The 288,358-nt window shown below is 43.3% G+C and overlaps 1 protein-coding gene across 5 annotated transcripts; it reads left to right on the top strand.

Annotated features, from left to right (window-relative positions):
* The first annotated feature begins 65,118 nt into the window (after positions 1-65,118).
* Positions 65,119-240,597, top strand: CGNL1 (cingulin like 1). 5 transcript variants are annotated; one of them, XM_040413895.1, is made up of 19 exons: positions 65,119-65,142; positions 121,484-123,041; positions 138,737-138,831; positions 149,394-149,484; positions 154,769-154,870; positions 159,351-159,499; positions 161,039-161,180; positions 162,118-162,330; positions 194,593-194,799; positions 196,345-196,449; positions 199,682-199,834; positions 212,080-212,250; positions 213,749-213,910; positions 215,566-215,655; positions 225,719-225,802; positions 226,617-226,741; positions 227,885-227,993; positions 238,561-238,724; positions 239,898-240,033. In XM_040413895.1, the coding sequence occupies exons 2-19, from the start codon at positions 121,503-121,505 to the stop codon at positions 240,025-240,027; spliced, it is 3,831 nt and encodes a 1,276-aa protein (XP_040269829.1). In that variant the 5' UTR covers positions 65,119-65,142; positions 121,484-121,502; the 3' UTR covers positions 240,028-240,033. The 5 variants fall into 5 exon arrangements, with proteins under 5 accessions (XP_040269829.1, XP_040269831.1, XP_040269830.1 ...); XM_040413897.1 differs by lacking the exon at positions 65,119-65,142 and adding an exon at positions 82,056-82,145 and having other exon boundaries at positions 239,898-240,597; XM_040413896.1 differs by lacking the exon at positions 65,119-65,142 and adding an exon at positions 82,160-82,279 and having other exon boundaries at positions 121,479-123,041.
* Positions 240,598-288,358: the final 47,761 nt, after the last annotated feature.

Below are 288,358 nucleotides of genomic sequence, written 5' to 3'. Positions count from 1 at the left end.
CCTGATGCTGGCGCCACCTCAAGATTCTGTCAATGGGCCACTCTGTGGTCTTCTCATGCTGCTGCCACCTCCACACAATGTCACCTTGCCACTCTGTGGCATCCTCATGCTGCTGCCACCTCCACACTCTGTGGCCACCTGATGCTATTGCCACCTCCAAACTCTGTCATTGGGCCACTCCGTGGCCTCCTCATGATGATGCTGCTGCAGCCAACTCCACACTCTGTCATTTTGTCACTCTGTGGTCTATTAGTGCTGCTGCCACCTTCTGTCATGGCTGTGTTATGGTCTGGTATTGTGGACCATTACACTTTTGCCGTGCATGCTTGTTGCTGATGGCAACATGTTGTTTTTGCATGTTTTTACACTTCCCCTTCAAGTTGTGTGTCCCTTCCCATCCTGGTGTGCACGGGGTTAAGGTGTGTTTGCAAGGTGTGGTGGGTGTGACCTCAGGCCTCCTTATATGTTGGGGTGTTGGAACCTGAGGTCAGTTTGATTTTGCTTCTCAGTCTGTGTAGGAGCTCTGCTCCCTGGCTGTATGTAAAAGTCTGTGTGAGCCACCCTTATTTGTTATATTGTTTCCCTTGCTCTGTCTATGTGTCCCCTCCGGCATGTTTCTGTTTTCTTTCTCCCACCTGGTGTATGTTGTTATGGTGTGGGCCTTGTTTGGAGGTTATTGTGTTGAGGTGTGTTTCCTCCGAAAGGGGGTTGCTTTCCCGGAGGGGTTTAAGCAAACATCTAGACAGTGCATTTCCGGTCCATCTCGTCGGCGATAGGTAAGTTCTGGTAACCTAGGTTGTTTGTTGCTTTTTGCTACTTACCTGTCGTTCGGCTGTGAACCCTGTCTAGTTGGTGGCCAGCTGCTGGGCTTCTGGACACACCATGGATCCGCTGTGTAGGATGAATGGGTGGTCTCTGCCCTGTCTTCAGGCTTAGGGCATATCAGGGATACCTAGGGTTCTAGGTTGGTGAGCATGAGCTCCCTTACCTTCTGAGCCGGCTCATGCATTAGGAGTTTAGGGAGATCTTCAGGGTCCCGTTAGGAGGTGACCTGCTCCCTGTTCCCTGCTATCCGGCGTAGCAGCGACTGATATTATACAGTGGGGGGTTTCCCCCACTCCCCACCGTGACACCTTCAGACTCTGTATTTCTGCCACTCTGTAGTTTCCTCATGCTGCTGCCACCTCCAGATTCTGTAATTGGGCCATTCTGTTGTCTCCTTATGCTGCTGCCACTTCCAAAGTATGTCATCTTGCTACTGTCTGGCCTCCTCATGCTGCTGCCACCTCCACACTATGTCAACTTGACACTCTGTGGACTCTTCATGTTGCTGCCACCTCCACACTAAGTCATTGCGCCACTCTGTGGCCTCCTGATGCTGCCACCACCTCCACACTCTGTCATAGGGCCACTCTTTGGTATCCTTATACTGCTGCCACCTCCACACTATGTCACCTTGCCACTCTGTGGCCTCCTCATGCTGCTGCAACCTCCACACTATGTCACCCTCGGACTCACAGTATTATTTCACTACCACAGCAGACTCCCTATGCGTGTTACTGCAAGGCACAGTGTTCTACAACACTATAAAGGCTCTCTGCAGCAGGGAAATAGCCATTTTTTTATGCGATTCACCGCAAATATATTCAGATCTAACCAAATTTTTCCAACTAAATTCGGCGAACCGGCAAATCGAATTTTTCAAAAATTCACTCATCTCTACTCCTCACTTATCGGTATAGCTAGAATAAACACAAGGATGTAAGAGGAGGACAGGGCCAGTGAGGAGCCTTATTGAGAACATGACTTATAGCTTTGTGGTCCTCACAAAGTGCTTCTCTGTACACACATGCAGTCTAGTCCCTGGAAGAGCCGCGCAGTACCGCCAGAAGAGCGACAAGTGGTGGCGGAGTCTGTGCAGTGAATAAGCCAATGGGAGCTCCTCCCCCATGTGACTGCTCCCCCTGGAAGTGTTATAATTTTATCTATAATTTTATATATAAACTCGATAGTTTTCTCTGTGTTCTATACTTGTGTCAATAGACACAGGTTTAAGGATAGTTTAATACTGTGGCCCCTTATTTTAATGAACAGGCAGGGCCTCATACTGCAGTTCAATTAGTACTGCCCATCTAGCACCCCCTTCAGTAGTGCAGGTTATTACATCCTGTGCGGCCACACAGGTTGCACACCCCTAAGGTCATGGATTGCAGAACGTGCTGACCGAGTGGAAGAGAATAGCTCCTAATTGTTGAAAAGCCCAAGGAGGCTAAGCACGCCTCTAGCTTCACCATATCCCGCCCACCACCCCTTGTGCTCCCACGCAGTAGTAAGTCTCCCTTAGTGCCCCCTTTACTATAGTTATGCCCCCTACAACTGTAGTATCCCACTAGGTAAATGTGGGCACTACACAAGGGTCAATTGGGCCACGTTGTTCTCCACCTCCTGTGGAACATGGTCATTGTATTTTATATTGCATTTTAATGTATGTTGTCATGTTATTTATGTTATCTCCTGTGTACCAGGCCTGTAGGGGTGTAATTCCTCCTCCTAGAGGGAGCTAGGGAACCCCCTAGTATAAATAGCCAGGTCCAGACCAGAGAGAGCAGTCAGTCAGAGTCTGTGTATTCCAGAAGTCAGTGTGCACCCTAGTCAGAGGGTAGCTGGGATCCAGCTTCTGATATGCAGCTAGATAGCCCAGGCTTCTAGTTGCCACCAGGAGAGGGTTTTACCTCCTGAGAAACCTGAAGTTCCTATAACAGAGGACAGTGCAGAGCCAAGTTGTTCCAGCTAAAACAGAGAGCTGAAGGGCAGAAGGATCTATTTAAAGCAAGGAGTCATATACCTGAGGAAGTTTCCCTAACCAAGGATAAAGCCAGCAATAGGGCATACGGGCCTTGGGATAAAGACAGACAGGATTCTGAGGAAAAGTGCAGCCTGATCTGTAAGTGTTTAACCCTCTGAGTATCTTGCAAGAACATTGTACCTGCCAATTGATGTCAAGCCTGCATATTACTGCCTCTTACTTAAGGAGCTTTTGACCAAAGGCTGTAAATAGTTAACTGTTCCAGTAAAAGGAAGTTTTGGTTCACTGCAACGTGTGTTCCTCCATTATTACTATAATAAATCGGTGTGCCACCATTACCGTCACTGGCGTCATGAACTTAAAGGGATCTTGCCACCGGCACATTAAACCTGCAACAACCAGGGCACCTCACCTACCACCTGGCCTGGTCCCTATACACAGAGAGTGCCCCAGAGGATTCATGTGCCAGCCTCTCCATCACTGCTGTACGCCTGCCCAGGGTTTTCTATGAACTGTGAGTACCAAGAGCAACCCTCGTTCTGCCTATTAACCGTGACCTGCCACTCACTCACCCTTCAGGGCTGCGTCCTGCACAACTAGGGATTTGTATATAGATAAGGTAAAGGACGGCTCACCCCTGACTCAAGCTGGCAAGGTGCTCCAACCCGATGTCGTACCCCGATCACCAGAAATGAAGCAATAATAGTAAAGAAAAGGATGGGCACTCTTATAACTTGCTTACAGAGTAAGCGATATAACACTAATATATTGGTAACAATGCATAAAAGGTCACCAAGCACATATAAAATGAAGTAATATATCCTGAACAGGTTAAAACCCTATTAAAATACAATTGATAAAATGTTTATAAAAAAAAATTAAAAAAAATTATATAGTTTTAGTCCACTGATAAAACTAATATGCGGGGGTTGGGGCCTGATATGCCGGCCAAGGGAACATATATAAATGACCAAGGTTAAACCAAATTGCATGCAGGGTGCAACATTAAGTATATTTGGTTAATTGGAGCAATAGCTGATACCAATTATATCTCCACAAAAACAAATATAAGTGTACAAATTGTGCCAAACCAGTGCGTCAAAAAATAAATATAAAACTACTATTTAAGTGATAAAGCATAGTGACATAAAAAATAATGTTAATATTAATAAATCAGTGCAATGAATAGAAAAATAGCAGTGCTCAAATGGTTACAGTGATGCGTATCCGTGAAGCGTGTCTGTGGAGGTTAATCCTGGAACTCAGTCTTTCCACAATGGTGTAGCAAAGGTTCCGGAAAATCAGCACAATGTTCCAATATTTAATCCGGAAAATATTTTTTGTCAGGTCCAATTCATCCACGCCAGACGCGTTTCGAAGGTTATCCACCTTCTTCCTCAGTGGCTCTATTGGATCTGACAAAAAAAACGCAACAGTTTGCCATTTGATGTTGGATAAAAGAAAGCGCTTTCAAAGATAAAGGAATCATGGATTTCTAGCAGCCGACTTCTAGCAGCCACCTATGGACGTGATTGCACCAAAGACAGGTGGAACACTCATTCCAATCAAGGAACTCTAAGGTGAACCTGCAGTGGGATAGAGCAAGCATTATCAAGCACCTCTACTCACAGCCGGACCTGAAAAACCACAGGTTCATACCTAACAGCTAAACTGCTTTTTTGTCTGCTGCCCAGGGATATACCTTATCCTGAATTTCTACTACGTGGGACGCCACGGTGAGGACGGTATTAAGTCCGTACGTAAGTAATAAAACATTTTATTATATGTGCACACATTGTTGCTTAACCGCTGCACTGCATATTTAATGGACTATTGCCACTGCGACCTAAGGCTGCCCTAATTAGAGATTCGCTGGACTGTTACATTGTGTAACCTAGTATATTTTCCGGATTAAATATTGGAACATTGTGCTGATTTTCCGGAACCTTTGCTACACCATTGTGGAAAGACTGAGTTCCAGGATTAATCTCCACAGACACGCTTCACGGATACGCATCACTGTAACCATTTGAGCACTGCTATTTTTCTATTCATTGCACTGATTTATTAATATTAACATTATTTTTTATGTCACTATGCTTTATCACTTAAATAGTAGTTTTATATTTATTTTTTGACGCACTGGTTTGGCACAATTTGTACACTTATATTTGTTTTTGTGGAGATATAATTGGTATCAGCCATTGCTCCAATTAACCAAATATACTTAATGTTGCAGCCTGCATGCAATTTGGTTTAACCTTGGTCATTTATATATGTTCCCTTGGCCGGCATATCAGGCCCCAACCCCCGCATATTAGTTTTAGCAGTGGACTAAAACTATATATATATATATTTTTTTTTATAAACATTTTATCAATTGTATTTTAATAGGGTTTTAACCTGTTCAGGATATATTACTTCATTTTATATGTGCTTGGTGACCTTTTATGCATTGTTACCAATAAATTAGTGTTATATCGCTTACTCTGTGGTCCAGTTATAAGAGTGCCCATCCTTTTCTTTACTATTACAACTAGGGATTTCCCTAGGAAAAATGGCCCTGGTCGATTTCACAATTAACCTCCAAGACCAACCCTCTTTAGGACCCCCTAGTAAGAAGTTTCCCTGGACAATTGCCAAATTTACCCCCCCCCCCAGACCAAACTTTATGGTGCTGCTGGAACGAAGAGGCCATGGACAGTTGCTCAATTAACCCGCCGTACAAAAATAAATACATAAACAAATAAATAAATAAATACACCATTAACATACTAACAAATATTTATTGAAAGATATATTTTTTTTTTTTCTGACATTTTTGGCTGTGATGTGTGGATCTTCATTTTTGCACCTCTGTAGATGTTTTTTTTTTCTTGTGAATCGTCCCAGGTAATGTATGGTATTTTCCAGCTTCTGTACAGCCAGATCTTATAAAAGACAAAAAGTAAGTACAATTGTTCCAGGATGTAACAATAAATAAGAAACAATGAGAATACCCTGCACCTTATTTAGAGGGTTACTGTTTGGGGGCGCTGATGTCCGTCATTATGCAGTCTCCATCCCTGTCAAATGTGAATTTCTCTTCTACATCAATCATCTCAATATCATCAGGGTACTGCCGTTTCCCCACCTCCATTGGTTCTTCTGTGTCGTCATACGCATCTTTCATCTCAATGTCATCAGCGTATTGCCGGTCCCCAACCTCCATATCCTCAACTTCATCTGTTTCTACTCTTCCTCGCTTGTGGGGAATGGCTTCTTCTACTTTTCTTCTCTTGACCAAAATCGCCTCAACTTGTCCTATCTCAAAAATGCGTCTCTTGCGGGAGCACATGATGAGCCAGACGAAGACTGACACAGGTGCCAGGGTGTGACCCAGTGTTACCCACATTCTACATTGTGACATCACAAGAGGTTGACCTCATTCAGATTCTATTCATTATGACAGCACAATAAGTGCGAGCAGTCCAGGCAATGATTATAACGTCATAAAGAGTATGGTGGCTTCACCAGGTCTAGAGATTCCACAACGCTAGTCTATGATAAATTCCCCCCAGTCCATATCATAATACAGAGTCCATATCATGATACACAGAGTCCATAGTATAATACACAGAGTCCATATTATAATGCACAGAGTCCATAGTATAATACACAGAGCCCGTATTATAATACATTGAGTCCATATTATAATACACAGATTCCATATTATAATACTCAGAGTCCATATCATAATACACAGAGCCCATATTATAATACATAGAGTCCATATTATAATACACAGATTCTATAGTATAATACAGAGTCCTTATCATAATACACAGAGTCCATATATTATAATACACAGAGTATATATTATAATGCACAGAGTCCATATTATAATTCACAGATTCCATATTATAATACAGAGTCCATAGTATAATACACAGATTCCACATTATAATACAGAGTCTATATCATAATACACAGAGCCCATATTATAATACATAGAGTCCATATTATAATTCACAGATTCCATATTATAATACAGAGTCCTTATCATAATACACAGAGTACATATTATAATACACAGAGTATATATTATAATGCACAGAGTCCATATTATAATTCACAGATTCCATATTATAATACAGAGTCCTTATGATAATACACAGAGTCCATATTATAATACACATAGCTCATATTATAAGACACAGAGCCCATATTATAATACACAAGCTGTACCTACGTATCACTCCGGATGCTGTTGAACTTCTAAGGCTGGGTTCACATGAGCGGATGCCGTGCGTGGCATCCGCTCCGTGAAAGAGTGCCAAGACCCGATGCAGACTGCAGAGGCACGGAGCATTAACATGACTGATAATGCTCCGTGCCTCTCTGTGATCTCTTTACTACGAAATCACAGTTGTCACTGTGATTTTGTAGTAAAGAGGTCACAGAGAGGCACGGAGCATTATCAGTCATGTTAATGCTCCGTGCCTCTGCAGTCTGCATCGGGTCTTGGCACTCTTTCACGGAGCGGATGCCACGCACGGCATCCGCTCGTGTGAACCCAGCCTAAGAGTGATTTGCTCTATTACACCTTCGTATCAAATGCTGCCACATTGTTTCAACACAGTATTGGAAACATCACTAGCAATTGTGGCTCCTATGAGGTGAAAGTATCTGCTATCTCTGTTAATAGAGGTTGGACACCTTTTCAAATATTTACTTGCAAAAAAGATCCTCAACATGCGTTTTTGTACAGTTTATCAGTCATTATCTTTTTTTATATTTTTTGCGCGCACTTTAGAGGTCATTTTAACCTATTTTATTACATACAGTCAGGTCCATAAATATTGGGACATCGACACAATTGTAACATTTTTGGCTCTATTCACCACCACAATGGGTTTGAAATGAAACGATCAAGATGTGCTTTAACTGAAGACTGTCAGCTTTAATTTTAGGGTATTTATATCCAAATCAGGTGAACGGTGTAGGAATTACAACAGTTTGCATATGTGCCTCCCACTTTTTAAGGGACCAAAAGTAATGGGACAGAATAATAATCATAACTCAAACTTTCACTTTTTAATACTTGGTTGCAAATTCTTTGCAGTCAATTACAACCTGAAGTCTGGAACGCATAGACATCACTAGACGCTAGGTTTCATCCCTGGTGATGCTCTACCAGGCCTCTACTGCAACTGTCTTCAGTTCCTGCTTGTTCCTGGGGCATTTTCCCTTCAGTTTTGTCTTCAGCAAGTGAAATGCATGCTCAATCGGATTCAGGTCAGGTGATTGACTTGGTCATTGCATACCATTCCACTTCTTTCCCTTAAAAACTTTTTGGTTGCTTTTGCAGTATGCTTTGGGTCATTGTCCATCTGCACTGTGAAGCGCCGTCCAATGAGTTATGAAGCATTTGGCTGAATATGAGCAGAAAATATTGCCCGAAACACTTCAGAATTCATCCTGCTGCTTTTGTCAGCAGTCACATCATCAAAAAATACAAGAGAACCAGTTCCATTGGCAGCCATACATGTCCACGCCATGACACTACCACCACCATGCTTCACTGATGAGGTGGCATGCTTAGGATCATTGTCAGTTCCTTTCCTTCTCCATACTATTCTCTTCCCATCACTCTGGTACAAGTTGATCTTGGTCTCATCTGTCCATAGGATGTTGTTCCAGAACTGTGAAGGCTTTTTTAGATGTCGTTTGGCAAACTCTAATCTAGCCTTTCTGTTTTTGAGGCTCACCAATGGTTTACATCTTGTGGTGAACCCTCTGTATTCACTCTGGTGAAGTCTTCTCTTGATTGTTGAATTTGACACACATACACCTACCTCCTGGAGAGTGTTCTTGATCTGGCCAACTGTTGTGAAGGGTGTTTTCTTCACCAGGGAAATAATTATTCGGTCATCCACCACAGTTGTTTTCAGTGGTCTTCTGGGTCTTTTGGTGTTGCTGAACTCACCGGTGCATTCCTTCATTTTAAGAATGTTCCAAACAGTTGTTTTGGCCACGCCTAATGTTTTTGCTATCTCTCTGATGGGTTTGTTTTGGTTTTTCAGCCTAATGATGGCTTGCTTCACTGATAGTGACAGCTCTTTGGATCTCATCTTGAGAGTTGACAGCAACAGATTCCAAATGCAAATAGCACACTTGAAATGAACTCTGGACCTTTTATATGCTCATTGTAATTGGGATAATGAGGGAATAACACACATCTGGCCATGGAACAGCTGAGAAGCCAATTGTCCCATTACTTTTGGTCCCTTAACAAGTGGGAGGCACATATGCAGACTGTTGTAATTCCTACACCATTCACCTGATTTGGATGTAAATACCCTCAAATTAACGCTGACAGTCTGCAGTTAAAACACATCTTGTTCGTTTCATTTCAAATCCATTGTGGTGGTGTATAGAGCAAAAAATGTTAGAATTGTGTCGATGTCCCAATATTTATGGACCTGACTGTATATTAAAGGTTCTTTTTTTACGTTATTACTTATTACCTCTCCGAGTGTTACCAGTAGCAGAGTGCCTGTCTATACAATAGATATATACATTTTTTTCTGACAGGGTGAGTCAGTTAGACATTGAGCACCTCATACATGACAGCAGACAGGTGAGCCACCTTGAATCTGCAATATACATAGTCCATATTATAATACACAGAGTCCATATTATGATACACAGAATCCATATTATAAAACACAGAGTCCATATTATAATACACAAAGTTCATACTATAATATGTAGACACTAGAGATGAGCGAATCGAAGTTGACGAAGTGGAATTCAATCCGAATTTCAGGAATTATTCGATTCGCACCGAATCCGAATTTCCTCATGCTTCGTGGTAATGATTCGCATTTTTTCCTAAAATGGCTGCTGCACGTGTGAGGACATGGAGCAAGGAACTCTGGGAACGAAGGATCACCCACAATGCCATGCATGCAGCCAATCAGCAGCCAGCCCCGTTATGTCACAACCCTATAAATAGCCTCAGCCATCTTGGATTCAGCCATTTTCCAATGTACTTAGTGCAGGGAGAGACGTCAGCAGGCGCTAGGGACAGTGCTAGACTACACTTTGTTGTGCTGAAAAAATGATTTACAGTACAAGTTTAGGGAAAGATTATTCAATGTGTAGGGAAAGGAAAGGGAGGAATCATTCCACAGCATTGAAGCAGAACAGTGTTCAGTAGGGGAGGTTACAGCCTGAGTAATAGGAACAATCCTATTACACCTTGCTGCACTGACTGTAGATCCAAATTGGCATTATACAGCTTTGTAATTCCAGCAAACCGTTCTTGTTATTAGGGTGCAAGTGCTGTTTGATACAGCCATTAACAGGGTTTATTACAAGTAAATATTTCTATGTCTTTTTTGCCCTTGTGCGGTAAAGATATATGTTCTAAAGCAAATTTTGGCTTGTATTAGTGGGAAAAAAAGGGCTTATTAACCTTTGTGTGGTGAAGTGTGAAAATTACAGCACTTCTGGCGTTTACTAGTGGCAAAAAAATATACATTTTTTGCCGTTCAGCAGTGCAGTTATATGTTCTAAAGCCTTTTGTGGTGAAAATCCGCTGGACTACTGGGCAGCCAAACTGGATTTATGGCAACTGGCTGAGTTTGCCCTGGAAAAGATGTCCCACCCGGCCAGTAGTGTGGCATCAGAGTGGGATTTTAGTGCGGCAGGGGCAATAGTTACCTCAAGAAGAACTCGCCTATCCACCCAAAATGTGGAGAGACTGACCTTTGTCAAGATGAATCAGACGTGGATCAGCCATGATTTCCACCTACCAATTCCTGATGCATCAGAATAGATCATCCATGGTGCAACACCAACACTTTGACAAAAGAGACCGGTTTCTTCTGATTACATGCCTCAGCTACTATTCTGATGCTGCCACCCACCTGATGCCACTCATCTGATGTCAAGTGCTCCTTCTTTCACCCACCATCTTAAGCAGGTACTGGTATTGCCACCCACCTCCACACTATGTCACCTTGCCACTCTGTGGCCTCCTGATGCTGCTGCTACCCCCACACTATGTCACCTTGCCACTCTGTGGTATCCTGATGCTGCTGCCACCTTCACACTACATTACCTTGCCACTTTGTGGCCTTCTTATGCTGCTACTACCTCCACACTCTGTAATTTTGCCACTCTGTGGCCTCCTAAGGCTGCTGCCACCTCCACACTCTGTAATTGTGCCATCCTGTTTTTCTGTTTATGCTGCCACCACATCCAGACGCTGTCATTGTTAGTGTTGAGCGTGAATATTCGAAAAACTAATTTTTATCTCGAATATCGCCACTTCGAGAATATTTAGAATATAGTGCTATATATTTGTTTTTTAGAATATTTGTAATTTTTTCCTTCTGAAGTGAACACTGAACAATGTTCACTTCAGATGGAAAAAAATTACTAATATTCTAAAATACGAATATATAGCACTATATTGAATATAGTGCTATATATTAGTTTATTAGAATATTCGTCATTTTTTCCCTCTGAAGTCATGATTCCTCCCTGCCTAAGTTGCTTGTGGGCCAATGACTCATTGGCCCACAAGCAAGAAGCAGGGAGGAATCATGTGTTCAGATGGAAAAAATGATGAATATTCTAAAAATAAATATATAGCACTATATTCTATAGTGCTATATATTTGTTTTTTACCCATGCCTGTATTAATTGCGTAATATTTGCATATTAAGCGATTATTACCTTGCCGATTTTCAAGTAAAAAAATAAATAATGTAGAATATAACTAATATTCGAATTTGCAAATATTCAACGAATATTCTTCAAAATATTCGCGAAATATCACGAATTCGAATATGACCCCTGCCGCTCATTGTGCCAATCTCTGGTCTTATCATGCTGCTGCCACCTCCACACTATGTCACCTTGCCACTCTGTGGCCTCATTATGCTGCTGCCACCTCCACACTATGTCACCTTGCCACTCTGTGGCCTCCTGATGCTGCCGCCACCTCCACACTGTCATTGTACCAGTCTGTGCCCTCCTCCTAAAACTGTAGCTGCCTCCAACTCCACACTCTGTCATTTTACCACTCTGTGGACTCCAAATATGCTGCCACTCTATAGTTTCCTCATGCTGCTGTCACCTCCAGACTCTGTCATTGGGCCATTCTGTGGTCTCCTCATGCTGCTGCCACCTCCACACTATGTAACCTTGCCACTGTGTGGCCTCCTCATGCTGATGCCACCTCCACACTATGTCACCTTGCCTCTCTGTGGCCTCTTCATGTTGCTGCCACCTCCACACTCTGTCATTGTGCCACTCTGTGGCCTCCTGATGCTGCCGCCACCTCCACACTATGTCACCTTGTGACTCTGTGGCCTCCTCATGCTGCTGCCACCTTCACACTATGCCACCTTGCCACTCTGTGGCCTCCTAATGCTGCTGCCACGTCTACACTATGTAACCATGCCACTCTGTGGACTCCTTATGCTGCTGCCACGTCCACACTGTCATTGTGGCACTCTGTAGCCTCCTTCTGCTGTTGCTTCTGCTTCCACCACCACATTATGTCACCTTGCCACTCTGTGGTATCCTGATGCTGCTGCCACCTACACACTATGTCACCTTGCCACTTTGTGGCCTCCTCATACTACCTCCACACTCTGTAATTTTGCCACTCTGTGGCCTCCTAATGCTGCCGCCACCTCCAGACTCTGTCATTGGGCCACCCTGTGGTCTCCTTATGCTGCTGCCACCTCCACACTCTGTAATTGTGCCATTCTGTGGCCTCCTGATGCTGCCGCCACCTCCAGACTCTGTCATTGTTAGTGTTGAGCACGAATATTCAAAAAGCTAATTTTTATCTCGAATATTGCCACTTCGAGAATTCGTGAATATTTAGAATATAGTGCTATATATTCGTTATATCGAATATTCATAATTTTTTCCATCTGAACACATGATTCCTTCCTGCTTAAGTTGCTTTTGGGCCAATGACTCAAAAATGACGAATATTCTAAAAACTAATATATAGCACTATATTCTATAGTGCTATATATTTGTTTTTGACCCATGCCTGTATTGATTGCGTAATATTCGCATATTACTCGATTATTACCTTGTCGATTTTCAAGTAAAGAAAAAAAGAATGTAGAAATAACGAATATTCGAATTCACGAATATTCACAAAATATCACGAATTCGAATATGACCCCTGCCGCTCATCACTATTGATCTATAGAACTGTATGTGACTGCACCAGGCAAAGCAGCCAAATGCTCATCTGTCTTGTGCAGCCACATATAGTCAACTAGAGTGGCAGTCGGATGGTCCATCCATACAACTGTATGTGGCTGCCACACTACAGTTGATTGCAGCGGAAGTGTTGAAAACCAATAAAAAATTTGACTGTTTACTGCCTCAGCTCCAGCATTTTTAAAAACCCCAAGGCGGCCTGATAATGATATTGTCACCTTGAGGATGGCGCCGAACCACTCGGAGACCAAAGTTCCTCGTTGGGAAAAAAAAAGAATAATATTTACTACTCAAATATATAAATTGTAATACATAGACAAATATTTCAGTTTTACATATCCATAATTGACACTGATGCTGAGCCCTTGCTTGAAGGTCCTCCCAAAATGGGATGATGGCAGAACACATCTGCACCCAGAGATGTTTGTCACGACTGTGACTGATCCAGACAGGTCTGGGAGGAGAAGGTCGCAGCGACTTGCTACTCGCGATAGCTTGTGAGTTTGCTCCGTGGTTCAGGGTATGTCATCTGGGTTTTGCCTTGTGAACCTTTTTGTCCTGACTGGGAGTTTGTAGGCATCCTTCTCAGGTGAGTCCTGTCTGCCACTCCCAGCTACTATATTAGTTTCAGTTTCACTTGCATTCATTGCCAGATATAGTCCTTACTTCCAGTGCTACTCTGACCTTTGAAGGAGATCGTTTGATGGTGTTGCTGTGGAGCTCTTGTCCGGCGTGGACTGTCGTGATTGGGATCGCCTTCTCTGCTCGTGACTGGATAAGTCTATCTCTGCTATAGTTTGTTTGTTGCTGTCTTCCCCTGCTGTTCTCCTAGACATGAGTGATGGTGACTAGTGCTCCCATCGGCCTTTCCCCACTTTAGGCTTGTTAGGGTGACTGAGGGTTTAGGCATCCTGCTCGCCGCACGGGTTCACACCCCATCTAGGGTATCATGGCAGACAGGTGCCGGCTTAGGGTTAGTCAGGGGTGGCCATACTATTCCCATCCGTAGATAAGGGTCCCCCTTCCCCTCCGTCTGGTGCGACACGACTGCTGCTGGGATAGCGGTCGTGACAATGTTGGGTCGCAATGAGATTGGTGTTTTGCCAGTGGGTGTAGTCATACAACGGTGATGGGACTCCACTAGTTCGGGGGCTTTTTAAAAGGAAAGCAAAAATAACATATTAGTATTAAAGCATAATGTGCACTTACTGCTTGCCAGTTCCATCCAGTACTCGGCCCAGTGGTCCCCCCTTGCTGATACAAGACCTTTGAGGTGGCACTTTGCTGCTCTTCTTTCTCTGAAGATGAAGATTCCTAGAAAGTTAAAAATACTATTCCAACAGAATAGGGTTTAGTTTCAACTACAAATTATGATTGTGCAACATTGTAAAATTGGTCCGGTATGTACTTACACCGGGCACAGTTCCCTACGAGGTGGGCTAGCCTCATCACTGGATGAAGATGACGTCTGATGACATAAATTGCAATATATATATGACATAAATTACAATATATATATATGTAAATATATATTTGAATTCTATACATATGGCGTCAGGATTCATATCTTGTACATATCTAACTTTTTTTTTCCTGAGGCTCTTTTTCTCTCTCTTTATTGCACATCCAAGATAGCCGTTTGACGGGTCTCTTCACTGTCCATGTGATATATACACTGCCTGTCCAAAAAAAAAGTCGTCACCTGGATTTAACTAAGCAAATAGTTATGAGCCTCCTATTGGATAATTACTGCATGGGCGATTATCTTTCAGCTGGCAATAAGTTATTTAACCCCAACTGGTGCAATGAGTTGCTTCTCATTTCTTAAACAACAATGTCGATAGACACTTCTCCTGGTCGTGGAAAAGATGTTAGTCTGTTTGAGAAGGGTCAAATCATTGGCATGCATCAAGCAGAGAAAACATCTAAGAAGATTGCAGAAACTACTAAAATTTGGTTAAGAACTGTCCAACGCATTATTAAAAACTGTAAGGATAGTGGGCACCCATCGTAATCGAGGAAGAAATGTGGCGGGAAAAAAATCCTTAATGATCGTGATTGGCGATCACTTAAACATTTAGTGAAAACAAATCGAAGAAAAACAACAGTAGAACTCAGGGCTATGTTTAATAGTGAAAGTAAGAGCATTTACACACGCACAATGCTAAGGGAACTTAAGGGATTGGGACTGAACAGCTGTGTAGCCGTAAGAAAACCACTAACTAATCAGTGAGGCAAACCAGAAAAAAAGGCTTCAATTTGCTAGGGAGCATAAAGATTGGACTCTGGAGCAATGGAAAAAGGTCATGTGTTCTGATGAATCAAGATTTACCCTGTTCCAGAGTGATAGGCGCATCAGGGTAAGAAGAGAGGCAGATGAAGTGATGCACCCATCATGCCTAGTGCCTACTGTACAAGCCTGTGGGGGCAGTGCTATGATCTGGGGTTGCTGCAGTTTGTCAGGTCTAGGTTCAACAACAGTATGTGCTCCAAGAATGAGGTCAGCTGACTACCTGAACATACTGAATGACCAGGTTATTCCATCAATGGATTTTTTCTTCCCTGATGGCACGGGCATATTTCAAGATGACAATGCCAGGATTCATCGGGCTCAAATTGTGAAAGAGTGGTTCAGGGAGCATTAGACATCATTTTCACACATGGATTGGCCACCACAGAGTCCAGACCTTAACCCCATTGAGAATCTTTGGGATGTGCTGGAGAAGGCTTTGCGCAACAGTCAGACTCTACCATCATCAATGCAAGATCTTGAAAAATATATGCAACACTGGATGGAAATAAATCTTATTTAAACAATGCCACAGAGAATGCATGCCGTAATCAAAGCTAAAGGCTTTTTTTTGGTGGCAACTTTTTTTTTTGGACAGGCAGTGTACCTGGTCACTAGAGGTTTCAATATAATGGTCCACAAGCATGTGCACATGCGTTAACGGATCATACAGGATACATTTTATTAAAATACGTCATTGATTGACTAATTATAATTCTTTTGGTATCTGGCATGTCCGTTTGGAATCAAGTATTTTGTCTGGTCAAACGCCGGATTTCAAACAGAACGCATACAACCTGAATACCTAAAGCATACTCACTGAATCTTAGCCCAAATGAAAGTCAATTACATTCTATTCTGGTATTCTGATCACCTGCCGAATCACAATACCAGAATTGTGAATGCTAGTGTGAAACTAGCCTTATAGGCTGTTTCATGTCTTAGGTGCTTCTAAAGAGGCGTCTGGATGCTTCAAGTTCATCATGTTGGGCCTCTTGCTAGATCTCCAGTCGATGTTGTGGGAAGCATTCTGATGGCCTCCAATGTCATAGAAGATCAGCAATTTTTAGGGCCCTTATTCCTCTTCTTGCTGCATCCAGTAGCAACTTAAAGAAAGTTCTCAGTTTTCTCAGCTCACATGTCATCCATCACAAGAAACACCTTTTTGTATGTCTTTTTCCTCCAAGATTTCTTCAGTACAGCTGGTGATGTCATGATCTTCAGCACAGGCTGCTTCCACATTTAGAGATGAAATATCCTACAACATGATCTATGGGTAGCAGCTCTTCTTCTGAGGTATCTGAATCTTCCTCCTCAGTGGAATCCTGCATAAAACTTGGAGATGTTGATCTGCTGCCATCTGAAGGTGCTTTAATATGTTTTACAAGTTCACATCCAGTGTTCTGCGAGTATGAAATTGGTGGCAGATCATTACTGGTGGTATTTAAAACTACCTCCCCCTTCTCCTCAACAGAGAACATCATTGAATCTGGAGATATCCATCTACTATGTTCCAATGCTGCTTGAATATATTGCACAAGCTCAGTGCTCTCCTAGTAGGACATATTCTCTACTTCAAAACCATATGTTATTGTATAAGCTAAATCATTTATCTTGAAATCCATGTGCTGTAAACAGAAACCATGTTACGAAAATAATTAAAATGATGATCTTATAAAATATAAACATTTTCTGTATGTATTTGACAAATCTCAAGAAAGTATAGTCCTGATAATATTCATCCATTATCATGTTATAAATAGTATAGCACAATGAAACACTACACGTACAAAAAATTAGGTAATGACTTCACTATAAAGGAAGACAGATTATGGAATCATTGATGCTCTCCTCTCCAGGGAAAGAATTATATAAATGATCTATGAAAAAGGACTGGCTAAAAGTTGGCAAAAAATATAAAATAATGTGCATGAGAGCAACAGTCTACTAATAAAATTCACAGGGAGGCGTTCAATGGAACAATGGGATTAGAAAATTATGACTGATTGCAAAATATGGAGTGAATAGGAATGCAGTCTACTAATAGCAATTCTGAATAAGAAATGACATCTACTGTATGGAAAATTGACGGTAAATAGATCTTCTGCTGATTGTGATGTCATAACTGAGCGGATCCTGCATTAGGACCTCAGCAGCTGTGAATTTACCATTAAAAAATATATACACTGCTCAAAAAAATAAAGGGAACACTTAAACAACACAATGTAACTCCAAGTCAATCACACTTCTGTGAAATCAAAATGTCCACTTAGGAAGCAACGCTGAGTGACAATCAATTTCACATGCTGTTGTGCAAATGGGATAGACAACAGGTGGAAATTATAGGCAATTAGCAAGACACCCCCAATAAAGGAGTGGTTCTGCAGGTGCTGACCACAGACCACTTCTCAGTTCCTATGCTTCCTGGCTGATGTTTTGGTCACTTTGAATGCTGGCGGTGCTTTCACTCTAGTGGTAGCATGAGTCTACAACCCACACAAGTGGCTCAGGTAGTGCAGCTTATCCAGGATGGCACATCAATGCGAGCTGTGGCAAGAAGGTTTGCTGTGTCTGTCAGCATAGTGTCCAGAGCATGGAGGCGCTACCAGGAGACAGGCCAGTACATCAGGAGACGTGGAGGAGGTCGTAGGAGGGCAACAACCCAGCAGCAGGACCGCTACCTCCGCCTTTGTGCAAGGAGGAACAGGAGGAGCACTGCCAAAGCCCTGCAAAATGACTTCCAGCAGGCCACAAAGGTGCATGTGTCTGCTCAAACGGTCAGAAACAGACTCCATGAGGGTGATATGAGGGCCCGACGTCCACAGGTGGGGGTTGTGCTTACAGCCCAACACCGTGCAGGACGTTTGGCATTTGCCAGAGAACACCAAGATTGGCAAATTCGCCACTGGCGCCCTGTGCTCTTCACAGATGAAAGCAGGTTCACACTGAGACATGTGACAGACGTGACAGAGTCTGGAGACGCCGTGGAGAACGTTCTGCTGCCTGCAACATCCTCCAGCATGACCGGTTTGGCATTGGGTCAGTAATGGTGTGGGGTGGCATTTCTTTGGAGGGCCGCACAGCCCTCCATGTGCTCGCCAGAGGTAGCCTGACTGCCATTAGGTACCGAGATGAGATCCTCAGACCCCTTGTGAGACCATATGCTGGTGCGGTTGGCCCTGGGTTCCTCCTAATGCAAGACAATGCTAGACCTCATGTGGCTGGAGTGTGTCAGCAGTTCCTGCAAGACGAAGGCATTGATGCTATGGACTGGCCCGCCCGTTCCCCAGACCTGAATCCAATTGAGCACATCTGGGACATCATGTCTCGCTCTATCCACCAACGTCACGTTGCACCACAAACTGTCTAGGAGTTGGCAGATGCTTTAGTCCAGGTCTGGGAGGAGATCCCTCAGGAGACCGTCCGCCACCTCATCAAGAGCATACACAGGCGTTGTAGGGAGGTTATACAGGCACGTGGAGGCCACACACACTACTGAGCCTCATTTTGACTTGTTTTAAGGACATTACATCAAAGTTGGATCAGCCTGTAGTGTGTTTTTCCACTTTAATTTTGAGTGTGACTCCAAATCCAGACTTCCATGGGTTGAAAAATTTGATTTCCATTTTTTTATTTTTGTGTGATTTTGTTGTCAGCACATTCAACTATGTAAAGAACAAAGTATTTCAGAAGAATATTTAATTAACTCAGATCTAGGATGTGTTATTTTTGTGTTCCCTTTATTTTTTTGAGCAGTGTATTTTGTAAGGGATCGCTCTCTCACAGGGGTTGGCAATGAAAGACTTCTCATCAAACAGGGGGGGTTTTCACACAACACATCAAACTTCCAAGTTTGGCGTCACTTGGCACAACGAAGTTGCAGCTTCACATCACAACGTGTTACATCAACGCAAAACAACAAACGCTTGCCCAGCCAGGCACTCGCTATACAGAGGTCTCCCTAACTCACCTCTAGGTCAGTCTTCACACTGCGGTATTTGGCTTCGGTCCAACAGCCTCTTAGCTGTCACCACTGACCAGTGCAACCCACCAGTCGTCCTGGTAGAAGCAGCGAAATACCTTGGGGGAATATCGTCCAGTAGTCCTCCCGACTCTGACCATGCAACATCTCTCTTCTTCATGTGTCGCTGGGTCCCCCGAAACTTAGGCTTCCTCAGCCTTGTGGCCGCCTAGCCCTCCTGGCTGGGACCACACAGGCCCTCTGCAGGCCTAACTCCTCCTCTCACACACTGGGGATTGCTTTATTCCCAAGTGATTATCGCACCTGGCCTCACCTCAGGCCAGATGATTGTGAGGAAAACACAGCAAGTCATACCAAACATCTCCTCAAATAGGTTTCCTGCACCATTCTAGGAGACACATATCTTCCCTCTTCATATATGAGACTTGTCACTGCCTCACATACCCCCTCTGTTCAAACCTCTGGGGGTGAACACTTGCACCAAAACAGGATGCTCGTGACAGGGCATCCGCATTACCCGCAGTTTTCCCTTTGTTCTGCCACACCCAGGCCAGCAGAGCTCGGTTTGTCACAAAAATCAGTTTTGTACCCCACAACCAGTATTTTATGGGAGTCAGCCTTCTGTTCAGGTGCCTGACTGGCTGTTTACCCAGAGCAGACTTCGGGCCATGAACAGCCTCTTCTGCTTTCTCAGTGGGAATTGGTTGTGACACATTCACAATCTCACTATGTACGGCCACCAATGATTCCAGGTCCTTCCAGTACTCGATCCGATGTCATGAACCCACCCAGGCACTCCTTCATCTGCCTGGTTCACCTCCTCAACACTGCACATGAGCTCATAACCCATAGAACACTGTGGAAACTGCTTATCTCCACCTGGTTTGTGTGGTACACCCTCTAGCACTGACACACTCTCCTGCACATTTACCACAGTGGGTTCCCTCAGCTGTGTGCTACCAACATTATTAATCAGCATTTTCCAAATTACATCTATTTTTACATAGAGGGGGAGCTTCTTCCCCCATTACAACCTGCAAAGGAAATGGGGTGTCATCATCATCACATATTTCACATCACCCCACATTTTCATTATGCATTTCAAATAACTTCACATGTTGACTCTGCACCTCATCTCATTTCACCTAAACCATTGTTTGCATTTCCCTTACACCATTATTTAAAGGGACAGGTACAGGTTCTGCAGGAGTTTCGTCACTTGCTGCAGAAGCGTCTCCTCTTCCCCACAACTCCCAGAACAAGGGGAAATCACGACCCAACATTACGTCATGCATGAGTCTATTTGCAACACCAAGTTCATAAGTGCCAGTTCTCACTGGAGTCTCACACTCAATGAGAGCCACAGGATAGTCCTTGCTATCCACATGAATGTCCATCACACTCACTTGTTTGTCCAACACAGTCCCCAGCTACCAAGCTGGCATGTACCAGGCTCTCCTGGCTCCTTGCATCCAACCACGCTTGGACTGGACTGCCATTTACCACATTGTCACACATTTTCAACGCAGTCTCTAGGTGTCTCAACACCTCCCGGCTGAGCACATAGCGACTGCCACCGGCTCTCAGCGCAGTTCATGGCTTCTGAGGCACCAGGGCACTGGTCAGCTACCTGCCCAACCTCCAGAGCCTTGATTTCTATCACATTTTCTGTCACACACACAATAACAGGAACGCTCTTAACCACAGATGTCACGGGTTCGGCGTTCCCGGGTGCCATAGGAACATCTCCACAGAGGTCATCATCCTTCTCCTGGATGCTGGGAACCTCCAGCACTTGGTTCCTGGTCACTCAATCACATACAGGCAGGCTCGGACTGGCCCACAGGGGTACAGGTGAATTCCCCTGGTGGCCCCATGAGCAAGGTGGGCCCCTAGTCTCCCCCCCCCTGCACAAGTGGCACATGACACAGTAGACTTCCTGCACTACATACATAAATTTAATGTACAGCCCCTCAACCAGCCTATGTTCATTTAAAAACTTATAGATTATTAAAGAAACTCCCCAGTTTATTATTATAGACACGATCAGAGCTGAGATGACTTCTAGCTATAGAGGAAAGCCTCCAGTGTCCTCTTCTCCCCAGGACCTTACTGCAGGGACACCCATATTCAATCATCTGGTAGCATCTTGCTGCTGTGTCAGTAGGTAATATCTGAATGTATCCGTACGGTGGGTCCCCAAAATACATTTTACCGGTGGGCTCTAGGCACCCCAGTCCGACACTGCATACAGGCTCCTCAGTGCAGCTGTTGCCATGGGAAACACCTCGGCCTTGACTCCAGTCTTCTTTCTCCGGCCGACGAGTCACACACTCTGCTAAAGACTTTTTCTCAGATTCTCTATCTGCACAATTTGAAGCACTTTCTCTGTTCCATAATTGCAAAAAAATGGGAAGTCTCTGCCCAGCACAAATTCTACCTCCAGGGTCTCACATTTCAAGAGCTCCCACTGTACAGAGCCATAGTCCGTTACAAAGGTCAGAGACACAGTGGTATCTTTCTCTGGCCCCCCTATCCAGGCAATCAAGTATCTCTGGCTTAACCCAAGACACTTGTTGGTTGTAAAGAGTAACAACATTGTGAAAATAACTAAAATTATGATCTTCTTATAAAATATGAGCATTTTCTGTATGTATTTGACAAATTTCAAGAAAGTATAGTCCTGATAATCTCCATCCATTATCATGTTATAAATAGTATAGCAAAATGAAACGCCACATGTACAAAAAATTAGGTAATGACTTTACTATAAAGGAAGACAGATTATGGAATCATTGATGCTCCCCCCTCCAGGGAAAGAATTATATAAAGGATTTATGAAAAAGGACTGGCTAAAAGTTGGCAAAAAATATAAAATAATGAGCATGAAAGTAACAGTCTACTAATAAAATTCAAAGGGAAGCATTCAATGGAAAGATGGGATTAGAAAATCATCATTGATTACAAAATATGGAGTGACTAGAAATGCTACTTATAGCCATTCTGAATGAGAAATGATGAACTGACGTCTACTGTATGGAAAATTGACGGTATTGTTCACCCCATAAGATGCATCCTCCCCTTAAAAGTGGGGGAGAAATGCCCCTGCGTCTTATGGGGAAAATACTAATGAGCCGCTTCCATTATGGAAGTGCTCATTAGTACATGAGGACCGTACTCACTCAGTAATGAGGCTTTGTACTCACCGCTTCCTGGTCCTCGGCTGTCAGCTGTGCAGGGCTACACACAGCGTGAGCCACTCTGTGAAGCGTCTTCTCTTCCCCACGGCACTCTGTGACGTCACGCTGTGCGCAGCCTTCACAGCATAGCCGACAGCAGGAGGATGCAGATCGCGTTGAAGGAGAGGAGCGGTGGCGTCCAGGAGCAGGTGAGGTAAGTGTTTTTTTTTATTTTATATTTATGAGGCTGATGGACACTTCTGGGGGCTGGTGAGAGGCACTGGGGGCTGATAAAGAGGCAGCTGGCGGCTAATGAGAAGCTCCTGGGGGCTGATGAGAGGCTACTGGGGGCTGCTATAAGGCTACTGGGGGCTGTTATGAGGCTAATGGGGGCTGCTATGAGGCTACTGGGGGCTGCTATGAGGCTACTGGGGGCTGCTATAAGTCTACTGGGGGCTGCTATAAGGCTACTGGGGGCTGCTATAAGGCTACTGGGGGCTGCCATAAGGCTAATGGGGTTTGCTATAAGGCTAATGGGGGCTGCTATGAGGCTACTGGGGGATGCTATAAGGCTACTGGGATGAGAGGCATGTGGCTCTGAGGTCTGATTGGGGGTTATTCATATTGGGGTCTAAGCTGAGATCTGATTGGGGGTCTGATCTGAGGTCTTATTGGGGTCTTATTAACATTGGGGATCTTATTGGGGCTGTTAGCTGAGGTATGATTAATATTGGGGGTATGATTGGTGGTCTGACCTGAGGTATAATGAAAAATATTTTTTTCTTATTGTCCCCCTTTAACCACCTCCGGACCGCCTAACGCAGGATCGCGTTCCGGAGGTGGCAGCGCTGCGCACAGTCCCGCATATATGCGTCATCTCGCGAGACGCGAGACTTCCTGTGAACGTGCGCACACAGGCGCGCGCGCTCACAGGAACGGAAGGTAAGAGAGTTGATCTCCAGCCTGCCAGCGGCGATCGTTCGCTGGCAGGCTGGAGATGTGTTTTTTTTAACCCCTAACAGGTATATTAGACGCTGTTTTGATAACAGCGTCTAATATACCTGCTACCTGGTCCTCTGGTGGTCCCCTTTGTTTGGATCGACCACCAGAGGACACAGGTAGCTCAGTAAAGTAGCACCAAACACCACTACACTACACTACACCCCCCCCCCGTCACTTATTAACCCCTTATTAGCCCCTGATCACCCCTGATCACCCCATATAGACTCCCTGATCACCCCCCTGTCATTGATTACCCCCCTGTCATTGATCAACCCCCTGTAAAGCTCCATTCAGACGTCCGCATGATTTTTACGGATCCACTGATAGATGGATCGGATCCGCAAAACGCATCCGGACGTCTGAATGAAGCCTTACAGGGGCGTGATCAATGACTGTGGTGATCACCCCATATAGACTCCCTGATCACCCCCCTGTCATTGATTACCCCCCTGTCATTGATTACCCCCCTGTAAAGCTCCATTCAGACGTCCGCATGATTTTTACGGATCCACTGATAGATGGATCGGATCCGCAAAACGCATCCGGACGTCTGAATGAAGCCTTACAGGGGCATGATCAATGACTGTTGTTATCACCCCATATAGACTCCCTGATCACCCCCCTGTCATTGATTACCCCCCTGTAAAGCTCCATTCAGATGTCCGCATGATTTTTACGGATGCACTGATAGATGGATCGGATCTGCAAAACGCATACGGACGTCTGAATGAAGCCTTACAGGGGCATGATCAATGACTGTGGTTATCACCCCATATAGACTCCCTGATCACCCCCCTGTCATTGATTACCCCCCTGTAAAGCTCCATTCAGATGTCCGCATGATTTTTACGGATGCACTGATAGATGGATCGGATCCGCAAAACGCATCCGGACGTCTGAATGAAGCCTTACAGGGGCATGATCAATAACTGTGGTTATCACCCCATATAGACTCCCTGATCACCCCCCTGTCATTGATTACCCCCCTGTAAAGCTCTATTCAGATGTCCGCATGATTTTTACGGATGCACTGATAGATGGATCGGATCCGCAAAACGCATACGGACGTCTGAATGAAGCCTTACAGGGGCGTGATCAATGACTGTGGTTATCACCCCATATAGACTCCCTGATCACCCCCCTGTCATTGATTACACCCCTGTCATTGATCAACCCCCTGTAAAGCTCCATTCAGATGTCCGCATGATTTTTACGGATGCACTGATAGATGGATCGGATCCGCAAAACGCATACGGACGTCTGAATGAAGCCTTACAGGGGCGTGATCAATGACTGTGGTTATCACCCCATATAGACTCCCTGATCACCCCCCTGTCATTGATTACACCCCTGTCATTGATCAACCCCCTGTAAAGCTCCATTCAGATGTCCGCATGATTTTTACGGATCCACTGATAGATGGATCGGATCCGCAAAACGCATCCGGACGTCTGAATGAAGCCTTACAGGGGCGTGATCAATGACTGTGGTAATCACCCCATATAGACTCCCTGATCACCCCCCTGTCATTGATTACACCCCTGTCATTGATCAACCCCCTGTAAAGCTCCATTCAGATGTTTGCATGATTTTTACGGATCCACTGATAGATGGATCGGATCCGCAAAACACATACAGGCGTCTCCCTGGAGCCTTCCAGGGGGGGTGATCAATGACTGTGGTGATCACCCCATATAGACTCCCTGATCACCCCCCTGTCATTGATCACCCCCCTGTCATTGATCACTCCCCCTGTCATTGATCACCCCCCTGTCATTGATCACCCTCTGTAAGGCTCCATTCAGACATTTTTTTGGCCCAAGTTAGCGGAATTATTTTTTTTTTTCTTACAAAGTCTCATATTCCACTAACTTGTGTCAAAAAATAAAATCTCACATGAACTCACCATACCCCTCACGGAATCCAAATGCGTAAAATTTTTTAGACATTTATATTCCAGACTTCTTCTCACGCTTTAGGGCCCCTAGAATGCCAGGGCAGTATAAATACCCCACATGTGACCCCATTTCGGAAAAAAGACACCCCCAGGTATTCTGTGAGGGGCATATTGAGTCCATGAAAGATTGAAATTTTTGTCCCAAGTTAGCGGAACGGGAGACTTTGTGAGAAAAAAATTAAAAATATCAATTTCCGCTAACTTGTGCCAAAAAAAAACAATTTCTATGAACTCGCCATGCCCCTCATTGAATACCTTGGGGTGTCTTCTTTCCAAAATGGGGTCACATGTAGGGTATTTATACTGCCCTGGCATTCTAGGGGCCCCAAAGCGTGAGAAGAAGTCTGGTATCCAAATGTCTAAAAATGCCCTCCTAAAAGGAATTTGGGCACCTTTGCGCATCTAGGCTGCAAAAAAGTGTCACACATCTGGTATCGCCGTACTCAGGAGAAGTTGGGGAATGTGTTTTGGGGTGTCATTTTACATATACCCATGCTGGGTGAGAGAAATATCTTGGTCAAATGCCAACTTTGTATAAAAAAATGGGAAAAGTTGTCTTTTGCCAAGATATTTCTCTCACCCAGCATGGGTATATGTAAAATGACACCCCAAAACACATTCCCCAACTTCTCCTGAATACGGCAATACCACATGTGTGACACTTTTTTGCAGCCTAGGTGGGCAAAGGGGCCCATATTCCAAAGAGCACCTTTAGGATTTTACAGGTCATTTACCTACTTACCACACATTAGGGCCCCTGGAAAATGCCAGGGCAGTATAACTACCCCACAAGTGACCCCATTTTGGAAAGAAGACACCCCAAGGTATTCCGTGAGGGGCATGGCGAGTTCCTAGAATTTTTTATTTTTTGTCACAAGTTAGTGGAAAATGCTGATTTTTTATTTTATTTTTTTCATACAAAGTCTCATATTCCACTAACTTGTGACAAAAAATAAAAACTTCCATGAACTCACTATGCCCATTAGCGAATACATTGGGGTCTCTTCTTTCCAAAATGGGGTCACTTGTGGGGTAGTTATACTGCCCTGGCATTCTAGGGGCCCAAATGTGTGGTAAGGAGTTTGAAATCAAATTCTGTAAAAAATGACCTGTGAAATCCGAAAGGTGCTCTTTGGAATGTGGGCCCCTTTGCCCACCTAGGCTGCAAAAAAGTGTCACACATCTGGTATCTCCGTACTCAGGAGAAGTTGGGGAATGTGTTTTGGGGTGTCATTTTACATATACCCATGCTGGGTGAGAGAAATATCTTGGCAAAAGACAACTTTTCCCATTTTTTTATACAAAGTTGGCATTTGACTAAGATATTTATCTCACCCAGCATGGGTATATGTAAAATGACACCCCAAAACACATTCCTCAACTTCTCCTGAATACAGAGATACCAGATGTGTGACACTTTTTTGCAGCCTAGGTGGGCAAAGGGGCCCATATTCCAAAGAGCACCTTTCGGATTTCACAGGTCATTTTTTACAGAATTTGATTTCAAACTCCTTACCACACATTTGGGCCCCTAGAATGCCAGGGCAGTATAACTACCCCACAAGGGACCCCATTTTGGAAAGAAGAGACCCCAAGGTATTTCGTGATGGGCATAGTGAGTTCATAGAAGTTTTTATTTTTTGTCACAGGTTAGTGGAATATGAGACTTTGTAAGAAAAAAAAATAAAAAATCATCATTTTCCGCTAACTTGTGACAAAAAATAAAAAGTTCTATGAACTCACTATGCCCATCAGCGAATACCTTAGGGTGTGTACTTTCCGAAATGGGGTCATTTGTGGGGTGTTTGTACTGTCTGGGCATTGTAGAACCTCAGGAAACATGACAGGTGCTCAGAAAGTCAGAGCTGCTTCAAAAAGCGGAAATTCACATTTTTGTACCATAGTTTGTAAACGCTATAACTTTTACCCAAAGCATTTTTTTTTTACCCAAACATTTTTTTTTTATCAAAGACATGTAGAACAATAAATTTAGAGCAAAATTTATATATGGATCTCGTTTTTTTTGCTAAATTTTACAACTGAAAGTGAAAAATGTCATTTTTTTGCAAAAAAATCGTTAAATTTCGATTAATAACAAAAAAAGTAAAAATGTCAGCAGCAATGAAATACCACCAAATGAAAGCTCTATTAGTGAGAAGAAAAGGAGGTAAAATTCATTTGGGTGGTAAGTTGCATGACCGAGCAATAAACGGTGAAAGTAGTGTAGGTCCGAAGTGTAAAAAGTGGCCTGGTCTTTCAGGGTGTTTAAGCACTGGGGGCTGAGGTGGTTAAAACCTAGGTACGTTTTATGGGCCGGTGTGTCTTATAGGGCAAAAAATACGATAGATGTTCTGCTGATTGTGATGTCATAACTGAGTGGATCCTGGATTATGACCTCAGCAGCTGTGAATTTTCCATTGAAATATCTGTAAAAAAATATTTTGATAAGCGTCACATTCTGATGTCAGAACTGTATGATTATAGAGAGCTAAGCCATGCTTTATAGATACTGCTCTTTTCCTTCAGACCAGTGTCTGTCACAGATCTCCATTGTATGATGTTCCTTCTAGCAAGAATCGCTCCCTCACTGTAAGGGCTCATTCAGACGGCCGTAGGCTGCATTGCATTCCGTTTTTTTTGGTGATCCATAGACTTCAATAGGGCCATGTCCTGATTTTCACTGACAAGTATAGGACATGTTTCATTTTTTGTGAGCCATGCAATGGAAGAAAAGGGCCCCATAAAAATGAATGGGACAGCATCTAATCCGCAAAAAAAACGGATTCCGCATTTTTGCGGACAGCATACGGCCGCCTGAATGAGCCCTAAGAAAAGCTGTAATGTGTATTATATACAGTACTGTGCATCAGCTGCTTCAGAACATCATAATTAGTGTAGAGCGAAGTGAAGCATTCAAATTGGAATTCGGTCCACAGCAATTCACAACAAATCCGAATTTCCTTGTGTTTCTTGGTAACAAATCAGGTTTTCCTAAAATGGCAGCTGCATGTGTTACAAAGCGAAACTAAGTGTAGAACAGACATGCCCGCGAACACAAAATCACCATAATGCCGTGCAGCCAGCCAATCCACTTATAGCCATCCCCTGTGATGTCATAGCACTATAAAACCCTCATCCCGCACAGTCTCTGCCATTGTTCTGTGAGCTGAGCATAGGGAGAGAAGTGGTCAGTGCTTATGCGCTAGGGACCGTGTTGCTGAAGATGATTAATAAAATCTATCCAGCACCTCAGTGCACTTTGATTAGACGTGCCAAGGTATATAGTCACACTCCCTATATGTGTCCACCCCTATTTAGAAGTCGATGCGATATTCTAATAGTAAGTAAGAGGTGATTTAATGGGCACTATTTGTATGGTGTTTATTGACTGAACTGATGAAGATTGGAGTACTGTTGTAGTTATTATGTTTGTTTGTCCTTTATGTTTTTCAGTTGAACTTCACTAAATTAATTCCCCTGATTGAGTCCTACAATGAGGACGAAACGTGGCATGTAGGGATCTAGTGAGGTCAAGCATAGGGTTTAGGCCCCTAACTAGGGACAGGTTCCGTATGGGGTCGCCCCTATCAGGACGGGTGCTCTGTGTCTGCTAGGCAGCCAATGTACTAGCCCCCCTCCTTGGCATCGCTGTGAGAGAATTATAACCAGGGTCACTAGTATATTGTTGCTTATTGTACCTGCAAGCAAAGCACCCGTCCTTAATATCCTTGGCCACTGCATTGTAAGGATACTCCGTAAATACACTCTACATCCATCTGCAATCTACACGTCTGGAGGCGGTAAGACTGTATAATACTAATTTGTGCTCCCTCCTCAGGCGACTAGAGTGGATGACAAGTGAATAGTAGGGTGTGTTGACAGCGGTTCAGTTTAATGATTTTTTTCACTGGTTTTGGTGTTTTTAACTATATTGATTTATTTTATGGCATACCTAGTAAAAGTTATATTTTAGAATATGATTACCTTGTCCACACAGGAATTTTTTTAGATATTTGGGAGTGTGACTATATACCTTGGCATGTCTAATCAAAGTGCACTGAGGTGCTGGATAGATTTTGGTCCAATATTGATAACAGATATGGCTGGTTTTCTCAGCACAGGCTTCAATCCAGAAAATTGGCTCACTGAGGCCAAGGAAGTCTTTTCTGACAAAAACTTTTGTCAAAAGAAATATACACCATCTTTTGGGGTAGCTTTCAAAGAATTGGACAAAATTTATAGAGAACAAATTGTATCATGGTGGGAAGTTCAGCATTTACTAAATTACCTTGAGCATAATATTGTCCTGAGAGGCCTCAGGATTAACCTGACCCCGGCAGCAAGATGTAGGAATGCCTCCCTGATGACTAAGTGGAAGCAGGAGGCGACGAGCAGTTCCCTTCGCTTCATGAAAATTCTGTTAGAGCAAGTACGTTTAACCCTAGAGAATCTTGATGTTATGAGAGATGGGCTTTATATCTCTATATAATGTGGTGTGAACATTCTGTAGTACACATTTTTGTCCACTAGATGTATGAGAAGGTCAATAAGGGAGGGAGAAAATGGGGATTACATTACAGTTTTCAAATATATCTATGAACTCAGTTGAAGATGCTGAAACCACTCCTATCAGGTTAAGGAGCCAATAGTCTCTTCTTAAGGAACACCCCTTTTGTGATGTCATGTCCGCTATTTAAGTCAATGTAATGTGAATAAAGTGCACCTCTTCTACCATGGCTCAGAGAAGATGAGAAGATGCTTTCATGAAACCACCTAGTGTGTCTGGTCTCATTATAAAGCAGTATGGTGTACACATACTTTTACTTGATTTGGCACCACACAAACAAGATGAGAAATGCAGACAAAATGGCGTCCCCTGGGTGGGCAGACAGCTTGCGTAACCTTCGAATCAAACGCCACGAGAGCGATATAAACGGAACCATCAGACGAGATCACATGCCGGCAAGGTAAGAAAGCTTTATTTCTTACGATTCTCCTCTGAAACTTCCGCTTTTGTGGGTTCTCAAGAGTTTAATTGGTGTTATCGTGATAGAAAGGTTAAAATTATAGCTGATCTGTCCGTTAGAACGAAAGAACCTGTTTGAGTATAGAGATGTACCGAACTATTCGCCGGCGAACATCGCTTGTTCGCGTTCGCCGCGGCGGGCGAACATATGCGATGTTCGGTCTGCCACCTATACGTCATCATTGAGCAAACCTTGACCCTGTACCTCACAGTCAGCAAACACATTCCAGCCAATCAGCATACCCTCCCTCCCAGACCCTCCCACCTCCTATCAAAAAGCAAGGACAGCATCCATCTTAGATTCATTCTGAAGCTGCAGTGTTAGTTAGAGCAGGGAGAGTGCTGCTGCTGCTGAATTAATAGGGAAATCGTTAGCTAGACCAGTGTTCTGTGTCCACTCCAGTCCTCAAAGACTCATCTGCTGTAAGGACAGCGTCCTGACAGCACCCCAAAAAGCCCTTTTTAGGGCTGGTACAACAGTCTGCTTTTTAAAATATTGCAGTTGCCTGCCCGTGTGTGAGAGGCCACAGGCCCACAGACTGTACTGTGTGCACACCACTCATATCAGGTGGCATAGTACCTTGCAGATAAAAAAGTCATTTAATTTTTTCTCTGTAATATAATTGCAGTTGCCTGCCAGTGAGTGTCAGGCCCACAGACTGTACTGTGCCCACTGCCCACCACTCATATCGGGTGGCGCAGTACCTTGCAGATAAAAAAGTCATTTAATTTTTACCCTTTAATATAATTGCAGTTGCCTGCCAGTGTGTGTCAGGCCCACTGGCTGTACTGTGCCCACTGCCAGTGCCCACCACTCATATCGGGTGGCACAGTACCTTGCAGATAAAAAAAGTCATTAAATTTTTTCTCTGTATAATAATTGCAGTTGCCTGCCAGTGTGTGTCAGGCCCACTGACTGTACTATGCCCACTGCCAGTGCCCACCACTCATATCGGGTGGCACACAGTACCTTGCAGATAAAAAAGTCATTTAATTTTTTCTCTGTAATATAATTGCAGTTGCCTGCCAGTGAGAGTCAGGCCCACAGACTGTACTGTGCCTACTGCCCACCACTCATATCGGGTAGCACAGTACCTCGCAGATAAAAAAGTCATTTAATTTTTTCTCTTTAACCCCTTAAGGACATAGGACGTACCGGTACGCCCTATTTCCTGAGTCCTTAAGGACCAAGGACGTACCGGTACGTCCTGACTTAAAATCTGTATTCCGGCGCCCCAGCGGTTAATCGGAACGGGATTTCGGCTGAAATCATTCAGCCGGCATCCCGTAACAATGCAGGGGGGGGGGGGGTCATTTGACCCCCCCGTATCGGCGATCGCAGCAAACCGCAGGTCAATTCAGACCTGCGGTTTGCTGCGCTTTTTGCAGTTTCTGATCCCCGCGGGCCCTGACCGCGGGGATCAGAAACTTTAGAGTGGCTAAAATCTATATTTTTCACCCCCCCCCTGCACCCCTGCACGATTTTATGCCGGCGGGTGGTGCTGGGGGGGGGGTATCACAGGCGGTGGGGGCGTTGCGGGAGGCGGGCGGTGCGGCAGGCGGGATCGCGATCCCCCGCCCGCCTCCCCATGAACGATCGTTGGCTTCTAGTGGGTTATACCAGGGTGCCAGCACATTGCTGGCACCCTGGTATAAACGGCTGACATCTGTGCAGATGTCAGCCGTTTAACCCTTTCCATACCGCGGTCCGTACGGACCGCTGTATGGAAAAAGTTAACTGTCATCGGTCAGGGAGATCCCTCCCTATCCATAGGGGGGCTGCTGTGCCTTTGCAGCCCCCCGATGGAGAGAGAGAGAGCCCCCCGACAGCCCCCAGAGAGCCCCCCTCAGCTCGTGCTTACCCTTCCCCGTCTGCGAAGTTCTGAGCAGACGGGGAAGGTTCCCATGGCAACAGGACGCCTGCTCAGGCGTCCTGCTGTCCATGGTGCTGAACAGATCTGTGCTAAAAGCATAGATCTGTTCAGTGTAAGTAAAATACAGTACAGAACAATATATATTGTACTGTACTGTATTATACAGACATCAGACCCACTGGATCTTCAAGAACCAAGTGGGTCTGGGTCACAAAAATGTAAAAAAAAAGGGAAAAAAGTTAAGATAAAAAAAAACATTTATCACTGAATAAAAATTAAAAAAATAAAATACACTACACATATTAGGTATCGCCGCGTCCGTAACGACCTGATCTATAAAACAGTCATGTTACTTTCCCCGCACGGTGAACGCCATAAAAATAAAAAAATAAAAACTATGAGAAAATTGAAATTTTGCCCACCTTACTTCCCAAAAAAGATAATAAAAGTGATCAAAAAAGTTGCATGTACGCCAAAATAGTACCAATCAAACCGTCATCTCATCCCGCAAAAAATGAGACCCTACCCAAGATAATCGCCCAAAAACTGAAAAAACTATGGCTCTTAGACTATGGAAACACTAAAACATGATTTTTTTTGTTTCAAAAATGAAATCATTGTGTAAAACTTACATAAATAAAAAAAAAGTATACATATTAGGTATCGCCGCGTCCGTATCGACCGGCTCTATAAAAATATCACATGACCTAACCCCTCAGGTGACCACCGTAAAAAAATAAAAACAAAAACGGTGTAAAAAAAGCCATTTTTTGCCATCTTACGTCACAAAAAGTGTAATAGCGAGCGATCAAAAAGTCATATGCACCCCAAAATAGTGCCAATCAAACCGTCATCTCATCCCGCAAAAAATGAGACCCTACTCAAGATAATCGCCTAAAAACTGAAAAAACTATGGCTCTTAGACTATGGAGACACTAAAACATTTTTTTGGTTTTAAAAATGAAGTTATTGTATAAAACTTACATAAATAAAAAAAATAGTATACATATTAGGTATCGCCGCGTCCGTGACAACCTGATCTATAAAATTACCACATGATAAAACCTGTCAGATGAATGTTGTAAATAACAAAAAAAAAAAACGTGCCAAAAAAGCTATTTCTTGTTACCTTGCTGCACAAAAAGTGTAATATAGAGCAACCAAAAATCATATGTACCCTAAACTAGTACCAACAAAACTGCCACCCTATCCCGTAGTTTCTAAAATGGAGTCACTTTTTTGGAGTTTCTACTCTAGGGGTGCATCAGGGGGGCTTCAAATGGGACATGGTGTCAAAAAACCAGTCCAGCAAAATCTGCCTTCCAAAAACCGTATGGCATTCCTTTCCTTCTGTGCCCTGCCGTGTGCCCGTACAGCGGTTTACGACCACATATGGGGTGTTTCTGTAAACTACAGAATAAGGGCCATAAATAATGAGTTTTGTTTGGCTGTTAACCCTTGCTTTGTAACTGGAAAAAAAATATTAAAATGGAAAATCTGTTAAAAATGTAAAATTTTGAAATTGTGTCTCTATTTTCCATTAAATCTTGTGCAACACCTAAAGGGTTAACAAAGTTTGTAAAATCAGTTTTGAATAGCTTGAGGGGTGTAGTTTCTTAGATGGGGTCACTTTTATGGAATTTCTAATCTAGGGGTGCATCAGGGGGGCTTCAAATGGGAAAGGGTGTCAAAAAACCAGTCCAGCAAAACCTGCCTTCCAAAAACCAAACGGCGCACCTTTCACTCTACGCCCCGCTGTGTGGCCATACAGTAGTTTACGGCCACATATGGGGTGTTTCTGTAAACAGCAGAGTCAGGGCAATAAAGATACAGTCTTGTTTGGCTGTTAACCCTTGCTCTGTTAGTGGAAAAAATGGGTTAAAATTGAAAATTAGGCAAAAAAATGAAATTCTCAAATTTCATCCCCATTTGCCAATAACTCTTGTGCAACACCTAAAGGGTTAACGACGTATGTAAAATCAGTTTTGAATACCTTGAGGGGTGTAGTTTCTTAGATGGGGTCACTTTTAGGGAGTTTCTCCTCTAGGGGTGCATCAGGGGGCTTCAAATGGGACATGGTGTCAAAAAACCAGTCCATAAAAACCAGCCTTCCAAAAACCATACGGCGCACCTTTCACTCTACGCCCCGCTGTGTAGCCGTACAGTAATTTACGGCCACATATTGGGTGTTTCTGTAAACGGCAGAGTCAGGGCAATAAAGATACAATCTTGTTTGGCTGTTAACCCTTGCTTTGTTAGTGGAAAAAATGGGTTAAAATTAAAAATTAGACAAAAAAATGAAATTCTCAAATTTCCTCCCCATTTGCCAATAACTCTTGTGCAACACCTAAAGGGTTAACAATGTATGCAAAATCAGTTTTGAATACCTTGAGGGGTGTAGTTTCTTAGATGGGGTCATTTTTGGGTGGTTTCTATTATGTAAGCCTCGCAAAGTGACTTCAGACCTGAACTGGTCCCTAAAAATTGAGTTTTTGTAAATTTCTGAAAAATTTCAAGATTTGCTTCTTTTTTTTTTTTTTTTTTGAACAATAATTTTTATTAAGATTTTCATAAACATAGGTTACATTTAAATGTAAATATTCACATGTACAAGATTGTATCACAGCAGATAATAAGGCACTTGTGACATCTTCTAATAGGGGAAGGTAGTTACATTGCACACGACAGATAAACTGGTACCATTAACAGAAAAGGTCACTAAGGTACATAAATACTGGGATGCATACTAATATTCAAGTAATAGAGTAGAGCTAAAAGATCATAATCTAATAGCTGCATTAGGAGGAATGTTGCATTTCTTATCACTTAGCCACACTTCCCAATTCTTTAGGAAGACAGACTTTGAGTTCCTAGCTGATGCCCAAAGACCCTCAAATAAGCAGTTGTTGTCAAGCGTTCTAAAAATTCTCTTGATATTAGGGAGTGCACCAGCTTTCCAGCAGGCAGCAACTTTCAGACGTGTAACAAATATTAAGTGACTGGCAATTACTCTAAAGTGGTATGGCAGGTCTATAAGGCCTACAGAAAGTAAAGCCATCTTAGGAGAGGGGTCAATAGGATAACCTGCTAGAGAAGATAAGAACTCAAAAATTGAGATCCACAGACTTTTTACTGTACGGCACTCCCACCACATGTGAAGATATGTTCCAGAATCATGGCCACATCTCCAGCAAGCTGGGGAGACCTCAGGAAAGATTCTGTTTATATAAACAGGGGTTCTATACCATCTGTATAATAATTTTCTTGCTCCTTCTAAGTGATCAGAGCATTTGGAGAGTTTAGAGACAGAGGTAAAAACTTCGTTCCACTCTGAATCTGTGAGAGCTGAACCCAATTCTACATTCCACTTATCTATAATATGCTGTAAGGGGTTTGTATTTGATTCCTTTAGTAAATGATAACCTTTAGTAATACCTTTATCTAATCTGTGTGTCATTTGAATCCAGTCCGATAAAGAGTGATTGAGAGAAGTATGGTGAAAATTTCTAGGGGATTGAAGTAGATGTCTTATTCTCAGATACTTATAGAAATCTGTATTGGGTATGTTAAACTCTTTATGTAGATAAGCGAAATCAACAAAAACATCATTTTTCTTTAGTTGCCCTATATTAGTGATACCCAAAGTAATCCAATTGTCAATCCTTAGGTCAGGAATGGCTAATTCACAAATTTCTAAGGGCAGGGAAAAAACTGAGGTGGTAACTAGTTTTTCTATTCTAGCAATGGTATACCAGATGTTGTGTATTGCTTTCAGAGTTGCGAGTGAGGAAATATTCTTAATGCCAAAGACCGCTGTAGCAGAGAGGTGTAGATTTATATCATGGGAGCCCATTATATTTTTTTCCAGTAAAACCCATTTTTTTGAAGTATCATTCTTGATCAGGTATCTCATTTGGTCAAGTATAGCGGAGGCATAATAATGTTTAATAGAAGGGACATTAAGACCACCTGTTTTAAGTGATTTGTTAAGTATAGGTCCTTTCACTCTGGGTTTGTATTTTCCCCATATGTGTCTGTTGATTAAAGCTTGTAGCTTTGTTATGTAACCGTTGGGAATAGCAATTGGAATGTTACGGAACATGTAAATGATTTTGGGTAGAATCACCATTTTGATTGCAGCTATTCTTCCTAACCATGAAAGCGAGTCCATTCTTAGGTTGTTTAAGGAGTCGTTGATTTTATTATATAGTGGCCAAAAATTGACTTTAAATAGTTTGTTAGTAGGGAAGGCGAGTTGTATGCCCAGATATGTCAATGATTCATCAGCCCATGGGTATTTATACAAGTTAGAAATTGACCGCCTGGTGGCTCTGGTCAAACCCAGGTCAAGAATTTGGGACTTATTAATATTCACTTTATAAAAGGAAGCCTTACCAAAATTAGCAATAATATTGTTAATAGCATTTAATGCAGTGGTTGGGTTTGACGTTAGAATTAAAACATCATCAGCAAAAAGTCCTATGCGATGATCTGTATTTCCTACTGTTATCCCTTTAATAAGGGGGGAAGATCTGATATGTTCCGCAAAGGGTTCCATTGCCAGGGCAAATATTAGGGGTGACATGGGACAGCCTTGTCTAGTTCCATTTTTGATATTGAATGGAGCAGATAGAAAACTAGAAGAATATATAGAGGCACTAGGATTGGAATATAAGGACATTACTGCGGAAAGGAAGAAATCTCCAAAACCGTATTTTTCCAAAGTAGCCTGAATATATTTCCAGTGTATCCTATCGAACGCCTTCTCCGCATCCAAGGAAAGGAGCAAAGAAGGCGTTTTGGTGGCATATGCCACATCTAGGAGATCTATGAATCTCCTAGTACCATCTGATGATTGTCTGTTGGGAACAAAACCAATTTGATCATTGGCTATTAAGGAAGGAAGAATGGTAGATAATCTCTTTGCTAAAATTTTTGCAAATATCTTTATATCAGAGTTTAATAGCGATATAGGTCTGAAATTGGCCGGTTTATCTGCAGATTTACCAGGTTTTGGGAGTGTAATTATCATTGCATTTAACATATCCTTGGGGATTGATTTTTGCTCTGCTATCAAATTGAAAGATCTAGTCAAGAAGGGATTTAAAATGTTGGAGAAGTTTTTATAATATTCGTTTGTAAGTCCATCTGGGCCAGGAGACTTATTATTTTTAAGGGAATGAATTGCTTCGGATATTTCCAGGTGTGTGATTTTAGAGTTGAGAGATTGATTTTGGGATGGGGTTATAGAAGGTAGGGAAATGCCATTGAGAAAGTCATTAATATATTCAGAAGTTGGTTGAACAATGTCAGTTGATTTCTCTAAATTATATAAATTTTCATAGTATTTAGCGAATTCCTCTGCTATGTGTTTAGGGTTATATAGTTTTTGGTTCTGGTTGTCATATAAGAAGGGGATTCTTGATTTGGCTTCTCTTTTCTTAACTCTATTAGCTAAAATTTTTGATGCTTTGTTACCTTGAGAATAATGATCTGATTTGACTTTACGAAGGTAGAATTCATGTTTTTCATGTAGATGAAGATATAGATGATGTCTGGCTGTTTTTAATTTGCTAAGGGTTTTGGGATCTAGAGAAATCTTAGAGGAGTCCTCCAAGGTTTTGATATTAGCTAATAATTTATCTAGGATTTCCCTTCTTTTTTTCTTTTGAATAGCTGCATGTTTTAGTAGTACACCTCTTATAAATGCTTTGTGCGCACTCCATAGTGTAATATCTGATACCAGATTATTATCATTTGTTTTAAAGTATTCTTTTAGAGAGTTTTCTACATCTGTGCGTATAGAGGCATTTTGGAGTAAAGAATTGTTCAGCCTCCATGGGGAATATATTCTATTGCTATACATGTCGTCTAGTGTAAGAGATATAAACGCATGGTCAGACCATGTTATATTAGAAATTGTTACCTCTAGTACTTTTTGAAGAAGCCATTTATCAGATACGAAGAGGTCAATTCTAGAGTAAGTGTTGTGTGGGTGAGAAAAAAAAGTAAAATCTTTTTCATTGGCGTGATGGACCCTCCAGATATCTAGAAGTCCTTCCTGAAATAGGAAGTCTCTGAGTTGCGAGTTTTTGGGAGAGGGGAGAGGAGACGGGAGTCTATCAATTGAGGAGTCGGGACACATGTTGAAGTCGCCACAAATCAATATAGATCCTTGTTTAGAATCCTGAGCTAGTTTAATGGTGCGTTTGATAAAATTTATCTGATCAGCATTTGGGGCATAAAGATTAACTATTGTGTATCTAGAATTGTTTATGTCACATATAATGATAACATATCTACCCTCTTCATCTATTATTGTTTTATGGCATTGGAAAGCAATAGAATTCTTAAAGCCTATGATCACACCTTTTCTTTTTTTTGAAGCTGGTGAAAAAAAAGTATGTGGAAAGGAGGGGTGAGAAAATCTGTAGGAGTCCTCCTCATTAAGGTGAGACTCTTGAATACAAATGATGTCAGCTCTCTGTTTCCTCACCTCATTCCAACAAGCTGAACGTTTAAAGGGGCTATTAAGACCCCTAACATTTGCAGAGAATATTTTTATACCTTTACTGGACATCTTGATCTACAAGGTAGCATGCTAGTGTTACTAATCTGATTTGGTTGACTAGTAGTGTGTGAATAACATAATAAAGTACCCAAATGTTACCGTATGTCAGTTGTGGGGGTCGTAGATTTGTACCTTTGGTTTCAGTTGTTTGAGGAGGTAGCTGTAAACCTTTTTTGTGTAACCTTATAAAACAACAGATTAAAACATAGAAAATAAAATAAATAGTAAATAACAATAACATAACAATGGTCTAACAGTGACCACAAGATGTGATGTATCTCACTTAGTATGGGAGGCGTTAGGGAAACAGTGGATTAGGGAATGTGAACACTGAGATGGTATAAGTGTTCTGAGAGGTAGAGCAACAGGGTGTGGAACCCCGTAAAAATAGTATAACATGGGAGTATACTTAAGGTAATATAGATATTGTCCAGAGGAGGTATCACGGAGGGTTTCTTCCCACTTTGGTCCATTCTGGTGTTAGGGTTAGGTGACTTCTGTCAGAGGAATTCCTGTTAGGAGGAGAGTTCATAGCTTTATCTTTGTCTTTAGCGCCCTCCGGTGGCAAGGTGATGTTCCAGTTGGCAAAAGCTTTTGACGCTTACTGAGGAGAAACTAGGACAGTTGATGAGTTTTGATATCTCACAATCAGCTTAACAGGGAAACCCCATTTGTAAGGGATATTGTTATCCCTTAATGCTTTGGTGTAATTTTGAAATGCACGTCTTCTGCTCAGCGTTGCTGGTGAAAGGTCGGTGAATAGGAGTACATTAGAGAATCTTTCAGGAATATCCGACCTCTTTTTCTGAGCTTCCCTCATCAGGGAGTCTTTTAGATGAAAAAAGTGGATTCTGGCTAATACATCCCTAGGGATAGAGGCTGGTAGAGCTTTGGGTTTAGGAACCCGGTGAACCCGGTCTATAATTAACTCAGACCCTGGGGTATCTGGTAAATATGACACTATAAGGTCTGCAATAAAATCATGCAGCTGAGAGTCCAGAACGCTTTCAGGAATGCTTCTGAATCTAACGTTATTTCTTCTGGAGCGATCCTCCAGATCAGCAATTTTAAGTTTGATGGTTGCTATGTCATCTTCAACCGCATTATGATTGTCTACTAATGAGTTATGCGCTGTGACAAACTCCTCCATTTTTTCTTCTAAATGTGCGGTTCTTTCTCCTATGGCGACTATGTCTGTATGAATAACAGAGATTGTCTCTTTGAAATCACCATGGATAGATCTTTTTAGATCTGCCAGCATGTCCTGCATTGTGGCAACTGTTAAACCAGGGCCTATATCTGGTGAAGCAGGGTAAGTATCAAGGGGAGGGCTGTATGGCTGCTGTTCACTCACCCTTTTTTGTTTTTTAGGTCCCTGTGGAGGTGGAGAACCAGATCCTGCTGAAGAGGGAGATCCAGGAGGACGCTGGACTGGTGCCGCTGCAGAGGACAGACAGGACTCTCCCCCTGTGTGGCGGGAACCGGCGCCATCTTGTGAAGCCCCAGGAGCTGGGTGAAAGAACGCCGTCATCTTCTGCGGCTGCGGATCCTTCTTCCTTCCTCTGGTCATCATCGGCAAGTCTGCCGGCTCAAGAGCTGTCCTGGGACAGGTAAGTATATTAAAATTGTGCTGTAGTTAAGTCGCTATGTGCCGCTGACGGAGTTCCACAGCCGGAGCTCTGGCACTATGCGACCTCTCCTCCCGGCATCCGGCCACGCCCCCCCAAGATTTGCTTCTAAACTTCTAAGCCTTGTAACATCCCCAAAAAATAAAATATCATTCCCAAAACAATTCAAACATGAAGTAGACATATGGGGAATGTAAAGTCATCACAATTTTTTGGGGTATTACTATGTATTACAGAAGTAGAGGAAACTGAAACTTTGAAATTTGCAAATTTTTCCAAATTTTTGGTAAATTAGGTATTTTTTTGTGCAAAAAAAATTATTTTTTTGACTTCATTTTACCAGTGTCATGAAGTACAATATGTGACGAAAAAACAATCTCAGAACGGCCTGGATAAGTCAAAGCGTTTTAAAGTTATCAGCACTTAAAGTGACACTGGTCAGATTTGCAAAAAATGGCCTGGTCCTTAAGGTGAAAATGAGCCCGGTCCTTAAGGGGTTAATATAATTGCAGTTGCCTGCCAGTGTGTGTCAGGCCCACTGGCTGTACTGTGCTGTGCCCACTGCCCACCACTCATATCGGGTGGCTCAGTACCTTGCAGATATAAAAGTAATTTAATTTTTTCTCTGTAATATAATTGCAGTTGCCTGCCAGTGAGTGTCAGGCCCACAGACTGTACTGTGCCCACTGCCCACTACTCATATCGGGTGGCACAGTACCTTGCAGATAAAGAAGTCATTTAATTTTTTCTCTGTAATATAATTGCAGTTGCCTGCCAGTGAATGTCAGGCCCACAGACTGTACTGTGCCCACTGCCCACCACTCATATAGGGTGGCACAGTACCTTGCCCGCATAGTACCACTAATCTAAAAAAAAAGAACAGGCAGAGGCAGGCCACCCCACAGGGGCCGTCATGCTCGTGGTGCTGTGATTTTCTTTGGCCCTAGAATAATGCCCAGTGTTCAGAGGCCACGTACCCTGAACTCGAAAAATTCTGAGGACATAGTTGACTGGCTTACACAGGACACCCAATCTTCTACAGCTTCCGCTCGGAACCTTGACGCACCATCCTCCTGCAGCTCAGCTTCGGGCACCTCTCAAGTTACCACTCGCCCGCCCGCCGCCACCTCCAACACTAGCACCACAGCCGCTTCACTTAATCTGTCAGAGGAGTTATTTACACATCAGTTGGAAGAAATGAGTGATGCGCAACCATTATTGCCAGAGGATGTAGATAACCGGGATATGTCTCAGTCAGGCAGCATTACACACATGGACGTACGGTGTGATGATGATGATGTTATACCCGCTGCTGCTTCCTTTGCTGAGTTGTCAGATACAAGTGAAGCGGTTGATGATGACGATGTGTCCGTGGATGTCACGTGGGTGCCCACTCGAAGAGAAGAAGAACAGGGGGAAAGTTCAGATGGGGAGACAGAGAGGAGGAGGAGACGAGTTGGAAGCAGGGGGAGGTCGTCGCAAGGAGCTAGTGGCACAGTCAGACAGCATGTATCGGCACCCGGGGTCAGCCAGACAGGGCGCCAATCAATGCATGCTGTTGCCACCACCAGAATGCTGTCATTGCAGAGCTCAGCAGTGTGGCATTTTTTTTGTGTGTCTGCCTCTGATATCAGCGATGCCATTTGCAACCTGTGCCAAAAGAAGCGGAGTCGTGGGAAGTCCAACACCCACCTAGGTACAACTGCTTTGCGAAGGCACATGATCTCACATCACAAACGCCTATAGGATCAACACATGATGAGTACAAGCAGCACACAAACTCAAAGCCACCATCCTCCTCCTGGTCCAGCATCTTCAGCCACGTCAACCACTGCTGTCCTTCTTGCCCCCTCTCAACCACCCGCCACTCCACCTCTCACCTTCAGCAGTTCCTGCTCATCTGCCCACAGTCAGGTGTCTGTCAAGGAAATGTTTGAGCATAAGAAGCCAATGTCACAGAGTCACCCCCTTGCCCGGCGTCTGACAGCTGGCTTGTCGGAACTCTTAGCCCGCCAGCTTTTACCATACAAGCTGGTGGAGTCTGAGGCCTTCAAAAAATTTGCAGCTATTGGGACACCGCAGTGGAAGGTACCCGGCCGAATTCTTTTTTCACAAAAGGCAATCCCCAACCTGTACTCTATTGTAGAAAAGGAAGTCATGGCATGTCTGGCACAGAGTGTTGGGGCAAGGGTCTATCTGACCACTGATACCTGGTCTGCAAAGCACGGTCAGGGCAGGTATATCACGTACACTGCGCATTGGGTAAACCTGCTGACGGCTGCCAAGCATGGAATGCGTGGCTCTGCAGAGGAGTTGGTGACACCGCCACGACTTGCAGGCAGGCCTGCTGCCACCTCCTCTACTCCTCCTACTCCATCCTCTTCGCTAACCTCCTCGGCTGAGTCCTCTTCTGCTGCTGCGTCTTGCTCCACATCAACTGCACCCCCCCAGCTCCCCAGGGGCTATTCCACATCCCGGATACGACAGTGTCACGCCGTCTTGGGGTTGACTTGCCTGAAAGCAGAGAGTCACACCGGACCAGCACTCCTGTCCACCTTGAACGCACAGGTGGATCAGTGGCTGACCCCGCACCAACTGGAGATTGGCAAAGTGGTGTGTGACAACGGCGGCATTGAATTTGGGCAAGTTGACACATGTGCAGTGCATGGCACATGTGTTGAATCTGATCGTACAACGCTTTGTGCATAAGTAACCAGGCTTACAGGACATCCTCAAGCAGGCCAGGAAGGTGTGTGGCCATTTCAGGCGTTCCTACACGGTTATACATGACCTATCTAAGACACCGGTGTTGTGGTGGTGCATCTGTGCTGTTCCGCATTTCAATTGATTTATGCGCTCCAGCACACATGTGATTCTTCTATCACATGGTAGCCGGCAAACCCAAAAACAGGCATAATATATGTTGCTGCCCTCCTCATTTTCATCTTTATATTTTTCTTCTGATATTTCCAGAAATTATATCTGGATAGATATTCAGAATATTAAAATATAGAGAGTAACATATAAAAATAAGGACAAAGAAATAGAGACAATGAGAAACAAATGGCAACAATGATAACAGAAAAACATGTAAAAACTCTTAATAAATTAAATCATAGCTCAAGGCATAATATATCAAAATAATATATCAAAATAACAATACAACTATATTAAGACAAAAATTATAGGCAACAGTAACAGAATATATAGTATCTGTCTGTTTTTCAAAATGTGCGCAAATATATAATACCTACAGATCCTGTTTTAGCCTATACTATATAGTTTCTTTCTGTCAATACTAAGCTATGTAAGATCTGATTATAATAAACCAACATGCTGCCTCTTTTATGGATTGGTCCGTACCTTGAAGTGTACAGCGCAGTTCACATGGAGCGATTTCCTGGCAAGATGGATGTGGACAGGGACGGGTGATGTACTTCAGGTGAAATGGCAGCCTGATCAGTGATCCTTGAATGCACCATAGTCACCACAATGTGTTTGATCATTTTCTGTGTATGAATCTTGGCGCTTGTTCACACTCTGCGTTAATTCGCACAGAGTGACCGGACCAGTTTGGACCTATGTCTAATTTTAAAAGAACATGATGCACTCGGGTTTCACTGACACAGAACTATAGAAAACCATCAGTCTCGACCTATGTGAACTCTGTTTGTATTTTTGTATTTCTGTATCTTTGTATTTTCAGTTTTGCTATGTTTGTCCTTGGTTTGTGTTCTTTTGTTCACTCCTAGTGAGCAATATCAGTGTATTCATATCATGTCAGGTTGTCAAATCATAAATTATAATTTTCCAACTAATATATTTTTTTTTCTGGAAGAGATGAACTACACAATTTTATATTTTGTATTATATATATATTGTATTATACTTTGTAGCACTGTGGGGTATAGAAACTTTTTCATGTCACAGGTGAACTTGTTTGCACAGGTGTCTTGCGTTGACCGGACTGATTTTCGGCTTGCCCTGGATTCTGAGATCCCTCCTTGTGGGTGGATACTTCAGAGGTGAGCCCTATTTCAGCCCGGTACACGCCAGACACCTCAGATCATGACTAAGAACAACATTGTTCGAAACGCGTAGATCGTGGGGATAAGTGGGTTCCAGTGTCACTGTTGCTGTATGCACCTGTATTTTGGTGACAAAAATAAAGACCGGGATTTTTTCACTATGTCCTTCTGGTGCCGGAGCTTCTTTCTATATTGGCAAAGTGGTGTGTGACAACGGAAGCAATTTGTTGGCGGCATTGAATTTGGGCAAGTTGACACATGTGCCGTGCATGGCACATGTGTTGAATCTGATCGTACAACGCTTTGTTCATAAGTACCCAGGCTTACAAGACGTCCTCAAGCAGGCCAGGAAGGTGTGTGGCCATTTCAGGCGTTCCTACATGGCCATGGCGCACATTTCCGATATTCAGCGGCGAAACAACATGCCAGTGAGGCGCTTGATTTGCGACAGCCCGACAAGTTGGAATTCAACACTCCGAATGTTCGACCGCCTGCTCCAACAATAAAAAGCCGTCAACGAGTATTTGTATGACCGGGGTGCTAGGACAGCCTCTGCAGAGCTGGGTATTTTTTTGCCACGTTACTGGACACTCATGTGCAATGCCTGTAGGCTCATGCGTCCTTTTGAGGAGGTGACAAACCTAGTCAGTCGCACCGAAGGCACCATCAGTGACATCATCCCATTTGTTTTCTTCCTGGAGCGTGCCCTGCGAAGAGTGCTGGATCAGGCCGTAGATGAGCGTGAAGAGGAAGAGTTGTGGTCACCATCACCACAAGAAACAGCCTTATCATCGCTTGTTGGACCTGCGGCAATGCTGGAAGAGGAGTCTGAGGAAGAGGACTCAGAGGATGAATGTGGCTTTGAGGAGGACGAAGACCAACCACAGCAGGCATCCCAGGGTGCTCGTTGTCACCTATCTGGTACCCGTGGTGTTGTACGTGGTTGGGGGGAAGAACAGACCTTCAATGAGATCAGTGAGGACGAGGAACGGGACATGAGTAGCTCGGCATCCAACCTTGTGCAAATGGGGTCTTTCATGCTGTCATGCCTGTTGAGGGACCCTCGTATAAAAATGCTGAAGGAGAACGACCTGTACTGGGTGGCCACGCTACTAGACCCCCGGTATAAGCAGAAAGTGGCTGAAATGTTACCGAATTACCGGAAGTCGGAAAGGATGCAGCAGTTCCAAAACAAGTTAAAAAGTATGCTTTACACAGCGTATAAGGGTGATGTCACAGCACAACGGGAATCTAACAGGGGAAGAGGTGAAAGTAAACCTCCTCCTACCACGACCACGCCAGCAAGGACAGAACGCTTTACAGACGTGTTGTTGATGGAGGATATCGCCATAGCCCTTCGGGGTCCACCCTCAGAGAACGACTTGACCGACACGTAGCAGACTACCTCGCCTTAACTGCAGATATCGACACTCTGAGGAGCGATGAACCCCTTGACTACTGGGTGTGCAGGCTTGACCTGTGGCCTGAGCTATCCCAATTTGCGATAGAACTTCTGGCCTGCCCCGCTATAAGTGTCCTGTCAGAAAGGACCTTCAGCGCAGCAAGAGAAGTCGCCTAGGTCAAAAAAGTCTAGATTACCTCACCTTTATTATGATGAATGAGGCATGGATCCCGGAGGGACTGACAGTGGGGGATGCATTTCCTGATGAGATGCCTTGGGATAATAATGGTCCACACGCTGCTGTATTTAATCTCTGCATGCAGGATGACTTGCCTAACTTCTCCGCCACCAACTAGGGTTCAAGCCGCAATGTTTTAGTGCACTTTCTGCCTGGAAAACATCAATCTTTCCGGCCGCTGCTACAATACCTAATTTTTCAGGCATGTGTACATGCCTAATTTTTCTGGCCTCTGGTGCTGCACTGTGGCTGCAAAAACAAAACAAAAAAAAAGGCACATACATACATGTGTCAATTCCCCTTCGTGATCGTTACCTTGTTGTGGTGAAGGGGCTTGCGTATCACAATGAAGCGATCACCTCTATGAGTGTGTTGGCAATGTTGGCACACCCCAGATGATAAGGTCGTTGCTTCATTGTGAACAGACCAAAAGCGATCGGCTGGATAATTTTGCATAGAAAAAACATTCATTTTCTTTGTGATCATCTAAGGTGATCATTAAAGTCTACTAGGCCAACAATGGGCCTACACTGCAGAATCATTGTTTTCTGGGTCACTTAACTGTCACTGAACTACCTCAGCATGAACATAGGCTTTGAAAAACCGCCATCGCCTGCAATCTCCCAAACATGCGCACGAGCACAGTCATCACTACACCAAGATTGACGCATAGAGGAATAAAATTTATGTCATGAGTGTGTCAACTATTGACAACTCTTTGCGGTTGTCTAAAATCTATTTGATACACGTCCCCTGATAGGGGACTCAACAGGGATTAAACTGATAAGAATAGTACTACTTAACACACCACTCATATAGGGTGGCACAGTACATTGCACGGCGCACGCGCCGTGCCCCAAATTGGAGGTAAGAGGACCGACCAACCATCTTTTTCCATCTCCCGGTTCCTAAAATCGATTCCATACACCGGCCCCTGATAGGGGAGGTAACAGGTATTAAACTGATAGGAATAGTACTACTTAACACACCACTCATATAGGGTGGCACAGTACATTGCACAGCGCATGCGCAGTGCCCCAAATTGGAAGTAAGAGGACCGACCAACCATCTTTTTCCATCTCCCGGTTCCTAAAATCTATTCCATACACCGGCCCCTGATAAAGGACAAAACAGAGATTAAACTGGTAAAAACAGATTTTTTTAATTTTAAAAAAAGAGGACAGCCGCTGCAGAGCTGGGTATTTTTTGGCCGCGTTACTGAACGCTCATGCACAATGGCTGTAGGCTCATGCGTCCTATTGCGGAGGTGACAAACCTGGTCAGTCAAACCCAAGGCAACATCATCGACCTCATCCCATATGCGTTTTTTCTGGAGCGTGCCCTGCGAAGAGTGCTGGATCAGGCCGTAGATGAGCATGAAGAGGAAGAGTTGTGGTCACTATTACCACCAGAAGCAGCCTTGTCGTCGTCGATTGCTGGACCTGCGGCAACGCAGAGAGAGGAGTCTGAAGAAGAGGAGTCAGAGGAGGAAGGTGGCTTTGAGGAGGTGGAAGACCAACCACAGCAGGCATCCCAGGGGGCTTGTTGTCAGTGAGGACAAGGAACGGGACATGGCTAGCTTGGTATCAAACCTTGTGCAAATGGGGAGTTTGCGGTTGTGCAAATGGACTGTTTGCGGTTGTTTGCGGTGCGTTAAATGGGGAGTTTGGTCTGTCAGAGTTTGGTCTGTCACTGTGAAGCCGGCGTAACACTTACACTACCTGATCGATACAACATCATACCTGATCGTATACACACACTGGATGTTTTAACCCCTTAAGGACACATGACGTATCGGTACGGCATGTTTCCCGAGTCCTCAAGGACACATGACGTACCGGTACGTCATGTGTTGTTACGATCACTGCCGCCCAGCTGGCTGTGATCGGAACAAGGTGCCTGCTCAAATCATTGAGCAGGCACCTCGGCTAAATGCGCGGGGGGGTCCCGAGACCCCCCATGTCGGCGATCGCAACAAACCGCAGGTCAATTCAGACCTGCGGTTTGTTGCGCTTTCTGCAGTTTCTGTGCAGGGACCGCGGGGATCAGAAACTTTAGTATTCCTAAAATACATATGTTTCACCTCCCCTGCACCCCTGAATGATTTTATCCCGGTGGGAGGTGCAGGGGGTGTGTTGCGGGCGGTGCGGGAGGGGGGATTGCGATCCCCCACCCGCCTCCCCTTGAATAATCATTGGTGTACAGTGGGTATACCAGGGTGTCAGCACATTGCTGACACCCTGGTATAAACGGCTGACATCTGTGATGCATCCTGCTGTCCATGGTGCTGAACAGATCTGTGCTAAAGGCATAGATCTGTTCAGACAAAGTGTAAGTAAAATACAGTACAGTACACTATATATTGTACTGTACTGTATTATACAGACATCAGACCCACTGAATCTTCAAGAACCAAGTGGGTCTGGGTCAAAAAAAAAGTTAAAAAAAAGTGAAAAAAATGTCAAAATCAAAAAACACATTTATCACTGATTAAAAATGAAAAAAATTAAATTCCCTACACATGTTTGGTATCGCCGCGTCCGTAACGACCTGATCTATAAAACGGTCATGTTACTTTACCCGAACGGTGAACGCCATAAAAATAAAAAATTAAAAACTATGATGAAATTGAAATTTTGCCCACCTTTCTTCCTAAAAAAGGTAATAAAAGTGATCAAAAAAGTCGCGTGTACGCCAAAATTGTAACAATCAAACCGTCATCTCATCCCGCAAAAATCATACCCTACCCAAGATAATCGCCCAAAAACTGAAAAAACTATGGCTCTTAGACTATGGAAACTCTAAAACATGATTTTTTTTGTTTCAAAAATGAAATCATTGTGTAAAACTTATATTAATAAAAAAAAGGTATACATATTAGGTATCGCTGCGTCCATATCGACTGGCTATATAAAAATATCACATGACCGAACTCCTCAGGTGACCACCGAAAAAAAAAAAACGGTGTAAAAAAAGCCATTTTTTGTCATCTTACGTCACAAAAAGTGTAATAGCAAGCGATCAAAAAATCATATGCACCCCAAAATAGTGCCAATCAAACCATCATCTCATCCCGCAAAAAATGAGACCCTACTTAACCACTTCCCATCTGGGCCCTTTGCCCCCTTCCTGACCAGGCCAAATTTTGCAAAACGGACATATCTCACTTTATGTGGTAATAACTTTGGAACGCCTTTATTTATCCAAGTCATTCAGAGATTGTTTTCTCGTGACACATTGTACTTCATGATAGTCATAAATTTGAGTCAAAATATTTCACCTTTATTTATGAAAAAATCCCAAATTTACCCAAAAATTTAAAAAAAATGCTTTTAAAACAGAAAGTGATACCTCATAAAATATTTATTATTTAACATTCCCCATATGTCTACTTTATGTTGGCATCATTTTGGAAATGTCATTTTATTTTTTTAGGACGTTAGAAGGCTTAGAAGTTTAGAAGCAATTCTTCAAATTTTTAAGAAAATTGCCAAAACCCACTTTATAAGGACCAGTTCAGGTCTGAAGTCACTTTGTGGGGCCTACATAGTGGATACCCCCATAAATGACCCCATTGTAGAAACTACACCCCTCAAGGTATTCAAAACCGATTTTACAAACTTTGTTAACCCTTTAGGCGTTCCACAAGAATTAAAGGAAAATGGAGATCAAATTTTTAAATTTCACTTTTTTGGCAGATTTTCCATTTTAATCATTTTTTTTCTCTAACACATCGATGGTTAACAGCCAAACAAAACTCAATATTTATTACCCAGATTCTGCGGTTTACAGAAACACCCCACATGTGGTCGTAAACTGCTGTATGGGCACACGGCAGGGCGCAGAAGGAAAGGAACTCCACATGGTTTTTAGATGCCATGTCCCATTTGAAGCCCCCTGATGCACCCTTACAGTAGAAACTCCCAAGAAGTGACCCCATTTTGGAAACTAGGGGATAAGGTGCCAGTTTTATTAGTACTATTTTTGGGTACATATGATTTTTTGATCATTCAATATAACACTTTATGGGGCAAGGTGACCAAAAAATTGGTTGTTTTAGCACAGTTTCTATTTATTTATTTTTACAGCGTTCACCTTAGGGGTTCAGTCAAGTGACATTTTTATAGAGCAGATTGTTACGGACGTGGCGATACCTAATATGTATACTTTTTCTCATTTATTAAAGTTTTACACAATAATAGCATTTTTTAAACCAAAAAATTATGTTTTAATGTGTCCATGTTCTGAGAGCTATAGTTTTTTTATTTTTTGAGAGATTTTCTTATGTAGGGGCTCATTTTTTGCGGGATGAGGTGACGGTTTTATTGGTACCATTTTGTGGGACATACGCATTTTTGATCACTTGGTGTTGCACCTTTTGTGATGCAAGGTGACAAAAATTGCTTGTTTTGACACCGTTTTTTTTTTTTTTTTTTTTTACGGTGTTCACCCGAGGGGTTAGGTCATGTGATATTTTTATAGAGCTGGTTTTTACGGACGCGGCAATACCTAATATGTATACTTTTTTTTATTTGTTTCACTTTAACACAATAATAGCATTTTTGAAACCAAAAAAATTATGTTTTAGTGTCTCCATGTTCTAAGAGCTATAGTTTTTTTATTTTTTGAGAGATTTTCTTATGTAGGGGCTCATTTTTTGCGGGATGAGGTGACGGTTTTATTGGTACCATTTTGTGGGACATACGCGTTTTTGATCACTTGGTGTTGCACCTTTTGTGATGCAAGGTGACAAAAATTGCTTGTTTTGACACAGTTTTTTTTATTTATTTTTTACGGTGTTCATCTGAGGGGTTAGGTCATGTGATATTTTTATAGAGCTGGTTTTTACGGACGCGGCAATACTAAATATGTCTATTTTACTTTATTTTTTCTATTTTAATTTTTTTTTTTTTATTCCTAACTTGGGAACTTTTTTTTTTTTTACATGTGAAACTTTATTTTATTTTATTTTTTCAACCCTTTATTTTTTTTATTTTTTTTTACACTTTTCGTCCCCCATAAGGTCATACAAGACCTCTGGGGGACATTTGCTTCACTTTTTCTTTTTTTTTTCACAGTTGATTTCTCCTGTAACTGGGGCTGAGATAGTAGCCCCAGTTACAGGACAAATGCACCCCTATAGAGGCTGTACAGCAGCAATCCTGCGCTGTACAGCCTCACAGCAGGGCTGATCGAGTCTCTCACACAGCTCCTGCACACTCCGGTCACGGCGGTCACATGACCGCCGGGCCGGAACAGGAAGCGCACAGCGCTTCCTGCTCTGCAGACACAGCGCTCGGTGAGCGCTGTGTCTGCAGCGATTGTGAAGGCAGGGACACCTGGGCACTGTCCCTGCCTTGTCTTAGGGTTGCCCTGCTGTCACTGACAGCGGGCAACCCGATCAGCAGCTGCACGATTAGCGTGCAGCTGCTATTTCTGACAGGACGTTTTAAAACGTGCTGTCAGAAATAGACGTCCACCCATAGGACGTTTATATCCTATGGGCGGACGTGAGGCGGTTAAGATAATCGCCCAAAAACTGAAAAAACTATGGCTTTTAGATTATGGAGACAATAAAACTTTTTTTTTGTTTTAAGAATGAAATCATTGTGTAAAACTTACAGAAATAAAAAAAATTGTATAGATATTAGGTATCGCCGTGTCCGTGACAACCTGCTCTATAAAATTACCACATGATCTAACCTGTCAGATGAATGTTGTAAATAACAAAAAAAATAAAACGGTGCCAAAAAAGCTATTTCTTGCTACCTTGCCGAAAAAAACTTGAGACAGGGTCTCACTGGCTGAGTCTAAGCTACGTAGACTTCGGCAAGAGGACCGGTCTGCTGAACTATATTGTTCCGAATTCCATAGGTGGGCTACTGATACGTTATGGAACGACTCGGCCCTTAGGAGTCAGTTCTGCCAGGAGTTGTCTGAAAAATTAAAAGACGCGCTGGCGGTATACGAGGTCCCTGGGTCTCTTGAGGCTGCTATGTCTCTGTCCATAAGAATCGACAGACGGCTCAGGGAGAGACTATTAAATTTTACGGAGGCCTCTATAGGGCAGGGATCGGTCTGTTATGGTCCAGTCGAACCAATGCAAATAAGGGGCGCCAGTAGACGGGTGAATCCTCCGTAGGTCAGAAGTTTGTTTTCGTTGTGGGGGGAGGGGTTATTTTGTAAAGGTTTGTCCCTCAGAACCCAAGAGACCACAAACAAAGGAGCCGCCGGAAAACTAGAGTCCCCAGATTGTGCGGAGGAGAACAGTCTGGGCGTATTCGTTTCCTCCATACGCATGTCTCAGTTTTTGTTGTCCGCTACCGTTGAGGCGGGCAATAAAACTGAGATCTGTTCCGTCTTTTTGGACAGTGGGGCGGGGGTCAACTTGGTGGATTCACGGTTTGCTCAGGCTCTGGGTTTTACTCCGGAACCGGTATGCAGAACTATTCCTGTTTTTGCCATCGACTCCTCCCCTCTTACTCAGAGAGAGTTAACTCAGATCATCCATAATATCCAACTGCAGGTAGGGGACCTCCATAAAGAGCATATCTCTTGTTATGTCCTGGACGGTCTTCCGGCTCCTATGGTATTGGGGCTTCCCTGGCTGGTGACTCACAATCCAGTGGTGGATTGGCAGGCCGGGGAGATTGTGGAGTGGAGTGAACATTGTAAGGACAACTGCTTGAGTAGTAGGTGCTCTACACTCTCTGTAACATCTTTACCTGCCTTTCTGTCAGATTTTATGGATGTGTTCTCTGAGAAGGGTTGTCAGGGGTTACCACCTCATCGTCCATATGATTGCCCGATTAATCTATTACCTGGGGCAAAACTACCTAAAACCCGGTTATACAATCTTTCCGGCCCGGAGAGGAAGGCTATGAAAGATTATATTTCGGAGAGTTTGGCTAAGGGACACATCAGACCCTCTTCTTCACCTGTGGCTGCAGGGTTCTTTTTAGTTAAAAATAAAGATGGGGGCCTACGTCCTTGCCTGGATTTCCGGGAATTAAACCGGATAACTATCTGAGATCCCTATCCTCTTCCTCTCATTCCCGACCTCTTTAATCAGGTTGCTGGTGCTAAATGGTTCTCCAAAATGGATCTCAGAGGAGCCTATAACCTGGTTCGCATCAAAGAGGGGGATGAGTGGAAGACGGCTTTTAATACTCCGGAAGGGCATTATGAAAATCTGGTCATGCCATTTGGTCTTACTAATGCGCCTGCGGTATTCCAACATTTTGTCAACAATATTTTTAGTCACCTTATCGGGAGATTTGTTGTGATATATCTTGATGACATCCTGGTCTATTACCCGGATCTGGATACACGTAAGATCCATGTGAGACAAGTGCTGCAGATATTAAGGGCCAACAAATTGTTTGCGAAGTTAGAAAAATGTGTGTTCGCCGTAAAAGAACTGCCATTTCTGGGGTATGTGTTGTCAGATTCAGGTTTCCGCATGGATCCAGAGAAAGTCTGGGCGATTATAGACTGGGATCTGCCTGAGAACCTGAAGGCATTGCAACGCTTCCTGGGGTTTGCTAATTTTTATAGAAAGTTTATAAAGAACTATTCCTTGGTGGTCAAACCACTGACGGACATGACCCGAAAGGGATCTGATTTTTCCAAATGGTCACATGCAGCCAAAACTGCCTTTGCATCTCTGAAGGAGAGATTCACCTCGGCCCCTATTCTCGTACAGCCAGATGTCTCGCTTCCTTTTATTGTAGAGGTTGATGCATCAGAGGTGGGGGTGGGAGCGGTACTATCTCAGGGCCCGTCCCCTGGTGAATGGCGTCCGTGTGCTTTCTTTTCGAAGAAATTGTCTACTGCAGAAAGGAACTATGATATTGGCAACAGGGAACTTTTGGCTATTAAGTTGGCTTTTGAGGAGTGGCGTCATTTTTTGGAGGGGGCGGTTCATCCCGTCACGGTGATTACTGATCACAAAAACTTATTATATCTGGAGTCTGCTAAACGTCTCACCCCTAGACAGGCTCAGTGGTCGTTATTTTTTACTAGGTTTAATTTTGTAATAACCTATCGCCCGGGGGCAAAAAATACTAAGGCGGATGCATTGTCTCGAAGTTTTCCTGGAGGGGGTGATGTTGAGGTACCAGAGCCCATTTTGCAAAAGGGGGTGGTGGTCTCTGCATTACCCTCAGAGGGGAGGGTGTTGGAAGCTCAGGGGGACGCCCCGGCCTCCTGCCCCTCGGGTAAACTGTTTGTGCCAGAAAATTTACGACTGGAGATACTAAAAGAACACCATAACTCCTCACTGGCAGGACACCCAGGTAGTAGGGCAACCTCTGAGTTAGTGTCTCGTCGGTTCTGGTGGCCTAAATGGCGCCAGGAGGTGTTTAATTTTGTGTCTGCATGTGCTACCTGTGCTCGTTCTAAGGTAGATCATACTCGTCCGGCAGGGCGTCTTTTACCTCTGGCCATCCCCAACAGGCCTTGGACGCACCTGTCAATGGATTTCATTACGGATCTACAAGTATCAGCGGGGAAGACTGTTATTCTTGTAGTTGTTGACAGATTCAGTAAAATGGTGCACTTTATTGCTCTTGCCGCATTGCCTAATGCTAACACACTGGCTCAGGTTTTTATTGACCACATCGTGAAGCTTCACGGGGTCCCTTCCGATATTGTTTCGGATCGTGGTACCCAATTCGTTTCTAAATTTTGGAAAGCATTTTGTTCTTGTCTTGGGTTCATCTGTCGTTTTCTTCATCTTTCCATCCACAGTCCAACGGTCAGACTGAACGTACCAATCAAAACCTAGAGACATATTTGAGATGCTTTGTTTCCGAAAATCAGGAGGAATGGTCATCTTATTTACCGTTAGCCGAGTTTGCCATTAATATTCGTCGTCAAGAATCCACCGATAAGTCACCATTTTTTGGTGCGTATGGTTTCCATCCTCAGTTTTGTACGCTTAGTGAGGGGGGGCCGTCTGGGATTTCCGAGGAGGAACGATTTGTGTCTTCACTTTCTTCAGTGTGGCAGAGTGTGCAAGAAAGTTTGAAGAGAATTGGTGGTAGATACAAACGTGCGGCTGATAGGAAGCGCTCTGAAGGTCCGGACCTTGGGGTGAATGACTTGGTGTGGTTGTCTACCAGAAATATCAAGTTGAAGGTTCCCTCGTGGAAATTAGGTCCGAGATTTATTGGTCCTTATAGGGTAATTAAGATCATTAACCCGGTGGCTTTTCGTCTGGAGCTACCTCAGACTCTAAGGATCCATAATGTCTTCCACAGATCTCTGCTTAAGAGATATGTAGAACCTCCTGAACCATTGCCACTACCGCCTCCATCGGTGGTTGTTGATGGCAGTCTTGAGTTTCAGGTAGAAAAGATTGTTGATTCACGATATGTTCGCTGCTCTCTTCAGTACCTGGTGCACTGGAAAGGTTATGGTTCCGAAGAGAGAATGTGGGTTCCAGCATCAGAGATAAAAGCGGACAGACTCATTCGGGCTTTTCATAGCTCCCATCCGGAGAGGCCTGGTCTTGAGGGTCCAGGGGCCCCTCGTAGAAAGGGGGGTACTGTCACGACTGTGACTGATCCAGACAGGTCTGGGGGGAGAAGGTCGCAGCGACTTGCTACTCGCGATAGCTTGTGAGTTTGCTCCGTGGTTCAGGGTATGTCATCTGGGTTTTGCCTTGTGAACCTTTTTGTCCTGACTGGGAGTTTGTAGGCATCCTTCTCAGGTGAGTCCTGTCTGCCACTCCCAGCTACTATATTAGTTTCAGTTTCACTTGCAGTCATTGCCAGATATAGTCCTTACTTCCAGTGCTACTCTGACCTTGGAAGGAGATCGTTTGATGGTGTTGCTGTGGAGCTCTTGTCCGGTGTGGACTGTCGTGTTTGGGATCGCCTTCTCTGCTCGTGACTGGATAAGTCTATCTCTGCTGTTGTTTGTTTGTTGCTGTCTTCCCCTGTTGTTTTCCTAGACGTGAGTGATGGTGACTAGCGCTCCCATCAGCCTTTCCCCAGTCCAGTCTTGTTAGGGCGACTGAGGGTTTAGGCATCCTGCTCGCCGCACGGGTTCACACCCCGTCTAGGGTATCAGGGCAGACAGGTGCCAGCTTAGGGTTAGTCAGGGGTGGCCATTCTATTTCCCATCCGTAGATAAGGGTCCCCCTTCCCATCCGTCTGGTGCGACACGACTGCTGCTGGGCTAGCGGTCGTGACACTCATCTAACTGAAGACGCATGGTAAGGCCCCATTCACACGTCCGTGTTTTGCGGATCCACGGGCCCGTGGATCCGCAAACACTGACATCAGTAATGTGCGATCCGTAATTTGCAGACCGCACATTGCCGACACTGCATAGAATATGCCTACTTTTGCGGACAAGAGTAGGACATGTTCTATTTTTTTTTTTAGACTTATTTGTTCTTCCTCTGACTTTTCTATGCTCATGGCGGTGGTAGATCTAGGATGGGTGTTTGGGTGGGAGCTCTGGAAGGGGTGGTGGGAGGCCCGATAGATATGTGGGGACTGGAGGGGGGGCCCATAAATTTTTTTTGCTATGGGGCCCATGCATTTCTAGCTACGCCCCTGCATGTGAGTAATGACCATGAGGGAAGGCCTGAGTGCCTTTTATTCATGGGTATTGAGCTGGTTAAAAGACAAATAAGGGGAGGAAACTGGGATCAGAAAATCCTCCAATGTGAGGCCAAGTGGATTTGCTACCTTAAGGCCTCTTTCACACTTGCGTTGTTGGGATCCGGCGTGCACTTCCGTTGCCGGAGGTGCCCGCCGGATCCGGAAAAACGCAAGTGTACTGAAAGCATTTGAAGACGGAACCGTCTTCCAAATGCTTTCAGTGTTACTATGGCAGCCAGGACGCTATTAAAGTCCTGGTTGCCATAGTAGGAGCGGGGAGCGGTATACTTACAGTCCGTGCGGCTCCCGGGGCGCTCCAGAATGACGTCAGAGCGCCCCATGCGCATGGATGACGTGATCCATGCGATCACATGATCCATGCGCTTGGGGCGCCCTGACGTCACTCTGAAGCGCCCCGGGAGCCGCACGGACTGTAAGTATACTGCTCCCCCGCTCCCCGCTACACTTTACCATGGCTGCCAGGACTTTAACGTCCCGGAAGCCATGGTAACCACTCTGAAAAAGCTAAATGTCGGCTTCGGCAATGCGCCGAAACGACGTTTAGCTTAAGGCCGGATCCGGATCAATGCCTTCCAATAGGCATTAATTCCGGATCCGGCCTTGCGGCAAGTGTTCTGGATTTTTGGCCGGAGCAAAAAGCGCAGCATGCTGCGGTATTTTCTCCGGCCAAAAAACGTTCTGTTCCGGAACTGAAGACATCCTGATGCATCCTGAACGGATTTCTCTCCATTCAGAATGCATTAGGATAATCCTGATCAGGATTCTTCCGGCATAGAGCCCCGACGACGGAACTCTATGCCGGAAGACAAGAACGCAGGTGTGAAAGAGCTCTAAGACGGTACAGCCTGAATGGACTGAACGAGCAGCAGAATTATAGCTGCTTTATCTAAGGAGACAGGCATGTCTCACCGTCCGGTTGACATTTAAACCGTCCCAAATAAATATCTGACTCCCAATCCTCTTATTTCCCCCCCCCCCTCTCCCGTTCTCTCCCCCTCTCCCCCTTCTCCTCCCTTATAGGTGAAGTAGTCGTTGTCCATGATCTGCTGGGTGTGTAGCGTATTGAGTCTGGTTACATACTGAGCAGATATATATTTGTCCAATTTAACTACTGTTACCCTTGTTTAGACTACCCCTACAGTAAATAAAAACCCACCCCTCAAAGAATATTTTATAATAAAAAAAAGGGGGGCTTAATGGGAGTGATAACCTATTAGGTCTGTGCTATGAAGTAGCCGAAACAAATCTGTTTATGAGTCTGGCCTTGACTCCATGTGTAAGTAAAAGTGCTGTCTATTATCCGTGACAACAGGCAGGCAGAAGTCGACGCCCCTGTGCTCACCTAGCAATGGAGGACGCTGACTTCGGGCCGTGCCATGTGACAAGTGGCCCCGGGATCACGTGATCCCTTACCTCCGGTCTGTGGAACGCATGCCGAGTGTTCCACGGACATATGACAGGAAGTAGGGGAGGGGCAAAAAAGCGAGCCGCATTTAAAAAGAGATGAGACACAGATATGTGCTCTCCCCACTCGGCTACACCAACAGTGAGGCAGCAGGATGTATGGGACACTTTCCTACATCTAGACACAGCGGGACCACTGCCGGACTGTGTCCACCCCTATTTAGAAGTCGATGCGATACTCTAATAGTAAGTAAGAGGTGATTTAATGGGCACTATTTGTATGGTGTTCATTGACTGAACTGATGAAGATTGGAGTACTGGTAGTTATTATGTTTGTTTGTCCTTTATGTTTTTCAGTTGAACTTGACTAAATTAATTCCCCTGATGAGTCCTACAATTAAGACGAAACGTGTCATGTAGGGATCTAATGAGGGCAAGCATAGGGTTTAGGCCCCTAACCAGGGACAGGTTCTGTACGGGGTCGCCCCTATCGGGGTAGGTGCTCTGTGTCTGCTAGGCAGCCAATGTACTAGCCCCCCAACTTGGCATCGCTGTGAGGGAATTATAACCAGGGTCACTAGTATATTGTTGCTTATTGTACCTGCAAACAAAGCACCCGTCCTTAATATCCTTGGCCACTGCATTGTAAGGATACTCCGTAAATATACTCTACATCCATCTGCAATCTACACGTCTGGAGGCGGTAAGACTGTATAATACTAATTTGTGCTCCCTCTTCAGGTGACTAGAGTGGATGACAAGTGAATAGTAGGGTGTGTTGACAGCGGTTCAGTTTTTTGATTTTTTTTCACTGGTTTTGGTGTTTTTAACTATACTGATTTATTTTATGGCATACCTAGTAAAAGTTATATTTTAGAATATGAGATTACCTTGTCCACACAGGAATTTTATAAGATGATTAATAGAAAAATATTGGAGAGGGAGACTGCAGGGAGACGTATTCTGGGTCAGTTTTATTTATTCCTACATTTACTCATTCCTATATCAGCCGTAAACTAAGATATGTAATTCAATACTAATAAGATGGAAGCCTTTATTATTCCGGTGCCAGCGTGCCAACCAATCCTCATTTTTTGCTGGCTTTACTTCTTCCAAATCATCCATCCAAGTCTTCATGTCCTAGAAAAGTCAGCAAGTTGCAGAGAGAGGAGGAGCTGGATGTTCATGATGACATATTCTCATTGATATTAGAGGATGTGTAAAAGGAGGAAAAGCAGATGGCAGAAGAAGGGCTCCCACCTGTAGGGCAGTAGAGCACTGGGGTTGGAGAAGTGGGTATGCACATAGTGTGCTCTCCGCATCTCTTCTGGCCCCATAGAGAATGAATGGGTCCACACCCGTTTCCAATATTGCGGAACAGATGCAGACCCATTTGCAGACGTGTGAGTGGACCCTAAGTGATAGAGTAAAAAATGCTAGTGCTTGCAAGAACTCCCCATAAATAATACTACCCCTCAAATGCCCCCCAAAATACTACATAGGGCATCACACAAAAAATAATCATAGGTGTGCCCTAAGATGACATGGTGCACCCTTCTAACACTGCCCTGACCCTAGGGAGCATCGGTGTGAGGATTTCCACTGTGATTGACTGTTACAGACAGAGCCACTAACCCCCCCCCCCCCCCCCCCCATCCTCTGCAACTCCTGGACTTGTGGAAAGCATAGGAGGGGAACTAAGGAGCTGCAATATTGTGATGGGAGCACTAAGGGGTCATTCTTAATGTGAGGATGGCACTATGGGGGCATAAGCAATGTGAGGGTGCACTATGGGAGCAAAACTACTGTGGGGGTATTAAGGGAGCATTTTTACTGTGAGGTGGCACTAAGGGGGCATAACTTCTGTGTGGGAGCACTAAGGGGGCAAAAAGAGGTTCTCCGGGAATGATTTGAATCTGAATAGGACTGGTTAACTCCATTTGCAGAGCCTCACTACACACTACACACTACAGTGCTTTACAATAGATGAAATGATCCTACTTATAACATGCCATCATAACTGAGCAATCTGACAGGAAAACTCAATGATATTTAGTATATGACACTGTCAGAGTGTAGTGTGTATTGAGTCCCTGCCTCCTCACACCTACAGGCAACTCTGCAAATGGAGGCAACCAGTGCTTTTCAACATTGTAGGACAGGTTGCTGGTGGCTATTTTAAATAATTCCTGGAGAACCTCTATAACTACTGTGTAGGGCCACTAAGGGGGCATAACTACTTTGTGTGGACACTAAGGTGGGTATAACTAATGTGAGGGGGTACTAAGGAGGCATAACTACTGTGTGGGGACACTAAGGGAGCATAACTACTGTGCAAAGGTACTAAGGGCACATATTGTGTGGGGGCACAAAGAGGACTGGGTGGGATTAGGCTTGTATAGATAGGCATTGTGTAGAGTTAGGGGTGCTCTATGCTGATGCTGAGATATCAGCAACCTTTGCAGGACACAAGGACCTTGACACTCAGGCATCTGGGAAGGGGGCTGAGCCACTTATATAAGTGGAGGAGGGCTAAGATTGGTCAGCGAGGTCAAATGAACTAACCCATAAAGCACAGGAAGTGACACGCGCCGGCCCTTAAGGAAGTGTTGCAGGGAACAAGCAGCAAGCATGCTGTGGCCAGGGCTGAAAGGAAACTGTAGAGCGGATCCCAGAACAAACAGTACCTACAAGGACAGAGCTTAGGACTGCAGCGGTGAATGGGGAAGCACTGGCAGCCGATCACTGCTGAATATGGCGCCCAGGACCGCAGCGGTAAGCAGGGGAACAGCGGCGCACGGCAGCCGCTGTTACACTATCCCATACAAGTCAATGAGGTCCCCTCCTGTCCATTGTGTCTATGGACCATATGGTTGCCGTAAAACAATTTTTAAATGCTTTGTACTAATAGAGTCACACATATTCTGACTCGTGGATGACGAGGAAATCACAGATTGAATAAAAATTCTGTTCAAGGGACTATAGTAGAATGTGGTCATTAAAGCTAGATTCACAGAAACACCACTCTTCTAAAACATAACCTTTAATGGTATAATATTAAAAGCCAATGCGGCCTTATTACAATGAAAAGAAAAATAATAATCAAAAAGAAAATCAAAACCTTATATGATATAACTATTCCAGTGACTAATAATCGCAGAAGGGTCGGCAGACATATTTTGCGCCTTTCATGGGAACAATATCCATAATGCTGGCCCTATTACTGTCACCCTGCCTGCGAACGGAATAGCCGTGTCTCGTGCCTCCTGATAGCCCTTCGATGACCCTGGACCCGTGGATGATGAGGCCCTGGTCTTTCGTTTTCCACTCTGTTATTGACATTTTATTATAAGGTCTATAAATGAAAAGTCACAGATTTGGTACGAAGATTATTAAAAGGTAGGAAAATTGCAATTGTTTTTCTGAAATTTACAGACAGAGGCACAATTAAACATCTCTCCCCTTCTACAAACACACTACACACTGGCATTGACAATTTACAGTGGTAAACACTACAGTGGTATTGACGTAATACAATGCGTTGAATGAAACCGATCTATCGTTGCAGTACAATGCGTTACCTAAAACTGCACGGTATATTGATAAAGCGCACTGAATTAACTAAAACTGCATGACATATTGACTTCTAACTTATGAGGTTTTTTGCCTTCCTCTGGATCAACTTTGCAGGATAACAGGGTGAACTGGATAGACATATGTCTTTTTTCAGCCTTACAAATTATGTAACTACGAATGAAACTGGTATATTCATGTACTGAAATGCACTGAAATGGTACAAATGCTAGCTAAATTGAAACGTGCCCTGGTATGAACTTATTGGTAACATGTGATGAAATGCTTAATTATACACAGTAGCAAAATTGCAACAGTTTTTTTGGTAATTAAAAATCTCCTTTTACAAACACAATGCTCTGATCTATATAGTAGACTGCGAGCGCAATGTGATTTCTCAAGATGTACCTTATCTCATAAGATCAAGCTGTGTTCTCACAGCAGTCCTCGTTCACAGCATTGAGGAGTGGAAGAGTGTACATTCAGCAGCACAGGCAGCATAAAAGCCGGGCTCTGCTGCTGGCAGTGCATCCCTCACAAGAGGTACCATATTTTTCGCCCCATAAAACACAGTTTTTTTCCCCTCAAAGTGGGGGGAAAATGTCCCTGCGTCTTACAGGGTGAATACTAATGATTAGTACCAGAGGACCAGGAAGCGGTGAAGGCTCTGTACTCAACGCTTCCTGGTCCTCAGCTGTCGGCTATGCTGTGGCTGCGCACAGCGTGAGGGCACTCTGTGACCTCACGCTGTGCACATCGGATCACAGCACAGCCACGCAGGAAGAAGACAGAGCGCGCTGGAGGTGAGAAGCGGCGGAGTCCAGAGCAGGAAAGGTAAGTGTTTTTTTTAATTTTATTTGATCTGTTGCATGGGTACTCATAAAGGAGTCTTATAAGTGACATGGGGGCTCATAATGGAGTCTTATAAGTGACATGGGGGCTCATAAATGGCACTGGGGCTTATAGATTGCATGGGGGGGTCTCATAATGGAGGCTCATAAATGGCACTGGGGCTCATAGATGGCATGGGTGCTCATAATGGGGCTGATAAATGGCATGGGGGGCTGATCTGAGGCATGGGGTGCTGATTTGAGCATGGGGCTGATCTGAGGCATGGGAGGCTGATCTGAGGTCTTACTGGAGTCTAATTAACATTGGGGGTCTGATCTGAGGTCTGATTGAGGGTCTTATTAACATTGGGGGTCTGATCTGAGGTCTGATTGAAGGTCTTATTAACATTGGGGGTCTTATCTGAGGTCTGATTGAGGGTCTTATTAACATTGGGGGTCTGATTGGGGCTATCAAATGAGGTCTGATTAACATTGGTGTCTGATTGCTGGCCTGATCTGAGGTCTAATGAAAAATATTTTTTTCTTATTGTCCTCCTCTAAAACCTAGGTGCGTCTTATGGGCCAATGCGTCTTATAAGGCAAAAAATACGGTATGTCTTGCAAGATTCTACAGGGAGTGCTGTGACACTGCCCACACTGATTAGTCAGCATCAGACCTTTGGAGATCACTCCTCCTTGAGTGCTGGGGATCACCTTCTTGGCTATACACAGCTCATCTGAATAAATTCCTAGTTACATGGTCAAGGATGTTCTTTGTCAGGGACAGGATTGCCAACCTTACAGAAATTTATGGGCAGTCCGTGATTTTTTGGAGGCTGGTGGTTCATGACTATATTATTTTGGTGGCAATTATCATCATTTTACAGATTACAGCAAATGCTGGTAATTAGTTCCTATCAGTATATTGAGCTGTAGAAATGTATTACTTAGAATCTTTATCATTTATCATGGTTTTCCAATTTGTTTGTAAAAAATGTTAGCTGTTTTTTATTTTGGGATAAGTTTTTCCAGAAAAAATAAAAATTCCTGTTGGCAATACTGGTCAGGGACATGTGTACACTACCACTATACAAGCATTAATATAACCAATAATTCCACCATATAGTGATCACCCACCAGCTCTAATAATACAATCCCTGCAGTATCTGCAGTTTCTGAAGTACATGTGAAGGACTGAAATACATGTGATGACATCATGGTCATATGATGGTCCGTCACCTAGTGCAATGTGGGTATGTAAGAATTGCAAAACAGCAGGTGATAAGAGATTGGATACTGACACTCTCCCTCCACTTTCTTTGTCACGTGTGCTCCTGTCCTTGGAATGATGCTGATGCCAGTGGGGAAGAAGCGGGAAGGGGAACAATATTCCTGCCAGTGGGGAAGTTGTTGTTAGGGTAAAGAATGCTGCTGTCAATGGGGGAGTGGTTAGAGTGAACAATGATAATGCCAGTAAGGGAGGAGCAGTTAGGGGTTACAATCCTGCTGCCAGTGGGGGGGGTGTTGGTTCGGAGGACAGTACTACTGCCAGTGTTGCTGCACTGTGGTATCTGGTGTTACTGCTTTGGCATTTTGCGCTGCAGTGTGGTATTGGTTTACTGCCACTGAGGAAGTACTTTGAACTGCACTGTGGTGTTTGCTGCCACTGCTGGAGAGGGGTTTAATGCTGCACTGTGTTATTTGGCACTGCTAGTGAAACTATTTTGTGCTGCGCCGTGATATTTGATGCTGCTGGTGAGGCATTTCATGCAGCACTGTGGTATTTATTTGGCACTGCTGATTATGTATTTTGTATTGCACTGTGGTATTTATTTGGTGCTGCGGAGATGTTATTTTCTATTACATTGTGGTATTTAGCGTGCTACTGGAGGTAGTTTGTGCTGCGCTGTGGTATTTGATATTGCTGGGTAGGTATTTCATGCTACATTGTGGTATTTATTTAGTGCTGCTAAAGCCACGGTCAGCTATCTCTGGTAGTTCCCATAGAGTTGAATGGAGTGGAGATGCACATGCATGGGAAACAGAAACACAGGCCCCTGTTTTATTGATTGGCAGGGGCCCAGAGCCTTATGCCCTATCAACAGAGGATAAGTTGTTTTAATGAGACAACCCCTTTAAGGGAGTGATGAGGGACATCATCAAGTAAACTAAAATTCATTGTAATGTGCATCACTATTTGTGTGCGATATAGGGCGAGGAGCGATATCATATGTGGGCTGGTGTGGTCCCTGTTTTTTGCTCGGTTATAGGCTGCAATCTTATTAGTATGTTTCCTACACTAGCTAACATTTGATTTTAGTTATCAGCATTGCTGTCTCATATGAGGTGGTGGTTGATATTTGTGTGCTCAGGTTTAAAGTCCACATAGGCAAACAAAAAAACTGAAGTAGGGCAGTAGGGCAGGCAAGATTTGACCAGTTTGCAGGTTTGCGGTTTTAAAGACAACTAAGTGAGTTATATTTATGTCTCTATATGCCATTATATCAATACTGTGTGTATTCATCAGGGACTGAGGGGTGATGTTGGAAACCCAAATATCTAACATTTGCCACTAGGTACTCACTTTTTGGTTGGGCCTCGTGATGCTGAATGAATAATTCCAATGGAAAGTTTATAACCTAGTAGATCTCAACTCATTTAGCTTGGTGGCACTGAAGTGTATGTGGTTTTCCAGCTTGCATGCAGGACGATTGTGCATGGAATTATACATTCAGAGGAAAAACTGTATTGCACTTAAAAAAAGGATTTTTGGCATATTGCACAAATATGTATGCTAACATAATCCTTATATTTTCAATACTCAACAACCAGTATGGAGTGGGGCCTAGCAAGTCTTGGTAATAGCAAAACCCAGATTCACATACAAGGCAGTTGCATAGAAAATGCCCAAATAAAGTACAAACCGGATTCCGAAAAAGTTGGGACACTAAACAAATTGTGAATAAAAACTGAATGCAATGATGTGGAGATGGCAAATGTCAATATTTTATTTGTAATAGAACGTAGATGACAGATCAAACGTTTAATCCGAGTAAATGTATCATTTTAAAGGAAAAATACGTTGATTCTAATTTTCACGGTGTCAACAAATCCCCAAAAAGTTGGGACAAGTAGCAATAAGAGGCTGGAAAAAGTAAATTTGAGCATAACGAAGAGCTGAAAGACCAATTAACACTAATTAGGTCAATTGGCAACATGATTGGGTATAAAAAGAGCTTCTCAGAGTGGCAGTGTCTCTCAGAAGCCAAGATGGGTAGAGGATCACCAATTCCCACAATGTTGCGCAGAAAGATAGTGGAGCAATATCAGAAAGGTGTTACCCAGCGAAAAAATTGCAAAGACTTTGCATCTATCATCATCAACTGTGCATAACATCATCCGAAGATTCAGAGAATCTGGAACAATCTCTGTGCGTAAGGGTCAAGGCCGTAAAACCATACTGGATGGCCGTGATCTCCGGGCCCTTAAACGACACTGCACCACAAACAGGAATGCTACTGTAAAGGAAATCACAGAATGGGCTCAGGAATACTTCCAGAAACCATTGTCAGTGAACACAATCCACCGTGCCATCCGCCGTTGCCAGCTGAAACTCTACAGTGCAAAGAAGAAGCCATTTCTAAGCAAGATCCACAAGCTCAGGCGTTTTCACTGGGCCAGGGATCATTTAAAATGGAGTGTGGCAAAATGGAAGACTGTTCTGTGGTCAGACGAGTCACGATTCGAAGTTCTTTTTGGAAATCTGGGACGCCATGTCATCCGGACCAAAGAGGACAAGGACAACCCAAGTTGTTATCAACGCTCAGTTCAGAAGCCTGCATCTCTGATGGTATGGGGTTGCATGAGTGCGTGTGGCATGGGCAGCTTGCATGTCTGGAAAGGCACCATCAATGCAGAAAAATATATTCAGGTTCTAGAACAACATATGCTTCCATCCAGACGTCATCTCTTTCAGTGAAGACCATGCATTTTTCAACAAGATAATGCCAGACCACATTCTGCATCAATCACAACATCATGGCTGCGTAGGAGAAGGATCCGGGTACTGAAATGGCCAGTCTGCAGTCCAGATCTTTCACCTATAGAGAACATTTGGCGCATCATAAAGAGGAAGGTGCAACAAAGAAGGCCCAAGACGATTGAACAGTTAGAGGCCTGTATTAGACAAGAATGGGAGAGCATTCCTATTTCTAAACTTGAGAAACTGGTCTCCTCGGTCCCCAGACGTCTGTTGAGTGTTGTAAGAAGAAGGGGAGATGCCACACAGTGGTGAAAATGGCCTTTTTTGGGGATTTGTTGACACCATGAAATTCTGATTCAACATATTTTTCCCTTAAAATGGTACATTTTCTCAGTTTAAACTTTTGTTCCGTGATTTATGTTCTATTCTGAATAAAATATTAGAAGTTGGCACCTCCACATCATTGCATTCAGTTTTTATTCACGATTTGTATAGTGTACCAACTTTTTTGGAATCCGGTTTGAAGATACAGTATACCGTCCTCTGTGATATATTTACAGTATATACAGTATACTGTCCTATGTAGTATATAGATACAGTATACCGTCCTCTGTGATATATTTACAGTATACACAGTATACTGTCCTCTGTATTATGTATATAGTATACTGTCCTCTGTAGTATATATATATATATATATATATAAATATACAGTATACTGTCCTCTGTAGTATATATGTAATGTCTCGGAGTGCCACTACCACCCCTTTGGACACCTTGCTACTGTCTCCTATGTGCTAATACCTGTCATCTAATGTATTTTATGTCATCTCAGAATAATATGCAAATTTTTCCATGTAACTGTTATAGTTCATGTAATGTTAAAGTATGCAGAAATGAGGGGGCACACTCAAGAGAGAACCACTAGATGGATGATGGCATAATATTTTATTACTCTAAAAACAAACCCCTAAAAATATATAAAAAACAATCATAAAATAGCATATATTAATGCAGCAATCCTATAGTGCATGACAAGCGGTGCTACACATATATGACAAATACCATATGATATATAACATGCAGCAATATAACAATGCGTGACACGCTAGTGGTATGGAACCATATGTGATAGTCCTGTAGCCGTCCTATTGATAATAGGTAGAATGTCAGCACTTTCATGCATAAATGTCCCACTGAGACTTGATGGTGATGGTGCTATGACCAAATGTCCCAAAAGATGATGCCACTACAATTAGGGCAGTGTAGCTAAATCCAATAGGACAGTTGAATACCAGTGTCCGGTATTGTGGATGTACAAAATACGTACATATATTAGATACTGGAGCTACTTACTATATCACGCCGCCTGTAGTGTCCCGGTCTCACCCCACCTTCTTGCTGCTTGACCGCAGCGTTGATTCCCCAGGTGGCCGAACGCGGCCGAACGTGGCGTCCCACGTGACCTGGTTGATTAGGGTTCCGGGTTGGCGCTTCCCTGACGTCACTAATGTGCGACTGTGACTCTGGCTGTAGCTCCGTACCGGAGATGTAATGGAAATATATCTCTTATACTTGGAACTTCTGGCTTTTTGTTCTTTACTCTTCTTATTGAATCCACGCTCACTCCGTGCTACCAGACGCGTTTCAGGGTCTACACCCCTTCCTCAGTGGCCACCGAGTGAGTGGATTCTCACTCTTTTAAAAGGTGTTGTCCCACCCACAATTGTGTTCTTTTGTGCTTGACTCAATATGTGGGGTGGATTTTGATTGCTGATAAATCATGTTAAAACATATATAAATGACGTAAAATAATAAATATAGCATCCCCACATGTAATACTATATAAAAACACTTAAAAAAACAGCTCTGGATGAAGACTGCAAGGTCAGATTATCATTTTGGGAAAAAACGCATCAAAACCGCATCAGTGTGAACTGCGTTTTGCATGCGTTTTTTATGTAATTATCAATTATAGGGTCTAACAGTGTTTCTAAACGGATAACACCAAAAATAACATCATTATATAATGTGTTCTCCGTGTAATTTCATATTTGGTGATCCTAAATATATATATTCCCAGATTGGGTAGTATGTCGTATAGGGGAGGAGCCATCCAGTGGGGAGGGGAGATCACAATGTCGATAATCGACCAAACTGCGATGTCCCATCCCCCCCGGACGACCCCCCAACAATCACAGGAACCCGAACACCTCCATCTCGGCATTGAGGCCCCTGGGAATGATGGTATCATACTCGAAGATTCTGCGGGATTCTTGTCTCGACATGTGTGCAATATGGTTACCTCCTCTCCACATTTTTTTGACTCTTTCTATAGCTGTGAATTTTAGACTAGTTGGATCACAGTTGTGTTGAATTTTAAAATGTTTCGATAAGGAATGTGTTTCTAAACCTTTTTTAATGTTTGCCACATGTTCCGCTATCCTCTTTTTGAGTGTTCTTTTGGTCCTGCCTATGTACTGTTTCTTACATCCACATTCTAATAGGTAGATGACATCCGTGGAGTCACAGGTTAAACATTCTTGTATTTCTAAGCTGAAAGAGTTTACTGTGGATGTAACCTTTGTTGTTTTTTTAGGAAAATTTGTCATTTTACAATTTGCGCACCTTCCACATTTAAAAAACCCATTAGTTGTTAACCAATTGTTTTTTGTTATTTGTTGTTTCTCTTTCTTAATTTTTACGGTTGGGGCTATTTTGCCTGCTAAATTATTGGCCCTTGTATATGTTATTTTCGGTACGTCACTCAGTAATGGGCCAATTATCTTATCATTCAGCAGATGACCCCAATGTTTGCGAATGCTCCTCTCCATCACTCTATACTGGGAATTGAACGGGAGGATAATTCTCAGTGTTTCATCTCGTAATTGTGATGGACCTGTCTCAAAGAAACTTTTTCTTTCCATCTTCTTCACCTTTTCCAGTGATTTGTCTATAATCTGGACTGGGTAATCTCTTTCCAATAATTGCTGTTTTAGGCCGGTGGCCTCTTCATCAAATTTGCTGTCCATCGTACAGTTGCGCTTCAGTCTGCGGAACTGGCTAGTTGGTATATTGATAAGCCACCGCGGAAGATGGCAACTTGCAAATCTGATGAAGCTATTTTTGGCCACCGGCTTAAAGAATGTATTACAGCATAATTGTTCTTCCCTAATCCATATCTCCAAATCTAAAAATTCTACCTTTTCTTTACTAATGGTTGGACTAAATATGAGGTTCTTGTCATTTTTATTGATATCACTGAGAAATAGATCCAGAGATTCAGCTGTGTCTCGCCAGATGAACAAAATGTCATCAATGTACCGCCGCCATAGCACCAGATCCGTCCCCAGCCTGGGAGCAATGATCTCTCTCTCCCATTGAGCCAAGAAAAGGTTGGCATAGCTGGGGGCGAATCTGGTGCCCATGGCGGTCCCGGTACACTGCAAATAGAACTCCCTTTCAAAAGAAAAATAGTTGTGGGCCAATATATATCCTACTCCCTCTAACAGGAAATCTAATTGTTCCACAGGGAGCCCAGCATCTCCCGACAATTGCTCGTGTAATGCCTGTATCCCCCTGGTATGCTCAATAACCGTATAGAGGGATCCAACATCCAGTGTCCCCAAGATCCATCCATCTACCCATTTGACATTTTCAAGTGTTTTGATGATGTCTGTAGTGTCTCGAATATATGATGGTACTCGTTTTACATATGGTTGGAGCCACTGGTCAATGTATTTGGATAAATTACAGGATATGGATTGGATACCCGACACAATCGGGCGACCTGGAGGTGCTTCCAGGTTCTTATGGATCTTGGGGACACAATAGAACATGGGGATCCTCCCCTCAGTGTCCAGAATAAATTTTGCTTCCTGATCGGAAAGAAAGCCAGCTCCTACCCCCCTTCCACAATAATCTTTAAGAATATTATAGTATTCCTGTGTTGGGTCTCCTTTTAATCTTTGGTAGGTATTCTCTGATCTTAGCTGTCTGTAACATTCTTCTGTGTAATCTCTAGTGTTGAGTATCACGACAGCTCCACCCTTATCGGCTGGCCTAATTGTGATATTATTGGCCTCTTGTAGGGATTTTATGGCCTTAATTTCTTCTCTGTTCAGATTCGCATTGATCCTGCGACTTTTTATCCTCCTCAAATCTCGTTCCACATTATTTTTAAAAGTGGCCATTTCACTACTGATCTCCTGCCTAGGATATTTCTTTGATCTCACCTTCAGATCTGTATGTAAATATTTACTTGTGTTACCTCCTATATCCATCTCCCTATTAATGGGATTTTTGAGAAAATATTTTTTAAGACAAAGACGTCTAATGAACTTCTCCACTCCTATGTATGTTGCAAATTTGTCCATAGAGTTCGTCGGAGCAAACTTTAAACCTTTATTAAGAAGCTGCACCTGGATGTCAGTCAGTACAGCCTCACTGATGTTGATTACATTGGTGGTTGGTGCTATTAATTTTTGTGCTTTCTTCTTATGTGCATGTCGTCCTCTCCGAATTGTTCGTTGTGATTGTGCCTTTGTGACCTGTTCATTGTTGGTGTGTAATGGTGTGTTGTGTCCTGATAGTGTCTGTGTTCCTGTCTGTGTGTCTGGTAATTCCCTCTGTTCTGTGTGTGCTCCCTCGGACGCTCCCTCAAATTGTATTCGTGGACATAACCCTGTGTTTTGTGATTGTGTTTCTTTGACTCTTGTCGTGGTGGGGTGGGAGTGCGTGTGTTCCTTATTCGTGCTTTGTGGTGTGGTGGTGTGAAGTCTAAAAAATGTGGTGTTGACAATGTTTCAAACCTATTTGAGATTGGTACATTCTCAAATTGGCTTAGTGTATCAATGTGTGCAACCTCCCTCTGTTTATAAACCTCAGTGGCTTCTTTTCTTTCCATATGGTTTAATTTCCTGGATTTTTTCCCTATTATTTCCCTTTCTAATGCATCTAAATTTTTGCAAATTCTTTCATGCCATTTGTGAACTGCATCAGTATCTGGGAATGTTTCCATTTCTCTTTTGAGAATATCTATTTGCCCTGTCATTTCTTCTGTCATTTGTATCCTTCTTTTGATGATCATTTGGACAAGGGCTCCCGACTGTGCTTTCAGGAAATCATCCCATTCTTTTTTGAATTTGTCACTCACCAGATCAGATGCAGGTGTCTTGGCGAGTGACAAACCCCTAGGGATGAAGCCCCTGTCCAGATATTGCGTAAGGGATCTAATCTCCCACTTGTTACGCAGTTGACGTTGCAGAGTCCTCTCCAGAACTTTAAAAACATCATCCATTGATCTTGTTGTTTCTATTGATGCCTCCCCTTCTATATTGAAGGTGAAAGCCTCAATTTTCTTGTATTTATTATCTAGGTGTTCCCAGATGTCCATATCAAAGAGAGGGGGAGCTCAACTGTTGAGGGTAATGCAATAAACCAAAAGAAGGAAATCCAGCGGCTCACCCCTGTCTCGTATGGGTAGGTGCTCACCCTCTAGTCCTACCCTCAGGACTGGAAAGAAGTGATAAAGTATGCAGAAATGAGGGGGCACACTCAAGAGAGAACCACTAGATGGATGATGGCATAATATTTTATTACTCTAAAAACAAACCCCTAAAAATATATAAAAAACAATCATAAAATAGCATATATTAATGCAGCAATCCTATAGTGCATGACAAGCGGTGCTACACATATATGACAAATACCATATGATATATAACATGCAGCAATATAACAATGCGTGACACGCTAGTGGTATGGAACCATATGTGATAGTCCTGTAGCCGTCCTATTGATAATAGGTAGAATGTCAGCACTTTCATGCATAAATGTCCCACTGAGACTTGATGGTGATGGTGCTATGACCAAATGTCCCAAAAGATGATGCCACTACAATTAGGGCAGTGTAGCTAAATCCAATAGGACAGTTGAATACCAGTGTCCGGTATTGTGGATGTACAAAATACGTACATATATTAGATACTGGAGCTACTTACTATATCACGCCGCCTGTAGTGTCCCGGTCTCACCCCACCTTCTTGCTGCTTGACCGCAGCGTTGATTCCCCAGGTGGCCGAACGCGGCCGAACGTGGCGTCCCACGTGACCTGGTTGATTAGGGTTCCGGGTTGGCGCTTCCCTGACGTCACTAATGTGCGACTGTGACTCTGGCTGTAGCTCCGTACCGGAGATGTAATGGAAATATATCTCTTATACTTGGAACTTCTGGCTTTTTGTTCTTTACTCTTCTTATTGAATCCACGCTCACTCCGTGCTACCAGACGCGTTTCAGGGTCTACACCCCTTCCTCAGTGGCCACCGAGTGAGTGGATTCTCACTCTTTTAAAAGGTGTTGTCCCACCCACAATTGTGTTCTTTTGTGCTTGACTCAATATGTGGGGTGGATTTTGATTGCTGATAAATCATGTTAAAACATATATAAATGACGTAAAATAATAAATATAGCATCCCCACATGTAATACTATATAAAAACACTTAAAAAAACAGCTCTGGATGAAGACTGCAAGGTCAGATTATCATTTTGGGAAAAAACGCATCAAAACCGCATCAGTGTGAACTGCGTTTTGCATGCGTTTTTTATGTAATTATCAATTATAGGGTCTAACAGTGTTTCTAAACGGATAACACCAAAAATAACATCATTATATAATGTGTTCTCCGTGTAATTTCATATTTGGTGATCCTAAATATATATATTCCCAGATTGGGTAGTATGTCGTATAGGGGAGGAGCCATCCAGTGGGGAGGGGAGATCACAATGTCGATAATCGACCAAACTGCGATGTCCCATCCCCCCCGGACGACCCCCCAACAATCACAGGAACCCGAACACCTCCATCTCGGCATTGAGGCCCCTGGGAATGATGGTATCATACTCGAAGATTCTGCGGGATTCTTGTCTCGACATGTGTGCAATATGGTTACCTCCTCTCCACATTTTTTTGACTCTTTCTATAGCTGTGAATTTTAGACTAGTTGGATCACAGTTGTGTTGAATTTTAAAATGTTTCGATAAGGAATGTGTTTCTAAACCTTTTTTAATGTTTGCCACATGTTCCGCTATCCTCTTTTTGAGTGTTCTTTTGGTCCTGCCTATGTACTGTTTCTTACATCCACATTCTAATAGGTAGATGACATCCGTGGAGTCACAGGTTAAACATTCTTGTATTTCTAAGCTGAAAGAGTTTACTGTGGATGTAACCTTTGTTGTTTTTTTAGGAAAATTTGTCATTTTACAATTTGCGCACCTTCCACATTTAAAAAACCCATTAGTTGTTAACCAATTGTTTTTTGTTATTTGTTGTTTCTCTTTCTTAATTTTTACGGTTGGGGCTATTTTGCCTGCTAAATTATTGGCCCTTGTATATGTTATTTTCGGTACGTCACTCAGTAATGGGCCAATTATCTTATCATTCAGCAGATGACCCCAATGTTTGCGAATGCTCCTCTCCATCACTCTATACTGGGAATTGAACGCTGGATTTCCTTCTTTTGGTTTATTGCATTACCCTCAACAGTTGAGCTCCCCCTCTCTTTGATATGGACATCTGGGAACACCTAGATAATAAATACAAGAAAATTGAGGCTTTCACCTTCAATATAGAAGGGGAGGCATCAATAGAAACAACAAGATCAATGGATGATGTTTTTAAAGTTCTGGAGAGGACTCTGCAACGTCAACTGCGTAACAAGTGGGAGATTAGATCCCTTACGCAATATCTGGACAGGGGCTTCATCCCTAGGGGTTTGTCACTCGCCAAGACACCTGCATCTGATCTGGTGAGTGACAAATTCAAAAAAGAATGGGATGATTTCCTGAAAGCACAGTCGGGAGCCCTTGTCCAAATGATCATCAAAAGAAGGATACAAATGACAGAAGAAATGACAGGGCAAATAGATATTCTCAAAAGAGAAATGGAAACATTCCCAGATACTGATGCAGTTCACAAATGGCATGAAAGAATTTGCAAAAATTTAGATGCATTAGAAAGGGAAATAATAGGGAAAAAATCCAGGAAATTAAACCATATGGAAAGAAAAGAAGCCACTGAGGTTTATAAACAGAGGGAGGTTGCACACATTGATACACTAAGCCAATTTGAGAATGTACCAATCTCAAATAGGTTTGAAACATTGTCAACACCACATTTTTTAGACTTCACACCACCACACCACAAAGCACGAATAAGGAACACACGCACTCCCACCCCACCACGACAAGAGTCAAAGAAACACAATCACAAAACACAGGGTTATGTCCACGAATACAATTTGAGGGAGCGTCCGAGGGAGCACACACAGAACAGAGGGAATTACCAGACACACAGACAGGAACACAGACACTATCAGGACACAACACACCATTACACACCAACAATGAACAGGTCACAAAGGCACAATCACAACGAACAATTCGGAGAGGACGACATGCACATAAGAAGAAAGCACAAAAATTAATAGCACCAACCACCAATGTAATCAACATCAGTGAGGCTGTACTGACTGACATCCAGGTGCAGCTTCTTAATAAAGGTTTAAAGTTTGCTCCGACGAACTCTATGGACAAATTTGCAACATACATAGGAGTGGAGAAGTTCATTAGACGTCTTTGTCTTAAAAAATATTTTCTCAAAAATCCCATTAATAGGGAGATGGATATAGGAGGTAACACAAGTAAATATTTACATACAGATCTGAAGGTGAGATCAAAGAAATATCCTAGGCAGGAGATCAGTAGTGAAATGGCCACTTTTAAAAATAATGTGGAACGAGATTTGAGGAGGATAAAAAGTCGCAGGATCAATGCGAATCTGAACAGAGAAGAAATTAAGGCCATAAAATCCCTACAAGAGGCCAATAATATCACAATTAGGCCAGCCGATAAGGGTGGAGCTGTCGTGATACTCAACACTAGAGATTACACAGAAGAATGTTACAGACAGCTAAGATCAGAGAATACCTACCAAAGATTAAAAGGAGACCCAACACAGGAATACTATAATATTCTTAAAGATTATTGTGGAAGGGGGGTAGGAGCTGGCTTTCTTTCCGATCAGGAAGCAAAATTTATTCTGGACACTGAGGGGAGGATCCCCATGTTCTATTGTGTCCCCAAGATCCATAAGAACCTGGAAGCACCTCCAGGTCGCCCGATTGTGTCGGGTATCCAATCCATATCCTGTAATTTATCCAAATACATTGACCAGTGGCTCCAACCATATGTAAAACGAGTACCATCATATATTCGAGACACTACAGACATCATCAAAACACTTGAAAATGTCAAATGGGTAGATGGATGGATCTTGGGGACACTGGATGTTGGATCCCTCTATACGGTTATTGAGCATACCAGGGGGATACAGGCATTACACGAGCAATTGTCGGGAGATGCTGGGCTCCCTGTGGAACAATTAGATTTCCTGTTAGAGGGAGTAGGATATATATTGGCCCACAACTATTTTTCTTTTGAAAGGGAGTTCTATTTGCAGTGTACCGGGACCGCCATGGGCACCAGATTCGCCCCCAGCTATGCCAACCTTTTCTTGGCTCAATGGGAGAGAGAGATCATTGCTCCCAGGCTGGGGACGGATCTGGTGCTATGGCGGCGGTACATTGATGACATTTTGTTCATCTGGCGAGACACAGCTGAATCTCTGGATCTATTTCTCAGTGATATCAATAAAAATGACAAGAACCTCATATTTAGTCCAACCATTAGTAAAGAAAAGGTAGAATTTTTAGATTTGGAGATATGGATTAGGGAAGAACAATTATGCTGTAATACATTCTTTAAGCCGGTGGCCAAAAATAGCTTCATCAGATTTGCAAGTTGCCATCTTCCGCGGTGGCTTATCAATATACCAACTAGCCAGTTCCGCAGACTGAAGCGCAACTGTACGATGGACAGCAAATTTGATGAAGAGGCCACCGGCCTAAAACAGCAATTATTGGAAAGAGATTACCCAGTCCAGATTATAGACAAATCACTGGAAAAGGTGAAGAAGATGGAAAGAAAAAGTTTCTTTGAGACAGGTCCATCACAATTACGAGATGAAACACTGAGAATTATCCTCCCGTTCAATTCCCAGTATAGAGTGATGGAGAGGAGCATTCGCAAACATTGGGGTCATCTGCTGAATGATAAGATAATTGGCCCATTACTGAGTGACGTACCGAAAATAACATATACAAGGGCCAATAATTTAGCAGGCAAAATAGCCCCAACCGTAAAAATTAAGAAAGAGAAACAACAAATAACAAAAAACAATTGGTTAACAACTAATGGGTTTTTTAAATGTGGAAGGTGCGCAAATTGTAAAATGACAAATTTTCCTAAAAAAACAACAAAGGTTACATCCACAGTAAACTCTTTCAGCTTAGAAATACAAGAATGTTTAACCTGTGACTCCACGGATGTCATCTACCTATTAGAATGTGGATGTAAGAAACAGTACATAGGCAGGACCAAAAGAACACTCAAAAAGAGGATAGCGGAACATGTGGCAAACATTAAAAAAGGTTTAGAAACACATTCCTTATCGAAACATTTTAAAATTCAACACAACTGTGATCCAACTAGTCTAAAATTCACAGCTATAGAAAGAGTCAAAAAAATGTGGAGAGGAGGTAACCATATTGCACACATGTCGAGACAAGAATCCCGCAGAATCTTCGAGTATGATACCATCATTCCCAGGGGCCTCAATGCCGAGATGGAGGTGTTCGGGTTCCTGTGATTGTTGGGGGGTCGTCCGGGGGGGATGGGACATCGCAGTTTGGTCGATTATCGACATTGTGATCTCCCCTCCCCACTGGATGGCTCCTCCCCTATACGACATACTACCCAATCTGGGAATATATATATTTAGGATCACCAAATATGAAATTACACGGAGAACACATTATATAATGATGTTATTTTTGGTGTTATCCGTTTAGAAACACTGTTAGACCCTATAATTGATAATTACATAAAAAACGCATGCAAAACGCAGTTCACACTGATGCGGTTTTGATGCGTTTTTTCCCAAAATGATAATCTGACCTTGCAGTCTTCATCCAGAGCTGTTTTTTTAAGTGTTTTTATATAGTATTACATGTGGGGATGCTATATTTATTATTTTACGTCATTTATATATGTTTTAACATGATTTATCAGCAATCAAAATCCACCCCACATATTGAGTCAAGCACAAAAGAACACAATTGTGGGTGGGACAACACCTTTTAAAAGAGTGAGAATCCACTCACTCGGTGGCCACTGAGGAAGGGGTGTAGACCCTGAAACGCGTCTGGTAGCACGGAGTGAGCGTGGATTCAATAAGAAGAGTAAAGAACAAAAAGCCAGAAGTTCCAAGTATAAGAGATATATTTCCATTACATCTCCGGTACGGAGCTACAGCCAGAGTCACAGTCGCACATTAGTGACGTCAGGGAAGCGCCAACCCGGAACCCTAATCAACCAGGTCACGTGGGACGCCACGTTCGGCCGCGTTCGGCCACCTGGGGAATCAACGCTGCGGTCAAGCAGCAAGAAGGTGGGGTGAGACCGGGACACTACAGGCGGCGTGATATAGTAAGTAGCTCCAGTATCTAATATATGTACGTATTTTGTACATCCACAATACCGGACACTGGTATTCAACTGTCCTATTGGATTTAGCTACACTGCCCTAATTGTAGTGGCATCATCTTTTGGGACATTTGGTCATAGCACCATCACCATCAAGTCTCAGTGGGACATTTATGCATGAAAGTGCTGACATTCTACCTATTATCAATAGGACGGCTACAGGACTATCACATATGGTTCCATACCACTAGCGTGTCACGCATTGTTATATTGCTGCATGTTATATATCATATGGTATTTGTCATATATGTGTAGCACCGCTTGTCATGCACTATAGGATTGCTGCATTAATATATGCTATTTTATGATTGTTTTTTATATATTTTTAGGGGTTTGTTTTTAGAGTAATAAAATATTATGCCATCATCCATCTAGTGGTTCTCTCTTGAGTGTGCCCCCTCATTTCTGCATACTTTATCACTTCTTTCCAGTCCTGAGGGTAGGACTAGAGGGTGAGCACCTACCCATACGAGACAGGGGTGAGCCGCTGGATTTCCTTCTTTTAGTTCATGTAATGTGCCTGGTCTGCCAGCAGGTGGAAGCAAACACTTCGCAGAGCCTTAGCAGAGTCTGGAACTTTTCCTTCCAGTCTCTAACCCTCTCTGAGAGACAGGGGGAGTTTAGTGTTGGTGAGTCAGTCTAGCCTACCCCCTCCTGGGGAAAGGTTCTATGTTGGCTAGCAGAGCGCTGCCTGCTCTGCTAGGTCCAGAGGCCCTGCCTCTAAAGTGCATTTTGGTTGCTTGTCCCCTCCTGGGCTTGCATTGCCTTAAAGGGAACTTGTCACCTGGATTTTGGGTATAGAGCTGAGGACATGGGTTGCTAGATGGCCACTAGCACATCCGCAATACCCAGTCCCCATAGCTCTGTGTGCTTTTATTGTGTAAAAAATAACGATTTGATACATATGCAAATTAACCTGAGATGAGTCAGAGCTTGTAAATATGACTCTTCTCTGGTCACACAGGTAAGATATGACTCTTTTATGTTAATTAGCATATGTATCAAATCGGTTTTTTTACACAATAAAAGCACAGAGAGCTATGGGGACTGGGTATTGCGGATGTGCTAGCGGCCATCTAGCAACCCATGTCCTCAGCTATATACCCAAAATCCCGGTGACAGGTTCCCTTTAACCCCTTAAGGACTTAGGACGTACCGGTACACCATGTTTGCCGAGTCCTTAAGGACTCAGGGCGTACCGGTACGTCCTAAGTTTAAAACTAGATTGCGGCGCTGCGGGCGGTGATCGGAACAGGATGTCCGCTGAAATCATTCAGAGGGCATCCTATCACAACGCCGGAGGGGGGTCCCGTGAACCCCCCGTGTCGGCGATCGCCGCAAACCGCAGGTCAATTCAGACCTGCGGTTTGCGGCTTTTACCTTATGCGACGGCGGTGATCGGAGGTGCCATCGGGTCCCCATGCGGCTGTAGGGGGGACCCGATGGCATGGAAGGCAGCGCGATGCCTTCCTTAGGCATCTGCGCTGCCTTCCGGTGACGAGCCTGTGATATCCAGCCCCCTGGATCTCACAGGCCGGAATCTGTATGAGTAATACTCATAGTATTACTCATACAGCCAATGCATTCCAATACAGAAGTATTGGAATGCATTGTAAAAGGGATTAGACCCCCAAAAGCTCAAGTCCCAAAGTGGGACAAAAAATAAAGTTAAAATAAAGTTGAAAAAATAAAGTTTTCCCCCCCAAAAATTAAAAGCAAAAATAAACAAAAACGTCATTTTCCCCAAATAAAGTTTAAAAAAAACTGTTAAAAAATAGGGGGAAAAAAAGTAGACATATTAGGTATCGCCGCGTCCGTATCGACCAGATCTATTAACATATCACATGAACTAACCCCTCAGATGAACACCATAAAAAATAAAAACTGTGCTAAATAAACAATTTTTTTGTCACCTTACATTACAAAAAGAACAACAGCAAGCGATAAAAAAGGCGTTTGCCCACATAAATAGTACCAATCTAACCGTCACCTCATCCTGCAAAAAATGAGCCCCTACCTGAGACAATCGCCCAAAAAATAAAAAAACTATGGCTCAGAATATGGAGACACTAAAACATAATTTTTTTTGTTTCAAAAATGATATTATTGTGTAAAACTTACATAAATAAAAAATAGTATACATATTAGGTATCGCCGCATCCGTATCGACCGGCTCTATAAAAATATCACATGACCTAACCCCTCAGATAAACACCGTAAAAAAATAAAAATAAAAACTGTGCTAAATAAACCATTTTTTGTCACCTTACATCACAAAAAGTGTAATAGCAAGCGATCAAAAAGTCATAGGCACCCCAAAATAGTGCCAATCAAACAGTCATCCCGCAAAAAATGAGACCCTATCGCCCAAAAACTGAAAAAAACTATGGCTCTCGGAATATGGAGACACTAAAACATCATATTTTTTTTATAGGTTATGTGTGATCGGTGGCTCACCAATTGGGTACAATAAAATGGGTGCACACTTCACTGGACTCGCCCATCCCAAGAGAAGCTAAATTAAATTGGAATGTGGAAGGGCACTCACTAAATGGGAAAAATTCTAAAATTTATAAAATTGCATAGAAATATCCACTTGAACAATAAGATAAAACAATGATGATGATAAAATAATATAATATAATGGCGCAACAATATCAAACACCAGACATGAAAACAAATGTATGCGCAATCTTAAATACGCTGCCTGATGATTGCACAAGCCTAATGATACACGACCCGCTGAATAGGATCCAGACAAAAGCTGAATTAGAGGTCCACACTTTCCATAGAAAACAATAGTGTAACTGATAAATCCACTATTCTATAATTGTCAGATGGTAGGGTATAGTTCATAGATTAGAATCCAGATGGTAATAGGTGGACAGCAAAGATGCTTAATAGCAGGATCGTGTTAATATAGTGAGTTAGGCCTCATTCACACGGCCGTTTTTTTTTCCCGTTTACTGGCCGTTTTTTGCGGTCCGTATACGGTCCGTATACGGAACCATTGATTTCAATGGGTCCGCAAAAAAAACGGAATGTACTCCGTATGCATTCCGTTTCCGTTTTTCCGTTTTTCCGTTCCGTTTTAACATAGAACATGTCCTATATTTGGCCGCAAATCACGTTCCGTGGCTCCATTAAAGTCTATGGGTCCGCAAAAAAACGGAATGCATACGGAAGTGCATCCGTATGTCTTCCGTATCCGTTCCGTTTTTTGCGGATCCATCTATTGAAAATGTTATGCCCAGCCCATTTTTTTCTATGAAATTACTGTATACTGTATTTGCCATACGGAAAAACGGAACGGAAAAACGGAACGGAAACGGAAACACAACGGAAACAAAAAACGGAACAACGGATCCGTTTAAAACGGACCGCAAAACACTGAAAAAGACATACGGTCGTGTGCAATAGGCCTTAGGGATATAGTTCCCCTCAATTCAGGTACACCGTATTATGACTTCATCTCCATACTGACAGCACTCAACATGATGTGAAGCAGTAGACGATGGAAAAACTTTAAGAAACTTAACCTTTCTGACATATTTCCCTATAATACCACATTTTAATGGAATTCCCCTTTAAGCACTTGATGAGGTTCATCCGGGGGACACGGAGGACAGAGAACTGGCTCGGCCACTAGTCTGCGGCTTGATGCAGAGCCCTTGCTCGCACAGTAGATGGCAGTGTGGCGTCTGGCCAGATTTGGGATTCCTCTCAACAAAAGAAGGAAGGGGTGGTCACCTTGGTGAGGGAGGGAGCCGCACAGCAGAGCTTAGAGGATACTGGAATAACTTCACAGCAGAGGGGACTCCTGAGAAAGGTGAGTGAGCTCCCATGTTCTCTGTCATGTGAGGATGTGAAGCAGGAGACCTGCCGAGGATGGAGGCAGGCTGAAAAGTCTAGTCAACTTTGTGACAGGACGGTGGGTGTACGTGTGTGCGCACAGTTCACACCTTACAGGTACCTGAGCGCTTCTGGTGCAGCCGTGCACTGAATGTTGCACCCTGGTGATCATGGTTTTACTATGAGGTGGCTGATCTAAACCTCTGGAATGACCTTGGGTGCTAGGATCTGTGTGCTCAGTGACTGACTGGACTGAAGTGATAAGGTTGTTTACCATGTGTCCAGGCTTGTGGGATCAGGACTCCCAGCAGGTGTGCCAGATGGGAGTTATAGCCCAGGAGCAGGTGTTTATAAGGTGCTGCTGTAACATCTGCTACAGAACAGGTGGTAAGATAGACCTGGACATGCGCAACCCGGGCGGTCGTTTGTCCATATTCACACGCGGCGAGTTTGCGGCAGAGACTTCTATCTGCATGGAGTTTACACAGATCTATGTGGCAGAAATACGGAACAGGCTTTCATCTGCCGCATGTAAACATACCCTGACCAGTAGGGAGGTGTTTCTCGGCAGAAATTTTAGAGGGTTTGCTTGGTAAATAACGCCTGGACAAGAAGGCAGAAGTGCGGCATTCCTAGTCCAGGTCCAGGACACTCCGACCTCCTTCACATGGGGGGGGGGCGGCTTTACTAACCCTATAGGTGGTAAATAACGCCTGGACAAGAAGGCAGTAGTGCGGCATTCCTAGTCCAGGTCCAGGACACTCCGACCTCCTTCACATGGGGGGGGGGCGGCTTTACTAACCCTGTAGGTGGTAAATAACGCCTGGACAAGAAGGCAGTAGTGCGGCATTCCTAGTCCAGGTCCAGGACACTCCGACCTCCTTCACATGGGGGGGCGGCTTTACTAACCCTGTAGGTGGTAAATAACGCCTGGACAAGAAGGCAGTAGTGCGGCATTCCTAGTCCAGGTCCAGGACACTCCGACCTCCTTCACATGGGGGGGGGGGGGGGGGCGGCTTTACTAACCCTGTAGGTGGTAAATAACGCCTGGACAAGAAGGCAGTAGTGCGGCATTCCTAGTCCAGGTCACTCCGACCTCCTTCACATGGGGGGGCGGCTTTACTAACCCTGTAGGTGGTAAATAACGCCTGGACAAGAAGGCAGTAGTGCGGCATTCCTAGTCCAGGTCCAGGACACTCCGACCTCCTTCACATGGGGGGGGGGCGGCTTTACTAACCCTGTAGGTGGTAAATAACACCTGGACAAGAAGGCAGTAGTGCGGCATTCCTAGTCCAGGTCACTCCGACCTCCTTCACATGGGGGGCGGCTTTACTAACCCTATAGGTGGTAAATAACGCCTGGACCAGAAGGCAGTAGTGCGGCATTCCTAGTCCAGGTCCAGGACACTCCGACCTCCTTCACATGGGGGGGCGGCTTTACTAACCCTGTAGGTGGTAAATAACGCCTGGACAAGAAGGCAGTAGTGCGGCATTCCTAGTCCAGGTCCAGGACACTCCGACCTCCTTCACATGGGGGGCGGCTTTACTAACCCTGTAGGTGGTAAATGCTCTGCGCCAGAATAGTGGCGTGACTGTGCCTGTATTGTAGGTGGATTAGGCATTTGCCACAATTTTATTAAGCTTTTGCTCCGTATTTCGAGTGATTTGTGCCATGCTCGGCAGTTTACAATTACTTACGATTGAACATAGAATGGATTTTTGTAATTTATTAATTTTATGTTTTCCTTATGAAATAGGCATTCAGGTGCCCATAGCGGTTTAGAATCCGTACAGATGTGCTCAGGAAGGCTGGAGCAGAGCGGAGCCAGCGGGTGCAGGCAGGAACTCTGCCTATCGAGTCACTACTCCTTACTGTGCCCGCTCTGCTCAAGCCTGGCATAGACCGTCAGAGCTGGCACAGGCATGTGCAGCGCTATGTGCTCCTGTCTGTACAGTGCCCACTGCGGCCCGACCGGTATACCATGTACAAGAATACCTATTCTACACCGTCTGAACTTCTGGCGCCTATTTTGTAGGTAAAACAGAAAAATAAAGTATATTACAAAAATACATTGTGAGACACTTTTAGTAGTAACTGTTTTAAAGGTTTAGATACACTTTATTTTGTAATATTTAAAACATACATTTTTTCCCTCCAGTTTTGATGCCTATAGGAAAAAACTGCAGAAAACAACCCCATTCCTATTTATTTATTTAACACGCCTATATAGCGCTACTGTATTCCAAAAGCGCTTTACAGACATTAGCGTCTACTCTGCCTGTTCTGCCATCTCATGTGCCAAAAATATGCTGCAGTGTTCTGTGCTGAAGTTAAATGAATATCGATGGAGGCGAACTAGGGAAACTATTAAGAAAAATAAGAAAACTTTTACTGAGGCCAGAATTGCTTAGGAATCGGGCCATACACGGTGGATAAATGTCAGCTGAACCACCCAAGCTAATGTGTACGGCAGGGATGGCCAACCTGAGGCTCTCCAGATGTTGCAAAACTACAACTCCCAGCATGCCCAGACTGCCTACATCTATCAGCCTACAGCAGGGCATGGTGGGAATTGTAGTTTTACAACAGCTGGAGAGCCACAGGTTGGCCAGGCCTGGTGTACGGGGTCTCCTGACTCTCCCCTGACGGCAGATGTCAGGCAAGATAAGGATCAGGCAGTTCGGTTTCAGTCTGCCCTATCCTCTTGTCCTTGGGGAGAGGTGTCTGGCAGCAGCTTACACCCCTCTCCCTGTTGCTGAGTGGGCTGTGGATTGAAAGAGCGGCAGGAGTAGGTGTCACCTGAAGGAGCGTTCGGCAAACGGCTAAGGTGCCCCTCCAGTCTACTATTGCCGAGTACAGTCGCCACAATGAAATCGTCTGCAAGGCACAACTGACTTTTCGATGTTTTCTTCTGACAGTCCTGATGGGGGTTGTACTGGAAATGTTTTTCGGCTATGTTCAGTGTTCTTTTAGGGCACTGCCATATGCTGTTTTCTGCAGAAGAAAGCGATGTACCCTTAAAGGGGTTATCCAGGAATTTATGTCGATCACCTTTCCTCTGGATAGGTCATCAGTATCAAATCGGTGGGGGTCTGACACCTGGGACCCCCGCGGATCAGCTGTTAGAAGGGGCCGGCACTCTTCCTAGGCCATGTGACATCTGCGTACATAGGTCACATGGCCTAGACGCAGCTCAGCCCCATTGAAGTGAATGAGGTTGAGCTGCAATACCAGACACAGCCACTATACAATGTACCGCGCTGTGCTTGGAAAGGCTACTTTCACATTAGCGTTTTTGCAGCATCTGGCAGGGTTCAGCAAAAACGCTTCCGTTACTGATAATACACCCATCTGCATCCAATATGAATGGATCCAGTTGTATTATTTTTAACATAGCCAAGATGGATCTGTCCTGAACTCCATTGAAAGTCAGTGGGGGATGGATCAGTTTTCGATTGTGGCAGAGAAAACTGATCCGTCCCCATTGACTTGCATTGTGGGCCAGGACGGAAAGCAATTCACAGCATGCTGTGGTTTGCTCTCCGGTATGAGAACGGAACGGAATGCATTTTGGCGCACCCCCTTCTGTTTAGTTCAGTCTTGTCCCCGTTGACAATGAATGGGGACAAAACGGAAGTGTTTTTTTCCAGTATTGAGACCCTATGATGGATCTCAATACCAGAAAATATTAACGCTAGTGTGAAAGTAGCCAAAGCTGGCGGTAACTAATGGCACTCCCCAGAGCTCTGGTGAGCGTGGCGGCTCCCTGAAATGGCTTATCGGCAGGGGTACTTAGACTCGGACCCCCGCTGATGTGATAATGATGACCTATTCGGAGTATAGGTCATCATTATCATTTCCTGAATAACCCCTATAAAGTGATTTTCCACCTTCTAACCTATTTATCAGTATCGTTTCAGGAATTCAGGTGCTTTTCCATCCCATTTTCTATAGGGAAAAAAATACCTGAAAAAAACACGACATGCCATCCACACAGTTGTTTTGCAAAGAACGTCACTAATAATCAACCAAGAGTAAAAAGCACCAGAGCGAAATGTTGTGTGTGCAGTGACCCCTTAAAGGGGTTTTGCCATCACATACAATGAGGGCATATCACTAGGATATGCCCCCATTGTCTGATAGGTGCGGGTCCCACCTACAACGAGAAAAAAGCTGGGAAATTAATGGAGGGCGCACTGCGCATGCACAGCCAGCCTCCATTTAAATGGAGCTGCCGGAAATAGCCAAGCGCTGGCTTGGCTATTTCCGTCTCCCATAGAAATGAATGGGAGCAGGGGCCGTGCCTGCGCGGTGCGCTCCCATTCACTTATAAGGGAGCAGCGGGGAGCAGTGCTTGGTGGTGGATGGACCCCGGGAAACCCGGGGATCTCCAGCCACAGCTCTCCCTGCTCCGTTCTCCTGTTAACGATATGCCCCCATTGTATGTGTTGGGAATACCCCTTTAAGAGGAAATCTCCACATTACCGCACGCAAATCCACCATGATGATTATGAGACTCCTTAAACTGCTTCCCAGTGACCAGTGGGAGAGGAAACAAAAAGAAGACTGGAAAAAATTCATTGATAAATCTGACCCTTCGTGTATAACATCCGCCAAATGAATAAAGTAGCACATGCAGGCCTCATGCACATGGGAATTTATATTTAGTTTTTCATTCAGATTTTTCTGCACTTCTGCAACAAATCATCGGCAGAATTCACATGGTGCGATTTTGCCCCAGATTTCACCCTTTGCATTGCGCAGCAAATTTGCTACATGCGGGTTTGCTGCGCGAATCTGTGTGCAATACTCAACCTGTGCATGTCACCTAAGGCCCCTTTCACACAAGCAAGTTTTCTGCATGGGTGGCATGCATGACATGAACGCATAGCACCCGCACTGATTCCTGACCCATTCATTTCAATGGGTCTGTGTTCATGAGCGCATTTTTTTCACGCAGCCCTGGCCCCATAGAAGTGAATGGGGCTTCAGTAAAACGCATTTCATCCGCAAGCAAGTGTGGATGCGATGCGTTTTTCACTGATAGTTGCTAAGGGATGTTGTTTGTAAACCTTCAGTTTTTATCACCCGTGTGAAAACCGCATCAAAACGCATTGCACCCGCAGGGAAAAAACTGAACGCAATCGCAGACAAAACTGACTGAAGTTGCTTGAAAAATGGTGCGAGTTTCCATGAACGCATCCGTATCGTTCGTGTGAAAGAGGCCTAAGGGTACAGCCACATAGGGCGGAATATCCACTGTGGATTTCACCCTGCGTATTGCAAAAAGTTAAAACCTGCGGTGGAAATCTGCAGTGGTGCAAACTCAAGCTGAGACCGTCTCTCAGGAGATTAGAAATACAGAGGATATGCTTACGCCATTTTCAACTCCAAATCTATTCCAAAAGAAAATTATCCTCCTAAGTGGCTGAAAACTGGTGCAAGCTCTTGAGGCTTGGCCCATAAACTCATGATTGGGCCAGGACACTTACCCAAAATTTGGATGCATAATACATCCGTAAGACTGAAATCACAAATGGGTATTTTGTGGTGTTTTTCAGCACTTTTAGGCCTTGTTCACATTTCTGAGAACGATTGACGTCCATGGAAAATCCGTCCGTGTTTCACCCGCGAAGCTATCCGTGAAGAATACATGTGTCTGTTTTTTGCCTCTTGGTGTCATCTGTATTCCACGGACACTGCCCAGCTGAAAATGAATCTCCAGAGCATCTCTTACCAATAGGGCTCATGCACACAAACGTATTTCCTTTCCGTGTCCGTTCCTTTTTTTTTTTTTTTTTTTTTTTTTTTGTGGACTGTATATGGAACCATGTAGAAAAGAAGATGGCTTCGGCAGCATTCCGCAATATCAAAAATACTTTAATCGTACCTCCAGACACAGATGGCAACGAACGTTTCGACTGTGTAACAGTCTTTGTCAAGCCTAATGACACAAAATCTGATAGGCATATATATACCCCCCTCATATAAAATACACACCCCGTTACATCATTAGTGCAGATCACTACACAATAGGATACACATGTTCATACTTTAACTCACAGCTAACGACATGTCCAACGAACTCGTGTAGTTCTCCTCGGCGTTCCCTTATCTGTAATGCGCAGTCGCGTCTCAACCCATCTAAAACCCGGAAGTATCATACGTCGCCATGGCGCCCGGAGGCGCACGTGTCTCTAGCCAATGAGCTGCCAGAGGGCCTCACTGACGTCACAGACTGCGCGTCAACCTCGTAACACTCACCCAAGAGCGCACATCCGTGCGTCGATGGCGTGGGTCACATGAGGTACGCAGCCAGTAACAACATCGCGCAGGTACCGGCGCCATGACAACGAAGACGCCACGATCCACGCTGCTTACTGTGGAGTAAATATGTGCTATCCGTATCCAAAATGAACTGGTTTGTGCAACATATAGACGACACAGATAATAGCCCGATTACAGAGGGACATCAAGCCGGACTGTACATATTCATGATCATAACAGGTATAGGGCAAAAACATATCATAGCAAGTACAGATAGCAATACAAACAGTGTATCCCATGTATACTTCACATATGGATCATCATCATAGCACTTTGACATATAAATTTGGGGACCAATCCCCCGGTGGATGCGCTACATATAGGTTAAAATCATAATGTCCCTATACTAAGAGGACAAAACAATGACACACATCAATCGATGGATGAGACATTGAACTCTAGATTCAAACCAAAGGGTTGAAGGGACCTAAGGGTATGGATCCATTTAAGTTCCTTTTTCCTCAGGATTCCCTTCCTGTCCCCACCCCTTCTCAAATATCCCACGCTATCAATAGCCCGAAATCTCAATTGATTGATAGAATGTTTGCAATCAATGAAGTGTTTGGCAACCGGTTTGTCGAGTGCACCTGTTCTTATTGTACTTTTATGTTTATTAATTCTTTCCCTCAATTCCATCGTAGTCTCACCCACATAGATCAAGCTACATGGGCACTGTATCATGTAAACCACATCTGTGGACTTACATGTATAGTGACCCTTGATTTTAAACCGTTTACCACTATAGGGATGTGTAAAACCGTCGCCTCTCATGATGCCACCACAGTTGCAACAGGAAAGGCAAGGGAAATTACCATTCCTCATTGGTGCTAGTCTTTTCTGTCTTTCGATGTCCTTACCCCCTATATCCGCTTTCACCAATCTATCCCGTAGGTTGGGGCTCCGTTTGTATGCCATCATTGGGGGAACTGAAAATTCAGTGACTGTAGGCAATCCTTTCTGCAGGATCTGCCATTCCTGACGTAGGATGGTGGCTATATTGCCGCTATCACTCCCAAAGATGGATACAAATGGAATTCGGGGGGTCTCATGTTTCTGTGGTTTCTTTACCAAAGTGGAACAACGTTCCATAGATGTAATCCTATGCTTGGTACGGTTAATCAATTTGGTGGGATAACCTCTCTTACTAAACTTATCGCACATCTCATCAACTCTGAATTCAAAGAGGGTGTCATCTGATACGATGCGACGTACTCTAAGTAATTGACTCCACGGAAGGGAGCTTACCATATTCTGAGGGTGACTACTGTCATACATTAACAAGGTGTTCTTGTCTGTAGGTTTTTGGAAGAGATCAGTACAGATCCTTCCATTGAGCACCTGAACTCGGACGTCAAGGAACTGCAGCTCACGGGCAGAATGCATCACGGTGAACTGCAGGTCCCGGACCCCAGAGTTCAGGTGCGCATGGAACTCATCCAACTCAGGCACAGTCCCCGTCCAAATCAAGAAAATGTCGTCGATGTAGCGCCACCAGCACAGGACTCTCTCAAAAAATGTGGAGTGATACACCAGCCGATCCTCCACCTCCGCCATGAAGATGTTTGCGTAGGTGGGGGCCACATTGGACCCCATCGCCACACCCCGCTTTTGCTGGTAGAAGGTGTCCCCGAAGAGAAAATAATTCCTCCTCAGGACCACCTCCAGGAGGGCGAGGATCAGCCGGCGCGCCCCAGGAGAGAGCCCTGTGCCGGCCAGGGCCACATCGACGACATTTAGACCATAAGAGTGATCAATGGATGTATACAGGGATACAACATCAAAACTCACAAGCAAAAACTCCGCCGGCAAATCAAGTGAATTCAGCTTTGTCAAGAAATGGCCAGTATCACTGATATAGGAGGGAGCCGTGGTCGCGTGGATCCGCAACACTTTGTCCAAAAAGATGGATACAGGATTAAAGATGGAACCCCTGCCCGACACTATAGGTCGGCCAGGGGGATCCACAAGACTCTTGTGGATCTTTGGTAATACATATATCACAGGGGTGATCGGATGGCTCACCCGCAGAAAGCTGTTTAGTTCATCGTCAATGACTCCTTGACTAAGAGCCTCATCCAATAACACCCCTATGATATCTGCTATGTCCCACCTCGGATCCTTGCCCAACATCTCATAGACATTAATATCTCCTACCTGTCTTTTGATCTCATCAATATATTTACAGGTGTCCATCACGACCACGGCGCCCCCCTTGTCAGCTGGCTTGATCGTCAATTGCTTGTTGTGTTCCAGTTCAAGAACAGCCCGCCTCTCATCTTGAGATAGGTTGTGTTTGAACTGGTGGGTTCCCTCCACCCTCAATTGCTCGATCCGTTTCCTGACAAAGCTGATGTAGGTTTCAATCACATGGTTGTTTTGCGGTGGAGTAAAGTGACTTTTATTGCGTAAATCGAAGTTTTTGCACATTAAGGTATCAGTGGAAACATCAAGTTGACTAATAGGTACATCAATATTTCTAACTGAAAAAAAAGCCTTCAGTCTCAAGCGTCTAAAGAACTTTTGTAAGTCGAGCTCAAACTCGAACCAGTCCCTTGATGTTGTAGGGCAGAATGTTAGGCCACGGCTTAGCACACTAATTTGTGCTTTGTCAAGACACATGTATGTATATACTGATGAGGACATACAGCGACTTATCAATGTAGATGGATGTGATGTGACATTTTTAAGCTCCCCCTCTGTTGATATCCTGAAACGTAAAGTAGAGCAGGACCTCAAGAGATTGAATACTATGGAATTACATTTGATTACCTTAAGGGAATATTACAAGCAACAGAGGATACCTAGGGGACTTAGATCTAATCTTCGCCCCAATTTATTCCCGACGAATGGTGATTTTTGTAAAGCCTTTGAAGCTATCAACAATCAATATTCTTTTGAATTAATGTTATTAAACATAGACTTTTTGCAGAAAGAGGTTGACAACCTGAGGAAAACCACAGCCGAGTTGGAAGTCCAGATCCAGGACCTCATGAGTGCTGAGGATTTTACAGTATACAAAGACAAGACCACACAACATATTGCACGACATAAGTTGGAAGTGGAACACGTCAAGAGAGATAAGTGGCATAGAGACTTAGATGATTACCAGTCTGGCAAAATATACAACTGGCAGTCATCTCAGCCACAAAGGTTTAATAGGCGTAGACGGGGGTAAACGCTTTGATCAAGGCAGATTTGGCTTCAGCACTGGGGAATCTGATTCCGCTGACGAATCAGGTGCGTCTAATTTTTTAGGCCCAAGCAGAAAAAGAGGGGAGGGCGATATAGAAGGGGTGGTAGGAAACACCACCGATCCAACAAGAACCCTTCCCCCAATATCGATAGAGGCCCCCACCCATATCCAGGGGAGAGTAACGAGACGCGGACAGCGGAAATGATGAACCTGGTCGTGAACATCTCTTCCTTCCAGCTTGACAAAGCACAAATTAGTGTGCTAAGCCGTGGCCTAACATTCTGCCCTACAACATCAAGGGACTGGTTCGAGTTTGAGCTCGACTTACAAAAGTTCTTTAGACGCTTGAGACTGAAGGCTTTTTTTTCAGTTAGAAATATTGATGTACCTATTAGTCAACTTGATGTTTCCACTGATACCTTAATGTGCAAAAACTTCGATTTACGCAATAAAAGTCACTTTACTCCACCGCAAAACAACCATGTGATTGAAACCTACATCAGCTTTGTCAGGAAACGGATCGAGCAATTGAGGGTGGAGGGAACCCACCAGTTCAAACACAACCTATCTCAAGATGAGAGGCGGGCTGTTCTTGAACTGGAACACAACAAGCAATTGACGATCAAGCCAGCTGACAAGGGGGGCGCCGTGGTCGTGATGGACACCTGTAAATATATTGATGAGATCAAAAGACAGGTAGGAGATATTAATGTCTATGAGATGTTGGGCAAGGATCCGAGGTGGGACATAGCAGATATCATAGGGGTGTTATTGGATGAGGCTCTTAGTCAAGGAGTCATTGACGATGAACTAAACAGCTTTCTGCGGGTGAGCCATCCGATCACCCCTGTGATATATGTATTACCAAAGATCCACAAGAGTCTTGTGGATCCCCCTGGCCGACCTATAGTGTCGGGCAGGGGTTCCATCTTTAATCCTGTATCCATCTTTTTGGACAAAGTGTTGCGGATCCACGCGACCACGGCTCCCTCCTATATCAGTGATACTGGCCATTTCTTGACAAAGCTGAATTCACTTGATTTGCCGGCGGAGTTTTTGCTTGTGAGTTTTGATGTTGTATCCCTGTATACATCCATTGATCACTCTTATGGTCTAAATGTCGTCGATGTGGCCCTGGCCGGCACAGGGCTCTCTCCTGGGGCGCGCCGGCTGATCCTCGCCCTCCTGGAGGTGGTCCTGAGGAGGAATTATTTTCTCTTCGGGGACACCTTCTACCAGCAAAAGCGGGGTGTGGCGATGGGGTCCAATGTGGCCCCCACCTACGCAAACATCTTCATGGCGGAGGTGGAGGATCGGCTGGTGTATCACTCCACATTTTTTGAGAGAGTCCTGTGCTGGTGGCGCTACATCGACGACATTTTCTTGATTTGGACGGGGACTGTGCCTGAGTTGGATGAGTTCCATGCGCACCTGAACTCTGGGGTCCGGGACCTGCAGTTCACCGTGATGCATTCTGCCCGTGAGCTGCAGTTCCTTGACGTCCGAGTTCAGGTGCTCAATGGAAGGATCTGTACTGATCTCTTCCAAAAACCTACAGACAAGAACACCTTGTTAATGTATGACAGTAGTCACCCTCAGAATATGGTAAGCTCCCTTCCGTGGAGTCAATTACTTAGAGTACGTCGCATCGTATCAGATGACACCCTCTTTGAATTCAGAGTTGATGAGATGTGCGATAAGTTTAGTAAGAGAGGTTATCCCACCAAATTGATTAACCGTACCAAGCATAGGATTACATCTATGGAACGTTGTTCCACTTTGGTAAAGAAACCACAGAAACATGAGACCCCCCGAATTCCATTTGTATCCATCTTTGGGAGTGATAGCGGCAATATAGCCACCATCCTACGTCAGGAATGGCAGATCCTGCAGAAAGGATTGCCTACAGTCACTGAATTTTCAGTTCCCCCAATGATGGCATACAAACGGAGCCCCAACCTACGGGATAGATTGGTGAAAGCGGATATAGGGGGTAAGGACATCGAAAGACAGAAAAGACTAGCACCAATGAGGAATGGTAATTTCCCTTGCCTTTCCTGTTGCAACTGTGGTGGCATCATGAGAGGCGACGGTTTTACACATCCCTATAGTGGTAAACGGTTTAAAATCAAGGGTCACTATACATGTAAGTCCACAGATGTGGTTTACATGATACAGTGCCCATGTAGCTTGATCTATGTGGGTGAGACTACGATGGAATTGAGGGAAAGAATTAATAAACATAAAAGTACAATAAGAACAGGTGCACTCGACAAACCGGTTGCCAAACACTTCATTGATTGCAAACATTCTATCAATCAATTGAGATTTCGGGCTATTGATAGCGTGGGATATTTGAGAAGGGGTGGGGACAGGAAGGGAATCCTGAGGAAAAAGGAACTTAAATGGATCCATACCCTTAGGTCCCTTCAACCCTTTGGTTTGAATCTAGAGTTCAATGTCTCATCCATCGATTGATGTGTGTCATTGTTTTGTCCTCTTAGTATAGGGACATTATGATTTTAACCTATATGTAGCGCATCCACCGGGGGATTGGTCCCCAAATTTATATGTCAAAGTGCTATGATGATGATCCATATGTGAAGTATACATGGGATACACTGTTTGTATTGCTATCTGTACTTGCTATGATATGTTTTTGCCCTATACCTGTTATGATCATGAATATGTACAGTCCGGCTTGATGTCCCTCTGTAATCGGGCTATTATCTGTGTCGTCTATATGTTGCACAAACCAGTTCATTTTGGATACGGATAGCACATATTTACTCCACAGTAAGCAGCGTGGATCGTGGCGTCTTCGTTGTCATGGCGCCGGTACCTGCGCGATGTTGTTACTGGCTGCGTACCTCATGTGACCCACGCCATCGACGCACGGATGTGCGCTCTTGGGTGAGTGTTACGAGGTTGACGCGCAGTCTGTGACGTCAGTGAGGCCCTCTGGCAGCTCATTGGCTAGAGACACGTGCGCCTCCGGGCGCCATGGCGACGTATGATACTTCCGGGTTTTAGATGGGTTGAGACGCGACTGCGCATTACAGATAAGGGAACGCCGAGGAGAACTACACGAGTTCGTTGGACATGTCGTTAGCTGTGAGTTAAAGTATGAACATGTGTATCCTATTGTGTAGTGATCTGCACTAATGATGTAACGGGGTGTGTATTTTATATGAGGGGGGTATATATATGCCTATCAGATTTTGTGTCATTAGGCTTGACAAAGACTGTTACACAGTCGAAACGTTCGTTGCCATCTGTGTCTGGAGGTACGATTAAAGTATTTTTGATATTGCGGAATGCTGCCGAAGCCATCTTCTTTTCTACACGTATACGATTTGGCCTGATGGATCAAGGGCCTACGGTTAGGCTGCTGCATTGACATAGACGCATTATCCTGAGACCGCACAGTGCTGCTTCTACACTACTATTTGTCTGTATATGGAACCATTCATTTCAATTTGTCCACAAAAAAACGGAAGTTGCTCCGTGTGCATTACGTTTCCGTATGTCCGTATTTCCATTCTGCAAAAAAATAGAACATGTCCTATTATTGTCCGCATTACGGATAAGGATAGTACTGTTCTATTATGGGCCGGCTGTTCCGTTCCGCAAAATACAGAACGGACAAGAAATGAATGCGTATTTTTTGCGAACCGCAAAATACATAGGGTCGTTGTCAAAAGGCCATAGGCCTCATGCACACGGCCGTTGTTTTGGTTTGCATCCGAGCCGCAGTTTTGGCGGCTTGGATGCGGACCCATTCACTTCAATGGGGCCGCAAAAGATGTGGACAGCACTCCGTGTGCTGTCCGCATCCGCTGCTCCGTTCCATGGTCCGCAAAAAAAATATAACCTGTCCTATTCTTGTCCGGACAAGAATAGACAGTTATAGTAAAGGCTGTCTGTGCCGTTCCGCAAATTGCGGAACGCACACGGATGCCATCTGTGTTTTTCGGATACGCGATTTGCGGACCGCAAAACACACAACGGTCGTGTGTATGTAGCCATAGGCGTAAAAAACGGAAGCCGCCCGTGTGCCTTCTGCAGTTTGCGGAACGGAACGGGCGGCCCATTGTAGAAATGCCTATTCTTGTCCGCAAAACGGACAAGAATAGGACATGCTATATTTTTTCTGTGGGGCAACGGATGCGGACAGCACACATCTTTTGCGGCCCCATTGAAGTGAATGGGTCCGCATCCGAGCCACCAAAGCTGCGGCTCGGATGCGGTCCCGAACTATGGTCGTGTGCATGAGGCCATACTCTGTGAAAAACCACTGACAGAACACGAATGTCATCTGTGTTGTGTCAATGGATTTTCATGGACCCCAAGACTTCAATGGGCTTGATTAGTCCTCATCAAGGACCAAAGTGGTGCATGTCTCCGTGATTTTTTTCCTCTGACCCAAAGTGGAAAATCACTGATGTGTGAACAAGCACATCAGGGGTTGTGCAGCAATTTATATTGATGAACTATCCTCAGGACAGGTCATCAGTATCTGACCGGTGGGTGTCTGACATCCAGCGCCCCTGCCGATCGGAACCCTTGCAGAGGCGGTGCAATTACAAGTACTCTCTATTCAAGTGAACGGAGCGAGTACTTGTAATTACACTCGATTCTGAGATGAAGTTCAGTGTAATGAAGAGGAAGCTGTGTTCTCGTGGAGCACCCACTCCTCTTCAAACAGCTCATCGCCGGGTGTCGGGGCCACGCCGATCTGATATTTGATGACCTATCCTGAGGAGAGATCATCATTGTAAACCCCCGGCACAACCCCTTTAAGGTCTCATGTACACGATCATATGTATTTTGTGGTCTACAAAACACAGATCAGCGAAATACAGATAACGTCCGGGTTGAATACATTTTTTTGCAGACCCATTGACTTTAATGGGTCTGTGGTCTGCATTTTGCAGACAAATAAAGAGAGGTGTACTCTGCTGTCTCCAGAACTCCCATAGAGATTATTGGAGCAGCAGTATCTGTGCCCGACTTTCCACTTCCTTCATTTCGGGGGCCCACAAGGGTTAAGGGGTCCCCGTTCTAATGTTCAATGAGGGTCCCAGCAGTAGGACCCTAACTGATCTAGTATGTCTATGAATAGGAGATAGCTTGTCACTACCAGAATACGCTTCATGCAGATAGTACTATCTTTGCACTTATATATATTTTTTATTGTAGTTTATGGTTGGGTTCACATACTTTGTTTGGCAGTCAAGTATACTTTCCCTTTGATGTGATTGCATCGGTTCAAAATAAGGGCTCGTTCACACGACCATGGTTTTGGAACGCATCCGAGCCGCATTTTGTGCGGCTCGGGTGCGGACTCATTCACTTCTATGGGGCCGCAAAAGATGCGGACAGCCAGCACTCTGTGTGCTTTCCGCATCCGTTGCTCTGTTCTGTGGTCCCACAAAAGTTGAGTTATGTTCTATTCTTGTCCGTTTTGTGGGCAAAATAAAGGCATTTCTATAAAGGGCCGTCTGTTCAGTTCCGCAAATTGCAGAAGGCACAAGGGCAGCATCCGTGGTTTGCGGACCGCAAAACACTGCATGGTCGTGTGAACAAGCCCTAAGTTAGGTGCATTTTTCAATCTGCTTGTGGACAGATCCATTGCTGTGCCCGATTTGTGCCTATGAAGTACCAGAGGAGACGTTAGGTGCAATGCATCCAGCTTTTGGCATCTAGTGTTTCCATCTGGGGTGACTTTAAAGCAGAGTTTCTCAACTCCGGTCCTCGGGACCCACCTACCAGTCATGTTTTCAGATTTCCCTAGTATTGAGCAGGTGATATAATTAATGTCCATGCATCAGGACTTACCACAGGTATTCATTCTGTGGGATATTCTCAAATCCTGACCGGTAGGTCGGTCCCGAGGACTGGAGTTGAGAAACCCTGCTTTAAAGGGTTTTACCGAGATTCTGATGTTGATGACCTGTCCTCAGGATAGTTCATCAGTATCGGTGGAGGGCAAACTTGCTGATCGGCGGGCATGCCAAGAGTCAGACACCCACCGGTCAGATACTGATGACCTATCCTGGGGATAGGTCATCAGCTTATAAGATTTGGATGACCTCTTTAAGGCCCCTTTCAGACGAGCGACTGTCTCACTGTGGACTCGAGCGACTGTCTCACTGTGGACTCGAGCGACTGTCTCACTGTGGACTCGAGCGACTGTCTCACTGTGGACTCGAGCGACTGTCTCACTGTGGACTCGAGCGACTGTCTCACTGTGGACTCGAGCGACTGTCTCACTGTGGACTCGATTGACTGTCTCACTGTGGACTCGCAGCGCAGCTCCCGGCCTTAACTCCCAGCACTGCCTGTGTCACATAGCAATATAATGATTTATGATGCTTTGTAACCCTTACAGTTCTGGAATGTATTAGATGACGCTGACACTATTATGTCAGTCTCATACAATACATTCCAGAACTGTAAGGCCCCTTTCACACGGGCGAGTATTCCGCGCGGATGCGATGCGTGAGGTGAACGCATTGCACCCGCACTGAATACCGACCCATTCATTTCTATGGGGCTGTTCACATGAGCGGTGATTTTCACGCATAACTTGTGCGTTGCGTGAAAATCGCAGCATGCTCTATATTCTGCGTTTTTCACGCAACGCAGGCCCCATAGAAGTGAATGGGGTTGCGTGAAAATCGCAAGCATCCGCAAGCAAGTGCAGATGCGGTGTGATTTTCACGCATGGTTGCTAGGTGACAGTCTATTCACTGTATTATTTTCCCTTATAACATGTTTATAAGGGAAAATAATAGCATTCTGAATACAGAATGCTTAGTAGGTGATCAATTGAGGGTTAAAAAAAAAAAAAAAAAATTAACTCACCTTCTCCTCTTGTTCACGTAGTTCCCGGTCTCTTCTTTACTTCTAAAAAGATGAACTATTGGCTAGGACCTGTGATGACGTCAGATCACATGCTCCAATCACATGGTCCATCACCACGGTGATGGAGCATGTGATCTGACGTCACCAAAGGTCCTTTAGCCCACAGCTCATCATTAAAGAAGTAAAGAAGAGACTGGGAACTACGCGAACAAGAGGAGAAGGTGAGTTAATTTTTTTTTAACCCCTCCAGCACTATTTTACTATGCATTCTGTATTCAGAATGCTATTATTTTCCCTTATAACCATGTTATAAGGGAAAATAATAACATCTACACAACACCTAACCCAAGCCAGAACTTCTGTGAAGAAGTTCGGGTTTGGGTACTAAACATGCGTGATTTTTCTCACGCGAGTGCAAAACGCATTACAATGTTTTGCACTCGCGCGGAAAAATCGCGGGTGTTCCTGCAACGCACCCGCACATTTTCCCGCAACGCCCGTGTGAAAGAGGCCTAAGGGTTACATAGCATCATAAATCATTATAATGCTATGTGACCCCGGCAGTGCTGGGAGTTCAGGACGGGTGCCTCGCAGTGAGACACTCTCTCGTCTGAAAGGAGCCTAACACCCTCTGAATATGTGAACCCACCCTAAGGAGGATAAGTATGTGTAGTGTGACTGGAGTCCTACCAGTTATATTATGAGGGATGTGCCACCTTGACCAATTGATGCTATATGAAAAGACATGTTGGGGATGGGGATGAGCGAACTTGTGTTTTCAAGTTCGGCGTAAAAGGTTCGGGTTATCTAAGAATTCTTTTATGGATTTCGCTACCACAAACCATAACTTATGGTCTGTGGTAGCAGAATCCATATCAAAATTCTTAGATAACTCGAACCTTGTATGCCGAACTTCAAAACACAAGTTCGCTCATAATTAGTTGGAGGTCATTTACCAAATCTTTAAGTCAGGTTTTTGGCTTGAAAAAAATAGAAAAATTATTTTTGTGTTTTTGCCACTTTTTTAAACTAGTGGACAGAACGTAGTAGAAGAGGGCAGGTTTGACACATTTACCATAATTTATTTATAACTGTGTTTGTTGTGTGTTCTCTTTAATATGATCATTTTGTTGTTAGGATAAAATACTATCCCTACACCGTCATTACCATCCCCGCTCCTGCCTGTTGGATGGTGTACAGGGCCCTACACGAAAAGCTGTCATTAGCTAAACTCATAATCAAATACAAAACCTGTCAGCAATCTGAATAGCTTTCTCCCGTATGACTGTTGTGTGAGCTACAAGTATGCAATCACAAGTGGCATCTCCAGACAATACCCATATTCTAGGGGGGTGGGGATGGTACTGAGCTTCCCAGTAACATTCTTGGCATTCCTGAACTTTGGGCACCTTCTGAATTCTCCCCTCCTGTGTCATGAATTAGTTAATTCCTGGGGAGGAGGAAGGGTGTGATCAGTACTATATGGAGAAATGTCTTATGTAATGGAGAGTAGTCGATTTGCATTACAGAGTGGTTAAACTATGCTGAGATATAGAATTGCAGATCTGCTCCTTTCAGGACAGTGGATAACTAATATATCAGTAATTCTCATGCTAAAATGGACTAGATTGGTCCCAGGGATTTATGGCGCACTACCAGATCTAAAGCCTGCTATAGAGATAGTGGGGGCACCAGGTCTCTGAGATAACATCTATTCAGAGGCCATAAAACTTTCACACTACTTAGGCCGGGTTCACATCGCTGTTTATTTTTCTGTTCTGATCTGTTACTAGAAGAGAAGAACGAAGGAAAAAAAAAAACATATCCTGAGCATTCGTTTGAGATCCATTACAGGTAAAACTCGAAAAATTAGAATATCGTGCAAAGTTCATTTATTTCAGTAATGCAACTTAAAAGGTGAAACTAACACATGAGATAGACTCATTACATGCAAAGTGAGATATTTCAAGCCTTTATTTGTTATAATTTGGATGATTATGGCTTACAGCTTATGAGAACCCCAAAGTCACAATCTCAGGTACCCTTTGCTCAGGGGGTATGGATTAATTACCTGACTAGAGTGTGACACTTTGAGCCTAAGCCACTTTGTACCTTTTTACAATACTCTAATTTTAAGTTGCATTAATGCATCTCCTTTTAAGTTGCATTACTGAAATACAGTATTTTTCGCCCTATAGGACGTACCGGCCCCATAAGACGCACCTAGGTTTTAGAGGACAATAAAAAAAACATATTTTTCATTAGACCTCAGCAATCAGACCCCCAATGTTAATAAGATCTCAGATCAGACCCCAATGTGAATGGCCCCCAATCAGACCTCAGATCAGAGCCCAATATAAAGACCCCCAATCAGACCTCAGATGAGACCCCCATGCCTCATATCAGCCCCCAGCCATATGTACTCAGCCCCCAGCCATATGTGAGAAGCCCCCAGCCATAATTCAGCCTCAGATCACAAAAAAAAACACCCACTTACCTCTCCTGCTCCTGGCCACCGCCGCTCCTCACATCGCAATCCTCGTCCTCCTGCTGTTGGCTGTGCTGTGAACTGGCGCGCACAGCGTGAGGTCACAGAGCGCCCTCACGCTGTGCGCAGCCTTCACAGCTGACAGCCAAGGACCAGGAAGCAGTGAGTACAGAGCCTTCGCCGCTTCCTGGTCCTCCGGTGCTAATGAGCGCTTCCATAATGGAAGCGCTCATTAGTATTCGCCCCATAAGACGCACTTTGAGGGGGGAGTGCGTCTTATGGGGCGAAAAATACGGTAAATAAATTTTGCACGATATTCAAATTTTTCGAGTTTTACCTGTATTTTAGATAGAAAAAAAAAAAGTATTGCATGTATTGCGCCTGACAAATACGCTATTACGCTTTGTAAAATCATTGCTTCTATTTTTGTTGAACAAAAACAGAACCCTCTAATATTCACAGTGTGAGGGGAGTATCAAGAAAAACTTCACTTTGCCTGCGCCTGTCCGATCCTACGGCTCCTGAGGCAACAGCGATCTGATTACGTCACTGGGCTCGGCGCATGCTCAGTGACACTATTGAGGCTGTTGCCCTCAGGAGCCGTAGGATCGGACAGGCGCAGGCAGTCGGCGATACTGTGGCTGCGCGAGATTTCATGCGCAAGAAAAAATGAAGCAAGGTTCGTATGTTGAATAAATTATATGACGTAGCGGAGGGGGCGGCGCCGTTCAGCTCGGCTGTGGGAGGAAATTTATTTCTGAGGAGGCGTGCTGGGCTTGAAATTAAGGCGGGCTGGGCACTGCAGAGGGGCGTTACTGGGCTCTAGAGGAGAGGAATAACGCCCCTCTGGGCACCTTGAAGGTTCATTAGCATAACCGAAAAATCGCTTTTTTATCTTAATGACAACATTAAAAAAAGAAAGAAGACCCTTGCTGGAAAGAAGGTAGTTTATTGAACATTGCAATGGTAACAGCTTAATATGCTCAAACTAGGTGACAAATTCCCTTTAAAGTCGTATGCGGGTGTACCTGAAGAGATAAGGGGTTCCGAGGATGGAGAGAGGGTGGGAAAGACGGGATTACTGTCCCTAGATGAACCCTGAATGTGGGAGGAACCCTGAGTCGAAACCAACCCCTGGTAACCCTATGCAAACCCAACAAGTTTCCACCAGTTACGTTCTTCAGAGAACCTATAGGCATCGACGGGGACAATACCCAAATGCAACAACAAAATATTAGGAATATACAAGTAGATATAATGTAAATGAATGGCTTACAATGGAGCCACTGACTCAGACCATAGTCTGATACTAACAAAGGCAAGGGCGGGCAGCATGGTTTATACATCTGCGCTACATATAACAAAGCCTTTAGCAAATGATGTGAGACACGGCGCTGCGTGTGCACTATATCATCGCCCTCAGCGTGCTGACGTAAAGAGTAAAACAGCTGATACTACTAGATGCACAGTATTGCAGCCTGGATCCCAATGCTTGTGTCTTTCAGGATTGCTTGCACCTTACCGATCCAAATGTTTTTACAAATAATTTCTCAGTAGGATCAGTTGTGAACACTCGCTTAGGACCACTTAAGACTAGGTCAGGCTTCCCAGTTCAAAGTCAGTGTCATTGTTCCCAGTCAATGAATTTACACACTGAGACATTCATTCATCCTGAAGAAAAGCGAGGTCAGGACCCTTGAACCTTTAGTGAAAGAGTTTCTTTTCTTTCCCTGACTATGAAATGTGTGTTTACAGCTTCTCAGCAAGACGTGTAAGGTCATTGTGTAGCTTCAGGACATGCTAATGCAGAGTTAGCTGCATGGGTTACCAGTATAAGGTAACAACTGGCATCTGTTCTGACTAGAGAGGCTGGCATGACTTCTGGGTTTAGTATTCATAAATGATCTTGGCGTCTAAGAACCTTCTCCTATCCACACTCCTATTATCTAGTGGCCACCTGGTGGGGTTGCTGTGGATTTTCCATGGTGGGCAATCCACACCAGATATGCTGCGATTCCACATCAGCAGCTAAATCCACACCTAATGTTTTCCTTTTTGTCTGCTTGTTCTTTAAACATCTTTAAACAATATATCAGACCTCACAGAGTAGCCGACCCACAGTGGTGATCATGCTTACCTAGTCCCTGCCGCTGGGTTCGGTCACTCCCTGGCGCCGCCTCTTCATCTCCCTGGTGTGCTGATATTAACATCCTGTTGATTGGGGGGGGAAATGTGACTGCTGCAGCCAATTATAGGCAATAGAGGTGACCTGCTCCCCTTGCATCACGACAAATGGTCACATGCCCCCCCTCGTCAACAGGATGTTGATATTTGCAGCAGTGTGGCCCAGGTAAGTGTGATCACCACTGTTAGGTCTGATATAATGTCTGTGTTTGACGATCCTCGCAGGACTTTTTTAGTTCCCACATATGCAACTACTTCTAGATTAGAATATCTCTATTATATGGCGCTATAAGAGAGCTCCATGTAAACTTCATGCACACTGATCTACTGTGTCCATGAGGTTGGGTTTTTGAATATTATTTTTGATTATTGCATTCTACACTCGCCTAAAGAATTATTAGGAACACCTGTTCTATTTCTCATTAATGCAATTATCTAGTCAACCAATCACATGGCAGTTGCTTCAATGCATTTAGGGGTGTTGTCCTGGTCAAGACAATCTCCTGAACTCCAAACTGAATGTCAGAATGGGAAAGAAAGGTGACTTAAGCAATTTTGAGCGTGGCATGGTTGTTGGTGCCAGACGGGCCGGTCTGAGTATTTCACAATCTGCTCAGTTACTGGGATTTTCACGCACAACCATTTCTAGGGTTTACAAAGAATGGTGTGAAAAGGGAAAAAACATCCAGTATGCGGCAGTTCTGTGGGCAAAAATGCCTTGTGGATGCTAGAGGTCAGAGGAGAATGGGCCGACTGATAGAAGAGCAACGTTGACTGAAATAACCACTCGTTACAACCGAGGTATGCAGCAAAGCATTTGTGAAGCCACAACACGCACAACCTTGAGGCGGATGGGCTACAACAGCAGAAGACCCCACCGGGTACACTCATCTCCACTACAGATAGGAAAAAGAGGCTACAATTTGCACGAGCTCACCAAAATTGAACTGTTGAAGACTGGAAAAATGTTGCCTGGTCTGATGAGTCTCGATTTCTGTTAAGACATTTAAATGGTAGAGTCCGAATTTGGCGTAAACAGAATGAGAACATGTATCCATCCTCTGATGGCTACTTCCAGCAGGATAATGCACCATGTCACAAAGCTCAAATCATTTCAAATTGGTTTCTTGAACATGACAATGAGTTCACTGTACTAAAATGGCCCCCACAGTCACCAGATCTCAACCCAATAGAGCATCTTTGGGATGTGGTGGAACGGGAGCTTCGTGCCCTGGATGTGCATCCCTCAAATCTCCATCAACTGCAAGATGCTATCCTATCAATATGGGCCAACATTTCTAAAGAATGCTATCAGCACCTTGTTGAATCAATTTCACGTATAATTAAGGCAGTTCTGATGGCAAAAGGGGGTCCAACACCGTATTAGTATGGTGTTCCTAATAATTCTTTAGGTGAGTGTAGTTATCTTGGGCTTTCATTTCTTCAGTTTGTTTTAGTAAAGATTTTCAGATGTTTGTCTTCTACAGTTTTCAGGTGTCACTCTCTTTGCAGACTGATCTTTCTGGTGGTGCAGTTTGTAGCCCTTAGGCTACATGCACGCCAACGTATGTGTTTTGCGGTCCGTATGCCATCCTTTTTTTTTTTTTTGCGGATCCATTGTAACAATGCCTGAAATGGACAAGAATAGGACATATTCAATTTTTGGGGGCGGGGCTACGGAACGGACATACTGATGCGGACAGCACACGGTGTGCTGTCTGCATTTTTTGCGGACCCATTAAAATGAAAGGATCCGCATCCTATCCGCAAAAAAACGGAATGGACACGGAAACAAACAACGTTCGTGTGCATGTAGCCTTAGGGTACTTTCACACTTGCGTTGTTGGATTCCGTCAGGCAGTTCCATTTGTAGACGGATCCATCTCACAAATGCATCGCAATACCGGATTCGTCTCTCCAGTTGTCATCTGGAAAAACGGATCTGGTATTTATCTTTTTCACATTTTTAAAGGTCTGCGCATTAAAGTGCCCGGATCCGGCATTAATGCATTTCAATGGAAAATGATGCCGGATCCGGCATTCTGGCAAGTGTTCCGGAACTTTGGACGGAGAAAATACTGCAGCATGCTGCGGTATTTTCTCAGTCCAAAAACCGTACAGTGACTGAACTGAAGACATCCTGATGCATACTGAACGGATTGCTCTCCATTCAGAATGCATTAGGATAAAACTGATCAGTTTTTTTCCGGTATTGAGCCCCTAGGACGGAACTCAATACCGGAAAAGTTTAACACAAGTATGAAAGTACTCTTAGGCCCCTTTCACACGGGCGTTGCGGGAAAATGTGCGGGTGCGTTGCGGGAATACCCGCAATTTTTCCGCGCGAGTGCAAAACATTGTAATGCGTTTTGCACTCGCTTGAGAAAAATCACGCATGTTTGGTACCCAAACCCGGCTTGGGTTAGGTGTTGTGTAGATGTTATTATTTTCCCTTATAACATGATTATAAGGGAAAATAATAGCATTCTGAATACAGAATGCTTAGTAGGTGATCAATTGAGGGTTAAAAAAAAATAAAAAAATTAACTCACCTTCTCCTCTTGTTCGCGTAGTTCCCGGTCTCTTCTTTACTTCTTTAATGATGAGCTGTGGGCTAAAGGACCTTTGGTGACGTCAGATCACCGTGGTGATGGACCATGTGATTGGAGCATGTGATCTGACGTCACCACAGGTCCTAGCCGGTAGTTCATCATTAAAGAAGTAAAGAAGAGACCGGAAACTACGCGAACAAGAGGAGAAGGTGAGTTAATTTTTATTTTATTTTTTTAACCCTCAATTGATCACCTACTAAGCATTCTGTATTCAGAGTGCTATTATTTTCCCTTATAACCATGTTATAAGGGAAAATAATACAGTGAATAGACTGTCACCTAGCAACCATGCGTGAAAATCGCACCGCGCCTGCACTTGCTTGCGGATGCTTGCGATTTTCACGCAACTCCATTCACTTCTATGGGGCCTGCGTTGCGTGAAAAACGCAGAATATAGAGCATGCTGCGATTTTCACGCAACGCACAAGTGCTGCGTGAAAATCACCGCTCATGTGAACAGCCCCATAGAAATGAATGGGTCGGTATTCAGTGCGGATGCAATGCGTTCAACTCACGCATCGCATCCGTGCGGAAAACTCGCCCATGTGAAAGGGGCCTTAGGGAGAGTTCACATCACTGTTATTTATCTTTTCTTCTGATCCGTCAGAACAGAAAAATAAGAAAACAAAAAACTGATTCTGTAAAAAAAAAAAAGGATCCTGTCCCTCAGTTATGCACATTTGGCATCCTTTTGAGCCATTTTCATGTGAGGTCCATTTTTTTGATGGAAAAAACTACTGCATGCAGGACTTTTTTTTTTCCATCTAAAAAACACATCTCAGGTGGAAATGGCTGAAACAGATGCCAAATGTGCATAACTGAAGAACAGGATCAGTTTTTTTACAGGATCCTTTTTCTTTTTTTTCTTTTTCTGTTCTGCTGACTGATCAGAAGAACAGAAAAATAATGGTGATGTGAACTCTCCCTTATCTGTACTTTCCTGACTGCTCAAACACTCATTCAACAAAATTTATAATCAGACTGATAACATTTACGGTAAGTTCAAACACTCTACTCATAGAATAGGGGATAAGTGTCTGATCTGCTGGCGTCCAACTGCTGGAGACTCTGCCCATCATGAGAACAGGGGCCCCATGTTCCACCATTTGAATGGAGTGGTGGTCATGCATGTGTTCTGCCACTCCATTCAAGTTTATGGGACTACCGGAGATAGCGTAGTACAAGCACAGGACTGCCACTCCATGGAACACGGGGGGCCCCCATTCTTGGGACAGACGTAGAGGCCCTAGAAGTTGGTTTTCCACCAACCAGGCACTTATGCCATGTGGATAAGCGACAAGTGTTTGTAATGGGGCAGTACCTTTAAATGAGCTGCTAGGGAACTAAAAATAGGGGCTACAAATGGAGCAGTCAGAGCAGGTCTCTGAAGGATCACTAAAAAGCAGAAAGAACAGCCTTCAGAGACTGCAAAAGCTGAAAGCAGTGAAGGGCAGGCTGTTGAAATTTTTCAATAAAGGTCAAATGGAAAAATTCTTTTCAGCCCAAACTTTTGGTACATCATAGTGACCTCAAAGGTTTTGATTGGTGGGGGTACAAGTGCTGAGACCCCACTGCTAAAATGAGGGGGGAAAAAGCACTCACACTGAGCATTTTACGCCAGTCTTGAGAGTGCACTGGAGTAAGATCAATCAAAGACCAAGTAAGACCGTTCAAAACCTTTGAAATGTTGCTATGATATATGAAAAGTTTGCTAAAAGTACAGGAACATTTTAAGTACAAAGCCTGTGGTTCGGTACAGCCGTAGACTACTGACGTTCTTGTATGGCCATTGAACATTGTTCTTTGAACGACTTTGACTCTGTAGTCACTTGTGAAGTATGTGCTGCATTTTGTGAACCCTGACAAAAGCGTCTGACTGTAGAGGAACTCACTATTTACATTCCCTTTTGGCTCTGAAATCAGTAATTCCTCCTTGCACTGAAGAGATTAATTGTCTTCTGTGGTTTCGTTTAGCAGGATTAACACTAGAACAAATTTCACGACTGTTGCCAATCAGAAACAGGAAGCCGATTTCTCCTATCCCAGCCTTCCACATCCTCCTCAGCTGGGCAGGAAGGTATATGACATCAGCCTTGAGTCCTTGTTTCCAGACACCAGAGCACAATGGTGAAACATGCTACTCAGCTATTAGGAAAGCAGTTTAATCAGGTACATTCTGTCTCTAGTCCTGCAAACTGAACCTGCTCTGCAACTAGAAAGGAATGCTGTATACACTGATAAAAATAGTAATATAGTAAGCTTCCTGGTCCACTTACGGTGGGTTCACATCAACGTTATGAATTCCATTATTGCTTTTTGTTATAACATACTTATAATGGAAAATAACGCAATTCGTAAGACTGAATTTATAACGTTGATGTGGACGTCGAGTTACATTATCACCACCGGCAGCTAATATCCAGAGTAACCGCTGTGTGCAGCACGGACATCAGCTAGACGGGCTGGGAGTGACCCAGTAAGGTCCTGGTAGGTTGTCAAAGGTCTCTGGAGCTATGCTGACTGCAGTGCATCCCACAGCTGCTGGAGGGTCTGTGGGGGCAGATCCATAGAGCCAACATGATGATCAAGGTGGTCCCACAGACAGATGCTCAATTGGGTTCAAGTCTGGGGAATTAGGGGGTCAAGGTAGTACTTGGAAGTCTTGGTCATGCTCTTCCAAGTGTTGGACATTTCTAGCCATATGAAATGTTGCATTGTGTTGCTGGAAGATCTCATCCACCCCAGGGAAGACAGTCAACATGTATGGGTGCACGTGATCTGCAAGAATGGATTCAAACCCATCAGTTGAGAGGGCCTTCCACATACAGTTGCAAGAAAAAGTATGTGAACCCTTTGGAATGATATATATTTCTGCACAAATTGGTCATAAAATGTGATCTGATCTTCATCTAAGTCACAACAATAGACAATCACAGTCTGCTTAAACTAATAAAACACAAATAATTAAATGTTACCATGTTTTTATTGAACACACCATGTAAATATTCACAGTGTAGGTGGAAAAAGTATGTGAACCCCTAGACTAATGACATCTCCAAGAGCTAATTGGAGTGAGGTGTCAGCCAACTGGAGTCCAATCAATGAGATGAGATTGGAGGTGTTGGTTACAGCTGCCCTGCCCTATAAAAAACACACACCAGTTCTGGGTTTGCTTTTCACAAGAAGCATTGCCTGATGTGAATGATGCCTCGCACAAAAGAGCTCTCAGAAGACCTACAATTAAGAATTGTTGACTTCCATAAAGCTGGAAAGGGTTATAAAAGTATCTCCAAAAGCCTTGCTGTTCATCAGTCCACGGTAAGACAAATTGTCTATAAATGGAGAAAGTTCAGTACTGCTGCTACTCTCCCTAGGAGTGGCCGTCTTGTAAAGATGACTGCAAGAGCACAGCGCAGACTGCTCAATGAGGTGAAGAAAAATCCTAGTGTCAGCTAAAGACTTACAAAAGTCTCTGGCATATGCTAACATCCCTGTTAGCGAATCTACAATACGTAAAACACCAAACAAGAATGGATTTCATGGGAGGCTACCATGGAGGAAGCCACTGCTGTCCAAAAAAACATTGCTGCACGTTTACAGTTTGCACAAGAGCACCTGGCTGTTCCACAGCAGTACTGGCAAAATATTCTGTGGACAGATGAAACCAAAGTTTAGTTGTTTGGAAGAAACACACAACACTATGTGTCGAGAAAAAGAGGCACAGCACATCAACATCAAAACTGTGGAGTATGGTGGTGGGGGCATCATGGTTTGGGGCTGCTTTGCTGCGTCAGGGCCTGGACGGATTGCTATCATCGAAGGAAAAATGAATTCCCAAGTTTATCAAGACATTTTGCAGGAGAACTTGAGGCCATCTGTCCACCAGCTGAAGCTCAACAGAAGATGGGTGTTGCTGCAACAGGACAACTACACAAAGCATAGAAGTAAATCAACAACAGAATTGCTTAAACAGAAGAAATACGCCTTCTGGAGTGGCCCAATCAGAGTCCTGACCTCAACCCGATTGAGATGCTCTGGCATGACCTCAAGAAAGCGATTCACACCAGACATCCCAAGAATAATGCTGAACTGAAACAGTTCTGTAAAGAGGAATGGTCGAGAATTACTCCTGACCGCTGTGCACGTCTGATCTGCAACTACAGGAAACGTTTGGTTGAAGTTATTGCTGCCAAAGGAGGTTCAACCAGTTATTAAATCCAAGGGTTCACATACTATTTCCACCTGCACTGTGAATGTTTACATGATGTGTTCAATAAAAACATGGTAACATTTAATTCTTTGTGTGTTATTAGTTTAAGCAGACTGTGATTGTCTATTGTTGCGACTTAGATGATGATCAGATCACATTTTATGACCAATTTGTGCAGAAATCCATATCATTCCAAAGGGTTCAAATACTTTTTCTTGCAACTGTAGATGAGGGGCCCAGAGAATGCCACAGGAACAATTCCCAGACCATAACATTTCCACCACCAGCTTATGTTCTTCCAGCAGAGGTGGTTTGTTCTCTGATGTTTCTCATCTGACACGCCAATGTCCATCCGACACTGTAGTGTCCTTGCGCACCTTCATAGCCAATGTTTACCTCTCACATCAATGGCATGTGGTGCTCCACAGTTTCCATGTTGCTTATGCACAGTGCTACCACTTGTCCACTCACGATAAACTGCACAGTTTCAGAAATACTACCACCGTTGGCCACCTATTCACTCCTATTTGCAACTCGCTTCTTTTACCCATGACCGCAATGAGAATGAGGGATATGTGTGCAGGCAGCCTATCACTCACCTTATAAACCCACCAAGCCCACTCACCACATGTGACTTCTTTCATAAGCTACACGCTGCCAATGTCAAGTAAGAAGTGGTCATAATAAAGTGACTCGAGCGTGTAGTAACACTGGAGACTTTCACTGTCATAGAACTGAATTATTGTGTCACTGGGGTGCTTGGCAAGGCTGTAGAAGACCAAACACATGAGTGCTAAATGCAAAGGCTGCTTGAAGAACGCAGGTTGGCAGAGCAGGATACGACATGGTATTTTTAGAGGAGTAGACATTTGTACTGTCTAAAGGAAAGAATCTAATTATTAGATAAGAGGAAATAGAACATATGTTACTTGCCATGCAGAACTGCTTATTATCAAGGGTGGATAAAATAGTGCAGATAGTTGGAGCCGGTTACATCACTCCTGGAGACATGACTTTTTTTTCATTGATCAGCAATGAGAACTTTCTTTTCACTATAGTGCAGTTGGCTTTATATCAGTCTTGTCATGATTGTTCAGTTTTCAAGTTTTAATCATGATTTCCATAAAGTATTATTTTTGATGATTATTTATTGTTTGTGCACTCTTGTCTATTGCCCTGCTTTTTTTTTTTTCCAGCAGTTTTGCATATTGTGTACTGTTTGGGGTATATTAGCTGTACTCATACCAAGAGTTGTCACAACCCCATAATTTTGAGTTAGATTTCGATACCAAGAAAAGTATTGCTATGCTCAATACCAATTTGATACTTTTTTTTTTTTGTGGTATGTCCATTGTTTAAATGTAAAATTTTTATATATAAAAAAAAATCTGAATCAGATTGTCAAATTTCCGCCCCATATGCCAGATAGTACATAATGTCCCGTACTTATATGGTCATACGGTCGTCGGCAAGAGACCTTAATGTGAGGCATAAAGGGGTATACAAATTGATAAAACAGTGTGCCTCATAGAAGCACTCCCACAAACTTTTTTTATTCTCTGACCTGTTAGAAAGGTGATGTAAACTGTAATATTTTTACCAGCGTCTTAATTTGAGAGTTATAACCTCCCTTCTGATCCGCAGCCGTGTCTTTTGACCAACTCTGACTTTGCAAAAAGCACAGTAACTTATGTGTAGATAGGAAGCCAGTTTCTCTATGTATTCCTAAGGGATCCTCAATGTCACTCTCGTAGAACTGAATAGAGAAGTAACTGACTTCCTGTCCTGTGTCAGGTGGAGAGGCTGAGTGTCAGTCACATGACACAGCTGAGGTTCAGAAGGGAGGTTATAACTCACAAATACAGTCACTGGTAAGAAGATTACATTCACTACAGTTTACATCATGCACCTTTCTAACAGGTTGGAGAATAAAAAAATTTGTGGGAGTACTTCTTTAATAATAAGTGACCCCCATCATTTATCTCACATAATGGCAAGCTGGCAACATTGGGTTTAATGAGTCACATTAAACCCCGTGTTGCTGGTTGAAATATATATATATATATATATATATATATATATAATATATATTTTGCGTCTGTTTCAGTAACTCTGCCCTGACTTCTTAATACCTGTCCTGATTGCATGCACTCAGTCTGCTCTGCTGCACACTTCACCACTGTGTGGCCACTGATGAGAACATGGCATGTGCTGCACTATCCGTGCCACATTGATAGATAGAAACTAATAGATACTAAGCTGCGCTGCTTAGTATTGAAATACTAATACCGAACCAGGTATTAAAGTATCAAAAAAGAATTAATATTTCAATACACTGTGCATCCCTAGGCATACTAACTTGTTGGAAGTGCCTGTCTATTCTTTTTTGATTGTTTGGAAGGAACTGGGTAGTGAAGGCATCTGGGCATTTGCCTCTTTTGCTCTACCTTAAATCCACCCTTGTTATTAGGTTTTATACAGAATCCTCTAGAGCAGTGATGGCTAACCTCCGGCACTCCAGCTGTGGTGAAACTACGACTCCCAGCATGCCCCATTCATTTCTATAGAGTTGTGAGAACAGCCGAGCAAGTGTGCATCTTGGGAGTTGTAGGTTTACCACAGCTGGAGTGCCAGAGGTTAGCCATCACAGCTCTAGACTTAGGGATCATGCACACGAACATACAAGCATATTTTTACTTGTGTCCGTTTTTTAAATATTTTTTTTTTTTTTTTTACAGCCCTTATGTGGAACCCCATTCACTTCAATGGGACCGCATGGCCGTTCTGCAAAAATATAGAACATGTCCTATTATTGTCCGCATTACGGACAAGGATAGCACTGTTCTATTGGGGACAGCCGTTCCGTTGTGCAAAATGTGAAATGCACACGGCTGGTATCCGTCTTTTGCATATCCGCAATTTGCAGACCGCAAAAAACGACAGTCGTGTGTATGAGCCCATAGAGGCGGGGAAGATAGCCTGTGGGAAGGTCAGCATAGTTAAGGAATAGAGCTGCAGTTTCTACTATGGACAGTCAATGAAGCCTAAGAAAAGCTCAGAAATGTGAATAAATATATAATGGGGCATATTGAACTTAGAGCTGTTTTTGAAGAGTTGCAGGTACATTTATTAAAGCATGTAGCAGTATCTCCCAGCAGAAAGCCGGCATTCATGTTAGGAACCCGATGAATCCCATTATAGTAAATGGGGATTTGGTAATTCTGGTAGTCTGCTCCTCGGGTCAGACTACTGTGTAAACTTCATTTTTTTTCCTGGCTTTTATAATCTGAAAAACCTCAGAGCTACAGCATGCTGCATTTTTAAAGACAAAACACGCCACCTAATGAATAAAAACACCATGACCATTGGCAGTTTTGCAGTCCAGCGATCCACAATTGTGGATTCGCAAAACGCGGATACTCGCTGTGTGCATGCCACATTTTGCAGATCGGAACGGCCGGCCCCTAATAGAACAGTCCAATCCTTGTTTGTATATTCGGACATGTTCTATTATTTTGCAGATGGCCCATGTAGACATACGGAAATGGAGTGCACACAGAGTATATTCCATTTTTATGCAGACTTATTGAAGTGAATGGATCCACATACAGGCCGCAAAAGAAAAAGGCACGGAAATGGGGAAAAAAAAGTTTGTGTACTTGAGCCCTAGTACAGTCTCAGCAAAGTGCATTATTTTATTTTTATTTTTTTTGCATGTAGAAATTGACCTTCAGAAAACCCCTTTAACATGATGAACATCCATCACATAACCCTCATTCTGCATTATCACACCCAGTAGTTTTTCTAGTTTTGACTATGTGGTTTGAGAAACAGCTTGTGGTTTGTGGTCTGGGCGATTCAGTGCCCTGCAGGGAGTCATTAATATGTTTACCATTGTACTTTACTGATATAAAACCACAGCACCATGAAGATCTGTATATGTGGGGATCGTTGTATCTATACACATCAATAATGTGATTGGTTCACATTGCATTGAAATTACTTGCTTTTTTTTTTCCAGCACTGCTTTTTAATATAGTTCGTTGCTTAAGCGTATAGCCGCACGTGGCATAAATGCTGTGGTCTCTCTCTGCGGAAAATCAGCATTTCCATTACCAGAAACGTGCAATGCAAAGGTTAATTCCTGCAGCAGTATTTGTGCTGCTGTGTTTGTGTGATGGAAATTCGGCAGTAGAGTCATCCCGTGTGGATGCACCTTAAAGGTTTACTAATGAAGTGACGGTGAGGATTCTAGGGGTCTGTCCTTTTTTGACCCCCACCGATACGGAGACAGCGACACTCCGGCCACTCGGCTCTGCAGGGAACTGCAGCATTACCCAGTTGAGGTAAATGGTGCTTCATTGCCACCCTCCGCACAGCTAGGTGGCCGGAGACACCCTGTGCAGAGAATACTTTTTATTTTTTTTTATCAAAAACTGATATACATGCCTTGCTTAGTGGGTTAGACCCTTTTCTAACCTTTTTACCCCTTGCTGGATGGAAATTACCAGAAAGGTGTGTGAAAGTGGTAAGAAAGCTTTGTGGGAATGAAGCATGGCTTAATAGGGCCACCATACCCCAAAAAGTGCACCATCGTTTTGGTGAATTTTTGGACTAAAACTAAGTTAAGAAATAGGTGGTGTAAGCTTAAGGGGAGATTTAACAAGACTGTTATGGTCTCCTGCGTGCTGTATAAGCCTAATTTATTAAGAGGCACGTGCAAAGCTCCACCCCATATCATCCTCATTTTAGAGTGTCTAAGTGCAAAAAGTTGCAAACTCTGAAGCATTTTGTAGCTTTTTTTTTTTTTTTGTACAAAGCCTTAATAAATCTCCCCCATAAGGCCCACATACACATTGGCTGAACCTTCTGAAAACTGTGGGTTCGACCAACAATTTATTGTGTATGGCGAGCTCCAGCATCTGATCTCTAAAGAATACAAATCCCTCACTAGTGCTTTATTCAAATATTCAGAATAGCTGTCGGTTAAAGGGTTTCTGTCAGCCCACTAAACCGTTTTTTTTTTTTTGTTTGTTTAATAATAATCCCTACACTGCGATCTCAGCATACATAAGTAAAATAATAATTTTCGTTCAGTAGAATTTGATAAAACCCTATTTTTATAATATGTAAATTACCTTGCTACCAGCAAGTAGGGCGGCTACTTGCTGGTAGCAGCCGCATCCTCCGATCCTAATGACGCCCCCTCCGCATTGTGATTGACAGGGCCAGGGAACGGAATCGTTCTCTGCTGGCCCTGCCTGTTTTCATTCAATATCTGGCGCCTGCGCCGCGGCCGTACCTATCTTCAATCTGCGCAGGCGCACTTAGAGGCGGCCACTCGCTCGGCTGCTCCATCCTCAATGCACCTGCGCCGATGACGTCACATCTACACCCGGCGCAGGCGCATTGAAGAGCGAGCGGCCGAGTGAGTGGCCGCCTCTCAGTGCGCCTGCGCAGATTGAAGATAGGTACGGCCGCGGCGCAGGAGCCAGATATTGAATGAAAACAGGCAGGGCCAGCAGAGAACGATTCCGTTCCCTGGCCCTGTCAATCACAATGCGGAGGGGGCGTCATTAGGATCGGAGGATGCGGCTGCTACCAGCAAGTAGCCGCCCTACTTGCTGGTAGCAAGGTAATTTACATATTATAAAAATAGTGTTTTATCAAATTCTACTGAACGAAAATTATTATTTTACTTATGTATGCAGAGATCGCAGTGTAGGGATTATTAGTAAACAAAAAAAACAAAAACCGGTTTAGTGGGCTGACAGAAGCCCTTTAAATGATAGTTTGGCCAACAGCTATCTCCCGGCTTCCCCATACATGTACATCTTTGGTTTGCTGAACGTGTCTGTGTATTCAATGGGGAGAGGGGAAACAAAAGGATTGGGGGAAATTATTCACTTTGCCTAATTCTTCTCTCTTCTGACTTTTTCTGTCAGTGGAAAGCCAGGAACTCCCCACATTAGACTGTTGGTGGGTTTAGCTGACAATGCACTAATGTGTGACCGTTTTAGCAAATCCCCCGGCTGTTGACTGAAATCTGGAAGTAACCATTTCTCTAGAACAGGGATCAGCAACCTTCGGCACTCCAGCTGCTGTGCAACTACAACTCCCAGCATGCACACTTGGTTGTTCTTGTAACTGTCATAGAAGTGAAAGGAGGATTCTGGGCGTTGTAGTTTGAGAACAGCTGCAGTGCCGGAGGTTGCTGATCCCTGCTCTAGAATGTCATTATATGTTCTAACACAGAAATGCCCATCCCAAAGAAAAATAACCCATATTGATGAACTGTGCAGTCCCTTTCTGCTGTAGTCCATTGCTTTGCTTTTAGATGGTTCCACATTACAGTAGCAGTGCTTGGTAGAGCAGGGCAGAAATGTAACAAACCAAGAGATGTTATCCTATGGCTGCGCTATGAATGTGCCAGGGTACTACTCACTGTACTACTAAGGGCTCATGAACAAGAACGTTGTTTAAGCGGATTCACTTCAATGTGGTCGCAAAAGATGCAGACAGCACTCTGTGTGTTGTCCGTATTTGTATGTCTGTTCCGCAGTACCTGCAAAAAAAATAAAAAATAGAAAATGTAAATTTCTTGTCCATATTACAAAGGATAGGACTTTTTTTTTTTATAGATGGCAGAACCTTCTATTCAGCAAAATGCGGAATGCATACGGCCAGTATCTGTGTTTTGCGGATCAGAAATTTGCAGACCGCAAAATCACCTACAGTCATGTGTAGGGATGAGCGAATCGACTTCGGATGGAAGCTTCGTTCTAATACTGTACGGAGATCCCATTCCATATAGTATTAGAATGTATTGGCTCCGATGAGCCGAAGTTATTACTTTGCGAAGTCGTGCAAGACTTTGTGTAATAACTTTGGGAATTACAGTAATTATTACTGTAAAAACCGTGGTACCAAACTCAAGACTAAAAGTTATTATGTAAAAAGTAAAAAAAAAAAAAGTGTTGCGCGACATTGATGTCACACCAATGTCGAGCGACAATTTTTATAATGATAGTCTATGCTGTTGCACTGCGACTTGCAACATACTGCGACGCAACAGTCGCAGAAAAATCCATCTTGTCACATGTCGCAGTGCGACACCATAGCCTATCATTATAAAAATTGTTGAGATAAAATGCTGCGCGACACATGTCATCATGTAGCGCTAGCATTAAAGGGGCAGGGCGCTGTGAAGGTCACTGTTAAGGGGGCAGGGGCCACTATTAAAGGGGCAACTGCTGTGGAGGTCACTGTTAAGGGAGCGGGGTACTGTAGAGGACACTGTTAAGGGGGTGGGCCCCTGAGGAGGTCACTGTCAAGGGGGTGGGCCCCTGAGGAGGTCACTGTTATGGGGGCAGGGGCCACTATTAAAGGGGCAACTGCTGTGGAGGTCACTGTTAATGCAGCAGGGTACTGTGAGGTCACTGTTAAGGGGGTGGGGTACTGTAGAGGTCACTGTTAAGGGGGTGGGCCCCTGAGGAGGTTACTGTCAAGGGGGTGGGCTGCTGTGAAGGTCCCATTTTAAAGTGGCGGGGCACTGTGGGGGGGGGTCAGTGTTAAGGGGTTGGGGACTGTGGAGGTCACTGTTATGGGGGGATACTGTCTATCTTTTAACGACACACAAACATTAAATGAAATATACCAGTGCAAAGCCGGGTCCTTCTACTAGTAATATATATATATATTAGTGGGGATTCGCTCTGGTAGGCAGGGTAAGCGGACACAGAGGCAAAAAAACAGTTTGTAAAGCAAAACTCCAGTGTTTATTCACACACAAGGCAAAAACAAAGCAACATTTTTCAGTCTTAGTGTTCGTTCACACAAAGGAAAGTTTTCCCGCATGCGGCTCTCAGCCCTACAGCACGGCACCAAGCCTCAGATCCCAAAACAGAGACAGCTTGCCGCTGAGCCCAGCTGTCTTTTAGGGCGCATTCACACGTCAGTATTTTTACCTTTCCAGATAAACGTTCCTGTTTTTATGCGGATCCGAAAATCTGGATGACATGAGGATGCTTTTAGCATGTCATCTGCATTTTTGACGGATCCATTGACTAGAATGGGATGACGGAACGCAAAATCGGACAAATAGTAGGACAGGGTATATTTTTTTTCCAGGATCCGAATAACGGAACCCACGGAACGGAACGGAATCACGGAATCGGAGAGCACCATGAGTGCTGTCCGATTATTTGCGGATTCCATTGAAAATGAATGGATCCGCATAACGTTCCGTTTTTAATCGGAACGGATGCGGAACACCAAAACGGACGTGTGAATGGACCCTTAAGGACAGCAAGGTGTTGTCAAAACCCGGACCGGCACCTAAAATCCAGTCTGGTGTTTGACCCCCACCTGGCTGCAAATCAGCCCAGCAGCACACACTGGTAGGAAAATTCCTCCCAGACCGTTCCCTTCACTGTGTCACAATATATATATTAGTATAAATTATATATTTAGAATGAAGTACCCTGAAATAGTAAACACATCTCTTAAAGGGGTTCTCCTATTTTATTCAACTATGGCGGAAACCTTTTTAAAAGGGCTGTTCAGATACAGCTGGCTAACCCCTTTATTTGCAGTTCTAACAGTGTTTCTTGATGTGGCTGACTGCTGGAGATGATTTGTGCCCCTGTCGAGATTTCTATGCCTGCCTTGCATCGCCCACTAACACTGAACTGTAGTATTGTCATTTCTCACTTTTATTGCGGATGATAAAATGTAGAGCACGCAGCCCTTTATAAACCTGTCAGATATAATGACCATTACTGTTATGTACCTTTTACCGAGTCACCAACTTGGCATGTGTGTACAATATACCGGTTTGCCTTGAGTTGCTTATATAATCACTTGTGATCTTGGGCTGTTGTGGCTTGATTTATATTCTATTATTGTGAAATATTTTTCCTCTAAATAAGCATATTGAATCACGCTGAGGGACCGATTCCTTAAATTCTTGGCAACTTATCTGTCATTGTTTTCCATGCTATAGTCATTCAGGCTTTTACATCTATACTTTTGGGTTTCAGTCCCGTGATATATAGGTCATCCTTGCATTATTCATACCTGAGAATTACACAATGTATTCCATAGCTGCATCACTCCTGCAGGTAATCCCACAAGTGGAGCTTAGGGGCAGGTGACACTGCTGGATCTCCATAGGAGTGTGGAGATCTAGTGGTTGTGCTTGCGGATTAGCTCCAGATGGACTGGAGGGGAAAAAGGTCACCTGTGTCCAGAGCTTGAACGTGAGTAATTTAGTCTTGTGGAAGGGACTGGAGTAGATGTGCAGGGGGCTTGCTTTACTGTTTTTATTTATTTTTCTTTACTTTTTGTTCCATGTTAGTATTTAACTTTTCTCTTTTCCTGCATAATAAGTGAATGACGGGTCAAGTTATGCAAAGTATGTGACCTCATTGTGTATAATTCTGAAATAAAGAGGGAGTTGGTTTAACATGCTGGGGAAAAGGCCAATGAGAGAACACAGTTCTGCTAGTAGGACAACACTTGGTGAATTCCCCTGGTGAGCATGTACAAGAATTTTTAATAAAAATTAAAAAAAAAAACTTTAAAAAATTCTGAAACTTTTTAACTTGGCTTTTTGCAGTTAAAACACCTAGAATTTATATAATGGTTAGGTGTGAATGACTCTTCTGCAAATGTGTAGTTCTGCATCTGATAGAATCAGATGTTACTGGTAAAATATGAACAATTGACTCTTGAGTATAGGTTAATTGTGTGAAATATCATCAGCATTTTCTTCAGATATCAGACTACTACTTTAGTGTTTTTTCTTAAAACTTTTATCCTTTGATATGTTAAAACTGTTGTACTACTGTGCGCTTGACCTTGATGGATAAAACAGCCGCAACTATAGGATGATCTGTGAAGGTAACTAAAGGGCTCATGCACATGACTGTTGATGTTTTGCAGTGCGCAAATTGTGAATCCGCATAACACGGATACCGGCCGTGTTCATTACGCATTTTGTGGAATGGGACAGCAGGCCCATAATAGAACAGTCCTATCCTTGTCCATAATGCAGATAATAATTGGACATGTTCTGTTTTTTTGCGGAATGGACATACAGATATGCAATGCACACAGAGTCATTTCCGTTTTATTTGCTGTATGGTTCCTCATACGGGACTCAAAATAAACCCGGAACAGACAGTTTGTGTGCATGAGCGTGGAAGGTTTACCTAAAGTGCCAGTAATCACAGATTATGGCTTCATGTGTATTGTTTGTAACTGACCACTAAATGTAAAATTAGAACCTGCTTTAATTACCACGGCTTTTTATTTAAAAAAAAGCGCTAAGGTGCATTTCCTCACTGTACTCTTCCAATGTATTCATTTCATGACCGGGACAGGCGGTATAATTTTCATTGACGTTGTATGGCCCACAAAATGTCACCGTTCAATACTGCTCTACTATTTTAGCATACATTTTTGCATATAGAATAGTACTAGCTTTACTGAAGGCATACTATATCTAATTTTAGGGTACATGAATGCATTGATGTCTATTAAACTGGCTCGCTTTGCTGTAAAATTGAACCCTCCACAGAGAGAATGTTAGGCAGCTGATAAATTGATGTCGGTACATGAATGGTACTTGGCTAATGGAAACATTTGCTGAGTTATCAACTTTTCTGAGGGAATCGCCGCCCAAGATATACTCCCTTATTGCAACGCCAAGTTGCTTGCCAAGAGTAAACCACAGTTTGACTCCCAAATAAAAAATTCTCAGATGTTTAGATGAATCGATATTCTTGATGAAAGCATGTGGACACACCTACACAATCCATCCAATATATCATTTACAGAACAGCCTGCAGTATGTGAACTGGTTAGGTAAATGGTTTTCTATGATGACAGCACGTGCCTTTAGATTCTGCCATGCACATATTCCAATATTAGATTGACCCCTACGATGTGAACGAAGAATGCATTGTGCATTAATTTCTCCATCGGTGAAAGCTGCAGGACTGTGAACACAGCTCTGGGCTACATCCTGGACTGTCTGAAGATCAGTAATGAAATATATTTGCAAAGTTAGGCTATGGTCTCCGTCAGGCTGTACTTTGCCATAACTCTCCGAGCTCTCTGGATGTGGCATAGCTGGATGTTACTGCACTTGACTATAATGGGATATAATATACCAGGATGACAGCTGGCTAGGTCAGATCCAGAATGCTTCTCTGCTGGAACAGCCTGCCGGAGAGCAGAACGCAAATGTGAAAGAAGCCTTTACACAACTATATATGTAGATTCATTGTATATGTTAACTGAAAGATAGCTTGTCAAAGCTGACATTTTTAGACTCTCAAAAAAAAAAAGTAATTTTAAAATGCAATTCTCAAATAACTAGATTTTAGGGGCATCTAGTTTGATTGTTGTAGTTTTGTCTTTACAGGTGGTAGCAAGGCACGGAAATGGATCCCCGTTTTGATTTGAAGTATCGTCCACAAGATTCTGGTGTCTTAAACCAACATAAGGAAGATAAGAAAAGAAAAATAAGAAGTTCCCACAATGTAGCAGAAGGTTCCTATGGTGTCAGCATCAGAGTTCAAGGAATTGATGGCCATCCATTTATTGTTTTAAATAATAAAGAAGGACATATTTCACGTAATGCTTCAGTGCCTGAAATGGATCGTCTTTCGCAAAACAGATCAGTACTGAATTCAAAGAACAGTCAAAATTCCCTAAAGGACGATATTGAGGATTTCCCAGAGAACCCATACAAACCAGTGAGTAATATGTCAAATAAAGGGTACCATGTACGATCTGGAAATGGCACTTTGGAATTAAAGGAAGGACCCCTAAAAACGAACCTGTTAAATTTTCAAAGACATCCTGAGCTTTTGAAACCATATGATCCAAATGGGCATTCATTGAACATAGACGGTTATAAGAAGTCTACGAGTACAATAACGTTATCTCCCACAGAGAAAGAAAATAAGAAAGATTATATGCCTTTTATGTCACCGCTTAAAGATTCAGTGATAAAAAATGTGTCAACAAGCCTGGTGGATGGCAAGGACAAATCTGCCAAGCAAGAAAACCAAGAGAGAGTGCCATTAGTTAATACTAGTATTTTGAGCAGTGCTAGTGATATTTGTACTTCCGAGTCTTTTACTTCCAGTAATGGATCACCTTATAGTACAAGTTCTACAGCTGAATCTAGAAAGACCAGACCTGATGTTCTCCAGTTTAGAAGACAAGATTCAGCTGGGCCAGTTCTTGAGGGATCTCGATCACGTAGGTCTTCCTGTTCCTCAGCAACTGCAACCTCCTCTCATTCTTTGCAAAAATTTTGGCTAGAAGAACAAGAAGATGCTCTCTATGCTGATAATGTAAACCGTCATGAAAATCGAAGATATATTCCTTTTGTACCTGGGACGGGCCGTGATATCGACACAGGATGTATTCCAGGTGTTGATGAGTTGATTGAAAAGTTTGATTCAAATACTCCTGTGCAAAGAAGAGGCAGATCAGCTAAAAGGAATAGGATTAATCCAGAGGACCGAAAAAGGGCAAGGAGTGTAGACAGCGCATTACCCTTTGGTCTTCAAGGTAATTCAGATTACTTAAATGAGTTCAGTAGAAATTTGGGGAAATCAAATGAACATTTGCTGAGGCCATCACAGATTTGTCAACAGAAATCCCACACACAAAATTATAAACTACCCTTCAAGAGACAGAACACCACTGGAAGCCTTGCCAGCCAAACAGCGCCAACCGAAAGTGTTCATAGGCAAACCTACAGGTCGCTGCCATTTCAGAAGGACATTAAGAATAACCGAGTAACCTCCTTGGATGAAACAGATTCAGCCACACTACCAAGACAAAGCAAAAGTAATGAAGACCTTACAACCATGACATCCACACTAAAGTTACAGAACAGACTTGCTGTCCCATCTGATGAGGGAAATAGGAAGCTGAATGCGCACACTACAGGTCAAAGTGCACAGGTAAGTGCTAATATTTACATTTAATGGCTTATGTATTTACGGTATAGGGAGCTAGGTTTGAGAAATTTTTGTAAAGTGACAACCTAGCATAAAACATGTGGGGCATTGTTATTAGAGTACAGCATAAACCAGCATGTAACTCGATGCAGTGTACATTTGGGTAGTACAGATGTCTTGTGCCAGTCTTGATAAAAAAAACCTTGCTACATACTTTGCTGAAAAATTATTAAGGTGTAATAATTCTGGCAAATCGTCGTTCCATGTGCCAGCAAATTAAATCTACTCCAGCAGGTTTTCTGGCATACCCGCCCATGGCCCGTCTCCTCCCATGCACACATCATCCACTTTTTATAAAAGTGATGAGGATGGCAGTGACGGGAAAAAGTCTGCAAAAAGACACTGACAAAATTTGTGATTTTATTTTATTTAATTTTTTATGCCACAAAAGTGGCATACACTATTCATGCTCCTGCCCTGTTCCCAGTGCTGGCAGAAAGCGACATACATTCAAGCTGCCTATGCTGTCTGTTCCATATAGTTTCCTGCATTGTCTACTAGCAGACCAGTTTAGGAGGAGCACACATTGTTGCTGTTATATACACTGAGGGACATTTATAAAGACTGGCATTCCCATATGCCAGTCTTGATCCCTGTGCGCTAGAGTGAGATGTGCCTAATTTATTAAGAGGCAGATGCCGTACGCAGGGTCTGGTGCAGATTTTAGCTATAACTGACCCCGGTTTCTGGCGTAAATTATAGTAAACTACACCCCTCCCACTAAGGCCTAATTTATTTCTCACCACTTGATTGATGATAATTGATGAAGAGCTCAAAAAGCTGCAAATTATGGCGCAAATATGGTGTTCTCCTTAATTTGGGACTATTTTATGCCACAATAGTAAATGCCCCTGACTGCGTGATTTCTCTGTCTGGCATGAAGTTGTCTATGACTGCTTCTGCAGGGAGAGATGAAACTTTATGCTGCTGGAGAAATCATCCAAAATGTGGTCAACAGGTTAGTTTCCTAGCTTAGTTTGATTTCATAGAAACATAGAAACATAGAATGTGTCGGCAGATAAGAACCATTTGGCCCATCTAGTTTGCCCAATATATCTGAATCCTATGAATAGTCCCTGGCCCTATCTTATATGAAGGATAGCCATATGCCTATCCCATGCATGCTTAAACCCCTTCACTGTATTTGCAGCTACCACTTCTGCAGGAAGGCTATTCCATGCATCCACTACTCTCTCAGTAAAGTAATACTTCCTTATATTACTTTTAAACCTTTGCCCCTCTAATTTAAAACTGTGTCCTCTTGTGGTAGTTTTTCTTCTTTTAAATATGCTCTCCTCCTTTACCGAGTTGATTCCCTTTATGTATTTAAAAGTTTCTATCATATCCCCTCTGTCTCTTCTTTCTTCCAAGCTATACATATTAAGGTCCTTTAACCTTTCCTGGTAAGTTTTATCCTGCAATCCATGTACTAGTTTAGTAGCTCTTCTCTGAACTCTCTCTAGAGTATCTATATCCTTCTGGAGATATGGCCTCCAGTACTGCGCACAATACTCCAAGTGAGGTCTCACCAGTGTTCTGTACAGCGGCATAAGCAGTTCACTCTTTCTACTACTTATACCTCTCCCTATACATCCAAGCATTCTGCTGGCATTTCGTGCTGCTCTATTACATTGTCTTCCCACCTTTAAGTCTTCTGAAATAATTACTCCTAAATCCCTTTCCTCAGATACTGAGGTCAGGACTGTGTCAAATATTCTATATTCTGCCCTTGGGTTTTTACGCCCCAGGTGCATTATCTTGCACTTATCCACATTAAATTTCAGTTGCCAGAGTTCTGACCATTCTTCTAGTTTTCCTAAATCCTTTTCCATTTGGCGTTTCCCTCCAGGAACATCAACCCTGTTACATATCTTTGTGTCATCAGCAAAAAGACAAACCTTACCATCGAGGCCTTTTGCAATATCACTTATGAAGATCTTAAACAAAATTGGTCCCAGTACAGATCCCTGTGGAACCCCACTGGTAACATGACCTTGTTTTGAATGTTCTCCATTGACTACAACCCTCTGTTGTCTGTCACTCAGCCACTGCCTAATCCACTCAACAATATGGGAGTCCATGCTCAATGACTGCAGTTTATTGATAAGTCTTCTATGTGGGACAGTGTCAAAAGCCTTACTAAAATCTAGATATGCGATGTCTACTGCACCTCCACCGTCTATTATTTTAGTCACCCAGTCAAAAAAATCTATAAGATTTGTTTGACATGATCTCCCTGAAGTAAACCCATGTTGTTTTTCATCTTGCAATCCATGGGATTTTAGATGTTCCACAATCCTATCCTTTAATAGGGTTTCCATTAATTTGCCTACTATTGATGTCAGACTCACTGGTCTATAGTTGCTCGATTCCTCCCTACTACCTTTCTTGTGAATGGGCACGACATTTGCCAATTTCCAATCTTCCGGGACGACTCCTGTTACTAATGATTGGTTAAATAAATCTGTTAACGGTTTTGCCAGCTCACCACTAAGCTCTTTTAATAATTTTGGGTGTATCTCATCAGGCCCCTGTGACTTATTTGTCTTCACCTTAGACAGCAAACTTAGAACATCTTCCTCTGTAAAGATACATGCATCAAACGATTTATTAGTCATCCTTTCTAGTGGAGGTCCTTCTCCTTTTTCTTTTGTAAAAACTGAACAGAAGTATTCATTAGGGCAGTCGGCTAGCCCTTTATTCTCTTCTACATACCTTCCGTCCTTTGTTTTTAATTTAGTTATTCCTTGTTTTAATTTCCTTTTTTCATTTATATATCTGAAGAATGTCTTATCCCCTTTTTTCATAGACTGAGCTAGTTTTTCTTCTGCCTGCGCTTTAGAAGTTCTTATAACTTGCTTGGCCTCTCTCTGCCTAATCTTGTAGATTTCCTTATCTTCATTGCTCTGGGTTTTTTTATAATTACAAAATGCTAGCTTTTTATTTTTAATGATTTGGGCCACTTCTGCTGAGTACCACAGTGGTCTCTTCCTTTTTTTGCTTTTACTGACAAGTCTAATGCAATTTTCTGTTGCCTTCAATAATGCACCTTTTAATGCACCTTTTAAGTAGTCCCATTTCCCCTGGACTCCATGTAATCCGTTCCAGTCTGATAAGGACTCATTTATGACTAATTTCATTTTTGAAAAGTCTGTTTTTCTAAAGTCTAAAACTAAAACTTTTGTTTTTGTGTGGTGGGACTCTTTCACAGTTCTTATATTAAACCACACTGACTGGTGATCACTAGATCCCAAGGTTTCGCCTACAATGACATCATATACCGAATCCCCATTTGTGAATACCAAATCCAAAATGGCCTCCCTCCGGGTTGGCTCCTCAACCACTTGTTGTAGAGATAACCCCAGTAGGGAATTTAGAATATCTGTACTCCTGGTAGAACTTGCTATTTTGGTTTTCCAGTTTATATCTGGAAGATTGAAATCTCCCATAATGATAACTTCTCCTTTCATTGTCAATTTAGCTATTTCTTCAACTAGTAGATCATCTAGCTTAGGGTAGTTACACTTGTGTGGCACAGCTCTCTGGCAAGCTGTTTCCGCAGATCTCCTTTGACTATAATGGGATCAGGCAGAGATCTGTCCGCTCCCTGGCAAAAGATGCTGCATGCAACGGTCGCTGATTCCCAGAACAGTTGTGCTGCACGGGTGAAATTGGCCGTAGTTATTTAACTTTTACCTCTATGGTTTCAGTTTGGGATCTGATGTCTGTGAGATTTACAGATTGCATGCTTTGCGAAAATCTTCCTAAGGCTGCGTTCACACGGGCGAGATTTCCGCGCGGGTGCAATGCGGTAGGTGAACGCATTGCACCCGCACTGAATCTGGACCCATTCATTTCAATGGGGCTGTTCAGATGAGCGATGATTTTCACGCATCACTTATGCGTTGCGTGAAAATCGCAGCATGCTCTATATTCTGCGTTTTTCACGCAACGCAGGCCCCATAGAAGTGAATGGGGTTGCGTGAAAATCGCAAGCATCCGCAAGCAAGTGCGGATGCGGTGCGATTTTCACGCATGTTTGCTAGGTGACAGTCTATAAACTGTATTATTTTCCCTTATAACATGGTTATAAGGGAAAATAATAGCATTCTGAATACAGAATGCTTAGTAGGTGATCAATTGAGGGTTAAAAAAAAATAAAAAAATGAACTCACCTTCTCCTCTTGTTCGCGTAGCTCCCTATCTCTTCTTTACTTCTCAAAAGATAAACTATGGGCTAAAGGACCTTTGGTGACGTCAGATCACATGCTCCAATCACATGGTACATCACCGCTTGCCCATAGTTCATCTTTTAAAGAACTAGACCGGGAGAACTACGCGAACAAGAGGAGAAGGTGAGTTAATTTTTTTAATTTTTTTTTTAACCCTCAATTGATCACCTACTATGCATTCTGTTTTCAGAATGCTATTATTTTCCCTTATAACCATATTATAAAGGAAAATAATAACATCTACACAACACCGAACCCAAACCTGAACTTCTGTGAAGAAGTTCGGGTCTGGGTACCACAGTCGGTTTTTATCACGCGCGTGCAAAACACATTGCACCCGCGTGATAAAAACTGAACATCGGAACGCAATCGCAGTCAAAACTGACTGCAATTGCATTCCTACTCGCGCGGGTTTGCCGCAACACACCGGGACGCATCCGGAACTAATCCGGACACGCTCGTGTGAACCCAGCCTAACTGTCCAAAAAAATGCTATGATAAATATATCCTGGTTAAAAAAAAAACGAATTCTTTAGTTCCTTGGATACATTTTTTCTTATTTGGAACCCTTTATCTACCTATAAATCGGATAAGCCAAGTTTTTACAACATATGTTCAGGAAACAAAGTATCTTTTTGCACTTGTTTTACCAAGTGCTTTTATCCGAGCCAGAAGTACATCACAATGGTTTCCTTGGCTTGGTGGACAAGACAGAGAACAGACTACTAGGACAAGATGGCTCCTTTCCAGCAGTTGAAGCACAGCCACCTAAAGGGGAATAACATGAGCTTAAAGTGCCTTTTCACAATAAACTTTGATAAATTTGGCTGTTATGGAAATTCTGAGCTACTGCTGTGACCCCAATCATTTTAATAAATCTCCTGCCAACCTCATTACTCACTTTGTTGTAGCCAGCCTACTGTATGTGATGACTACTACTCCAGGGCAATGTGCCAGCTGGGCAGAATAAAAGCTTTTCTAGTTACTTTCCCTACAAGTGTGATAATTATTTAGGACATTTTTGTTTCTGTGATGGCATTATGTTCTAGTAGTCTTGTTTGTAGCGTATTTTTAGCAGTGGGAAAACAGTTTGTTGCTAAAATGTTCATGAATTTAATTTACACCAAACAATTCCAAATTAATTATGTTTCATGAAAATATTGTAACGGAACCAATTAGGAATCAAGTTTTTTTTTTGTTTACATTAACTAAAGCTTATTCACTGTATAATGAACCATTTTAGAATTTTCTACTAGAATTTGTATGTTTAATCATGTAAAACATATAATTTATTCATTTATAGTTCTGCCTTTTCTCAACTTAAGACTAATGAGAGATCAACTATCAGTGACCGCTATCTATGTATACACACTTACACAGAGAATGCTATCAATCACTAATAACACCTCCCCTGTGTACAGTTATCAGTGACTGACCACTATCTATGTATACACACTTACACAGAGAATTCTATCAATCACTAATTACACCTCCCGTGTACTATTATCAGTGACTGACAGCTGTCTCTGTATACACCCTTACACAGAGAATGCTATCAATCACTGGTAACACCTCCTCTGTGTACAGTTCTCAGTGACTGGCAGCTATCTATGTATACACCCTTTCACAGAGCATGCTATCAATCACTGATAGCATGCAGTATGTGGTTATGAAGTCCTCTTTAAAGTTATTGATGGTCATTTATTATGACCTCCTGCTCCAGAAACTAGTGCAAAAAGTCCCAAACCTCTGGACTGGCATTGGAAATGCCTAATTTATGATGAGGCCTGCACATTGTCATAAATTATGTGCATCCTCCATGGGATATGAAAGACCAGTGTAAATGACCCCTCTTGAATGGGAACCTTTATTGTTTACATCGATTTAATGAATGAATGAAGAGCAAGTTTAGAGAATTGTGTGGAGCCGTGTACAGTGTGTGATCATCACTTGACCAGGACAAATTTTCATCCTCTGCAGGTAAAGAAACAAAAAAAAGGGTCATATAATTTTTTATATGTCATAGAGGTGTTGATTGTTGGGGGTCTGAATGCTAAGATCCCCACCGATCGCTAGAATGAGATGAAAGACGCGCTCACATATTCTGCTCTCTCCCCTCACTGGAAGCAGGATCCACTCAATAGTAGGGATCGACCGATATTGATATTTTTTAGAGTCGATACTGATAATCTGTGAACTTTCAGGCCGATAGCCGATAATTTTATAGCGATATTTTATATCTCATAATATATATTATATTAGTTGGTAGTCACTGAGGTGGTGGAAATTTGCATTTGGCACTAGTATATTATAAATGTAAAAGATAAATTTAATAAAGACCTCAGTTGGTAGTCAATTTATAATTTTACATTTATAATATACTAGTGCCAAATGCCAATTTCCACACCATCCCCCCTCTCCTCACTGACTTTATTAACCCCTATCAAACCTCAGATCAGCCCTTTATTAACCCCTATCAGACCTCAGATCAGACCTTTGTTAACCCCTTTCAGACCTCAGAAAACTCCTCACCTCTCCTGTGCCGCAGCTCCTCTTCATCTCCGGGTCCGGCGTCATGCACCCCTGTGTTCTCCGGCCCGTGCTGCACTGTCACCTGACAGCGTGCAGCGTCAGGTCATAGTGCGCACACTACGTCCTGGCGCTGTACGGGGTCAGGACAATGCAGCACGGGCCCCATCAAAGAAGACCAGGGAGGGTGAGTATCGGAAGCGCTTGCTGCGCTTCTTCCCCGGTCCCGACACCCGATGCATACTAGTGCACGCTTCCATAATGGAAGCGCTCATTAGTATTCGCTTTATACGCATTATCGGCATATCGGCAAGGTTAGATGCCGATATCGATAATGCACAAAATCCTGAATATCGGCCGATAATAACTCGATCCCTACTCGATAGAAAGTCTATGGACCTGTTGTGATTCCGTCCCTTGCAATGCGGAGGGAGAGCACGATACGCAAATGCTTCTCACATTTTGTTCTAGAGGTTGGTGGGGGTATTAGTGCTCAGACCCCAAAAATCATAGAGACCTATCAAAAGTTTTATAATGTTAAGGACACATCTTTGAAATAACAAGCCATTAAACCAGCAGCACGGGGTTTGGCCCTGGATGTTTTCTTCAGGGCCAGAATGCTGCCTTCAGAACAGCGATACAGTTGAATTACTGTGGTGGGACATGGGAGCCAGTGGCTCCCTGACCTGCTGTTCACACTCATAGGCCACAGGCGAGTAGATCTGAGGTCTAGGAAAGAGCAGAATGGCGCAGAGGGTTGCGAAGTGATAACATCATCACTATCACCTGTGCCATGTTTCAGGGAGAGCAATGACATCATCTTGCTCACCTGTGCCAAGGTGCAGGTGATACATTGATTTTATCATATTGCCTGAGCTGAGAAACCGGCATTCAGGCCGCAGGCTAGAAGAAGCTTGTGGCCTGCATCGCAAACGGCTTCAGGGAGTCAGGTGAGTATTTTTTTCTCTCACTTTAGCAGGAAAATAATACTGTGTGGTCGGGCATTCTAACTACATGGTGACACTATAGGTACTTGAGGCACTACAGAGTTGCACTATAATATTCAAGGCACTACAGAGGGGCATTATACCTACTGTGATGTGGTAGGGGGTATTATACTTACTGGGGTCACTGTAGGGAGCATTATGCTTACTGGGGGCATTATACCTATTGGGGCACTACAGAGGGCTATTATGATGACTAGGGCACTATAGGGGACATTATTTATACTGGGGGCACTGTAGGGAGCATTATGCTTACTGGGGGCAGTATACCTATGGGGGCACTATAGGAGGCATTATAACTATTGGAGGCACAACAGGGGCCCATCATAACTACTGTGGCACTACAGGGGGTCATTATAATTATTCGGTGGACTATAGCTACTAGTTGCACTATAGGAGGCATTATAACTACTGAGTGCTCTACAGGGGCCTTATTACTACTGGGAGCACTTTTAGGTAATATTGGTAATGGGAGTCCTGTGGGGGTATTGTTATCATTGGGCACAATATGGAGTGCACCACTGCTAACAGGGGCTCTCTTGGGGCGCATTATTACTATAGTGGCACTGTTAATAAGGGCACTCTTAGAGAGAATTTTTACTATCGATGGGACTTTTGGGAGCACTTTAGGGACTATTTTTGTTGCAGTTTTATTTGGTAAGTATAATACTTGGGGGCATTAGGGAACACAGTGAGCAGAATATTAGGGGTAGCAGCAGGATAACACTGTTGGGGCACCATGAGGAGGATGATGGAAAAGTGAGGAACCTATGATGTGAAGCAAACTCCACAGATATAAGACGTTGCTGAAAGAAGTCTTCATGTGTTATCTGGTGTGAATGGAGAAGATGAGGAAACAGGACATCTACATCAGAGGAGACATCATGTAAGAGGTATGTGGTGCTGTATTTTCCTATATGTGTGTGATAGCGCTGTATGTAATGTCCATCCAAATATGCCTTAACACTGAGCACGGGGTTGGATCGAAAATTCAACACATAGACATCAGGTGTTGGACCTCAAATCTTTTGAGACCCTAGCCACGCCCCCTGAATTAAACACACAAATGACAGTATATAAAAAAATTGTATAACAGTTTATTATACAATGAATAAGTATTTTGTTAATGTCCAAAGTTATTTTTGGCTTCTAATTTGTTCTTTGTTCAATATTTTCGTAAATAAAAATGAATTTGGCATTATTTGGTACAAACTAAATTAATGATCATATTAGAAACAAAACGTTTGATATGTTTCTATGACTTATCAAAAGTTTTATAAATAAAGAAAAAAAGTGACCTTTTTTAGGGCTCTTTCACACTTGCGTTGTTGTGTTCCGGCATAGAGTTCCGTCGTCGGGGCTCTATGCCGGAGGAATACTGATCAGGATTATCCCCATGCATTCTGAATGGAGAGAAATCCGTTCAGGATGCATCAGGATGTCTTCAGTTCCGGAACGGAACGTTTTTTGGCCGGAGAAAATACCGCAGCATGCTGCGCTTTTTGCTTAAGTCAAAAATCCTGAACACTTGCCGCAAGGCCGGATCCGGAATTAATGCCCATTGAAAGGCATTAATCCGGATCCGGCCTTAAGCTAAACGTCGTTTCGGCGCATTACCGGATCCGACGTTTAGCTTTTTCTGAATGGTTACCATGGCTGCCAGGAGGCTAAAGTCCTGGTTGCCATGGTAAAGTGTAGTGGGGAGCGGGGGAGCAGTATACTTACCGTCCGTGCGGCTCCCCGGGGCCCTTCAGAGTGACGTCAGGGCGCCCCACGCGCATGGATGACGTGATCGCATGGATCACGTCATCCATGTGCATGGGGCGCTCTGACGTCATTCTGGAGCGCCCCGGGAGCCGCGCGGACTGTAAGTATACTGCTCCCCCGCTCCCCACTACTACTATGGCAGCCAGGACTTCAAAATGCGTTCAGTGTTACTATGGCACCCAGGACGCTATTAAAGACGGATCCGTCTTCAAATGCTTTCAGTTCACTTGCGGTGTTACGGATCCGGCGGGCACTTCCGGCAAATGGAGTACTCGACTGATCCGGACAACGCAAGTGTGAAAGAGGCCTTAAGGCTGCATTCACACGTCCGTGGTGTGTTGCGGACCCGCAAATTGCGGGTCCGCAACACACCAGCCGGGCACCCCCATTGAAATGCCTATTCTTGTCCGCACGCTGCGGACAAGAATAGGACATGCTCTATCTTTTTGCGGAGCTGCGGACCCAAAATCGGGGCCGCGCTCCGCAATTGCGGCTGCAGACAGCACACTGTGTGCTGTCCGCATCCATTCCGTCCCCATAGAGAATGAATGAATGGGTCCGCACCCATTCCGCAAAATTGCGGAAAGGATGCACACCCATTTTGCGGACGTGTGAATGGAGCCTTAGGAGGTTATTTCAGCTCCAAACTCCATTTTAATTAGGCCCCAGACAGTGTTGCACCTAAAGTGCACTCGCCTGCTCCTCGCTGCTCCATTCTAGCACTGAGGCTCTGTTTTGCGCTTCTTCTGGTCCCTGGTGTAAAAACCTCCAGATGGGACCATGTGCACCACTGCAGCCATTCACTGGCCTCAGCCATGAGGTGTCAACAAGTGGCACATCACTGTTGGGTCACTTGCCACGTGTGGACACATCGTCACTGAGTTCAGTGAATGACTGCAGCCTACCCATACGTTTATAAGCTGGTGACCAGAAGGAGCGCGGAGTGGAGCCCCAGCACTGGAATGGAGCAGCGGAGAGGCAGGTGAGTGCATTTTTTTACCTTTGGGCATGGAAATCCCCTTTAATTCAGTAACTGCAAGTAGAGATCTTGTTAAGGCATTGATACATATATTTTGTTAAAGTATAACATTTGTAAGACTGTAGTTTAACACTTTTCACAACTTCCTCCCAGATAGCACCTGCATCAGCCAATGGTCGCATGATCTTAACACGCATTGTGCAGTCATTGGCTACCACAGTGGTCGTGGCTTGGCTGCGTTTGAGATGCTGTGCCAATTGGCCGTACCCTAATGGCAATAAAGCTATTATTCAGCAGTGGGTGGGCACGTGGAGCCTACACATCCCGTGATTGACAGCTTCCTCCCTTTGAAAGTCATAGGGAGGAAGCTGTTAAGGACCACACTTGAACACATCAGACTCCAACGATAAAAGGCATAACATTTGAGTTCTCCAAAACCACAGCACATAAGTGACAAACTACAGAAATCAGTGCATCTGTCATGCTGCCCTTAGACTGGGCATAATAATGGGGCTGTCAGGTATAGCTGTTCATAGCATGCGTGAAAAAAATTCATAGCCAGTGCCCAATGCAGCAGGCATGCTCCTTACCAGGCATGCAGTTCCCACCATCTACCCTCTCCAATTTATTTGGGGCCAAATGTGCCATTCCTATTAAATTCGGCACTGTCTCTGTGTGGGCCTATATTTCTTCTCCAGCCCTGACAGAATAATGTTAACCAGATAAACTTTGATGTGTAATGTATTGCTACGTATGGAAGAAATAAAGGATTTCCCCTGATTGTTCTTGTAAAACCAAACACATCTGTTCAGCTTTCTGTAAGAAAGTTGCATCTGGCCCGAGAGGAAGTACTGTTCACTATTTAGAAGGTAAACCTTCTGGATGTGTTTCTGGGGTTAATTTCACTGTATATTATTAGAGGGCAGGACTCTCGTTAGTCTAGTGACAAGTAGGCATAAAATACCTGCCACCGGTCATTCATTTCTTCTGTAAAAATGGCATACAGTAATAGTTTCTGTATTTTACAGTGCTTTAATCAGAATTAACATTGCCTGGGTAGTTAAAGGGCTTCTGTCAGCCCACTAAACCGTTTTATTTTTTTTGTTTATTAATAATCCCTATACTACGAGCTCTGCATACATAAGTTTAAATAATCATTTTCGTTCAGTAGAATTTGATAAAAAGCTATTTTTAAAATATGCAAATTACCTTGCTACCAGCAAGTAGGGCGGCTACTTGCTGGTAGCAGCCGCATCCTCCGATCGTAATGACGCCCCCTCCGCATTGTGATTGACAGGCCAGGGAACGGAATCGTTCTCTGCTGGCCCTGCCTGTTAGCATTCAAAATCTGGCGCCTGCGCTGCGGCCGTACGTATCTTCAATCTGCGCAGGCGCACTGAGAGGCAGCCGCTCGCTCCTCAATGCGCCTGCGCCGGGTGTAGATGTGACGTCATCGGCGCAGGCGCATTGACGATGGAGCGGCCGAGCGAGTGGCCGTCTCTCAGTGCGCCTGCGCAGATTGAAAATAGGTACGGCCGCGGCGCAGGTGCCAGATTTTGAATGCTAACAGGCAGGGCCAGCAGAGAACGATTCCTTTCCCTGGCCCTGTCAATCACAATGCGGAGGGGGCGTCATTAGGGTCGGAGGATGCGGCTGCTACCAGCAAGTAGCCGCCCTACTTGCTGGTAGCAAGGTAACTTGCATATTTTGAAAATCGCTTTTTATCAAATTCTACTGAACAAAAATGATTATTTAACTTATGTATGCAGAGATCGCAATGTAGGGATTATTAGTAAACAAAAAAAAAACGGTTTAGTGGGGTGACAGATCCCTTTAAAATCAAGGATAAGATGGTAAAGTTCAGTCTGAGTTATACTGATTTTAGGGTACTTTCACGCTTGCGTTGCTGGATTCCGGCAGGCAGTTCCGTCACCGGAACTGCCTGCCGGATCCGGCAATCGGTATGCAAACGGATACCATTTGTAGATGGATCCGGATGTGGATCCGTCTCACAAATGCATTGCAATACCGGATCCGTCTCTCTGGTTGTCATCCGGAAAAACAGATCCGGTATTTATCTTTTTCACATTTTTAAAGATCTGCACATACGCAGACCGCAAAACCGGATCCGTTTTTCCAGAACACTTTGGTCCGGATCCGGCATTAATGCATTTCAATGTAAAATAAATGCCGGCATTCCGGCAAGTGTTCCGGAATTTTGGTCGGAGAAAATACAGCAGCAAGCTGCGGTATTTTCTCTGTCCAAAAACCATACAGTGACTGAACTGAAGACCTCCTGATGTATACTGAACGGATTGCTCTCCATTCAGAATGCGTTAGGATAAAACTTCGGGTATTGAGCCCCTAGGACAGAACTCAATACCGGAAAAGTTTAATGCAAGTGTGAAAGTACTCTTACATTATCGCTTTGTGCCAGCAGGGTTAAATTTGACTATATAACTAAAAATGTCTGAAAAAGGAAAAAAATATATATCGGGATTACCGGTATCACTTTTTTTTAAATGTAGCCTGTGGTCACAAATCTGCTATGGTTTGGGCCTATTGCTGTTGATAGGGCATGTATAAGAAATCACGGTCTTCTCGGACTGCATTACTAATCCCTACTCCACCCATTTATCTGTTGAATACATATGTACTCAGCAGGGTGGAGAACGTACATTCGATTTAAAGGCCTTTCCTGAGGCCTCTGTTCCTCCCTTTTTATAGAATTCAGTCTGTCTCTGACATTTGTTTAGGTGTTGAATGGGTTAAATATATCTTTAATGTTTTGTTCTAAATGTGGTACTGTAAGGGTACATGCACACGTTCAGGATTCATGTGCAGAGAATCCGCACTCAAATCCGCAGGTGTTCGCAGGCAAATCCGTATGGTCAATCCACATCAATTGGTGCGGACTTGCATGCGGATTTGGTGCAGATTTTACTAGGTGAATAGGTCAGGAAAAATAAAAAAAATTGACATGCTGCGGATTTTAAAATCCGCACTGCAGGTCAAAATCCGCACTGAAAAAAAATCAGCATTATGTGCATTGAGAATTTTAAATTCTCATAGAATACAATGTACATGACCTACGGTGCGGATTTTCCGCACGCAATCCTGATTGTGTGCATTTAGCCTAAAGATAGTCACAAGTATAAGATTCTGCTCCTGCGGTGAAGCTGGGGGTGCTAAACTAATGGAAACGGGCCTCCAATGGCTGCAGATCTGCGGGGGATACGTATATCTCTCCTTCTGCACAGACATTCTTTTTTTCTTTTAATCATTAAGTGGAGGGTTTATCAAGCCCTGCACAACAGAATTCTGATTCCAAAAAGTTGCAAAAGAGGGCTTTTGCAACTATTTGCATTACTCCCTTCAGTTTTGAAAAGTCGGTGTGGTTAGCAATGTTAATGAGGGGCGAGACAGAAGAAATTAAAGTTCCGTGGCCCGCAAAAAAGATAGAGCATGTCCTTTTCTTGTCCGCAAGCATTTCTATCATTGGGCTGACTGTGTGCGTTCCTCAAAATGCAGAACACACAAAGCAGGTACCTGTGTTTTTTGCGGACCCTCAATTTGCAGACTGCACTTACGGTCGTGTGTATACCCTTAATGTGAGTCGGTAATTAGAAAGACTGTCATACACATTAGATCATGGTTGCCTGACCACCATCTCTCCTGGTTTCCATAAGCATACGCAGGTTGGCTGCATGTTTTTTTCATTGGCTGGAGATTCAACATGCCCAGTTCTTCTTCCCTCAGTTGGCTGGTATTGGGGGACTATCAGGCTGCCCCCATACACATTAAATTGTTAGCCAACTTTGATCTCAGATGTACTAAAGATGGGAAGAAACACTGCAATGTTCCATAAAAAGTCTTTATGAATGCATTTAAAGGCGTGTACCAAACGGCAAACATTATAAAATGGGTTCTCCCATGATAAATGAGAACCAGACATCAAATAGTACATGACAACCTCTTTCTTACAAAGCTAGAACCAGCCCTGCACCTCAGATGGATCCAGAGATCTCCTCATTCATTGCTCCAATTTCTCGGCTAATTTTATTGTAAGCTGGCAGCACAGGGATCGTGTCCTTTCTCAGGAGGCATGTCCTGTCTCTATAGTTGGTGGCATTTCAAGGATGGAACTAAACACTAGGGTGGACAGAGAAATTAGGAAAAGAACAAACAGCAGGTGGCACTATACTGATGGATTTCATTTAATAACTCAGTGGCTTTTCAAAATTGTTTAATTGGAGTCAAATACAAAAGTATTAAGATCCAGGTACTGTTTTGAAAAATGTCAAATATTTTTCGATGGACAAGCCCCTTAACTGTAGTGTCCCTTTAGTGCCATGACCAGCTTTTCTATATATTTCTGCAGCCACACCCTTTAAATCAAATTGTGGGCGAGCATTGGCATTGTTACCTTGCATCTTTGGATTCCAAGGGAAACATCTGCATCCCTCTGAGTCATCTAGATTATAACGAAATGAGAATGTGCTGGCCATTTTTAGCTAGGAGACCATGGGTGTGGAGCTACAGCTCAGAGCTTCCGAATGGGCAAAATTGGCACAATGCTGAATGCTATTTTATCTCTACAATATTATCTAAGTTCCTTTCCATGTTTCTAAAGGAGGAGATCCTGAGCCTGTTGGAACAATCCCGTTAGATGTTGCTTGTCTACGTGGTATTTTAGGTTTTATTTCTGTTCATGCAGTTACACTATACTAATTCTAACAGTGTAGCATTTTTTTTTTAACCTTTATTAAAAGGCTTTTCCTGGACTGAGATATTAATGGTCTATCTATAGTATGGACACCTGATTCCTTCACTATCAGCTGTTACCTGCAGCCACGGTTCCACGAAGTAGAAGTGTATGGAGCCAGTGCACCACATCTCTGTACACTGTGTGGTGGCCATTGTCGGTACTGCAGCTCATCTCCCATTCAATTGACTAGGGAGCTGAGCTGCAGTGCCCGAGAACGACCGCTACTCTATGTATGGAGCTTCTATGCTCACTCCTGTGGCTGCAGGAAACAGCTGATCGTACCAGTGTCTGACCCCACCAATCCGATACTGATAATCTATTGAACAGACTAGTTCTAATGTGAATTTCTTTGTTTTCAGGCAACACCAGATCTTTTGAAGGGACAGCAGCAAATTGCACAGCAGACTAATGAGGAAACTGCAAAACAAATACTATTTAACTACCTGAAAGAAGGGTTAGTAAATGTACATTCATCTACTGTGTAATACTTGTTCATTTTACTGCTGGTCCATTCATTTAACTGCTCACATTTTTACATTCCAGGCTGCACCTTTTTCCTACTTTTATTAATATGTAAAACCATGCAGATGTTTTTTTTATTTAAAGGAACACTTCATTAGACTTCTAAAGTACTAGAAGTGCCTATAATATTTGTTAAGAACCCTTTTATGATTACACAGGTCAGCACTCAATATTAAATGTCTGCACGCAAGGCTGAGTTCACTTTTGCCCCAAAGGCTCCTTTTGGAGTCTCCAGTGTTAGCTTTTTGCAGCGCTATTTTTTCCAATGAGAACAACAGCACTTTGGTGGACCCCATTGCATGTCACTACAGTCTATTGGGTGCCATTTGTATTTGTTGTGCATCGTATAAACTGCAACACAAAGGCCCTCCTACACATGAGTGCATTGTCGGGAGAACCTTCTAAAAAGAGTGGGTTCAGCCGACAGTCTACTTTGTATGGGGAGCTCCTGACTCTTCCCTGACAGATGATGCCAGGGGATAGAAGGATCGGGCAAAGTGAATATTTTCCCCTGACCTTGTTCTTCCAGGAGATAAGTTTCCACCAGAAGTGTCTGACGGCATCTTTCTCCTGTCTCTCCCCTTTGACAACACATACATGCTTGGCTGGACGGAGGATTTATGTGTATGGGAGAGTTTGGAGATGTGTATGGTCATGGTGTATATGCATATACCCTAGAATTGACAGATTGAAGTGAGCTATGTAGATACTTTCTACAATACCAGGAAATGAAAAAAGAACACGTGGAAACTTAATGTGGTTTAGTGTAAACTGCTAGTGGTGCTTGGTCAATGATCCAACAACCAAGGTGGTGTACTTCCCCTTGTGATTCAGGCTGCCACTTTGGCCAGGTAATGGTCATATAGATGCTTCTGTGGTATGTCATTCCAAGCTCTTTCAACTCGGATCCAGCCTTCAGTGACAAACAATAGTGTTCAGTGGTGAAAGCCGGCTCTATCTTGGCCATATCAGAATTTTGAAGAAAGGCTGAAGAGCGCCTATTGCCATCATGCATAGCATGGAGACGAACAGAACCAAAACCAGGTCTAATGTTGTGGGGCACCATTATCTACCCTAGACATTCATGTCTGTATTCATCAAGGGAAAGTTGACCAGCCTTCGGTATGTCCAGGATATTGTGGAACCATTCTGGCTGCCATTTTTGACTCGGGAAATGTGGTGTTCCAACAAGATGATGCCCATCTGTACTCTGCCTAAGCTAGACATCATGCTTTTTAGGGTATGTAGCAGCTCCCCTCCCAACTTGATCATCAGATCTCTCCCCCATCGAGAATGTCTTGGACTGGATGGGGTGATGAATCGCCCATGCACAGCAGCCAACAGCCTCCTTGGTTGAACTACGGATCCCAAGTTGAAAGAGCTTGGAATGACATACCACAGGAAGATATCCAGCATCTGTATGACCGTTCCCATGCCAGAATGGCAGCCTGAATCACATATTAATGTGACCACCTTGTTTGTGTGATCATTGACCAAACACCACCAGCACTTTACACCTTGTCAGTCGCATTAAGTTTTCCAGGTGTTCTTTTTTAATTTTCCAGTAGAATATTTGCCTTTGTGCATTTTGGTGTACTAGAGTTAGAGGTATTCAGTCTGTAATGGCATAACTAGGATATCTCTGTGACTCGCACATATTGGAAGAATGTGGTTCCCCGTGCCCACCTCTGTAAAAGTCTCCTTAGATTTTATAAAGGGGTTGTCCAGGATTTTATAACATTTTCCTTCAAGTAGGGAAATAACCAGTGCTCACTCGTTAATTAGTACCATCCCTACTGCAGATCCGTCATAGGATCTCAATAGCGGGGGAAACACTTCCGTTTTGTCCCCATTCATTGTCAATGGGGACAAAACTGAACTGCATTCTGGTGCATTGCATTCCGTTTGGTTGCGTCCCCGTCACGGACAGAATAACGCTGCACGCAGTGTTTTTCTGTCGGCGATGTGGTGCTGAGCAAGTCTCAATACCCACCTCCGGACCGCCGAACGCAGCGACGCGTCCTGGAGGTGGTTGTTTCATTCCGCCTGGACGCGCCGGCGCGTCCTCTCGCGAGACGCGAGATTGCGGTCACAGCCGGCCCGCGCATGCGCATCGCGGGCCGGCAAAAGTTCGAGGAGAATTGCATCAGCAACCTGCCAGCCAATGATCGTCGCTGGCAGGTTGCTGATTTTTAAAAAATCGAATCACAAGCCATATAACAGATCATATTAGTAAATATGATCTGTTATATGGCTTCTCTGCGCCTCTGCTGGTCCTTTTCGTCGGTTGGATCCAGCAGAGGAGCAGACTTCACAGTGAGTAGCACCAACACTACACCTTAGCCCCAGATCACCCCCCTGCACCCCAATTAACCCTTTGATCACCCCTTTGATCGCCCCTGTCAATCACTAGTGAAAGACAAAAAGTGATCAGTGTAAACTGTCACTTTTTTTTTTCACTAGTATTGGCTGTTAGGTTTTAGGGATAGTTTAGGCCCCTTGGTTAAGTAGTTAGCGTCAGTTAGCGCCCAGCCCACCGCACCGCAGTCACTTTTATTCGCTGATTAGCGTATCGCTAATCAGCATTTGTACTTTTATAGTATCTGTAAGTGATCAAAACTGATCACGGTCAGATCTATAATTGTATTAGTGTCACCTTAGCTCGCCCTCCACCCAAAACGCAGTGTTTGCCCGATCAGGCCTGATCGGTCGCCCACACGTGCGTTCACCCACGCCCGCCCCTCCGCAGTGACAAAAAATTATATTTTTTTGATCACTGCACATTCACTTTACACGCACTGCGGCGATAAAAAAAATCAGTTTTGATATTTTTTATCAACCGCAGCGGCCTCCGGTACTTCGCTAGCCTCCCCTTTGTAAGACAGGCTTGCTTTTTTTCTTGGGTAGTCTCAGGGAATACCCCTAAATTTAGTAGTCCAAAATGTCAAACGGGGTATTCTTCTGAAGAGGCCTACAGGATTCTGACCCAGTCGGATGAGGAATGGGAACCCTCATCTGACGAATCTAGCGGGTCAGAATATGAACCTGTAGAAAGCAGTGGCTCTCTGACCCAAAGTTCGGACGAGGAGGTGGAGGTCCCTGATAGAACCAGGTGTACCCGGCCCCGTGTCGCTAGACCACAGGTTGCGCAGGATCCGCTTCAAGAGCAGCAGAGTGGGGCTGTCGCTGCCGGATCACGTGGTGAGGCATACACCAGCAGCGCAGCCCTTCCTGGACCTAGTACCAGCACTGCCGTACAACATGGTGAAGTAGCGAGCACCAGAAGGGCAGTTGAAGCTGGTACGGTGGCACGTGCAGTAGTTACCCCGTCTCAGCCACCGCACAGACAGGCCCGTAGAGCCCCTAGAGTCCCTGAGGTGCTGGCAAACCCTGATTGGCAGTCACCAACTTCAGCCGCACCAGTAGTTCCCCCTTTCACCGCCCAGTCTGGAGTTCGGGTTGAGACAGCTCAGATCGGTTCGGCCCTGGGATTTTTTGAGCTGTTCTTGACTGCGGAGCTCTTGGACTTAGTCGTGGCAGAGACAAACCGGTATGCCACACAATTTATAACCGCAAACCCGGGAAGCTATTATGCCCAGCCTTTCCGGTGGAAACCAGTCCAAGTTTCCGAACTTAAAATTTTTCTGGGCCTTCTCCTCAACATGGGTCTAACTAAAAAGCATGAATTGCGGTCATATTGGTCCACGAACCCAATTTATCACGTGCCCATGTTCTCTGCTGCTATGTCCAGGACACGATTTGAGACCATCCTGCGTTTTCTGCATTTTAGCGACAACACCACCTCCCGTCCCAGAGGCCACCCAGCTTTTGACCGGCTCCACAAAATTCGGCCCCTCATAGACCATTTCAACCTGAAATTTGCAGATTTGTATACCCCTGAGCAAAACATCTGCGTAGACGAGTCCCTAATACATTTTACCGGGCGCTTTGGTTTCAAACAATACATCCCAAGCAAGCGTGCCCGGTATGGGGTCAAATTGTATAAGCTCTGTGAAAGGGCCACAGGCTATACCCACAAATTTCGGATCTATGAGGGAAAAGATCAGACCCTGGAGCCGGTCGGTTGCCCTGACTACCTGGGGAGCAGTGGGAAGACAGTCTGGGACTTGGTGTCACCCTTATTCGGCAAGGGGTACCATCTTTATGTGGACAATTTTTACACAAGTGTGGCCCTCTTTAGGCATTTGTTTCTAGAACGGATTTGCGCCTGTGGCACCGCGCGAACTAGTCGCGTGGGCTTCCCCCAACGGCTCGTTACCACCCGTCTTGCAAGGGGGGAGAGGGCTGCCTTGTGTAATGAAGAACTGCTCGCGGTGAAATGGAGAGACAAGCGTGACGTTTACATGCTCTTCTCCATTCACGCAGACACGACAATCCAAATTGAAAGGGCAACCCGTGTCATTGAAAAGCCCCTCTCAGTCCACGACTATAATGCGCTCATGGGAGGGGTGGACTTCAATGACCAGATGTTGGCTCCCTATTTAGTTTCCCGCAGAACCAGACGCTGGTATAAGAAGGTGTCTGTATATTTAATTCAATTGGCGCTGTATAATAGTTTTGTTCTCTACAGTAAGGCTGGGAGAACACGATCCTTCCTCAAATTCCAGGAAGAGATCATCGAGAACCTCCTATATCCAGAAGGTTCCGTGGCCCCATCCACCAGTGTAGTTAGCCGTCTACACGAGCGACATTTCCCCAGTGTCGTTGCTGGTACCTCAACCCAACCGCCACCCCGAAAAAAATGTTGTGTCTGTACCAGGAGTGGAATAAGGCGTGACACCCGCTATTTCTGTCCTGACTGTCCTGACCACCCTGCCCTATGCTTTGGTGAGTGTTTCCGGAAGTACCACACACAGGTACACCTAGCATAGGGATTGCATCTCACAGGACAGGCACACAGGGCTATTAGGGCCCTTTTACTCACAGCTGCTGCAAACCTCTCCTTTCACCTGGGATAAAGTGCATAACGTACTTCGCCACATCTTTGGGCGATTTGCGCTTTGCACATTGTCCCATGGGGAAGGAGAGGTTTGTTCTATAAAGGTAAAAAAACTAAACAAAAAAAAAATTACCGGTAAGTAAAAAAAGTTAATATGTTCTGTTCTAAAGTTAATAAATTTATTGCGTTGCGGCCTGGTTTTTTCTTTTTTGTTTTGTTTTTTTTACCTTCCAGGTGGACCAACCGATCGACTAGCTGCAGCACTGATGTGCATTCTGACAGAAGCATTGCGCTGCTGTCAGATTACACAAGATTTCTCCTCTGCAGTAAAAGATACGTTTGCAGAGGCATATGAGCTGAGGAGGTGGCGGTGTTCATATACTTTGGCAAACACTTTGTATATATAAAAAAAAAAAAAAAAATCCCGGCAATGATTTATTCATCCACATCGATTGATGTGAATGGAGAAATCTGGTTTGCCAGGGCATACGAGCTAAGTGGGTATGGATGTTGGGCGGAGCTCCTATGTCCTGGCAGACGCCTTTCCCCTCCTTTTTCTTTTTTTGGCAGAGATTTTTTCATCCACATTGATCGATGCGAATGAAGAAATCTGTGCCGTTCATTTTTTTCTTTCAGCCCAGAGGCTGAACGGAAAAAAAAAAATCTCATTACCTGTATGCTCAATATAAGGAGAATAGCAGAAACTCCTAATGCTGGGCATACATGTAATGATTACAGAGACCCTCAAATGCCCGGGCAGTACAAACACCCCACAAATAACACCATTTTGGAAAGAAGACACCCCAAGGTATTCGCTGAGGGGCATATTGAGTCCATGAAAGATTGAAATTTTTGGCCCAAGTTAGCGGAAAGGGAGACTTTGTGAGAAAAAAATCAAAAAAATCAATTTCCGCTAACTTGTGGCAAATTATTTTTTTTTCTATGAACTCGCCATGCCCCTCATTGAATACCTTGGGGTGTCTTCTTTCCAAAATGGGGTCACATGTGGGGTATTTATACTGCCCTGGCATTTTAGGGGCCCCAAAGCGTGAGAAGAAGTCTGGTATCCAAATGTCTAAAATGCCCTCCTAAAAGGAATTTGGGCCCCTTTGCCCACCTAGGCTGCAAAAAAGTGTCACACATGTGGTATCTCCGTATTCAGGAGAAGTTGGGGAATGTGTTTTGGGGTGTCATTTTACATATACCCATGCTGGGTAAGATAAATATCTTGGTCAAATGCCAACTTTGTATAAAAAATGGGAAAAGTTGTCTTTTCGCAAGATATTTCTCTCACCCAGCATGGGTATATGTAAAATGACACCCCAAAACACATTCCCCAACTTCTCCTGAATACGGAGATACCACATGTGTGACACTTTTTTGCAGCCTAGGTGGGCAAAGGGGCCCACATTCCAAAGAGCACCTTTCGGATTTCACAGGTCATTTACCTACTTATCACACATTTGGGCCCCTAGAATGCCAGGGCAGTATAACTACCCCACAAGTGACCCATTTTGGAAAGAAGACACCCCAAGGTATTCCGTGAGGGGCATGGCGAGTTCCTAGAATTTTTTATTTTTTGTCACAAGTTAGTGGAAAATGATGATTTTTTATTTTATTTTTTCTTACAAAGTCTCATATTCCACTAACTTGTGACAAAAAATAAAAACTTCCATGAACTCACTATGCCCATCAGCGAATACCTTGGGGTGTCTTCTTTCCAAAATGGGGTCACTTGTGGGGTAGTTATACTGCCCTGGCATTCTAGGGGCCCAAATGTGTGGTAAGGAGTTTGAAATCAAATTCTGTAAAAAATGACCGGTGAAATCCGAAAGGTGCTCTTTGGAATATGGGCCCCTTTGCCCACCTAGGCTGCAAAAAAGTGTCACACATGTGGTATCTCCGTATTCAGGAGAAGTTGGGGAATGTGTTTTGGGGTGTCATTTTACATATACCCATGCTGGGTGAGAGAAATATCTTGGCAAAAGACAACTTTTCCCATTTTTTTATACAAAGTTGGCATTTGACCAAGATATTTATCTCACCCAGCATGGGTATATGTAAAATGACACCCCAAAACACATTCCCCAACTTCTCCTGAATACGGAGATAACCCTTGTGTGACACTTTTTTGCAGCCTAGGTGGGCAAAGGGGCCCACATTCCAAAGAGCACCTTTCGGATTTCACCGGCCATTTATTACAGAATTTGATTCCAAACTCCTTACCACACATTTGGGCCCCTAGAATGCCAGGGCAGTATAGCTACCCCACAAGTGACCCCATTTTGGAAAGAAGACACCCCAAGGTATTCGCTGATGGGCATAGTGAGTTCATAGAACTTTTATTTTTTGTCACAAGTTAGTGGAATATGAGACTTTGTAAGAAAAAAAAAAACATCATTTTCCGCTAACTTGTGACAAAAAATAAAAAGTTCTATGAACTCACTATGCCCATCGGTGAATACCTTAGGGTGTCTACTTTCCGAAATGGGGTCATTTGTGGGGTGTTTGTACTGTCTGGCCATTGTAGAACCTCAGGAAACATGACAGGTGCTCATAAAGTCAGAGCTGCTTCAAAAAGCGGAAATTCACATTTTTGTACCATAGTTTGTAAACGCTATAACTTTTACCCAAACCATTTTTTTTTTTTACCCAAACATTTTTTTTTTATCAAAGACATGTAGAACAATAAATTTAGAGCAAAATTTATATATGGATGTCGTTTTTTTTTTGCAAAATTTTACAACTGAAAGTGAAAAATGTCATTTTTTTGCAAAAAAATCGTTAAATTTCGATTAATAACAAAAAAAGTAAAAATGTCAGCAGCAATGAAATACCACCAAATGAAAGCTCTATTAGTGAGAAGAAAAGGAGGTAAAATTCATTTGGGTGGTAAGTTGCATGACCGAGCAATAAACGGTGAAAGTAGTGTAGGTCAGAAGTGTAAAAAGTGGCCTGGTCTTTCAGGGTGTTTTAGCCATAGGGGCTGAGGTGGATACACAAGACACAATAGAAAATGGATCTGTGCCCCATTGACTTTCAATGGAGTTCATGACGGATCCGACTTGGCTATGTTAAAGATAATACAACCGGATGCGTTCATAACGGATGCAGATGGTTGTATTATCATGATGGAAGCGTTTTTGGTGATCCATGACGGATCCAGCAAAAATGCTGGTGTGAAAGTAGCCTAATGTGTAGCGTTTTTCTCAGCTACTGTCGGTTGTTTTGACAGAGGTACCGCAGGTTGAGATCATGAAAATTTTCAGACACAACTTACAATTGCTTAATGGGTTTTTGTCATCAGAAAAATCGTTATGTAGCTGTCTGACATTAGCGATGTGCTAATGTCAGCAGAACATAACCGTATGACTTCTATCTTCCTGCCTGCCGCCGTTCACCCTAAATGTGGGGTGTTGCTGCAGCACCTAGAGGCTCCGTCCTCTCACTGTTTGGTACGCCCTTGTAAAGGTAATTGCCATCCTCGGTCTCCTCTGTGCTTCGCATATCCGTCCATTTTAGTATTAGGCACAGGCGCAGTGAGTGAAGGACGCAGCAGGCGAGTGCCAAACGGTGAGAGGACGGAGCCTCTAGGTGCTGCAGCAACGCCCCGCTAGCTCCTAGAGGCTCATTTGCATATTATAAAGGTCATTATTTAGCGCGAACGGCGGCAGGCAGGGAGATATAAGTCATACAGTTATATTCTGCTGACATTAGCACATCGCTAATGTCAGCCAGCTACATAACGATTTTTTTGATGACCGAAACACTTTAAAAAAACAAATTTATGCTCACCCCTTTCTCCAGCGCTGTGCTGGTCCACTACCTCTTGGGCTCGTTTCACACTGTGAAACAGCCAGCGGGAATTCTTTTGTATCCGGCACTGATGGATAGTACCTTTCCCCACCGGAGCCCATTGACTATAATAGGACCCAGCAGGGATCTAACCTGTTTCCAATATTAGTGCCGGGATTCTGCTTTTACAAAAACCGCTGCTAATGCTGGAAACAGGCCAGATCCCTGGCGGGTCACATGATAGTCAGTCAATGGGGCCTGGCGGTGATCTGTCCCTGTCCGGCTATGCTACGATGAACTCTGGCAGGCTGTTCCTCTGCCAGAATATTTTAGCGCTAGTGTGAAACTAACCATAGCAAACATCAGAGGCGACGTGCCAGGATACTACACGTGACTGCTGCAGCCAAACACTGTCCCCAGCAGTGTACTATTCCGGGTGGTCTACAATCATTCCTCGGCTGTAGCCTGCTGAAGACAGTGATTGGCAGCAGTGGTCCTGTGACATATCCCAGCGCTTCACCCCTGCTGTTTGTAAACAAGCAGCGGCAGCAGAATCAGATCAGTGCTGCAGAGAATGGCGTAAGAGAGGAGTGAGTATTAATTTTTTTTTAAAGCCATACTTTTAGTTTTTCATTTATCTCAAACAACCCTTTAATAGAATAGACCATACCTGGTTGGAATAGGATTTTATTACCTGTTTTTCCCTTTTAAAGGATAGCTACAGTATTTCTGTACTGAGTGCTTAGTGCTGGAAGTTACAGGCCTGATCCTGAGGCATCACTGCATCGTTTCCGCTCTTAGCTCATGGGTACAGATCACCATATTAGTTAATTAAGCATATACATGTAACGTAAATGCTGCTGTTTAGGCCAGCTAGCCTGCGTATGTTATGAATAGTGAAGGATCCATATGAAGGTGCACAGGTCAGACCACATATAGATTGTGGAAGTAATGCTTTAAATTTGTGAATTTGACACGTCTGGTTGATTTAACACTATTTTTGACAAGCTGGCAACTCAGGTGAGTGTCCTTTCTCCCTAAGGATTCAGCTGAACCTGTGCGGACAGAGAAATAAGGTAAAAACAAACCGCTGGTGGTGCTGATACATTTTATTGAATAACTCAATGGTTGTATAAAATTGTAATTGCATGCAATTACAAATATATTCAGATCCAGGTGCTGGTTTGAAAACTGCTGAATATTTTTCATGTGACAACCCCTTTAGGCCCCCTGCACACGATCAGGATTGCGTGCGGATTTTCCGCGCGGATTTGCGTGCGGAAAATCCGCACCGTAGGTCATGTCCATTGTATTCTATGAGAATTTGAAATTCTCAATGCACACGATGCGGATTTTTTCCGTGCGGATTTTGACCTGCGGTGCGGATTTTAAAATCCGCGACATGTCAATTAATTTTTTTTTTCCTGACCGGATTTTCTTCATTCACTTAGTGAAATCCGCATGCGGAAAATCCGCACCGAATCCGCACCAAATCCGCACGCAAATCCGTATGCAAATCCGCACCAATTAATGCGGATTGACCGCACGGATTTGCCTGCGAACACCTGCGGATTTCAGTGCGGATTCTCCGCACATGAATCCTGATCGTGTGCATGTAGCCTAAATGTCTAAAAAAGAGACATGCAGCAGATATGTATTTTGGTGCTTTATGTTTTTATAGTAAAAATAAGGCCAAGTTTATTTCATGACATTTTTATTATTGCTCTTCTGCTTCCTAGGAGCCATGATAATGACGATGCAACAAAAAGAAAAGTGAATTTGGTTTTTGAAAAAATCCAGACCTTAAAATCTCGAGCATCCACAGTGCAGGTAAGTAATCCCGCAGCTTTCACTTTAGTGTTTGCACTGCTTGAGATGTTTATATTGCTTCTCCTAATGAGCTTTTTATTATATGGAGGTTTCCAGATATATTGTAATTGTGGAGCTTTACTTTTACAAAGGATAGTCAATATTAACTTACCCTTAAGTACTGGAGAACAATAGCATGAACTGACCATCTCCAATATCCCGGCACATTGGTTCTTCTCTTTCCCCATTACAGGATCATTGGTTTATTTTTTAATTTTCTGCACTTATAGAGCGCTACTATATTCTGCAGCGCTTTACAGACATTAGCATTAACCTGTCCCCACTGGGGCTCGCAATCTACCGGTAAGTTCCCTATCAATATGTCTTTGGAGTGTGGGAGGAAACCGGAGTACCCGGAGGAAGCCCAGACAAACATGGGGAGAACATACAAACTCCATGCAAATGGTGACCAGGGTCAGATTCGAATCTAGGACCCCAGCGCTGCAAGGCACCAGTGCTAACCACTGAGCCACCGTGCTGCCTTCATTACGCCAATGTGGTCTTTTTTTAATTTTCTTATGAGCCGTGACCAGCTGAGTCTGCAATAAAAAAATGGAAGCCTGAATAGAACACAAATATTTGACTTTCCTAAGTATGGAAGTTCTTTTTTATTATCTTAATCCCAGTCTCATGACTGCCTATGGGAGCAGATTAAATACTAAATTTGAAGGCTGCTTAGAACATGCTCAGAGCCATGTGATTTATTTAGCTGAAATTTACCATGTGGCCTTAAAATTAATAAGTGAACTGTGAATTTACAATTCTCGCATTGTTCCTGGGAGTGTATGGTTCCTATTATATGTACATGTGGAATGAATGAATGTCCACACAGCAAAATTTTCTAATGGATTTCAACACGTACTTTGTGCCAGAATCATCAAATTAACGGCCCATTGCTTGCGATGAGACGTTAACATTGACATTCATAGGTTCAAGGATTTTTAGGTTTAGCAGCAGTTGTTTATGCGAGTCTTCAGCAGAAGTCTGTCAACTTTGGATTTCTACTGCAAATAATTTTTTGGAAAAACATACCCCAGTATCTATTTATTGATATGTATTTGCTTTTCTGACATCCTGCCTTGTGAATGTTACTAGGCTTGACTGATCTTTTTATTTTGTTGCTTTGTGTGACGGACAGTGTTAATAGAACAATATGCATTTACTATTTCCTGATGGGTGATAGAGGATTTAATATGGCACCTTATGTTCTCTGTCACTTTTTTTTTTTTCCTTTCTTTTAAGTGTAATTTTTTCTGTGTATTCTACTTCCTTTTCTGGCTCTTTAAAGAGGACCTTTCATCTGGCAAAACATTGTGAACAAAGTGTCATGATCTGTACAGCGCGCCCAGGGATCTCACTGCACTTACTATTATCCCTCGGCGCCCTTCCGTTCTCCTGCTATGCCCTCCGGAATGTTCGGTCACTTGGTTATAGTAGGAGGAGTCTGCCCTTGTTCTCCTGGGCGTCTTCTTCTCCCAGGCTGTGAGCTCTGCACTGCGATTGGCCAGCGCTACATCCTGGGGGAAGGAGATGCCCAGGAGAACAAGGGCAGACTCCTCCTACTATAACCAAGTCCCCTAAGTCTCCGCCTACTATAACCAAGTGACCTCCTTCTATGCCCTCCGGTATGTACGAACGGAGCGGCGCCCAGGGATAATAGTAAGTGCAGTGAGATCCCTGGGTGCCGCTGTACAGATCATGACACTTAGTTCACAATGTTTTGCCAGATGAAAGGTCCTCTTTAACTTCCTCCTTTGTTTGGCCTTTCAGCACAGCAAACAGTCTCACATAAAGGGAATTTATTACCATGATATTGCACGATTATCTGCTTCAATACATGGGTAATACTGGAGATAAGTCCAGCTCACAATTTTTTTTTTTTTGTCTTCACACATACTGGGTTACGTACCAGCTGAACCCTAACCCGTTCATCTGTCTCATCATCAAGTAAAATCAGGCAATTGACTAATATTACAGTACATTTAATTGGGCTGGTTGTATCAGTTTTTCAGTGCAATTTGTGGAACATAGAAGAGCATTTATTACGCTCTTTCCACCACTATTGTTGCATCAAAAAGTCACAGATTCTGGCGCACGCCATATTTGTTCAAGAATTAGCAACTTTTCAAGCTTCTCACAACTTTTCTAAAGTGGTGAGGAAAGGGGCAGGGTTTAGCCAGAGTCTTTCTTCAGAAACTGGCGTAGGTTATAGCTGAAGTCTACGCCAGCCCCGGGTTGGCAAAGATTTGAGTTTCTGACTCACATTTTAATAAGAGGCACGTGCGCAAAGTGAATCAAGAGTGTATGGGAATGCCAGTCTTGATAAATGACCCTCATTGTCTCCGTTTTTGAAAATGACGGCAAAAGAATTGTGAATACAATGTCACGTGCCAGTCACATGTCTAACACAGGGGCAGATTGGGAACTGAAAGTGGCCCTGAAAAGAAAAAAAAGAAAAAAAAAGTTGCCCCGTGTTGTAGGATCGTCTAAATTGACAGGAGGCTGGGTAACATAAGTAAGAGGGATCAGCAATACCATAGAGCAAAATACCATATACCACAGTGCAGCACAATACAGGGTGGGCCATTTATATGGCTACACCTTAATAAAATGGGAATGGTTGGTGATATTAACTTCCTGTTTGTGGCACATTAGTATATGTGAGGGGAGAAACTTTTCAAGATGGGTGGTGACCATGGCGGCCATTTTGAAGTCGGACATTTTGAATAGTGTTGAGCGAACTTCTGTTTTAAGTTCGGCGTCTAAAGTTCGGCTTCCAGTTAGCGAAGAATCCCGATATGGATTCCGAATTCCGTTGTGGTCCGTGGTAGCGGAATCAATAATCGGCCATTATTGATTCAGCTACCACGGATCCCAACGGAATTCGGAATCCATATCGGGATTCTTCGCTAACCGGAAGCCGAACTTTAGACGCCGAACTTAAAACAGAAGTTCGCTCAACACTAATTTTGAAAACAACTTTTGTTTTTTCAATAGGAAGAGGGTCATGTGACACATCAAACTTATTGGGAATTTCACAAGAAAAACAATGGTGTGCTTGGTTTTAACGTAACTTTATTCTTTCATGAGTTATTTACAAGTTTCTGACCACTTATAAAATGTGTTCAATGTGCTGCCCATTGTGTTGGATTGTCAATGCAACCCTCTTCTCCCACTCTTCACACACTGATAGCAATACCGCAGGAGAAATGCTAGCACAGGCTTCCAGTATCCATAGTTTCAGGTGCTGCACATTTCGTATCTTCACAGCATAGACAATTGCCTTCAGATGACCCCAAAGATAAAAGTCTAAGGGGGTCAGATCGGGAGACCTTGGGGACCATTCAACTGGCCCACGACGACCAATCCACTTTCCAGGAAACTGTTCATCTAGGAATGCTCGGACCTGACACCCATAATGTGGTGGTGCACCATCTTGCTGGAAAAACTCAGGGAACGTGCCAGCTTCAGTGCATAAAGAGGGAAACACATCATCATGTAGCAATTTCGCATATCCAGTGGCCTTGAGGTTTCCATTGATGAAGAATGGCCCCACTATCTTTGTACCCCATATACCACACCATACCATCAATTTTTTTGTTCCAACAGTCTTGGAGGGATCTACCCAATGTGGGTTAGTGTCAGACCAATAGCGGTGGTTTTGTTTGTTAACTTCGCCATTCACATAAAAGTTTGCCTCATCACTGAACAAAATCTTCTGCGTAAACTGAGGGTCCTGTTCCAATTTTTGTTTTGCCCATTCTGCAAATTCAGTGCGCCGATCTGGGTCCTCCTCGTTGAGATGCTGCAGTAGCTGGAGTTTGTAAGGGTGCCATTTGTGAGTAGCTAATATCCGCCGAAGGGATGTTCGACTAATGCCACTCTCCAGTGACATGCGGCGAGTGCTACGCTGTGGACTCTTGCTGAATGAAGCTAGGACAGCCACTGATGTTTCTTCATTAGAGACAGATTTCATGCGTCCCCATTTTGGCAAATCCAACACCGAACCAGTTTCACGAAACTTAGCAAGCAGTTTGCTAACTGTAGCATGGGAGATGGGTGGTCTCGTAGGGTGTCTTGCATTGAAATCTGCTGCAATGACCCGGTTACTGCGTTCACCAGACATCAACACAATTTCTATCCGCTCCTCACGTGTTAACCTCGGCGACATGTCAATGGCTGTAAACAAAGAGAAACTTGTAAATAACTCATGAAAGAATAAAGTTACGTTAAAACCAAGCACACCATTGTTTTTAGTGTGAAATTCCCAATAAGTTTGATGTCTCACATGACCCTCTTCCTATTGAAAAAACAAAAGTTGGATTCCAAATAGCCGACTTCAAAATGGCCGCCATGGTCACCACCCATCTTAAAAAAGTTTCCCCCCTCACATATACTAATGTGCCACAAACAGGAAGTTAATATCACCAACCATTCCCATTTTATTAAGGTGTATCCATATAAATGGCCCACCCTGTATATTGCACCAAAAGCTTTCCCTCTGTGTTAGCCCTCAAAATCTGCCATTTCCTGTTCTCGTCCTCCTCCTCCTCAGATTAAGATATGGAGGGGGGCTTAGGAGGTGAGATGCAGGCCATAATTGAATTCAGGAGGACATGTGCGGTCACTGGTCGGGTACATGGGTGCCTGATTCTCACACTGTTAATTACCACTGAGAGCTCAATATGTACCCAGCCAGTGGCAGAGATGAGGACTTGGGTGGCCCCCTGGGCATCGACCCACCAGGAAATTTCCCTTTAAGGTCTATGGCCATTCCGACCTTGCCCTAACATCAGTGTTGCTTGCCTGATCTTTTTTTATTCGCCACATGATTAACAAAGTGTAGATTTCTATAAATGAGGGGTGCTTGGTTTGGATGTCACAGTGTTTGTGCATTTTACAAATTCAAATCACAGTTGTAATAGAAAAAAAAACACTCCTAGTCAATATAAATAGATGATAAAAGGAATACATGCTAGCTTATACTAACCTTATGTTTTGTGATATTATGTATTACATTAAAATGCGGAAATGTTTTTTGTGCACCGTTTTCTTAAGAGTTCCACTCCACTGTTACGCTTTTTCCCTTGTGTCGTGATAATGTAAATCTTGCTATAATGCAATTGTTTCATTAGAGTAATACCTTATGTACGACAGCTATTCCAAATGTAAACCTGCTGCAAAGGAAACCTATTTCTACTCACAGCTGTGTACATGAGACAAAGTATATATATATTTTTTCCAGACCCCAGACCCAACAACTGAAATAAAGCTTTTGTCGGATCAGAAAAATGAACTTGAAAAGAAGGTTGTCACCCTCCAGAGAAAACTTGATGCCCATATTAAGGTAGTAAACCCTAGGTCCATTGTATATTACCATATGATATACACTGTAAACAGATCTCATGACACGTATGTAAATTATGAGAAATCTTTTTAAAGAGCTTTTGCTTGCATCATTCCTGTTCATCCTCCTGTAAATGTATGAATTCATTCACAACTGAGTGTTACCATTCTGCTTCCCTTAACCCCTTAAGGACACAGCCTTTTTACACCTTAGGACCAGGCCATTTTTTGAAAATCTGACCAGAGTCCCTTTAAGTGCTGATAACTTTAAAACGCTTTGACTTATCCAGGCCGTTCTGAGATTGTTTTTTCGTCACATATTGTACTTCATGACACTGGTAAAATGAAGTCAAAAAAATTATTTTTTTTGCACCAAAAAATACCTAATTTAACAAAAAATTTGGAAAAATTTGCAAATTTCAAAGTTTCAGTTTCTCTACTTCTGTAATACATAGTAATACCCCCAAAAATTGTGATGACTTTACATTCCCCATATGTCTACTTCATGTTAGAATTGATTTGGGAATGATATTTTATTTTTTGGGGATGTTATAAGGCTTAGAAGTTTAGAAGCAAATCTTGAAATTTTTCAGAAATTTACAAAAACTCAATTTTTAGGGACCCGTTCAGGTCTCAAGTCACTTTGCGAGGCTTACATTATAGAAACCACCCAAAAATGACCCCATCTAAGAAACTACACCCCTCAAGGTATTCAAAACTGATTTTGCATACGTTGTTAACCCTTTAGGTGTTGCACAAGAGTTATTGGCAAATGGGGAGGAAATTTGAGAATTTCATTTTTTTGTCTAATTTTTCATTTTAACCCATTTTTTCCACTAACAAATCAAGGGTTAACAGCCAAACAAGACTGTATCTTTATTGCCCTGACTCTGCCGTTTACAGAAACACCCAATATGTGGCCGTAAACTACTGTACGGTCACACAGCGGGGCGTAGAGTGAAAGGTGCGCCGTATGGTTTTTGGAGGGCTGATTTTTATGGACTGGTTTATTTACACCATGTCCCATTTGAAGCCCCCTGATGCACCCCTAGAGGAGAAACTCCCTAAAAGTGACCCCATCTAAGAAACTACACCCCTCAAGCTATTCAAAACTGATTTTACATACATCGTTAACCCTTTAGGTGTTGCACAGGAGTTATTGGCAAATGGCGATGAAATTTGAGAATTTCATTTTTTTGCCTAATTTTCCATTTTAACCCATTTTTTCCACTAACAAAGCAAGGGTTAACAGCCAAACAAGACTGTATCTTTATTGCCCTGACTCTGCTGTTTACAGAAACACCCCATATGTGGCCGTAAACTACTGTACGGGCACACAGCGGGGCGTAGAGTGAAAGGTGCGCCGTTTGGTTTTTGGAGGGCTGATTTTGCTGGACTGTTTTTTTGGCACCATGTCCCATTTGAAGCCCCCCTGATGCACCCCTGGAGTAGAAACTCCATAAAAGTGACCCCATCTAAGAAACTACACCCCTCAAGGTATTCAAAACTGATTTTACAAACTTTGTTAACCCTTTAGGTGTTGCAAAAGATTTAATGGAAAATAGATACAATTTCAAAATTTCACTTTTTTGGCAGATTTTCCATTTTAATATTTTTTTTCCAGTTACAAAGCAAGGGTTAACAGCCAAACAAAACTCATTATTTATGGCCCTGATTCTGTAGTTTACAGAAACACCCCATATGTGGTCGTAAACTGCTGTACGGGCACACGGCAGGGCGCAGAAGGAAAGGAACGCCATACGGTTTTTGGAAGGCAGATTTTGCTGGACAGTTTTTTTTTACACCATGTCCCATTTGAAGCCCCCCTGATGCACCCCTAGAGTAGAAACTCCAAAAAAGTGACCCCATTTTAGAAACTACGGGATAGGGTGGCAGTTTTGTTGGTACTAGTTTAGGGTACATATGATTTTTGGTTGCTCTATATTACACTTTTTGTGCGGCAAGGTAACAAGAAATAGATTTTTTGGCACGTTTTTATTTTTTGTTATTGACAACATTCATCTGACAGGTTAGATCATGTGGTAATTTTATAGAGCAGGTTGTCACGGACGTGGCGATACCTAATATGTATACTATTTTTTTTATTTATGTAAGTTTTACACAATGATTTCATTTTTAAAACAAAAAAAATGTTTTAGTGTCTCCATAGTCTAAGAGCCATAGTTTTTTCAGTTTTTGGGCGATTATCTTAAGTAGGGTCTCATTTTTTGCGGGATGAAATGACGGTTTGATTGGCATCTATTTTGGGGTGCATATGACTTTTTGATTGCTTGCTATTACACTTTTTGTGACGTAAGATGACAAAAAATGGCTTTTTTTACACCGTTTTTATTTTAATTTTTTTACGGTGGTCATCTGAGGGGTTAGATCATGTGATATTTTTATAGAGCCGGTCGATACGGACGCGGCGATACCTAATATGTATACTTTTTTTTTTATTTATGTAAGTTTTACACAATGATTTCATTTTTGAAACAAAAAAAATCATGTTTTAGTGTTTCCATAGTCTAAGAGCCATAGTTTTTTCAGTTTTTGGGCGATTATCTTGGGTAGGGTATGATTTTTGCGGGATGAGATGACGGTTTGATTGGTACTATTTTGGCGTACATGCGACTTTTTTGATCACTTTTATTACCTTTTTTGGGAAGTAAGGTGGGCAAAATTTCAATTTCATCATAGTTTTTTATTTTTTATTTTTATGGCGTTCACCGTTCGGGTAAAGTAACATAACCGTTTTATAGATCAGGTCGTTACGGACGCGGCGATACCAAACATGTGTAGGGAATTTTATTTTTTTCATTTTTAATCAGTGATAAATGTGTTTTTTGATTTTTACTTTTTTTTCACTTTTTTTAACTTTTTTTTTGACCCAGACCCACTTGGTTCTTGAAGATCCAGTGGGTCTGATGTCTGTATAATACAGTACAGTACAATATATATTGTTCTGTACTGTATTTTACTTACACTGAACAGATCTATGCTTTCAGCACAGATCTGTTCAGCACCATGGACAGCAGGACGCCTGAGAGGCGTCCTGTTGCCATGGGAACCTTCCCCGTCTGCTCAGAACTGCGCAGACGGGGAAGGGTAAGCACAGGGCTGAGGGGGGCTCTCTGGGGGCTCTCTCCCTCTCCCATCGGGGGGCTGCAAAGGCACAGCAGCCCCCCGATGGGAGAGGGAGGGAGCTCCCTGCGCTGTTAACCTTTTCCATACAGCGGTCCGTACGGACCGCTGTATGGAAAGGGTTAACGGCTGACATCGCATCGCAGATGTCAGCCGTTTATACCAGGGTGCCAGCAATGTGCTGGCACCCTGGTATACCCACTAGAAACCAACGATTATACAAGGGGAGGCGGGCGGGGGATCGCGATCCCGCCTGCCGCACCGCCCGCCTCCCGCACCGCCCGCACTGCCCGCAACCCTCCCCCTGCACCTCCCACCGGGCTAAAATCACTCGGGGGGTGCAGGGGGAGGGATACAGATCTATTTTAGGAATACTAAAGTTTCTGATCCCCGCGGTCAGGGACCGCAGGGATCAGAAACTGCAGAAATCGCAGCAAACCGCAGGTCTGAATTGACCTGCGGTTTGCCGCGATCGCCGACATGGGGGGGTCACGGGACCCCCCCGCGCATTTAGCCTAGGTGCCTGCTCGATGATTTGAGCAGGCACCGGGTTCCGATCACTGCCGGCCGGGCGGCAGTGATCGGAACAACACATGACGTACCGGTACGTCATGTGTCCTTAAGTACCAGGACATCATGACGTACCGGTACGTCATGTGTCCTTAAGAGGTTAAATGGCCTCCACTGAAGATTAATCCACAATAGCATAATGTCACATGGCTGCATCATCCAGTGCTTGTCTTGGGACTTCACATCACCCAACGTCACAGTGGCCATTCTTTAACCTGTAGCACGTTCCACCAAGGAACAACTTCTAGACCTGCTTTTCTAATAAACACCTAAACCCTGCTCACGTAAATGGAGCTTAGCCAAACCCAGGCCAGTGATACTAGTCGTGACATCACTGGGCCTGTGGTAAACAGAGAGAAGGCCGCCATGGTGCTACTGGAGCTTTGCTGCCTTCTCAAACAGCTGATCGATGAGGTCCCACGGGCCAGACCCCCACCGATCAGATTCTGAGGATCTATCCAGAGGATAGATCATCAGAAAGAAAAAAAATTCAGGACCCCTTTAAGCAAAGGAGGTTGAACTTGCCATTTGTTGGTATTCTGCTGATGCTGTTGCTTCTTCAATGGCTGCAAAGAAAATAAGATCTGCCCTGAAATACATAAGTTTTCAGTCCCTTCCAAGTCTTGTGATTTTCTCAGCATAGTTACTAAAGTGATGATCTATTTTACCCTTACACCTTTGGAGTTATTTTGCCCTATTCAGATGTCTTCATTAAAAGTTTGTAGTTATATTTTACTAACAAATGTATCTTCCTCCTATGAACCAAGAATCAGGAAAGTAACAAAGAAGAGAAATATAAGACAAAGGCCGATCTTAAAGACATTCAAGAACAACTTGAACACAGCATGGAAGAAAATGTATCTCTTCGTGGGAAACTTGGGGAGAGTGAGAGAGAATTAAGAAAACATCTAGAAGAGTATGTTTAGTTTAATCCTTCATCGTTAAACCACATTCCTGATTTTATGTTCTATGGGGTAGTCATAATAACTCTGAAGTCAAGTAAATACCATAAAAAGCGCATTTTTCACTTTTTTATACTTTTATTTCGCTTTAGTATCATGTTCATATATAATATATGTTACAATGGTGGCTCATGGCCGCCGCTGTCCTATGAGCACGGGCACCGGTTTCCTGTGTGTGGGACATAGAGCCATTGTTTGTTGTATCTCACCTCAGTTGCAGTACTGCAAGGTTTAACCTTTCCTAAACAATTTTGAGGCAGGATACATATTACCCTGCTAAAGGGGGCACTGCCACTAGGGAATACTGTTACAATGAAGGTGTGCACTTGGGCTGCAAAAATTGTTAGGTAGCTAGTACTTGTCAAAGTAACATCCACATGACCAATAGTTTCCTAAAATTTGTACATGGCATCATACTGCATCCTTGTGTGAACATGCACGTTTACCCAGCCATTCTTATGATGTAACAGAAAAGATTAGACCAAACCTCCCTTTTCTGTTGCTCCATGGTCCAGTTCTGGTTTAGAAGTTTACTTTGTAGGCACTTTTGGCTGTGGACAGGTTGAACATGGGCACTCTGACTGGTCTGCTCCTACACAGCCCCCTATACACTAAGCTCCAATGCACTGTGTGTGTTTTAACAGCAATTTTTCAGCAATTTGTGTAGTAATAACTCTTCTCTGGGATTGGGGCAGATGGACCAGCCTTTGCTCTCTTTGGCAAATAAGCGGGCCTTGGGTAACCATGACCCTTTACTCATTCATCATTTTGTCCCTCTTCAGTTCTCTTTTGGTAGGCATTAACCACTGCATATCAGGAGCAACCCACAAAGCGTGCGGCTTTGGAGTTGTTGTGACCCAGTCCTCTAGGCATCACAATTAGGCTCTTAGAGTTGCTCAGATCCTTACAATTTCCCTTTTTCCTGCTTCCATCATATGAACTATAGGAACTGACTATTCACTCGTTGCATAATTTATCCACAGATGCCATTGTCTTGAGTTGATCAATGTAAATCGCTACCTCCCATGTCACTGGTTTTAGATTGGGTATCCACGTTCAGGTTTTTTTATCCAATTTTTTAAACGCCAAATCCAGGAACGGATCATAATTGGAGTATACCTGTAAAGTAAAGACTACGTCATTTTTCTCTTTTTGAATCCACTCTTGTCTTGAGCTTCAAAAAACTAAACCAAGAAACCTGAGTATGGAAACACACCATTAATGTTCTGGCTGACCAGTGCATAAGGGACAGTTCATTAGTATTTGTCAACTGCAACTTTGGCGTGATAAGAGGTCACTACTAAATCCAAAGGCACCAGAAGTTTATAGTAAGATTTCATTACATTGTAAAACACAGAAATATCAGTTTAACATGTACTTTACCATCCAAAGTTTTGAAGCCACCATGATGAGCAATTATCTGGTATGGTCACTAGACACCTATAGCAGCCAAAGTTTGTTCACGTGATGACTTTTTCATTTTCCTCTGACAGATTGTTTGAGCTGAAGATGGAGCAAGAGCAGTATCAGACTGAGATCCGAGACCTGCAGGAACAGCTGTCAGAAATGCATGATGAATTAGATAATGCAAAGCGATCGGTTGTCGATGATGGGGAGAGAGAAGCTTTGATACAGGTCAGTTATAGGAAATCGCATCTGTGATTAGGAGAACACTGCTACAGTATGTGTGTTTAGTATGACAACGAAAAAAAAATCTGAAAAATAAAGTGTATATTTTGTTTTCACACACAACGGGTCTCCTTAAAGTGAACCTACCACCACCAAAATGCCCCCTAAAGCGCCTGCAGTACCTAACCTCTGAATCAACTGGTTTCTGTTTATGTCTTTGGCTAATTTCTGCTGGAATAAAAGTTGCTTTCCTGCGATCTTGCCCACCACTGGCTGTATAAAATGGGGGAGAGTAAAGTCAAAAGGGCAGCATCCTTGACAATTGAAGTCGAGCTTGCCACGCCCCCCCTTCCTGCCCGCTCATGTTTGATGGCCATTTTATTTTTTTTTCTTTATGCGCAATTCCCCTGGAGACCTCATGCCTGTGCCATGCGATCTTGTTTTCAGCGCCTGTGTATTGAGCCCCATTCTAGTGTACTTATCTTCAGTGGGGCTCACTGCACAGGCGCCAAAAATAAGACATCATTAGAAACCAGATGTGAGGTACTGCTGGTGGTTTAGAGGGCATTTTGCTGACAGGTTATTCCGGTTATGCAAAGTTCTCCTGCTGTACTTGGCTATCTCTGGAATTCCCGTTAAAATGATTGGAGTGGGTGCGGACATACTCTTCTGGCTGCTCCATTCATTTCGGGGTCATAGGAAGCACCTTACAACAGGTGGCAATAATGACATGATTCTCTTTTTCTGGGGGATACCTCTTTACATGCACATTGAGCTAAATAAGTCTGATGTGTATGATCAGCATAAGACCTGCTTTGCTAGTTCAACTCACTTTTGCATACACCACACTATATACTATGAATTATTTACCAGATAAGTTTTACATGATTGTGGTTCAGACAATTTTATTTTTAGTAAACTTGTTTATTCTGACTTTTCTTAGGATCTTATGCACATGAAACAAGGAGTTCAAGAATTGCTGATGGCCAGGGAAGAACAAGAAGACTTGTTAAAAAAGAGAGAGCGTGAACTTACAGCGCTAAAGGGAGCCCTGAAAGAAGAGGTATCCAGCCATGATCAGGAGATTGATAAACTCAAAGAGCAGTATGAGAAAGAGCTAAAGAAGATGCGAGAGAGTCTGGAAGAGGCAGTAAAGGTAAGTTACAATATTAGTTTAGATATTCACTTTGAAGCCATGTCACCTCCAAGCTATATAGATCAATCAACTACACCTTTAGCTGTACCTTCATATGCTTCTGGCAGTTTTATTAATCCTGTCTAATTTTTAGACCGTGTAAACTTGGACTAGACATTCTAAAATGCAACAGAGTTATCTTAGTTGCTGATGCTGGGTGATAAATCCTGGTGCACCTCTACACTGTCTAGTCTAACCTTACCCACCCCTTTTTGTTGGCTTACCTTATGCCAGAATTTTGCAACAAAACTTTAGCACATTTTTGGCACACATTGACGCATCTTAAGTCAGACCCTTTCCAGTAGATCATGCCCATTTCTTGCGTCACTCCCCCTTGTTGGAGGAGTCAAATAATATGTCTAAAACACTTAGTAAATGTATGAAAAATATGTACCACTTTGATTAGATTAATAAATCTCCCCCTAGGGTCACACCAGGTATCGAATTATCTATACCCAATTAATACTTTTGTACCCGGATCGATTCGATACCGGGATTTGCTATTTGCCGATAAGCGCAGCCTAATATCACTAAGAGAACATGGCGCGTGCAGCTCTCAGCACACACCATGTTATCCTGAGCCGGCACAGTGGAGAAGGAGGCAGTCCCTCCCCACTGTGTGCAGCTGCCGCTGGCCACCAATGAGAACAGAGAGGAGTAGGAGCGGAGTGACTGTGGCCACTGCACCACCAATGAATATAATTTGTGCCTGAATACAAACGTAGGCTGTGGGTGCCAGCCATATCACATACCCGGCGCCCGACCTCTATGACTGCGCGCTGCTATCCGCCGAACCGCCGCAATTAACCCCTCAGGTGCGGTAACTGAGGGGTTAATTGCCATGGTTCGGCAGATTGCATAGCGCAGTCATAGAGGTCGGGTGCCGGGTATGTGATATGGCCGGCACCCGCAGCCTACGTTTGTTTTCGGGCATAAATTATATTCATTGGTAGCGCAGTGGCCACAGTCCCTCCCCTTCTACTCCCCATCTTCTCAGTATTTTATTAATTGCGGTCCCCCCCCCCATCCACAGTATTATAGTCATTGTTGGCGCAGTGCGCCCCTCTTCCCCCACAGTATTATAGTCATTGGTGGCAGTGGCCCCAGGGTCCCCCCTCCTCATCCATTGGTGGTGCAGTGGCAGCTTCTGATCGGAGCCCCAGCTGGGGCTCCGATCGTTTACCATGGCAGCCAGGACGCTGCTGAAGCCCTGGCTGCATTGGTATGCTCCCTGCTGCTGTGTGCACAAAGCACAGGGACGCAGGGACAGTGTAAAGTCCTATTCAGGCCTCTTTCACACGACCGTATGGCTTTTTCAGTGTTTTGCGGTATGTTTTTGACGGATCCATTGTTCCGTTTTTTGTTTCCGTTGTGTTTCCGTTTCTGTTCTGTTTTTCCATTCCGTTTTTTCCGTATGGCATAAACAGTATACAGTAATTACATAGAAAAAATTGGGCTGGGCATAACATTTACAATAGATGGTTCCGCAAAAATGGAACGGATACGGAAGACATACGGATGCATTTCCGTATGTGTTCCGTTTTTTTTGCGGACCCATTGACTTGAATGGAGCCACGGAACTTGATTTGCAGGCAATAATAGGACATGTTCTATCTTTCAACGGAACGGGGAAATGCAATGCATACGGAGTACATTCCATTTTTTTGGCGGAACCATTGAAATAAATGGTTCTGTATACGGAACGGAAAAAAAAAAAACGGTCGTGTGAATAGAGCTCTATTAGGGCTAATAGTAAATAAAAAGTAAAAAAAAAGTTTAACTCCGCCCCAAAATATTAAAATTTTAAATCGCCCCCTTTCTTAATTTTACATATCAAATATAAACAAAATAAAAATACATTTTTTTTATATATATGACCTATTGCCACGTCCAAAAAAGTCTGAATTATTAAAATATTAAAAAAATCTCTTATGCAGTGAACGCCATAACAGAGAAAAAAATAAAAAAACGCAATTTACAATTTTTTGATCACTTTGACCCCCCCAAAAAATAGGGTAGGACTGTTCTATTATCATTCGGACGTTCCATAAAATATGTAATGCACGAGGCTTTTATTGTGTCTTTATTTTTTTTGCGTGGTTTCGAATGGTATGGAGTATCGCAATACTTTTTAAAAGTATCGAAATGGAATCAACATTTTGGTATCGTGACAACCCTATCTCCCCCATTGTGTTTATTTTTCTAATTTGCTTAGTGATATAAAATGCTTTACAGATTCATCCAGGATAACTTCTTTTCATGGCAATACTTTCTGCATCTAGCTATAATATCAATTTTCCTAAAAGGATTTTTTTTTTTCTTGCATACCACATCTGCAGCTCCTTGCCATAATTTAAAAGGGTGTGCTTTCTCAGACGTTAAACACACTTTATTATTTAGTCTTATCTTGTGTACCTAAAATGCTAGGTATGTATAGTATTTTGAAGTTCTTCAAGAGCATTGATTGTGCAATAAATGGGTGAGTTTTAAAATATTCTGCCTTTCTGCTGATACTGAATCTCATGCAGAATGTTATGAGAGCCTCAAATCCAGCTTGTATTGAAAATGTCCCTGTTAATGTGTAAGGATCATTGGAACTTACTGTACATGCTGGACTATACTGTGAACTGCATTTAGTGCCATTTTCTAATTGTGACCTGTACATCAGTAATCCACAGGCCCCAGGTCTTGAAGAACTTTGAGTATCGGTAAGGATATCTAATTGTGTCAGATTTTTCAAACATTGAATAAATGGTTTCTTCAATTGTTTGCTTAGCCTCTAAAGGGATAAAAGTAAGCAGCTTGTGTTGAGCTAGAGGACGGTGAGAGGATTTGTGGTCTAACAGGGCTTCCCACTGGTCTCTATTACGAGAGGTATGGAAAATATTAGGGGCTAGGCTATATGTATGGGACCAGAAGAAAAGTCCACCATACGTGGAACACCTCACCATTAGATGCATGCCCCATAAAGCAGTTGGCTGGATAGCTAGGAATACAATGAGTTATTCATGTAGGTACCAGCATGAGAACCTTATAAGCAGATTCCAGGATGTTCTGTCCCGCGTACCGACCAGGTCCATTTTTCATTTGTTAAAGGGGTTCTCTCATCATGGACAATCGGGGCATATCACTAGGACATGCCCCCATTGTCTTATAGGTGTGGGTTCCACCTATATCGAGAATGGAGCCCCGCAAGCGCAGCCGCCCTCCATTCATTTTCTATGGGACCGGCGAAAATAGCCGAGCTATTTCCGTCGGCCCCATAGAAAGGAATGGGAGCAGGGGCCACGCATGCGCGGTACGTTTCCATTTACTTCTATGGTGAGCCGGCTTGGTGGTCGGCCGGACTGGAGTCCTCCAGCCACCACCTTGCGGGGCTCCGTTCTCGATATAGGTGTGGGTCCCAGCGGTGAGACCCGCACCTATAAAACAATGGGGGCATATCCTAGCTATATGCCCCTATTGTCTATGATGAGACAACCCCTTTTATGGATAGAATGATGGCCTTCTGTGTTCAGTAAGGAGTAGACAGGAGTGATGAGGCTCAGAAAATGCAGGGATGTTCGGCAGACTTATTCAAAAGACGTAACTGATATAGGGCAGGATTCCCCAACCTGTAGCTCATGATCTAGAGTGGAGGTTGGGCATGGTGGTAAGAGACTGAGCGAGATCAGTCATTTTATGTGTGTTTCAAATATGCATTTAAGATTACAGTTTTCATTTAAGGAGTGTCCAGGATGTCTTTTTGTAAAATGTATGTTACTTATAAATATGTCTCTTATTTTGGCTACGGTACTTTCTTGCTTTAGGCTGAAATTATATCTGTTAAATGGATTGGAGTTTTGACTGAATTGATGATAATGATGTGATTTGTAAAGAAAAAGCTATGCAGTTTCCATGAGGGTGCATATTATTAAATCAGCTGGACAGTAAAAGATGGTCTCAGCATGTTTTGACATTTAGAATGCAAAGTCATGAGTTTTTGCAGTGCGCTTCTCTTGTGGTTCCTAAGCATGGGGAAAAAAAAACAAAAAAACATACTTTTTATGAATCCAGTTCAAGAGCTTCCGTCACAACTGCCATACTGCCTGGTAGGGTTGATCATGGTGAGTAAAATGAGCCTTTTTCTCAGCAATCAGTATCTGCTGATGCTGAGAAATTTTTATTTTCAGCTATATGCAAATGAGGTGCTCTGATCAACGAGGGATAGCCTAGCCCAGTGATGGTGAACCTTTTAGAGACCAAGTGCCCAAACTGCAACCAAATACCCACTTATTTATCGCAAAGTGCCAACACGGCAATTTAACCTGAATACCAATATAGTATATCTTTCATGTACTTTATCATATAGCTTAATAGCCTACATTCAGTGTGCTGCCTGTGCTGTTCATAGTGCGTCCTGTGCTGATGAATGGCAGGAAAAGTCTAAAGCATATTGGTATGCCATAGAGTTTTTCCTGGGTGCGGGTGCCCACATAGAGGGCTCTGAGTGCCGCCTCTGGCACCCGTGCCATAGGTTCGCCATCACTGGCCTAGCCCCTCTGAGTACTGCCTCACCCCCTCCTCTTCCTGTTCTCACTCCCCCTCCTCCTGAGATGGACAGGATGACATGCCTGGTCCTGAAATTTTGCGAATGTGCTCATGCAGTAAAGGTCTCAGAGTAGTTGTCTCCGCTGCTGCCAGGGCATGTGCAAAATTTCAGGGCCAGGCACTGGAGCAGTGAGGATGCTTGGCTCTGTGAGCCTCACTGGGAGGAGGTGAAGCAATGAGGAGAGATGGAGGTGAAGTGGTGCTTTGAGGGCAGAGGTCGCACTACATTTTTTCAGGAACAGTAAGCGTTTTTGTGGAGTATTTTTAACCAAGGAGGAGTATGAAAGTTGCAGCAATTCACATATAGAATACATAGGCCCTACATAATGTTAAGAGGTTGCGATTCATGCAGGGAAACTATTGCTAGTCTACTCTATAACTGTATTTCATGCATAAATAGCAAAAGTAGACAATTTTACATTTATCTGACATCCTATACTAAACATAAGATCATTGCTGCCACAACACAGCTGTATACAGTGCCGCCATAACAGAGCTAAATAGTGCTTCCATAACAGTGCCGCCATAACAGAGCTAAACGGTGCTTCCATAACAGTGCCGCCATAACAGAGCTAAACGGTGCTTCCATAACAGTGCCGCCATAACAGAGCTAAACAGAGCTTCCATAACAGTGCCGCCATAACAGAGCTAAACGGTGCTTCCAGAACAGTGCCGCAATAACCAAGCTAAACGGTGCTTCCAGAACAGTGCCGCCATAACCAAGCTAAACGGTGCTTCCAGAACAGTGCCGCCATAACCGAGCTAAACGGTGCTTCCACAACAGTGCCGCCATAACAGAGCTAAACGCTGCTTCCACAACAGTGCCGCCATAACAGAGCTAAACAGAGCTTCCATAACAGTGCCGCCATAACAGAGCTAAACGCTGCTTCCCGAACAGTGCCGCCATAACCGAGCTAAACGGTGCTTCCACAACAGTGCCGCCATAACAGAGCTAAACGCTGCTTCCACAACAGTGCCGCCATAACAGAGCTAAACGGTGCTTCCATAACAGTGCCGCCATAACAGAGCTAAACGCTGCTTCCCGAACAGTGCCGCCATAACAGAGCTAAACGGTGCTTCCACAACAGTGCCGCCATAACAGAGCTAAACGCTGCTTCCACAACAGTGCCGCCATAACAGAGCTAAACGGTGCTTCCATAACAGTGCCGCCATAACAGAGCTAAATAGTGCTTCCATAACAGTGCCGCCATAACAGAGCTAAACGGTGCTTCCATAACAGTGCCGCCATAACAGAGCTAAACGGTGCTTCCATAACAGTGCCGCCATAACAGAGCTAAACAGAGCTTCCATAACAGTGCCGCCATAACAGAGCTAAACGGTGCTTCCAGAACAGTGCCGCCATAACCAAGCTAAACGGTGCTTCCAGAACAGTGCCGCCATAACCAAGCTAAACGGTGCTTCCAGAACAGTGCCGCCATAACCGAGCTAAACGGTGCTTCCACAACAGTGCCGCCATAACAGAGCTAAACGCTGCTTCCACAACAGTGCCGCCATAACAGAGCTAAACAGAGCTTCCATAACAGTGCCGCCATAACAGAGCTAAACGCTGCTTCCCGAACAGTGCCGCCATAACCGAGCTAAACGGTGCTTCCACAACAGTGCCGCCATAACAGAGCTAAACGCTGCTTCCACAACAGTGCCGCCATAACAGAGCTAAACGGTGCTTCCATAACAGTGCCGCCATAACAGAGCTAAACGCTGCTTCCCGAACAGTGCCGCCATAACAGAGCTAAACGGTGCTTCCACAACAGTGCCGCCATAACAGAGCTAAACGCTGCTTCCACAACAGTGCCGCCATAACAGAGCTAAACGGTGCTTCCATAACAGTGCCGCCATAACAGAGCTAAACGGTGCTTCCAGAACAGTGCCACAGAGCCATTTTTGGTTGCTAATTTTCACTCATACTTAAGATAATCTAGTGCCCATATGTTCTGCCTATCCCTTATAATTGAGAGTAAGCAGAGCAGAAATTATAAGCCGCTTTAGGTGTGGGTCAGTCTTCACATACAGGCTGATGTGTGTGTGTGTGTGTGTGTGTGTGTGTGTGTGTATAATGTGCTATATGTATGGAGTCTGTCCTTGTGTCCCTGCTGCTCTATACACAGTGATGGTGCCCGTACCTCCTCCTGCACACCCTCGGTCACCGCGGTGCTGCCTCCATCCGGCTCACATCACTTCCTCCAGACACTTCTCCTGCTGGTGCCGAGTTTGTGTCACCACTTTCTCGCCAACATGCTGGCTTGTAACAGCCAGAACAGACCCACAAATTCCTGCCCTGCCAGCCGCCCTTGTCTTTTACTACATTAAAGCTATTGCGATCGCTCATCCCCATACAGAATCATTGTTTCTGGGCAGAAGATCGCTGTTTAGACAGCACGATCTGCTGCCTAGAAACGATAATTGGTGTGCCTGCATGAATGACAGGAACACCCCATGAACGAGCATTTTGCTCGTTTGTCGGGTGATTGGTGGCACATTTAGACAGGCAAATTGTTCTGAACAAGTGTTTGCAGGAATGTTTGTTCCCGATAATCTGCTCGATTATCGGGCAATGTAAATCCACCTTAAGTTGCTGCCAGACACCTGTGGCAGTGGATTATCTTCACTGAGAGCAAAGGATCGGGCATGTTGAAATCCAATTGTTTGACCCTTGACAGCGGATGTTGACAATTGTGGACCCAAGCGAGGCAGCCAAGGAGAGAAGGATCTGGGACCCAGTAGTGGTAAGCAGGTAAGTATACTTCCCTTTGCATGTCTGCTCAATAGGGAAGGGGGTGTTTGCCAACCCCTTTAAAGGGAACCTGTCACCGGGATTTTGTGTATAGAGCCGAGGACATGGGCTGCTAGATGTCCACTAGCACATCCGCAATACCCAGTCCCCATAGCTCTGTGTGCTTTTATGGTGTAAAAAAAATGATTTCATACATATGCAAATTAACCTGAGAGGAGTCCTGTCCCTGACTCATCTCGCGTACAGGACTCATCTCAGGTTAATTTGCATATGTATAAAATCTTTTTTTTTACACCATAAAAGCACACAGAGCTATGGGGACTGGGTATTACGGATGTGCTCGCGGCCATCTAGCAACCCATGTCCTCAGCTCTATACACAAAATCCAGGTGACAGGTTCCCTTTAAGACTGAATTATGGATTTAGATGGAGTATGTTCATATAGGTTGTCACCTTGGTATATGTTGCTTTCAAACTGAAGATGGCCCTCATAGAGAGGTTTAAATAAAAAATGACAGTTTTTGTGTAGGCTTAGTCTAAATGGCACGTGTTGCCATATGATGGATTGCAGGACAACATACCAGTATCAAATAGAGGCCTGCCGAAACCAGTACTTTATCGTGCATGGAAGCAGTGCACAATCACTGCACAATGCTTCTGGGCTGGGGCTTGTAGGGCAGAAATATTAATTTAAGTTGAGTTAGTCTTCATTTTAGCCACTATATGGAAGTGTGTAAATAGATTGCTTATCTTGGCTTTTTCACTTTGTAAAAAGTCGGTTCTCTACAAGAATAGACCCTTACACATAACTGATCCTTTCTGCTGGTTAGAAATCACTTATTGTTATCCCACTGGAGACTTCACTGCTAACAAATCTACCATTCCACTACTGCAGATGTGTGGTCCCCGCTCTAGAAGCACGTCCCGATTTCTCATGTAACCTCATTCATGTGCTTCATTATTTTTACATTTGTTAAATAAGTGTAATGCTGTTGATGTTGACTTTACAATTCTCCACTTATCCCAGTTAGTCTCTTTAGACTGTAGTGATTTTAATCTAAACGTCGCGTTAGAATTTGTAAAAAGAACATTGTGTAACTCTGAAGTCTAATGAACTAATCTGTTCAGCCCTCTGTTCAAAGCTTTCTGGTCTTGACCTGATAATTCCCAGGAATGAGACCACATTCTAAACTTTCTAAGAAATGGAACCATGTCAGCCGTCCAGTGCTGATTATCTGCTGAAGAAAGGGGCTTTGCTTTGCATTTCATTCTTCGCTATTGCTTGTTGTATCTGGTAAAGGATTAGTGGTGCCTCTGATGGATGCTAATTAAATATAATTATTTTATTTTGCCTGTGTCCGCAATAGAGAAACATAGTTACACCATGGAAGAGTGATGTAAGCAGTCAGGAATGGCTAATTTATTGTTTAGACAGAAAATGAAAGCCTTGAAGTATACAGCAGTTACCATCGTTGTGGTAGGTTTTACGGGTAATGTAATTTTGCGCTACAAGATAATTATTTCTTTTTATAGTACAAATCTCAAAAAATTCTTATTTTTCTTGATTAAAATGACTGCTCATGAATATTCCTTAGATATTCTGCAGCCCACTTAGAGTGCATGACCAAAGGTCCCCATATACTTTAGACTAGGGATGTCAAACCCATGGCCCTCCAGCTGTTGAAAAACTCCAACTTCCATCATGTACAGACATCCTACAGCTATTAGGGCATGCTGGAAGTTGTAGTTTTGAAACAGCTGGGGGCCCACGAGAGTGACATCCCTGCTTTAGTCCACTACTATCAGAAGGACCCGACTTCGCACGGGCATATTTCATCAATTTAATTTAATGTTTGTGTGTGTCGGTAAAAGATATCGACAGTATCCCCCATAACAGTGAGCTCTACAGCACCCTGCCCCTTTAACAGTGGACTCCACAGCAGCCCATCCCCTTGACAGTGACCTTCTCAGGGGCCCGCCCCCTTAACCATAACATCCACAGTGAACGCCTCTTTAGCAGTGACCTCCACCATGCCCACCCCTTTAACAGTGACCTCCACAGCGCCCTGCACCTTTAATGCTAGGGCTACATGATGACGTGTCGCGCGATATTTTGTCTCAACAATTTTTATAATGATAGGCTATGGTGTCGCACTGCGACATGTGACATGCTGCGACTGCGACACGACAGTCGTAAAAAATCCAGCCAAGATGGATTTTTCTGCGACTGTCGTGTCGCAGCATGTCACGTTATGCAGTGCAACACCATAGACTATCATTATAAAAATTGTCGCACGACACATGTAGCAGTGTAGTTGTGCCCTATGTGTCGTGCGATTTATTGTCGTTATGTAGCCCTAGCCTAAAGCTGACCTACAGCAGTGAAGAAAAATGGCTAGAGTTAAACTGTTGGTATGTGGAGTCTAAGGGCCTGCAAGCTTCTATTGGCTGATAAGGGATATGTGACCGTCTGTATGGCAGTTGGGATATGAAGAGAAAGACTTGCAGGCTTGTATTGGCTAATGCAGGTCATTTTTTGGGAATATCTCAGAAACGGTTTGTCCTAGAGAGCTGAGACCCAGTCTAAAACCTTTCCGGACACCTGATGTACCTGTGTGCCAAATTTGGTGAAGATCGGTCCAGTTGTTTGGTTGCGCATAAAGAACAGACAGACAGAAACTCATTTTTATATATATATAATGATGGATTGCCTGAACTGGCTGACAAGCAGTGTATGGAGGAGCATTGACTCTCCTTGGTAAATGATGTCATGGCAGATAAGGGTCACACATTATGAATTTCAAAGCCCGATTTTTAAGTTTTCCTGGAACCTCTGGTAGTGGCTTTCCCCAGTACTCTATCATCTGAAGAGCGTGTTTGGGCCAAGCATGTTTGTGTATGGGGGAGAAGGGAGAGATAGCTGTTGGTTGAATGAGTGTAAGGCCTCCTGCACACGACAGTATTTTTTAACGTCCCGCAAAACGTGGTTCCGTTGTACCGTGATCCGTGCCCGTTTTTTCTTCCGTGGGTCTTCCGTGATTTTTGGAAGATCCACGGACATGAAAAATGAAAAAAAAAATCTAAGTCAAGTTTGCCATTGAAATGATAGGAAAAAACGGACACGGATCACAGATCACGGACGCGGATGAAAATCTTGTGTGCATCCGTGATTTTTCACGGACCCATTGACTTGAATGGGTCCGTGAACCGTTGGCCGTGAAAAAAATAGGACAGGTCATATTTTTTTCACGGCCAGGAAAAACGGATCACGGATGCGGCTGCAAAACGGTGCATTTTCCGATTTTTCCACGGACCCATTGAAAGTCAATGGGTCCGCGAAAAAAAAAACGGAAAACGGCACAACGGCCACAGGTGCACACAACGGTCGTGTGCAGGAGGCCTAAGGCTAATTTAACACCTCCGGTGTAAATTGCGGGAAGCTGTTCCGCCAGAAAACAGATGTTATGGAAAGATTTGTACTTTTGCTTTTGGCTCACAAACACTGATCTAACACTGACCAAACACTGATCGTGTGAAAGCGGCCTAATCTGTATGAGGGCCTTTAGACTAGTTGTCGGTCAGCATGTAGAGAGGGGAAGCTTCTATAAGATAATTCTCACATTTTTTGCTGAGCCAAAGTAAACTAGAGCGGTCAAAAATTCAGGGATGCAAATTCAATAAATTAATTCAGACTTAAAGAACATTTCCATGAAATCACTGTACTTGGGCAATAAAAAGGCTAGCAATGCCATTTAGTTAAATACTTTTAACACCATGGGGCAGATTTATGAAAAATAGAAAAACTCTTTGTTGCTCATAGCAACCCACCACCACGCAGCTTTCATTTTTCAAGAGCAGAATATGACATAAAAGCTGTGCTGATTGGTTGCTATCCATAACAATGACAGTTTGTCTTTAAGACAGTTCCATGATGTTTAGGTAGTATGCTGCATACTGATTAACTTCTGGAAGTATAGTAATAGCAGTACGAGCTCTGTTTTTTGAGAAAGAAATAATGGATAGACGTGGAGATAAATGATACAACTCGGGTGCCTGCAGCAACCATGGCGTACCGTCTTATTCAGTTCAGCATACAAAGCATATGAAGTAAGCAGTAACCTTCACTCTAGTAGTGTCTTTTTTATGACAAATATTGCTGTATAATATGGAGCTTTTAGTATATGTACATAATACAGTTTTTCAAGTTTGTGTGATCATGTAAAGAAACCAGAAACTGTGCTCTACTGACTTCTCTTGTAGATATTGGGCTGTCTCTGACCTCTGGCTGTACTGTTGTCTAGGGCCCTGCACAAAACACACCACTCTAGAATTTATCCTTTTAAGGGCTCATGCACACGTTCGTTGTCTGCCGGTGGCTGTATTGCGTCCCACAGACAGCGGGTCTACAATATATGGGCACTGGCCATTTGTGCACCACATCATAGATGCGGACCTGTTCACTTGAACGGGTCTGCAATGCGGAAGGTGTGGTGCGGAATGGGGGCATGGAACCCCACGGAAGCACTCCGTAGTGCTTCCGTGGGTTTTCTGTCCTTGCCTCCGCACCACAAAAAAGTAGCGCATGTGGACTGTCGGACGCGGATCGTGGACCTCATTCAAGTCAATCCCATTCAAGATGGCGGCCACATGGTCGGTACCCATGCATTGTGGACCGCAATTTGCGGGCAATGCCGGCACACAGTCGTGTGAATGAGGCCTAATTGTCAAAAGATGTAGTGGTAGAAAATGAAGGGGTTAACAAATCCAGATGTTATTCTTCAAGAGTGGATATTACTTTCGCTATAAGTATATTCTCATAGTGTAGTGTGGTTCTTTATTATGCCAATCTTTAATTACTAGTGTGTGTATATGTGTGTGTGTGTGTGTGTGTGTATATGTGTATATATATATATATATATATATATATATATATATATACACACACACACAATTAGGGCTGCAGCTATTGATTATTTTAGTAATCAAGTAATCTATCGATTTTAATCCAACGATTAATCGAGTACTCTAATAAGAAAAAAACTAATAAAAAATAATGTTTTCCTTCATAAAATGCCATCAGCTCCCCCCATTGCCATCAGTCCTATGTGCAATCAGCTCCCACCATTGCCATCAGTCCTTCGTGCAATCATCTCCCCCCATGCCATCAGTCCCCCTCCCAGTGCCATTACCCCCCCAGTGCCATCAATCCTCTGTGCCATCAGCTCCCCCATGCCATCAGTCCTCTGTGCCATCAGCTCCCCCCATTGCCATCAGTCCTTTGTGCAATCGGCTCCCCCCATGCCATCAGTCCTCCCCTCAGGGCCATCAGTCCTATGTGCCATCAGCTCTATATGCCATCAGCTCCCCCAGTGCCATCAGCTCTATGTGCCATCAGCTCCCCCATGCCATCAGTACTCTGTGCCATCAATCCTCTGTGCCATCAGCTCCCCCCCATGCCATCAGTCCTCTGTGCCATCAGTACCCCAGTGCCATCTGTCCCAATGCCATGAGTCCTCTGTGCCATCATCTCCTCCGATGCCAGCATGCCCTCAGCTCCCCCAGTGCCACCATCTCCGCTTCTAGTCTCCAGCAGCCCTTTAATACTTCCCTCTCCTGTAGGGGTGCCGCTCCACAACACCTCTGTCTTCTTCCCTGCGCGTCTTCCTCACATCATGCAGCGTCAGGTCATAGTGAACGCATACGTGTACCATGTCCTGACGATGTGTCAGAGGGACAATGCAGCGCTCGGGTCGGCAGGTGACCACGGAGCAGTGAGTAGTATCAAGTGCTTCACTCCTGCTCCGTAGTCACATGACACAAACATTTGTGTCAATTTACTCGATTCAATCGAGTAATCGTTTATACTGGCAAAAAGTAATTGCTCTAATACTGCAGTCACCTAGTTTTATGTGAAAGTTGCTTAACTGAGAAGCAGTCCTTCCTGACCTGTTTTGTCCTACAGACGCTTGTCCCGAGCAAACAAAGAGCAGTCACCAGAGGCGGGCCTCCTAATGAGTGAAATTTGATTGTAATGTCAAAAGAAAAGCTAAATCGGCTGATGACATATATGTCATGTAATTTACATTGTCTTACTTCAACACAAATGAGCCAGTCATTGTGCAGACGACTAGGCAGGGAGGGCTCTGCACTATTCTGCATCCTGCTTCCACCGTGTATTTTTGTGGGCCTGAGAATAGGGCTGCATTTATTGTAGAATGAGGCCTTAATTGCTTAATAATTGCTTTTGTCTTAATCATTAGTCAGCACATAACACAAGTCATTTTATGTTTCTGCTTAGTGGAGATGAACAATCATCTTACTGACTCTACATACGAATGAATGGCTTCCGATATACTCCTCTCCCATAGATGAGACTCAGTAGATGAGCTGTGGACAACGTTTGGTTTGTCTTAATTTGGAAGATTTTTGTGTGCAATTATTCATTTTATTTTTGGCTATGTTTATTGTAAATTTCGTACACTAAAATGCGTTTAATGTTCTCTCTTCTGCAACCAGCCATATTTAACAACACTAAATAGTAAGTAGAAATCCTCTTGAAGGAGAAAGTAACACTTCTACCAGAAGAACTAAGGTCAGATACTGGATTGCCATCAGACACGCTCCCCTTTGACTACTTTTCACTTACAGGAAGATAAATTTGTTTACACTGTCTCCTTCCAACATGTGTTCAGAGGTTTTCCTGTTTTCTTAGTCTAAACAATATATCACTTGTTTTAACAGCAATTTAGTTAGTGCTGGAAATCCGGTTTATGTTGAATGACTGAGACTTAGCATCTTTTCTAAGTTGACAATGATAGCCAAGTTCCCATCTGTATCCTAAAGCAGGTTTTGCAGTAACATTTACATTGGATGCAGACATTGTAGTCTGAGTGATGTTTATGTATGAATTGGCTAAAGCAAGTGAAAATTTATTGTAATAACGAAGATATCAATCACCTAGCTTCACTAATATTGATTTGTAGGGCTTTAATTTCTTCACTATTAAAGCAGTTATCTTCCCCCCCCCCCCCCCCCCAATTGCCAGGCCCCTCATATACATTATAGTTACCTGCTCCTCGGCACCCGCATTGCTCTGGATCCCTGCACGGCCGCTGCATCTCCCCGTCGCCCGAATCAAAAACGAGCCTCCCTAGCTGCAGCGGCTGTGAAGGGATCAGGAGCGACGCGGATGCCGGGGAGCAGGTAAGTATAATATATATGAGGGGCCTGGGGGACCTTTTAGACTTTGGATAACCCCTTTAAGGCTACACACAAGTAGTCTACTAAGTGCAGCCCTATGATTGAAATATACTCTGGGAGAATACAGTGGCATATGTCAGAGCCTTCTTCCAGAAATATACCGTTACTTTGAAAAATCCGCCCAACGTTTGTGGCAGACAAAAGGCCCAGACTGTACACTGTATAAAGCCTATGGGCCTGTTCACGTCATGTTTGGGCCCAATATTTAGTGTATGCAGTGAACATATCCATAAGGCTACTTTCCCGCTAGCGTTTTTGCTGGATCTGGCAGGGTTCAGCAAAAACGCTTCCGCTACTGATAATACAACCATCTGCATCCATTATAAATGGATCCGGTTGTATTATCTTTAACATGGCTTAGACGGATCTGTCATGAACACCATTGAAAGTCAATGGGGGACGGATCTGTTTTATATTGTGTCAGAGAAAACGGATCCGTCCCCATTGACTTGCATTGTGGGTCATGACTCATCCGTCTTGCTCTGCATCCCATGATGGAAAGCAAACCGCAGCATGCTGCAGTTTGCTTTCCGGTATGAGAACGCAACCAAACGGAATCATATGCAGTTTGGAGCACTCTGTTCTGTTCAGTTACGTTTTGTCCCCATTGACAATGAATGGGGACAAAACTGAAGCTTTTTTTCCAGTATTGAATCCCTATGACTGATCTCAATACCGGACGCTAGTGTGAAAGTAGCCTAACTCAGCAGGGAGGTTGTCCCAAACATCTTGAAAAACTAACCACAGAACTTCTGTAAATGTAATCTTGCTCAGATCTTGCTGTCTTTTCATGTAATCCTAGACAGAATTGATGATGTTTAGATCAGGGCTCTGTGTGAGGGCCTTATCACTTCCAGGAGTCCTTGTTCTTCTTTAGGCCTCATTCACACTACGTGGATTTTCATGGACCACGGTCCGTGAAAACCTGTCCTGCTGAGTGTATTACTGTACAGCGGCACGAAGCGCACAGCGTCATAGCAACCAATGACGCCGTGCACTCAGCAGGACGGGTTTTTACGGCCCGTGGTCCATGAAAATCCACGTATGTGTGAATGAGGCCTTATGCTGAATATAGTTCGTAATGACATTTGCTATATGTTTCAGGTCGTGGTTCTACTGCAGAATAAATTTGTAGCCAATCAGACACCACCCTGATGGTATTGCATGATGGATTAGTATCTGCCTGTGTTTCTCATAATTGAGGACACCATTAACCCTGAACACGTTGAGGACCATAGACGCAGTGACCAGCGAAATAAACTTAGAGAAGCAGGTAAAATACACCTCATGCTTACTTCCCTTTTGAAATCAGAAGTTGTCCCGCAGTGCCATCAGCTCAGAACTAGCAGAAGCCAGTGGGACCCAGGTACAACCATCTACTGTTTGCAGGAGTCTGGCCGGAAGTGGTCTTCATGGAAGAATTACAACCATAAAGCCATAACTTTTACATGGAAACAATGCCAAGTGATCCAACTGTGCACAAAAACATAGGAACTGAGGTGCAGAAAAAAACGACAGCAGGAGCTCTGGACTGATGAGTCAAAATTTGACGTATTTGACTGTAACAGAAGGCAGTTTGTTCACCAAAGGGTTTTAGAGCGGTACAATAATGTCTGAAGGCAACAGTGAAGCATGGTGGAGGTTCCTTGCAGGTTTAGGGCTGTATTTCAGCACATGGAGTTGGGGTTTGGTCAGGATTATTGGTGTCCTCAATGCTGAGAAATAAAGGCATATAAATATCCAGTACTATCAGGAATACGTCTGATTGGCTTCAAAGTTATTTAGCATCAGGACAACGACCCCAAACATACAGCCAATGTCATCAAGAACTACTTTTATTGTAAACACAAAAAAAGGAGTCCTGGAAGTGATCATATGAGCAAGCCTACATCCATAGAAGATCTGTGGTTAGTTTTCCAAGATGTTTGGAACAACCTCCCTGCCAGTTCCTTCAAAAACTGTGTGCAAGTGTATCTTGGATAATTGATGCTGTTTTGAAGGCAAAGAGTGGTCACGCCAAATATTGATTTGATTTAGATTTCTCTTTTGTTCGTTCACATTGCATTTTATTAATTGATAAAGATAATCTATTAACACTTCTATTTTTGAAAGCATTCTTACTTTGCAGCACTTTTTCCACACCTGGAGAAAACAAGTGGTGTGGAGAGCACAGATATCTGGTTGTTTCAAGGAAACGTACTAGGGATCGACCGATTATCTGAGTTACCGATATCCATGATTTTTATAGTTATCGGTATCGGCAACTAACCTTGCAGATATGCCGATAATGCGTCCAGCGCGCTATCACAGAACATGAGCGCGCTGCTGTCAGCGCGCCATGTTCCCTCAGCAGCACAGGGGAGAAGCAGTCACTCTCTCCCTCCCCCCCTGTGTCACGCTGCCAATGAGGAGAGACTGGTAATACACACCCGCCTCCTGTATTAAACGTTAATTATCATTGATGGCGCAGTACGCCCTTCCGAGCTTTAAAAACATTGGTGGCGCAGTGTGCCCCCCCCCCCAGTATTAAAATCATTGGTAGCGCAGTGCACCACCCCCAACCCTCCCAGTATTAAAGTCATTGGTGGCAGTGGCCACAGGGTCCCCTCCCTTCCTCTTCATTGGTGGCAGTGGCAGCTTCTGATCGGAGCCCCAGCAGTGTAATCCTGGGGCTCCGATCAGTTACCATGGCAGCCAGGCTGCTACTGAAGCCCTGGCTGCCATGGTAATCTCCCTGCTGCTGTGTGTACTATGCACAGGGAAGGACAAGGGATTAAAAGATCTCAGGTTCTAGCCCCTAAGGGGGGAAATAGTTATTAAATAAAAAGTAAAAAAACAGCAACAAAATATTAAGTATAAATCACCCCCTTTCCCAATTTTACATATAAAATATATAAACAATAAATAAATAAACATATCACATATTGCCACGTCTGAAAAGTCCAAACTATTAAAATATTTTAAAAAAAATAATTGTGAACACCATAACAGAAATTTTTATTTTTTTCAAAAATGAAAGTGCACAGAAAATTTTGGTATACGTTATTGGCTATCTGCCTGAAAGTTCACAGCTTATCGGTATCTGCTCTAAAAAATCAATATCGGTTGATCCCTAAAATGTACCACATATATGGACGTAAAAATATTTATTCAATATATATTAGTAATAAGATCCAATTAATCCTATAAAACCATAAACAAATAATATATATACAAAATACATCAAAGGTAAAAACAAAAAAATTATAGAGGAAAAGCATGAAGATAATAACCCCCTATCAATAATTCAAATATATATTCCATTCTTAAGTCCACGACTTGCACATATGGATTGGACAATATGGTTTATATAATGAAAAAATGTATTTTAATCCAAAGCAGCATATGTTTAGATCTTAAGGGACCTTTCATCTGTTTTACTTATAGGAGCTAAGTATCTGTACTTGCGGGGTACCCCTCGCTGATACTGCCACCCGTTTGTTATTTTAAACATCGCTCCTACGCCCTGCTGCGCCCTCCTGAAGTTTTCCCGCTCAGTATGCTAATACTAAGCATCGGAACAGGGAGGAGGAGACGCCAGGGTATCTCAATGGGCATCTCCTTCTCCATGGCTGTGCCGCGATCCAATCACATCGGAGAGCATCACAGCCAGGGAGCGGTATGTTTAAAAAATATATACTGTATATAAATGGTGGCAGTATCAGCGAGGGGTACCCCCGCAAGTACAGATATTTAGCTCCTATAAGTACTGTAAAACAGATGAAAGGTCCTCTTTTAATGAAAAAGCAAATCAATGTTTTTTTTAAATGGATAGCTGTAAAGCAGTGCTCTGTGTATAAATGAATAATATTATGCGTCCAGTTTATATTGTAGGAACGTCCTTATACCCTGCTCAGTTCAACTGTCTGTCTTGTATCAATGTTGTATCCGGAATAATAAGGCCCCGTGAGTATTCCGCGCGGGTGCAATTCGTGATTTGAACGCATTGCGCCCGCATGGAATCCAGACCCATTCATTTCAATGGGACTGTGTACATGTGCGTTGGTTTTCACGCATCACTTGTACATTGCGTGAAAATCGTAGCATGTTCTATATTCTGCGTTTTTCACGCAACGCTGGCCCCATAGAAGTGAATGGAGCTGCATGAAAATCGCATCCCCAAGCAAGTGCGGATGCGATGCGTTTTTCTCTGATGGTTGCTAAGAGATTTTTTTTTATACCTTCAGTTTTTTATCACGCTCGTGCAAAACGCATTAAATCGCATTGCAACCACGCAATAAAAACTGAACGCGATCGCAGACAAAACTGAATGACTTTGTTTGCGAAATCGCACATTTTTCACTGAACGCATTCGCAACGCATCCGGCCCTAATCCGCACACGCTCGTCTGCAAGGTGGCCTAAGTGTCCGTTTTATACAGCAGCACAGTTATTGATAGTAAATACTTCACTGATGTCCCTGAATGTAACTTGTTGCGATCTCCACATTCATAATAATTATAGCTCAAATAAATTGTTACATTACCAGTCTATGATCAGGGAGCTGTATATGCACAGTATAAGTCCTGCAGCCGCTGTGCATTTGATAGCTGCTCTGTTTCGGCGTCCCACCTGTCGATCCTTCCTGCTCCTAGTTAGCTGATCAGTGAGGATTGCGGAGCGCTCCTGTTTGCTGTAAGGGAATTTGTTATGCAGAGCCCAATGCTTCGTCAGTTTGGATATAAGTATACCCTTGTGTACTGTCTCCTTTTTGCAACCAGACGCGTTTCAGAGCCTCATGCTCCTTCATCAGTGGTGCGGTGAGCCACTGCACTTTAATTATTAACCACTCTTTCCACACCTGCCTAAGGCCTCTTTCACACTACCGTTTTTTTTTTTTTCGTTTTGCGTTCCGTATACGGAACCATTTATTTCAATGGTTCCGCAAAAAAAGCTGAATGTACTCCGTATGCATTCAGTTTCCGTATTTCCTTTTTTTGTTTTCTGTTGAAAGATAGAATATGTCCTATTATTGCCCGCAAATCGCGTTCCGTGGCTCAATTCAAGTCAATGGGTCCGCAAAAAAAAGGAACACATACGGAAATGCATCCGTATGTCTTCCGTATCCGTTCCGTTTTTGCGGAACCATCTATTGAAAATGTTATGCACAGCCCAATGTTTTCTATGTAATTACTGTATATATGGAAAAACAAAACGGAAACGCAACGGAAACCAAAAAAACGGAACAACGGATCCGTGAAAAACGGACCGCAAAAACACTGAAATAGCCATACGGTAGTGTGAAAGAGGCCTAAAACTGCAAATATCACGTCTGCGTAGGAAAATATGTCCCTACAGACTTAGGCTCCATTCACACGTCCGCAACGTGTTTTGCGGATCCACGGAGCCGCGGATCCGCAAAACAAGGAAAGCGGCAATGTGCGTTCCGCATTTTGCGGACCGCACATTGCCGGCACTAATAGAATATGCCTGTTCTTGTCCGCAATTGCGGACAAGAATAGGACATGTTCTATTTTTTTGCGGAACGGAAGTGCAGACCCAGAAGTGCGGATCCGCAATTCCGTGTCCGGGCAGCACATCGTGCTGCCCCATTGGAATGAATGGGTCCGCAATTCTGCGGAACGAAATTGCGGACGTGTGAATGGAGCCTTAGAACTTGGTAACTCTTAGGCCTCCTGCACACAACCGTATGGCTTTTTCAGTGTTTTGCGTCCGTTTTTCACGGATCCGTTTTTTGTTTCCGTTGTGTTTCCGTTTCTGTTCCGTTTTTCCGTATGGCATATACAGTATACAGTATTACATAGATAAAATTGGGCTGGGCATAACATTTTCAATAGATGGTTCCGCAAAAAACGGAATGGAAACGGAAGACATACGGATGCATTTCCGTATGTGTTCAGTTTTTTGCGGACCCATTGACTTGAATGGAGCCACGAAATGTGATTTGCAGGCAATAATAGCACATGTTCTATCTTTAACCACCTGCCATCTGGGCCATTTGCCCCCTTCCTGACCAGGCCAAATTTTGCAAAACTGACATATCTCACTTTATGTGGTAATAACTTTGGAACGCCTTTATTTATCCAAGTCATTCAGAGATTGTTTTCTCGTGACACATTGTACTTCATGATAGTCATAAATTTGAGTCAAAATATTTCACCTTTATTTATGAAAAAATCCCAAATTTAATCAAAAATTTGAAAAATTTGCAATTTTCTAAATTTCAATTTCTCTGCTTTTAAAACAGAAAGTGATACCTCATAAAATATTTATTATTTAACATTCCCCATATGTCTACTTTATGTTGGCATCATTTTGGAAATGTCATTTTATTTTTTTAGGACGTTAGAAGGCTTAGAAATTTAGAAGCAATTCTTCAAATTTTTAAGAAAATTGCCAAAACCCACTTTTTAAGGACCAGTTCAGGTCTGAAGTCACTTTGTGGGGCCTACATACTGGATACCCCCATAAATGACCCCATTGTAGAAACTACACCCCTCAAGGTATTCAAAACCGATTTTACAAACTTTGTTAACCCTTTAGGCGTTCCACAAGAATTAAAGGAAAATGGAGATCAAATTTTTAAATTTCACTTTTTTGGCAGATTTTCCATTTTAATCAATTTTTTTCTTTAACACATCGATGGTTAACAGCCAAACAAAACTCAATATTTATTACCCAGATTCTGCGGTTTACAGAAACACCCCACATGTGGTCATAAACTGCTGTATGGGCACACGGCAGGGCGCAGAAGAAAAGGAACTCCACATGGTTTTTAGATGCCATGTCCCATTTGAAGCCCCCTGATGCACCCTTACAGTAGAAACTCCCAAGAAGTGACCCCATTTTGGAAACTAGGGGATAAGGTGCCAGTTTTATTAGTACTATTTTTGGGTACATATGATTTTTTGATCATTCATTATAACACTTTATGGGGCAAGGTGACCAAAAAATTGGTTGTTTTAGCACAGTTTCTATTTATTTATTTTTACAGCGTTCATCTGAGGGGTTCAGTCAAGTGACATTTTTATAGAGCAGATTGTTACGGATGTGGCGATACCTAATATGTATACATTTTCTCATTTATTAAAGTTTTACACAATAATAGCATTTTTGAAACAAAAAAATTATGTTTTAATGTGTCCATGTTCTGAGAGCTATAGTTTTTTTTATTTTTTGAGAGATTTTCTTATGTAGGGGCTCATTTTTTGTGGGATGAGGTGACGGTTTTATTGGTACTATTTTGTGGGACATACGTATTTTTGATCACTTGGTGTTGCACCTTTTGTGATGCAAGGTGACAAAAATTGCTTGTTTTGACCCAGTTTTTTTTTTTTTTTTTTTACGGTGTTCACCCGAGGGTTTAGGTCATGTGATATTTTTATAGAGCTGGTTTTTACGGACGCGGCAATGCCTAATATGTATACTTTTTTTTATTTTTTCTATTTTTAACTTTATTTTTTCATTCCTTACTTGGGGACTTTTTTTTTTTACATGTGAAACTTTTTTTTATTTTTTTATTTTCAACCTTTTATTTTTATTTTTTTTATTTTACACTTTTCGTCCCCCATAAGGTCATACAAGACCTCTGGGGGACATTTACTTCACTTTTTTTTTTTTTTTCACTGTTGATTTCTCCTGTAACTGGGGCTGACATAGTAGCCCCAGTTACAGGACAAATACACCCCTAGAGAGGCTGTACAGCAGCAATCCAGCGCTGTACAGCCTCAGAGCAGGGCTGATCGAGGTCTCTGAGAGACCTCACACAGCTCCTGCACTCTCCGGTCATGGCGGTCACATGACCGCCGGGCCGGAACAGGAAGCGCATAGCGCTTCCTTCTCTGCATACATAGCGCTCGGTGAGCGCTGTGTCTGCAGCGATCCGGAAGGCAGGGACACCTGGGCACTGTCCCTGCCTTGTCTTAGGGTTGCCTGGCTGTCACTGACAGCGGGCAACCGGATCAGCAGCTGCACGATTAGCGTGCAGCTGCTATTTCTGAAAGGACGTTCTAAAACGTGCTTTCAGAAATAGATGTCCACCCATAGGACGTTTATATCCTATGGGCGGACATAAAGCGGTTAAACGGAACGGAAAAATGGAAACGGAATGCATACGGAGTACATTCCGTTTTTTTTTTGCGGAACCATTGAAATGAATGGTTCCGTATACGGGCCGTATACGGAATGCAAAAAACGGCCAGTAAACGGGGAAAAAAACGGTCGTGTGCAGAAGGCCTTAGGGTTCATTCAGATGGCCGTATGCTGTCTGCAAAAATGTGGATCCGTTTTTTTTGCGGATTAGATACTGTCCCATTCTTTTCTATGGGGCTCTTTTCTTCCATTGCACGGCTCAGCAAAAAAATGAAACGTCCTATACGTGTTAGTGAAAATCAGGACATGGCCCTATTGAAGTCTATGGATCAGCAAAAAAACGGAATGCAATTTGTTTTTTTGCGGACATGCTGAACTGTCTGCAAAAAAAACTGATCCGCATTTTTGCGGACAGCATACAGCCATCTGAATGAGCCTTTAGGCTGCGCAATCTTGGCCTTGACACCTGTCTCGCAACCAAGGATCGTTGTGTAGCCGAGCAGCCATAGAAATGAATGGGATTGCAGCCCGAAATCTGCATTGAGCACAAAAAAAAATAAAGCAGGGTTGGGCAATTCTGGGGTTATGGTCACGGCAGCTTGGTTGTCATACTGCAACCTCAGTCATTTTTATGGCTGCTCTGCCATACAGCAGGTGTCAAGGCCAAGGTTGCTGTGTAGCCCCAGCCTTTCCTATAGCAAGTTGTGTAATAATAGAAGAAACGGTGTCAACCTTTAATGTAAATGTAAAACCAATCCATTAGTGGTTTTCCTTACACAGGTGGTAATATTATCATTTAAGAGCGGAATGCCTGAAGTTTGATTTGTTCATCGAGAGAATGAGCAGACACTTGGCATAGTTGTGGGTGGCCTGGCTGTCAAGGCACTAGGTTAGTGTGTACATTTCCCATGAAGCGCATATCCACTATACATTCTGGACATACTGCTCATCTGCTCTGAGCACACTAAGTGACCTGTTTTCAGGATTAGTGTACTGACTGGTTTACATTACTCGCATAGTTCTTTCAGTTCCAGGTATTCTGGTTGTGTTTGACCACACATGTTGATGTCGCTGTGTAAGAAACCTTTCAGCATATTTCTTTGTTCTGGTTGATCAGTTACCGCAGTTTAGTAAACTGTGGATGAACCAGATGCTTTGTTCGGGTGGGGTACCCATGTATAGAACTAAATGGTCTTTACTTCTGTTACTCTTTAAAGTATTGTACCATAGTCCTGTCTAAAGGCTCCATAATGGGTCGGACAATGGGTTATAGTGTAGCTACCTATAAGTGGCACTATGGAGACGCTTGCTTCCTTCTGCTAGATATTTTGCATCTATTTCCCTGGCAGTATTTCTCGTAAGGCCTCCTGCACACGAACATGTGCTGCCCGCTGCCATATTACGGACCGCATTTGCGGATCCGCAATACACGGGCGCCATTCCGTGGGCATTCCGCATCACAGATGCGGACCTATTCTCTTCAATGGGTCCGCAAATTTGGAGATGCGGCACGGAACGGAAACCCACGGAAACACTACGGAGTGCTTCCGTGGGGTTTCGTCCCGTACTTCCGTTCCGCAAAAAGATAGAACATGTCCTATCTTTTTGCGGAAGGGGCGAATCGCGGACCCATTAAAGTGAATGGGTCCACGATCTGCTGCGGCTGCCCCACGGTCGGTGTTAGTGCATTGCGGCCCGCAATTTGCGGGCCGCAGCACGGACACGGGGCGCACACAGGAGGCAGGAGGTCTAAGTCTCCCTATACCAGTTGGATTCGGTGAATCAGCACTTTCCAAAAATATTGTTTCCCGAGTAGTTGTTGCATTACTCATTCAGCACCCATGTCATTTGCTCCTGCAGGACCATTGTAACATTTTGAAGTTTTCCGGTTAGGCTACATGCACACGAACGTATTTTGTTTCCGTGTCCGTTACGCTTTAGTTTTTTTTTTGCGGATAGGATGCGGACCCATTCATTTCAATAGGTCCGCAAAAAATGCAGACAGCACACTGTGTGCTCTCTGCATCAGTATGTCCGTTCTGTAGCCCCGCAAAAAAATAGAACACGTCCTATTCTTGTCCGTTTTAGGCATTGTTACAATGGATCCACCAAAAAATAAAAAACAGATGGCATATGGATGTCATATTTTTTTTTCATTTTATTTGCGGACCACAAAACACATACGGTCGTGTGCATGTAGCTTTACTCACCATTTTGAGTGAATGTCCATGCTTAACTGATACAACATAAGTTTCTGAACTAGGTCATCAATATCAGATTGGTGGGGGTAAACACCCAGCACCCCCATTGATAAAGCTGTTCTCAGCAGCACTTGGAAAAAACACTGTGGACAGAACCAGAAGAAGAAAGTTCCATCTGCTGTGTGGTCGCCATGCCGGAGTACTGCGCTCAGCTCCCATTCATACAATTTCAAGTATCGGACAATGACAAATTGCATAATTTGGTAAATTTTTGCTCTCATGTTAGACATATTTATGAAGCATGTGAGCCAAAAAGAAAAATCCACTGCACCTCATCTGACGATGGGGAGCGGCTTAGGGGAAGGCGTGTGGCTTACTGGGAAAGGGCATGCCTTAAAATGCCAACATTTTGGCACAGCATTGTGTCACACAGTAAGCCAACCAAAAGTGCCTAGCCGTGCACCAAATTTATCATCGAGCCTTAGCCACTGTGAGAAATTTGGCACATCTTTAGACTGTCTGGTCTAAGTTTACCCTTAGTGAATCTGTCAGCTCACCATGCCCGCAAGATTTCTCCACATAGGCAGCATGAGACTGCTCTAGGTCTCATCACAGCAGAGGAAATGCCAGCACTCTGTTCCGATCGATTAAAATATTTCAATTTTATTGAGAGGTCATAATAATAAAAACCTCCTCCATAGACAACTATTTAGATCAAAGGAAATGTACATCATCCACATTCATGCCTGTAAATCCCAGGCCTTTCAAATACCTCTGTAGGCTCTCCACCTGTACTGCCGCTGTAATGTATTAATCAGTTGTCTTCGTTGGTTTGCCTTTATAAAGGCTTACAGTGCAAAAAGATGGTATTAGCTACTTAGTCTAAAGGCCTTTCTGGGGCCCTTGTAGTTGGTGTTTAAATGCATTTCAATAATTCCCATGCCAGCCAGCGATGCTGACAAACAGAATCTCACTATAAGCACTCTCTTGTACCTCCTAATAGCCCTGTGTTGGCCCGCTTCCTTATTCTCTGTCTAATGCTCGTCTTGAACACATTTGAAACAGGTCAAGCATTAAAGAAAACCTATTTTCATTGTTTCCTTATTTGTTCAGCCTATTTTTCTTATTTTCTGCTGACACAACGCCTGTAAGGAGCATACGAGCACCATCTTTTGTTGTCTTGGTAAAGAGAAGGGAGGGCAAATTTAAGAAGTTTTGTGTAGTATGTGCTTAATACACACATCAATCATGAGCAGTACCAGTGATAGTACATTGAATTTATTTCTAAGTATATATATATACGGATCAACTTGTAGGATGACAGGCCGAACTGGATGGACAAATGTCTTTTTTCGGCCTTATGTACTATGTTACTATGCTACTATGTTACTCACAAAAAGTTAGGGATATTTGGCTTTCAGGTGTAAACCGTAAAAAGTTCACACTACAGTAATGTTATATCAGCATTTAAAGGGGTATCTCCATCTCAGACAATGGGGGCATATCGCTAGGATATGCCCCCATTGTCTGATAGGTGCGGGTCCCACCGCTGGGACCCGCACCTACAACGAGAATGAACCGGGGAGAGTTGTGGCTGGAGGACCCCAGAATTCCTGGGTTCCGTCCACCACCAAGCGCTGCTCCCCGCTGCTCCCATAGAAGTGAATGGGAGCGCACCGCGCATGCGCGGCCCATGCTCCCTTTCATTTCTATAGGGCAGACGAAAATAGCGAGCCAGCGCTCTGCTAGTTTCGGCGGCCTTATAGAAATAAATGGAGGGCGGCTGCGCATGCGCAGGGCGCCCTCCATTCATTTCCCCTCTCCGTTCTCATTGTAGGTGCGGGTCCCAGCGGTGGGACCCGCACCTATCAGACAATGGGGGCATATCCTAGCGAAATGCCCCCATTGTCTGAGATGGGAAAACCCCTTTAAGTAGAAGCATGCAATGGTGATTTCCTCATCTCAAACAATTTATTGAAATAAATGCCAACAATAATGGTGGCCATACCCCATAAATAATTTCAGTGTCTCAATAACTTGTCATTTGGCCTTGAGGATCAATTACAGCTTGACAACGACATCTACTGCTGCTCACAAGTCAACTTATTGTCTGCTGAGGCATGGCATCCCATTCTTCTTGAAGGGAGGCCCTCAGGTCATTTAAGTTCTGGGGTACAGAGGTACGAGCCTCTACACGGTGACTCAGCTGATCCCATAGGTTTTAAATGGGATTCAGGTCTGGGAAGAGAAAGAGCAGGCCACTCCATTTGAGGTGCCCAGTCTACAGCAGGCGTTCCCCAATGATACTACCTCGATGAACTGGCGCATTGTTGTCCATGAAGATGAAATTACTCCTGTGTTGCTCATGCAGAGGCACGATGACTGGATTAATGATGTTATTCACCTGCTCACACTGGAACATCATCACTACCAAAGCTCGTCTGATGAAAACAGTGGCTGGTGCATAATGTTTTCCTTGATGTCTCCATATTATATCATGAAAATAGGTCATTTAAGTAGAAGTATGCAATGGTGATTTCCTCATCTCAAACAACCACTCCATTTGAAGTACCCCAGTCTCCAGCAGCTGTTCCCTAATGATGTGACCTTGATGAGCTGGTGCATTGCTGTCAATGAAGATGAAATTAGGCCTGTGTTGTTCATGCAGAGGCACAATGACTGGAATAATGTTATTCAAGTAGTATGGGCTTGTTACTATACCATTCACAAAGTGTAGAGCAGTTTTGTATTGACTAGACACATCTGCCCACACTAACACCACCACCACCAAAGGCTCGTCTGGTGAAGACAGCGGCTGATGCATAGCGCTCTCCTTGACGTCTCCAACATCATTGGCTGCCATCATTTCTGCTCAGCGTGACTTGACTTTCATCAGTGAACAGCACTGGTCCCTCATCCAGCGTAGATGCTCCGTGGGCCATGAAAGACGATGACGATGTTCACAATGAAGCAGTCATCAGTGTGGGATGTGGCCAAAGGATGTCCACTTATATGCCTTTCTGTGAGTCTTTCAGTCTCTCTTATCTCTGTTGCAACCTGCTGATGTCACTCTGTGACACTCGAAGGTCAGTGGACACTTCCATCTGAGAACACCCTGCTTGAAGCCTCGTAATGGCGAGGTACTGTTGATCAATTGTTAGGTGTTGTCTTGGTCACATGATGTCAAAATATGAACAACGTGATGTGGAGAACTGTTTAAATACCAATTCAAATTGAACCAGGAAATTTATTGGGCGATTCATGGATCAAACACCCATTTTGCCGTTAAGATCCTTCTTAGAGAGCAGCAAGTTGTGCAAAAAGTACGGAGACATTGAACAGTTCACACTAAGTTTATCTGTAAAGGTTAGCGTGCATTTTAGGTTCATCCTGAAATTTCACCCACAAGCCAAATATCCCTAATTTTTTGTGAGATGTGTGTGTGTGTGTGTGTATATGTATGTATGTATGTATGTATGTATGTATGTGTGTATATGTATGTATATATATATATATATATATATATATATATGTATATATGTGTGTGTGTGTGTGTGTATAGATCATGCTTGAGAAAGACCACGTTGAGTGGTTGAAACGTTGCAGAGGGGAATAAAAGATCCACCATTTTTTCACTTTATGCTTGGAGTGCTGCCTCATCCTTTTGAAATTATATTTACTAATAGCCGTTGGAGCCTGCGGCTGTGAGGATTTTTGCACCCACATCATCCGTCTTGTGCTGCTGTGATTATTTTTTGTTTGCTATATATATATTCAAAGTGTACTTTTTGTTTCAGATAACTTTCAGAATAAGGTACTGTGTGTAATACATGAGTGATTGCACTAGATCAGACAATTATTTTACTCGTATCTTACATCTCATATTTTTTTTTTTGCAATTCTCCTCCATAATTCTCCATTGTCCCTGAGCTGGTGGATGGAGACTAGCAGTAATAATGTCTGCCCATAAAATACATATAGAAATAGCATGCTTTGCTTCCTCTCACTCAGAATCACTCATAAGGTCCATATAGGACATTACAGTGAACTACTGACCAGTTGTCATCTGAATAAAGCACCTGGGTCATATATAATATTTACTATTAGTTGCTAAATCATGTCTATCTCTCTCTGCTTATTTCTCCTACCTTTTCTCTCTCCGTATGTAATCTGTTCCTTTAGTGAGCAGGTAGCCTGTCTTGGTGTTAACAAAATGGATGTATTAGAGCGATAGTTAGTTTAGGAAAGATGTGTAAGATACAGTGAAAAAGAGCATTGCCCATTCAGATTTCCTCAAAGGAGAATTGCAGCTAAATCATTTCCTGGCATCTTAGGCAGATGCATAAATAGAAGAAAGGGATCCCTATAAGAATTATTAAATTGGTACTCCCATTATTGTGTAGGGTTTTTCTACCCAGGACAGAAGTACTGTACCTGGTGTTTGTTCTTCCATGCCTCTTGGGCCAATACCCACCTCCCATTTTTTGATTTATTTTTTACTAATGATGCAATTCTTTAGTAGGGGGGAGTCCCTAATAGTTTCTTGCTATGCAACAGCAATGGAGAAGGGGAAAACCAGGGCTCAGCCCCTAAGCAGCTGCATGGTTTGCCTCAATGTTATGTACTTGTTAGTATGACATTGAGGGAGCACATCATGAGGTTAATACCCACAGATTTCTACTCCAAAGACATACTGATAGGGACCTTAGATTGTGAGTCCCATTGGGGACAGTTGGATGATAATGTCTGTAAAGCGCTGCAGAATATAGTAGCGCTATATAAAATGCATAAAATAAATAAATAAATAAAATAAAGTGCCTAAACTTCTTTGGGGTTCACCAGAGATTCCTTTTTCTGTGGTTGGACCTCCACCAATCCAATGGATAGGGTATGATATTCCAAAATTCTATACCAATGAAAGTACTTTAAGGAGCTTATAGTGATAGTGCGCCTTACCATAATGTAGTAAATAAAATTATCAAATATGTTTTAAGTTGTGGCTGGAGCTGCTCTGTATGTAAGGGTTACAGCTGATCAATAAATACTCAACAATTGTACGTATGTATACGTCCCTGGATTATAATTGAAAGACTGCCTGATAGGAACATTAAAATAAAATAACAAAACTTTGTGTCATTCCTAAAATAGGAATCATAGACTTAACACAAGTGGCGAGTGTATCAGGCTAGAGAGTAACACCCCAATATGGGGGAAGAACATACGTCCTATAAATTATATTCCCCAGCCCCACAATTATTTAGTGGAGTATAGGAAGGCGTATTGTTCAACACTCTATAACTATAGTGGCACTGATAATATTAGTATTAACACCAGTGCTGCTATAGGGCATGGATCAAGGTGCCTCCTATAGTGACAGTCATACATCCTAAAATAGTAACACTGATAATGTTGATATTGACATCGGTGCTACTAGAGGATATGGATCAAGGTGCCTCCAATAGTGTCAGGCACACACCTTTATACATTATCCACATCACTCTATCTACATACTGCCAAAACAGGGCTACATGCAGGGCAGCCAAGGAGTATGTCAATCCACTATATGCTGCAGCTCGATTTGGACTGAATTACTGAGTTAGCTAAAGCACACTCCCTAGATAGTAATCTCCCTGCCTATGCACCCTCTATTAACACTGCCCCCACTCGACGCGTTTCTGTACGGTGGTGAACCCGCACTTCATCAGGAGCAGAGCAGTTAACGAGGTAAGTGTTTTTTACATGAACTCGCCGCACAGAGTGGCATGCAGCATGGCAACATCGGCGCTATGACGGGCGCCAGCTCGCCAGATTTAAATGACCATGACTCCTCAGCCTCAGTAGGCGCGGTCACGGACAGCACCCAATCGCAGCGGAGGTGTGTCAGACAACACATCCCACTGCGTGGCGTCGTCCCAGGTAGGGTATTGCGCCGCTGGGTGATGTTGCCTCCTTCGTATTAGCAACTAGGTGTGTGGGGGACCTTGATGTGGCTATTAAGCCAGCGATTATATACAACAACAAAACGCCCTGGGTAACAACCAACTAAGGGCATTAGATCCAGTTGGAATGCATGGATGTCAAGCCAGATGATATTGTAAGTGGAGACTAATAATTCTCAGTCCATAAATGACACAACCTATAAACTATAGGTATAAATAATAATCAGGGCAAAAATAAATGTATGAAGTCATGCCAACTAAACACATAAGCAAACCATAAGAGGCTACATATGGCCCCGAGGTCCGATCAAATCGCCATGCATAGAATGAAAGGGCACACTCTGGTGACGACCCAGAAAGATATAATTATCCTGGGGAGTCTATAATATGGCCCATCGGATGAGTAATAATCAGTGTGCATTTCGCAGACAGTCATATAAATCACATAAAGGAAATAGCATCATTTAAACCCTGTGGTCTCACAGTCTGCATCCTAAAAATCCACTGAGCCTCTTTCCGTAACAGAATGGTATCCGCAACATGTTCGATACCCTGAAATTTGACAACCTCAGTTTGTCCATCATGGCATTCACTGACATGGCGTGCGATTGGTGTATCTCTCTCATTCCTAATGTCAGAGAGATGTTCGCCCATCCTTTTTCTAAACTGGCACTTCGTCTTGCCAATGTATTGCTTGCCACACTCACAAGTCAGGAGATAAATAACTCCTACCGTTTTGCAATTGATGAAGGACCTCAGACCGTACGTAATCCCTGTACTCGTACTCTTGAAGTACTTTCCTCTCTTGATCCATTTACAAAAGGAACATGTTCCAAAAGGAAACGTCCCCTTGGCCTCATTCCTTAACCATGAGCCAGTTGGTTTAGGGGCAACAACATACAGGCTATTTACTACTTTTCTCGATAAGTGATGGAGGGATAATCTGTCAGTAGGGACCCAATGTCTGGGTCTGATTTTAAAATCCCCCAGTATGATGAGAAAATTTATTTTATCTCATAGTTAGAACTTCAAAGTGTATTATTGTTAAGTTCTGCAACGAATTGGTGAAAGACAGCTTCTTGCCCCTTCCATAGGATGAACACATCATCGATAAACCTAATCCAAAGTAATATCGATGATGTGAATCTTTCCATGTGCTCTGAGAAGACCAACTCACTCTCCCACCAGCCCACTCGCGACTTCAGTGTTAGTCTCTGATTCCTATTTTAGAAATTACACAATAAAGTTTTGTTATTTTATTTTAACGTTCCTATCAGGCAGTCTTTCAGTTACAGCTGATCAACCTGATTTACTAATTGCTAATAATGTTAATTTATTTTTATTTTTTTTACATTTTGAAATATTTGTTTTTATCTTCTTCACTCCCAAAGAATACACGTGATCTTTCCAGCCAGAAGAATGAAGCAGATGAAGTAAAACTGGTATTTCAAAACAGGGCAAAAAGTTTGTTGCAAGAAAATGAAGAACTGAAACAGAAGATACAACAACTGGAATTCAAAATAACCGAGCTTCACCAGAAAATCAATGAACTGAATGAAGACAATGACAGAATAAAAGAAAGGCTGAAGAAAACAGAAGTAAGTAAAGCAATAATATATGGGGTGGTGAGAATAATGCTGGTACTGTATTGCCAGCCATAAGCTAAAAAGGAAAATCCAATGGTATTTTACATGAATAATTGATTTTAAAGGGGTTGTCTCACCTTGGATCTGGGGTCTTTCCCTGTCCTCCTGAACATTAAAATCCTACTCGCCTGTCTGGTCCCGCTGCTACTCCATACTCGGACGCTTTCGGGCCCTGTAGAACCATGAAGTGGCTTGGCTTTGTGACTCATGCGGCCAGTCACAGATCTCATTGGTCACAGCATCTTGAACAGTACATCGCACTGCTGTGACATAGCGTTCAAGATGCTGAGGCCTATGATTTGTTGCAAAGGGACCAGCAACGGTAAGAAATAGAGTAGTGGCGAGACTGTGGACAGGTGAATCAGGTTTTTTATGCTTAGGGGCACAGGGTAGCACTCCAGGGATTCTTGGCCGCAAGGTTGGAGAACCAATTTAATCAATGATACAATACAATGGCTGGTGCTAAAAAAAAGTTGGCACCCCAACAGTCGAGTGGATTTGAGTGCTGCTCTCCATCATACTGGGACTTGCTTCCCTCGGACTGGATAATTCTGTAATTTAGAAAATATGGCGCAGTTGGGGAGTATTTATCAAAATAATAAAAACCTTTGTGTCACCATTTTCTGACAGCTATAACTTTTTTATATTTCGGTCTACAGAGCTGTATGAGGGCCTGTTTTTTGTGGAAGAAACTTTAGTTTTTATTGATGCTATTTTTGTGGTATGTACAACTTTTTGATTACTGTAATCAATTTTTTGGGGGGGACGAGATGACAAAAAAATGGTGAATCGTGTGTTTTTCATTTTTTTTTTTCATATTAGTTCAGACATTTTTGGATTTGGTGATACCTAATATGTTAAGCAAATTGGGAAAGGTGGGTGATTTAAACTTTTAATATTTTGTTGTTTTTTTCCCACTTTTTGTTTAATAATTATTAGCCCCCTTAGGGATCTTTTGATCCCTTATTCCTTTCACCCTCATCTATTAGGGTGAATAGGGTTTTGACATGCACAGCTTAGCAGGAAGGCTACTATGACAGCCCTGTGAAGCTTTAGCAGGCCCCAGGCTGTCATGGTAACCGATTAAAGCCCAAATGATTTCATTGCGGGGGCTCTGATCGGGTGGCAGAGGGAGCTGCCTCTTTCTGCTTTACCTCACAAATGCCGAAATCGCATTAGTCATCCAGCAAAACATATGCAATAAAACCAAAATGTTACGGTATATAGAAAAACCGTAACATCGTCAGCTGTCGAAAACTAAAAATAAGACAAAACAAAATAATTCCAAAAATGAGAAATCCACCTTCCGGTGTACTGAGAAATTAGTGGGATGCAATTTTATGCAGAGTCTAAAAAGTCTGGTAAGTGTTAGTCAAGGCCGTTTTCACAGCGACCTCGTTTTTGCAATGTAAGAAACGTACATACTTCTGTTGTGTGATACGTGTGTAAATTTTGCACACAAAATAGCTTACTAATACTTCCTAATGTATATTGCAGAAAGAAAAGCAACAACTGGCTGAAGCTTTGGATGAAGCTAATGAACAGGAGAGAGAATCTCTGGAGTTCTCCCGAGGGCTGGAAAATCAACTTGAGGACACAAAGGTGAACAGGATAAGGCTACTTTCACACTTGCGTTCAGAGCGGGTCCGTCTGGTATCTGCACAGACGGATCCGCTCCTATATTGCAAACGCTTAGATCCGTTCAGAACGGATCCGTTTGCATTACCATGAACAAAAAAAAAATTTTTTTTTTTTTTTTGTTCATGATAATGCAAACGGATCCGTTTTGACTTTACATTGAAAGTCAATGGGGGACGGATCCGTTTGAAAATTGAGCCATACTGTGTCATCTTCAAACGGATCCGTCCCCATTGACTTACATTGTAAGTCTGGACGGATCCGTTTGCCTCCGCACGGCCAGGTGGACACCCGAACGCTGCAAGCAGCGTTCAGGTGTCCGCATGCTGAGCGGAACGGAGGACAAACGCTGCCAGACTGATGCATTCTGAGTGGATCCGCCCCCACTCAGAATGAATTAGGACTGGACGGATCCGTTCGGGGCCGCTTGTGAGAGCCTTCAAACGGAACTCACAAGCGGAGCCCCGAACGCTAGTGTGAAAGTAGCCTAAGATAAGATAATAAATATATAAATAGAGAGATCTTGGGTTTCCACTGGGGTTTAGAGGAATGGTGGCACATCATCACTATGAGACCAGACATGTAGTGCCTTCACAGGAGAGTTGGATATTTGTGTATTCGTCAGTCTCTCTAAAGCTAAATGACTTATAATTTTAATCTTCTATATTTTAGAAATGTATTTATTATTGCAGCGGATAGCTATTTAGAGGAATAAAAACAAGGGCTATCTCCAGGTGATGGGTGTTCTTTCAACACAGATCAGCTGATGCTATCTCATTCAAATGTTATAATAGGAAATCTGTTAATCATCTTCTATACTGTGATTGCCCGAGTATCTTATGAGAAACTCTTGTTGTCTTTCTAAAAAGGTTATCATATGAAAATTGCTTATCACCTATCCGCAAGATAGCTAATAAATATGGGATTGCGGTGAATCCCACCTTTAGAAGCCCCTGCAATCCCAATTGCTGTCTACGTCAGCCCCATTGAAGTGAATGGAGGGGCTGGCTAACATGCGCAATACCAATCAATTCAGAGAGGAGACTTAGGGACCTCTTGTTCTCGAGATTGCCGTGGGTGTCAGTTGTCAGATCCTATCGATAGATGATAAATAACGTTTATGGAGTAATCCTCTTAAAAGGGATTCTGTCAGCAGTTTTCACCCCTGAAAACTACTAACAATGCTAGATAGGTAACATTGATGGTCAAACTTGCATGACTGAGAAAAACAAGTTTTAAGTCACCCTTCTGCTGTGTTTGCAAGTATCTCAAGAGTGGTCCATTCATATGCAGTGTCCATGGGATCACTTTAGTTTACTTTTATTTACTTACATGGATTCTCTGGGAATGATTTAAAATGACCGCAAGCAACCTGTCGTAGAATGTGAGCAGGGCTGGCTGCTTCCACTTGGAGAACTGGTGCTTCACATTGGTGAGTTTTCCTGTCGGGCCGCTCAGCCATGATAGCATTTTGTAGCCAGGATCACATCATTAACATCTGTTGTAGAGCAGTGTAGTGAGGACTCATTCCCCTAGGCCAGTGTTTGGCAAACCGCTGCTCGCGAGCCACAAGCGGCTCTTTAGCCCCTTGAATGCGGCTCTTACAGGGGCCCCCCAGCGCCGGCCCGCAATACTAGCGCTGCTAAGTTTTCTAACTCTGTTACGCTAAGCGCAGCTGCGCATGGAGTCCTGGGCGGCGCGCGGTCCGGACTAATATGGAAAGGAGGGGGCCCCCCCGCCACCGGCCGCTCTGAGCCCCGCTCTGCCTGCCTCTTTAAGAGACTCGAGCGGTGGCTGTGAGTGAGCGTGCCGCCGCTGCCGCACAGGCAGGCATGTCTTCGCGTCTGTCTGACGTTGCCACAGCTCCGCCCCCAGAGCAGAGAAGAAGAAGGAGCGAGCAGCGGCAGCCAGCCACAGCCCAGACTCTGCCAGGGAAGGCCTGCGGCCCGACGCCCACAAGAAGAAGAATCTTCTGAGACTGTGACAGGAGGCAGCCAGGTAGGTAGGTTGATTAATTATAACAACTTAGCTACTGGATCCCATTCCCACCGTCTCACCTGTCCCAGTAGTGCTAGCCAGGGTACTAGCCCGCCCCCTGGTTCTGTTTTTTGGACTGGAGAAATGTGCATTGGATTGGGGGGGGGGCGGCAGTCATGAGAGAGATGTCTCTACATGTGCTGGCACTGGCACTGCTGGAGAAATGTGCCATGGGGCCTCCCTGGTTCTGTTTGAACTGGAGAAATGTGCATGGGGGGGGAGTCATGAGAGAGATGTGACAGAACCAGGGCGGCCCCATGGCACACATTTCTCCAGCAGTGCCAGATCATGCACAGACATCTCTCTCATGACTCCCCCCCCCCCCCCCCAATGCACATTTCTCCAGTCCACACAGAACCAGGGCGGCAGCGGCCCCATGGCACACAATGCACATTTCTCCAGTCCACACAGAACCAGGGCGGCCCCATGGCACATTTCTCCAGCAGTGCCAGCACATGCACAGACATCTCAGATTCATGAGAGAGATGTCTGTGCATGTGCTGGCACTGACACTGCTGGAGAAATGTGCCATTTCACCTAGCAAAGCTGGAGAGGGCGTGTACATCTCATATCACCCATATTACCTATATTTCCTCCCACTATTAGGAACCTCCTCCTTCCAAACGTCGGAACGTGCTGCGTCACAACAGGAAGTGACGAGGGTAGTGAAAGTTCCCGGGTAGGGAAAAAATTTGGCTCTTAAAAGAAATTTCAATCGCGGTTTTGTTGATATTTGGCTCAGTTGACTAAAACGTTTGCCCACCACTGCCCTAGACAGCTCTGCAAGTGGTGGCAACCAGTCCTGCTCACATTCTAGGAAATATTTCCCGGAAAACCCCTTTAAGCTCCCCAATACCTCCCCACCATTATGATTCATGGCCCCAGCATCCAACCAGGAAACCGCTAGAGCAGGCGTAGGGAGCCTCCTGCACTCCAGCTGTTGTGAAACTACAAAACCCAGCATGCATACTTACTCTTCTCTTCTCCGAACTCCCATAAAAATGAATGGAGCATGCTGGGAATTGTAGTTTCAAAGCAGCTGGAGTGCCGAAGGTTGCTGACCCCTGTGCTAGAGCATTCATGGAATACTAAAGCAAAGAACAAGAAATCTCTTATAATTACCTTTATTGACCCAGATATTCCTGTTTGTGAATTCCAGAGAAGCCTTAATAGGATCAGCCATGAACATCAACAGCTATCCGAAAGGTTAAAAGATGAATCTTATCAGAAAGAACAACTAAGAAACCTGAAAAATGAAATGGAGAGTGAACGCTGGCAGCTGGACAAGACCATTGAGCGATTACAGAAAGAGGTGTGTGCTGGTGTTTGACTGGTTAAAAAAAGGGTGTTGGCACTTAGTACTGTAGAGGCAATACAGAAGTTACACAAAATATACAGTGCAATTCTTCTGACATTTTGTAGTTTGGACAGTACCGTACTGACCTAAGAAATCAGAATGTCAGAAGACCAGAGGCTGTAGACTGAACAAAGATAAAAAAAAACAACTCTGATGATCCATCTGATGTTTAATCTGGAAAGTTTTAGGATCCAGCATTTCATTGGGGTCCACTGATCCCAGACTAAGTGCATAATATGCTATGCTATTTTATATTTTTTCCTTTGCTAACTCAGCGTGTTGTCCTGTGTATATGCTAAACACAGTTGATTGATGCCCTGCTTGTAGATGTTTTCAGGCACCTGGGTAAGGGTGCATTGAATGTTCGGCATATGAACTGGGAAAACTCTGCCATATATGTCAAGCATATCCACAGGCCTCCATTCACCCTGAGGAGGTTAAAAGTGATCTAAATATGCTATTAAATGCAGAGGCATCCAGAAAAAATCCATACCACACACTATACTTTTATGTTTTACATGGGGCCTATAGGCATATGTCGGAGTTATATGTTGGAAAATCCTCGTATACTTCTGATGTACGTGCAAAGTATGACTTAAACACAAAGATATTTTTCTATGATCTTTAAGTCACAAACAGTCAGCGAGTTTGATGTGTTTTTCTGGATTTGACTGTCTCTGCTAGTTCTAATAAAATATAAAAATATGGGAAAACAACCCTATAAAACCTGGCTGATTTCATCCATGTTGGAAGGTATGCGGTTGTAAATTGATCTTAAATGACTATATACCATTTTATGTTTAGTAGTATAATAATGTTAATAATTAATCCTACAAGAAGCACTAAACCTGTTTCATTAGGTTCTTCCATTGGTGTCCTGTGATTATACATGGAATAATAAAACTCACAGCATCAATGTTCAACATAACCCATTTTGATTAGTGAGTAGTGGTAAAAGACACTTTGTTAATGGGAGAACCACAGGTAAACATTTTGTAACACTGGTGGTCCATGCCCGCCGACATTTCCTGCTCCCAGCAGGCATGTCCTTCAGAACGCTCACCTCTCTTCTCGCTTTGTTGCTTTTTGTCTGTGGTCCTTCTTTGTGTCTGTAGGGCACGTTCACATCCCCTGGCTCTTAAAGCGCCAGCACACGCTCATCCTAATCTGCTCCAGTTTACAGCTATCCTTTGCAGGGTATGTAAGGCACTTGGCCTTCCCCTGTGGGAGATTGCCTGACCGAAAAGGTTGTACATTTACAAAAATAAATAAATAAAATGATACAGCAAACACATACATATGCCTTGAAAAAGTATTCATTCCCCTTGAACTTTTCCACATTCTTTTTACAGAAACTTAAATGAATTTTATTGGGATTTTAAGTGATAGACCAACACAAAGTAGCAAGTACGTTTTAAGTGAAAATAAAATAAAACATGGTTTTCAAATTTTTTTATAAATAAAAATCTGAAAAGTATGGCATGCATTTGTATTCAGTTCCCTGTACTCTGATACCCCTAAATAAAATCCAGTGTGACCAATTGCCTTCAGAAGTCACCTAATTAGTAAATCGAGTCAACCTTTATGTGTAGTTTATTCTCAGTATAACTACAGCTGTTCTGTGAAGGCCTCAGAGGTTTGTTAGAGAACATTAGTGATCAAACAGCATCGTGAAAACCAAGGAAAACGCCAGACAGGTCAGGGATAAAGTTGTGGAGAAGTGTAAAGCAGGGTTAGGATGTAAAAAAATATCCCAAGCTCTGAACATATCACAGAGCACTGTTCTATTCATCATCCGAAAAAGGAAGGAGTATGTCACAACTGCAAATCTACCAAGACATGGCATCCACCTAAACTGACAGCTCAGCAAGGAGAACACTAATTAGAGAAGCAGCCAAGAGGCCCATGGAGGAGCTGCAGTGATCCACAGCTCAGGTGAAAGAATCTGTCCACAGGACAACTATTAGTCGTGTGCTCCACAAATCTGGACTTTATGGAAAAGTTTGAAAGCAAGCCATGAGAAGTTCCATTTGCCTTTTGACATGTAGAGGACACAGTAAACGTGGAAGAAGGTGTTCTGGTCAGTTGAACGTTTTTTTGCCTAAATGCAAAACGCTTTGTATGACAGAAAACACTGCATATTACCCTGAACACATCGTCCTCACCGTGAAACATGGTGGTGGTGGCAGCATCATGCTCTGGGGATGCTTTTCTTCAGCAGGGGCAAGGAAGCTGGTCAGATTTGATGGGAAGATGGATGGAGCTATATACAGGGCAATCCTGGAGGCTGCAAAAGACTTGTGACTGGAGCAGAGGTTCACCTTCCAGCAGGACAATGACTCTATTCCATTATAGCTCTGGCTGTATGTTTAGTTTAGATCAAAACATATTCATGTGTTAGACTGGCCCAGTCAAAGTCCAGACCTAAATCCCATTTTTAATCTGTGACAAGACTTGAGAATTGCTGTTCACAGACGCTCTCCATCCAATCTGACTGAGCTTGAGCTATTTTGCAAACAAGAATGGGCAAACATTTCAGCCTCTAGATACCCCAAAAGACTTGTAGCTGTAATTGCAGAGAAAGGTGGTCCTACAAAGTACTGACTCAGGGGGGCTGAATACAAATTCACAACACACTTTCCAGATTGTTATTTACTAAAAAATTTTGAAAACCATGTACGTATTATTTTCTTTTCACTTCACATATACTTGCTATATTGTGTTGGTCTGTCACATAAAATCGCAATAAAATACATTTAAGTTTGTGGGTGTAACATGAAAACATGTGGAATTGTTCAAAGGGTATGAATACTTAGAAATTTTTGTAGGTATAACCCCAAACTGTTCCACAGGAGGCAGAACTGACAGTTTTGGTATTATCTGGGAATAAACTGCCACATTTTATTGCCGTGGCTTTATACTTTCCTTCATAGTTCAAGGAATTTAATTCTAAGTTTCAGCTTCAAAGAGCCATTCTGCAGCTTCACTGCTCTATTTCTGAACTGTTCATCAAGATGAGTTTTCTTTTGGTTATTCATTAACAATTTGGGTTGTTCCCAAATCCCTGTGAATGGTTTGAACAGAGCACTTTACATTCTATGATCGCTGAGCAGCTCCTGCAACAAATGTCTGATTTAATTTGTGTTCATAGGAAATAAAGGGAAGTGCCATGTACTTCTTATTTTTGTGCGCTTATTATACATTTATGCCAATTTTCTGAGAGGTGTCTTCAAAAGGGCTAGGGTTAATTTCACAGAACCATATGAAGAAGTAAATAGAAAAGGCGGCACTCACCAGTGTGGATAAAAGCGATTCTTGATTCATACATTAAAATCTTCGGCTGGAGCATACGGTTCTTGACACAGGAAAGGTTCGCGGCGACGGCCGTTTCACGCTTCGTCTGGCTACTGACCTCATTGCGCTATCTCACGCAATATATAAGCGTCATTGCATCCGGTCACCTAGGTAACACGGACGCTTCTCTTTTCTCCAATCAGAAGTACAAGCTACATTTAATAGATACAAGCTAGCAAGCTGAATCGGTGAGTTATACCTGGACAGTTTTCAAGTAAACACACTAAGGTCATTCCTGTTATTGAGTCCCAGGGGACCCAGGGCTTCAGCTCTCATTATCCACCTTGCCACCCTTTGCAGGGGTGCACGGTGCCTGTCCCCGCCTCGGGGCATGTACGGCACCTGCTCAATCCCAGCAAAGGAAATGCAACGAGTATTACCACCATGCTTATTTCGGACATGTTCGATGAGTCTAGTGCATCCTTTGCTGGTCTTTAGAGAATTTAAGTGTTCTCTAAACCTTTCAAATAAAGGGCGAATGGTTTTCCCTATATAGAAGGCACCGCACTGGCAAATCACCAAATAGACAACATAATTGCTTTTACACGTGATGAACTGCGCCACAGTGTGTGACACCCCGCCAAAAGACAGGTATTTACTCTGGCTGTTGTAACTGCAAAAAGAGCAGTTGCTGCATTTATGATTACCCACAGGTCTATTGGATGATAACCAGTTGTCTGCCTTCTTGCTTCGGAATCTGCTCCTCACTACTTTGTCCTTAATGGTGTGGCATTTCTTAAAAGCTATAAGTGGTCTATAGTCTGTTATCTCTCCCAGCCCCAGCTGCCGGACTATACTTAAATGTGAATACGAATCTCTCCCTTTTGTCTTGGACTCGTCTCTTTTCCCTATATAACAATTCCTGCTGAGTGAATGACCCTGCTTTCTTTTTTGCTGTCTCTATGTCCTTTTCTCTGTATCCCCTATAAAGTAGTCTGCCTTTTAAGTCTTCAGATTGCCTGTTATATGTTATTTATACGCTTTAGGCCTCATGCACACGGCCGTTGTTTTGGTCCGCATCCATTGCTCCGTTCAGTGTCCCTGCAAAAAAAATATAACATGTCCTATTCTTGTCCGCGCTTTGCGGACAAGAATAGGCATTTATATTAAAGGCTGTACGGGCCGTTCCGCAAATTACAGCCACCATCCGTGATTTGCGGACAGCAAAACACACCACGGTTGTGTGCATGAAGCCTTAACCGTATGAATTGACCATAGAGTATAGATCTTTAATTATACAGAACGTCTTGCTCATGTAAGTCAGGTCACTGCAGTGAGATGAAGAATGGCAGCATTTAGCAAATCTGGTCTGCTAAATAGTACTTTGTATGCAGCCACAGAAAATGTCCTCGTTAAACATTAACAAAGCAGTAACATGGACATGTAGCTCTAACCTTCAGAAGAATCGTCATCGTTCTCAACTGTTTCTCGGCAGTGGAGAACTGTAACAATTAGCACTTCACATTACCCATTATTACATGGAGCATGCATGGTTTTCTTATGGCTGTGTCTGTTCCCCCCTTTTTTTTTATTTTTATATAAAGTTCTTCTTTGGAGTCACCTTAAAGTGAGTCCATCAGCAGTTTTGAAACTGCTGACAGCCCTAGGTTGGGGTTCAGACAGTTGGTTAAACCTACCATACCATGCTTTTTACTAGCACTATTGTGTGCAGCACTTTGTCCGAAAGGCTCTCTGCAGTGAATTGCTTCACAAACCCCCCTGATGACTGATGGCCGTAGAGGTCTCTTGGTTGAGCGCTACAGTTGTCAAACAGAGCAGTAGACAGGAGTTGACGAGCAGCTCTACACGGAGAACCAAGGGCACTTCTAAGTGGGGGAATTGCCTGCCTGTGGGGCACTGCTGATGAACTTGGCCCATTCACACTCTGTACAAAAAAAAATGTTCTTTTTTTTTTTTTAAACACTTTTGTTGTCTTTATTGTCAGAGGCTCAGAGCTGTGGGTGTTTTGCCACATTTGTTGTGCCCCATTTTCTGTCGATGCATAGTGCCAGCATTCAGTACCATTCCAACTGAGACTGTCACCATTCATCAGTCTCTGTCCAAAATAGGGCTTGCCAATTTCAAAGGAAGTCATTTAACGTAATCTTTTAGTATATCTTTGGATGAAATGGGAGTATGATTGCTTGCATATTTTTATCCATGGTTGGATTGGAACCCAGGACCCCATTGTTGCAAGACAACATTGCTAACCACTTGGCAGTTCTGCTCCGTGCACCAGTATCATTAAAGGGTTTCTACCACTTCGTTTTCACCTAATTAGCTTTCAGACCCTAGCGATCCGCTAGTGTCTGCTCTACCAAACCATCCTAATATAACAGCTTATTGTGCTGCCGTTTCGCTAAAAAACGAACTTATATTGATATGCTAATGAGCCTCTAGGTGCTATGGGGGCGTCATTAGCACCTAGAGGCTCGGTCTACCTTCACAAACTGCCGCCGCCCAGCGCGTCCCTCCAGCCCGCCCATCTCCTCCGGAATGCGATCCTCCCCGTGCGCGTCTGTATTCGGCGCATGCGCAGTGAATGTCTGACCACTTCCCTGCTCAGACATCTCCACTGCGCCGATGACGTCATAGTGCTCCGAGGAACAGGCGCAGTGGAGATGTCTGTGTGCAGAAAGCGGTCAGACATTCACTGCGCATGCGCCGAATACATACGCGCACGGCGCATGCGCGAAATTCGTCCGCTGGCTCACAGGGAGGATCGCATTCCAGAGGAGATGGGCGGGCTGGAGGGACGCGCTGGGCGGCGGCAGTTTGTGAAGGTAGACCGAGCCTCTAGGTGCTAATGACGCCCCCATAGCACCTAGAGGCTCATTAGCATATCAATATAAGTTCGTTTTTTAGCGAAACGGCAGCACAATAAGCTGTTATATTAGGATGGTTTGGTAGAGCAGACACTAGCGGATCGCTAGTGTCTGACAGCTAAATATGTAAAAACGAAGTGGTAGAAACCCTTTTAAATCTACTATTTTAAATAGTAAATCACTTTTATGATGCACACGTTTCAGGTTCTCAATCAGTCTAGCCAGCAGAGTGCATGACTGACTGCAGGCTATCATGGTCTCTTGTTGGAGACTGCATTGAAATTCCTTATTTACCCCAGCGCTGCAGATTATATATTCTGTCTAACCCATGTTCTCAGATAAATCCTGTGAGATAGTATCTGATAACATTGGTACAGCTACCTATATCCCTTGGGAGATTTCACACTGTTAGGTCTCATGCACACGGACTTTTTTTTTGCGATCCGCAAAACGGATTTCCGTTGTTCCGTGACCGTTTTTTCGTCCGTGGGTCTGCCTTGATTTTTGGAGGATCCACGGACATGAAAAAAAAGTCGTTTTGGTGTCCGCCTGGCCGTGCGGAGCCAAACGGATCCGTCCTGACTTACAATGCAAGTCAATGGGGACGGATCCGTTTGACGTTGACACAATATGGTGCAATTGCAAACGGATCCGTCCCCATTGACTTTCAATGTAAAGTCAGGAGTCCCTATTATACCATCGGATCGGAGTTTTCTCCAATCCGATGGTATATTTTAACTTGAAGCGTCCCCATCACCATGGGAACGCCTCTATGTTAGAATATACCATCGGATTTGAGTTAGATCGTGAAACTCAGATCCGACAGTATATTCTAACACAGAGGCGTTCCCATGGTGATGGGGACGCTTCAGGTTAGAATATACTAAAAGAACTGTGTACATGACTGACCCCTGCTGCCTGGCAGGTGCTGCCAGGCAGCAGGGGGCAGACCCCCCCTCCCTCCCCCCCTGTATTTAACTTATTGGTGGCCAGTGCGGCCGGCCCCCCCTCCCTCCCTCCCTCCCTTGTATTTAACACATCAGTGGCCAGTGCGGCCGGCCCCCCCTCCCTCCCTTGTATTTAACACATTGGTGGCCAGTGCGCCCGCCCCCCCCCCCCCCTCCCACCCCCCCATCATTGGTGGCAGCGGAGAGTTCCGATCGGAGTCCCAGTTTAATCGCTGGGACTCTGATCGGTAACCATGGCAACCAGGACGCTACTGCAGTCCTGGCTGCCATGGTTACTTAGCAATTTTAGAAGCATTATACTTACCTGCGATGTCTGTGACCGGCCGGGCGCTCCTCCTACTGGTAAGTGAAAGGTCTGTGCTATAAGCAATGCGCCGCACAGACCTTTCACTTACCAGTACAAGGAGCGCCCGGCCGGTCACAGACATCGCAGGTAAGTATAATGCTTCTAAAATTGCTAAGTAACCATGGCAGCCAGGACTGCAGTAGCGTCTTGGCTGCCATGGTAACCGATCGGAGCCCCAGCGATTAAACTAGGACTCCGATCGGAACTCTCCGCTGCCACCAATGATGGGGGGGGAGGGAGGAGGGGCCGGGCGCACTGGCCACCAATGTGTTAAATACAAGGCAGGGAGGGAGGGGGGGCCGGCCGCACTGGCCACCAATGAGTTAAATACAAGGGGAGGGAGGGGGGGCCGCACTGGCCACCAATGAGTTAAATACAGGGGGGGGGGGCTACACAGTTCTTTTAGTATATTCTAACCTGAAGCGTCCCCATCACCATGGGAACGCCTCTGTGTTAGAATATACTGTCGGATCTGAGTTTTCACGAAGTGTGTGAAAGTAGCCTACGGACAAGGATGACGGACGCGGATGGCAATCTTGTGTGCATCCGTGTTTTTTCACGGACCCATTGACTTGAATGGGTCCGTGAACCGTTGTCAGTCAAAAAAATAGGACAGGTCATATTTTTTTGACTGACAGGAAACACAGATCACGGATGCGGCTGCAAAACGGTGCATTTTCCGATTTTTCCACGGACCCATTGAAAGTCAATGGGTCCGCAAAAAAAACGGAACAACGGCCGCGGATGCACACAACGGTCGTGTGCATGAGGCCTTAGATGGTGAAGAATAAAAAAATGTTTTAACATTTTTGGCTAGAATTTTTTGTTCTTTTAAATCTCATTAATAAAATACGTATCTCTTTTTACTATGAGATTCAGTAAAACACGGTGGGGAGACATCGCAAGGGGAATTTCTTTGTCAGTTTGGCAATAGTTTCCGTTGATGCAATCTGTGCCGGATTTATCTAATGTCACACAGTGTTTGATATATTTGGTGCATCTTTAAGTCTTAACACTACTGTTATGATATGTTACTCTACTTTCTATGCCACCCCTTTACTGGACTACATTTTTTTTAAGTTGCACTTTTATAAATCTGCCTGAAATCAACAGGCTAACCATGTCCACTTTTCCACCCAGTTTCAAAACTGGAGTTACTAGTGTAAAAATGGAAATAAGCCCAAAAAAGTCAAAGCCCTATTTTGTTAATTTTTGAAGCCAGAATTCTAGAGTGCAGGATAAATTCCCCTAGTCTTTCTATCCTAAACTTCTAGTAGGAATGTAATGTCCCAGATTGAAGAAGTTGCATAATCATCTGTTTCCTGCGGACATATTTTCCCATTATTACTCATTAAGTAATGTGTTGGTTCTGTTTAATTCCAGAATGAACTAGTCTGTAGCCACTGGAGTCCATAGCTTTACTGGAATGTGTACCAATATCAGGAATAAATCCAGCATGGTTGTTAATCATTATGTCGGAGTTCAGCAGGCAGTTCCACTGCTTGTTTTGACATAGTCTACTCGGTCATGAGCTCTAAAGTTATTTGGATCACAGACCTCCTAACTAGCTGCAGAATTCACTTTCAGTTTGTCAAGGTGATTAGCAATGGGAGTTCGTTAAAGGGCTAGACGCATCTAAATGGATGTGTATGTGCAATTAAAGCGTGTTTACACAGCCGCATTTGTCGTCTATGTTCTTTATATCTCATTTGGCAAAAGAACCATGGGTCCCTTTAGGAACCATTTGCTTTGTCCTGCTGTGAAGTCCTTCCATTTTTGGCAAAATAGAAGGAGAACTGATGCTCTGCAAAAAAACAAAGTTCAAAAGCAATGTGTGCAATATGGATATTGACCCTAAACTTCTGTTTATACTGCATCTGCTATGTATGCCTGGCATATACACCAGGATAGGGTTGAACAATTGTATACTTTAGCTACAAAAGGATACTTTTGTAAGTCTGGTCCAAAATAGGTTATAGATACATTTTAGGGATCGACCGATATTGATTTTTTAGGGCCGATACCGATACCGATAATTTGTCAACTTTCAGGCCGATAGCCGATAATTTATACCGATATTCTGGGTATTTTTATTTTTGAGGAAAAAAATAAATTTCCTACACAAATCTGCTGAAAATTAATGTTTATTGTTAACGTGTATTATTATTTTATTTTTTTTGTAAATCTTTTTCATTTATACTTAATATTTTTGTGTTTTATTTTTTTTACTAACTTTTAGCCCCCTTAGGGACTAGAACCCTTGTCCCATTCACCCTGATAGATCTCTATCAGAGTGAATAGGATCTCGCACTCTCCCTGCTGCCCTGTGCTCTGTGCACACAGCAGCATGGAGCTGACTATGGCAGCCAGGGCTTCAATAGCGTCCTGGCTGTCATGGTAACCGATCGGAGCCCCAGGCTTACACTGCTGGGGCTCCCATCGGAGGAGCAGGGGAGAGGGGATCCTGTGGCCACTGCCACCAATGATTAGAACTGGGGGGGGGGGGGGGGGGGGCCTCTCTTTCACATACAGGAGGCGGGAGCTGGCTGCAGAATCACATAGCCGGCTCCCGACCTCTATGAGCGGTAGCTGCGATCCGCGGCACCTAAGAGGTTAACTACCGCGGACCGGAGCTGCCGTTCATAGAGGTCGGGAGCCGGCTATGTGATTCTGCAGCCAGCTCCCGCCTCCTGTATTTGAATTAATGAAAGACTCATCTTCATTGGTGGCGCAGCGGCCACAGCCCCTCCCCTCCTCTTGTCTTCCGTCCTGTCATTGGAGGCAGCGGCAGCAGCATCACAGGGGGAGGAGACACTGCTTCCTTCTCCCCTGTGCTGCGGAGGGAACACAGAACGCGCTGAGAGCAGCGCGTTCTGTGTTCCCAATACGTTATCGGTATATCGGCAAAATAGATGCCGATACCGATAACGTTCAAAATCCTCAATATCGGCCGATAATATCGGCCAAACCGATAATCGGTCGATCCCTAATACATTTGATCCTTAAAGTCTCCGGTCCGTTTGGTTTCACTCCTCTGTGGGGGAACGGGGCGCTGGAGGAGTTCTTCAAAATTACAGATTTTGGTTACTGGACACGAAATGGCATCTATATGGTGTCTCACCTTTTTTTTTTTTTTACTTAGGTCGCTTTAAATCACTTTCGGAACTCGGATTTAATCATTGTTCACCATTAGATGTATTTATGTATGCACGTTTGAAACACTTATTTGAAGCCTCTAGGAATAGGGGTCGTATTTTCCCACAAGAGAATATATTTTTTGATTACTGTTACGCCCAGAAGGATGAGAAGGTGAAAATATCTAGATTATATTCTAAACTCCGAATGGCACTGGCAACTGTAACGCCTTTTAAAAGCCCAAGTAAATGGGAGCAAGAGTTGAATTGCCCTCCTCTAAATTGGTCTACTATTTACAGGAACGTGAGAAGGGCGACAGTTTCCAGTGCACATAGACTAATTCAATTCAAGATCCTCCATAGGTTGTATTATACGCCCCAAATTCAAGGAAAATTTCCCCAAAATAGGGGCCGGGACTGCTGCTGCCCCAAATGTGGATATGTTAATGCGAACTATGTCCACTTGCTTTGGAGTTGCAATAAAATAAGAAAATATTGGGATGAGGTTTTCTTTGCTCTACAAAAAGAATCTTCAATGAATTATAACCCGGGGATCTTGATAGTGATTTTAGGAGATTATGGTTCAGAAACAGAAGTCCCCCCCCAGGTTAGACGGATTTGGATGAGAGGCTTGATGGTGGCGAAAGCTATATTGCTGAAGTACTGGGGCTCTGCCTCCCAGCCCTCTTCAAGGGAGTGGGAACTATACCTTCAACAAATTAAAATTTATGAGGATATGGAAAGGAAGCGGAGAGCAGCACGCAGAGCCACGTCGATATTTCTAATGTATTTACTGTTTTGTTGTATTTGTAAGAATTGAGGGGAACGACAGCCAATGGGGGGGGGGGGGGGATATAAGGATATGTATGATTGTTATACTATATATACTGATTTGTTTTAAATTGGTCTATGTATTAACTTTACGTATTTTCAAAATAAAAATATAAAGAATTTAAAAAAAAAAATAGATACATTTGTTGTATGTACCATTCAAACATATCAAGCATGGTGTGTATGTGAGGTTAGGTTCACATATGCGTTCAGAAATCTGGTAACCTGGTCTGCCGTATTTCACCGTATCCAGCATAGTGGAATACTGCCTTTCATCTCCAGATCCATATTGACTATAATGGTATCCAGCCACATTCTGTAAAAATGCAAAAAGTTGTACATGCTGGACTTTTTGTCTGTCCAAAAGCCAGCATTTGTGCCGGAAAGTGGCTGGATCCCATTATAGTCAATGGTGTCATATAGTGTCCGGTCGTGTTCATCAAGGAGGATCCGCTGGTGGAGTAGCCTACACGATGTAAGAACGCTGATGTGAACATAGGGTAATAAGCCAGAATTTATAATTAAGGCTATAACCCGTATAGCTTTATTTAATTAAAAAAAATATATATAATTATGCTATCTCATACTTGCAAAGTTTATGGTATCCATCAAGTCATGGATCATGTAAAAGCAGGACCCTTGACATAAGCATGCACAGAGCCTTACATTTATAGTGTATGACTTGTAAGAATAAATGGTTTATATTGTCGGAGATAACATTTTATATTCTTTTTACTTCTAGGTATCAGAGCATGTTGAGTTTTCACGGACGTCCACAGTGGAGCTTCAGAAGCAGTTTGATGACTATAAAGAAAAAAATCGTAGAGACAATGGTGAAATGCAAAGACAGCTAAAAGATAAAATCCTGGAGTTGGAGAGGTGCAACCAGACAATTAGAAAACTACAAGAGGAGGTAGGTTAGGGTCACCTTTGTCACACTGACTATACCTATTTGACACTATGCTTCGGTTCTCTGTGCCCCTCTTTACCAGTTGTAGTTTCCCATTTTGCTTTGTCTCACACAATATTCACTTCAATATTTTAAAGGGTATTCCCATCTCTGATTGTATATCACTAGGATATGCCATAAATGTCAGATAGGTGCAGGTCTCACCTCTTCCCCAAAGTGAATAGGGACCCCACTGCTGTGGAAGTTTTGAAAATAACATTGGCCCTGCTATTTCTAGCAGTCCCATAGCAGAGAACGGAGCATTGGACACATTTGTGCAGTGCACTCTCTATTCATCACCGTTGGACTTCCGAAAATAGCCAAGCTTTCCCGCTTGACTACTTTCGGACTTCCCATAACAGTGAATTGAGAGACATTTTCTCTTTCGGAGGACCCATTCTGGAGATGGGAGTGGGTCCTAAAAGTGGGACCTGCACCTTTCTGGCATGGATGACATATCCTAGCGATATGCCATTAATGTCTGACATGAAAATATGAAAATGGGAACAACACTGATGCATTCAGCTGCCAAGTGCACGTGTAACAGGTCAGCCAGTGTCATAGGTACAAATCTGCTGATAGATGTCCTTGTTTGGTATTTTAAATCATTACCTCAGTGATGCTCCGCTTCTGCTGTTTGTCTGCTGCTTCCATCTCTGCTCCTCTCCATTTGATGGTCTCAGGCTTCACACACAGGAAATGGCTTGGACTGCCCGCTCATCCAATCACTGGCTACAGTGGAGACTTTCCTCAGCCAGTGATTGCCTGAGCAGGCAGTCCAAACCATTTCTTGCATGTTGAGCCTAAGACCAGGAAGAGAGAGTGGAGCACAGCAGCAGCCGAACAGAAGCAGCGTCATCAGCGAGGTGTGTAATGATTTTTTTTTTTTTATCTGACCATTTTTAATTGAAATTATTTACCCTGGAAATACCCCTTTGGTAAGAAATGATTTCTTGACCTTATCTCATCCAATTATGACTGCAGTATGAAGAGATTCTAATGACGTGTTCCCATTGGTTTATTTTCAAATGTTATCAGGGAAACCTAGTAAGTGTGGCTGTAGATTCTGCTTTTAATCCACACAAGAACTGAAAATGAGAACATTGCATCATACAGAAATCGGAAGGGAATATCCTGCTCTTATCAGTCATATTTGTTATCTACATTTATATTTGCATATTGGATAATTACATAATTGGATGCCTCAGATTTTTCAGTAATCTGAGGTACAGCCTAACTACATGTTGGGGACACACATTTGATATGGTTGGAAAGCTTCTGTGAGAGTACAGCATTCCCTTTCTGCCTCCTGGATGAACAAACTACTATTTTTGTTGCTTATTTTATTTTATACTTGAAATGTGGCCCTTCACTACCCTGGGAACACCAATGTAACTAATATTATCTCTGGAGCAGGATTGTGTCAAGGAAAATCACTGTATGTATGTTATACTTCACTTAGATCAGACATTTGGAAGAAAATTTACAAGACCACCAGAGAGCTCATGATGAGTCGCTGACCAAGAACCATCTCCTACAACAGACTATTAAAGATCTTCAGTATGAACTGGATGCCAAAAACCATATGAAAGATGATCGTTTAAAACAAGTGAAGTCAATGGAGGTATTATCTTTATCTGATGCATATACGGTAAAACTGTTTCAATAAAAAAAATATAAACACGGAGGTGTGGACCATATAGTACTCATGGGAATGAGACTGCAATGTCTCAAGGATTTGCCATATTATTTGATCAGTTAACCTTATCTGCTTCTGCAGAATCCACATAAGACCGTATTTACACAGTTGTAACACCACCCCTGTCCCCTATCAGTGTGTGTGTGTGTGTGTGTGTGTGTGGGGAATAAGCCACTAGTGGACACCTCTGGCAGTGGCTTATCTGAGAACAAAGCATTGGACATGTTAAAATCCAACACGCTCAACATCGGTTTTTGGAGAAGAGTTGGTACACCACAATATACAACAGATGGTTGACTGAACATGCCAATTTTGGCATAATTTCATCTTTTCGTTTTGGGCTCCTTTAGATTACTTTAGAACATGTGGGTCTCAGTGTGGCATCTATAGGAGCCCTAGACACAGGATGAAATGGCCACCAGTTGTGTCCTGATTTGGCACAGCAGGCACCTAGCCATCACAGACCTGCTTCCATCATAAATACTATTTTTGCTAAAATGCGGCAGATAGAAGCAGTAATAGACCTCTGTAGCCTTCTTTCCAGGGTGTCCTGATGTCTCTTCCAGCCAGACACCCGACCTGTTCCTGCTTAGTTGCAGGATCATAGATTTCAAGCAATGGCCCATGCACTGTTAATTTCAGGCTAGCAATAGGGTAGGCCATCGGTATCACATTGATATATGCCTAGTACCTCAATTAACCATCTGATTGAAGTGCCATATACCCTTCATTTTTTACCAGACACAGCTTTGGTAGTGGCTGTGCCTGGTGTTGCATCTCAGTCCTGAAATACAAGGCGTAGCCACTACCAAAAGTATGGGGCTTTGTCTGGTAAACAATTGAGGGGACTTGCATTGGTCTCCCACCAGTCAGATTTTTAGGATGGGTCATGATTTTAAGATAGGTCATCAGTATTTCAGTCCTGGAAGACCTCTTTTTGTAAGGTTTACTAACACTAATACATTTGGAAAGCTTCTTGTAATATACATCACTTAAAGTGTACCTAAACTTATGAATAAAGTTTATTAAAATCTACTGTAAATGCCCTAACATGAGGTGCTGATATTGCATGGAAAACAACAATATAAATAAATGAAGTATATTCGGAAAATTAATTTTGGGGCATTTACAATAGGTTTCAATAAACTTTATTTATAAGTTTAGGTACACTTTAAGAAATAAACAAATACAGTTAATAAAATAATAATTATAATATACCTCAAGAAGGCTGGAGGTAATCCTGCCTTCAGACCATTGCACCCAAGATATTTACTTGTTCGTAGTATGAAAAGTGAAACCAATCCTGGTAATAGAAACTATTCTGTCAGTCTTTCATTCATACTTTATAATTGACTTAAAAAAAGACAAACTGGCAATTGTTCTTTTCCCCTCACCTGCAGGTCAGGCACCCACTCCCTATCAGATCAAATGGTAAATTTGTATACATTCACATAGCAGAGTACCTGATAGATCATCAAGTCACTCGACACGTCGGCAACAATTTTTGTTAATGATTGTGTTCATTCCTCTATGGATCAGTGTTCTGGAGCTCACTATACAGATCTGCTTTGTTATTTTAGGACAAGCTATCCCAGTTAGAGTTGGAACTCGATGAAGAGAAGAACAATTCAGACTTGTTGCTGGAAAGGATAACTCGATGCAGAGAACAGGTTTGTCTTTTTGAAATGTGCACCAAACTTACATTGCAGCTGCCTTTTAAATTCTTAAAGGTGTTGATCACTAAGACAACACTTTTCCATATGCCCTGTTAGTATGTTAGTATTCATAAAGACAGAGCACGTAGCTGCTAACAGAGCATGTCTCTCGCTCTGGTGCATCCAGCCTGTCCATGTATTACATGAGAACAACCATTTATTTGAAAGTCTGCCATAATGCCTGGCTGATATCTAACTGCTGGGGTGCTTCATTTGTAAAAGGAGTTGTCTTTATGAGACAACCCCTTTAGTAATCTATTTAGTGAAAAGTGAAAAAAAAAAGTTTCCCCTTTACAACTACAATGTTAAAGGGACCCCTACCAATCTAGAGCATGAAGGGGCTGCAGCACTGTGTTAGTGCTGTAGCTTTTTCACAGGCTTCCCGGCTACCTGCACATCTGAGAAGTGCTGCAGTCCTGGAAAAAACTGTGAAAGGGGATATCCCATAACGGTGAATGGAGAGCTCTTTTCTCAACACAACAAAGGTGTATTACAGTAATACAACAAATCATGTTAAAGGGGTTATCCGGAATTTTGATATTGATGTTCTATCTTCAGGATGAGTCATTAATATCAGATTGGTGGGGCCTCGTGCTTAGACCTCTTCCTAGGCTAGTGGCCTCACCGTACATTGGTCACGTGGCCTAGATGCAACTCAGTCCTATTCAAGTGAATGGGCCTAAGCTGCAATACCGAGCACAGCCGCTATACACTGTATGGCGCTGTGCTTGGTAAGCTGTTAGGAGGCTGCAGCATTCACCGGAGCTTCGAAGAGTGCAGTAGCCTCTTCTAACAGCTGATCGGTGAAGGTGCCGGGAGTTGGTCCCCCCGCCAAGGATAGGCCATCAGTATCAAATTCATTGAGAACCCCTTTGAAGTGACCATCCTGGCTCAGCTGGTGTCAAAATAACGTGTGCTAGATCTGGATTTTTGTTTCATAAACCATACCTGATTTCATGTACTGGGAGTGTTAAATTACGTTATGACACAACAGTCCTCACTACTGTCAAGTATTTTTTATAGTGACATGCAGGCATCCTACCAAAATGTTCACATTCTTGTAGACTGAGAAACAATACCGGCATATGTTGGTGCTACCCCCCAAACGCACTAGCTGCTAAAATATTTTGAGCAATGCTTCCGATAAAGGCAAAAAAGATCAAAAAACAAGTTATTGCAATATAGTGTACTTTAACATTGTGGGTCTTTGAATGTGGGCTTACATAAAGAGTATAAATTGTGTTTTATTGGAAGTTAGGTTTCCAAAAGCAAATGTTTAGCGTCTTAATTACAAGCCTTGTCCTACAGCTCAGTATTTCTTACAGGAGAAACTCCAAAGGGACTACAAAAAAGCTCCAAAATGGAGCTGTAGGGACCCCATAACAGGAAAGGAGTTAATTGTAAAACGTCTACAAAGTAAAGGGGGGTGGGGAAATATAAATGAGAACCTTCTGGCTATGGATTTCTTCCCTGAAACCGTGGGAGAGCGCAGCGTTTCTATGGTTACTGTGTAAATATGGCAGGGTAAAGTTACAGTGGCTTTGCTATTCAATTTTTGTTTTCCTCTTGTGAGCAGCATTCCCGATCGGTTTCCCAACACCTGTTCCTCTCCGTGCTCCAGGTGTATGAAGCAGGCCATTGACATGTAGAAATGAGCTCTCTGTTCTCTGACATTGCAGTGATTTTCTCTTTAGTATTGCTCCTTCCTTGGAGTCATCTGTCTGGAGAACAAGAATGGGCACCTCATTACTGTAACTGCTGGCTCGCCCCCTCAGTGTGGGCTTACACGACCCACTATTTATGAGAACGGAGATTACAGAGCGGTTTAAAAAGACATGAAGGGCATGTTTGAAAAAAATCTGTGCTTGTTGTAAACTCCCAATGTCTGAAATAGGTAGAAGTAACCTCCTTAAAATGATACTTCTGCCGAAACTTATGTATGTCTTACATAACCTTCCTGTTTGGATCCCACAACGGATGTTTTTTAGAATACAAGTTTTGTTCAGAAGTTTGATTTGGCGCAAAAAAAGGGCCAGGATTCGGTAGGATACTCTACAAAGAGGGAAATATTCAGGGGGTCTCTCTCTATTCCTAATCTATGGTTATATTTTATTTCCTCTCAGCTGCAGCAATTGAGGGGTTGGGGGAGGACCCCTGGGGACAACGCATCTGCGAGGCTGATAGTCCACATTATAGAAAATTAATCCCCTACAGCTTTTCTAGAACATAGTGGTCTCTCTGATAAGTTGGCGGGATACCCTGCACTTAATTTGTAAGGTTTGGCATAAATGTCGTGACTTGCTGTCTATATGGGGCTTCACCCAGGTCACTCCTCTATGGAGAAATCCCCAGTTGCCTGAAATGTTTCGCCTAGAGGGGTTCTCCCCATGGGAACAGAAGGGTGTGGTGTTCCTGTATCAACTGCAAAGAGATGGTGTGTTTTAAATCTTTTGAACAATTCAGGAATGAGTTTGCCCTTCCTCATACAGCCTTTTTCCAATTTTTGCAATTAAGACATGCATTCCAGTTACAGGCAAAATCTATGTCGCTTACATGTAGAAATGTCCCATTGCTGCAACACCTGTGGCTCCTCGAGTGGACCAATATCGTCCATATACAGGAATCTGTTTATGAAGTCTGTGAGGCATGACTCCTTGGTGGTCGAACAAAAATGGGAGGGGGAGGTTGGTTATATATCAGAGGATCAATGGAAAGCCGTACTGGCACTAACACCTCAGTTATCAGTCTGCGAGGGCCAGCATATGTCCCAATTACTTCGTGTTCACAGTGTATACCAGACTTCATCCTTTCTGTTCAAGATCGGGGTTAGGAATGATGCTTCCTGCCCTAGATGTGGGGAGAGTCCTGCATCCCTGATGCACATGTTCTGGGAGTGTACAGAGCTTCAGAATTTCTGGACAGGCGCGCTAACCTGTATTAAAGATGCTGATCACATTGTGGTCCCGCCTGGTCCTAGGACGTGTGTGTTGGGACTGCTGGACATATACATATACAAATCGCAATTCGCGTCTGGGGGTGCAGCGTTTGCTCTTTCAGGACAGGAAGTTAATTGCTAAATACTGGCTTAGACCCCAGCCCCCTTCTAGGGTTGAATTTTTGAACAGAATGGATGAGATTCTTCATCTGGAAAAAGGAGTATATATTAAAAGGCAGTGTTTGGCCAAGTTCACAAAAATCTGGGACAAGTGGGTATCTTATAGGAGCAATGCGGCATAGTTTGGCTTATGATTGCCTTGGCTGTGATGGGAGGAGTGGCCTCGGAGCTGCGCGTGGTTTCTGAGTTTGCACATACGAGACCGGGATAGGGAATGAGAACTATGGTGGGTGATCTGGGGCGGAAGAGTTGAGAGACAATGGAATTTTTATCATGGAAAGTGAAGGGGCTAAGACCTTATCTAGGGTGACAGTTCTATCTTCTTCAAGGAAGGATCGCTACCGTCTCTGATCCGAAACATATAGACTGGACTGTAACTGGCTTTTATCTGCACTGAAAAATAAAGGTAACATTTTAACCGAGCTGGACCTTTTTTCTCTTTTTACTCAAGTAACGCTGTGGTTCTTGGCGCGGTCCGTGCTTGGTGTGACAGGGTTTGGGCACACCTATACTCTCTCTTTGCCTATCTTCTTCAACGTGCTGACACACCCTACCTATACAAGTGTTATAGTACCCGTCTCATTGCTGGGAGGTGGGCTGTGGGGGGCAGTTTATTTTATTGTGTTACATCTGAAAGGGTACATTTTTGTTTCTTTTGCTTTCACTATTGAAATATGGATGTCAATTATGGAAAAAGTCTTGATAATTTTCTGAATGTCAAACTTGATTGTCTATACTCATCCCTTTTTTTTTTCTTTTTTTTTCTGTATCTTGAATACTTGTTTAATAAAAAATATCTGATTTAAAAAAAAGACACGAAGGGATGGATCCAGGCTCCCGATATCAATAATTGAGTAGAAATGAAATTGTGCAGTTTCATTAACAAGACGATGATAACCAGCTGTTCTTAATACCGTGTCTAGCATAAACAAGGGCTCTGCTTATTAAATCCATGCCGTTTCTCAGAGGGGCATTATAGCTCATTGAAAATACTTTGTTTTCACTATTCACCAAAGCCAGCTGTGATAACTTCTGCTGAAATCTACAATGTTTGTTGTTCCACTGAGGGTGAAAATAATGCATTCAAAATGAACAGATTTGCAGCCAGAGGAACCTGCTACTCTGCTAGCCCCAATTATCACCGGCACTAAAATTCCCTCGTCTCCAGAAATTATAATGCTTTAAACAAATGTAGGAGCGTTAAATAACGGCATCCATGTGTGAGAGAACCTCGGCTTTTTACGTTGGTTTTAATAGCTCTTATTTGTTCCCAAAAAATGTTCGCAAAACCTTTTCTTTCTAAAAACTTGAGCATTAGCTTGCTATAAGCCAGCACGTTTTGTCTTATACTGTAGGAATACAGCACCTAGAATAGCATGCAGGTGACTTGTATTGAATGTACAGCGTATAGGAAATGCATTACAGCGTACCTGTCATGTCACGTGTCATATGTATGACTTAGGAATAACACTATGGGGAGGCTTCTCAAGACTGGCATTTTCTACACCAGTCTTTATTTCCACTGGACAGCTGGAGGATGCGCTTAATTCATGATGAGGTGCGGGCACATAAATAAATTCCTAAATCTACCTATTATGACTTGTATGCTGCATTTTTCACCCGTGTTCCTGTCTGTACTAGGGATGAGCATTCCGTGATAATAGATGTCTATGGGCAGCATAACGGATCCGGACGATTTCCGATATGCTGCCCATAGACTTCTATTATGATGGAATGCAAAACGGAATGCCTCTTACAGGCTTCTGTAGTGTATTCCGCCCTAGAATTCTGTTATATTCCGTGATAACGGAATCCATAACGGAATTGCCACAGAACCTAAACGCCTAACCCGAACTTGAAAACATCAAGTTTGCTTATCCCTAGTCTGCAGGCACCATCAGTACATGTCAATTCCCATGCTAGTGGGTGGTGACTAGCTGCTTTGGCAATATGTTTCCCATATACAGCACACATAGAGAAGAGGAGATCCTGCTCCCTTGTCTCTCTGTGGTCCACCTTCAGAAGCAGCAACAGAATGGAGGACATTTATACAGCAGTACTGAGCACTGGGGTGAGATAGAAAACTAACTATAGTCAGCAGCTGCTTCGCTGAGGTGTCTGTGCCTTTTGTCTCTTTCCAACAGCTTACTCCTTCACTTCCCCTCTCCATTGAGTTCTATGGACAGCATGTAACTTGATCTCTCAGAAAGCTGATCATCCATCTGGTCTCTTAAGACTGATTTTAGCAGTTAATGGAAGGTGAGTAACCAGTCCAGGAGGCAGGGAGAAGGGAAGTAGTGGCTGCTAAGTAAGGTGTCTCTTCTCTGATAAGGTAGATTGCACAGTTTTTCATATTCGCTTGTACTATGTAGTTATCGCTTGTACCACTCTCTACAGCGGTACTTTGATTATGCAATGTTTGTTGGAAGTACAGTGACCTTTTAAAAAAAAAAAATGACTACTGGTAGTTTTGCATTGTAATTTTTACATGAGTTGATTTCTTTCACATTATTATATTAGTTGTTTTCTCTTCTAATCATACCTAAAACATTAAAAGGGTTGTCCAAGTTAAAATGAAAAATATTAAAAAGCAGGGAAAGTGTTAAAACAATAAAAGTATTTATACTAACCAGTTCAATACTTCTTTGCTCCAATGTTGCCACTCTGTTCCTCCCTGTGGCTGCAGCTAGGACATCATGTTCATGCTGAGGCTAGTGTTTAGCTTCAGTGGTCATGTGCATTATATGGGTATGTCGCCAATGCAGTCATGTAGACAAAGCCCAGCTGGGAACCCTGTCTCTCCTGGGGGGCAGTCTTCTCTCCACTTTGAGGGGGCCCTTGTTTCCTCCCTCTTTATTAGCATCATCCCTGGCCACCCCCTGCCTCTCGGGCCCCTGGTGCTCCATCTCCCGGGCCCTCCTCTTCTTTAGCCCGGCTTCTGCCCGGGACTAGGCCGCATCTCCCCTGCCCTGTCCTCTGGCCCCTTGGTGCTCTTTTTGCCCCGGTTTTTCCCTTCCTGATCGTCGCTTCTCCCCAGGAGCCCCCCTCGCCTGTTTTTTCCATTCCAGAGGGCCCCTGGTTGTAAAAAAAAGTTGCCATTCGGTCAACCTGAGCCTGTTTGTGCGCAGTGCCTTGCCCCCAGACCCTCTTAGGACGCCCTGACCACCCCTTCTGGGTCGGTTCCTCCTGAATGGGCTGCCTCCCTGTCCCAAGCCATAGGGAACCTTGCCTGACTCTCCCAGTCCATGGTTGAATCACTAGACCGCTTGCCTGCCAAAATTGCAGCTGCCTCAGTCCCTCCCAGGGACTCCTCATCGGAAGGGGAATGTTCCCGTTCAGACACCAGGTCCCGCAAATGACCTCGGCTTGTCACAACCTTGTCCCGCTCATCCTCGGCATCCTCGGGTCACTCCCAGGACATGTCTAAGGCTGGCGACGCATCCTCCCCTGCCACACCTTCCGCCGCCTCGGGGGACACCTCTGACTCTGATTCTGCATCGGAGCAGAGCCCTGCCCTGTCTGTGGCCATGCAGGATCTCATCAGGGCAGTTAAGGATGCTCTCCACGTGCAGGAAAACCCCTCTTTAGCTCAGAAAACCGTATCTTTCCGCTTTCCCAGTGCCCCGCTTTGGTTTTCCCTAACCATGCGGATCTGGATGCACTCCTGGCCAATGAGTGGCGTCATCCGGATAGGCGTCATGATCCCGCCAAGAGCTCGGACGTCCTCTTTCCTTTTTCCGAGGAGTCCATTACTATGTGGTCGGTCCCTCCTCAGGTAGCCCCACAAGTGGCCCGACTTGCTAAGGCTACAACCCTTACTTTGGCCAACGTGGCCTCCTTGTCTCATCCATTGGACAAGAAGATAGGCTCATTGTCCAAGTCTGCATTTGTTGCAGCAGGTTCTGCTATCTGTCCCACCTTTGCTGCGTCATGGGTGGCTAAGGCTTGTGTGGTATGGGCAAAACAGCTTGTTCGGTCCTTACCCCCGGATTCTACTCAGGGGGAGCTCCATCTTCTTGCTTCTCATCTTCTCCAGGCAGCCCGGTACCTTTTGTAAAACTTCCTTGGAATCGGCATGCCGCTCTAGCAGGGCGGCTGTCAACTCTGTGGCCATCCGCCGTACTGTTTGGCTTCGTGCCTGGGCAGCGGATGCCGCCTCCAAAAAATACGCTCATATTTATGTGTCTATTGATTGATTTGTCTATTCTATATGGATTTATACATTGAGTATTGCTCAGGGGTAACATGGTGACTTGTTACTTCGTAACTAGGAAATGTTGTTTGGTTGCTATGGAATCATGTGATCTACCGCCCGCAGATGGGCGTCTGATGTCATTGATTATGTAAATTGTACTGCTATATAAAGATGGAGATTTACTTTTAAATTTATGCTGATGAAACCTGGATATGCTGAAACGCGTCCATGTATTTATTGGATAAAATATGAAATAATAAAACCTTGAAGTTCGCTTACAAAGCACCTGCTGGGATTTATTTCACTGAGCTACAAAGTCAGACACAGCCTACTGAAGAAAGTGGTTCTAGTTTTCGACATCAAAAAGTAAGACTTTTTTTCTAATCTACTACAAGCCCTTTTTACTTTATTTTATCCACTCTTGGTAGTGGCTTAAAAAATGTGATGTGAGAACAAGGGCATAAATTGTTCCTCTCACAGCCACTTTATTAATAGAGGTCGTGTGATTAGAAGCAAGTATAGCAGGGGTGGCTGTTTTGTACAGTGCAATTAGAAGGATCTGAATAGTCATTTACTCTCATTAGAAGTAAAGCCATGTGAGCCCACAGCCCATGTGACCTCATTTCTCTGGAATGTGAGGCCACTGTTCTGTTCCCGTGTCTGAATTCATTAGGAAGGTGGCAGTAATTCCTGAAGTTTATCATGGTTTAAAGTAGATCTGGACTTTGTATTCATGAACTATTATTTGGTTGTTCATAGTGACCCTGTAGGAAATATTATATAGAAAACTTGCATTCCCTGTACATATAGTTTTTAACCTAGTTATTTCTTGTAACCCTTTTATAGACAGTGTGGTTGCACATATTCTTGATTAAACCCTTGTTTACGAGGCAGTAGAGCTATATGGGTGCCTTCACACGCGGCAGATTTTATTGCAGTAATTTCTGCAATTGAAAATCAGTTCCATTCATCTGGGATTGTTTTGGCGGCACACACATGGATTTATGAAAACCCCACTCGGAAGGAACAGATTTTTCAGTCCCAGAAATTTCTGCTGAGACTGGCATCCTTCCACTTCAACTGCAGTGTTGGTCAACAAGGCAGGAGATCTCTGATGGGAGATATGACCCTTTGTTTCTAAGAGAAAGACCACACGTGTTGTATTTTGGTGTAGAAAATTAAATGACTTTTATGTGGATTTGCCCTCTACATTGCAAACAGTGAATCTGTGGCAGAAATCCACAGCATAGGTTGACATGCAGATTTAAAAACCGTACCAAATGTCACGCAGTTTTCAGATTCCGAAATTTTCTATAGCGTGCATATTTTTTAAAATCTCATCCACTTTGCAGCTACTGTAAATTCTGTGGAATTTTCACATGCAGTCCTGCTGCAGAAAATGTGCAATTATATACCACGTATGTCCATAACCTGCCTTGGCTTCCTGTCCAGTTCTGTCAAAGTGGATGGGGCAGAGCTACAATACCACAAAAAACCTATGGACAGGTGTGGCACCTTGTTTTTGTAGGTGAGCAGGCACACTTTTCTAAACCTGGACTACCCATTTACTAAGTGGTGGCCCATCATCAGTATAGGTCTTTACTAGTTGACCAACAGGGATCCAGTATCCTGCATCCCTGCTGATCATGTGTAGCTCAGTCACCAGAGGAACTACACAGCTCCCTCAACTGCTCGTCACTCGTCAGAAAGCTCATCACTGCTCCCTTTGACTTTATTGGGAGCAGTACTATAGTAAGGAGCTCCCTCCACCACAAGGTTGATGGTACTGTGTAGTTAGGCTACTTTCACACTGGCGTTTTGGTCTTTCCGTTTGTGAGATCCGTTCAGGGCTCTCACAAGCGGTCCAAAACGAATTAGTTTTGCCGTAATGCATTCTGAATTGAAAATGATCCGCTCAGAATGCATCAGTTTGCCTCCGTTCCGTCTCCATTCTGCTTTGGAGGCGGACACCAAAACACTGCCTGCAGCATTTTGGTGTCCGTCTGACGAAACTGAGCCAAACAGATCCGTTCTGACACACAATGTAAGTCAATGGGGACAGATCCGTTTTCACTGACACAATAGAAAACGGAGCCGTCCCCCATTGACTTTCAATGGTGTTCAAGACGGATCCCTTTTGGCTATGTTACAGATAATACAAACGGAACGTTCTGAACGGATGCATGCGGTAGTATTATCTGAACGAAAGCGTTTGTGCAGAACCATGACGGATCCGCACCAAACGCGAGGGTGAAAGTAGCCTTATAACACTGACTTCCAGCCACAGAGCTTCAAGCGAACAGCTGAAAGGCAGGGCTGTGGAGTGTTGGTCTCCACCTCCCTGTGGACCATCCAGTGATGGCAAGATAGGCTATTGCTTAATAAAAGCTGGACCACCCCTTTAAGGAAAAAAAATTAACAACTCATACAAATATCTTTAGTGTTTGATCAAAAGTAACAAATATTAAATTCAATAGATATCAATATTGTGTTATTAGGGGTCTACCCTATATTTGTTAATTGAGTGAAGTGCAGAGTAAGTGAGACACTAGGTCAACTAACATTGCTTGGTTTTCAATGTGTCCAATACAAAACTATTGGGAGACCAACGTTTCATACACCATTCTTAAAGCACCCATCTTAATAAATTTGCTGCATGTTCTATATCTGTAAGAAAAGAAATATAACAACTATATCTTGTCTGACAGATTGAACAAATGAGGGGAGAACTACTTCATGAGCGTGCGGCAAGGCAAGATCTGGAGTGTGATAAAATGTCCTTGGAGAGGCAGGTAAGATTGGACAGAATCTGAGAGCCATTCGGCGTGAGCTGTGACTTTTATTTTACATTGGTATCACAAACCTTCATTTATATCACTTTCTAATATTATAATATTCAACAATTTTAAATGTAAGCATCCATGGGGATAGGTCAAACATCTGGAAATCTTGCCAGTCAGCTGATGTCGAACATCCAGCTGCCCACAGAGGTGGATCACCGCAGAGAAAAATTGGTATTGTATGGCACAAAATAATGTGAATGAGCAGTCATGCTGTGCATGACCAGACCAGACTGAGATACCCTCTTTCTAAGAGCTTGTGCATACTGCCCTGTTATAGATCTGTGATTTTTGGATCTAGAATAAGGTGCCCCTAGTGTAGTTTTGTGGGCCTCCGATTCATATTGATTCTGTTATACTAACAGATATTGCAATACACAGGTATTTTTCACTATAAGTATTCCTTCTAAGGGAGAACATGGTGCCACACAGAGTGCCTATGGGGTCTGTGGTAACATTGTGTGCCACCATGGAGTTTCAACACACATTGATGTTTTGTGGCTCTCCAGATTAGAGAGCGGGATCCCAAGCTGGGATACAAATGACATCTGTATTGCTCTAATAATAGATTGTCTTGTTGAGACTCCTTTCAATTTTCAGTCCAGCTTTATTTGTCCTTCACGTGAAGGACTCTAAAGCCTAGAGAATAAAACTATTGTTTTTCAATATTCAATAGTTATTGTTGGAGCATCCGGCTTTGTTTTCATAACTTGTGTAACATTTAAAGTTAGATATTGTTTGACCCACTTTTTTTTTTAAAAACTAGAACAAAGATCTGAAGAGCAGAATTGCGCATCTTGAAACTTCACATCGATCCAATAAAGAAGGGCTTGTTGCTCAGATGGAGGGAAGAATAGCAGAGTTGGAAGAACGCCTGGAAAATGAAGAAAGGTAGAGGAGCTTGTTGTATGCTGAGTTGAGCTCGGGGTGTGATTGTGTTTAACCTCTTCTTTCCTAATAATGCCAAAGTCGTTAGATCGTTCACAAACCGGAAAAAAATATACTGTATATAATATAAGATTATTTCAACTCCTAGTGAATTGGTCAATGAATCCCTGTGGCCAGAGGTATTTTACATAATAGATGACTGTTATGTATTTGTTTGAATACTCAAGGGATTTTTAAGCTTTTGCTATGGTAGAATATGTGCATTTTAGAAACTGTTCTTTATGTCAATTTTTTTTTCTAAACTGTCAAATTAAAACAAAATCCCACTTTCATGACTGTTAATTTCAATCAGATGACGGTGCAGTAAAAGAGCACTATAATATCTTAGTGTTTTTATTATTTGGATTACAGGCGTGGCATTAAAAATGATTTAATGACTTAGAATATTTTTACTTGTCTACATTCGGCCCAAGGAACTCAGAATAGACCTAATATTATTCTCTCTAAAAGTGACAGCTGACCAGGGAATTTTTATGTTTTTTTGGTGTCAGTAGTCCAAAACTGATCAAAAGGTTATTTAGGAATACAACCCAATTGATCTGCACTTTAAGAATATCCAAAAGTCATGAAAAGGACCTATTGAGCATGATTGCCTACAATAAAGCATATAACAAAGGTGATCTATCACAATATTACAATAACACACTGAGGAGGATTTTCTTTGGAGGCGGACATATTGTATTATAGCTGAAAGCTTAGCATTAGTATTCCACAAATGTCTGCATCACATCACCAGCAACCCTAATACTGTACCAGAATGCCTTGGATTGAATACTTGCCTATGGCTGGTTTATTTTTTGTCCTGGTGACCTGGATAGCCGTCTGCTCTAGGCCTCAGTAGACTTCATCAGAATAAGTTTACAAACTATTTCAGTATTGACTTTCCAGTGTGGGAGTGAGTCAATAGTGTTATCACTTATCTGAATGACAAAAGAAAGGACAGTGAAACTTTCTCTGCGGCAAGCAGTAAATCCACAGAATATTAAATGCAATGTATGTTTCATCAGCATTCTGAAGGAAAGTTGAAAAGGATCTGGCACGGTTTCCTGATTCAATTTCAAAACAATGTGCTTTCCTTTCCCTCAGGGACCGGGCAAATCTCCAACTGAACAACCGCAGGCTGGAAAGGAAGGTGAAAGAGTTAATGATGCAGGTTGATGATGAAAATCTCACTTTAACAGATCAGAAAGATCAGGTAGGCTGCAAATATAGATTCTCTCCAATGTTACTAAACGTGAGATGTTGGATATTGAACAGGATTACCACTTGTATCTTAAAAAGGGTCTATATAAGTACAGGATATCAGAAGCTATTGCTCATAACTTTGGAAGTAAAAAAAAAAAGCAGGCATAATTGCAAATATTTCACAAGCATCCACTACTTCTCTTAATAAGAAAGTACATGTAGGCCAGGGCTACACAACAACATGGTTGCCTGCTGGTCAGGGTGAAGTCATGGCGTAACTGCACTTTGTGACAAATGCAAAAATTCAAACAAATATTGAGAATGTCTAAATAAATGGCCCTTTTGTCACCATATGAAACCCTTTATTCTAATGCGCTGAGTCTCTCTGAAGAGACCCAGAATATTTGAGCTGCAGTTCCTATAGAGGCAAACATAGAATAACTGCAAATGGAGCTTATACTGTAGTTCTATTGAACTACACTATAAGCTAAAAGAAATCTAAAACTAGTGCATGGGCGTAGCTATAGGGGGTGCAGAGGTAGCAGTCGCTACCGGGCCCAGGAGCCTGAGGGGGCCCAAAGACTCTTGTGCCACATAAGAAGACACACAACGCACTGAGGGAAGGGGGGCACAAGCTGAACTCTTGCACCAGGGCCCATGAGCCGTTAGCTACGCCCCTGAACTAGTGAACACTGTAGCCTTCAAGAGGGGCTTACAAAAAGTTAAAAATAAAATGTTAAGTTGCTTTAAAAATACAAAAAACTAAAAATTTTAATAACCCCCTTTCCCTAGTATAAAGAAAAATAAATACATATACAATAAAAAAAATATTTATCCCATACGGCCAATGGCGTAACGGAAAAAAAAATCTAAATGGCCTATTTTCCATTTTTTCATCACTTTTATTTACCCCAAAAATTTAATAAAATGTGATCCAAAAGTTACACATACACTCCAAAATGGTATCAATAAAAATTGGAGATAGTCCTGCAAAAAATGAGCTCTCATACAGCTCAGTAAACATAACTGTAAAAAAAATTATGAGGGGGACAGATTATGTAAAAAAAATAAATAAAATCTTTTTAATGTTTTTTTATGTGTTCTCGTACAGACCCAGGCATAAAACTTCCAATTCCACCCCATTTTGATTTTTTTTCCTGCTTCCCACTACATTGTATGCCATATTACATGGTGGCATTAGAAAGTACAACTTTTCCCACAAAAAGCAAGCTCTCATACAACTATGTGAACAGAAGATTAAAAAGGGTATGGCTCTGTGAAGAAAAGAAAAATTAAAACGCAAAAACAAAAAAACCTCTGGTATCCAAGGGGTTAATTAATTGCAGTGTGAAAGACAAACGAACTAAGGATTGCCTATCAAAGTTCTGTAAGGGGGCTTAATAAAAGTGTAATGCTGTAACCAAACATCCCCCCCAAAATATAATAAAAAGTGATTACAAAGGTGTACACACTCCAAAATTGTATCAATAAAAGCTACAGATCGCCCCACAGAAAATGAGTCCTCGTACAGCTCCATAGACATGTACTGTAAGTATAAAAAAGTTATGGAGGTCATAATATGGCGATGCAAAGAAAAAAATAAATTAGTTTTTTCAGAATTAACCCCTTCCAGACATATGACATAATAGTATGTCATGGCGGCAAGTGACTTGCCGCATCTTGACGTACTATTATATCATGATGATCGGGCGGTCATCGGAGCGGTGTGCGCCCGATCACTGCAGGGGCCCGGCAGTCCCTGATAGCCGGGCTTCAGATGGCGACCAAAACGGTCGCCAATGCGCCTTAAAATTTGCAGATGGCGACAAGATGGCTGCGCAGCCTAGTATCAGTTAAAGAACATGGCACGCGCCATGTTCTCTTCACTAGCACAGTGGAGAAAGAGGGAGTCCCTCCCTCCCCACTGTAACGCGGCTGCCACTGCCACCAATGGGGAGATAGTAGGGAGGAGGAGGGGAGGAGCTGTGGCCACTGCGCCACCAATGAATGTAAAACATATTAATACAAGTATAGACAGCGGTATCACAGACCCAGCCTCAATAACAGGGCATGCCATACGCGGCAATTAACCCCTCAGGTGCAACATCTGAGGGTTAATTGCCGCGGATCGCATGCCCTGTTATTGAGGCCGGGTCTGTGATACCGCTGCCGACACTTGTATAAATAAGTTAAAGAGGACCTTTCATGGGTCCAAAGAATATGAACTTAGTAGCAGGCTACATAGAGCGGCGCCCACCCGCTGTGGCCCCCGTTATTTTCAATATTCAGAGCAAGGAGGAGGAGACGCCAGTGTCTCTCCTTCTCCCTGACAGCAGCGCTGTCCGATCACAGCTCAGAGCCAGGGAGTTTTTTTTTTCTCCCTGGCTCTGAGCTCTGTGCTGTGATTGGACAGCGCTGCTGTCAGGGAGAAGGAGAGACACTGGCGTCTCCTCCTCCTTGCTCTGAATGTTGAAAATACCGGCGGCCACAGCAGGCGAACGGAGCGGCGCCCAGGAATAATAGTAAGTGCACCCATGAAAGGTCCTCTTTAATTACATTCATTGGTGGCGGAGTATTAGTATCATTGGTAGTGGAGTGCAGGCTGGGTCTCCTAGGCAACCTAAAAGAGGATCCCGGCTGCGCGATCAAGTGGATGAGGTGAGTAATGTTTTTATTATTTTTTTAACCCTCAATTGACATTATACTTAGCATTCTGTATTAAAGATTGTTATTATTTTCCATTAAAACCATGTTATAATGGAAAATAATAAAATCTACAGAACACCAAACCCGAACTTCAGTGAAGAAGTCTGAGTTCGGGTCTGGGTACCACATGAAATTTTTTATCATGCGCGTGCAAAACTGAACAACGGAACGCAATCGCAGTCAAAACTGACTGAAATTGCATGTCTACTCGCACGATTTTCCCTGAAAGCAACGGCATCACATCCGGCCCTCACCCGCGACGCCCGAGAGGCCTAAGGGTGCATGAGGGGGACTTCAAATTGGACATGGCATCTAAAACCCAGTCCAGGAAAATCTGCCTTCCAAAAACCATATGGTGCTTATTTTCTTCTGCTCCGTGCCGTGTGCCCTTACATCAGTTTACGACCACATGTGGGGTGTTTCTGTAAACCGCAGAATCAGGGTGATAAATATTGAGTTTTGTTTGGCTGTTAACCCTCGATGTGTTAAAGAATAAAATGGATTAAAATGGAGAATGTGCCAAAAAAGTTCTTTAAGTTCCTTTAATTCTTGTGGAACACCTAAAAGGTTAACAAAGTTTGTAAAATCTGTTTTGAGTAACTTGCGGAGTCATTTATAGGGGGTTTCCACTATGTAAGCCCCACAAAGTGACTTCAGACCTGAACCTGTTGGGGACACAGGGCGTACAGGTACCTGTACGCCCTGTGTATTTACGATCACCGCCACGCAGTGATCGGAACTGGGTGCCTGCTGAAATCAATCAGCAGGCACCCTGGGACAATGCTGAGGGGGGTCCTGGCCCCCCCTGCCCCGTATCGGCGATCGCAGCAAGCCGCAGGTCAATTCAGTCCTGCGGTTTGCTGCGTTTCCGGGTTATTCGAGTCTCTGGTGACCCGATAACCCGGAATAGGATGGTGATCGGTGGTGTGATAATACACCACCAATCGCGATCCTGAGAGGTGATGGTGACATCACCTCTCAGGATCGCTTTCGATTGGCTGCAGGGCGGGCGGGAGGTTTAAACTTACTGCAGCTCTGCCTCCTCTTCCTTTCTGTGTCCGGATCCAGGAGAGAGAGGAGCAGCGTCGTCCATCTCCGGAGCCCAGTGAGCCCAGCACCCCCAGCACCCCCCTTGAGCCACCATAGTGCCATCTAGCACTAAAAAGGTACATAGGGACAGGTTAGGGAGAGCTTAGATAGGTAGGGATAGTCAGGGAAAGTTTAGGGGGGGAAAAATATATTTTCTAGGGTCTAGCGCATCGGGTCTAGGTTTAGGGATAAGTAGGCGAACACCCGTGCCCCCACACTCACGCAGACTAAATAAAGTTTTCCACGCACACACACACTCCCCTATGGCCCGCTAGACGTTCTCAGCCGAGGAGGCTTACGCCCTGCTTGCCTCTGACTCCGAGAGCCCCAGTGAGGGTGACCCCACTTTCCTCTTGTCATCCGCGTCCTCCTCCTCATCATCTAGCGATGATGATGAGCCCCCACAGCGGCGGAGACGCCGCCAGGCGGAGCAAGGGGACCGCCATGCCAGGGACCCTGTGGCCCACACTAGTACGAGCAGCTCTGGGGCTCGTACTAGTTTTCCGGCCCACCAGATAAGTCCACCTGAGCCCCCTACCGGTGAACTTGTCTGGTGTACCCCAGAGGATTTTGAGCCCGTGATTCCTGATTTTGTTGGCCAATCAGGAATCCAGATTCCCACAGTAGGCTTCACTTAATATGACTATTTTTCAGTTTTTTTTCAGTGACCACTTTGTGAATCTGATGGTGAAGCAAACGAACTTGTTCACCCAACAGTTCATTGCTCAACACCCGGGCTCCTTTTTGGCTAGGTCCGGTGGCTGGACTCCGGTCAGTGCAGCCGAGATGAGGACGTTTTGGGGCCTCGTGCTGCACATGTGCCTAGTCAAAAAACCCAGTGTCAGGCTGTACTGGCGTGGGGACATCCTCTACCAGACCCCACTTTACAGTACGGCCATGACACGCTCCCGTTTTGAGACCATTCGGAAATGCTTGCATTATGCAGATAATGCAGCATGTCCCCCCCAAGGTGATCCTCCCTATGACCGCCTGTACAAAATCAGGCCGGTCATCAATCACTTTGGGGCCAAATATTTGGAGGCCTATGTACCTGGAAGGGAGGTCGCAGTTGATGAGTCTCTCATTGCTTTCAAGGGGAGACTCATTTTCCACCAGTATGTTCCCTCTAAGTTTTGTGTGTACAAGGGGCAAGATTCCCGTATTAAACCCCCAGAATATCCCCCCACTCTGGGTGTTAGCAGGAAACTTATGTGGCACCCACTGCTAGATAAGGGTTACCGCCTGTACGTGGATAACTTTTATACTAGTATCCCCTTGTTCCAGTCCCTCGCTGCCAGATCCACGTCTGCTTGTGGGACCGTGCGGAAAAATCAACGTGGCCTCCCTACCCATCCCCTCCAGGTACCTATCCCCCCCCCCTATAGGTACCTATCCCCAGGGGTGAGACCCATGCCCTTACCAGTGGAAACCTGTTGCCGGTCAGATATAAGGACAAGAGGGATGTCCTTGTACTGTCCACAATTCACGGTAACAGCATCACCCCTATCTCTGTGCGAGGTACCGCACGATTGTATTGTCGACTAGACTCGGTATATGGGAGGAGTTGATCGCTCTGATCAAGTCCTCAAGCCATATATTGCCATGCGCAAAACCAGGGCATGGTACAAAAAAGTTGCGGTCTACTTGGTACAGGTTGCTTGTACAACTCGTTTTTGTGCTGTCCCGGAGCGCTGGCATCACAGGGAAATTCCTCCAGTTCTTTGAGGCAGTCCTCAAGGCATTGATCTTTTCTGACCGGGAAAGAGCAGGCTGGAGTACCTCGGGAACTGGAGGCGCCCGAATAGTCCCTGGCCAACACTTTCCAGGTGTGGTCCCCCATACTGGAAAGAAGGGACGGTCCCAAAAAAAAGTGCAGAGTGTGTCACAGGAGGGGGATACGGAAGGACACCACCACTCAGTGTGACACGTGCCCCGATCATCCGGGACTCTGCATTGACGGTTACTTCAGGGAGTACCACACTTCCATGGAGTACAAAATTTATAATCCCCTTCCCCAATTTTAATTCCAATATTTTTTTTCTAAAATAATATAGTGTAAAACCTAAATAAATTTAAAAAAAAGTTGACATATTAGGTATCGCCACATCCGTAAGAATCTGCTCTATAAAAATACCCCATGACCTAACCCCTCAGATGAACACGGTCAAAAAAAATAAATATAAACGGTGCCAAAACAGCTATTTTTGGGCAAATTTTCCATTTTAATCCATTTTTTCTAGTAAAGCAAGGGTTAACAGCCAAACAAAACTCAATATTTATTACCCTGCTTCTGCAGTTTACAGAAGCACCCCATATGTGGTCGTAAACTGCTGTATGGCCAAACGGCAGGGCGCAGAAGGAAAGGAACGCCATATGGTTTCTGGAAGGCAGATTTTGATGGCCTTTTTTTTGGGCACCATGTCCCATTTGAAGAACCCCTGATGCACCCCTAGAGTAGAAACTCCATAAAAGTGACCCCATCTAATAACTACACCCCTCAAGGTATTCAAAACTGATTTTACAAACTTTATTAACTCTTCAGGTGTTCCTCAACAGTTTATGGTAAATGGAGATGAAATTTCAGAATTTCTATTTTTGGTAACCTTGCCTTACAAAAATGTAATATAGAGCAACCAAAAATCATATGTACCCTAAAAATAGTCCCAACAAAACTGCCACCTTATCCCGTAGTTTCCAAAATGGGGTCACTTTTATGGAGTTTCTACTCTAGGGGTGCATCAGGGGGGCTTCAATTTGGGACATGGTGTAAATAAACCAGTCCAGCAAAATCTGCCTTCCAAAAACCACACGGCGTTCTTTTCCCTCTACACCCTGCCGTGTGCCCGTACAGTAGTTTACGACCACATATGGGGTGTTTCTGCATACTACAGAATTAGGGCAATAAATATTGAGTTTTGTTTGGCTGTTAACCCTTGCTTTGTAACTGGAAAAAATTTATTAAAATGGAAAATTTGCCAAAAAAACTAAATTCTGAAATTTTATCTCCATTTGCCACTAACTCTTGTGGAACACCTAAAGGGTTAACGATGTTTGTAAAATCAGTTTTGAATACCTTGAGAGGTGTAGTTTCTAGAATGAGGTCATTTGTGGGTGGTTTCTATTATGTAAGCCTCACAAAATGACTTCAAACCTGAACTGGTCCTTAAAAGGTGGGTTTTAGAAAATGTATGAAAAATGTTAAGATTTGCTTCTAAACTTCTAAGCCTTGTAACATCCCAAAAAAATAAAATTGCATTCCCAAAATGATCCAAACATGAAGTAGACATATGGGGAATGTAAAGTAATAACTATTTTTGGAGGTATTACTATGTATTATAGAAGTAGAGAAATTGAAACTTGAAAATTGAAAATTTTGGGTAAATTTTGTATTTTTTTATAAATAAAAATGAATTTTTTTTACTCCATTTTACCAGTGTCATGAAGTACAATATGTGACGAAAAAATAGTCTCAGAATGGCCTGGATAAGTACAAGTGTTTTAAAGTTATTCACACATAAACACTGGTCAGATTTGTAAAAAATGGCCTGGTCCTTTAAGTGAAATATGACCGTGTCCTTAAGGGGTTAAAAAGTGGGTTTTGGAAATTTTCTTAAAAATTTTAAGAATTGTTTCTAAAATCATGAAGTACAATGTGTCACGAGAAAACATTCTCAGAATGGCTTGGATAAGTAAAAGTGTTCCAAAGTTATTACCACATAAAGTGACACCTGTCAGATTTGCAAAAAATGGCCTGGGCAGGAGGGCGAAAACTGGCCCAGGGTAGAAGGGGTTAAAACACAAGAAAAATTATATAAATCTCAAGACGTCGCGTGTGAGGGCCGGACAAGATGCGGGTGCATTGCGGGAAAATGCGCGATTTTTCCACGCGAGTGCAAAGCGTTTTAATGCGTTTTGCACGCTCGTGAGAAAAATGGGCATGTTTGGTACCCAGACCCGAACTTCTTCACAGAAGAACATGGTGATAAGGGAAAATAATAGCATTCTTAATACAGAGTGCTTAGTAAAATGTCCTTTGAGGGGTTAAAAATAATAAACAAATTTAACCATGTGACCATGTGATGAGTGCAGTGACGTCATCAACGGTCCTTTAGCCAGGTCCTGTAGAAAGAAGAGGAGATCCGCTACGCGACCAAGTGGATGGGGTGAGTTAAATTTATTATTTTTAACCCCTCAATAGACATTTTACTAAGCATTCTGTATTAAGAATGCTATTATTTTCCCTTATAACCATGTTATAAGGGAAAATAATAAAGATCGGGTCCCCATCCTGATCGTCTCCTAGCAACCATGCGTGAAAATCGCACCGCATCCGCACTTGCTTGAATATAGAGCATGCTGCAATTTTCATGCAACGCACAAGTGATGTGTGAAAATCACCGCTCATGTACAGAGCCCCTTTGAAGTGAATGGGTCCAGATTCAGTTCGGGTGCAATGCGTTCACCTCACGCATTGCACCTGCGTGGAATTCTCGCCCGTGTGAAAGGGGCCTAACTGGTCAGTATTAACGCATAGGGAACACCATAGAAACAAAACCCATAAAACTGTGGTGGAATTGTGTTTTTGTTTTTATAATTCCACCCCATTTGGAATTTTTTCCAGCTTCCCCCTACATTGTATGCCCTATTAAATGTGTGAAGGCGCCCTAAGTCGATGTTCAATCTCATTGTTGTCATTGTGCTAAGAATTCTCTCCCATGTACATTCATCCTGGGCCAAAAATGTTTTCATAGCCCCACCCCTAATGTTTGGGTAGATTCTGTCAGTACCTCTTACCCCGAGGTCAGAAGGGTCAGTTCATTTTGCAGCCGGAATCTCTTGCTACATGTTTTCTTAATCTCCTCCTCAATTCTCTTCTTGTCAAACCAATATATATTTAATCACATGGACAAGTAGCAAAGTATATCACTCCAACTGCATCACATCCTATATGATAAGTTCTCCCATAGTCACATGATTTCTCAGCATTGTGGAAGGTTTATTCTTTTACACTATTTGGGCAAGCCACATACCTCCCACATGGAGCGCAACCCCATTTTGGTCATCTTTGCACTATGTATGTGTCTAATTATTAACCTCAGTGTATGATACTTGGATAGGCACTTGCACTTTATTTTGGGTGTTAACTCTATGTGGTACCATCTGTGATTATACTATTGTTACTAGTATTGCCTGCCATTCCTCCCTGTGCTGCGTTGTGTGTCTTAGTGCTTTTTAATGTGTTTTAATGATGGATTTCTTAAAGATGACATTTATATTGCAAGTGGGAGTGGTGTCAAATATTGAGAAAATGTCTACACTTTGCCACGTTTTTACTATGACTCTTGAGTTAGGCTACTTTCACACTTGCGGCAGAGAGATCCGGCAAGCAGTTCCGTCGCCGGAACTGCCTGCCGGATCAGGCAAAACGTATGCCAACTGATGGCATTAGTAAGACTGATCAGGATCCTGATCAGTCTTAAAAATGCCTGATCAGTCTTTAAAATGCCTGATCAGTCGAAAAAATGCATTGAAATGCCGGATCCGTCTTTCTGGTGTCATCCGGCAAAAACGGATCCGGCATTTATTTTTTTCACCTTTTTTTCAGTCTGCGCATGCGCAGACCGGAAGGACGGATCCGGCATTCCGGTATTCTGAATGCCGGATCCGGCACTAATACATTCCTATGGGAAAAAATGCCGGATCCAGCATTTAGGCAAGTCTTCCTTTTTTTTCGCCGGAGATAAAACCGTAGCATGCTGCGGTTTTCTGTTTTGCCTGATCAGTCAAAACCACTGAACTGAAGACATCCTGATGCATCCTGAACGGATTACTCTCCATTCAGAATGCATGGGGACATACCTGATCAGTTCTTTTCCGGTATAGAGCCCCTGTGACGGAACTCTATGCCGGAAAAGAAAAACGCAAGTGTGAAAGTACCCTTCAAATGGCTAGCAATATAGCAACACTCTGTGGTCAATTTTGCAACAATGTTCTCATTTAGGCTGCTTTCACACAAGCGAGTTGTACACTCTTAATGCTGTCACTGTTATCGAATACATTCCAGAACTGTAAGGGTTAAACAGCATCATAAATCAATATAATGCTATGTGACCCCGGCAGTGCTGGGGGTTCAGGATGGGCGCTGTGTTATACTCGCGCTCCGAGTCCGGAGTTCGCTCGTGTGAAAGCAGCCTTATGCTCATACTTTTTTTGGATTCTCATTTGAAGCGGTGCTTAAAACAATTGAAGTTTAAGCTAAAGACATGGGGGTCCCAACCATTTGACAATTTTCTCTGTCCAGTACTACTCCCAACTAGGGAGTTGCAGTTCCTGAACAGCATTAGGTCAAGAGTGGCACTGTACAAGAGATTGAACCTTATGATCGGTATGTTCTGGCCTATCTTAGCAATGTTCCATACCTTCATTGGTTTTATCTTTACCATAGATCCACCTTTTTGCTAGAGAAGTATTATAATATATATATATATATATATATATATATATATATATATATATATATTGTTTCTACAACAGGTGGCGGTTTGTGCATCAAGTCAGGTAATTTTTTAGACACTTACGCCCTCTGTTGGACAGTCATTTATTGACACCATTTTGCAGTGTGTACATTTGCACGTAATATTAGCAGCACCAGTTAAACATTAGTATAAGTGGGAATGGGAACATCTTGTCAATTGACAAAATGAAAACATATGTATGAACACCTGTATGTATATAATAAATACAATATTATATAACACACAAAAAAAATATTCTTTGTCTAGCTAAGTTTACGATTGAAATCAATGAAGCGACAAGTTGAAGAAGCAGAGGAAGAAATAGATCGATTAGAAGGTGCCAAAAAGAAGCTTCAAAGAGATTTGGAGGAACAAGTTGACATCAATGAGCAGCTACAAGCACAGCTAAACGCAGCAAAGAAGGAGCTGAGGTTGGTCAATCTCATTTTAAAAATATCCATATTCTGTACATGTTGCACTACACTAGATCATGAATCTTCTGCTGGCTGGCAATTATGATAACAACCAGGCTTGCTATAGACTGTAAGAGCTACAATATTTCATTATTTACTTTTATTCTCTTTATCCATGCAAAAATACACAAGTTAAAATAAAAATAAATCTTAAAAATGTCACATTTCCATGATAGTTTAATTGAGAAATAATTATTGCTTGTACTTGACAAAGCAAATAACATCTGTAAGGCTTGGAGAAAAGTTTAGAAAGTCTCGAGTCTGGGAGACTATTTGAAAATCCGAAAGGTTTTTTATTGTAATATACAGAAATTAAATAGCATCTGTCAGCAGGTTTGTACCTATGAATCTGGCTGACCTGTGGTATGTGCGCTTTGCAGCTGAGGGCATCTGTGTAGGTCCCATGTTCATTTGTGCCCACATTGCTGAGAAAAATTGTTTTAATATATGGAAATGAGCCTCTAGGAGCAATGGGGGAATTGCCATTACACCTTGAGACTCTGTTCTCTGCAACTGCTGCTCCCTCTCCACTTTGACAGGGACAGGCAGTGAAAATATCATCACGCCTGGTCCTGTCAAAGTGCAGATGGCACGTCCGTTGCAGAAAGAGCTAAGCCTCTAAGGCAGGCATCTCAAACTCGCGGCCCTCCAGCTGTTGTAAAACTACAACTCCCACAATGCCCTGCTGCAGGCTGATACCTGTAGGCTGTCCGGGCATGCTGGGAGTTGTAGTTTTGCAACAGCTGGAGGGCCGGGAGTTTGAGATGCCTGCTCTAAGGTGTAACAGCAACGCCCCCGTTGCTCCTATAGGCTAATTTGCATATATAAGGACATAATTCATCTCTGCCGTGAGGGCACATAAGACCATGGGCCCCCCCAGCACAGATGACTTCAGCTGCCAAGTATACATGCAACAGGTCAGCCAGTTTCATAGGTACAAATCTGCTGACAAATTCCTTAAAAACCTTAGCTAAAAGCCCCACACTTGGTGATAAATCAGTCATTATGAATACTATTTTCCCAGTATCAATGTTCTTTATTGTCCTGTAATTTAATCTAAAATTTCTGGATGTTTTGAGCAGATAAATGATCGCGGTATATTTACTGTATTCAATGTATTTTTTCTTGTAGTAGACGCAGATGTTCACCAAGCAAGATGTTGAATGACTTGGAGGATGATGATGATCTGAGCACTGACGGAGATAGTCTTTATGAATCTTCTGTATATAAATTTTATAGAGATGATGGCATAACCGCCTAATTTGGATCTGTCATTTGGACTGTCAAATAAAAAATAAAAAAACACCAACTCTCTTGTATTGCATGTTCTAGTACTACATAAAAGCTATAGCCATAAGTTTCAAGTCTGCCTGTGTTCTAGATGTTATTCTGTATGAGGCCGAAGGAAATTGTTTTGTACAGGTTGATGCCTTAAAACTTTTGTTCTTTTGTAAATATTCTAATTGAAAGATGATTTTCCGGCATTTCCTAAAAATGTATTCAACAAAACTGTTACAAGAATCAATATGTGAAAGTAATTTGCCACCAACAGCTGTGTTATGACTATAGATCAATAGAAGTCGACCATCTGCACATCTGCTCTTCAGTAGGCAGCTCCCAGCACTCACGTGAACAGCTCAAGTGGTGAAGGTTGCCCGTCTTGATGTAGACACTACTGTGCTGTAAATAATCTTTCATCTTTGTTGATTGCTAGATTACTATGTTGTAAAATCCTGATGTCACTGTCCTGTTGTGCTTTTCTTGCCATTGTGAAATGAAATTATATTTTTTTTAATAATATTATACCTATTAAAGGATTTTTAACAGAAAACTATGTCACTTGGTCTCTCTGTATCCCAGTAGAATGGTGTCTTAAATGCTATGGACACCTCAGACATGGAATTTCTTTTAGTGGTTATCTTTAGTTAAAAAAAAAAAAAAACAGTTGCACGGAGTTTCATTCTGCAATCTTCATTCCTTTGTTCATTTTCAGACCCCAGTTATACAGTGTATAACCTGCTCTTAGTTTTGGGCTTATCTCATGTGAACTTCACTCGTTAATTCATGCTGGATCTGTGTGTCTAGGATGCTGCTGTCTTCCCCCAGCAATCTGCCCTGTGTGTGCTTTCCGCCGTATCTACACACTTTGTGAGATGCCATCTTTCGATCCTCTCCTCTCTTCTCCACACACATCTGTTCTGCTGCTATCTCTAAGGCCTCATGCACACGACCGTAGTTATGGTCCACATCCGAGCCGCAGTTTTTGAGGCTCGGATGTGGACCCATTCACTTCAATGGGGCCGCAAAATATGCGGACAGCATTCTGTGTGCTGTCCCCATCCGTTGCTCCTTTCCTAGGCCCCGCAAAAAAAATATAGCATGTCCTATTCTTGTCCGTTTTGCGGACAAGAATAGGCATGTCTACAATGGGCCGCCCGTTCTGTTCCGCAAATTGCGGAAGGCACACGGGCGGCTTCGATTTTTTGCGGATCTGCAGTTTGCGGACCGCAAAAAAACGACATGGTCGTGTGCATGAGGCCTAACACTGAGAGCAGGCAGTAAAGACAGCTGTCAGAAACAAGAGCAGTGCCCTGACTTTTTTTTTTTACGATCCAGGAGCAACATCAGCTAGGTACAGGATTTGCATACACTCTACACTCTGGTAACTGCGAATTTTAACATCCCGCAAGTTAATAAGATCAGACGTGGAGGTAGATCCTTTTCGGCTCAAGGGGCCAGATTTTGGAACCACCTACCTCTGGCCCTGAAAATGATTCCCAGTCTTCTCTCATTCAGACGTGCACTGAAAACCCTACTTTTCAAACAGGCGTTTGATCTTCCTATGTAACACTTATTTTTGGTTCATATAATTTTGGGGGTTTTCCTAAATCTTAGTCTATAAATTCACGGTTGGTAATGTCCCTACTATTTTAAAGATACCTTTTCCTCATGTTAATTTTGTTCTCTTCACATTCTCTGTATCTCGTCCAAACCCTTTGAACCTTGAGATCCCCCTACCTTCCCTCCCTTTTTCTTTCTTGATTCTCCATTTGATAAGTGCTAGGAAATTGGTCTCTGGAATAGGTGCCTTATTCTCTAGGCCTTTGTGGCCCATGGTAAAGTGTCATGCCTTCTTTTCAGCCAGCTAAGCGCATCGAGGCCCTAAGGGTAAGACTGCGTGTACACAAGACTATACATCATCATAATAATCAAAATGTAAAAACATTTTTAAATTACACTATTTATAAAGTTGCATAATTTTGCATTTAGGGTGCAAATAAGCAGTAAAAATAATTACTGTATTCCTGCAGTATAAATGTGCATATTAATAGACACTTTTGTTATGGAAGCGTTCATTAGTACAACAGGCCTGGGGAGCGGTGAATATAGTGGATGCTGGCTTTCTTCACCACACACTGTTCTTCTCTGAGCACCAGTGCCGCAGCTGTGTCCTAACAGCGTACAGCATCACGTTGGGTGCGCGTAAGCATGCACTATAACCTGACGCTATGTGACGTCCAGTCACAGTGCAGCCCTGCAGGAAAAGTGTGCTGGATCTCCCAAGTGGCACTGCCGCCCATAACAGGAGAGGCAAGTTCTTTAATAAATTTTTTTGTCTGGTCTAAGGTCTGATGAAAAATGTTTTACTTCTTATTTTCCTCCTCTAAAACCCTAGGTGCATCTTATGGTGCTGGAAATAAAGTGAATTCAAAGATGTCCATACCTTTAGTGCCTTGATCTGATTAGGTGCAGTGTTTGCATACATTGGGGTTATCCCACAACTAATGTAAAAAATGATCATCAGACATTAAATAGTACATAATCTCTTTCTAAGGGCTCACGCACATTAACGTATTTTTTTTCTGTGTCCGTTCCGGGGTTTTTTGCGGCCCATATGCGGAACCATTCACTTCAATGGGTCCGCCAAAAAACGGAAATGATTCAGTGTACATTCCATTTCCGTATGTCCGCACGGCCGTTCCGCAAAAAAGATAGAACATGTCCTATTCTTGTCTGTTTTGCGGACAAGGATAGGCATTGTTACAATAGATCTACAAAAAAAAAAACTGATGAAATATAGATGTGAAAGGAACGTCATCAGTATTTTTTGCGGATCCGTGTTTTGCGGACTGCAAAATACATACATTCGTGTGCATGAACCCTAACAAAGCTAGAACCAGACCTGTACCTCACATGGATCCAGAGATCTCCCCATTCATTGCTCTGCTAGATTTCTATCAAGCTGGCATCTCGAGGGGAGTGTCCTTTCTGCTGCAGCTCTCCCCTATCACAGCTCAAGAGGCAGTTGAAGATGAAACGGAGCGTGTGCAGCCATCTCGGTAAGCCGGACAAAGGAATAAGAAAAAAGCTAACAGCAGGTGGCGCTATACCGAAACATTTTATTGAATAACTCAGTGGCTATGCTAAATTTGTAATTACATGCAATTACAAAAGTATTCAGATCCAGGTGCTGGTTTGAAAACTGTAGAATAATTTTCATTTGACAACTCCTTTAAGACTAATGCAGGAGTGAATCTGAAATCCTTTGGATAGACCACCAGTATCAGATCTGGGGTGGTCCCTACTCTTTACCAGCCCAGCTCATTACTTTTGGTATTTGCTGTGTCTGGTATTGTAGCTCAATCCTATTCAAATGAATGATACTGAGCTGCAATACCAGGCACAGCTACTACTGAATCTGATATTGATGGCCTATCCTACTGTAACTCTCCATAAACTATAGGTTCTCGTCTGAATCCACAGATTTTGGTGGGACCGGCCAACCACCTAATGTGTTTGGGGGGTGACCGCTTAAGTATACATCACAAATAGTGTAGTTTTGGAGTACCCCTTTAAAGGAACACTCAGGGTAAAACGGTCTAATTTTTTAACAATTCCTAGTTCAGGGACTGCACTGCAGGTCATCAATGAAGCAGTCACATAGGAATATTTACCCTTTTTGATATGCTATCCCATAGGATATGACACCATTGTAACTTATCATTGAAGTAACGTCATATAGGAACATTCTCCAATTTTCATATACTGTCCCGTAGGGTGTGACACAGAGCAGATATCCTGGCAATCATGACTAATAAGAAAATAGCTCAGACAAAAAAGGAGATGAATGGGTTTTATTACTCCCACATCTTTCACACGAGCCACTAATTTATTGCTGACAATAATTGGGGACATTTCAGGCAGTGTTGGTCCCTACTGGCAGTAGAGTCACTTGAAATGTCTTTACATTGGGATGTCTGTTCAATAAAGTGCTCTTATGTACATCACCTAATAAAAATACTTACGCTTGTTATCTGTTCTTTACTGAGTGGCTCTACTTGAGTTTATCATAAAGCTGTGAGATATCAGACCTTAGTACACAAGTACCCAGATATCTGTGGAATAGCCCATCTATCACACTGTCTGAATAAGCAGATTTTCCATTCTAGCAGATCATTTTATTTCCAAAGGTCCAGTCTTTCATGACCGGGCCTAAAAAAAAAGGCCTGAATGTCCAGGTAATTTTTTGTGATATGCATGTGGTGGTTTAGTGACCCTAACTTTTTTTATTTGACTACCAAAATAATTTTTGTGATGTTTTTAACCTGACACTTAAAACTTTTTATTATCACTTTTTTTTTCCCTTTTTTTTTTTTGAAAAACTGCAAATTCTTATTAAAAAGTCATTTTTTTTAATTACAGCTTTTTAAATATTAAAACGGACAGTTTTTTATTATTTCTTTTTACTTATATATAAATTTATTTTTGGCACGTAGTATGTCCCCCAGGAGTTCATTAAAAGACCTATGGAGGAAACTGACTTTTTTTTATTTTTTTTTTACTTGCGCTGTTTCCACTGTAACTGGGGCATCCACAGGAGCCCCAGTTATAGGGGAAAACAGCCCCTTGTGGGGGCTTTACATACAGGCAGAGCTGATCAGGGTCTCCTTAGACCCTGAAGCTCTGCTCCTGCCCCAAGACACCTGGCGGTCACGTGACTGCCGGAACTAATGGAGGAAGTGGCTCAGCCACTTCCTGCTCTCCCTCCCTGCGCTACCCCACAATCTCCTGCCGGGACACAGGAGAAGGCAGAAGCGGTAATAAACTTGTCTTCTCCTCAGGGTCCCCGCTGTGTCTGACAGCTAGGACCCGACCTGCTCCTGCTAGATTGCAGGAGCTTTAATCCCAGTGCTGCCTGACTGTTTATATAAGTGCTATCTGCAAGGGGTATGTGCAGATAGAACGTATATAGCCAGTGGGCAGTTGGGAAGGGGTTAACATGTGCCAAGGAGCAGAGCAGTTATTGGGGATGAGTGTTTGTCCCCAACAACTGCCGGTATAAATGCGCCGCTAATCATCCAATGCACAATGAAATGCTCATTCATCGGGTGATCGCATCTTTTATGTGGCACATAAAATCATTGTTTGTGGGTAGCGTACCATCTTGTTTAAACAGGATCTGCTGCCCAGAACAATGAATCTGTCTACAGTAGGTACCAGTGACTGCCTGTTCACATATAAAGGAAAGGAGTGCTGCATGTAAATGCAGCTCTCAGTTCAGTTTAACAATTATACAATTATCAGGAACAAATGGTTAGTTTCTGATAATTGCCTGCCATTAAATCCATGTAAAAAGATCTTAAAGGCATTAAGGTTTTCCTCCACATAGGGTGGACTTGGCTTTTCTGAGGTCCCCGAGCAAAGTTATGTCTGGGGGCCCTAATCAAACACATAAGGTGGATTTACACCGTACAATTGTTGGGTCGATTATCAGAAATGAACGTTACTACGTGTTGGAATACAGCAACAGCTGCAGCTTAATGCAGGAGGAACTATGTTAAGCTGGCAGTAGATGGCTCTGTGTTAAAGGGAACCTGTCACCTCCAAAAACCATCCCAAGCCGCCAGCAGTGTGTTTCCGACGATAATTTTCTTCCTTAAGGCTGATGCGGCTACAGCTCAGAAAACGTTGTTTTATCCCCTGCCGGTGCTTCTCTAGTCATGCTTGAAGTCAAGGGGGCAGCGGCCTCCTTGCTTCAAGTCAAGATAACCACGCCCCCTTCCCTGTGACTGACAGAGCTTATGCAGAGAGTTCGACAAAGCCAGCCGAACTGCCGGCTGTCAGTCACAGGGAAGGGGGCGTGGTTATCTTGACTTGAAGCAAGGAGGCCGCTGCCCCCTTGACTTCAAGCATGACTGGAGAAGCGCGCCGGTTGGGGATAGAAGAACGTTTTCTGAGATTTAGCCACATCGGCCTTCAGGAAGAAAATTATTGTCGGAAACACACTGCTAGCTACACGCAGGTACTGCTGGCGGCTTGGGATGGTTTTTGGAGGTGACAGATTCCCTTTAAGCATCACTGCTTCATGCCGCCGCTGCTGTACAGTAATACACTCGTATAGTGTATTACTGTACAGCAGCGGCGGCATGAAGCGCACGGCGTCATAGCAACCAATGACGCCGTGCGCTCCTGCTCTGAACAGGAATCCAGCCCGGCATACCACAGACCGCTCTCGGCCGCGGAACACGGCCATGTGCATTCGGCCTAACACAACTTCCATATATAGCTGTCAACCAAATGGTAAAACATGGCAGTGCATGCTAAAAGCCTCTAAATCAACGCGATCAATTAAGGGTACTTCAACACTAGCATTAAAGTTTTCCAGTATTGAGTTCCGTCATAGGGGCCCAATACCGGAAAAAAACTTATCAGTTTTATCCTAATGCATTCTGAATGTAAAGCATTCCGTTCAGTATGCATCAGAATGTTTTCCGTTCCGTCCCTTTTACGGTATTTGGCCGGAGAAAATACCGCAGCATGCTGCTGTATTTTCTCCGGCGAAAATTCCAGAACACTTGCCGGAATGCCGGATCCGGCATTAATTTCTATTGAAATGTAATAATGCCGGATCCGGTACGAAGTGTTCAAGAAACATGCATGCGCAGACCTTTAAAAATGGGAAAAAAATTAATACCGATTCCTTTTTTCCTGGATGACACCGGAGAGACTGATCCGCATCCAGATCCGGAAACAAATGATCTCTGTTTGCATGTTGATTTCCGTATCCGGCAGGCAGTTCCGTTGCCAGAACTGCCTGCCGGATTCTTCTAACGCTAGTGTGAAAGTACCCTAAGAATAGTGTTGAGCGAAGCGAACTTAGGATGCTTCATCAGAAGTCACTTCGTTTAAAACTTCAGAATAATATTGTACGGACATTCGTCGGTAGCTCGGAACTAAAGCGTTTGGTTCCACGTTTTTAAGTGGTTTTCCACTTTAAAAGTCAATTGCCGAAGTTATTCAACGACGTCACGCGCGACTTCGTGATTAACTAACTTCAGCTCGTCAGAGCTCATACGTTCTAATACTGTACGGAGACTGATCTCCATACAGTATTATTCCAAAGCTTCGAACAAAGTGCGATCGGATGAAGCATCCGAAGCTTGCTTCGCTCAACAATAATTAAGAATAAGAAACAACTTAATATAGCAGCTGCCCCCAACCCTCTGCCGACTGACCTGCACACACAACGTCTCTCCGTCAGTGACATTGTGACGTCATGTGGTGCAGCTCAGGTTGATAGTTAAACGGACCATCTCCAGGAATCGCTATTCCCGGCTGTGGTTCCCTGTCTGTCCACAACAGTATCTGCGTCTTTAGGTTGAAAGTTGTGGTGCAGTCTGCAGCCCTCACCAGAGCCTTTTGAAACACCTGATCGTTGGGGGTGTTGGGAGTCACAGCCCCACCGATCACATATTGATGACCTATCCTAAGGATAAGCCATCAATATTGACTCCCAGAAAACCCCTTTAAATTAGTTCCTGATAAGTAAAACTTTCACTTTGTCAACTGAACATGATGACAAAAAAACTTACAAATCTTTTTATCAGCAAATAATGCTATCACTTTTAGAAAAATTGCCAGCACATCAGAATGGAAAAATTAAAATATCTGCAAATAACTATAACATATACTTATGAAACTTTGCCTATTGATTTATATATGATTAATGTTCTGATTGGATGTAAACTCTTCAGTGCTGCCATAGATTGAAATGCAAACTAGCTTAACTTCTAAAGCCTGGACTACACTCAACTTTTTGTAGCTCGACTGATTGATTTGAACTATTGAATGATAGCTGCAGTCCACAAGATTGCATTCATCTGAATGCATTCATTTGGATTTCATCTGTAGTTCAATAGTTAAAATCAATCAGTCGTGCTACAAAAAGTCACTTTGTAGCCCTAGCCTAAATGTATATGACATTCACTACAATACTACAGTAGAATGTGAACTGCAGTCTATCTAGTTCCACGCCTTATCTTTATAATGGAAAGGAGGAGAAAATTTGAGGGTCAGACAAGGTGGGAGATACAAATTATTGATCTATTCAACATGATTAATAATGGTAACCTATCTGATGTGTTTAACAAGGCTGTTTCAGATCTACAATCAATAGTCTGACATTGCACATACTGCACATATTTCAATGTGGTGTGCCAGGACACCTCAAGGTGAATTTAGACGACTTTGTGCATGCTCGTATAGATCTGGCGAATACCAGCTGTGGAGCTTAGCTGAAGTCCATTAAGTTTATATAGTGTAATTGTACTATGTGTAAGTGCTGCCCTCTGGTGGCGAAAATTAACATCAAATGTGGATGTCAAAAGTGTATATTATCCTAAAGGAAATACAGTATCTATACCTGATTAATGACCTACTTGTCAATTTTGTGCCCAGAGGTGTAGGTAGGATTTGAAAAGATCCAGGACACAGGCCTAACTATGATATTTTAGACATTGCCCCCCCCCCCCCCCCCCCCAACATACCACTATACAGTGCATTTATAAATTATATTGTCATACAATGCATAAATATTAGTATATTAATACAATATATAATTACTACTTCCATGGAATACAGTCTAATGCATAGCAGGAGAGCTTGGTATACACATACAGCAGCTGGTAGGATGTAACTCCTGCCCTCTCATGGCTGAGTGACCGTTCTGTGTTTTACTGCACTTTATGGCCACAGTAACCCCTAGTGGTACCCAAGGCCTTCTTGCGGATAGGTGGCTGCTCACTCATACCCCTTTTCTTTTTTGGACTTTTGACAGCAGGGGCGTAACTACCATAGCGGCAGACCATGCGACTGCTATGGGGCTCAGGGCAAGAGGGGGCCCAGTCTTGCGATTATCTACTCTTCTACTGGGGGTAAAAACTTGGACTCTACCCTCTTAAGGAACAACTTTTAGCAAATGAAGCAGTGGAAAAATGGCCCAAGGGTCATTGAAAAGGGTTTAGTCAGAAACTCCTTTGTCCTGTGTGGGGGGCCTGGTTTAAGCCTTACTATGGGGCCCTCACTTCTCTATGTACACTACTGTTTGGCAGCTATGCATGTTTCTTCAGCTTTTTAAACGCTTACAACCTCCATGCAGGCGCTTATGCAGTGATTCTGTGCTGTCCATGAAGTTTAGCGTACATGCCCTTGTTGGTAATGTGAAAAACAAACTATTCCCCCTGCCCCTAATGACACTAATACCTGCATTGTCTGCAGTGGTGATTAGATGACTTAACCCCTCAATGACAATAATTTTTGTTTTTTAGCCTTCAGCTCTCCCAAAGCCATAACTTTTTTATTTTCCATTCACATAGCCAAATGAGGGCTTATTTTTATATGTATAGTTTTTCTTGACTTTTAATACAAAAAAAAACACCTCTCAATTGTATGACACTAATGCCAGAAGCCTGACTAATAAAACTGGGGAACTGGAATTACTGATGTGTGAGGAGGACTATAATATAGCAGGAATAACTGAGACATGGCTGGATTACAGTCTGTTTAGAAAAGATCGTCAAAACCAGAGAGGGGGTGTCACCGCCAGATCTGTGAGAAGGTCTGTTAGACGTTCTTCGCTACCTCTTGCATGACGTTCTTTGTTTTGGTTTCACTTTGTCATCTCCTTTCCTTCTCCTAGCTGTCACCTATTTACACTAATTGTCTCCCTTTATATTCCCTCCCATACTGCCTCACTTTGCGGTTTATACTTCTCCTGGATGAGTTGTTCACTGCTGGATGCTGCTTCTCCTGATTCCTCAGATAAGTCTGTTTCCTTTATTTGTGTTTCCTTGCTGGCTTGTAGGTGACCCTGACTCCGTCCGTATTAAGTGCAGGGAGCCGGTGGTCGTGTCCCCTCACTATTATAGGGTTTTCAGGTGTCAGATAGTATAAGGTACGTGGACATGCAATCGTCTACCATAAAGACCTTTGCATGGGCATAGCAGTCAGGGAGAGCTCTAGGGGTTTTATAGGGCTCACCCATATGCTCCTTAGTTTGGGATCAAGCCAGTCGGATGTTTATTTATAAGTTCCAGCTTTCTGCAACATCATCCGTGACAGGGGGAGGGGTCTGCCTTTATCTAAAGACCTGTCTAAAGCCCACACTCCAGGAAGATATAAGTGAGGGACATGAACTTCTGGAGCCACTGTGGGTAAATTTACTTCTAAACTAAATAGACGAGGCGGCAAATCATAATGAGGTGGTTATTATGCGGGACTTCAACTACCCAAATATATAATGGGAAACTGAAACCTGTGGATCTCATAAAGAAAACAGGTTCCTGGCAATAACCAAAGACAATTACCTTTCCCAACTGGTTCAAGACCCGACTAGAAGGACGGCCATACTAGACTTAGTATTAACCAATAGACCTGACAGAACAACAGATGTGCAGGTTGGGGGACACCTGGGCAATAGGGACCATAAAGTAATAACCTTCCAATTGTCATTCAAAAGAGTGTTTCTTCAGGGAGGAACAAAAATACCAAACTTCAAAAAAGCTAAATTTAGCCAACTAAGAGAGACCATAGGCCTAACTAACTGGGACAAAGTTCTCAAAATTGAAAATGCAGCCACAAATTGAGATATTTTTAAAAGCATCCTAAAATCTTCAATTATATAAATGGTAAAAAGTATAAATCTGAAGGTGTTGGCCCTTTACAGAGTAATGAGGGGGGAGTTGCAGAGAGCGACGAGGAGAAAGCAAAGCTGTTAAATATTTTTTTCTCCACTGTATTCACTAAGGAAAATAAACTGTCAGATGAAATGCAGAATGTAAAAGTACATTCCCCATTAAAAGTGCCCTGTCTGACCCAGGAAGAAGTGGAGCTGCGTCTTAAAAAGGTGATTTTTTTATTGTTTACATATTTTTATTTACATTTTGGGGAAAATTTTAGATTTAAAATTGTTTTATTTTTAAAAACTTTGGGCTCATTTATTAAGACTGGCATTTTAGACGTTGGTCTTAATAAAGCCCCTGCACTGGCGGTGGATCACCAAAGTTATGAAGAAGCACCGACCTCTACATAACTTCGTCGCATCCACCACCACTTCTAAATGTAAGACAGCTTCCTAGCTGGCTTACATTTAGACAATTTTTTACACCTAAAACAGGCCCACTTTTTTAGACCTGGCGAGAGCGGGGAAAAGTCACAGATTGTGGCGCAACTAACCACTGCACTGCCATCTACGCCTGAAATACGCCTAATATAGGCATACAGGGAGTGCAGAATTATTAGGCAAGTTGTATTTTTGAGGATTAATTTTATTATTGAACAACAACCATGTTCTCAATGAACCCAAAAAACTCATTAATATCAAAGCTGAATATTTTTGGAAGTAGTTTTTAGTTTGTTTTTAGTTTTAGCTATTTTAGGGGGATATCTGTGTGTGCAGGTGACTATTACTGTGCATAATTATTAGGCAACTTAACAAAAAACAAATATATACCCATTTCAATTATTTATTTTTACCAGTGAAACCAATATAACATCTCAACATTCACAAATATACATTTCTGACATTCAAAAACAAAACAAAAACAAATCAGTGACCAATATAGCCACCTTTCTTTGCAAGGACACTCAAAAGCCTGCCATCCATGGATTCTGTCAGTGTTTCGATCTGTTCACCATCAACATTGCGTGCAGCAGCAACCACAGCCTCCCAGACACTGTTCAGAGAGGTGTACTGTTTTCCCTCCTTGTAAATCTCACATTTGATGATGGACCACAGGTTCTCAATGGGGTTCAGATCAGGTGAACAAGGAGGCCATGTCATTCGATTTTCTTCTTTTATACCCTTTCTTGCCAGCCACGCTGTGGGGTACTTGGACGCGTGTGATGGAGCATTGTCCTGCATGAAAATCATGTTTTTCTTGAAGGATGCAGACTTCTTCCTGTACCACTGCTTGAAGAAGGTGTCTTCCAGAAACTGGCAGTAGGACTGGGAGTTGAGCTTGACTCCATCCTCAACCCGAAAAGGCCCCACAAGCTCATCTTTGATGATACCAGCCCAAACCAGTACTCCACCTCCACCTTGCTGGCGTCTGAGTCGGACTGGAGCTCTCTGCCCTTTACCAATCCAGCCACGGGCCCATCCATCTGGCCCATCAAGACTCACTCTCATTTCATCAGTCCATAAAACCTTAGAAAAATCAGTCTTGAGATATTTCTTGGCCCAGTCTTGACGTTTCAGCTTGTGTGTCTTGTTCAGTGGTGGTCGTCTTTCAGCCTTTCTTACCTTGGCCATGTCTCTGAGTATTGCACACCTTGTGCTTTTGGGCAATCCAGTGATGTTGCAGCTCTGAAATATGGCCAAACTGGTGGCAAGTGGCATCTTGGCAGCTGCACGCTTGACTTTTCTCAGTTCATGGGCAGTTATTTTGCGCCTTGGTTTTTCCACACGCTTCTTGCGACCCTGTTGACTATTTTGAATGAAAGGCTTGATTGTTCGATGATCACGCTTCAGAAGCTTTGCAATTTTAAGAGTGCTGCATCCCTCTGCAAGATATCTCACTATTTTTGACTTTTCTGAGCCTGTCAAGTCCTTCTTTTGACCCATTTTGCCAAAAGAAAGGAAGTTGCCTAATAATTATGCACACCTAATATAGGGTGTTGATGTCATTAGACCACACCCCTTCTCATTACAGAGATGCACATCACCTAATATGCTTAATTGTTAGTAGGCTTTCGAGCCTATAGAGCTTGGAGTAAGACAACATGCATAAAGAGGATGATGTGGTCAAAATACTCATTTGCCTAATAATTCTGCACGCAGTGTATATCAGTATAATAAATTACTCCCTGGCAGCTATAGCACCCGCTGCATGTTTTTAAATGCCCGGCCACCGACATGAATTTACGTTAGGCGGTCGGGAAAGGGTTAAAGGCAACTTGTCACCAGGAAATTCACTGGTAAACCAGACACAAGGCCTCGTAGGGATAGCTCAGCTGAATGTAATGATATCACTTGGCGATCTGTTGCTTCAAAGTGAAGAAAAAGTACTTTTAATAAATATGCAAATGAGCAGTCAAGTGCACCAAGGGCAGGCTTAAGCCACATAGTGCATCCTTGTATCTGTTGCTTCCTCTTCCAGCCCCTTCCTCTCCGTCTTTATTGACGGGGCCAGGTGATATGACTATGCAGGAACCTGGCCCTGTCAATTATAAAGGAGAGGGCAGGGCTGGCAGAGGAAGGAGGAGCAAGGGTGCACAGAGTGGGTTAGGCCAGACCACAGTGCACTTAACTGCTTATTTGCATATGTATTAAAAGTACATTTTACATATTATAAGTGAAAGATGTTATTATCTTCAGCCAAGCTAGCCCTACAAGACATTGTGACTGTGTTAATCCCTTAACGTATAAAGCCGTATATGTATGGCATTACGGGCCTGCATTTGTATGTATCATACAGCCGGCACCCGGCCGCAATGTCAGGGAACGGTGATCCTGCCGAACCCCGCCATTTAACCCTTCAGATGCCACAATCAACGCTGAAACAGCAGACACCCGGCAGCTATGGTACCCGCTGCACATTTTTAAATGTCCGGCCGCTGCCGTGAATTTACTTTGGGCAGTCAGGAAAGGGTTAAAGGCAGCTTATCACCAGGAAATTCACTGGTATACCAGGCACAAGGCCTGTAGGGCTAGCTCTGCTGAATGTAGCATAAAATACATGGGACTCTGAGCTGTACCAGGCCTAAGGTATAGATTGAAAAGAGTACGGGTCGTGGGACAGAGCCTTGAGAGACACCAGCAGAGAGGGGGCAAGATGAGGTTGTGGAGTGTGAGTTAAAGACATGAAATGTCCAGTCTGTGACATCTTTTAATAGCTGTTATAAAACAGGAGCTCAGTCCATGTGTATAAAGCTTTTTGGGGGCTTGGTCAGTGGCTTGGTCAACAGCACCATCTGCTGAATGTATATGAGAAAGCTGGCTTTACATGATATTCTTTACTAAAGGGCCCGACAGTGGCTGGAAGTAGGAAGGAGTGCTATTTTCAAATAATGGAAAGTACCCAAAGAGTGCTCTCCTTTGTGTGGAAATTAATAGTACCACCAGGACAAGACATTAGATGTCTGTCAGCAGATTCCATCAAATAGCTTTGATTCTAATGTCTGTGTGGACTAAAGGCCCCCCATACACATTAGGCTGTTGGCTGAACACGCCACTTTTTCGTGACCAGCCAACAATCTAATGTGTATGGAGACCCCCTGACGAAGGTACGCCGAAACGCGCGTCGGGGTAACGCCATCCCAGGTATCCAGGTCGCTGTCACTTTTGGTGAGTCCTTTTTATTTACATCTTCTCCTCTGGCTTACTGCTACATAGGTGGGATATAGGCCCAGCAGGTTCACACCACCGCCTTGGTTGCGGGTTGTTGTGTGTGGATCACCTTCTGGTCACTACCCACCATACTTACATTACTTTGGTAACCGCCATGCTTTATATTTGGACTCATACTAATTGCATCAATGTTTACTTATTGCTGTGACTTTCTTTGTCGACACTGTAGAGCTGGGATGGCGCTTGTGCTCCCTACTCCCCTTGTTTTATGGCATTTTATCATCCACTGATTGAGTAATTAATAAAGTATATTATCTTTTCACCATTGGACGTTTATGAGCTTCAGTTTCTTCGTTTTTCATGTGTATGGAGACCTCCCGATTCTACACTGACAGATGATGTTGGGGGGAAAAAAGGCTTGGCCCCTTTGAATTTTAAAGGGATTCTGTCACCAGGATTTCAGTTACTGAGCTGTTAACATGACCACATCAGTCTCCATGATTTATATTACAATATACTAGTATTACTGCCCTGTGTCTTGTAATTTGTCTATAAAATTGCTTTTATTAATATGCAAATTACCTAAATAAAGAACCCAAGGGGCTGTCCCTCTGTCCGTTGGAGCCCAGCCGCACCCCTTCTCCTTGAGCCCAGCACCGCCTCACTGCTAATTTATTCACTCCTCATCGCTGGCTTCATATGCTTGGTGTGCCGCAATCTCGCGCATGCGCAATGTGTTCTGTGAGGCCGATGCCAGGAAACTGCGCGGGCGCTGCCAGGTCTATCCACAGCACATGCGCGAGATTACCGCGCACTAGGCATATGAAGCCGGCGATGAGGAGTGAATAAATTAGCAGTGGGGCGGTGCTGGGCTCAAGGAGAAGGGGTGCGGCTGGGCTCCAACGGACAGAGGGACAGCCCCTTGGGTTCTTTATTTAGGTAATTTGCATATTAATAAAAGTGATTTTATAGACAAATTACAAGACACAGGGCAGTAATATTAGTATATTGTAATATAAATCATGGAGACTGATGTGTATATGTTAACAGCTCAGTAAGTGAAATCCTGGTGACAGAATCCCTTTAACATTGATCATTTTATTCTCCAGGAAGAAGTCACCAGATGTGTTGGACAGATGCTTTCTCCAGTTTTATAATATACTAGCAGAAGGACCCGGCTTTGCATGGGTATGTTTAATCTATTTCATTTTATGTTTCCGTGTCGTAAAAAGATATCAACAGTTTCCCCCATAACAGTGACCTCTACATTACACGCCCCTTTAAAAATGACCTCCACAGTGCCTGCCCCTTTAACAGTGATCTCCACAGTGCCCGCCCCTTTAACAGTGACCTCCATAGTGGCCACCCGTTTAACATTGACCACCGCAGTGCCCGCCCCTTTAACAGTGACCACATCTTTAACAGTGACCTGCACAGTGCCTGCCCCTTTAACAGTGACCATAGTGAACACCCCTTTCACAGTGACCTCCACAGAGTGCCCGTCCCTTTAACAGTGACTGCCCCTTTAATATAGACCTTCATAGTGGCTGCCCCTTTAACAGTAACCTTCACAGTTCCTGCCCCTTTAACAGTGATTTTCACAGTCCCCGCCCCTTCGATAGTGACCTCCACAGTGCCCGCCCCTTTAACATTGACCACCTTTTTAACAGTGACCTTTATAGTGGCCGCCCCTTTAACAGTGACCTCCACAGTGCCCACCCCTTTAACAGTGACCATATCTTTAACAGTGACCTGCACAGTGCCTGCCCCTTTAACAGTGACCTCCATAGTGAACACCCCTTTCACAGTGACCTCCACAGTGCCCGCCCCTTTAACAGTGTCCACCCCTTTAATATTGACTGCCCCTTTAACATTGACCTTTATAGTGGCTGCCCCTTTAACAGTGACCTTCACAGTTCCTGCCCCTTTAACATTGATCACCCATTTAACAGTGACCTTTATAGTGGCCGCCCCTTTAACAGTGACCTCCACAGTACCCGCCCCTTTAACAGTGACTTCCACAGTGCCTGCCCCTTTAACAGTGACCTTCACAATGCCCGCCCCTTTAACAATGACCTCCACAATGCCCGCCCCTTTAACAATGACCTCCACATTGCCTGTCACTTTAATAGTGATCTCCCCTTTAACAGTGACCGCCACAGTGCCCGCCCCTTTAACAGTGACCGCCACAGTGTCTGCCCCTTTAACAGTGACCTCCACAGTGCCTGCTCTTTTAACAGTGACCTTCAGTGCCTGCCCCTTTAACAGTGACCTCCACAGTGCCCGCCCCTTTAACAGTGAACTCCACAGCGCCCGTCCGTTTAATAGTGGCCCCTGCCCCCCATGTATGTAGCAGTGTAGTTGTGCCGTCATTCGTCATATGACTGAATATTTAAGGACCTGCGAACTGCTAAAACCTGTGATCAGTTGTTATGGCAACCTGGAGTAGAACCTGCAAGCTTTTATTGGCTGATAAGGGACATATGACCGTGTGTATGGCAGTTTGGATATGAATAAAAAGCCTTGCAGGCTTGTATTGGCTAGGTCATTTTTTGGGAATATCTCAGGAACGGTACGTCCTAGAGAGCGTAGATCCGATCTAAAACCTTTCTGGATACCTGATGTACCTGTGTGCCAAATTTGGTGAAGATCGGTCCAGTCGTTTGGTCGCGCATAAAGAACGTCCAGACAGACAGAAACTCATTTTTATATATATGAGATTGTGTGAGGGTAAGTAAGCAGCTCAAGCAGTTTATTAATGTATAGAAATAGTACTTTATTAATAAACCATATATTCCACTTTTTTCGACACAAAAGTCGGGTAAAGTGGGTGACACGGAGTGCAACTTTTTTAATAAAAAATTCCACCCTGTAAAAAAGTTAATTTGGTAGAAGTTTCACTGCAATGTTTTCCTATGGGGCCTTATGTGGTCTGTAGGGATGAGCGAATCGGCTTCGGATGAAACATCCGAAGTAGATTCACATAAAACTTTGTTTCAATACTCTACGGAGCGAGCACTCCATACAGTATTAGAATGTATTGACTCCAATGAGTTTGGGAAATGTTTTTTGACAGTAGAAATCAATTTGTGATGTTGTTAAGCGAAGTCTCGCGAGACTTTACGAACTTTGGTTCATCGGAGCCAATACATTCTAATACTGTACGGAGCGCTCGCTCCGTACAGTATTGAAACAAAGTTTTATGCAAATCGACTTCGAATGTTTCATCCGAAGTCGATTCACTCATCCCTAGTGGTCAGTGTACAACAGTACTATAAATGTAAGTAGAGTATATACACATGTTGCCCAGGTGTACATCTATCTATAGGAATATTTTCTGATTCTATTTTTTACCTAGAAATACTCATTGTTGTCCTTGGCCCAGTTTGAGATAAAGAAAACATCCAACATTTTTAAATCATTTATGTTTTTTCTTTAATGGAAATCTGTCAGCTTCAAAACACCCCCCAACTAGAGTGACGTGAGCTGTGTATAGTGTCAATGACACAGAGTCCGGTTATGTAGTTTTTATCTTCATACTCACTTGCATTCTGACGCTGCACTCCCACCAACCAGCAGTAAAATGTGAGGATAAAAATTACATAACCTGACGCGGCGTCATTGACACTATACACAGCTTAGGCTACTTTCACACTGGCGTTTTGGTTTCCGTTTATGAGATCCGTTCAGGGCTCTCACAAGCGGTCCAAAACGGATCAGTTTTGCCCTAATGCATTCTGAATGGACAAGGATCCGTTCAGAATGCATCAGTTTGCCTCCGTTCCGCCTCCATTCCGCCTGACGATGCGGAGGCAAACGGGTCCGTCCTGACACACAATGTAAGTCAATGGGGACGGATCCATTTTCACTAACACAATATGGCACAATAGAAAACGGATCCGTCCCCCATTGACTTTCAATGGTGTTCAAGACGGATCCGTTTTGGCTATGGTACAGATGATACAAACGGATCTTTTCTGAATGGATGCATGCGGTTGTATTATCTGAACGGAAGTGTTTGTGCAGATCCATGACGGATCCGCACCAAACGCGAGTGTGAAAGTAGCCTTACTCTAGTTTGGGGGCTGGAGCTGAGAGATTAGCTTTAAAGTCCCCCATACAAATATTTTTTAAGTCTCTGGCAGCAGCTTTCTCCCCTATGCTTACATGTAAGGCTGAGCTGAATGTGTATGTGTCTGGGGGAGCTGGAAGGGAGTTGGGAGAGACAGCTGATCGTTTGACCAACAGCTACTGAACGTATACTGCCGCCCTAACATTTTGGGCATGCCTGCAACCCTTGCAAAGCCTTCTATTGCCCCAAGTGCCCATTCATAGAGGAAACATCTTTGCACCTGTTTTGGGAGTGCTCCATTGCCTAGAATCTGTAGGATCTTACATATCCCCTGCATTTCAGCCTGCCTCTCATTCCCCTGCATATGCTGTCTAAAAGACAAGCTGTTTGTTGCCCATAGTAGCCAATCACAGCACAACAAATCTAATGTCTATGTCTCCCTTAACCATCAAACATTTTATTTCATACCTACTGTGTAATATATTTTCACCCTCCATACTTAGTAAGTAGAATATATTGTCTTGCAGAGATTTCATTTTATGAAGCAACATAAGGTATTCACATGGCAGAATTCTGGTCAGTAATTTTCATCAGTATTTAAAAGCCAAAAGTGGGTCCAAAGCACAGAAGAGGTACAGACCTTTCCCTTATATGTTTTCCCTGTACATTCCTGGTTTTGGCTTACAAATGTTGATGAAAAATACTGACCAAAATACTGCAGTGTGCATGAGGCCTAAGGCTACTTTCACACTGGCGTTTTGGCTTTCCGTTTGTGAGATCCGTTCAGGGCTCTCACAAGCGGTCCAAAACGGATCAGTTTTGCCCTAATGCACTCTAAATGGAAAAGGATCCGCTCAGAATGCATCAGTTTGCCTCCGTTCCATTTCCATTCCGTTCTGACACACAATGTAAGTCAATAGGGACGGATCCGTTTTCTATGACACAATAGAAAACTGATCCGTCCTCCATTTGTGTTCAAGATGGATCCGTCTTGGCTATGTTAAAAATAATACAAACGGATCCGTTCTGAATGGATGCAGATATTTGTATTATCTGAACGGATCCGTCTGTGCAGATCCATGACGGATCTGCACCAAACGCAAGTGTGAAAGTAGCCTAACGCTGGGATCACACCTGAGCGTACTGTATGGAGCGCTCTGTATGCACGATTTTATCGGGCGTTTACTTACGCGGCAGGAAACAAGCAAACGCCCATTGTCGCGAGTTCCCGGAAGTCTATGTGCGGGAACGCGTGACAATAGGCCCCAAAGAAGCTCCTGTACTTCTTGGGGTGTGGGGCGTTTTACAGCGCGTTCGTACGCGCTGTAAAACGCTCAGGTGAGAACCATGCCCATAGGGGATCATTGGTTTTTGCCTGTTGAGCGTTTTACAGCTCGTAGGAATGCGCTGTAAAACGCTCAGGTGTGAACCCAGCCTAAGGCTACATGCACATGACGACCATCACACATCCGTTTTAAGAACAATGGGGTTAATCACACAACAGTTTTTTTTGAAGGCCAGTTAATAACGGATGTCCAAAAATAGAACATGTTCACTGACCGACTGCCCCCATACAATCGAATGGGATTGTTTTTAGCGTCCGGGCATCAGTAAAAAAAAAAAGTCTTATCCGTTTTTAACAGACATTTTTTTCACTGTTGTGTGCATGTAGCCTTAAGGTGAATTACCTGGAACTGTAAAAAAAAAACATGGTGGCATATGTTCCAGTTTTTACTTAAAATAACTTGACACTAAGCATTAAAATATTTTAAGATCACATTTATTTTGTTCCATGCAAAAGATTTATTAGTGGATGATATAGGCCGTGATGTTCCATTATTTACTATACTATTAATAACTGTTAACTTACTCTCATAAGAACACATGTCCACTCATCAACATATGAGTGACTTACCCCAATATATGAACATCGTGACAAGTCTATTCTATAGGGCGGGTGGGAGGGACAGCTTCTTTTCTGCGCCAAGAATGCGCACTTAACGTTATTTATCTTCTTTTATAGGGGTCCACCTGCCTTTACAGTTAGGGTGCCATCCAATGATGGTGAAGATCAAGATAACCGACAAGAAATTGCTGTTGATCTTCATGGATAACACTTATTACCAGGTACGATAACTTTATTAACACATAAGGCAATGAACGGAACCATGCCACCATGTGTTCCCTTCATTGTATACCACAATGAGTTAGGGCCCATACAAACTACAAATCAAAAGAGGATAATGAAGTTGTTCACTGAGCAGTAATACCTATTATAACCACTAGGTGGTGTAAACATCTGCTCTTCAATGGACTCTGTTACTCTAATGGAAGAATAAGGGTACAGCAACAGGGGCAGTTTTCCTGATGCAGTTTTGAAAGCCAAAATGCGGTGTGAGTTTAAAAAAGTGGAGAAAGAGGAGCCATCATATCTATCCTTTATACTTTCTCTACTTTTATGATCCACTCCTGATTTTGGCTTACAAAACTGCATGAAGAAACATGACCGTGTGGCTATATCTTAATACATATACTTCAACACTTAGATAATATATACATACTGTATATAATTCCTGTTTCAGTATTTTTCTCTCACACTTAGGGCTCATGCACACAAACGTATTATCTTTCAGTGTCCGTTCCGGTTTTTTTGCAGACCGTATGCGGAACCATTCATTTCAATGGGTCCGCAAAAAAAAAAGGAAGTTACTCTGTGTGCATTCGGTTTCCATACATCCGTATGTCCTTTCCACCAAAAAAAGAACATGTCCTATTATTGTCTGCATTACGGACAAGGATAGGACTGTTCTATTAGGGGCCAGCTGTTCCGTTCCGCCAAATACGGAATGCAATCGGACGTCATCCGTATTTTTTGCGGATCCATTTTTTGTTGACCGCAAAATACTTACGGTCGTGTGCATGAGCCCTTTTTAGAATAACTCAGGATACTATAAACCATAGACGCCAAAATAAGAACTCTTATGTGAAGCTTCTTTGCAATACTTGTGTTACTGTATAGCTCTGCATAGTTTACAAGAACAATCTAGCTGGACTTGGGGTCCTGTCTATTCCCATAACACTTCTCTGGTATGTTGCCCTTCCTGGTTATTTTGAACCATGCTTCCTGACCCTTTCAGGAGAATAACACATTATCTGCTGGAATTAAAGGCATGCTTTCAATTACTCGTAGCACAGAGGTTCCCCTGCAAAATATTCACATATCTAGTCCTTGTGCTACATCTTGTTTTATCAGCTTGTTCATGGTCAATAAGCACATACCACAAATGTGTCATGGCCAAGAAAATCAAACAGCGTAGCCTCTTTCTCTATTAACTGTAAGTATTCTAGAGATGTACGTAAGACAGAAGATGATAAAGGCAAATATCTATGGGATCACTGGCAATACTTAAAAAGCTAGGGCCCATTTACATAGGTTTACAGAGCAGACAATAATCAGGAACTAAATATCTATAAAATGGCTGGCTCACAATATTTTGCAAGTATTTTTACTCATTCCTTTTACATGCATATATATAAAAAAACATTTAATATACCAATAAATCATAAATCCCCAAATTAAAATGTGTTCACAATAGGTTAATAGAACTGGTTCCTTTATAATGCGGAGCTCGCGCATAAAAATTAAAAGAGTCAAAATTGCGTTTTTTCACTTGTGTTTGGGCGTGTGGTTCAACATTTGATGACTTAATTTCAAATAAGTCAGTCATCTGATATAGACAGACAGGGTGGTGTCCATATCTTTTGTTACCTGGGATTAGTTACAGTCTATTCACATTAGTGCGTTTTATCACTATTAGTGCACGTTCACATTTATGTGTTAAAATTGTTGTCACGGATGGTGTTGCAGAAAACTGGAAGTCACAAATAAACATCAGACTGACTTGATCCCAAACTAAGGAACATATGGGTAAGGGTATGTTCCTGACAGGAATATATTGGCAAAAGTCTCAGCTTTTAATATCTGCATTTATGACTAGCCAGTATAGTCAGTGGCATATCCGTTTGGTGCATTTTTTCTGTGATTTAAATGATTATATTTTCATCCGCACAATGCTCCGTTTTGTGTAGGATGCCTTTGTGGTGCATGTGGACCGTGCCGACATCCTCCATTGTATGCATTTTTTGCTGGGGATAGTCGTTTGCTGCGGTCCACATGCGGTGCGGCTGCTCCCCCAATGAAAAACACGCTACAGTGTTAGGGGTTGAGCAGCTCCCCCAGAATTCCCACTATATTTCCGTGTTTGTAACATATGGGTAAGCCCTATAAAAGCCCTAGAGCTCTCCCTTACTGCTCAGCCCATGCAAAGATCTCTATGATAGATAATTGCATGTCCTCGTGCCTCGACTATATGACACCTAAAAAATTTTACAATAGTGAGGGGACAAGACCACCGGCTCCCTGCACTAAATACGGAGGGAGTCAGGGTCACCTAGAATCAAGCCAGCAGAAAAACACAAATAAAGGAAGAGACTTATCTGAGGAACCAGCAGTTGCAGCTTCTAGCAGAGAGCACAATCCAGGAAGTAGTATAAACCACAAAGTGAGGCAGTATGTGAGGGGATATAAAGGGAGGCAATCAGTGTGAATAGATGACAGCTGGGAGAAGGAAAAGATGACAAAGTGAAAGCAAAACAAAAGAACATCATGCAGGAGGTACAGAAGAACGTCTGTCAGAGCTTCTTAGAGATCTGGCGGTGACAATTGTGCTATTAGTCACAGCCGGCTTTCCATATGGTGTAAATAATCCAGATTTGCAGATTATGATAAATTGCCACTAGTTGCTGTTCACATTTGTATGCAACAATGTTGCGTGTTACTCACGACCTCAGATCGTCAACCACCTTTCGCTCCGGTCTCTCAGCGCAGAAGTCCGCTGTATCGCTCACAACCTCCTGCGGATTACTCACTGATTTCGCTCCGATCTCCCAGCGTGTGTCTCCGCTATACTTCTCTCAGCTGTGGCTTTCCCAGCGCATGCGCTCTGAGGTTCCTGGAACGCTGACTTCAGTTGGTAATAGTGTTCGTATTAACCTTGTCTGCGATATATTCTCGTACACACTGCCCTTTAACAAATGCTACCAGACGCGTTTCGGGACACGTATGTACCTTCCTCAGTGATATATAATTCTTAATAGAAATAAAATGAAAAACTGGGACCATTTTAAACCAATTCATGTCAGATGTAAAACATGGACCAGATCTCCCCATTGTGGTATAAGAATCTGCCTATATGGCAGCTGCACTGAATCCACTTTGATTAGATTCATGCGGATAAATCATAGTTCACACAGTGCGTTTTTACAGCTAGATAGGCCACTGATAGTATACGATAAAATAAAATAGAATACAATATAGAATCTTTCTCATGATGTGTGGGATTTAGTGGTTGGCAAGATAATATAGACTTGCCATACATTTTATGACTTATATGGTACTCTTTACGAATTGGCCAATATCAGATAGTAATTTATATAAATTTAACCCTCACATCATGAATCAAATTTTGTATATCACACACTACGCCTTATACATATCCTCATATGAACTGACCCACTTAATACGTTTCTATATTGCATCCTTATATCCCATCCAACACCATTCAAAAGGAACCAGTTCTATTAACCTATTGTGAGCACATTTTAAATTGGGGATTTACGATTTATTGGTATATTAAATGTTTTATATATATATGTGTGTGTAAAAGGAATGAGTAAAAATACTTGCAAAATATTGTGAGCCAGCCATTTTATAGATATTTTGTAACTTTTGAAACTGGGGGTGGCCAGTAGGCCAGGCTCCAATTAAGACGGTGAGCATCCTCAATTTATATATTTTTTCTTAAAATAATCAGGAACTAATTGTTCATTCCCAATAATTGGCTTCTCGTCAGACGACATGCAGCAATCATCTAATCTGTATAGGGAAGAGAGATCACTACTGCTCATCTGTCTATCTGTCTATCTATCTATCGATCGGTCTGTCTTGGGGGGCAAGGGAGGCTATGTCAATCTGTCGACCTAGAGCATTGGTGTCATTATAATTAGATGTCATATGTAGATGTACTTGAAGCAGTCTGATACCTATAATTCCGTGCAGGTCTTAAAAGGAATGTGTCATCAGAAAATGACCTATTGTTTAAATCATTTTTTTTATGTTTAACATATTTTTAAACAATTTTGATGATGCTATTTTTGATGATGTTATTTTTCATTTTTTTGTCAACATGTATATTTAACCTGTTGGGGACACATGAAGTACCGGTACGTCATGATATCCCGGTACTTAAGGACACATGACGTACCGGCACGTCATGTGTAGTTCCGATCACCGCCCGCCGGGTGGCGGTGATCGGAACAAGGTGCCTGCTCAAATCATTGAGCAGGCACCCTGGGACATGCGCGGGGGTCAATTCAGACCTGCGGTTTGCGGCTTTTACTGGAGTTGCGGTGGGCTACCTTCCGGTGACGAGCCTATGAGATCCAGCCCCCTGGATCTCACAGGCAGGAAGCTGTATAAGTAATACACACTGTATTACTCATACAGCCAATGCATTCCAATACAGAAGTATTGGAATGCATTGTAAAGGGGATTAGACCCCAAAAGTTAAGGTCCCAAAGTGGGGCAAAAAATAAAGTGAAAAAAAAAGTTTAAAAAATAACGTTTCCCCCCCCCAAAAATTAAAAGTTTCAAGTAAAAATAAACAAAAATGTCATTTTCCCCAAATAAAGTAAAAAAAGATTGGTAAAAAATAGGGGGGAAAAAAAGTAGACATATTAAGTATCGCCGCGTCCGTATAGACCGGTTCTATAAGCATATCACATGACCTAACCCCTCAGATGAACAGCGTAAAAAATAAAAACTGTGCTAAATAAACAATTTTTTTTTGTTTTAAAAAAGCTGTTATTGTGTAAAACTTAAGTAAATAAAAAAAATGTAAACATATTAGGTATCGCCGTGTCCGTAATAACCTGCTCTATAAAAATATCACATGACCTAACCCCTCAGGTGAATACCGTAAAAAAATTAATAAAAAAACGGTGTAAAAAAAGCCATTTTTTTGTCACCTTAAATCACAAAAAGTGTAATAGCAAGCGATAAAAAAGTCATACGCACCCCAAAATAGTGCCAATCAAACCATCATCTCATCCTGCAAAAATCATACCCTACCCAAGATAATCGCCCAAAAACTGAAAAAACTATGGCTCTCAGACTATGGAGACACTAAAACATGATTTTTTTTTGTTTCAAAAATGTAATCATTGTGTAAAACTTACATAAATAAAAAAAAATAGTATACATATTAGGTATCGCCGCGTCCGTGATAACCTGGTCTATAAAAATACCACATGATCTAACCTGTCAGATGAATGTTGTAAATAACAAAAAATAAAAACGGTGCAAAGCAGATATTTTTTGTTACCTTGCCTCGCAAAAAGTGTAATATAGAGCAACCAAAAAATCATATATACCTTAAACTAGTACCAACAAAACTGCCACCCTATACTGTAGTTTCTAAAATGGGGTCACTTTTTTGGAGTTTCTACTCTAGGGGTGCATCAGGGGGGGCTTCAAATGGGACATGGTGCCAAAAAACCAGTCCAGCAAAATCTGCCTTCCAAAAACCGTATGGCATTCCTTTCCTTCTGCGCCCTGTCGTGTGCCCGTACAGCAGTTTACGACCACATATGGGGTGTTTCTGTAAACTACAGAATCAGAGCAATAAATATTGAGTTTTGTTTGGCTGTTAACCCTTGCTTTGTAACTGTAAAACAATTATTAAAATGGAAAATCTGCCAAAAAAGTGAAATTTTGAAATTGTATCTCTATTTTTCATTATTTCTTGTGCAACACCTACAGAGTTAACAAAGTTTGTAAGATCAGTTTTGAATACCTTGAGGGGTGTAGTTTCTAGAATGGGGTCATTTTTGGTTGGTTTCTATTATGTAAGCCTCACAAAGTGACTTCAGACCTGAACTGTTCCTTAAAAAGTGGGTTTTTGAAAATTTCTGAAACATTTCAAGATTTGCTTCTAAACTTCTAAGCCTTGTAACGTCCCCAAAAAATAAAATGGCATTCCCAAAATGATCCAAAAATGACGTAGACATATGGGGAATGTATATTAATAACTATTTTTTTTTAGGTATTACTATGTATTATAGAAGTAGAGAAATTGAAACTTGGAAATTTGCAAATTTTTCCCAATTTTTGGTAAATTTGGTATTTTTTTATAAATAAAAATGAATTTTTTGGACTCCATTTTACCAGTGTCATGAAGTTCAATATGTGACGAAAAAACAATCTCAGAATGGCCTGTATAAGTCAAAGCGTTTTAAAGTTATCACCACATAAAGTGACACTGGTCAGATTTGCAAAAAATTGCCTGGTCCTTAAGGTGAAAATGAGCCCGGTCCCTAAGGGGTAAAACTAAGCCTAATAATAGGTGCCACTTCTTGGTCTGTACAGATCACTTTCCTGCAGTTACCTGCTTACCTATACACAGAGGTGATATTACAGGCAGGACTAGAATTACAGATGAGACAGGATCCACCATTCACAATAGGTGATTGTCAGATCTTATCTATTCTTTCCTTGTACAATGACCTCTGCACAGGTCACAGAACATGCCTAAAAAACTCTCCCATAGAAGTCAATGAGGTCCCCTCCTGACCATTGTGTCTATGGACCATGGGGCTGCCATAAAGCAATTTTTGAATGCTGTGTAAATGCTGTTAAGAACAGCTCAGGCAAGATGGCTGCCCCCATAATCATGTTCAGAAAATAGAATAAAAAAATCTGCAATCAGAAATTAAAAACAGATTAGATAAAAAGGAGATGTGTTACTATCTGGTTTTAATCGGCAGATAAAATTGGTGGAACCCTGGCAAATTCAGGACTCTTGGCAAATGTGCTACATCGTAAAATGAAGCATCACACAGTGCCATGTAATGCAAAACAGAACAAGTTCTCCACTCTGGCCTGCAGATGAGGATTCTAAACAGAAGACCACCTATATTAACTTTCTATATGAATTCCCTAACAGGGTGTATAGAAACGATTTTGAAGCCTGATAGACCCTTTACGCAGACTAGAGACATTAGATATTTACTGCAGACTATTGCCAAATCTAGCTACATTTGTTGAGATCTGCTGACAATCTGATGTCGTGACCTACAAAAAAGATTTATAGCATATGCTACCAGCACATGCAATAAAATATTTTATCCCCATGGCCAATGCAACCCGGACTTTGGACCAAATTGGGGAGTGGGTATAAGTGGAGCATACAGGATGCCATGACAAGTGGGCTCAGATGTGCTACAGCCTGCAGGGGGAGAGCTGGGAGGAGGGGAGTGGTAGTTATGGCACTGATAAGAGTGGTGGTGGTTCACGGTGGCTGTCCTCCCTCCAACACTCCCTGGGTCCGTGCAGTGAATGGAGGTTGTGCCCTTTTTTCCTGCAGGGCACACCCTGGACTTTCTGGGGGCTCTTGCCTGGTTGTGATTCGGGTGTCCTTGATGTTAGATAGATGGTTGCAAGGCAGGAGGGCAGATGCAAGGGCCATTGATAGAATGATGGAGTCAGTGTCGGACTGGGGTGCCCTGCGTCCACCAGTAAAATTTATTTTTGGGGCCCACTGTATTTATTTTGTGCACTTATATAGCGCTGACATTTTCCACAGCGCTATATAAGTGCATAATATTTGTGTGGATACATATACATACACAAATGTCAGTCTGAGCCTGGATGGAGTCATTGACCAGGCCTGTTGGTTTCAAAGAATAAGTACACCCCTCACATTTTTGTAAATATTTTATTATATCTTTTGTATAACAATGTAAATTTGGTGTGCCCTCAAAATAACTCAACACACAGCCAATAATGTCTAAACTGCTGGCAACAAAAGAGAGTACACCCCTAAGTGAAAATGGCCAAATTGTGCCCAATTTGCCATTTTCCATCCCCGGTATTATGTGACTCGTTAGTGTTACAAGGTCTCAGGTGTAAATGGGGAACAGATGTGTTACATTTGGTGTTATCGCTCTCACACTCTCTCATACTGGTCACTGGAAGTTCAACATGGCACCTCATGGCAAAGCACTCTCTGAGGATCTGAAAACAAGAATTGTTGCTCTACATAAATATGGCCTGGGCTATAAGAGGATAAACAACACCCTGAAACTGAGCTGCAGTAGGTGGCCAAGACCATACAGCGGTTTAACGAGACAGATTCTGCTCAGAACAGGCCTCGCCATGGTCGACCAAAGAAGTGGGGTGCACGTGCTCAGCGTCATCTCCAAAGGTTGTCTTTTCTTTAATAGATGGATGAGTGCTGCCATCATTGCTGCAGAGGTTAAAGGGGTGGGGGGTCAGGCTGTCAGTGCTCAGGCCATACGCCGCACACTGCATTAAATTGGCTGTCATCCCAGAAGGAAGCCTCTTCTAAAGATAATGCACAGGAAAGCCCACAAACTGTTTGCTGAAGACAAGCAGACTAAGGAAATGGATTACTGGAACCATGTCCTGTGGTTTGATGAGACCAAAAGAAACTTAGGCTACTTTCACATTCGCGTTTTGTGCGGATCCGTCTTGTATCTGCACAGACGGATCCGCACGAATAATGCAAACGCTTGTATCCATTAATAACGGATCCGTTTGCATTATTCATAAAAAAAAAAGTCTAAATCAAAACGGATCCGGCTTGACTTACATTGAAAGTCAATAGGGGACGGATCCGTTTTCAATTGCACCATATTGTTTTAGTGAAAACGGATCCGTCCCCATTGACTTACATTGTAAGTCTAGACGGATCCGTTAGGCTCCGCATAGTCAGACGGTCACAAAAACACTGCAAGGTGTGTTTTAGTGACCGTCTTAAAAACGCAACGGAGGCCAAACGCAGCCAAATTGATGCATTCTGAACGGATCCTTATCCATTCAGAATACATTGGGGCTTAACTGATCCGTTTTGGACTGCTTGTGAGAGCCCTGAAACGGATCTCACAAGCGGACACAGATACGCCAGTGTGAAAGTAGCCTTATTTGGTTCAGATGGTGTCAAGTGTGTATGGTGGCAACCAGGTGAGGAGTACAAAGACGAGTGTGTCTTGCCTACAGTCAAGCATGGTGGTGGGAATGTCATTGTGTGGGGCTGCATGAGTGCTGCAGGCTGTGGAGCTACAGTTCATTGAGGGAACCATGAATGCCATCATGTATTGTGACATACTGAAGCAAAGCATGATCCCCTCCCTTCAGAAACTGGCAGCATTCCAACATGATAACAACCCCAAACACACCACAAAGATGACCACTGCCTTGCTAAAGAAAATGAGGGTAAAGGTGCTGGACTGGCCAAGCATGTCTCTAGACCTAAGCCCTATTGAGCATCTGTAGGGCATCCTCAAATGGAAGGTGGAGGAGCGCAAGGTCTCTAACATCCACCAGCTCAGTGATGTCGCCATGAAGGAGTGGAAGAGGATTCCTGTGGCAACCTGTGAAGCTCTAGTGAACTCCATGCCAAAGAGCAGGCTCGCACTGACCCACCGGGGAACCGGGGAAACCCTCGGTGGGCCCCTGGCATTTTCATTCATAATGATTAGTGCGGCAGGCAGCTCTCCAGCTTCCCGCTGGCCAGCACCGCTGCCTGCCACTTCAATGAGCACTGATAGTGACGTCTCCAGAGTCAGACTTGTCATATAAGTGGCGAGATGACTGATCCAGGCCATGATCATTCACCTCGCCACTTCACTTACCATAGCCGCCGCCCACCAGTGCCCAGAGCCTCCTCTCCAGACCGCTCCCCGCAGCGCTGCTCGTGGGCCCCGCCTCCTCATACGTGACGTGCCTGCGCTCTCCGTACAGAGCATCCCTACGCAGCGCAGGCATGCAGCCAGTAAGGTTCCCCGCCTCGCCCTGGAGTCTGCAGAGTGCAGCGGCGGGTTTATAGTGTGCCACGGGTGCCCAGCAGTTAGCTGCCTTCTGCCTGTGAGCAAGACAGATAGAGCCGAGGCAGTGGACGTCACGCTCTCTGTCTCAGGCTAGTCCAGGCAGTCCAGATAGGTTAATTCCATAAATTCCAGTAATAACTGTTAAAATACTATTAAAAAATATTATTCACATTTTATTGCCTTCCCCCCTTGGAAAGTACAACTCCCAGCATGCCTTGTCAGATGCAAACCTTCTGCCTTGTCAGATGCAAACCTTCTGCCTTGTCAGATGCAAACCTTTCTGCAACTTTCTGTCATTTTATGTTGCAATTATGATGCGGGCACAGGTCTTGCATTCTCACCTGCTGCCCGCACCATCAATTGCCAGTACCAAAATGACTGTATACAAGCAAATAAAGGTGGGTTCACACTTGCGTTCTGGCTATCCGTTAAGAGGCATTCCATTTCGATACGTCACAATAGAAGTCTATGGGCAAGTATAACGGATCCGTCTGGTCTGGTTTCCGTTATGCAAGACGGAAAACAAAGTACTGTCGCCAGGATCCGTTATGATTGCCCATAGACTTCTACTATGACGGATCAAAACAGAATGCCTCTTAAAGGTTTCCGTTTTGCATTCCGTCTGTGCGTTCCATTATAATCAGAACCTATAGCAGAATGCCAGAACGCAAATGTGAACCCACCCTTAACCTGTTTAGGACATAGGGCGTACCGGTACGCCCTGATGTCCCAGTCCTTAAGGACACAGGACGTACCGGTACGTCCTATGTATTTTCGATCACCGCCGCTCGGCGGACGGTGATTGGAACCCGGTGCCTGCTGAAATCAATCAGCCAGCACCCAGGGTCAATGACCAGGGGGTCCTGTGACCCCCCCTCCCCCATATCGGCGATCGCTGCAAACCGCAGGTCAATTCAGACCTGTGGTTTGCAGCGCTTTCGGGAGGTTTCTGATCCCTGTGACCAAAATTCCTTTATTTAATGTTTAACCTTCCCCCATGCAGCCCTCTGTGTTATGTGCTGGCGGGTACAGCGGGGTTGGGGGTGCGGGCGGTGCGGCAGTGCGGGCGGGAGGGCCGCATGATCATCCGCCCGCCCCCTCTCTCAGGATGGCCGAGTGGTTTGCAGAGTGTCAGCACCATGGTGCTGATCAGAGGCTGTCCATGGTGCTGATTAGACTTCTGCTAAAGGCAGAAGTCTAATCAGACTTTGTAAAGTGAAAATACAGTACAGTACATTATATAGTGTACTGTACTGTATTATACAGACATCAGACCCACTGGATCTTCAAGAACCAAGTGGGTCTGGGTCAAAAAAAATGTGGAAAAAAATGTAAAAATAAAAAACACATAAATGTGTTGACACTGAATTGACACTGATTAAAAATGAAAAAAAATAAAATTCCCTACACATATTTGATATCACCGCATCCGTAATGGCCTGATCTATAAAACGGTCATGTTACTTTCCCCGCACGGTGAATGCCATAAAAGAATAAAAATAAAAACTATGATGAAATTGAAATTTTTCCCACCTTACTTCCCAAAAAAGGTACCAAAAGTGATCAAAAAAGTCGTATGTACGCCAAAATAGTACCAATCAAACCGTCACCTCATCCCGCAAAAAATTAGCCCCTACATGAGACAATGGCCCAAAAAAAAACTATGACTCTCAGACTAAAACATGATTTTTTTGTTTCAAAAATGCTTTTTTATGTTAAACGTAAAAAAATCAAAAAAGTAGACATATTAGGTATCGCCGCGTCCATAAGAATCTTCTCTATAAAAGTACCACATGACCTAAACCCTGAGGTGAAGACCGTAAAAAAAGAAAAAAAAACGGTGTCAAAAAAGCAATTTTTTGTCACCTTACATTACAAAAAGTATAATAGCAAGCGATCAAAAAGTCGTATGCCCCCCAAAAAAGTGCCAATCTAACCGTCATCTAATTCCACAAAAATGATACCTTACCTAAGACAATCGCCCAAAAACTGAAAAAACTATGGCTCTCAGACTATGGAGACACTAAAACATGATTTTTTTTGTTTCAAAAATGAATGGTTTGTGTACGGATGTTCATGCACATGACCCTATTTTGGATCTGTATCATACATAGATACCACCATGATAGCAAAGACAGAAAAAAAATAACTGTCAGCCTAAAGTAAAGTAAATGAAAAAGTTTACTGGAGTGAATACGGCGTTCGCCACCACGTATCGACTACTATAGGGTCTTACTCAAGTGGTCAAGACACTTGAGAAAGACCCTATAGTGATGGTTACATGGTGGCCTATTCACTCCAGTACACTTTTCTATTTGAAGATGCCGACAAACATTTACTTTACTTTGGATATTGTTTAGGATGAGGGAAAGGGTGGTTCATCAAGGATAAGGAATTTCCATGTGTGAGTGCTATCCAAACTACTACCGACTGTAAATAACAGATAAATTATAAACTACAATGAGTTGCTTAATGATAAACACTTTGATATCGTGCAGTGCACAGTACCATTCTGTTTTGCAAACTGTATTGTGTACTAAACTGCAAAGATTCATGTATGTAAGCCCAAATAATGAACAAGTAATATTTCCGTTTATGGCAGCTGTAGGGTGGGCCCCTAGAATGACTCCCACTGGTGGGCCCTTGGCACCCCAGTCCGACACTGCCAAAGAGAGTTAAGACAGTGCTTTAAAATAATGGTGGCCACACAAAATATTGACACTTTGGGCACAATTTGGCCATTTTCACTTAGGGGTGTACTCACTTGTTGCCAGCGGTTTAGACATTAAGGGCACCCCAAATTTACACTGTTATACGAGCTGTACGTACACTGACTACTTTGCATTGTATTAAACTGTCATATCCTTAATGTTGTCCCATGAAAATATATAATAAAATATTTACAAAAATGTGAGGGGTGTACTCACTTTTGTGAGATACTGTAGCAGCAAAGGCAGAGTTTTGAGGTATATCAGCAAGTAGGCTTTCCCAATTGCTGTGTATAGACAGCAACAATGATTGTAGTAATCCTCCCTGTGTCTCATTCCAAATGCACTTTGCAATCTTGCTAAATAACCACAGGTGTACAATTTCGTTCTCATTAACTATTTCTAAAATTCCCAGGCTGTGTGGTGCAGATCTTAGTTCTGGATGGGCAATCCATGTCAAAGTGTGGTTGGTGCCAAAATACCATTTCCATAAGCAGTAAAGTCTCTCAGTTAAAAATGTTCTCTGGCAGGTTTCAGCCTCAGGAATGAACGTTCCCTGGGCCGGGTTTCTCTTCAGACCTACTTCTCACACATGCACATGTTGCTTCTAGTTCTGATAACTAGACACTCTCTGACCAGAAGGCAGGGCCAGCACATCACCCTGGAAAATAGGCTTACACTGCCAGTGTTAACTATTTGTTACCCATATATAACCATTTGGGATACACATTTAACAATACATCACAACATTTAACTGCAGTTATCCACTGAGTCACTGCAGATGTAACCCACCCCTGAATATTTTGGTCATGATTTTTAAATTATTCTTGGACATGATAATGACAGCTGCCTAGTAAAGTTCATTATATCAGACTCACAGTAGCACCATAATGCAAACCTTATGGAAGTCTCTACAGTGCCAAATTTGTAGCAGCGCGCATAGTGTCAACCACTTATATGGTTCACTGCTAAAGTGTAATGTCATGGTTCACATTGTAAAAGCTGTTAAAATGTTTACTGAGTTGATCTGTGCACTATGTATCACAAAATGCTATGTATAGGTAGCAAATAGTTAACTGGCAGTGGTTTCTTACAGTTGCCGGGTAATGGACTGGTCCTGTGATCCTCTGTTTGGTTGGTAGATGGTTTGCTACTGAACAGGCAAGAGACAAGACCTGTTTTGTGTGTAGGCCAAGGCAGAAGTTCTTCCCCACAAAAACAACATGCCTGAGTGTGGAAAACTGCCAGAAAAGCAACTTTACTATGGATTATCCTCTAACATCGGTAAAAACACAAGTAAAGAGAAACTTTATATTTACTTCCAACCAAACGGGCCTGGTCAATGCCTCCACCATCTGCTGCCCCTTCACGTGTTCTTCTGCCTTGCAACCTGATACCCATTCAACACCAAGGGCACCCAGGTAAACACCAGGCAGGAGACCCCAGATGCAGGGTGTGTCCTGATGGGAAGAAGGGTTGCATCCCTTCATTCACTGTCCACATGGTGAGAGCGCTATAGCTGGGATTAGCCACTGTGAGGTGTCTGGTGCTTCAGCCACCACTTACATCTGGTTTCAAAACTCCATGCCTCCTGCTGCGGGCGTGGCACATTGATGCCTCCAATTAGAAATCTGCAGTGAAGAAGAATATCAATGGGTACCTCTTCTAGAGATTGAGAATGCTAAATATATGACCCTTTTGCTTACTGGAAGGATGCATTGACATGAAAGTAATTATGGAAGTATGGTTGATAGCAATGGATGTTAAATGGCGTATACTACAAGTTTATGGCGAATGCATGTTTTGTGTGGCTTCTGTAGGTATTCAGCTACAAAAGGTATGTGCAATAACTTTCCTAATCTTTACAGCTACAACAATTCACTATGTCTGTATTCTGGGCGGAAACATAAGCTCTGTTTTATCTTTATTGTGGCCGCTCCTTGTAGCAAAATAAACTGGAAGCAGAATTCTACATGCACTTATGCCCTGTATGGTATTAGAGAAAAAAGGGAATATGAAACATTAGTGGATTAAGAGATTTTGTGAAGTTCAGAATATACTTTGCAGAGACAACACAACCACATTCTGAAATAGTAGGGGAAAATGCAGGTGTATTTTATAATAGCCATTACAGGAGCAGAAGGCATTGAAATGAAGAAAGCAGATACTGTATGTGGCTAGAGAAATAGTACAAATGAAAAATTAAGAAAGGATGTTCTCAAACGTATCAGGCTCCAGTTATTAAACTAGTTAAAACTGACTTTGTAACCTACAGCAACCACTCATTTTTCGGAGCAATTTAAGAAAAAAATATTGAGATCTGATTGTTTGGCCAGAATTTTATTAGGCTTTTTTAACATACTAACAGTTTGTAAGGCTGAAAAAAGACATCTGTCCATCCAGTTCAGCCTGTTATCCTAACTGATGCTCAGGATCAATTTTTTTGTTTTTTACAGGATCTGTTTATTCTTTATGTTTCTGTTCTGATGGATCAGAAGAACGGAAAAATAAACGGTGATGTGAACCCAACCTAACCTGTAATATTATTACACTCCAGAAATACATCCAGGCCCCTCTTGAAGTCTTTCAATGAACTCACCATCACCACCTCCTCAGGCAGAGAGTTCCATAGTCTCACTGCTCTTACCGTAAAGAATCTCTTCTGTATTTGTGCAGAAATCGCATTTTTCCATCCCTCCCTAGCAATATTCTTTTTACGGTTTCTCTCTATATTGTATAATACTGTACATTAAAGAGCACCTTTCAGCAGAATCAAACCTATTAAACCAGGTATTCCTTCAAATTTACATCATACCTGTCTTGTGAAAATCGCTTTGCGATAATCCCAAGAAAAGAAAAATATTTTTATTTTTTATGCAGATTAGTGTTTCCATGCATGGAGGGATGGGGAGGGATGGGGCCTAGGCTTTCAGTGCACATCAGCTCCTCGGCTTCCCAGGGCTGGCCACACTCCTTGGTACACTGAAACCCTCATATGCATAAAGAATAAAAGTATTATTTCTTGGGTGTTGAAATGTTCTATTTTTAATAATGCCTTCTTCTTGTGCAGTAGTGGGGCCTTTAGACACCAGGGCCCAGGTTAGCCTGCAGCCTATGCACCCTCTATGAAGCTAACTGGACATTTATGTTGTGTTATGGACTGATAACATGCCTTTAATTAGCAGGTACTGCCCCTTTACAATGTTACTGTTCTGCTTTGCACTGTATATGGTGGGCACAGTGACTGGCATGGCTTTGTGTCATGTGTGCAGATACAAGAGCATTGCACTACAACTTATAGTGTGCATTGAGAGTACAGAATGCTGTCCAGTGTGGGGCAAGGGTGCATGATACTGACAGTGCAGCTGACAACCAGAGGAGATCTGTGGAGAGAATCCTGTGATTATGGAATGCCTTGACGCTACCTGACTGCTGTTACTTGGGTCTGCCCTTGGGGACTAGTGAATGCTCTGTGTATCCTACAAGGTTGTGGAACACTACCAGCAGGTTTCTGTACCTCTGCCACCCCAGCTTGGAAAGGCTCACAGATGCCCTGCATATTTCACATACCATGACTTGCTCTGTCAGCTTAAAGGGAAACTGTCAAGTGGATTAAGAACTATTATCTGCATTACCACTTCAGTAAAAATGCAGATAAGAATACCCAATCAGTACTTTTTATTTTCATACTGCCCTCCATTCCCCTGATGTGTGCTGACAAAGCTTTGTTGAATTACACTGCTGAGCCGATTATACATAATGAAAAAGACCTCCTGAGCGGTAGGTAGCTCAACAGTCCAGACAATGTATTTCAAAGGAACTTTGGCGGTACACAACAGGGGGAGAAGTATGAAAATTAAAAAGGACCAATCAGAACTCACTATCTGAAGCACTATTTGTATGGAACTGCACATAATAGTCCATAGTCCAACAGACAGACCCCCCTTTAACAGAGACCGCCCTGCCAAGTTGTGTGCCATTATCTTTAACCACCAAGCAAAGTGCCCATTAGAGACTGTAGCCACCAAGCTATGTGTCCAAAAGAAACTGTAACTACCAGGCTTTGTGTCAGTGCTTGTAAGTGCCAAGTTGCGTGCCCAATTGTGACTACAACCACTAACTTCACTGCCACAGTTTGATAACTATTACTGTTGTTGCCTGAATAGGGGTAAAGTTCTGTTGCTTTGAAACCTGCGGTATCTGCTTCAACTGAGGTCTCGTCCTCAAGTAAAGTACCATAGTTTGGTCAAGGGCCACATCAGAAAATGACTTTCTTACAGGCATATCTAGAGTATACCCTAAAAGCTATTTTCACAGGATAGCCCTGGGGGTGAACTCTTGTGTGCAGCTGTGGCTCTCTCCATACATTTAAAGGGGTTGTCCGAGTTACTTTTTTGTTCTTTCTATGTTCCTAACTAAGCAAATGTAACAGCTTTCCATTTAACTCACTTTATCTCCAGTGGCTGGTTTCTCAGATTTCACTGAGGGTCACATGACCTGTGATGTCAGCTTCTCTCCCTGCACTGATAAAGGTCGTTTACAAGCCTATAAATGAGATGTCACTGTGCTGGCCACGCCCCCCTTCACTGCCATCTACTCTCTGCTAGGATTCTTAACCCCTTCAGCTGCACAGCTCTGCAGGCAGTGAGGAGACAATGCTGGGCAGTGGAGTTGACAGACTAGAGAGAGCATTGCACAAGAAGGTAGGGGGAAGATCCTGTGTGTATTAGCAGTGTCATTATACAGCTGGGACTTGTAGTTCTACACTTACAAGTTGCTGTTGATTCTCCCAGCACTCAGGGCAGCTCTTGTATCCACTCCCTTAGCAGTGTCATTATACAGCTTGGACTTGTAGTCCTACACATACAATATGCTGCAGAGTCTCCCAGCAGGCAGACATGTCACTCAGGGCAGCTCTTGTATTCACTCCCTTGGCAGTGCAGGGGGAGGGGCAGAGATTGTTTTTATTGCATGTAAACAAAGGGCCAGAAAAGAACCAGGGAAATGAGGAAATATATATATTTTTTTTGCATAAAACTTGCTTAGCTCAGTTATATATCAGATTTTCAGTGCTATATTATTTTTTTTCATAACTTGGACAACCCCTTTAAGCCTCATTCAGACGGCTGTGTGCATTCCGCAATTTGCGGACCGCAGATGGGCACAACCATACAAGAAAATGCCTATTCTTGTCCGCTATTGTGGACAAGAATAGAATATGCTCTATCCTTTCCGCAGAGCCGCGTGGAATAGGACCACGGATGCGGACAGCACACGGTGCCATGTCCGCATCTTTGGCGGCCCCATCGAAATGAATGGGTCTGCACTCTTTCCGCTAAATTAGATTTAAAAAAAAGCCACTTCAACTTCTGCGTTTAATATTCCTTCCGCATAGTCTTGTGTGTACACACTATAATGCTGATACAATGGCAATTTTTTTTTGTTTTTTCAGCTCCAGTCTCTATATTTTTAAATAAAGAATCCAACTACTCTATCATATACTGCCTGCAGATTGCTCTTCATTTTCACAGGTCTTGTAAGCAATCATTTAGGACAGTTTCTTGACATGTAAAAATCTATTACTTTCTTCTGCATCAATTGTATCACCATCCCGATGCAGAAAGATTCACTGACCTATCGTCACGTGTGTGGCCCCTTCATGCAGGGGCAGACTAGACAAGCTGAGTGCTCTCATATACTGAAATATTCTCTCTTAATAGTGTTCTTGTTCTACTTCTACTTCAGGCCTTTACAGTTGGTGTGCTGCCAGCTACTTGGTGCCCTCTCCCTCCCTCTTTGTGGTCCTCGGGCATATACTATAATTGTTATGCTTCCAATCTTCCTACACATGTCACACTGAATATACGTTTCCATATATAGTCTGCAGAGTTCAGCAATGTCTGCTAGAAATGACTGTCATTCCAGCAGGTTAGCCTGTGGCCTGTGTAGACTCTACAATGTAGTTAAACCCTCCTATCCGGTGAAGAAAGATGCTGATTGCAGAACCCTGAAGAGTAGTGATAAATGAAAAATACAAGCATCTGATCATATAGAAGGTTTAAGAGAGCATTATTACAAATAGTGTAAAACAAGATATGTGAAACAATATTTTTTACATGGGCTATCCAAAAAGATTTCTGGATTTTTTTTTTTGCAGAGGTATCTTCCAGAAAAAGAGAATAGTCTTGATAGTGCTACCTACTGGACATGACCTACCATGACAAGGGAAAATAGCCAAGCCATATATCCATCTACAAGAGGAGCCAGTACCTCCCCTAAACTAAAAAATTATTAAATCTGTTATCCCATGACTAATGTAAAAAATTAAAACCAGATATATAGTACATAACAACCTCTTTCTAACAAAGCTAAAACCAGCCCTGTACCTCACATGGATCCAGAGATCTCCCCATTCATTGCTCTGCTAGATTTATATCAAGCTGGCAGCTCAAGGGGAGTGTCCTTTCTGTTGCAGCTGGCTCCCTATCACAGCTCAGGTTAGTACAGTATTTTTGAACTTTATTTGGTTTGCAGAGAGCTGTTGCATTGTATGTTTAGCTCAAGGGGAGGGTCCTTTCTGTTGCAGCTAAGGGGGCGTGTCCATGCTCTCCTATCAAACCTCAGTAGTCAGCTGAAGGATGAAACTGAGCATGTGTGACCTTCTCAGTGAGCAGGTCAAAGAAATAAGAAAAAAGACCAAGAGCAGGTGGCGCTATACAGATAGATTTCATTGAATAACTCAAGGGCTATGCAATTTTTTTTAATTACATGCAATTACAAAAGTATTCAGATCCAGGTGCTGGTTTGAAAACTGTTGAATATTTTTCAAGGGACAACCCCTTTAAAGATGTCAAAACTTTTGATGTCATAGACCCCCAACGATTATTTTAGTTATAGTTGGGGGTCTCAGCACACCGAACCCCACCAATCACTAAAATGAGGAATAAGAAGAGCTGTTTATTGTTACTTATGATGACAGGAAATGAAGATGGCCTCAGGGGTATTCCCATCTGAGACATGGGGGGCATATTGCTAGGATATGTCCCCATTGTCTGATAGGTGCGGGTCCTACCACTGCGACCCGCACCTATAGCAAGAACGGAGCGGGGAAAGTGTTGGCTGGAGGACCCCACGTCTGGCCACCACCAAGCACTCTCCCCATTAAAGTGAATGGGAGCGCATCGCGCACGTGCAGCCATCACTCCCGTTCACTTCTATGGGCCTGACGGAAAAAGCCGAACCAGCACTCAGCTATTTTTAGCGACCTCATAGAAATGAATGGAGGGTGGTTGCGCATGCACCGAGCACTCTCCATCACTTTCATGGCTCCGTTCTCGGTGTAGGTGTGGGTCCCAGAGGTGGGACCTGCACCAATCAGACAATGGTGGCATATCCTATCGATATACCCCCATTGTCTGTCTTCAGCAGGAAGGAGAGACAGCACACAGCTGTGTGCTTCTTACTCCTCGCTTTAGCGATCAGCAAGGGTCTCATCATTCAGACCCCCACTGATCAACAACCGTTTGATGTTGCTATGACAGATAAAAAGTTTTGCAGTTACTCTTTAAATAATAAAAGTTGAATATACTACCCTACTGGTTTTACGCTATTCCCCTGTCTTCAGTACCTCTTTAATAGCATGATTACCTCGGTGAGCAGATGACACGTGACCACATAGAATTGTTAGTAATGAGCAGGAGGATGCCAAAGGACTGACAGCAAAGGAACTGTTAGAAAAGTAATCATTCTCTACTATTGTCTCCTCTGCTTATCCTATATTAATGCATGTGTTTCTTGGTGCAATAGTGGTACTTTATATTAACAATGTTCTTAGAAGTGTTTTAAAAAAAAACATATGGTGGTACCTGCCACCAGGCTACAGGTGAAGTCAGTTAGACAGCAGCGCTTATAATCCGGGTTCCACCTTGCATTGAAGACCCCAAAACAGCTCCTTTTTTTTCTTAACTAAAACATGTTAAAACGTGTAAGAAGATTTGGATGAAGGATCTATAATGATGCTTAGGAATTTTATGCTTAGGCACCCTCCCACTGGAGAAAGTGCCTGAAGTACCCCAGGGTTGCCAGCCACTGGCTGTTTAAAAGCTGGAGGAAGTGCGTGCGCCCTATAGGCAGAATAATAGAGGCCTTACTGGCAAGCAGGCTGGAGCCTGCATGGAGGGACAAAGTGAGCCTGACTGCCCACCGCTGTAACATTTAAAGATGGTTTTGTAATTTTATCCAGCCTGATGAGCATCAACAACTCTTCTTCTGAGGTCCTAAGAAATCTCATTTGTTCATGTCATGATACACTTCCACAAACGTGTTAAGAAGGTCAGACTTTAATAGATCAATGTTTTTTTAAATAAAGCAGGTTGCCCACTCATACCTTATTGTCATTCCATTGATTTAAAACACTGACACTAATTTTACCTTCAAATTATCTGCTAATCCTAAAGGATTACATACTTTTGCCACTCACAATCATGTGATATTCAATTATTTTTCTGTGATGTATTTTTAGGTAAAATGTATGCAGAAATATGGGAAATTCTGAAGGGTTCACAAACTTTCAAGCACAACTGTATATGATGGAGAAACCTTGGTTAACATTAGCGTGTTGCTTTATCCACTTACCTCAACTTTGTTATTTCCGCTATCAGTTCCTTTAAGATGTACCAGTACTTGATCTCACATGGATCTTGGCATTACAATGAATAATTGAGTGAGTCACTATTATGTTTAGATCTTAATTGGAAATGCATATGGTGTAGATTGCACCAGAGCATAATTAATGCAAGGCAGACTGAAACCCAATATAAAAATAAATATGATGTGTTTGAATAGTTAAACCAAGTAAATAATGAATGTATGATATGCACGTTTCTCCTAACCAAGCCAAATGTGAGCCTATCTCCAGAGCTTGATGACACTTGAAATACTGAATATTTTTTTTATATGTATAATGTTAAAGGGGTTGTCCGGGTTCAGATGTGAACCCGGACATATCCTCTTCTTCCCCCACTCAGCCCCTCTGACATGAGCATTGGAGCATTTCATGCCCTGATAATCTCCTTTGCCCTGTGATAAATCTCGAAGGGCCAGGGTTTTTTTGTTTATATTTTTACACTGCTAGGCAGAGGCTTCTGCACAGGGCAAGGGCTTTTTCTCGATATCCGGTGACATACCAGGCTCTCCATGGGTGAAGCTAGCAGGAGGTTTACGCCTAGCAGTGTTCTCGGTGATGTCACTGGCACTGATGGGCGGGCTTTAGCGATGCACTAGCCATTTTACGGACTAGGGCAGCACTAAAGCCCGTCCATTAGTTTCGTTGGGGTAACCAGGCTAACTGCTAGGCGGAAGCCTCTGCCTAGCTTTACCCATATAGTGCCCGGTACATCACCAGATCTCGAGAAAAAGCCCTTGACCTGTGCGATGCAGGGCAAGGGAGAGCATCGGAGCATAAAACAAATGGCTGAGTGGGAGAAGAAGGGGCTATGTCTGGGTTCAGATCTGAACCCGGACAACCCCTTTAATAAAACAAACATATTACAAGACTTCTATAATCAGCAAGCATAAGATATACTGTCACTCAAACTAACTTTTCCAACTTGTTTCTAGAATGACTAGAATTTATATGGCTCCATATAGAAAAACTGTAGATGGGCCACATTTCTGAATTTATAGTAAACCAAAATGTAGTAATGCAATCATAACTATTATTAGCTACAGCAATCAGTTGAATGCTATATTATACTGTATATTCAACAGAAAGGGAACCCTTATAGGAATAATAAACATCAGAAAGCCACCAATTTGTTTCTCCAAAAAAGGAGAATGGCCCTGATTTATTATACCTACACTCCAAAATTCTGGCATCAAAAGGTTTTTAAAATAGTGCTTTTGCAACTTTTTGCACTTGCTCAAAATTTAAGCGATTGCGCAAAATTTGGCGACTTTTTGCATTTATCTAAGACTCACTCCAGTTTTATAATGTGGGTGGGAAAGTGGGTGTGGTTAGGTATCTTAATGAGTTTCACTCCAGATTTATCAAAAAAGTCGCAATTTCACTCCAGAAGGAGGGTGGAGTATGAAAACTGGAGTAGCTTCTCTAGACAAAAGTGTTAGGTCTAAGGAGATGACAAATTTATCAGGTAACATGATTTATTTGATAAATATTGCAAGTACTCCAATGCAGACTCAAGCAAAACTGACTTCAAATTTCCCCCTCGTGAAGGCAAAAGGGCCAACAAGTGCTAAGCATCTCTGGGAACTCCTTCAAGACTGTTGGAAGACCATTTTAGGGGACTACCTCTTGAAGCTCATCAAGAGAATGCCAAGAGTGTGCAAAGCAGTAATCAAAGCAAAAGGTGGCTACTTTGAAGAACCTAGAATATGACATATTTTCAGTTGTTTCACACTTGTTTGTTATGTATATAATTCCACATGTGTTAATTCATAGTTTTGATGCCTTCATAGTCATGAAAATAAAGAAAACTCTTTGAATGAGAAGGGGTGTCCAAACTTTTGGTCTGTACTGTATATATATATATTTTTTTAAAGAGGCTGTTTGTTATCTGCAGCAGCCATTACGCATACCCATATATGTTACTATAGTTGGCTTGGCGTTAAAGAGCTTCAAATCTGTTGTTTACAGTCTTAGGAGACCCCAGTATGTCATCCACAATGTTTCAGGGCCAATCGAGCACTTTTGATTCAGGTTCAATTTATGTGTATCCAAATCGAATCGCCCAGCCTATTCAGCAGAATCAAATCTGAATGGAACTTCTAGAAATTCACTCGTCACTACTCCTCTATGCCAGGGAGCACCACCAATTAGGCAGGTGAGGCAATCGCCCCAGGCAGCAGAGATGAGTGTGTGAGTGTGTGTGTGTGTGTGGGGGGTAGGCGGCGTCAGGGCTGAAGGAAATGAGCGCTTCCATTGTGGAAGCTCTCATTTCTCAATATTCAACTGGCTGACATCATCATCTCGCTGCCTCAGCCGGGCAGTGTACGGCGTGGGACTGCATTGCTGACAGCTGCAGGAGGTAATTATATATGTTTATTTTTTTCATTTGACACTATGCTGTTGTCCAATATGGGGAAGGGGGAAGAGGAGCACTATGGGGGCTTTATATACTGGCAAACATTATGGGAGGCACTATGGGGAAGAGGAGAGATGAGTACCATGGGGCTTCTACTGGGGGCACTATATAGGGGCATTATAGACTGGCACATATTTTGTGGGCACTATGGGGGCACATACTGGGGGCATTATATACTATCACACATTATGTGGGACAATATGGGTAAGGGAGGGAGGAGCACTATGGGGGCTTTTACTGGGGACACTATATAGGGGCATTATATACTGGCACACATTATGGGGGGCACTATGGGTAAGGGGGAGAGGAGCACTATTGGGCATCTACTGGGGACACTATATAAGGGTATTGTAAACTGGCACACATGGGGGCACTATGAGGACATTGACTCTACTGGGGGCACTCAGAGGGGGTGTTCTTTGTACTGGCACAGATTATGGGGCCATTTTTTGTACCGGCTCACATTATAAGGGAGCATTTCTTGCACTAGTACACATTATAAGGGACATTTTTGTGCTGGTGCACATTATAAGGGTTTTTTTTTTTTTTACTGGCCCATATTATAAGGGCACAATGGGGAAAGTTTTGTGTACTGTACCAGTACACCAAATGATACCTTCTGGCGCAAAGGCACGACCTCAGTAGATAGATAAAAGATCTTTTATTAATGAGTGACCTCTTGTCACTCATTAATAAAAGATCCTTTATCTATCTACTGAGGTCATGTCTTTGTGCCAAAAGGTATCATTCGGTGTACTGGTACAGTACACAAAACTTTCCCCATTGTGTTCCATATCATTCCTCTGGAGAATTGGCTACTCCACCTACGAGGACTGAGAGATACCGGCTGCACCGACCCCCTGTCCTCACGAGTGTTGTGCCTACGTAGGTACAACACCATAAGGTGAGCACAATCATTGATGTCCTACGTACATACATTTTTTATCGAACTTACTACCCTATGAGCGCCTTCCCATATTTTGTCGCCATAATTGCCATATTATAAGGGGGTATTATTTGTACTGGCTCACATCATGAGGGGGTATTTTTTGTATTAGTGCACATTATAAGGGGGCATTTTTCTAGTGTCACACATTATAAGGAGAATTATTGCTACTGGGGGCATTATGGTGGGCTTTATTAATACTGGGGGACTATAGGGAACCTGATTACTAGTATGAGCACTATGGGAGAATTATTACTTCTGGGGCACAGTAGAGACGTTAGTACTGTTAGGGGTACTATTACTACTAAGTGCACTCTGGCAGAGGATTATTACTATTGGTAGGACTTTGGGGAGCACCCTGGCACAGTATCAGCTTAGCACAGTTATTTTGGGTGGACATTATGTTTACACTATTAGGCCTCATGCACACGACCGTTGTGTGCATCCGTGGCCGTTGTGCCGTTTTCAGTTTTTTTCCGCGGACCCATTGACTTTCAATGGGTCCATGGAAAAATCGGAAAATGCACCGTTTTGCAGCCGCATCCGTGATCCGTGTTTCCTGTCCGTCAAAAAAAATGACCTGTCCTATTTTTTTGACGAACAACGGTACACGGACCCATTCAAGTCAATGGGTCCGTGAAAGAACACGGATGCACACAAGATTGGCATCCGCATCCGTGATCCGTGGCCGTAGGTTACTTTCATACAGACGAATATCCGTCTGCATAATAGCTTTTTCAGAGATGAGTTTTCACTTTGTGAAAACTCATATCCGACAGTATATTCTAACACAGAGGCGTTCCCATAGTGATGGGGACGCTTCTAGTTAGAATATACTACGAATTGTGTACATGACTGCCCCCTGCTGCCTGGTGCTGCACCTAAGGGGTTAATTGTGCATATCATAGCCCCCTATAAGAGATCAGGGGCTGCCAGGCAGCAGGGGGCAGACCCCCCTCCCTCCCCAGTTTTAATTTCATTGGTGGCCAGTGCGGCCGCCCCCCCCCCTCCCTCCCTTTATTGTATTATCATTGGTGGCCAGTGTGTGGCCCCCCCCCGGCCCCCCCCTCCCTCCCTCTATTGTATTATCATTGGTGGCCAGTGTGCGCCCCCCCCCGGCCCCCCCTCCCTCTATTGTAATATCATTGGTGGCCAGCCTGCAGTAGCGTCCTGGTTGCCATGGTTACCGATCGGAGCCCCAGAGCGATTAAACTGGGACTCCGATCGGAATTTCCGCTGCCACCAATGATCGAGGGGGTTGGGAGAGGGGAGGCCGCACACTGGCCACCAATGATATTAATACAATAGAGGGGGGGCCGGGGGGGGGCGCACACTGGCCACCAATGATAATACAATAAAGGGAGGGAGGGGGAAGCCGCACACTGGCCACCAATGATATTACAATAGAGGGAGGGGGGGCCGGGGGGGGCGCACACTGGCCACCAATGATAATACAATAAAGGGAGGGAGGGGGCCGGGGGAGGCCGCACACTGGCCACCAATGATATTACAATAGAGGGGGGGGCCGCACACTGGCCACCAATGATAATACAATAGCCTGAGGGAGGGGGGGGCCGCACACTGGCCACCAATGATAATACAATAGAGGGAGGGAGGGGGGGGGCCGCACACTGGCCACCAATGATAATACAATAAAGGGAGAGGGGGGGCCGCACTGGCCACCAATGAAATTAAAACTGGGGAGGGAGGGGGGTCTGCCCCCTGCTGCCTGGCAGCCCCTGATCTCTTATAGGGGGCTATGATATGCACAATTAACCCCTCAGGTGCAGCACCTGAGGGGTTAATTGTGCGGATCACAGCCCCCTGTAAGAGATCGGGTGCTGCCAGGCAGCAGGGGGCAGTCATGTACACAGTTCGTAGTATATTCTCATCACTATGGGAACGCCTCTGTGTTAGAATATACTGTCGGATATGAGTTTTACGATCTAACTCATATCCGACAGTATATTCTAACATAGAGGCGTTCCCATGGTGATGGGGACGCTTCAAATTAAAATATACCATCGGATTGGAGAAAACTCCGATCCTATGGTATATTAACTCCTGACTTTACATTGAAAGTCAATGGGGGACGGATCCGTTTGAAATTGCACCATATTGTGTCAACGTCAAACGGATCCGTCCCCATTGACTTGCATTGTAATTCAGGACGGATCTGTTTGGCTCCGCACGGCCAGGCGGACACCAAAACGACTTTTTTTTCATGTCCGTGGATCCTCCAAAAATCAAGGAAGACCCACGGATGAAAAAACGGTCACGGATCACGGACCAACGGAACCCCGTTTTGCGGACCGTGAAAAAATACTGTCGTGTGCATGAGGCCTTAGAGTCAGGAGAACTTTTTACTGGGTGCAGTTATTTTTTAGGGCACTGAGTGCAAATATTGTTAAAGGGGGCACTATCTGCATGGTACTAGTATTTTCAGGGGGACAGTTTCTGTGGTAAAGAATTGGGGAGCACAGCTGGCATAGTATTGGGGTGGCAGAATAGGCTGTCAAGAAAGTGGGAGGATGATGGAAAAGTAGGAAACTAAGATGTCTTTTTGTCAAACTGCAGAGACGAGATGCGGCTGAAAGAAATCATCATGGCGGTCTGGTGTGAAAGGAGAAGATGAGGAAAGAAAACATCTACTTCAAAGGAGACGTCACTGGATGTAAGAGATATGCGGCGCTGTATTACCCTGTATTTTTTGTATTAGGAGGGAAGAAGTTAGGTTGAGAATTTGGCATGGGTCACCGTTTAAATTTTTGCCTCAGGCAGCAGAAAGGCTAGGTGCACCCCTGAATGTAGCAAAAGAAAAATCGTGCTATTCCTATTAAAGTGGTTTTCTTGTGATCCCTATTTCCCCTCTAAGCAACGGCAGTGATCACATGCGAAATGCTTTCATGGAGGGCATACTCAGATGCTTCTGCTATGGCCAATCACGAGTCAATAAGTTGATGATTTCTAGCAATGAATTGTACATACAGTATGTATCACATTGAGCCACATGACAAGGCACACTGTTACGTATTGTAATAACTTACAATAACCTCTCTGTTCCCTGCTCAATTACATCTCACGATATATAGGGGAGCACTAAACCCTTGCAATACAGTAAGTGCACTGGCTTCTGCCACACAAGGGGTTAAGGCAGGCCTGCCAGCTG

The sequence above is a fragment of the Bufo bufo genome, chromosome 1 (genome assembly GCF_905171765.1).
Source record: "Bufo bufo chromosome 1, aBufBuf1.1, whole genome shotgun sequence".
Classification (NCBI taxonomy): Eukaryota; Metazoa; Chordata; class Amphibia; order Anura; family Bufonidae; genus Bufo; species Bufo bufo.
The sequence above is the reverse complement of the archived record's forward strand: the minus strand, read 5'-3'. Positions and strand labels throughout refer to the sequence as shown.

Bases quoted from the DNA above. Each gene is read 5' to 3' on its own strand.
- CGNL1 (XM_040413897.1), top strand. From the start codon at position 121,503: ATGGATCCCCGTTTTGATTTGAAGTATCGTCCACAAGATTCTGGTGTC. The intron at 149,485-154,768 runs GTAAGTAATCCC...TATTTTTTCCAG, and splicing joins CTCGAGCATCCACAGTGCAG to ACCCCAGACCCAACAACTGA. The intron at 215,656-225,718 runs GTTTGTCTTTTT...CTTGTCTGACAG, and splicing joins TAACTCGATGCAGAGAACAG to ATTGAACAAATGAGGGGAGA.